Source organism: Ictidomys tridecemlineatus, chromosome X, assembly GCF_052094955.1.
Source record: "Ictidomys tridecemlineatus isolate mIctTri1 chromosome X, mIctTri1.hap1, whole genome shotgun sequence".
In the NCBI taxonomy this organism is placed as follows: Eukaryota; Metazoa; Chordata; class Mammalia; order Rodentia; family Sciuridae; genus Ictidomys; species Ictidomys tridecemlineatus.
Genome location: NC_135493.1, coordinates 60,788,357 through 61,076,714, shown reverse-complemented (window position 1 = coordinate 61,076,714; position 288,358 = coordinate 60,788,357). Strand labels below are relative to the sequence as shown.

The following is a 288,358-nucleotide window of genomic DNA, read 5'->3' as shown; positions in this document are numbered from 1 at the left end:
CAAAATGATAAAATACCTATGCAGTAATTAAACAATAATATGAAGGAACCATATGAGAAAATCTTAAAACTTTTTAACATATGAGAGAACATTTAAACAGATGAAAAGTGGCATGATGGTTTTAGGTAGAAAGACATGATATTATTAAGTCATCAACTTCTCTTAAAGTAATCACCTACTTGAATTAATCTATAACATTAAATATAATCCCAACTACAATAACAACAGGACCTCTTTAGGACATCAACCATATTTTTAAGAACATGAACTTTTATTTGGAAAAATAAGCATAAAAAATAATTAGGAAAAATATGAGAAATAGGACTATTAAGGGAGAACAAATCTTATCAAATATTAATCAGTAATAATAATTTAAAAATCACACTCCTGGAGAAGTAATAGATCAATAGAACAAAATAGACAAGCATAGAAAAACACCAAATATATATGGATGTTTAGTTTATAATAGAGTTGCATTTTCTATTGTGAGGACAGGAGTAAAAAGTGGTTTATAAATTAAATATATATTATATTTCTGGGAAATAATTATATGAAACTGTTAACAATGGTTACTGTTGGTAAGAAAGTTGGGGGTGGTAGACAAAAATAGTCTTAACTTTTCTTTTTATATCCCCTGTATTGTTTAAAATTCCTAATTCTATTCACATGTTCCATTAGAAATTGTTAGTGGAGGGCTGGAGATGTGACTCAAGCAATAACTCGTAATCCTGGCATGTGCAGGGCACTGGGTTCGATCCTCAGCACCACATAAAAATAAAATAAAAAAGATGTTGTTCATAACCCACTTGATTCTAATGTATGAAATATGAGATGTCAAGAGCTTTGTAATGTTGTGAACAACCAATTAAAAAAAAGATGTTGTGTCCACCGAAAACTAAAAAATAAATAATTTTTTAAAAAAACTTCTCTCTCTCTCTCTCTAAAAGAAAAGAAAGGAAATTGTTAGTGGAGTTAGCATGGCACAGATATTATGTCCCATTTTATTTTATTTTGCTTTGATGTTTCAACTCTCTCTATTAAAAAAAAAAATTCCTAATAAGCCGTGTGAATATACTGAATGACCCCGAATACGTCAAGTATTTCCATCAAGTGGATACAGGGAAAACAGTAGATTCTATTCATCCAGGTAAGATGCTAGTAAGAGTGATGATTTCATTTCTGGCCCTACAAATCAGTTTGATACACCCACTGATCTTGCCCTCACTGGTCTCCAAGAGGAAAAAAGGAAAACAAACATTAACTGACACTAGATAATCATCCAGGAAACTCCCCGTTTGACTTGGATCTGCCTGTACTTGCTCTCATCTATCTGTTGCCAGACTCTTGGCTCTGTTTACCTTGGCGTCAAAACCTGTCCTTGGCCACTCCTTGATATGGTGAATATCTTTATTCTCTTCTGGCCAATTCCCTGCATTGGTTTGGCTTAGCTCGCCCATCTGACCACATCATCTCCCATTGTTTAGTTTGTGCTCTTCCATTCCAGGCCACTTTCCACAACCACCACAGCATCTGTCATAACCAATGTCCAAAGGGCTGGCACTAACCTAACTACAAGGAACAGAGAAACATAAAACACGTTTTAAAATTAACATTGTAATGGGTTAACATGCACATATAAGAAAGAACATTTGACCTTTGTTTATTTGGGACTGGTTTATTTCACTTAGCATGATGTTCTCCAGTTCCATCCATTTACCAGCAAATGCCATAATTTCATTCTTCTTTATAGCTGAGTAATATTTCATTCTGTATTTATACCACATTTTATTCATCCATTCATCTGTTGAAGGGCACCTCAGTTGGTTCCATAGCTTGGCTCTTGTGAATTCAGCTGCTATATACATTAATGTGGCTGTGTCACTGTAGTATGTTGATTTTAAGTCCTTTGGGTGTAAGTTGAGGTAACTCTTTAAAAATGTACTAAAATTGATGTTTAAGCCTTTGTAAAGCAATAAATAGTTTTCATTCACAAATTTTAAAAAATAAATTATACAAAGATGGATAATGCTTATTTTTACTGATTCTAACTTAGTATTAAGAGAATCTTTAGCAATAGAAATGATTAAAAGTGTGGAGAAAATATTCTTCAGTAAAGGCTAAAATAATGCTATGGCATTATTTAAAAAATAAATAATAAAATTAACCTGCAATTCAGAGTTTTCAGATCATATTTGCTGAAATGTGATGGCCTGTCTGAAGTACATTTGCATGTGAACTAAAAAGTTTTTTGGGTAACCCTGCCTAGTGGAAGAGAGAACTGGGCATGATTCCTTGACCCAGTATGAATCCTTAATCTTGGAATGGGAGAATAATTCTTAGTATAATATGCTTCTGATTTCTCTCTTACTTTGGCTCCTAAAATACTCACATCTGGGCCAATGGAAGGGCAGAAGGAATATAAATAAAACTATAAAAGGCTATTTCACTAAAAACCCTGAAAGTATTGGGGCAAAAGCAATGCCACCTCTTTCTTCTGAAGAATATACCATAGGAAAAGAGAGGAACATTCCTCTCCACTTCGTTGCAGACTTCTATAAGGCTTCAGCATTAGCTGTACTGCATTTTTTTCCAGTGACTGTGGCTAGGAAAAGTTGGGGTGCCAGGTAGAGTTAGCAATAGCACCCACCAGAGACTACAGCACCAAATAAATACTGCAATGCTCAATATCAACCTAGGAAAATGATTAATTAGTGGTAGTTCTAAAAGGGAGTATATGTGTTCATGGGTACAACATGAGACACTATCTAAAGATTTCTACAGATACTTGGGAGAGAATGTGGTGGTGGCACACTAGAGAAGATTATAGCCAGGATAAGTATATGGGAATAAATGCCAGTAGAGTTCAAACATTATTGTTTTTATAAATAATTTGTACCCATAGGCTGGCAGGGCTTGTGTAAACTCAGGTGCCATCCGAAATTTCACTCTCCAACCTTATTTGCTTGTCTTCCTATTCTTTTATTCACTCATTCCTTCTGAGTTTGTTCTTTTTCCCTGTCTATCATGTCCTCTATTCTGATGACCTCTACTTAGTCTCAAAATAATCATTCCTCTAATTTTCTCCCTATCCAATGTGGAACCCATTACCATCACTGAATAACAAAATTAAAAATCACAAAAGGTAACAAGCATTGGGAAGGCAGTATTATTAACAGTAGTCACCATGCTGTACATTAGATCTCCAGAATTTATTGATCTAATTAGTGAAAGTTTATACCCTTCCCCCATATCTCTTCATTTCCCTCACACCCAAACTCCTAGTATATACCATATACTCTGTTTCTATGAGTTTTCCATTTTAGACACCATATATAAGTGAGATCCCACAATTTTTGTCTTTCTGCATCTGACTAATTTCATTTGGTACATCGCCTTCCAGGTTTATCATGTTGTTGAAAATGACAATTTTGTTTTGTTTTGTTCATTCTTCAAGGCTGAACAATATATAGTGATATATTATTGTATCACTATATATCTTATTATATCACTATATATATTATATCACTATACATATTATTATAGTGCATATATATGACAAATTTTTATCTGTTCATTGTAATGCATTCTACTGTCATATATCAATCATATATCATTTACATTATTTCCCTATCTTGGTTATTTTTAATAATGTTGCAATAAACTTGGAAGTGCAGATATCACTTTGAAGTAGTGAATTTTCTTTCAATATATTTCCAGAAGCAGGATTGCTATATTGTACTACCATACTTATAGACCCATCTTAAATCTTAAACAAGCCTATCTCTGAAAGTAAATACAAATTCCTACTCTTATAAAATATGACCTAGCTAATATGGAGATTTCTTGGAAAATTGGGAATGGAATCACCATTTGACCTAGCTATTCCTCTTCTCAGACTATACCCAAAGGACTTAAAAATAGCATACTACAGGAACACAGCCACATCAATGTTTATAGCAGCATAATTCACAATAGCTAAACTGTGGAGCCAACCTAGCTGCCCTTAAGTAGATGAATGGATTAAAAATGTGGCATATATACACCATGTAATTTTACTCAGCAATAAAAGAGAATAAAATCATGGCATTTGCAGGTAAATGGATAGCGTTGAGGAAGATAATGCTAATCGAAGTTAGCCAATCCCCCCCCAAAAAAAAACCAAATGCCAAATGTTTTCTTTGATATAAGGAGGCTGATTCATAGTGGGATAGGGAGAGGGAGCATGAGAGGAATAGATAAACTCTAGATAGGGCAGAAGGGTTGAACTCTAGAAGGGAGGGAGCATGGGGTTATTAATGATGGTGGAATGTAATGATCATTAGTATCTGAAGTACAGGTATGAAGACACAAATTGGTGTGAATGTACTATGTATACAACCAGAGATATGAAAAGTTGTGCTATATATGTGTAATAAGAATTGTAATGCATTCTACTGTCATGTATCAAAAAATATAAATAAAATAAATAAGTAAAATATGACCCCTGTAGTTAAACTTGTTACCATCAACATGAATCCACTTTGTGGTTGGGGCTTTACATTTATACTTATTTAATCTTCACAATAACCCTGTGAGGTAGTCATTAATCTCTCAGTAAAATGGCATTTCATGCTATAATCTGCAGGTAAATGGATGACATTGGAGAAGATAATGCTAAGTGAAGTTAGCCAATCCCTAAAAACCCAATGCCGAACATTTTCTCTGATATAAGGAGGCTGACTCATAGTGGGGTAGGGATGGGGAGCATGGCAGGAATAGATGAACTCTAAATAGGGCAAAGGGATGGGAAGGAAAGGGAGGGGGCGGGGTTTAGCAATGATAGTGGAATGTGATGGACATTATTATTCAAAGTACATGTATGAAGACACGAATTGGGTGTCAACCTACTTTCTATACAAATAGAGATATGAAAAATTGTGGTATACATGTGTAATAAGATTTGTAATGCAAAAAAGTACATGTATAAAGACATGAATTGGTGTGAGCATACTTTATACAAAGAAATGAAAAATTGTGCTCTATATGTGTAATAAGAATTGTAATTCATTTCGCTGTCATGTAGTTAAAAAATAAAATCAATAAAAAAGTTAAAGAAACTGCAAAACACATAAAATCACAATCTATTACATATATATTATTAGTATATATTTTTCTGTTTTTTTTAGTTTTAAAGATATATTATATATTTTTTTCTTTTTTAATTATTTGGAATGCATGATCATGCCAACATATGCAGAAAAGCAGAAACAGAAACCTTCACTTAACTCCTCCTCATGGCTACTTCACTGAAGTAATCAATGTCCCACTCTGGTATATGCTTTTCCACATCTTTCTCTTACAAATCAAATATAAGATCATACTATATATATTACTGTTTATGTTCCATTTTTTAACTTAATAAAATATTTTAAATCCCTCCAGATAAAGAAATAGAGATAATGAACTCTTTATATTATATCACAAAAAACTGTAGTTGGACTATATTATATAGTATTTAATCACTCCTCTATTGAGGATCAATAAGATAATTTCCTGTTTCTACTACTGAAAGTCAGGCTTCACAAAATATCTTTATATATAGATTCTTATGTAGTAGTACTCTTTATCTCATCCATAATAAATCAGTAATTTTAAATTTTAATTGAGTTCTGATCATAATTTAAAAGTGACTTTCTTTGGGACTGGACTAAATAAGATTTAAAGTTCACATAGAAAAGTAAATATCTGGGGAAAATCCAAGTTCTTTTATCTCTAAAGTGAAAACAATAAGGTAAATGATATTATGACTTCATAGATCTATCAGAAAAAATAATTAATTAATGTAGTTGCATTTACTTATCACTTGTGTTCTGACTATAACAAAGTATTCAAAATACTTGTTACCTCTAAAACTGTACAATGAATTTCTTTTATTTCTTATTTCAGCTTATTTATTTGTCTGCCTTATGTTTGTATGTTGTCCACATTGGTCTAATGTTTAAACATTTTAGAATAGTGATACTAGTAATAATGCAACTTCGTAGGAGATTTTCATCTGAAAAGATAGTAGAGCCCTGAAATCAGAAAAAATAAAATTAATTTACTCGAAATTGAGAGAAAGTGATGTAAAAAAATATTTTGGACACACTCAATAAGTTGATGTTTAGTTATACTAATTTGGAACAAAAAATAGTTAAATTTAGTTCTCTACATAATACATACTACTTATATAAATGTTTTATTTTAACAGTGTTGATCTATAATAACTATATAATCAATATTTTGGCCTAATAATTTCCCAAAAAAGTTCTCCAATTTATTCAAGGTTATAAGAATCTCACTCTCAATAATCAAAAAGTGAAGCATATTTAAATGATTTTGACTCCAAAGTAATCAAATACATAAGCATTCTAATGCATATCATGATTCTATTAAAAATTCTCCCTTGAAATAAAGAAGAATTAATCTACTAGAAATACCTATACCTTTAAATAATTACATGTAGATTATTTTGGCCAAAGTCTTACTCAACAGTTATTCTGTCAAGCATGAGAGAACCATCGATTTCCTTATCTATTCAAACTGATACACATCTGAATGTCAATTATGTTCTTAGGAGACAACCTTTCCAAAGCTAAATGTCAAATAAAAAATGAACCATTTTCTGCATTTTGGTATGAACTTAACAGACATATATAGGATGTAGTTTCATGCATGTGTGAGCTGTGGAATGAACACATGTCCCTGACATTTTCTAACTACTTAAAATAGTATGTTGTCTTTTGTAAAGTCATAGCACTGTGTTTAGATGAAATCAAATGAAAATGAAATCTTAAACCTGCCATTGTTGAGCTGATTTCTTGCTACACCAGGGAGGCTCAAAGACATGGATTCTTAATGCTGAAAATAGAGATGATATATTTTGTGAATTTAAACTCTCACTGGTATATTATTTGTGTGCTACCAAGTGATTCATCATGGAGGGCAAAAAGCTTCACTTTTCAAGATTACTTCTATTTCCAAGGCCATCGATGAAGGGGCCTAATTTTTCTTAGCAAGTACAGAATCTTGTTTGCTTCTGCTACAATAACATAGCAAAGAAAAAGAGATATTACTTCTTATCTCCCTGGGGTGTGTCATCATTGGGCCCATAAGTCTTTACCATCAAACAGCAGGAAGCTAATGGTTACCCTCTAAACCTGCTGGTACTCATGCTAGTGTCCCTTTTGTTTATACTGCTAGAATCCAGAGTGGTTCATGGGTCTCCAAAGCTACACAAGACCACTAGAAACTTGAACCATTTGGAACCTTGGAGGCAAAGGGAAGATATTGGTAAAAACATACAAAATTTCAGTTAGGAGGAATTAATTTGAGAGAGCTATTGTATAACATGGTGGTGACAGTAAAAAGTAATATTTTTTTTTAAAAAATGCTGAGAATAGATAATTGCTTTCATCATAAAATAATAACTATGTGAGGTAAGGCATATAATTAATTAGCTATATTGATTCAATGTACAATGTATATATACCCAAAACATCATATTGCACATAATAAATACATATATTTTATCTGTCAATTAAAAAAATAAGAACCAATCGAAAAAGCCCAAAAATACTATAAATGTGTGCTCATTTTTATTCCCAAATCTCAGCAGCCCAGTACATTCATCTTTCAATTAACCATATGACTTTAGTGATCCCTTTCAGCTCTAATGACATTATAACACATTGACACTACTCTCATAACAAATATACAGCCATATAATAACAAATAATCATATAACCCAATCATCATTTTCAAAAATGGAAACATCAAAACACACGACTTCCTCTGAAGCAATTGCTAAAGAGACTTTTTTCTTTTCCTATTGTATTAGTTCTTTTTAGTTACATATTACAGTAAAATCCATTTTGATATAATTATACAAGCATGGAATATATCTTATTCCAATTCAAATCTCCTCCTCCTTCTCCTCCTCCTCCTCCTCCTCCTCCTCCTCCTCCTCCTCCTCCTCCTTCTTCTTCTTCTCTCCCCACTCTCTACTCCCTTTCCTCTGTTGATCTTTGTGCTATTTACCCATAATTATGTTTTAAATCTATTTCTTGTGGATCTACACAATTGTAAGATTCACTGTGATGTATTCATATATGTACATAGGAAAGTTATGTTGGATTCATTACACTGTCTTTCCTATTCCTATCTCCCCATCCATTCCATTCATTCCCCTTTGTCTATCCATTTAACATACCTTCTCTCCCACCCTTTATTGTGTGTTAGCTTCCAAATGTCAGAGAAAACATTCAACTTTTGGATTTGGGGGATTGGCTTATTTCACTTAGCATGATAGTCTCCAGACTTTTTCCTTGACATCACGTGGACAACTGTTAGAATTCTTCACCAGGCACAATTACAAGCAACCCAAATATATATTTTGTCCTAATAATCAGTACATGTATAGAAACGTTAAAAATTAACTGAAATTTAGAGGCTGGAAATAAATCAAAGCTCTAAGCAATCCCATCACCATCATTTTTTCTAAATTTATAATAAGAACAGATATACCTTAAAAGTTTTAATCCCTCCGCTCTGCTTTAATACATACAGAATTTGTAGACAGTCCCTTTATCTAGCCTTTGAATTACAAATGATTTGAAAGGGGAAGTTTTTATGAAGAAGAGAGATAAGATTTTTTATGTAAGAATAATATGACTCCTTTAATGTTTTCTGACACTGAGGTTCAGAACACTTTTTCATTATCTTCTTTAATAATTAAATGATGAGATTGCACTAAACCTTGATGAAAAAGCATTGATTGTGACAAATTTTTTTGGTAACCATGTAGAAATAATAACTTCTTTCATAGAAAATCCATTAAAATAACATAAACCATTAGAAAATTATTACAAGAGTTAATAGGGTCTTAAATAAATTAGAATCCATTGTGGGCCAATCTCATATATGAATCTGAAATAATTTTATGTCATAATCAATCACTTCTATGGAGGAGAATATCATTATCATTATGAAATAGATAGGTATATGTCTCTATTAATAGTTTTGGTCAACATTGTTCTTATTAGTGTCGTTTGTGCAATATACTATTTGGGAGCTAACCTTAAACTACAAGGCAATACAAATTTCATGTATATAAGAGAGTATGCATATAAATATTCAAAATTTATTCTAAGGTTTTTGTTACTGTGTGTCTTTGTCTGTTTCCAGTACAATAAACAATTTCTGAGACCCAATAATTCATATAGGAAGAAAATTTATTTAGTTCATGGTTTGGGAGGCTGGAAGTCCAAAAATCAGGCATCAACATCTGGCAGGGGACTCATGCTACATCATAACATGTCAGAAAAGCAGAACAACACACAGGTTGATGCAAAAGAATTACAATGTAAGAGATAAACCCATTTTATAATAATGTTCTCTCATGATAACTTGCTGCAAAAGCAACAACTCACTCACTCCCTTAAGAGTTAATCTAGACCTGAGAAAGTGACACAAATTCCTTCATGAGAGTAAAGCCCTCTAAATATATCACCTTTCAACATGTTACATTGGTAATCAGTTTCAACATGAATTTTGGATGAAACATATCATATGAAAACCATACTACCTTATCACTGTAATGGTTTTATATTGATGATGCACAAATTATTACAAACTTTGTGGCTTAAAAACAAAAAAAAAAAAGATGTTATAGTTCTGTAGGTCAGAGGCTGGACCTAAGTCTCAGTGAGATAAAATCCAGGTATTCAGAGAGTTGTATTCATCTGTCTCCAGTTTCTAGGAGAGACTCAGTTTCCTTGCCTTTTTCAGTTTCTTGACTTGTGTCCCCCTTTTCAAAGCCAGCAATAATGGGTTGAGTCATTGTAACATCACATTACTCTGACCTCTCTACTACCTCCTCTTGCACTTTTAAAAGGGCCCTGTGATTACACTGGAACCATCCAGACAGTCCAAAATAACTTGCAACTTTGTCATCTGATTATCAACCCTAAATGCATCTATAATCTTAATTCTTCTTTACCACAAACCATAATAGATTCATGGGTTCAGAAGATTATTAGGAATGCAGATATCTTCTTTTAATTATTCTACCTACAATAGTTACCTTCTTTCTTTTAGAGTTAATTTGTATTATCAACCTAGACTTAATAAAAAAGGACCATGCCCCCTTCTCCAAAAGCCCAATTTCTGATCCTCAAAAGCAGAAAAAGAATTCCTCTATTTTAGCTGTTTTTTCCTGTTTCTAACTTCATATTTCTAAATAATACATTATTTCTTAAAGTCTTCATTTCAACAAGTCTTTCAACTTTCTATTATATTATATTAGATGAAATTTAGATTTGCACATACACACATCTCCTCTGCTCTCATTCTCCCAATATAGTTAAATAACATTTCAAAATAACTAATGGCCAGCTGGGGATATAGCTCAGTTGGTAGTGTGTTTGCTTTGCATGCAAAAGGCCCTGGGTTCAATCCCCAGCACTACCCTCCAAAAAGAAGTGTTTAATTATTATGACCATATAAACATTATCTGTAGAGCTAAATAATATAATATAAATATAAATAATGTAGCATTATTATGTTTCCTATGTTTTATAGTTTTCTCCTAGAGATAATAATTTCCCAATATTTTCTCTTGTTTGGTGATCTGTGTATCCTCTTTATTTATTTTTGGTGCTATAGATTAAACCCAGGGTCTCACAAATGCTAAGTATACACTCTACCTCTGAGGTATGCCCATAACTCCCTATGTCTATTATTAATTACTTTCTCAGTTATATTGTCAGTTACAAATTAATACAATTTCTAAGTCATAAAAAGTATTAGGCAATATACCAATTTCAATTTTACTGAAAAACTTATCTCCTAGAAACCATAGTTTTCCTATTCAATCAGGACTGGTTACTCTCTGGGCCTCTTGCTCAGCATTGTACTACCTGGGACATGTCTTCAGTTGGAAATTTCCTTACTTTTCTTGGTTATGTTTAAGCCCCTATTTCCCAGGTCTTATGCCTTTCTCTTTTTGATTTCCTATCTTTTTTTAAAAAAAAGTGAGATATAATTTATTTACAGTAAATGACGTAGATCTTAACTCTACATTTTGATGGTTTTTGATAATTTGATACATTTACTCACCATCTAAATTAAGATATAGCACATTTCAGTCAGTCCCCAAAAGTTTACACTTATAACTTCCCAAAAAAATACTCTACACACCCAACTGAGACAATCACCATTTTGATTTCTACCACCATAGATTTATTTTGCCTTTTATAGAATGTTATATAAATGGAATCATTGGATGGGTATCCTTTTATGTCTTGTTTCTTATACTCAGCATGTTTTTTTAAGATTTATCAGTCATTATTCATCCTTTTTATTGTTAGGTTTTATTCCACTGCATGAATATACTACAGTTTGTTTATCAGTCCTGCTCTTCATATATAGTTATAGTTGGGTTGTATGTCATTTGAAGCATTATTAGTAAAGCTATTGAGAATAGTTTTGTAACCAGTGTTTGTCGACATGCTTTCACTTGTCTTGGGTAAGTAACTAAGAATTGTATTGGAGAACATAGAATAAGTATATTTTTATACATATTAGGAATTTCCAAACTATTTTCCAAAGAGATCTATTACCTTACACTCACCAGCAATATCTGAGTGTTCTAGTTTTTCATTTGGTATTGTCAGTCTTTTATAAAATCAATTTTATGTTGTTTTGGTATTTTATTAATTTCTTTTTGAATTGACAAATAAAATTATATGTATTCAGTTTATCCAACAGGATACTTTAAAGTACAACTTGATGAACTTCTGTACATGCATATACCTATATAACTGCTACCTCAAAAAAGCTAGATTCATAAAAAATTTCATGTATTTCCTAGTTAACATGTCCCCTCAGAGGTAACCACTGTTCTAATCTCTAGTGCCTATTACCTATCTTTACCTTCATATAATGAAATGGATGTTATGTAATACTTACATTAGTGTTTTTATTTATTTTATTTTTTGCATTTGGCTTCCCTGATACATTATTTTAAAAACTCATATATATTATTGTGTGTAGCAATGGTTCATTCTTTTTATTACTCTACGTTATTACATTTTGTTTTTATGCTATAATTTGTTCATTCATTCTAGTGTTGTTAGATTTTGTATTTTTAAGTTTAGAAACTTTATTAGCAAACCTACTATAAAATAATTATTCAAGTCTCTTGTTGGACATGTAATCTAATTTCTCTTGGATATATACTTATGAATGGATTCTTGTCACAAGGTATGCATGTATTCATTGTTAATATATACTATCAGTTTTCCAAAGTTATCACATAAATTTCCCCTCTCAACATCATGTATGAAAGTTCCAGATTCTCATTATCAATAGTACTTTTTATTATTGGTCATTAATTTTAGCCATTTAGTGTGTGTGTAATTCTTTTTTTGAGAGAGAGAGAGAGAGAGAGAGAGAGAGAGAGAGAAATTTTTTTTAAAAATTATTTATTTATTTATTTTTCAGTGGACACAACATCTTTGTTTGTATGTGGTGTTGAGAATCCAACCCGGGCGGCATGCATGCCAGGCGAGCGCGCTACCGCTTGAGCCACATCCCCAGCCCAATGTGTGTAGTTCTTTTAGATTGTAATTTTTTAAAAAAAAAACTTTTTTGACATGATTGTAGACTCACAGGAAAATTTTTCAAAATAATACAGACAGCTCTGTGTACCTTTTGACCAGATTTTCCTCACTGATAATAACTTTCAAAACTGTAAAATAATAGCAAAACCAGAAAATTAACATTGGCACAGTATAGTTAACTAAAGAACTTGCTCACATTTTACCAGTTTTACATTCATTTATTTGTATGTGTGTAGTTCTATGCAATTTTATCCTATGTATAAATTCGTGTAATCACAATCATAATCGGTAAACAGAACTGTTTTAGTTTTAATTTGTATTTTCCTGGTAATTTACAATATTGGAAACATTTTAATATTCTTTTTTTTAAAGAGAGAGTGAGAGAGAGAGAGAGTGAGTGAGAGAGAAAGTGAGTGAGAGAGAGTGAGAATTTTTTAATATTCATTCTTTAGCTTTCAGCAGACACAACATCTTTGTTGGTATGTGGTGCTGAGGATCGAACCCCGGGCCGCACGCATGCAAGGTGAGTGCGCTACCGCTTGAGCCACATCCCCAGCCCCCATTTTAATATTCTTATTGGTCATTTAGAAATATATGAATTTCTATGGTTTTTTTCTCATTTTCAATTAAATAGTCTTTTTCTTATTGATTTGTAGAAATTGTTAGAACAATCAGAAAAAAATATTAGTTTATCAGATTTTTTAATCAAATGTATTTTATCTACTTTTTGGTTGCCTGCTCACTTTCATAAGTGTCTTTAACAGATATTCTTAATTTTAATGAACTCCAATATATTAATGTTTTCTTTTATGATTATTTATTTTCCATCATGTTTAACAAAACACTGCCTGCTTAAACTTCATGAAAATATTTCCTTTAAATTCTTCTATAAACTGTAAATATCTGAAAAATAATTTAATCATTTAAGTTTTCACAATTGGATCTAAGATACAATTTGAATTTCTGTTATGTGTAAGGAATAGGATCAACAGCTATTCTTTCCCCCTGGATATTCAATTGATCCATCAACATTAATTGAAAAGGTCATTCTTCACTCCATTAAATTGTAGTAGATATTTGTCCTGAAACTTATGTTTATGTGTTGATCAATTTTTGGCTTCACTTTTCTGAAAAATTGCTTTGTTTATATTTGCACAAATATCACATTGTCTTAATTACTATAAGTTCACAACAAGTTTGTTCTTTGAAAATTCTTTACTATTCCATATAAATTTTAGAGTTAGTTTTTAAATTTCCTATTAAAAATATTACTAGTATTCTGATTGATATTACAGCGAACCAATACCATTTAATGTGCGTGTGGGGGGATTGGTTATCATTACATTAACAAGTTTATTAATTGGGTAATTGTTATATATATATATATATATATATCAATTTATTTAGTTCTTTTAAAATTCTTTTACCTGTTTTACTGTTTTGGTGTGGCATTCTGGCACATTTTGTCAGATATTGAATAGGTGATGAATGTGGCTTTATTCTATGGTAAAGGTTGTTTTATTTCATTTTTCAACTATCTGTTGCTAATATAGAAAATATAATTTTTATATTGATCTTGTATCCAGAGGTCTTGATGAATTCTAATAGCTTCTCCATCATTTATTTTTGTCCTTTGCAATAATCTTATTACCAATGAATACAGACAATTTTATCTCTGCCTTTCTAATCTTCATACATGCTATTTATATTCCTTGCTTATCATATAAGATCACATTTTTAAATTTATGTTGCCATATTATCGTGACCAGGATCTCAGAGCATATTCCCTAGCCCTCAATCCTGTACCTCTGCTCCACTGATCTCCCTTCTCTTTTCATGGAATTCCCCCTTTCCCCACATCCCTCACCTCACTTTGTTTCACTTACTTTGCTCTAGCTTCAACATATGAGTGAAAACTTTTGACCCCTGACTTTCTGAGTCTGGTTTATTCAACTTAATATGATGTTCCAATATTACCACTTTTATATGTTATAAACTCCAAAATAACATAATGATTATTAATGTAAATAATTATTGTTTGTTTTAGTCAGCTTTTTCACTGCTGTGACTGGGAAACCCTGACAAGAACAATCTTAGAGGAGAAAAAATTTATTTGGGGGCTCATAGTTTTCAGAGTTCTCAGTCAATAGATGGCCAACTCCATTCCTCAGGGCCTAGAATGAGGTAGAAGAACATCATGGAAGAGTGTGGCAAAGGAAAGCAGCTATACACATTCTTTCCAAAAGAAGATAGAGAGTTCTACTCAACAAGGACAAAATATACAAATCTAAGGCATGAGCTCAGCCACACCCTACCTGCCTACAGTTATCATCCAGGAAACCCTATCAGGAACTTAATGCAATAACTAATTTAAGGCTCTCATAACCCAATTATTTCACCTCTAAACCTTCATGTACTATCTCACACAAGAGCTTTTGGGGGACATCTAATATATAAACCATAACATCCCTCCCCTGACCCCCTAAAGCTCAAGCTCAAACTGCAATATAAAATACATTTAGCCATTTTCAAGAGTTCACATAATCTCAATATTTCCAAGACTGCCCAAAAGTCCAAGTCCAAAATCTCCTCTGAAACTCAAGGCAAACTCTCAGCATGAGCCCCTATAAAATTCAAAAGCAAATTATATATATCCAATCTATAAAGATACAGAGGCCACACCAGAGAAATAAGGGCATAGGAAGAATCTACAAGGGAGGAATAGGGGTATAGAAAGAAGGGATGAAACCAAAGCAAGACCAAATCCAGCTGGGCAAAAACACCCTATAGTTTCATGTCTAGCATCTGGAGTACATGTCATTGTGATGTTCTCTCCCATGGGCTTGTGTAGTTCTGCCCCTATGGCTTTGCAGGTTGCAGTCCACATGGCTGCTGTGTTGACTTGTCTCTGTTTATTTCCTGCAGTTTTCCTTGACAGACATTCCACTGTACTTAATCTTAGGGGTCTCCACTGAAGCTTTCGCTCCCTCCTCACATCTTCACTCATCTGCTCTTCAAGAGATGCCTGCAGGGATGCCAACTCTGTAGCACTTTGCCTGGCCTCCCCGGCTTTCCTTTGAAATCTTGGTAGAAGTCTCCATGACCCCTTAACTCCGATATCCTGCAGCCTTGCAGCACCAGCACCACATTGTTGATGCCAAGGTCTGCTTCCATTTCAGGTAGTAGTTAAGCCTCCAGGAACCACAGCAACCTCTTTTTGCCTAGGTAGCTGAACATGGTGAAACCACTTCCTAGACCCTGCTATTCAAGCGAGATGTCCCCAAGGTCTATTCTCAAATAATTATTTTTTCTTTTCCACCCTTGAGCCTGAGATGGGTATGGTCTTCTCAATTCCTGACAAGCCCTTAAACCATCTCTGATATTATCTCAGAGTAAAGTCTTTAGCATTTATTTAGTGGCTGTAATATCTTTAACAACCACACGTTCCTTAGCCCCAGTTTTGCCTGCAGTTTTCTGTCCGAAGTGGAAGCTTTTCATGTCTTTATGTTTTGCTTTCTGCTCCTAATTATCACAATAAACTTGGCTAAAATCTGCCAGCAGCATCCATGTCACTGCTGCCTGAATATTATGCTGCCTAGAAATTTCTTCCACCAGATTAAGAAGTCTATCACCTTTCAATTCAGCCTCACAGAAAGTCTCAGGACTCTACCAAAATTCAGACAGCTTCTTAGCCAGAATGTAACATGAATGGCTTCTACTTCAATTTGCAATAGTCCTCCTTCTTTTCTGAAACCTCATGAGTTTAACCATTGCTGTGCACTCTACATTCTGGTTTTCTGAGTTTCCAACAGAATTGCCCATTAAGTTCTGCTTAAAATAATCTAAATCTTTCCAGTTAGCATCACCAAACTTTCCAAAATTCCTCCCAGAAATTCCAAAATGCTCCAAATACTTCTGACCACCTTGGTCAGGTTAGTCACAATCACTACCCCAATTCTTGGTTCTAATTTCTGTTTTGGTCAGGTTTTACTGCCACTGTGACCAAAAGACTTGAAAAGAACAATTATAGGAGAAAAAGTGTATTTGGGGTCTCACAGTTGTAGAGGTCTCAGTCCATGGATGGCCAGGTCCATTCCTCAGGGTCTGGATGAGGCAGAACATCATGGTGGAAGTCTGTGGTGGATGAAAACTTCCTCCAGCCACACCCTACCTGCATACAGTTACCACTCAGTTAATTCCTATCCAGGGATTAATTTACTGATGAGTCAAGGCTCTCATATCCCAATCACTTCACTTCTAAAACTTGCATTGCCTCACACATGAGCATTTTGGACACACTTCACTTATAAACCATACATTTTGGCCATCTAGGCTGATGCTAAGGTGGATTACACCTGAATATCATTGCTACAAGAACCTGCACATTCTCAGGGTGCATCAAATCTCAATGCTTTAGTTGGCAGTGATGTAAGCTAGAATATAAGTATTTCCCACTACAGTGCAGGTCTCCATCTGGTGCAAAGGAATTTCTTGTGCTCCATCTAGAAATACTGGCCTGATGATAGATGTGCTGCCCAGGAATGTGGGACAGGTGTTGAAGACAGTCTCTTGGTCAGCAAATCCAATGCTAAGCTAGCTTACTTGTGAGTCACAGCTGCAGGGTCCTGCCTGGACCTGCAAGGTGGATAGGTGTGGCTCAGGTCAATTCAAAGGCTAAAAAATGATGCAGTCTCAATATTTAGTCTTTCTCACGGCCACACAGGTCTCTGATACTGGAGCTAGTCTGAAGGCTCCATGTATGGTGTCTGGCCTGCATATGAAATCTTAAGTTCCTCCCAGATGTGGTGCTGACACTGAAGTGCAAGACAAAAACTTGTATCAGATTCTGTGCCCTACTTTTCAGTGGGTGGAGTCCTACCATATCTGTCTGACAGTCTGATGTTCCACAAATATTGTCTCAGTCATGAAGGGGGGACAAGATAGGTTGAGTACATTTAGGGCAATAAACACTGTATTACTGGTTTTTAGGTGAACACTCCTTGAGTGATTAACATGCTCATATGAGGAACTGAGCAGGAGGACCTGATGCCAAGTTTAAGTAACAAAGGAGACAGACACAAAATGAAGATGGAGATGCCAAGATTTATCCTGCTTTTAGTTGCCTATTGGGTATCTACAGGCCTAACTGAAAAGTTACTGCTTTTAGGAAAAGCAGCCTAAGTCCCTGCTATATATGTATCAACAGCATATTAAAAATTCTCCCTGTACTTGTTGATTGATTGTACATGAAAAAATGCTCACCATCTCTAGCAGTCAGAGAAATGCAAATCAAAACCACCCTAAGATACCATCTCACTCCAGTAAGATTGGCAGCCACTATGAAGTCAAACAACAACAAGTGCTGGCCAGGATGTGGGGAAAAGGGTACTCTTGTATATTGCTGGTGGGACTGCAAACTGGTGAGGCCAATTTGGAAAGCAGTATGGAGATACCTGGGAAAGCTGGGAATGGAACCACCATTTGACCCAGCTATCGCCCTTCTCGGACTCTTCCCTGAAGACCTTAAAAGAGCATACTACAGGGATACTGCCACATCAATGATCATACCAGCACAATTCACAATAGCTAGACTGTGGAACCAACCTAGATGCCCTTCAATAGATGAATGGATTTAAAAAAAATGTGGCATTTATACACAATGGAGTATTAGACCGCACTAAAAAATGACAAAATCATGGCATTTGCAGGGAAATGGATGGCATTAGAGCAGATTATGCTAAGTGAAGCTAGCCAATCCTTAAAAAACAAATGACAAGTGTCTTCTTTGATATAATGAGAGCAACTAAGAACTGAGCAGGGAGGAAGAGCAAGAGGAAAAGATTAACATCAAACAGAGACGAGTGGTGGGAGGGAAAGGGAGAGAGAAGGGAAATTGCATGGAAACGTAAGGAAACCCTCAACCTTATACGAAATCACATATAAGAGGTTGTGAGTGGAAAGTGGGGGGGAAGACAAGGGAGAGAACTGAACAACAACAGAGGAGGTAGAGAGGGAAGATGGGAGGGGAGGGGAGGGGGGATAGTAGGGGATAGGAAAGGCAGCAGAATACAACAGTCACTAATATGCCATTATGTAAAAATGTGAATGTGTAACTGATGTGACTCTGCAATTTGTATTTGGTGTAAAAATGGAAGTTCATAACTCACTTGAATCAAATGTATGAAAGACAATATGTCATGAGCTTTGTAATGTTTTGAACAACCAATAAAAAAAAAACACTTCCTTCAAATAAACTTAAGACAACAAGCTGACAGCCTTTGGAAAATTGGTATGGGCAAAATGTCAAGGAAAAATGTAAATATAGTGAATAAAAACCACAAGCAGAAAAAAAAAGAGTATAGGTATTAGTTCTTCTTTATAGGTCTTGTAGAACTCAGCTGTGTATCTATCTGGTCCTGGGTTTTTCTTGGTTGGTAGGCTTCTGATGGTATCTTCTGTTTCCTTGATTAAAATTGATCTTTTAAAATTCTTTTATATCATCCTGATTCAATTTGGGCAACTCATATGCCTCTAGAAATTCATTGATACCTTCAATATTCTCTATTTATTGGAATATAAGTTTTCAAAATAATTTCTAATTATCTTCTGTAGTTCTGTAGTGTCTGTTGTGATATTTCCTTTTTAATCATGTATGTTAGTGATTTGAGTTTTCTCTCTCCTTTGTTAGCATGGCTAAGGGTTTGTTGATTTTATTTATTTTTCCAAAGAACCAAGTTTTTATTTTTTAAATTGTTTCTTTTGCTTTAATTTCACTGATTTCAGCTCTGATTTTAATTATTTCCTGTCTTCTACTACTTTTGGTTTTGATTTGTTCTTCTTTTTCTGGGGCTTTGAAATGTAGTGTTAGGTCATTTATTTGGTGACTTTTTCTTCTTTTAAGGAATAAACTTGCAATGTACTTTTAAGGAATAAACTATGCAGTGTACTTTTCTCTTAGTACTGCCTTCATAGTGTCCCAGAGATTTCAATATGTTGTATCAGTGTTCTCTTTAACCTCTAATATTTTTTTATCTCCTCCTTGATGTCTTTTGCAACCCATTGTTCATTCAGTGGCATATTATTTAGTCTTGAGGTATTGGAGTAATTTTTATTTTTATTTTATCATTGATTTTTAATTTCATTCAATTATGATCTGATATAATGCAGGGTAGTATCTCTACTTTTTTATATTTGTTAAGAGTTGCTTTGTGGCATAATATATGGTCTATTTTAGAGAAGGATCTATGTGCTTCTGTGAAGAATCTGTATTAACTCATTGATGGATGAAATATTCTATATATGTCAGTTAAGTCTAAGTTATTCATTATATTATTGAGTTCTATAATTTCTCTGTTCAGCTTTTGTTTGGAAGATCTATCCAGTGGTGAAAGAGGTGTTAAAGTCACCCAGAATTATTGTGTTGTGGTCAATTTGACTTTTGAACTGGAGAGGAGTTTTTTGATGAACATAGATGCTCCATTGTTTGGGGCATATATATTTATAATTGTTATGTCTTATTGGTGTATGGTTCCCTTGAGCAGTATGAAATGTCCTTTTATGTCCATTTTGATTAACTTCAGCTTGAAAACTACTTATTTGATACAAGGATGGAAACCCATGTTTGTTTCCCCAGTCCATGTGAGTGTATGATTTTTCCCAACTCTTCACCTTCAGACTGTGAATGACTTTTCCTATGAGATGAATTTCTTGGAGGCAGCATTTTTTTGGATCCAGTCAACTAGCCTATGTCTTTGATTGGTAAGTTTAGATCATTAACATTCAGGGTTATTATTGAGACATAATTTGTAATCTGAGCAATTTTTGTTTATTTTTGTTAATTGACTTGTTTTTTTTTCCTTTTTTAATATTGTTTTTAGTTGGACACAATGTTTTTATTTATTTATTTTTATGTGGTGCTGAAGATTGAACCCAGGGCCTCACACGTGCTAGGTGAGTGCTCTACCACTGAGCCATAATCCCAGCCCCTTGACTTGGTTTTTCTTTTGATTAGTTTTTCCTTTAGTGTAATACATCCCTCTGCTGATTTTCATTTGTGGGAGGCCATCCTCGCTCGTGATTTGAGTTACCTCCATGGTTGGGTGAGAGATGCTTAGACACAGCTGTGTTAGAGCCTTCCCCACCCTTTTCCAGGTCCGAGGGCTTGTCTGTGCAGAGGCGTGCTTGGCCACTGCCCTGAAGATCCAATCATTGCCCCTGACCTTGGGATGCTGCCCCCCTTAACCTTCATTGGATGGGATTTTCCCCAGAAGTTTTTGCTCCCCAATAAAAGACCACTCCCTGGCATATATTCTCATTCATTCTCTCTCTCTCTCTCTCTCTCTCTCTCTCTCTCTCTCTCTCTCTCTCTCTCTCTTTCTCTCTCGTCTCTTCTGTAAACCTTGCTACCGAATTAGGTGGCTGGAGGTGGGAGCTAGGAGAAGCCATCTCAGAGCTGGTATTAAAGGTAATGAGAGTCTTGTCTCTTTAATTTAGAACTCCCTAGCAATTACTTATAAACCGAACCTTCTTTTAAGAGGCCAGCGCTGGTTGTGTGGCAGATACATTATTGTTTTTCATTTCCTCTTCATAGTATATTTTGCCAAGGATGTTCTGTGGTGCAGGTTTTCTAGCATATTTCACACATATATATTAAGAAAAATTTAAAAAATAGTAAAAGTAAAAATGAAAGAGAAGAAAAAATAGAGAAAAAAACAAAGAAGAAGAAGAAAACTAAAGAAAATACAAGACAACTGTAATACACTATTCATTCATCTCAGTTCTATATTCTAATTCATGCAAAGTACTTGGTTTCACATATGTTGGGGATGTGAAGGTGGGAGGATAAAGACAGAAAAGTAAGAAAAAAATCTTGAAGGAAGAAACAAGTATTGTTTTGGTTGCAGATCAACATATTTCCTGCTTCCTGCTTATCCAATCAGTGGGGTTGTCTATTCTTATTTGGTATCTCTGCCCTCAGGATGGTAGGGGTTACCAGCATGTGGGGTTTGGACTTGGGTACAGAGCATGGTGGAAGTGGGGTATTGCACCCATGGATCCTCTTGGGAGACTGCACCTCAAGTTATTTCCTTTGGGATCTGCTCCTATGTTGTGGGTGCCAGGTCTTATCTCCTCATCTCACCTGTAGACTTCCACAGTCCATCTGCAGCAAAATGATGAACAACTTGTGTACATTGATGCAGCAGGAGTGGGAGCTGTTTATTGTAGGACAGGAGGAGTATATATACATTCCACACAGCTTCTCTTAATTAACATAAACTAGACAGTCAACCAATAAGAAATCTCCACACTTAATGGCTCCCTGGCACCACCTCACAAACCACTCCCCCTGACAAAATGCCAGGCGCCATCCTGACTTGTTTACAGATTCTAACAGTAGACCTCACAGTTCCTGCCCTCTAAATCAGTCTCTAAAGTGTATTTCCCTCCCCTCTCTCTTTCTACTTCCTAATCAGGAACCTTTCTCTCTGGGGTCTTGTGTGTTGCACTCTTGGGGCTGGCACCTGTTGTGGAGGCTGTTTTGTATTGAGCAGTCACTCTGCTGAGTCAATGGCTTCTGGGGATTGGGGGGGGGATTAGAAAACTATGAGCACTTGGCTATCTGGTGTTCCAAACTGTTAGTTTCCCCAACTAAAGATGGTGATGAGGATGACCCAAGATGGAGGCTGCTGCTTTCAGCAGTGAAGTGTCAGGTCAGGTGGGGGGAGCAGGGCTATGGCATTGTGTGATGTGTTCAGAGATGAGCTCTGTGGTATACAGTTTGCAGCTGTCATCTTTCTTCAGAGCCTGTGATGTCCCCAGGTTCAGGCAGGCTACCATGAGTAGGGTGCTATGGCAGTAGATGCCAAGTCTCAAGATGAAGGCGACCAGCAAAGCCCCATATTGGTAGATGGGGGTCCACACAGGAGTGGTGGCCAGAATTCCTGCATGAGGGTAGAAGCTGATTGTCCTTCGTGGGAGCAGTGTCTGGGAATTCTGTACCAGTAGTGATGTCAGTGGTCCAGCTAAGGCACCAGGGAGAACTGTGTAGTCTAGTAGTCAGGAGTCAGGAGTTCTTTCCTAATGCTGAGGTCCGAGGTCCTTTGAAGCATGGCAGCCATGATTCCTGTGTGGGATCAGATGTGGAGGGGTCCTCTATCACTCTCAGCAAAGCAGTTTTCCCACTAGCTGTGACCCAGGTCACAGAGTGACACAGAATGCTGTCTCCCTCTTGCCTGCCATCTTGAACCCCCCAAAATATTTAAAGTATAAAAATAAAAAAACGTTATTTGTTTTTGTTATGTACAATATGATGTTTTGAAATATAATTAAATTTTAATTTAATCTTTCTAGTTGTTTCTTTGGTTTGCTCTTGACACTATTCTTAACAACCTTCAGAGAAGTGAAAATATCTTCATTTGTTCCATTGTTTCAGTGAAACAGGTCCTCTAGTAAGTTCCTAGAGAAGGCAAAATGGGAGATAGTTCTGTGAATTCTTGAATGTCTGAAAATATATTCATCACAACCTCACATTTGATTGAGTCCTGGTCTAAAATTTTACATTGAATAACATTTTCACTCAGATGTTGTTGTTAAAAGTGATGACAATGGTGATAGTTATTGCTGATTGTCATCTAGCTTCCAGGATCACTACTGAGAAGTTTAATACTAATTTGATTCCAAATACTGTGTATGTAGCCTATTTGGAGAGTGGTATTGGTGAGTTCAGAGATGAGTTTTAGAATCATCAATGGGACTTGCCTTTCATCAAAGCCCAAGCCTATTTGGGGTTAGACATCTTATTTAATGCAGCCAAGGCCAGAGTAGAGTGGGTGGTAAATAATGTAAGGAACTTTGATTAAATACAGAACATCTATTCTTCAGACCATTTTCACATACTGTCTTAATCTTAATTGAAAGTATCTGCTGCATGTAAAAATTCAATATTAAAAGTAGTTCAAAGTGAGAAATATATGTCCTGACTATGGAAGTCCAGTAGTCTTCTTTTAATCATGTGAAACACACGTATGGAACAGAACTTCTAACTAAAATTGTTTTTGTCTGCTATGGTACCATAGTTTAGGCCACTATTTTTCAAACTCTAGTACGGTATCTACAAGCCTCAGCATGTTGGAAAATCTCAGAATCCTGGGCCCATCCAAATAAAGTTATTCAGAATATTTTACTGCTATGGGAATTTTTTTTAAAAGAGAGAGAGAAAAAAATTTAATATTCATTTTTTAGTTTTCAGTGGACACATCTTTATTTTATTTGTATGTGGTGCTGAGGATCGAACCCAGCGCCCTGCCTATGCCAGATGAGCGCTCTACCGCTGAGCCACATCCCCAGCCCTATAGGAATCTTTATTTAACAAGCAACCCAGTTGGATTATTATGCACATTAAAATCTCAGAACCACTGGCTTAATGTAAAATTTCTCCATCTAATATGTATGTGACTCTGAAAACTACCTTCCCCCTTGAAAATATGTTCTTACCTGAAATTTTGAAATAAAATTCCTTTTTCTGTGTTTACAGAAATAATGAAATCAAATAAATGTATGAATTTTCTGGCATACAGTAGGTTTTCACCAGCATTAAAATTTCCCCCCTTATTCCCCTTAGAAGTTTATTAAATTGAAAATCTCTTCCTAAATCCAATCTTTTTCCATTCAGAATCAATATATGTTGTGAAGACTTTAAGGCAAATAAAAATATTTGTGATCAAGAAGATCATACCTTATTATCATCTGCCCCAAACCAAGCACACTGCAATATCAGGAGAAAAAAAGTTAGGAATAATCTTTTCCACAAATATTTCTATATAGTTTCTGGGTCTTCATATATCTAAATGAATAAAACATTATTTATATCTAAATGAATAAAATAGGATAATTTTAAATGTGGTAAGCTGTACATACAAGATTTCTAACTTTCTGTACTAAAAGTGTGAGTTAATTTATAAGGAATATAAGTGTGTGTTTATGTTCCTAGTCCTTTTCCTCTATTCTATTTATCTCCCTTTGCTTTTCATGAGATTCCCCACACAAATTTCTTTTCCTTTTTCCACTGTAACTTTCACATATGAGAGAAAATATATGACCTTTGACCTTTGAGTTTGGCTCACTTTAACAGAATGGCCTTAAGTTCCATCCATTTTTCTGAAAATAACATCATTTTATTTTTATTTATGGCTGAAAAAAGGAAACTTTATTTTTTTCCACTTTTTCTTTAATCATTTATTGATGGACACCTAGGCTGGTCCCATGGTTTGGCTATTGTGAATTATGCTGATATAGACATGGATATGCATATATCACTATAGTATAATGACTTTAATTCTTAGGATAAATACTGAGGAGTGTTATAGGCAGCCATATGGTGGTTTCATGCCGACTCATTTGAGGAATCTCCATACTAATTTCCATGGTGATTGTACTAATTTACAATCCTACCAACAGTGTCAAGTGTCCCTTTTTCTCTACAATCTCACCAGCATTTCTTATTGTTTGTATTCACAATGACTGCCATTCTGAATGGTGTGAAATGAAATCTATTGTAGTTTTGATTTGCATTTCCTTAATTGCTAATGATGTTGGACTTTTTTTTATATATATTTGCTGGCCATTTGTGTTTCTTCTTTTTAGAACTGACTAATTATTTTGCCCATTTATTACATGGGTCCTTTTTTGTTTTTTTTTTTTAGTTCTTTATATATTCTAGATATAAATCCTCTGTCAAAAGAATAACTACCAAAGATTTTGTCCAATTCTGTAGGTTCTGTCTTCAAGTCTTAATTATTTCATTTGCTGTGGAGAAGTTTTTTATTTTGATGCCATCCACTATACCAGTGTAGATTAATTTGAAATCAGATACTGGGATGCCTCCAGCATTGCTTTTTAAAAATTATTTCTGTGAAAGATGTCATTGGTATTTTGGTGGAGAGTGCATTTAATCTGTATATTGTTTTTGGTAGTATGCCCAGTTTAACAATATTAATTCTGCCTATTCATGAGCATGGGAGGTCTTCCCATCATCTTGCATCTTCCACAATTTCTTTTTTCACTCTTTTAGTTTGGATTGTAGAGGTTTCTCATCTTCTTGGTTAGATTTATTTCTTGGTATTTTATTGTCTTTGATGCTATTATTAATGGGACTGTTTTGCCTATTTCTTTCTCAGCAGATTAGTTGTTGGTATATAGGAAAGCTATTGATGTTTTGGGGGGATACTGGGGATTGAACTCAGGGGCACTCTATCACTGAATCACATACCCAGCATTATAGACATGTACCACCACATCCAGCAAGCTATTGATATTTGCATGCTGAGTTTATAACCTGATATTGTGCTACATTTTTGTATTATTTTTATAAGCCCTTTGGTGGAGTTTCATATTTGAAAAAAAATATTTGTTCTTTTTAGTTATAAATGACAGTAGAATCCATTTTGATATATTTATACAATCGTGGACTTTATCTTATTCTAACTAGGATCCTAGTCTAGTAAATGTACACGATAATGAGATTCACTGTGGTGGTGTATATATATATATATATATGAAAGTTATGTCAGATTCACTCCACTGTCTTTCCTATTCCCATTTCCCATCCTTTCACCTCATTCTCCTTTGTCTAATCCACTGAACTTCTATTTTTTATTCTCCTCCCCCCTTTGTTGTGGGTTAGCATCAACATATCAGAAAACATTCAACCTTTGATTTTGCAGATTGGATTATTTTACTTGACATGATAGTCAACAGATCCATCCATTACTGGCAAGTATCATAGTTATTCTTCTTTATGGCTGAGTAATATTTCATCATATATATGTGGTAATTTTTTATCCATTTATCTGTTGATGAGCATCTAGGTTGATTCCATATCTAAGTTATTGTGAATCGTGCTGCTAAAAACATTGATCTGGCTGTGTTACTGAAGTATGCTGATGTTAACTCCTTTGGATATATACGAAAGAGTGGAATAAATAGATCATATGGATTTTTTAAGTATATGATCATATCATCTGCAAACTATGATAATTTGACTTTTTTATTTCCTATTTTTATCCATTTTGTTTCCTTCTCCTGCCTAGTTGTTCTGGCTAGAATTTCTAGCACTGTATTAAATAAGAGTGGTGAGAGTGGACATCCTTGTCTTGTTCCATATTTCAAAAGAAGCACTTTCAGTTTTTCCCTATTTACCATGAGGTTGGCTTTGGGATTTTCATATATAGCCTTTATGATGTTGAAGGAGGTTCTTTTTTCTCTAGTTTCTTCAGTGTCTTTTTTTTTTTTAGTCAGGAATGGCTACTGAATTTTATCAGAGGTCTTCATCTATTGAGATGACTAAATGAATTTTCTCCTTAATCCTATTTTTGTCATGAATTTTGTTTATTGCTTTGCATATGTTAAATCACCCTTGCATCTCTGGGATAAAACCAACTTGTTCATGATGTATAATCTTCTTAATATGTCATTGAATATGATTTGATAATATTTTATTATGGATTTTGTCATGTAAGTTCACCAGGGATATCAATCTTTAGTTTTCCTTCCTTGATGTCTTTATCTTGTTTTTGTATGAGTATGATGCTGGCTACTGGCTTCACAGAATGAATTTGGAAGTGTTCCATTCAATTATATTTCATGGAATATTTGAAGAGCATTGACATTAATTCTTCTTTAAAGTTAATAGAATTCAGCTGAGAATTCATCTGGTCCTGGACTTTTCTTTGTTGGAAGGCTTTTTATTACTGCATATATCTCATGACTAGTTATTAGTCTTTATGTTTCTACGTTGAGTGCAAATTTGAATGAATCGAAAGGAAACTCAGAAAATAAATATGTTCCTTTTTTCTAGACTCAATGTATTCATGATCTGATCACAAGGCGGGCCATATTCCAGATGTCACAAGTAATAAGGGAAGAAGTTTACTAGTTTCAGATATGAAGAGTACCCATATACTGTCTCTTGAATATGAGAATGAGAATATAACCTGAAACCTGATCGACAGGTATCATTAACAGATTTTAGAATCAATAGTACCAAGGTAAAATCAAATCCTAACAATATCCACCTCTTGCATTGATTATATAATTATATATTATTTATTTTCATTTTTTAGTAGCTATCAATATTGGGTAACTAAATTGTAGCAGCAGTAATAGTACTATGTTTTCATTGTTTATGATATAGAAATTCATAAGCAACATAGACCAATTTTTAAAATTAGTTACTCTTGAGTATAGCTACCTGTTCTGGCTAAGCCTAAATAATAAGGTCTGGAATGTCTGATGCACTGACCATATTTTATATGTGGATGGGGTCTGGGGAAAGGAAGTTTATTTGAAGGACTTACTAGATGGTTAGAAGAAATGAGGAAAATGTTTGTTTTTTGTTCTCCAGACTGGATTCGTTTATTAGGTTTAATCCATAAAGAAAGTGGAGCTGAAGTCTCAAGGAGAAACACACTTTTCAGATGCCTCAGTACGTAGACAGTTTGCTTCATTCCTCAGGGCTCGAGTTGAGGCTGAACATCATGGCAGAAGAGTGTGGTGGAAAGTAAGCAGCTCACATTAAGATCAGAAAGAAGAGAGAGAGCCTCCATTCTCCAGATACAAAATATATACCCCATAGCAACATCTCCAATTAACCAATTCCTCAATTGACACCCCACCTGTCTGCAGTTTCCAATCTGTTAATCCCATCAGGAATTAATTTATTGATTGGGTTAAGATGCTCACAACCCCATCATTTCTCCTCTGAACCTTGTCACATTGTCTCACATATGAGCTTTTAGGGGACACATCAAATCCAAACCATAACATTCCACCTATGGCCCCCAAAAGCTCACACTTATCTGACAATTCAAAACACATTTGGTCCATTCCTAAGAGTCTCATAGTCTCAAAAGTTCTGAAGTTGCTCAAAGTTCAAATCCACAGTTTTCTCTGAGGCTCAAGGCAACGTGAGCATCTGTAAAATTACAAGCAATTTACAAGTATCCACTATAAAATGGTATAGAGTAAACATTTCTAGTCAAAAAATTAGGGGCATAGAAAGAAGGGATGGGATCAAAGCAAGATTAAAATCCAGCTGGGCAAACAAGTCCTATAGTTCTGTCTTCTGGAGCACATGGCAAGATGTCCTCTCCAAAGGGCTTGTGTAGCTCCACACCTGTGGCCTTGTTGGATACAGCCCAAGTAGTCTTTCTGTTGGCTTGTCTCTGCTCAAATCCTGTAGCTTTCCTAGGATGATGTCCCATGTCAATGGCATTTCTTACTCTTGGGGGGCTCCACTATAGCTTCGGCTTCCTCCTCACATCTCCATATTTTGCCCCCTTAGGGGTTGCCTTCAAGGACTCCAGCCCTGATGCACCTTGCCTGGCCTCCCATACCTTCCTTCAGAATCTAAGCCAGCACCCTGATTTCCTGCAGAAAAAAGCACCACGTGGTTGATGTCCACCCTCTTGAGCAGTAGCCAAGCCTCCAAGGATCCTTGCTTCAGCAGCCTCTTGAGTGTCTGGGAGGCTGAGCACATTGAAAATACATCCTATGTTCCCTTGTGCAAGAAGTGTGTCCCACTAGTCTCTTCCCTAGAGAGATTTTACATTTACTTCCTTGAGTTTGAAATAGGTATAGTCTTACCAGCTCCTGAGATGCCCTCAAGCCATCTTTCTTATTGTCTCTTGACCAAGTCTTTAGCATTTCTTTAGTGGTAGTAGTGTTTTTAACAACTGCATCTTACTTAGCCCCAGTTTTACTCCTGACTTTCCAGTTCAAGTTTCACAAATCTTTCTGCTGTTTTTTGCTTGTGACTATCACAATAAAGTTGGCTGAAAGCTGCCAACAATACCTATGCCACTTCCTGAATGCTATGCTGCCTAGACATTTCTTCCACCAGATTAAGAAGTTCATCACTTTTAAAATCAACTTCACAGAAAGTCACAGGACATTGGCAAAATGTAGACAATGTGTTAGCCAGAACATAATAGGAATGGCTGCCAGTCCAAGTTCCAATAGAGTCCTCCTCTGAACACTCTTGACTCTTTCTATGGTACTATTGGCATCTGATTTTCTGAGCTCCCACCAGAATTGGCAATTAAGTCCTGCTTACAACAATTTAAAGCATTTCTAGCTGGCCCTGCTAAGTATCTCAAAATTTCTCCCACCAAATCCAAAAAAAGCTCAAAAAACTTATGAAGCACATGATCAGGTTAGTCACAGCAATGACCCCACTTCTTGGTACCAATTTCTGTTTTAGTCAGTTTTTTGGCCATTGCTGTGACTCAAAAGACCCAACCAGAACAATTTGGGGGGAGGGAGGAAAAGCTTATTAGAGGACTTGTGGTTTCAGAGGTCTTAGTTCATACAGGGTTGGCTCTATTTCTCAGGACTCAAGGTGAGGCAGGACATCATGGTGAAAGAGTGTGGTGGAGGGAAGCAGCTCACATGATGATCAGAAGTAGAAAGAGCAGTTCCACTCTCATATACAAAATATATAGCCCACAGCCATGACCCCATTTAAGCTCTTCCTCAAGCTACCCTTCACCTGTCTCCAGTCCCCAATCAGTTAATCTCATCAGGGATTAATTCAATGATTTGGTTAGGACTCTCACAACCCCATCATATCTCCTCTGAACCTCCTTGCATTGTCTCACATGTGAGCTTTTAGGAAACAACTCACAGCCAAAACATAACATCAAGATAGATTCCCAATCCAACTACTTACCAGCAAATTCCATAAAGCCATTCTTTTTTATGTCTGAGTAATATTCCATTGTGTATATATACCACATTTTCCCTATCCATTCATCTGTTTATTATATAGATTAGCTATTGTGAATTGTGCTGTTATAGACATAGATGTGGATGCCAATCCCCCCAAAACAAAGGTCAAATGTTCTCTCTAATATGTGGATGCTAACACACATTAATGGGGGGGATGGAAGTTTAGTGGATTAGACAAAAGGAATGAAGGAAAGGGAGGAGGAATGAGAATAGAAAAGACAGTGGGATGAATCTGATATAATTTTCCTATGTACATACATGAATAGACCAGTGAATTTCTACATGTTGCACAACTACAAAAGTTGGATCCTAATTAGAAAGATATAATCCATATTTGTATAAATATATCAAAATATAGTATACTATCATGTATAACTAAAAAGAACAAATTTTAATTTTTTAAGAAATGTTTTGAAAACAAGTACTATTATTTATGAAAATAAGCCTACCATTTTTCTGAGATTATTTTTAGTGTGTTTGTTTTTAAAATGCTTCAATTATATTATATCCTCACTTTAGTTAGATAGATGTAGAAATATCACATTGCAATGATGCAATTTAGTGAAATAGCAGTGTTCATTCTGCTTGCTCCATAGTGGAATCTCTTCATGCATTAAACACAGTACTACCTTAATATGTTTTTCTTTTTAAATTTACTTTTAATGATTTTTTATTTGTTTTAATTAGTTATACCTGACAGTAGAATGCATTTATGCACTTTGAGATATCATACATAAACAGAGTATAATTTCTCATTTTTCTGATTGTACATGTTGTAGAATCACATCAGTCATGCAGTCATATATGAACATAAGGTAATAATGTTGGTTTCATTCTACTATCCTTGCTATCCCCACATCTTATCCCCTACCTTTACTCTCCTCTACCTAATCTAAAGTAACTCTATTCTTCCCTAGCAACGCCCCCATCCCCGCCTTATTGTGAATTAACATCTGCATATCAGAGAAAACATTAGATTTTTAGTTTTGGGGGATTGGCTTATCATTTACCAGAAAATGCAATAATTTCTTTAAAGCTGAGTAACTTTTAGCTTATAAATAAAACACCTAAAATGTATATATTAAAAGGATACCATATAATGTTTTAATACATGTCTGCTTCACATAATATTTTAAACGTGTTAAACATCTATTTCCTCACTTATAATTTCTTTATAGTGAAATCTTTCATCATCTTTTCTTCCAGATTTTTGAAATATACATTACTGTTATATATAGCTGTCCTATTGAACAATAATAGCACACTAGAAAAGTGAGTTGAAAAGAAAGTTCCACTTATAGGTATACACCTGTCTAAGATAATGTTTTACTATAATAATCTGGCTTTTGAATAGTTTTCTGGATTATTATACAATCTTGCAGTTGGAGTTTGTTTTAGTCAACTTTTTCAATGCTATAACTAGAATGTCTGAGCAGAAGAATTTTAGGGAAGAAAAGTTTATTTGAGGGCTAATGGTTTCACAGGTCTTAGTCCATAAAAGGCCAGCTCCCTTCCTTAGTGTTTGAGGTAAGGTGGGACATCATGGCAGAAAAGTGTGGCAGAGGGAAACACTTCACATTATGATAAGAAAGCAGAGAGAGAGCCCACTTACCAGATACAAATATATACCCAGAGCTATGCCTCAATTCTCACCTCCTCCAGCCACACCTTACTACTTGTTACCACTCAGTTAATGCCTATCAGGGTATTAAATCACTGGCTGGGTTAATACTCTTACAACCAAATTATTTCTCCTGTGAACTTTTTTTGCACTGTCTCATATGTGAGCTTTTGGGGGATACCACACATACAAACTATAACAGAGTTGGTCTGTCAGAAGTAAAATAAGTGGAAAAAATTTGTGTGTGCAGGTCTGTCTGTTTTAATGGTTCCCATCTATCAGCCTTGGTTTCAGTGATCCTATCTGGTCTGTTTTTTTGTTTTGTTTGTTTTGTTTTCTATCTGTTACTAGTCTTTTAAGACATGAGCCATACTCTGTTGATCTTACTGGGAGTCTATTAGCTAAGAGACCTTGGCTGAATGGGCCACCTATAGGTATAGGCCTGTCTAAGAGAAAGACAGTTTACTGTAACACAGTCTGACCTTTGAATGTTTTTTTTTTCTAAATTATTATGCAACTTTGATATTGATGTGTCATGGGTAAAGTAAATGAAAGAGATTCTGTATTTACAAGTGTTTATGCAGTTGCATATTTGGGGCTCTGAACAATCATGAACTACTTTGAAGGTGCCAGAAGGCACTGACTCTGGTGTGTAAGCTGAGTAATGTTTAGCTTATAAATAAAACACCTAAAATGTACATATTAATGGGATAGCATGTAATGTTTTAACACATGTTAAAACATGGTGTGTAAGGACAGCAGGACACCAGAAGAAAGAAAGTTTTTGTATATTCCAGATTGTCTGATCTCTCTCCTGGGGTGAAATTCTTTGTGTAAATTACATGCACAGATAACATTCATAAGGATTGTTTCAGAATATGACTTTTAAAAGGGTACAAACTAGATAAAACAAAGTTATCATTATGGAAATATATTTTATTACAGAAAATTAGAAGGTAAAAGAAATGTTTTTAGATGAAAGTATTTTTTCTGGTAAAGTAATATTCTTGGGCTAAAGTCCAAGATGAAATAGGACTAAACTAAGCATGTAAACAAGTTATGAATGTCTAAGTTTGTGTTTGTGATTAAATTGGCTATAATTAGCGCAGTCAGTCAAATTATTTGAACTTCCATGTGCTGATATGAACCAAAGTCTGAAACATTGATCAGCTGATATCTATCAAGATAATTGTTTATAAATATTTTTTAGTTGTAGTTGACACAATACCTTTATTTTATTTATTTATTTATATGTGATGCTAAAGATTGAACTCAGGGCATCACACATGGTAGGCAAGTGCTCTACTGCTGAGCCACAACCCCAGCCCCTTAAGATAATTTTGTTGTATTTGTTAGGTTTTATTACTTGGGGAAAATAAGTCTTAAGGGAATTGGGAGTTTTAGCTGTTTTTGAGTCATAAACAATTAGTTTGTAACTGGTTAAACAAATAACTGTTCTTTAAGTTGTAATAATATAGTTGACACCCTAAATATATTTATGTATCTTAGAACTATATCTATCTGAACCTTGTCAAAATGTTATGTAAATTTATAAAATGAAAGTTTATGCAAGTTTACTAGCAAAATAATAGATGAGTGCTCTCTTATACATTGTATCTGACATTGAAGGGCCATACTGTCATTTGAAGATGTGTCTTACATCTGTTTGCTTTGACTAAGTACATTTCTGATCATTACCACTGTTTTCTAAATGTATAAGATATTTAAGGCTATCCTTTGATTTTTGTTAGCCCATGTATACCTGTAATTATTGTTACTTTACACTCTGAATTCTAAGTTGTACTTTAAAATTTAAACTTAGTTAAATGCAAAGCTTAGGAAAACACTTTGCCAAGGTGGTACTCTCCAACCTAAAATTATCTATGACAAACTCTTGCATTTGTATAGAAATAACAAATTTGGTTGGCATTTATTCATGTCATTTGATATTTTATAGCTGGATAAAGTAACCTGTTATCAATAAGTTGCATACAATTTTTTGTTACATATTCACACTGGAATTAGAATTTAAATGCATTTTTAGAAGATAATGAAAGCCTGGTGTGTTTAAAGGTGAAATTGTGAAATATGGAAGCATTTTGCCACTTTTTCTACAAAAAGAAAGTTAAAAGCTGTCTTAGCTTTTCTCTGATTCATGTTTCAGATGTAATGTTGTATTGTGTTATTTGTGAAAAGTCCTACCTTACCTTAGATAAGGCTCAGCCTCCCACATTCTTCAGGTTAGAATGGATCCAAAATAGGCTAGACTTCAGCTCATTTAAAATTGTGTTCAAAAGATTGATTTTTGTTTAAAGATGACTGTGATCTCAAATGGGATACAATATATAAATAAGTAAAGGTTTAAATTATAAAATATATTTTCTTGGTTTATACCTATTACAAAAACTGAATGTGTTTTTGCTCTGTTAATTTCATTTTGTATTTTCCTTGTAAACTTTATAACTGTTGCCTGTTAGTGTTTTGCAGTTCTTCTGCTTCTGGGAAAAAAAAAAAAAACTTAGGTTGGAGCTGAGGCTTTAGCTCAGTGGTAGAGCACCTGCCTTGCATGTGTGAGGCACTGGGTTTGAGCCTCAGAACTACATAAAAATAAAGAAAGAAACAAAGATATTGTGTCCTTCTACAGAGATACATACATACATACACACACACACACACACACACACACACACACACACACACACACACACTGACAGTAATTAGATGAAAGGGGTATCTGTAAAATAATTACAAATATTGAAATTATAACCCATTACTCCCTCTTTAAGACTGGTGAAACTGGATTGCTGGATGTTTAAACCAAAAACTAGGAGACCAAATTCAAGAAAGTAAAAGGTCCAAGGAAAAAGTAGACAACATTTTAGCTCTTGCCCTGTAATGTTATCCAGGACCCAGAGAATAATGGGACCTATCTCTAGGCCCTGCAACTCTGGTGAGTCACCAGATCAGCTAATCAGGGAGATTAAGAGGACCTTACAGAACAGGAAGCCAACCAGTGCACATTCTTCAAAGAGAAGGGACATTAGAGTTGGATATATCCCTGATGCTTCCAAGAGAAGCCACATATTGTCAGCCAGACCCCAATCCATATTCACAGCTTGAACCACTTATAGAGGAAAGCTAAAGAAGGCAATAGGCTTTACACATCCCCAAGAGTGATCTCTGAGGAATCTTAGCCAACTCTTAAGAGTACATAAGAACAAGGTTGGTTTTGACAAATTTGGTCTTAAATACCTGGCATGAGAGTATAGCCCAAGCAGAGTCCTACATGGACATTTACAAGTAAAAATGTTTTTTAAATGAAACTTAAGATGTCCACTTGTTTCATCTCTACCAAAAGTAAGTAAAGGCTGGAGGCTATAAAGGAAAGTTCTTCTGTGGGAGAGTCTAATAATAATTATCACAAAGGACTAGAGAGTCACAAGTTTGTCCTGAGTAAATTTGAGCCTTATCTCATACACCTACAAATCTTTCTAACCACCTACATTGATAAACTTGATCTGTTTTCCACTGATATGATTATGAGTTAATGTCCTCATGGTTTTCAGAGACTAGCTGAAATACTAATTGCTTTTGTGCTAATTGTTTACAAAAAAAGTATTGCTTTGCTGTCAGATGAGATTTTCAAGGTAGCAAAAGAGTGGAGGTCATGTTCTTGGCTGCTCCTTGGAGTGAAACCAAAAAAGCAGACAGGCAGCTTCTCAGCAAGGTGGGTGAACAAAAAAAAAGCAGGGGAACTTTACTGGAATTTGAAATTGGATATTCAAAGCAATTTGGGGACTCAGGAGGATGGATATAATAAAATAAGGAAGAAATCTCCAGTGGCACTGCCTCTGTTGCAGCCAGGCTGGAATCTCAGGCCAGAGTGGTCTTTGGATGAGCAAAGTAGAGAGATAAGGGAATTAAAGGAATCAGCAATTTTGGGAGGCCCAAAATGTGTCTGGGTACACATCATTTAGAGATCAAGGATATTGCCTATTAAACCTGAAAGATGCACTGCACAATATTCATGTGCAGGGAAAGAAGTCCCCACCTCTCCAAGCAGCATATGGAGGACAAAGGAAAGAGACATTTTTCAATTGCTGCATGAGGGCCTGCACCTGAGGAAGTCGATTCCTGGAAAAACCAAGTTTGGCCTGAAATACAGGCCCAAGAAATACACACTGCATAACGTAGAGTGTGCTTAAGTGATAAGGAGACAATCAACTGTGGAGAGAGGCTTACACAGGGGACAACTAGTCATGGAAACCCACCTGCCTCTACCCCTCCCTTTCCAATCTCAATGCTTGCAGGACCTGCTGGGAGAGACACCCCTAACAGGGAATTCAGAAGGGGGTGGGTGGAAGAGAACCCAAGACCCGGGTGTCTAAGAATTGGATCCCCCACCACAGGTGTGGAACCAAGAGGAGATCCTTGTGATACAATCTTACAGCATGGACTAGCAAGTACTGGGTGCCACCAGGGCACTGATTTAAAAGCTTCAGACAAATTGGCATTCAGTGAAGAGCCTAGAGCCCCTCTAAGCCTAAATCTGCCTCCAGGAATTCCACCAACGGGATTACCTCTCTCATTCCAGCAATACAGAGGGTGGAGAAGATGACTCCACCTAAACTAAATAAAGAAGTTATAGAAATAAAAAACACAATTGGAAATTTAGACTTAACAGGCATATATAAAGTATTTTATCCATCAATGACTGAATACAGTTTCTTCTCAGTAACACACAGATTCTTCTCTAATATAGACCATGTTATGTAAATTATCACATATGTTGGCATACAATTGAATATTACCTTAATATGTTTTTACCACCTCTAGGGTTATTTTGATAGCTTCCTTTCCAATGGTATTGATTTTTGTGTTCTTGATTTTATATGATTATGTGTTTGATTTTTATCAAATTATAGCTGTATTATTTCTTCTCTATTATATATATAGAGATAGATAGATTGATTGATTGATAGATTTCTGCTCCTACTCTTATATTTTCCTTACTACCACATAATTTGAAAGTAATCTGATTGTTATTCTAGCTTCTTTCTGATACTTCTTTTTAATTATAAAAAAATTAATGCTTTGCTATCTTGCTTCTTGTTTTATTACCATGATCCCTGCATTATGTATTCCTTCTCCAGTCACCTGCCACTGCCACTGTGGACCGCTGAACTTCTTTGTTGTTGAATACCCTTAACTGTGCATGCCTCACCTGATAGAGAGCAAGGACTTTGGGTTACATCCCACAAATTCATCCTTTTTCAGCAGGAAGCACCTTGGAGATGTCATCACCTATTTTTTCCATAGAAATGAAAGGTAGAAATTGACAGTGGGGAAATGTAATAGTGATCCACTTTATGCTTTCAATGTAGCCCTTGCTGCTCTGCCACTGCAACTGATTTTTAAAATGGACATGTTTCTTTCTCTTCCTCTCTCCCTGATCCTCCCTAAACTCTCCCCGTTCCTAATCTTAGGAGAAGCAGGATTACCTTTCTTCCCCATTTTAGGCAAATTTATCTATTTTTGAGTACACACCCACCACAGAAATGAGGTAATCAAGACTTTGAAGCCAGAAGATCACAGAAATGACCATCTCCCAAATTAACAAGTGAATTACAACTCCAACAGAGAATCTGTGGTATGTAGCCTTTGAATCATATCTTTGAAACCTGCTAATGGGCAGAATCATAGCCTTTGGTACAGGAGTCCCTTGTGTTTCTCCTTTGCTAGCAAAGCCTGAACATTCTTTTTCCTTTTTCTCAAAAACTAAAAAAAAAATATTTAGCCAAGAAGATGAATAATGTTTACATTGTTTTTCATCTATAAAACATAGATGAAGGAATTTGAAGAATATACAAATAAATGGAAAGATATTATGTGTTCCTGGACAAGAATATACATATTGTTAAAATATTCCTACTATCTATATGAATCTACATATCAAATGTAATTCCTATGATTCCAAACTAATTTTTCACAGAAATAAGTCTTAAAACTCACTTAGAACCACAAAAAAGTCCTGAATAGCCAAAGTGATCACAAGGAAAAGAACAAGACTAGAACATCACACTACTTGATTTTGATTATATTACAAAGCCATAACAATGAAAATAGCATGGCAGTGGCATAAAAAAAATAGATACATCAACCAATGGACCAGTACATAAAATACAGAAACAAACCCAGCCTTCAGGATCAATAGATTTTCCAAAAAAGCGTGTCCAAAACACACAGTAGGAAATAGAAAGTCTCTTCCATAAAGGGTATTTGGGAAACTGGATTTCCTCATTTGGAATGAAATTAGACTCTTATTTTACACTGTTTACCAAAAAATCAAATGAAATGGATTGAAGACAACATAAAACATGAAACTGTAAAACAACCATAATTAAACATAGGTAGGGGAAGACCTCAACAATATTTGTCTGAGTAACAATATTTTGGAATTTTCCCCAATATTCAGGCAACAAAAACAAAAATAGACAAATGAGATTCTTGGATTTAAATTATTTCCTTTCTGTTTATAAATATATTATTTAAAACAACAAAATTCACTAATTTTAAATGTATACTTCAATTTATTTTGAAAATTGTATATATATATATATATATACAAAATCAAACATAAAATAATCTTCTTATCTAAAATCCTGCCACTTAACATTTAATTTCTCTTTCATGCAATATTAAATTTGATGTTGCACTTCTTTCATTTAACATAATATTTTGAGATATATCTACATGACAATCTTTTTATTAAAGAGTAATATTTCACAGGAAGAATATATCACAATATGTTTGTCTATTCACCAGTCAGTAGACATTTGGGTCACATAGAGGTTTGCACTATTAAAAATAATACTAAATGTAACAGATGTGATTCTGCAATCTGTATTTGGGGTAGAAATGGAAGTTCAAAACCCAATTGAGTCAAATGTATGAAAGATGATATATCATGAGCTCTGTAATGTTTTGAACAATCAATAAAAAAAATAATACTAAGATGAATGGTACCATATATGGTTTTTTTGTTGACATATGCTTTCATTTTCTTTTAGTATTTGCTGTGGATATATATTGAACTTTGGAAGTTACCATCATACTGTTTTAAGAAATTTTTATTTCCAATAGCAAGGCATGAAAGTTTTATTTATCCTACATCTATCCTACCCAACACTTAGTACTGTCAATCCTTAAATTCAGTCATTCTAGTAGTTATATGGTGGTATCTCATTATGGTTGCTGTTGTATATCATGGAATTATCTCTAAATGTACTCTTTGCCTTTAAATTTTTTTTAAAAATTCCCAGATTTTTAAGGTAAAATTACCATAAAATAACTGTACACAAAGTATAAAATTTTGTAAGTTTTAAGATATCCTTATATTGGTGAAGCCAGAACCACAACCAAGGTAATGAACCATCCCAAATTCATTCTGTTCCTTTGTAATTCTAACTTTATGAACTGACCCTCTCCTCTCACAACACAACAACTGATTTGCTTTTTTGTTAATATGGATTAGTTTCCATTTCCTAGAGTTTTTATTATAAATTGAAATATAAAATATGTACTCTGTTTTTCTGACTTTTAATTTAGTATAATTACTTTAAAATTTATTCTGGCTTTGCTTTTATTATTAATATATTCCTATTTATTACTAAGTAACACCACATATATAGATATGCAACAAATTGTTTGATGGTCCTTTTTTTTAGTTATACATATATGTTTTTTGTTATGGAAATGTGAAGACAATAAATAAGTAAACAAAAACATTGCTATGTTTGTGCATATGTCATAGATGTATGTGTTTAGCAAAATAGTGACAATAATTGTTCAACAGTGGGATTCAGGCTGATCTTGTTTTCTTTATACTTCTCTATATTATTTTAGTTTTCTAGAATGAACTCATATCACTTTTTTATTTGTTCAAATCAATTTTACATGACAGTAGAAAGTTCTTCAATTCATAGTACACAAATGGAGCATTTGAGTCGGTCATTTATAGTTTGAGACTATTGTGAATAAAGTAGCTATGGACATTTCTGTACAAGCTTTTGGACGTAGATTTCATTTCTCTTGAGTAAAAACCTTGAAGTGGGTTGGCTGCATAGATTTCATGGTATGTTTGTGTTTAAGTTTTTAGGTAATTACCCAAATGTTTTTGTAAGGTATAGCACTTCAGATTACATCCAGTGGTGTGTGAGGTTTCCAGTTTATCTACATCTTGGCCAGCATTTGATATGTGTTTGTTTTATTTGCTTTCTTTATTTTTAGACCTTATAATAGGTGTCTGGTGATATCTTATTATTATTTTAGTTTGTATTTTCCTAATGGATAGTGTTGTTGACCAACTTTTCATAGGTTTATTTCCAATCAATTTGTCTTCTTTATTTTTTAGCTCTTGTGTAATGAAGTAATTTCTTATTGTTGAGTTTTTAAAGTTTATTATATAGTCTGTGCACAAGTTCTTTGTCAAGAAGATGATTTGCAGATATTTCCACCAATATGCAGTTGTCTAATATTTTTCTTATATCTTCTATTGATGCATTATTACTATACATAATACTGGGATTCATTATGCCATTTTCATATATGCATATAATATTTTGATTAATCTCATTTGCCACTACCTCCTCTTTCCTTTCCCTCCTCCTATCCCTAATCTTATTGCCCTATTCTACTGATCTTCCTTTTATTATTATTATTTAGTTAATGCATTATAATTATATATAATTCATATACATATGTTCATATATGGACAAAGCATAATATGGTATATTGTGTTTTCCCATATCTCCCCATACCCTCCTCTGCCTCCCTCCCTCTTGATCCCTCTCCTCTACTGTATTGGTATCCCTTCTGTTGTCATAAGAATCCTTTCTTTAATTCTTTTCTCTTCCTCCTTCCTCTTTTCCAAATATGGGAGAAAACATTTGACCTTTAATTTTCTGCATGAAACTTATTACCATGATGTTCTCCAGTTTCATCCATTTACCATTTACCAGCAAAAGACATAATTTTATTCCTTATGGCTGAGAAAAACCTATGCATGTGTGTGTGTGTGTGTGTGTGTGTATTATATATAATATATATAATATATATTATATATATATTATATATATAAAATATATCACTTTATTTATACATTAATCTGTTGACTGGCACTTGGACTGTTTATATAACTTAAACATTAATATGGATGTTTCACTTTAATATGCTGATTTAAGTTCTTTTGGAAAATACTGAGGAGTGTGACACCTGGTTTATATGGTGGCTCCATTCCTAGTTATATGAGGAATCTATACTGCTTTCCAAAGTGGTTGCACCAATTTGCAATCCCACTAGCAATACAAGTGTACCATTTTGCCCACATTTCCACCAGCAATTATTGTTATTTGTATTCTTGATGAGTGCCATTCTAACTGGGGAGAAATAAAATCTCAATGTAGTTTTTATTTGCATTGCCTTGATTGCTAAAGAGGTTGAACATTTTTTCATATATTTTTTGGCAATTTATATTTCTTTGAGAAACATCTGCTTAAATCTTTTGCCATTTCTTGAGTGGGTTATTTGTTTGTTGTAGATTTTTGAGATTTTTAATACTCTGAATACCAATCCTTTTTCAGAATAGTAGTTGGAAAATATTTTCGCCCATTCTGTAGGCTATCTCTTCACATGCTTAGTCATTTCATTTACTGCGTAGAAGCTATTTGATTTTATGCCATTCCACTTGCCAATTCTTGGTTTTATTTCTTGAAATTTAGGAGTCTTATTAAGAATGTATGTTTATGCACCAATATGTTCAAATATTGACTCTGTTTGCTACTAAATATTGCAGTATTTTATATCTAATCCCTAGGTCTATAATCCACTTTGCGTTTTGTGCAGGGTGAGAGAAGGTGTTACATTTTATTCATATGAATTTCCACTTGCCCAGCAGCATTTGTCAAAATGTTTATCTTTTCTCCAAAATATGTTTTTTGTAAAAAATCAGATGATAATTTATGTGAATTTGTCTCTATTTTCTATTCTATTCATCTTCATATCTGTTTTTATGCTAATACCATGATTTTTTTTACCATAGTTCTGTAGTATAATTTGAAATCAAGTATTTTGATGCCTTCTGCATTTCTATTATTGCTCTGGATTTCTTTGCCTATTCTGGGTCTCTTATTCTTCCAAAAGAATTTTAAAACATTTTTTATAGTTCTGTGGAGAATGCCATTGATATTTTGATGGCGATATTATTGAATCTGCAGATTGCTTTTAGTAATATGGCAATTTTGACAGTATTAATTAAGCTTATTTAAAAACATCGGAGGTCATTCCAACTTCTAATGTCTTCTTCAATTTATTTTTTCAGTGCTATATAATTTTAATTGTAGAAGTCATTCACTTCCTTGTGTAGATTTATATTCAGGTATTTTCTTTTGAGATTATTGTGACTGGGATAGTTTTTCTGATTCCTTCTCAGCAGATTTACTATTGAATATAGAAAAGCTGTTCATTTTCATATGCTGATCATGATACTTTGCTAAATTTATTTATCAGTTCTAGAAGTTTGATGGAATTTTTCATTCTTCTATGTATAAGATAATGTTGTCTACAGAGATAATTTTGCTTTTTTCATATATTCTAAAATTTTTTTATTTGTCAATGGACTTTTATTTATTTTTATGTGGTGCTGAGACTCAAACCCAGTTCCTCACACATGCTAGGCAAGTGCTCTACCACTGAGTCACAACCCCAGCCCCTTGTATTCATATTTTTATCCCCTTAATTTCCTTGTCTTGCTTGATTGCTTTGGTTAGAATTTCAAAACTATTTTGAATAGGAGTGATGAAAGTGGCTATCTTTGTGTTTTTCCTGATTTTAGAAGAAATGGGAAAAACTAATTTTTTCCTTATATTTTGCTTTTTAATTTTTATAGTTGTAGTTGGACATAATGCCTTTTATTTTATTTATTTTTATATGATGCTGAGGATCTAACCCAGTGCCTTGCACATGCTAGATGACTGTTCTACCATTGAGCCACAATCCCAGCCCCTATATTTTGTTTTTTAATGTGAGAAATACTCAGGTTTGCTCTGGAATGAAACAAGAGAAAAATCTTGATTTATTTGTAATATAGTTTAGATTTAGTGATGAAATTCAATTCAAGAATAAGGTGTAGTTGGTGGGGGCTTGGAGTATTTATCATTGATAGGAAGTGGGGCTATGGTTGGATGGACAAGGACTTGCCTAGTTGGAAACTTTTGGTAGCAATGAAAGACAAAAAGAGTACTCAGACTTTTTAAATGTTTCCCCCATGTAGGGCAAAGAAGTGTGGGGAAGATTTGGCTCTTAAACTGTCAAACGTCAAAAAATAGAATCTTTCTCTTTAGATATAGTTTGTATCCTCCTTGGAAAGACTTTTTGCTATTTCTTATTTGATTAAATATCTATTATTTCCGATTAGTCACTGCTGCTATTTTTGTAGCAATGTTTTTGTGTTAGCTGGCTTTCTATTATTAAACAAAATACCAAAGATAATCAAATTATAAAGAAAAAAGTTTTATTTTGGTTAACATTTTAAGAGGTTTCAGTCCATGACCAAGTGACCCCATTGTTTTGGGACTGTGTTGGCTCAAGAGGCACTTGGCAGACAAAACTGTTCTCTTCATTTCCAAGAGTAAAAAAGAGAAAGAGGGAGGGACTAGGAGTCCACTATTCCTTTCAAGGGCATACTCCAAATGACTGGAAGACCTCCCACTAGGCACTATCTTTAAAATTTCTACCACTCCCAATAGTACCAAGTTGAGGACTAAGCCTTTAAAACAGGACTTTGGGGATATTTAAAATACAAACTATAGCAATTTGGAAGCACTTTGGCTGTGTTCTTACAGGTTCTTGTGCTGGAGGCTTAGTCTCAATATGATAGTATTGGGATGGTAGAACCTGTAAGAGTTCAGGGCTATGGAAGATAATTAAGTCATTAGGGACTACACCCCTGGAAGGGATTAATGTAGTTATTAAAAGACACCATTTAATTCCTGAAAATCAGGCTGCTATAAAAAGACGAAGCCTGGCCCCGAATTTCTCTAGCTTCTTGTCTTGCCATATGATTGATATATTTCACACATTTTCCCATCAATTATATTTTCCTACATGAAGCCCGAACAGATAAAACAAACTAATCTTGGAATTTCAGCCTTCAAAACTGTGAGTTACTGCATTGCTCTATTTCTGGGCATCCAGCATACACTTAAATTAATGTGCACCAGATAATGTGATGCAGTGAAAATGTGGATGTCAGTAAGGACCAGACTAAGTTTAGTAGAAATAACTGAAGTGCTAAGACAAAGCTTGAAAAACATGGATGTTATGGTTGGGTACATGTTTCACACACTGCTCATCTTGGGAACTGCAAGCTTAATTACAATATGTTCTAGGCAGAGTTTAGAAGGTGTTCATCCAATATTTTCATAATAAGGTATATTGCATATAGATTCATGACACTGAATCTATAGCTCTTTAAAATGAAATTAGAAGTGGATGCAACAATAAAATGTCCATTCAAACAAAGGAAAAAAAAAACCTCTTAACTATATAAAGCACCCAGTCTCAGATACTTTGTTATACAACAGAAAAAAAAACTAGTACAGTTATTTATATCCACATACACATAAATTTCTGAGTTTGGTGGGTCAGGCTTCCTACTGTATAGCAGAGGAACATTGGCACTCAAATAAAACAATTTCCATTATACTCTGGGCAAATAGTATGGCCATGGGGACAATGAATCAAGGCTTCTCTTGATCAAGGCTCATGAATTGGGTTAATTCCAGAGACCAGACTCAATCAATTGCTTGTGTGATTGTGCTCTAGGTTATGATATTTTATGTTGGATCTGCTGGATTCTAATAAACATTTGCCTCAAATTTAGCAGATTTAACTAGCCTAACATTATATTTGGAGAAACAAGCCTGAGGATTCTAACTCTAGAAAGGAAAAGGAAAGTATAAAAGGAAATAGAGTCTAAAGAACCTGACTCTGATTACACTCCAGGATGTTCCAGGCCACGTGTTGAAGAGAGCAGGGCCACATTCTGGTGCCTTGGCTAGGCACTGACCTTTACATTTCCAGAGCACTGATTCTCAGAGAGTGAAGATATCTACCAAGTAGTTGATCTAGTGAGAAACAGTTACTATTTGGCTTTCAGAGCTCCATGCCTCCAATCACAAATGGTTAATTAGTGCCTTGCAAGATCACCTTGCAAGGCTTCTGTAACTGTCCTTGGTTCTATTGTAATATTTTGATTTGCACTGGAATTCCTCAGAGAAGTAAATCTATAATAAAAATCCCCCTAAAATATTTGAAGTGACAGAAGATACAGAAAGCATTGCTTGTGTAACAAAGTAAATAATATTTGTTATGGTATATATGGTTTATATATTAGTTATCCGCCAAAAGCTCATGTGTGGGATAATGCCAAGAAATTTTAGAGGTGAAATGTATGGGTTATGAGAGTTTTGAACTAATTAGTGCATTGATCCTCTTATAGGGTTTAACTGGGTGGTAACTATAGGCAGTGGCTGGATGAGGTGGGTCATTGGTGTATGCCTTTGGAGTATATATTTTTTCCTTGATGAGAGAAGTCTGTCTGTCTGTCTGTCTCTCTCTCTCTCTCTCTCTCTCTCTCTCTCTCTCTCTCTCTCTCTCCCCCCGCCCCCATCTCTCCCCCTCCTTCCCCAGCCCCTGTCTCCCTCTCCCTCGCCTTCTCTCTGTCCCTGCTTCTTGGTGCCATATTCTGAGTTGCTTTCCTTTTCCACACCTTTCCACTATGATATTCTGCTTCACCTAGAGCCCAGAGCAATGGAGTTAGCTGTATGGACTGAGACCTCTGAAATTGTGAGCCCCAAATAAAATTTTCTTCTTCTAAAATGGTTATTTTCAGTTCTTTTGGTCACAGAAGCAAAAAAAAAAAAAAAAAAAGCTGACTAAAATAGTGGTCAGAATAATACAATTTTTTGGCAAATAAAAGTTTTTAGATTAAAATTGAGAGTTTATTATAAGATTACACAATAAAGAAAAAGGCAAACAATTGCCTTTATGTCAAAGATTACAAGCATACAATCACTTACCTACAAGTAAATCTTTAGCATTAATGGTGAATCTTGCTAAATGAGACCCTATGTATTTCCCATAATTTCAACTAATGAGGGTTACAAAATTAGAAACCAGTCTATAAAACCTCTTGAAGGAAATAATGATTAATACAGTGTTTTCCCTCTTTACTTCTCTGATTTGACCTATGTAAAGGCCAAATAAAAATAAATGACACCTAACTGTGAATCATAATGCCACCTATCATATATCTACCTATAAAAGTCCAAATCCAAACATTATTAAATAACAAATTCTATTCAGTACACTTTTGACAAAAAATGCTATTATATATTTGGCTGATATCTCCTATTTAGAATTTCTTTCAATGCCCTCCCAACCTTAATTCATATTCCTCTTCAATGGACACAATGTATATATACTTGGCTCTTCATTACACATGAAATAGCTAGTTATTTATGTGTGATAAACATAGACAATGCAGACCAGACCTCAGTTACATTCAGTTACCCTCCAGAATCCAGATATGACATTCATTCATTATATTCTTTCTGTGTGGACATGCAAATACTCATTACTACACTTTCTAATAACATTCTTGGATCTATTTGGATTTTTAAGATGACATTCCAATTTACAAATTTTATTACTTATATGTCTGTTTAGTATAAATAAAGCTTTCCTCACCAACAAGTTCTCAAGGTTGACCATTAACTCTCCAACAAGCACTTCTGTTAATGCTATCAGGCACACTCCTTTCTAAATGAAGCCTTATCGCACTTATGCTTCCTGGAACCTCTGACCTCCTCAGGATGACCATGGCTTGGCAATAAGTTTTTGGTGCAAAAATCACCAACTTTCTGTTTTAAAACAAAATTTCTGGCAATATAGTGAGCTTTATTGAACACTGAAGGTAACTGGTTCTAATCCAGTGGCCCTTTGCACCTATTTTTTTTCAATATACCCTGAATCCATAAGACAGTGTCCTGCAAGCTTGTCTCAGCCACACACACACACACACACACACACACACACACACACACACACATACACACACACACACATACACACACACACACACACACACACACACAAAATCTGCTTTCTAAAATAAAAACAATGTATTTTAGGATAAAGCCAAACCTGGACCATCTAACATTCTCCTTTGCAAAAGAAAGTGGCTTCCCATCAATGTTTATAGCAACACAATTCACAATAGCTAAATTATGGAATCAACCTAGGTGTCCTTCAGTAGATGAATGGATAAAAAATGTGGTATATATAATATATACACAATGGAATATTACTCAGCAATAAAAGAGAATAGAATCATGGCTTTTTCAAGTAAATGGATGGAGTTAGTGTAGATAATGCTAAGTGAAGTTAGCCAGTCCAAAAAACCAAATGCTGAATGTTTTCTCTGATATAAGGAGGCTGATTCATAATGGGGTAGGGAGGAGGAGCATGGGAGGAATAGATGAACTCTGGATAGGGCAGACGGATGGGAGGGGAAGGGAGGGGGCATGGGGTAATCAATGATGGTGGAATGTGATGAACATCATTATCCAAAGTACATTCATGAAGACATGAATGGTGTTTATATACTTTGTATACAACCAGAAATATGACAAATTGTCCTCTATATGTGCAATATGAATTGTAATGCATTCCATTGTCATATATAACAAATTAGAACAAAATATTTTTTAAAAAGAAGAAAAAATACTATAAAAGAAAGGTGGAGACTAGACTACAGGAGAAAAGGATGAATGATTCCATATTGTCTCTAATAATTTTTATCTACATTTTCATAATTTCCAATAAGTAAGTATTAACCAAATTGCTTGCATTTATAAATAAGGACCTGGAACTACCTCATAAAAATAAAAACCTCATTCTTAACTGAAAGAAAAAAACGAAAAAGAAAAACAAGTGGCTTCCTCTATAGAACTAAATAATACAATTAATAACTTAGACTTAACAGACATATATATACTATTTTATCCATCAGTGCTTGAAAGCACTTTTTTCTAAGTATTACATGAAATCTTCTCAAATATAGACCATGGTAAATAAGCTATTACACATGCTGGCATACAATTGTAATATTACCTTAATATATTTTTCCATTTGCAGGGTTATTTTGATACTCCCTCTCCATTTATATTAATGTTTGTGTTCTTGTTTATTTTTATTAGACTTTTCATTTTTATCAACTTTCAGCTACTTTTTTATTCTCTATTTCATATGTTTCTGCTCCTACTCTTATTTTTCTTTCCTACTCCTTAATTTGAAAATAATTTTATTGTTAATCTAGCTTCTTTCTGATACAAGTCATTTTAGTGATAAATGTTCATCAGAGTACTGTTTCATCCTAAACATTCTGATATTTTAAGCTTTTATTATCACTTAGTTTAAAGCACTTTTAATTTACTTTTCTTGTGCTTTCTTCCTTGACTTGTGAGATATTTATAAGTGTACCATTTAATTTTGAAGTAGTTGACATGTGGGCGTGGGGTCCCTATATATCTTAAGGTGGTTCATTTCCAATGTAATAAATCTGCAGGAAACATAGTCTGTATGATTTCAAAATTTTAAAAAGTATGAATGATTTCTATATTGATTGTATTGGCTACACACATGTCAAAATATGTCAAAACTGATCAGATTTCATGCCTCAAATATTTGCATTCTCTTTTATTTAAATTTCAACTCAATCAAGCCATAGAAAAAGGAGGTGCCTTCCTCTTGTCCTCACTCCTTTGACCAAGACTATAATGCTAGAGAAGGCAACCCCTCTCCAGGAGCCATAAAATGGTTACCTGAGAATGACAGGAGTTTGTACATTTTGCAAATGATAAGCAATGTCGCAAGGGATGCAACTGCTGGGGAGCAGCTCTTTACCACTGCTTCATGGAGAAATTATGTTCAAATATGGACCCAAAATCAGTCAAATTAAGTTAGTTATAGAGCCTATTGTTGTAGCCCCAGAAGATCCCTGGTTGTCCATAGGTATTGTTCACACATTTGAGTCCTGAGTTGCTCTAATAGGTTGGGTATCTATAAAAAGAACATTACACTCTTCTTGCTAAGGATTGTTTTGGATATTCTGGGTCTCTTATTTTTCCAAATGAATTTCATAATTGCTTTTTATATTTCTATGAGGAATTTTGTTGGGATTTTAATTGGAATTGCACTAAATCTGTATAACACTTTTGGTGGCATGGCAATTTTGTCAATATTTGACAATATTATTTCTTCCTATCCAAGAACATGGGAGGTCTTTCCATATTATAAGGTTTTCTTCAATGTCTTTCTTTCGTGTTCTGTAGATTTCATTGTATAAATCTTTTACCTCTTTTGTTAGATTGATTCTCAAGTATTTTATTTTATTTTTTGAGACTATTGTGAATTGGATAGTTTTCCTAATTTCTCTTTCTTAGGGTTCATCAATGACGCATTGAAATGCATTTGATTTATGGGTGTTGATTTTATATCCTGCTACATTGCTGAATTCATTTATTAAATCTAGAAGTTTTCTGGTGGAGTTTTTTTTGGATACTCTAAGTATAAAATCATGTCATTAGCAAATAGTGATAATTTGAGTTCTTCTTTTCCTACTCATACCTCTTTAATTTCTTTTGTCTGTCTAATTGCTCTGGCTAGAGTTTCAAGAACTATGTTGAATAGGAATGGCAAGAGAGGACATCCCTGTCTTGTTCCAGTTTTTAGAGGGAATGATTCCAATTTACTTCATTTCAAATAATGTTGGCCTTAGCATTAGCATTATCTCAAACTAGACAAAAGTGCCCAGAACATACATTGGTGAAAAGATGGTCTCTTCAACAAATGTTGCTGGGGAAACTGGAAATCCATATGCAGCAAAATGAAATTAAACCCCTATCTTTCACCATACAAAAAACTCAAATGAAAGTGGATCATGGACCTAGAAATTAGTACAGAGACCCTGCACCTAATAGAATAAAAAGTAAACCCAAAGCTTCATCATGTCAGATTAGGTCCTGACTTTCATAACCATACTCCTAAAGTGCAAGAAATAAAATAAAAAATTACTAAATGGGATGGATTCAAATTAAAAAAGCTTCTTCTCAGCAAAGGAAACAATAACATGTAGAGAGAGCCCACAGAGTAGGAGAATATCTTTACTAAACTCATATCAGATAGAGCACTAATTTCCAGAATTTATAAAGAACCTAAAAAATCTTAACTCCAAAAAAAATAAATAACCCAATCAAAATATGGGCTAAGAAACTAAACAGACACTTCTCAGAAGAAGATATAGTCAACAAATATGTGAAAAAATATTCAACTTCTCTAGTAATTAGTGAAATCCAAATCAAAACTCAGATTTCATCTCATTACAGTTATAATGGCAATTATCAAGAACGCAAACAACAATAAGTATTGGAGAAGGCGAAAATGTGGGGGAAAATGCACACTCATACATCATAGATGGGACTGCAAATTGGTACAATCTGGAAAGAAGTATGGAGATACCTTGGAAAACTGGGAATGAAACCACCATTTGACTCAGCTATCCCTCTCCTCAGACTATACCCAAAGGACTTAAAAACAGCATACTACAGGGACACAGCCACATCAATGTTTATAGCAGCACAATTCACAATAGCTAAATTGTGGAACCAATCTAGATGCCCTTCAGTAGATGAATGGATTAAGAAAATGTGGTATATATACACAATGGAATATTATTCAACAATAAAAGAGAATAAAATCATGGTATTTGCAGGTAAATGGATGGCGTTGGAGAATATAATGCTAGGCAAAGTAAGCAAATCCCCAAACTCCAAAGTCTAAATGTTCTGAGACATGGATGCTGATCCATAATGGGGGGGGGGGAGAATGAAGAAACTTTGATTGGGCAAAGGTGGAGGAAGGAGAGGGGAGGGGCATGGGGGCAGGAAGGATGTGTAATGAGATGAACATCATTACCCTAAATACATGTATGACTGCACATACAGTGCAACTCTAACATCATGTATAACCAGAGAAATGAAAAGTCGTGCTCCATTTGTGTACAATGAATTGGAATGCATTCTGATGTCATATATACCTAATTAGATCAAATAAAATGCTGATTAAAAGAATATTATGAAATATATCATCTCATAATATCCTAATAAGCAAGAAAAAATGGTTCATACTTCAACACATGTCAAATTTCCCCAATTCAACAACATAAGACCTTATCTTCTCAAAAATTAAAAATGTTCCACTCTTTTTTTGAGGGGGTTCCAGGGATTGAACTCAGGGGCACTCGACCACTGAGCAACATCCCCAGCCCTATTTCGTCTCACTCTGTTGTTTAGTACCTCAGTTTTGTTGAGGCTGGCTTTGAACTTGTGATTCTCCTCCCTTAGCCTCCCAAGTTGCTGGGATTACAGGCATGTGGCACCATGCCCTGCCAAAATGCTCAACTCTCAAACAAAGAAATCAATAAAATATACACATTTCTAATCTTGTTCCATCCCAATAGCAATGGAGACCACATCAAGAGCAAAGGTGAATACCATTGAAAATAATCCTCCATTACAAAGGTGTTGGTTTTTATTTTGATACTCCAATAATATAGATCTGCTTTCTTAAAGATTTACCTTCATTAAAAAAATGCACAGTTAAAAACATTAGCCAAAAATTTTAAGAGGAAAGTTAAGAATTAAAATTGGTACATCATAATGTGCCCTCCAATAGAAGAAGATCCAATCCTCCTGAGTATGCAGATATTAAATAGGGTCTCCAAAGAGTACTTGTTCCATGTGTGGCCTCCCAAACTCTCAAGTTCTTCAAACACATGCCATTGCAGCAAAAAATACCACTATGTTTTTCTACTTGTTTGTTGATTGACTTTGCTTACTTTGAGTTATGGATTGAACCTGAAACACTGTCATTTATTGAGAAGAGTCTCAAATAATTCTTCAATTTCACTGGGCAATCTTTTAGTCCTATTGCTATCCAGCAGTATTTGATTTATTCAATATTTGAAGGAGGGCTATAGGTACATAGAATTTTAAATAATTACTAAATTATAATGATTTAAATTCTGTTCAAATTCTTCAGTTAACAACTTAAATTTTAAATGGAAATGCACCTTTCAACAAAACCCCCAAACTTTACAGTCTTTCCCTATATGTGGCTTCTTTTTTCCATTATCCATTAATATTATTGGCAGTTGCTTTAAAAATACTAAAAATGATGAATAAAAATATAACATGGGGTTGCCTACAAAAGGCAGCATAGTTTTTCATGTATCTATAATTGCCACTGTCAAAAAGATTGTACATTGTATACCCCATTATCCTGTAGCATAAATATATCTTTGTGACACTCTAACCAATATGTTTCTATCTCTAAAGGTGATATATTTGGTTCAAAATTATTATATTCTAAATTCCAACAAGATTACTCTCACATCCCCCAATGACCTCCACCCAGCTTCCAGATTCATCCCTGATGATGACTGCAATTCAACTGTCAGATCCACCTCAATCATTGAATTTATTTCCAAGGGTGATTCCCATGTCACCTTCACCTCTATTTGCTCTCCTACAGATATCAACCTTAGATCCTTATCTGCCTGCCTATAAAAATATTATCCCTGCCAAATATTTCCCCAAAACGATTTTAAAATTCTCCCTTTTTTAATCTCCCCTTTTCTCTTTCACTGAAAACTTTAAGCTCACAACCATTGATCAATTTATTGGAAAGAACATGATATTCCATTGGCCCTTCCTTGTCCAATTACTGCATGCCTGGCCAATGCAGAAACTTTTGTCAAAGATATCTCCATTGGCACACAAGTATTAAAAAATGTTCAATTATCATTAACTTCTAGAGTATGTCACCCTTTTAAACTATTAGACCTCTACCTTGATAAAGGATGACTTCAATATATGCCCAAATAAACAAGTATTTCGGAAAACCACTAATTCTAATATATCCATGAGTAATAAAGCTAAAGTTAAAGATCCACCAGAATTATAGTTTACCACCCTTCTATATCAAAGTATACTCTCCCCCAATATCACTAGTGTAATCTGCCAGTTATGTCTGGGCTCCTGAGTAATGAAAATCTTTCTTTTACCTCCAGAATAAATTCACACAATACAGTATAGTCCCTTTTTAAATTTTTTTACCTTTTTGTAAGAAAGGGTCTATGCTTCAGGCATCTGGAATTCCTGGGCTCAACATGATCCTCCTATCTCAAACTCCTGAGTAGCTGGGACTAAAGTTGTACACAACTGCACTCAGCTCTATTATAGTAAAAACACACAAGATAAAATATAACAACGTAAACATTTTAATAATATAATTAATTAGTGTAATGAATATTTACATTGCTGTATAATCTCCAGATCATCTTCATCTTAAAACTATATCTTATAACAACAATGCTCCATTTCTTTCTTTTCATTCCTCCTGGCAACAACCATAGTAGCCTCTCTTTCAATGAATTTGACTATTTTAGGTACTCATATAAGTGGAATCATATAGTATTTGTATTTTTGTGTCTGGTTAATTTTATTCAGCATAATGTCCTCATGGTTCATCCATGTCATAGCATGTGACAGAATTTCCTTCTTTGTTAAATTTTAATAATATTCCATTGCATGGATATATCACATTTTCTTTATCTGTTGACCATCAGTGGACATTTGGTTTGCTCCATATCTTGGCTAATGTGAATTGTGATACACTAAACATGAGTTTGCAAATATATCTTTGAAACTCTCAATTCTTCTGAGTACATACTAAGAAGTGGGATGCTGGATCTTAATATTGTTCTATTTTCAATTTTTAGAAACCTCCATACTGTTTCCAATAGCAGCTGAACCATTTTACCTTCCTATCAACAGTGCACAAGGGTTCCAATTTCTCGTCACCCTCTTCAACAGTTGCTATTTTCTATTTTAAAAAATATATACAAATAGTTCCAAGAAAATGATTTAACTTACAATTTTTTCAACTTTTGATGGTGTAAAAATGATACACGTTCTATAGAAAGTGTACTTTGGATTTAATATTTTGACCTTTTTTCTCATTTGGCGATATGCAGCACAAAACTCTCTCATGATGGTAAGTAGTAGCACTGTGGCTGTTCCCAGTCAACCACATGATCATGAGGACAAACTGACAAAACTCTATAGTGTATTGTGTTGACAAGCTATAATGTTTGGCATATTATGTGTATTAAATAAATTCCTTACTTACAATATTTTCAACTTACAGTGGGTTCTGACACACCAAGAAGAGCATGGTATGAGACAGTCTGCTGGACTTTTCTTTCCGGTGGCAACATTCCAACATTGCTGCATAATATAGGAAGAAATGTCAAGGATTTGGTGGGGGAAGACTTCAATAATATTTTATATTTCTTTGAGTTTGGTAGGGGATGGAAAGAGTAGATACAAATTCAAGAGCTTTCCCCCTAGGGCACATGAAAGAATGGGTTTAAAATCTATGTTTGGAAGTGGTGTTATTCTTTGATGATGTGATAAGCTCCTGATCCAAAATGATAGCAATGAAGACTGAAAATATGACTTGAGTGTTAGAGACAATATCAAGAAAGACTCCCTAGAATATGTATTCTGATTGAGTTTGGGTTTAACGAAAAGTCAAAGATAACATAGAAATGTTGAATCTTGCATTCCCAAAAGTAAGTCAGAAAGAGAATCAGACTTCAGGAGGAATATGAGTTCACTTTTGCATTTTTAAGTTTAGATATCTGAGAAAAATCCAAATAGAGATACCTAGCAGTCCGAAATCCCATAGAACCTGAATGCACAATCTGTAGTTAAGAAACATCAACTCAGGGTGATAGTTGTCTCATATCCTGCCATGAAGAACTTGCTTCCTATTACACTGAATACTAAAGCTAATTCTGCCTAGGACACAGTGGCTTAATGAATTCTCTAAGGAAGAAGAGAGTGAGAGTGGATATTTGCTGTTCTGGCAACAACAATAATAAAAATTATTCAGGGAATGAATATAGACTATATTTCTCATGCAGAACTGCAAAGAATTAGCTACTATGCTTCCATGATTATTCAGGGCTTCTGAAATAAATGTAATGTCACAATCTGATATCCTAGATAATACCAAAGTTATTTCTTAGTTTTGGTTCATACAACCTAACTTCCTAGTTTGAACTGTTTTGAGAGATATTGTTTTTTTGCATAAGTCAAAGGCAGATACTGGTACCAGGAGAAACAACACCATCAACTGGTGCAGTTTTGTTTTGTTTTGTTTTTTTCCTATGAATTTCATTTTGCATTGTTTCCCACAAGAAGTTCTGAACCAAAAAAAAAAAAAAAAGGCAGGGGAGAATTAATAATGAAGATATTTTCAGCCAGATGGCAATAGTCTGTTTTGATTGAAGCACATTCTCTACTACATAGCTAAATTCATCCTTTGAAATTTTAATTTCCTGTGAATGACATTGCACTCCTCCTCAAGATTAGAGGGCTGGCTGCAGCCAGTACACACGTCAGTGTGTATGCAGTTTTCAAACCTCCCCTTTTTCATTGCTTTCTGAATAGCCAGGCTATTCTCTTCCAGGACAGAGAAAAATGATTCCCTAGAAATGGAACTTCCTCATCTCTATGCGGCAATGAGTTCATATTCATTTTCTCAGCTTCTCATAGCTTCAGAAAAGATAGTTATTGTTAGCATGGACTATTCTTGGAGCCAGAAATGCTATGGTTAGGACACTTTATCAACCAAATCACAGTTGTTCTGCCTTCCCATAAGTGATGCGCTGCCGTCCTCAACTCCTATTAGATTGCTCCAGGAAAAAGGGTTCACTATAACTGAATAGGTTCATACAGAATCTTTACTTGTCTAGGACTTTGGCTTGTAACAAGTCTTTCTTCCAATATAGTGATGCACAATATACCTCAAGACCCAGGCAGTACCACAAAGAATCTATGTCATTCATTTATTTCTTAATGTAAGAGTTCCACTGAAAATATTTTTAAACATTGAAAATTACATTCTTTCATTTGCTTTTGTCCTGTTTTTCTTTCCAAGGATTTTAAACTCATTTTGTATGACTGGGAAGAAAGAGTAAATACATTTTTGTCTGCTGTATTTTGCATTTTGTACATTGCAATACACACATATATATGCACATTAGTGTGCATATATACTTCTATTCAATATGAACACACACAATATTATACAAGTGCTCAAGTTGAAATTAAAATATTCTTTCTCTATTTTGAAACACACAATATTACACATACAAATTAGATACAGTGCTAATTGAGATTTATATTATGTAGTGAGAAGAAATATATGATAAGGAAATCCAAAGTTAGTCTCTTTCCACTCAGAGGGAGAGACTCATTCTTTTCTGAATGTCATAAAAATATCAAACAATGGAAGAAAAGAGAATGAAAATACAATGACTAAATCCTAAGACCTTAATTCTGCTCATAGCATGTAATGCAACAAATACATTAATAATGATAATAACAAAAACTGTTTCTCATGGATATTTTGAGAAATGGTTAATTCCTGGGATAGGTTAGGACAGAAACAAGAGGTGTCTCTACTTATGCCAAAACCTCCATTTATGCCCAGACTATGATATTTTTATTTTATTGTGGCCATTTCACAAGGGTGCAGGTAGCCGATTGAAAAGGCTTCCATTGACCAAATCTGAGACAATTAGTGCCTAAACATTTAGATAAATTATTGAAAAAAAAAAGAATTCATGAGACATACTGATAATAATAGATGAACATATAAGTAAACATGAGGGAAAGGCTGTTGCTTAAAATATAATGTTCATAAACTGAAAAATCAGTTTATAGTCATGATAGTAAAGATAGAACCACTAGGAATCTTCAGTGGAGGCTACATCTAGAGGGAAATTATTATGAGGACTATAAAATTTGCATGGTCTCAAAGTGACTCCCCAGGGACAGCTTATTAGTTACAAAGGAGGAAAAAAACAGTGACTATAACTCACATAATTTGAACATTACCTTAACTGGGTGACAAAAATGCACAGAAATTAGGTGGAACTGACTCAGATTTAAGGAGCTTAGTGAGATATGACAACTACATGTGATACCAGGTCCTAGACTAGGTCTTCAATTGGAAGAGGATAATTCTATAAAGGACACTACTGGGTCAACTAACAGAATATGAAATATTAGGTAAATATATTGTATAATAGTTCTAGGATTATGACACATATAGCTTACCTTTGAATTCTCTAGAAAAATATTATGAAATTTTGTGTTTAGAGAAGAAGACAGAAAGGAAAAGAACAAATATAAAATAGAAGGGTAAAATATTAACAATGGATACATAAAAGTAAAAGGTATACATGTGTTCTCTGTTCTATTTTATTTTCACTTATCTTTTAATTTGAATCTATTTTGAAATATGAATTTTAAATCCCAGCAGTTCAGGAGGTTGAGGCAGGAGGATCATGAGTTCAAAGCCAGCCTCAGCAACTTAGTGAGGCCCTATCCAAATTAGCAAGACCCTGATCCTAAGTAAAATATTAAAAAGGGCTGGGAATGTGGCTCAATGGATAAGTGCCCCTGGGTTCAATCACTGGGAACAAAAAAGAAAAGAAAGAAATATGAATTTCTTAAAAGTTGGTTCTTAACAGGAAAATCCAGTAATCAAGTATATTTTATCCTTCCACTTTTGTGGTTGGTTTGCCAATTAGGTGTAAATAGATGGAGGCAAGTCAATTTTGTAATGGCTTGGAACTATGGCCCCAAGTTAAGCCAGTGGTGACTTCACACCCCAAACTGCAAAGGTCTAGCTAACTTTAGAAAAAGACTGGACAAAGGAATGTTAATGGATTTTATGATACTGTTGAAAATTCAACTCTTAATAGTTATAAGGTTTTACTTAGAAATCATTATAGTATGTAACTGTTGTTTATTAATCTATATAAATTGCATGTGTCTGTATATGTGTATATAGGTATATATATATAGAAACACACACATGCATATACAAGTATATGTGTGTATATATATAATATATATAAAATGTATATAAAATATATATGTGTGTGTGTGTGTGTGTGTGAATAATGAGGACTTGACTAATCTGTAGGAGGCACTGTTTTCAATCCCAAGCATCACCAAAAAGAAAACTTTTATGAAGAGTGATTCATAAATGTATACATAACATTGTATTCATATGATAGTGCCAAACAACCAAAAAATCAAAGTACTATACATATTTCTATAAAAACAAAATTGCTGGGTTGGGGATCTGGCTCAAGTGGTGGCGTGCTTGCCTGGCATGCGTGAGGCACTGGGTTAGATCCTCAGCACCACATAAAAAATAAAATAAAGATATATATATATAAAATTTCTGATCACATCTCAGATGAGAAGCAAAACTGAAAGAAAAATGTTACAATTTCATTTTCACATTGTATTATTTTATTGACAAAGTCATTTGCCACTGTATATTCATGTAGCATCTATTGAGTTACAAGTAAAGACCAGCTTTTCTTACCTCTAGGTACAATTCCAGAAAAACAATTCTCTCCTCTCTTAATTCTATTTCCCCTCCCAATCAGCTTTGACTCATCTTAAGTGAAAAAAAGCTAGCTATAATCTCATCATATATATATATATATATATATATATATATATATATATATATATATATATCAGTATATCTCATATTTCAGTAGAACAATCTGAGAAGGCTGATTAAAATACAGATTGCTAAGCCACATGCCAGAGTTTCTGGTTCAGTAAGTCTTGGATAGGACTTAAAGTTTTATATTTCTAACAAGATCCCAGGTGATGCTGCTGCTCGTGGTCCAGGGACCACATTCTGTGAATCACTGCTTTACATACTATAGTATATTATTATAAACTTTAACAGTATTGGGCTGCAAATATCTTTAGGCTCTTGATTCAAAATCAATTCTTTGAATCATATAAACAAACATAAATCTTTCTTCTTATAAAGTTTTACTTTTGCAATTAAAAAGTGCCTTAACTTCTTTTTAAATCCTCTCTTCTAAGAATTTATTAAATGCATTTAGAAATTCAAATGATTTCTTTCTCATGCAGCACCTTTGTGTCCTTGTTCCTTTGGGTGAAAAATATCTCCAGATGCCTTGAATGCCAGTGATTCAGTAGGTGAAGTGTCTCTCAGAAGCTGAAAAATACAGGAAAGAAAAACCTTAGCTATCTCAGATTTTGATTCTGCCTTTAAAATAACTCCCATTTCTTTATTGTTTATGCCAGGCACTGTATTGTGGTAGCTATTTCTATTTTCTCATTTAATTCTCATCAAAAACATCTTCAATGTGTGTAACATTTTTGTTCTTGTTGTAGTTGTTCCTAGTTACACATGAGTAAAATGAGGCTTAGGAAAGATAAGATATTTACTAAAGATTTAATGCTGATAACTGGCAGAGCTGAAATTCTAACCCAGCCTTGCCTGACTACATTCTGAGTTCTTAACCATTGCTAGACAACTTTCTACTGGTAGATTTTTTTAAAGCAAATACTTATATCTATTCAATTTGAAAATACTTATATTTATTCAATTTGTTAGGCTTTTTCCTTTTGTAAGACACATGTAGACTGGATATTAGGAAGAATGTTACAGTCAGTAGATCTATGACACTGTGAAATTACCTTTTATTAGAAAAAAAAGACTATGTGCCAATAAGTGGTCAATACACAGCATTGGACTATGAGCAGGAGAATAGACCTCATCGATTTTTTCAGTTTCTAATTTTTAATATTGTACCTTGATATTTGATCCCTTTTGAATCAAGTTGTTCATTTTAGTCACTGCCAAGTATTTCTTCAAAGGGAAACAAATATTTGCTTTAGTCTGACACAGTATTCATGGGAGATTCACACTACAAAATGTGGTTATGGGAGCCCCACCCAGATGCCAATACTTTGTGGCTGTGTATCTTTCTCATTCTTCTTGATGAACACTATGCATACAACACAGCCATCTGGCAGTGGGGAAAGAGTGTAAAAATGAGATATGAGTGTGTAAATAAAATATTGATGAATGAAGCTCTGAGAGCTGAGATGAAAGTGAAGCAGAACAGACAGGTAAATCATTCTGATACTTGTGTTAGTGCTGAAATTATGTTCCTCTACTTTCTATTTTTTTTTCTGCTGACAGCAGTGCAGGTGACAAAAATACTTTCAATTTTGGTGCTGACACAAATACTGAAGCACAAGAAACAGTTTGTGTTTTGCTACTGAGAAACCAAGCAGCCCTCCAGGAAAAAAAGGAAAGGATATACATTTTTACCTATTTTGATACAATCTGTAACTTTTTCTCAAACTAAGGTAAGATAGTATAAAAACTGAATGGAAGTGCAATGTAAGTTAATGTGAAGTTTATTCCTTTTGTTTTTTGAGTTTTCTGTCCTTTACATTGATTTTGATCTCTAAGTAGAGTGTAAGGGTTGGAAAACAAAATGCTTGAATATTGCTTACTAATCTTTATTATTATGTACATTGACTAAATCTATTGAGTGTTTAGCACATACCAAATATTGTGCTAAGCATTTTTCTGATTTATTTTCATAATCACCCTATGACATATATGCAATTATTGTCTCCACTTTTACAGATGACAGGGAATTAGAGAAGTTTAATTATTTGTCTAGTGTCACACATCCAGTATTCAATCAGGCAATCTGACTTCAGAATCTGTGATTTGACCATGATATACAACTGTTCTTCCCCAGTGTTTTCAAAAACAAAAACACCAGTAGCTTATCCACTATTACATAGTAATGACTGGCAAAGTTAATTTAAAAATTATTACTGGTGTGAATCTAGCCATTTGTAGTTTATTAAGGGGTTTTATAATATCTTCTCATTTACTATTATAACAATCATGAGAGTTGGCAAAGAAACTTCATTTCCATTTATCAATTAAATAAACTGAATTTCAGATTGATCAAGTAAATTTCTTAAGACCACATGGCTAATAAATGATACAATCAAGATTTGAACTCCAGGAAATTCAAGATGGCAGATTAGAGGAAGGCTGAATTTCCAGTTGCTCTGTGGCTTGGGATTCAAACAGCATAAATATTGTTTCTTAGGGAATTGTGTAAAAGAGTGAATTAACTGCAATCCAGTATCAGAAACTCTTATAGATGCAGAAATTTGGGTGCATTAAAAAAAGAACAAGAAAACAAGAAAGAGTACATTGGAGTCAAACAGGTGGTGGCAGTGGCAGCAGTACTGTTCCACTGTAGAGGGGAGATATAATACAAGAGAGAAAAACAGTAGATAGATCTGTCATGGAAAAGCCTGTAAAATAGAAAAGCAGTCTGAGCTTAGTTGAATCAGAGGCTGCACAGTGAGCTCATGTTTGAAAAGGGTTCTGTTTCTCAACTGACAAGTGGAGAACGGATGTGGGAACCATCTTCAGGAAGCCCCAGTGCAGCTTGCTGCTATGGGAGCCCTGGAGATCACTGCAAATATTATCATACTTTCCTGGAATGCATTTACTGGATAGCCTAGGATGTATCTAACAGAAAATGATTGAAACAGTCACAGAGAAGATTGTATCCAGGAGAAATAAAGCTAGAGATACACAGGAGAGCACAACTCACTTCCCCTTTTTGTCTGGCAGCTCACAGGACCAGCTGAAGAAGGTTAGAAAACGAAACAGTCATGATTACACTTAATGATTGAGACTGGAAAGGCTGAACTCATGGGTGATGGAGTGTACAAGACTTGTGGAGATTTGGCTCCCTGCTCTATGAGCAGAATTCTTTGGAGACCTTTGAGATTCCAATGACCACTGCAAATGGACATCTTCCCAGCTGTAGGGGTGTGCTGATATAATCTCTCCAGAGTAAATATCACTTGTCAAACTCCCAAAGACCTGATTAGAACTAAGCCCCAGCCACTGGAAAATCTCATTTAAAATGCTGCTGCAGCAGCCCCCGAACTGGAATGCATATATCTGGTCTATCTGGACAAAACTCCAATTAACTATTTCACATTTCATCCTACCTTATTCTGGTGAGAAGGGAAGCTGAGAGCTATTTCAACCAGGTTCAACTTCAGACCAGTCCAGCTGGCAGCTAATTGACCAATATAAAACGAGAAAGGGCTTAATAACCCCAGCCCTTATTACCTCAAAAAGATACATAGCCCAAGAAGAAATGAAAAGAGAACTGTAGCATAGATAGCATCCATCATTGTCCACAGTTTTGACCACTTCAGCAAATAAAGTGCTTTAATTTTTCATTAAGAACTTTTTCTTTTTAATTAACTAACTTATTCATTTATTATATTTGTTGTGTTGATGAGTTTGTGGATACATATAGATATACACATTTATTTCCTTTTTGATTTTTATCATTTTTGTTTGTTACTTTTCTTGGTATTGCATTTTGAGGGTTAAGGATTGTGTTTATTTGGGGGTTTCTTTTTTGTCTCTGTTATTTTCCTTTCTCTCCTTTTTTTCTCCCTCTAACAGCCAATTTCTCTTTTTATTTCTTGCTCTCTTTATTTTTTTTCGACTCCTTCTTTATTGCCATCACACACTACATCCCTTTTGCTCTCTTTCTGTTCACATTGTGAACATTCTAAACTTTCTTTTATCTTCCTATCACATTGTATTTTATCTTAATGAGCTGCATTTTCTTTTAGAACTACTTGGTTTATTTAATTCCTGCCACCACTATTCATATTCTTGCAGTTATTAGTACTCTGGCTGATATATTTCTAACCTGTTGTTTAATGCTAGACTTAGTTCACAGCTATTTATTGTTGTTGCTGTTGGCATTTGCTAAATCCCACCATTCTTGTTTTTGTGGTAATTAGTGTTATAGATGTCACAATAAGCACGGGGTATTTATTTTAAAGCTGTATATTGTTCACTGCTGTTGTTGCTGTTGTTTCCCCCTTTTCTGTGAGGTGCTGAGTATCTACTGAAACATCACATGCATATAGGGTAAATTCTCTGCTGCAGAGCTTTACCCTAAACAAGCCAAGAGATAGCTCACCTTGTCCTACACACAAATTAACATGTCCAAATATCAATGATACTTTAATACAAAGAATAGGGGAAAATATTAAGACTAAATCAATGAACAAGCCTCAAGGAGGAATGACTAGGTGGGACTCTGAAGCCAAAAACATTGATATCCACTCCTATACCAAAAACAAAGAGAGAGAATTAGCACAAAGACTATGGACACCACACCTATGAGGAGTCACAATGTCAATAACCCCCAAAACCATTTAAATATACAGAGCTGTTAAGTGAATAAGAGCAATCACAGAGGGTGTACCCTACATACCTTACTATATACAGCACAGTTGCAAGAATGACACCACTCTTGAGACCTACAGAGAGAGTTGGACCCCAAGCTCTACTGCAAAACATATTGTATCAAAATACACTAATCATCCCCAAATAATTATTATAAAAACTACACTATAAAACCATTTGGAAATATATTGAAAAATTCACGAAAACTTGATATTCCTGAACACTTTGCCAAGAGAAGGCTGTGCTCTAAAAAGGCCCAGACATAAGAGTGGAAGAGAAATCCATCCCAACAGATGCACAAAACCCAACACAGAAATACAAGAAATATGAAAAGATCAAGGTATCATGACTCCTCCTCAAGTTCATAATCCATTAACAACTTACTACAAAGATATTGAAGTGAATTAAATACCAGAAAGATTTCAAAAGAATCAGTGAATTACAAAAGAACACAGAAAAGTGAGTGAATTAAGGAAATTTGGGCTTCCAGTACTGTGTTGAACAAAAGTCGTGAGTGGACACCTTGTTTTGTTCCTGAATTAGAGGAATTTTTTTCAACTTTTCAACATTAAGAATATTACTTTGGGCTTGTCATATCTGGCTTTTATTGAGATGAGGTACATTTTCCCATACTAAATTTCTTGAGAATTTTCATCATGACTTTCGCTAAATGCTTTATCTGCAGCTTTTGAAATAATCACGACTGTTGTTATTCTGTTAGTGTAGGGTATCACATTTATTGACATTAAACTATCCCTCCATCTAAGGGATAAATTCAAGGTAGTCATAGTGTATGATAATTTTAATATGCTGTGGAATTTAATTTGCTGTTATTTAGGGTGAAATTTTTAGATCTATGTTAATCAGGGATATTTGCCTGTAATTTTACAGAGGCCTTGTCTGTCTTTGATATCAAAGTAATACTAGTCTTGTAAAATGAGTTTGAAAGTGTTACTTCCTCTTTAATTTTTAGGGAATGTTTGAGGAAATAATGGTGTTAATTCTCTTCAAATGTTTGATAGAATTCACCAATTAATTTGGGATTTTTCTTAGTTATGAACTTTTAAAAATTACTGATTCAGTATTCTTACTTGTTATTGGCCTGTTTGGATTTTCTATCTCTTCTGATTCACTCTGGGTAGGTTATGTGTGTCTAAGAATCTACCTGTTCAACTAAATTACCTGATTTGTTAATATATAATTGATTTTAGTAGTTTCTTACTAGCCTTTCTATTTCTGTAGCATCAATCTTAATGCCTTCTCTACATTGTCAGTGACCAAAGTAGAAATAAAGAAGATTGTAAGGGTCTCTCTCTGGCAATTAAATGTTCCATCTCATGAATGACATATCTCACATTTGTTTAAAATTCATTGACAATAACTGTTCCTGGATCTACCAAAGTACAAGGGTACCAGAAAGTGTAATCTTATCATGGACACATAGAGTAAAGCTAGAAATATTTTAGTACTAGCAGTATAGCCAGCTATATTTGGCCAACAGCATCTACCACATGGAGGGAATTTCATTGATAGTCTTGGTTTTCATATCACTTTACATAATATTAAAGGAAGTTCAAATGCCCATATGAAGTAAAAAGAAGTTCAAAAATATTTTGAAACTGATGAAATTTCCACCTTTACCCTAGCATTGCCATTGGTAACCATGGACAAATATTTCATGAATAGTATACTAAGTATTTTGACTGTTCATCCAAAGAACAAGGTAGTATATTATAAAATTCTCCATCAACTGGCAATCACTTCTGCCATTTATATGACAAGTACTCATAGGTTTAAAAATTCACACCTTCCAACCACCAGCCAATATTTTCTACTTCCTCCTCCACTAATATTTGCAACTCTGAATTTTTCCACTAAAATTCCTCCAATATTTAAGTCCTACCTGGGGATGTTTTAAAGTTTACACAATTCAAATTTGCTGTGGGTACAATCTAAAGAATAGAAACATAATGTTTTCCAGAGTGGTTGTACCAATTTGCAGTCCCACCTGCAATGTATGAGTGTACATTTTCCCCCACATCCTCGATAACATTTATTGTTGCTTGTATTCTTGATAATTGCCATTCTGAATGGAGCAAGATGGAATCTCAGTGTAGTTTTGATTTGCATTTCTCTAATTGATAGAGATGTTGAACTTTTTTTTTCATATATTTCTTGATTGATTGTATTTCTTCTGTGAAGTGTCTGTTCAGATCCTTAGCCCATTTACTGATTGGGTTATTTTGGGGTTTTTTTGTTTGTTTGTTTGTTTGTGGTTTTTTTTTTTTTGGTTTGTTTGTTTTGGTTTTGGTTTTGGTTTTTTGGAGCTCTTTGTATATCCTGGAGAGTAATACTATATCTAAGGTGCATGTCATAAAGATTTTCTCCCATTCTATAGTTTCTCTCTTTACATTATTGATTGTTTCTGTTACTTTGAAGAAAATTTTTAGTTTGATAAAATCCCATTTATTGGTTCTTGATTTTTACTTCTTGTGTTTTAAAATTCTCGTTAAGGAAGTCAGTCCTAAGCTGACATAGTGGAGATTTGGACCTACTGTTTCTTCTATTAAGTGCAGAGTCTCTATTCTTGATCCACTCCTTGGTTTATACCCAAAGAATTTTAAATCAACATACTACAGTGACACAGCGATACCAATGTTTATAGCAGCTCAATTCACAATAGCTAAACTATAGAACCAACCTAGGTGCCCTCAACAGATGCATGGATAAAGAAATTGTTATATATATAAAACAATTTCTATATATATATATATATATATATATATATAACAATTTCTTTATATACACACACACACACACACACACACACCACACACACACAATGGAATATTACTCAACCTTAAAGAAGAGTGAAATTATGGCATTTGCTGGTAAATGGATGGATCTGGAAAATATCATGCTAAGCAAAATAAGCCAATCCCAAAGAATCAAAGGCAGAGTGTTTCCTCTGATATGTGGGTGCTAATTCACAATAAGGTGGGGGAGATAAGGAAGAATCGAGGTATTTGGACTAAACCGAGGAGAGGGGATAATGGAGGTAGGAATGAGAGTAGAATGAATCAGACTTCATTACCCTATGTGAATATATGATTACATGACCAGTGTGATTCTACACCATGTACAACCAGAAGAATTAGAAGTTATATTCCATTAATGTATGATATGTCAAAATGCATTCTACTGTCATGTATAACTAATTAGAACAAATTTAAAGATCAAATATATATTACCATATAAAAAATAATAGAACCATTTTTTGAATAATCATCATTCCATCAGAATGGAATACTGAGTATATGGGACAATATGATAGCATTGTTTTGTATTCCATATACACAGTGCTAACACGTATTCACTCATGATAGACACTTGAGTGCTTAAATCTAGTTTTTGGATAGGTTTGATAAACTCTAATAAGCAAATCCCAAAATAAGCAAAATGCAGATATAGAAGCAGAAAAGGGAATGCCCAGCTTATTCTCCCTAAAATTTGATACCATTCACCTCTAAAACTTCCAAATGGGGGTCAAAATGAAACATAAATACTTAGTAGAATTCATTAAGTGCCAATATTGATTCTAAACAGCTAGCACTACCTCTCTCTCAGTGTCTATGAATACCTTAGGCAATTAGTTCGCTAATCAAAATCCTAGCTTTGATCTAATAACATTGAGCCAAATCAGTCAGAGGCTCAGAATTCTGATCCCCATCTTTTATTACCTTCCTATTATATTTTTGAACACATGAAATATCGAATTCCCTGAAGATGGCACTACGAGATCAATGGATTTCACAGACCCAGAGTTCTGGGTCTGGGCCAACCATTTATTGAGATAAGATTTATCCTTTTTAAAGACTTGAAGGAAAACTGACATTTATCAAGGGATATTTTCAAATATGCCTCCTTACAATGATATTCACTCCTTAAATATTCAATTATAATCATAGTTCGAATATCTTTCAAATTCATTTGAAAGGGAACCTCTAAATAATTTTAATTCTCAATTATTCTATCAGACCCTCAGGTGACTGAGGCCTTGATGAGATTGTGAGGTATACTCTTAACTGGTAAAGTCCTAATTCTGCTCCTTTTTTTAAAAAAAAATATTTTATTTAGTTGTTGATGGACCTTTATTTATTTATTCATGTGTAGTGCTAAGAATCAAACCCAGTGCCTCACACATGTGAGGCAAGCACTCTGCCACCGAGCCACAACTTCAGGCCCTGCTCCTTATTTTTCTCAAGTATATATACCTAATAATAAAAGTCTTAATTACAATGGTAAAAACCACTAGTTCCAATCTAAATAGCTCAGCTATATTGGAAGCTGAAGCATTGTATATTTCTTCAACTTACCTTTGCTTCAGATCCAGATACATCCTAAATTTTGAAGAGTCCTTCATCACAACAACATTTAGGGATGCATATGGGTTACTGAGTTTCATATCTGTTGTCCTTGCATATGGAGTTTCAAATGTAGTCCCTAAACTCAATATCTAACATAGCAACCATTATAGTCTTTCCTAAAGAATGCGTCTAAAATGTTGGTGGATCATGAAACTCTACTGCATGGTAGTTCCCTTTGCACAGCTTCCATTCCACTCATGGAGGGAAAATTCTTTATTTCATACTTCGATTTCACCCAAATTTAATGCATTCATAGTGATCATACAACTTGAGGTGGATTAATGACTTGATGAATGCATGGTTGAATTCTATCTAATTTGGATGAACACAACTGCTTTCTGTGTTCCCAAGGAAACTTAAACCTCCTTGAAGAACTTGGAATTATTCTTCATTCTGGGAGGAGATCTCTATGGTGAATCCTTTTAGTTAGACATACGTAAGATAATCGTTTTTCTATTTTTCTCAAGAGAGTCCTGGGCTATAAAAGAAAAACAAATGCAGATACTTGAGACAGTCATTCTGTCTAATAATGTAAATTGGCTTTATTTTTAGTGGGACCATTTACTTGTAGTGTTTTTTAGTTTACTTTCCAAAAATGCATTTAGCCAGACTGCATATGTTAATTATTTTTTCCTTAGAAGGCTGGAGATACACACATACACACAAACACACACACATACACACACAAGTGTATGTATGTGTGTATGTGTATATATATTATATATATACATATATTATATATATATATATATATATATATACTTAATTGATAAAAAATAAGAAAACCAAACCTCCTGACCCAAGGGTGACAGTTGTACAGGATTGATATTTTCTTTATCTAATATTGGAGAAAATGCTAGAAAGAAATTGGATTATTTAGTGTTACATATACAGATCTAGCCTGTCAGTATCTTGCATATAATAATATTTAAGATGACTATTTTTTATTGCTTTGCTTGTATTAAGGGGGTAGGGCAATTGAAGACAGTGTATATTACCACTGTCAATCATCCTGGGGAAGGAACTGAGATTGAACTTAGTCTGGGCATACATATCCTCCCTTTGAAGTCAGAAATTTTTAAGCTTGGAGATGTAGGAGAAAAGATTGGTCAAAAGGAACTCTTGTTTGTAAGAGGGTAAATGTCACCTAACAAGGAGGAAAAGGGAAGATGTTCAATGCAAGAATTCTATGAAAAAATTATTGATCTTGGACATCCAGTTTTATATTTTTATATTTTTCTATGATGGTATTTCCCCTGTTACCACTAATTTTCTATAATAGTTGAAGCTGCAGGCCTGTGTTATTTAAAAATTAAAAGAGTTTCCACATTTGGGTAAGAAACATCTCAGTGAAGAAGTAATTATCAATAAAGAAAACTGAAGCATCCATCTGAAACAATAAGTGATAAGGAACTATTAAGACAGATTCAGGATAGAGCACAGAATAGTGTTTACTAGAAGTTGGGGAGTGTTGGTGAGATAGGGGAATGAGGAGAGATTTTTAATAGAAAAAAATTTGCAACCATAGAGAAGGAATATGTTCTGGTGTTCTATTATACAGATTGTAATTATAGTTAACAATAATGTATTATATAATTCAAAATTACAATAGAAGATTTTCAATGTCTTCATCACAATAAATGTCAAATGTTAGAGATGATATGTAATCTACATATTCTAAGATAATCAATACAGGATTGTAAATATACCAAAATATCACACTGTATCCCCCTAAAACATACAATTATTATCTGTCCATAAAAATTTAAACTATAAAAATGATATTGGGGCTGGAGTTGTGGCTCAGCGGTAGAGTGCTCGCCTGGCATGTGTGAGGCCCTGGGTTTGATCCTCAGCACCACATAAAAATAAATAAATAAATAAATAAAGGTACTGTGTACAACTGAAAGAAATAACTTTTTAAAAAATGATATCAATCCTAGAGACACAAAGACACATTTCTGGAATCTGTAGGAAGAAACTGATAAAGATCAGGAATTCCATTACTTTAGTAACCTCCTAAAGTTTGAGTAGTTTTAGAGAATGCAGGTAACATGTTATTAAATAAATTTCTACTGTTGTTCAAAACTTAAAGTGAGAATATAATTCAGAGAAATGTGTCTACTTCCTTTAACTCAGATTACATTCACCTTCATGTATCCAAAAATAATGCAATATACCACTAACACCTTTTGAAATGACCTATATTAGCCAGTGTCTTTAATTATTTTCTTTTTATTTTATTTATTTCATTTGTTCTTTTTAGATGACAATAGAGTGTATTTTGACATATATATGCAGTACAATTTATTCTAATTAGGATTACATTCTTTCAATTGTAAATGATGTGCAATTTCACTTGTCATGTTTTTACATGTGAACATAGGAAAGTTATATCAGATTCATTCTACTGTCTTTCCTATTTCGATCCCCTTCCATTCCCCTTTGTCTAATCTAATGAATTTCTATTCTCCCCACCCCTTATTGTGTGTTAGTATATATATTTTTCTTATATATTATTGAAAATATATTCACCCACTTCATAGCTAGCATTTTCACTGTATAGATTATTACTTATCTAAGATGTTTGGGACCAGAATATTATTGGAATTAAATTTTAGGGGTAAATTGGAATATTTACTTATATATAATCAAATATCTTGGCTATGGGATTCAAATCTAAGCACAAAATTTATGTATGTTTCATATACACTTTGCACACATACATGAAGATAATTTTATACAGCATTTTTAGTGTATCTGAATTGTGACCATGATCTATAACATAAAGTTATGTGAGGACTTTTCCACTAATGTAATCATGTCAGTGCTCAAACATTTAGAATTTTGGAGCATTTCAGATTGAGGATTTATAAGATGAGAGATGTTCAAATGGTTATAAATAGGTTCTTTGAACAAAAGCACTTCTTATGTTTAATTTCATTTATCATTTTATCCCTCTATATTTGCTGGTTTTGAAGTCTATTTCAGAAGTCTGCTTCAACCAAAGTCATGAAAATATTATGCTATGTTTCATTTGCATTATCTTTTCTCATTAAACCTATAATTTATCTGAAATTAATTGTTAAGGAACAAGATTCATGCATTTTTAGACCTGGGGCTGTGGCTCAGTGGGAGAGTGCTTACCTAGTATGTGTGAGGCACTGGGTTCAATTCTCAGCACCACATATAAGTAAATTAAAAAATAAAAAAATAAAGGCCTATCAACAAATAAAAAATGTTTCAGAAAAGAAAACATGGTGTATATATGCATAATGCAGTTTTACTCAGCCATAAAGAAAAATGAAATTATAGCATATGCTAGTTAATGGATGGAACTGAAGACTATCATGCTAAGTCAGAAAATATGGAATCAGAAAGATAAAGATTGAATGTTTTCTCTGATGTGCAGAAGTTAATAAAAAAAATAAGGGGAAAAAAGGAAAGGGAGGTAATTCCATTAATATAGAAGAAGGAATAGTGGAGTAGAGGAAGGGAATGAGGAGGTGGGTGGAGGGACAGTAGAAGGGAGGAACAGTGGAATGAATCTGACCTAACATTCCAATGTACATATATGAATGTACCACAGCAAATCTCACTATTATATATATATCCACAAAACCCTAATATTTTTAAAAGCTGTAAATAAATACCAGAAAGATCATGAGAGATTAGGAAAGGAAACAGTGTTAGGCAGGAAGGGAAGGAAAGGGGAATTACTGGGAACTGAATCAGAGCAAAGAATTTTTCATGTGTTTATATTTATGTCAAAATGAATTCTAATGTTAGAGCCAACAAATTACAATAAGTTGATGAGATAATGGACTTGTAAGTTAGCTCAAATGAATCATTTTTCAATGTATATATAAATAAAATATCATACTATATCCAATAAATGCATCATTTTAATTAAAAAATTTAAAGGAATGTTGGCATGAGAGGCTGAGGGCAAAATTCATTCTGAAGAGTCATCTCTTAGGCAAGCCAAAATTAACAAAGAGAATCATTCATAATCTCTGTATATTGAGGAAAAGGATTGTAATGAGGAGCATTTATTCAACAAAACCTGTAGAAAACTGGCAAGGAGAATGGTAAACCATGGCATTTGAACTAAGGAATTCACTCATTCCTTCCCAGCTAAATCTTAGGGTAAACTATTTAAGGGGGCTTGATGGCAAGTTGGAAATTCCTTTCTCAACTTCATGTTATTTACAATTTATTATGGGGAGTTTTCACTGCTGAAGGATATCAGAAGATCTCATTTCCCAAGATTTTGGTATAAAAATCAATATTCAAAAGATGTGGCAGCCAGACATTACCCATTCTCTCATTCCTGACTCTCATTATGTAGGAGGGAACTCAGTGTGGCATCTGGACAAATGAAGATTCTGCTCTATATTATAGGAAAGCTTTTATAGTGGGCTTTTAAGCTGTGTAGGAGCAATGATGTACCCCATACTGCAGAATTGGTGAGTTAATCACTAAGCAAATTGACATATAACCAAGACAACAACAACTCCTGAGGAGAGGTGAGGAGACACAATCTATTATCTAAATGAACATATTTATTTCTTTGCATGAGATTTAAAAAAAAATAGAAATGTGTGACTCTATTGCACACACAATAGCAACTGTTACTGTTTGTGAGAGGGTCCAGATGCTAAATTAAGCAGAAAAAGTCTTCAAATAGTTGTTATAAGTAACTTCAAAGAACTAAAGGAAACGGATTCAATAGTTAAAGAAAAGCATTTTAATAATGCTTCTTCAAATATAGAAGATCAATAAATAAAAATTAAAAATAATAAATTGGGGGGGGGCTGGGGTTGTGGCTCAGCATTAGAGCGCTTGCCCAGCACACATGAGGCATTGGGTTCGATCCTCAGCACCACATAAAAATAAAGTAAAGGTTATTGTGTCTACCTAAAACTAAAACAAATATTTTTTAAAAAGGATAAATTGGAAATTTTGGAACTAAAAAGTAAAATAACCATAATGATTAAGCCACTAAAAGACCTCAACAGTAGATGTGAACAGAAAAATGAATCAGTTTATTTATAGATGACTAGAAAGAAAAAATGAAGGGAGACAGAGGAAATATAACACACATGAAATGGACATAAACATTATATTAGACAAGTCTAAAGAGAAAAAGAAGCAAAAAAATTAAGGAAATAATGACTGAAAATTTCCTAAATTCTATAAACAAATGAAAAACAAAAAAACACATTAATCTACACATTAAAAATTGTATGAACTCAACTAAGATAAATCCAAAGAGTTATTTGCCCAGACATGTTATAATTAAAACTGAAACACAAAATTAAAATCTTGAAATAAACAAGGGACTAATGATATACAACATAGAAGAGAACCATAATAAGATCAACAGCTGACTTCTCAACAAATACAATAAAAAATTGAAACATACAAAAACAAACACAAAATGGAAGAAATGAATAAAACCATAGCAATAATAATGTTCAATGTGATTGAATTAAACATTTTAATGAAAAGATATTTATTGTAGCATTGAATTAAAAAGCCAGGCATGGTGTCATACACCTATGATCCAAGCTGAGGCAGATGAATCACAAGTTCAAGGCTGGCCTGGGCAACTTAGTGAGAACCTGTCTGAAAATAAAATGAAAAGGGCTTACTATGTACCTCAGAGGTAGGATATTTGCCTAGCATGCATGAAGACCTGAGTTCAATATATAGCATAACACACACACACACACACACAAATCCAACTATATATAGGGTCAGCAGGAGACTTCATATTTGAAGACAAAAATAGTTTATTAGTCCAAAGATGAAAAAGTATAAACCATAAAGAAACTATAAGAAAGTTGATAGGGCTATAGTATAATAACTTTAGATAAAATAAACTTTAATGAAAATATTACTAGAGACAAACAGAAGACTTTAATAATGACTTAATAAATATGATCATATATACATGTGTAACAGAACTCCAATGCAAACAGAAAAATCTGACAAATTGAGGGAAAAATAGACAATTAAAAATAATAGTTGAAGATTTCATTATAAATATTGAATTAGTTTTCTATGGCTGCTGTAACAAAATACCACAAACTGAATGGCTTAAAATAATAGTTTATTCTCTCACAGTTCTAAAAGCTAGAAGTCTGAAATCCAGGTGCTGTCAGAGTCCATTCCTTAGGGAGTCTCGTTTTGTTATTTATTGGTTCTTTTTAGTTATACATAGCAGTAGAATCCATTTTGATATAATTATAAAAGCAGGGAATATATCTTGCTCTAATTTAGTCCCCAGCACTTCTTCTTGGCCTCCCCTAACCTGTTCCCTTCCCTCTACTGAATTTTCTGCCATTTACCCATGGTTATTTTCTAAACTATGTTAATACTGTTGATAGTTCTCATCTCTGAGAAAATCATCCTATGACTAAATGCAGCTTGGGGACGAACAAAAGCAGAAAAAGATGAGTTTGCTGAATTGATCTTGCTTTGCAGGGGCAGAAACTTGGTCTTGGCTTTGCCTGCAAGATAGCCCGGAATTGGGGAAATATATCTTGCTCACTTTATTCACAAAAACACAGATACAAAGCAAAATATCAGTTTACTTATTCACTCTTATGTGCACGTGGGCTAGAATACATAGATTCATTTAGTCAGTCCATTCTATTCTCTTTAAGAAAGTTTACCTGGGAAACCATATTATAGCCAGAAAGTGATCAAATAAATATGAGAATAGAATAAGGGAGTGTACTGGGTTTGTCATTCATCTAGGATAGTATTGCACCTATCTCTACTATAAAGATAGACATATTAAGCAAATATTCTTGCCAGTTCACTGGCACTTTTATCTTCAATCATACTTCTATAAGAATCTCCTTATATTTAGTTTCAAAATTGACCAATCCCTTTCTGTTATCAGAATCCTTAGACTTGTAAATACCATTGATTTAGATGAAGTCTAGTATTCTCTTCCACATTTTGGCCTGGAAGACACTCTTTTTTAAATTATATTTGCATATGTCTAAGCTCATTCATTCATCGAATGCTGCCTTTGTGAACATAACTCATAATAATAAAGGGACCTCACTGAAACTTCTAAAACCACTTGCATTGTAGTATGTATGGTGGGTTATATCTAAGAATACACACAGTTTAAATATATTAATATGATTTAACAAGTACTTCCTTTAACCTGGCACTGTGCTGAGCAGTTTGTATTTCACATATGAACCTGTGAAGCAGGAAGTTATTTATTTCAATTATTATAGGTGAGAAAATTAAAGCACAGCAAGTCAAGAAAAATTCAGGTGCTGGAATTCTAAATTGTGCCTTCTTTTACTTCAAGAAGCACAATGACACTCCTCTTTTCATTCCCACATATGTATGCACACCCTAACACATTGCATAATGATGATTTAGTAATCTTTTACTAATCATTTATCTAAACTGTTAAAGATATATAAAAATATTTACTTACTGCAGTCTGGCTGGGCACAAAATCACGAGCCACTCACAGCCTTGTAGATTCAAACAGCAATTCTTTATTCCTGTACTCACACTGGCACTCTACACACGTTCTGGGGAAATCCACGTTCTGGGCCAAATCCACATCTTGAATCTTTTTATATCTCTTTTTTCTTTTTTCCACCATGAAGGTATCTCAACCACCTTCAATTTAACCTTTTAAAGCCTTCCAATTATCATCTATACTGTACTTTTAAATGTACTTTTTCACCATCTATAGCTTCACTCTTTTAAACGAGGCTTAGATTCTGTTTAAATCGCTTAATGTTAGTTTACATGGCTGCCCTTCAACTAAAGGCCTTTTTTGTTTTTACTCCATTAAGCTTTGTCTCAACCTGCCATGTACAAATACCTTTTTCTTCTTTCTTCCTTTCTCAAGCTTTTAAAGTAAGTCTAGTTTCCTCAAAATCTTTTTAAATGGCATTTTACAACTTTTTACTTTGCCACACAGAGATTATCTCATCTAGAAACATTTCTTTTTTTAACCTTTATATTAAAATATATTTCCACATCTTAAATCTTTTTATATCTCTTTTTTAACCGTTAACCCTTTTTATAAATTCACATTCTGGAACATCCCTTATAAAATTTACTTATAAAGATGGTTACCACAATGTCATTTTAATCACAAAACTTGAAAATAAACTAAAATTATAAAAATGAGATTTTAAAAAATCATACTATTTTAATTCAACTGAGTACAATAGCCCTTACAAGTAATAGTGTAGTCCTATAGTTATTAATATGGGAATAATTTCAAAATATTGTGTTGAGAGAAAATTCAAATTTAAATCAGCATATGAAGTTGGACTTTATTTTCATTAAAAGGCTTGAAAGAAGCCAGAAGATGCATCACAAGATATGCAGCTGTTAAGTCTGTGTTTTAGGAGAAAGTCTTCTTTCTTTTTTTTTAGTTCTAGGGATAAACCCAAGGTTTCATGCATGATAGACAATGCTCTACCATTAAGCTACAATCCCAATCCATGTGTCATTTTTATTTTTTACTTTCTATTTTCAGAGAAAATTCAGTTCTTATGAAATCAGAGAAATATATTTTATAATGAATACTCAAATGCATTGCAACTAATTTTAATAATTAAAATATATTTTAGTGTTGGGGCTGGAGTTGTGACTTAGTGGTAGAGAGCTTGCCTAGCACATGCAAGGCTCTGGGTTTGATCCTCAGCAACACATAAAATAAATAAATAAAATAAAGTTATTGTGTCTAACTACAACTAAAAAAAGACATTTTAGTTTTATTAGTGTAATAGAACATTCACTTTTACAGAGCCACCAGCCTTTATCTTTCATATTTCTTGCCTTAATATTTTCTAAATCTTCTCCAGGACATTCTTGCTGTATCAATTACATGAATAGAGACAACCCAAATCAACAAGGAGAAGTGAGTTTAGTTTAGCTTCAGGCTTCTCATGGTATTAAAGTTATACTATGAAAGAAAAGGATAATGAAGATGATGAATGGCAGAATATCTATACCAACAATCAAAGCAAAGTTAACAATTTTATCAAGTAATGATAATGTATTAAGTACTTAACTAGGTAATTGCTTCAGACCCACATATTTCCTTCAGGTAGGTCTTATCATTGAGATTTTAAAGTTGAGAAACTAAGTTTCATAGACTTACCCAAGGTGCAACACAGGTGGTAAATAACATAAACATGTGACTCAAACCTAGTTTTGTTAGGAGATAAAATTCCATAAGGGGAATGATTTTGTATATTGTCTTTATTACATATTTGCTATCTATTAGAAAAATAAAAGCAGATATCTCAAGCTTTGTAGTACTTCCTCCACAAAATCACACCTCCTAAATCAACTAAAAAGTTTGAGTTGTCTACATGTTCATTTACCTCAGGTACCTAAGTAAATGTAGGTTCCCAGGCCATCTTGCAACCAATTAACCACTGTCCTTCATAATACTCCTAATCTGTGCCAGTCTCATATACCTTCCCTATCTCAAATTCATTCATTACATCCTTGGGTAACTTGCAACCTATAATTAGTATAAACTTTTAATTGCTTTCTTTCTGTCATGAAGGTTCTTTGGTACTAATTATATAGAATGGTAAGGTTCATTGTAGTATATTGGTACATGCATATAACATAATTTGATCAATTTGACTTCCCAATACCTCCCCTACCCCTTCCCTCTTTTCTCCCCATGATCCCTTTCTTCTAACTTATTTATCTCCTTTCTACTTTTATGAAGTCTTTTTTCACCCAACGAGTTTCTACATATGAGAGAAAACATATGACCCTTGACTTTCTGAGTCTGGATTATTCTGATGAGCATGATACTTGCCACTTCCATCTATATTACTACAAATGACATAATTTCATTTTTTATACCTAAATAAAACTCCATTGTGGGCTTTTCACTATCAAGACAGCCTGCATTGTCCCTTGAATGTGTATCTAACTTCCTAAATAAACCTACATCTATGTCTTTGTCTGGCTCATGCTGAAATTCCTGTCTCTCATGTATGCCAAGTACCCCGTGTGCCTTGAGTTGAGTTCTCCCTCTCTTCTGGGACTCCTTGGACCTTCTCTGGATGTTGCTGAAAGCTTGGTCCTTGTTTCTAATTGCAATCCAATAACAAGGACACAGTTTTGAGAAATAGGGCAAAGAATGTTTATTGCTTTGTAGCAAAAGAGAAACACAGGGGACTTCTGTCCCAGAGGCTGTGATTCTGCCCATCAGCAGGAACAGGTGGCTTTTAAAGAGATGATTCAAAGGCTACATTCCATGTGTTCTCTGTTGGAATTGTAATAAGCTTGTTGAGAGATAGTAATTTCTGATATCTTCTGGTACCATCCCCAAAGTCTGTATTACTTCATTGCTATGGTGGGTGTGTACTTAAGGACAGATAAATCTGCCTAAAATGGGGATAGAAAGATAATCCCATTTCCCCTGAGGTTAGGGAGCAGGAGAGATTAGTGAGGAGAGGGGAGAAAGGAAATGAAACATGTCCATTTTTAAAATAAATTGCAATGGCAGAGCAGCAGGGGTTAATATTCAAAGCATAAAGTGGACCACTGTTATAATCTGATTATCTGGGTCTCCCATTTCCCACAAACCATCTTTAAAAAGGAGGATATCATATTATTCAAAGGTTGTTATCTTAAACAACTATTCAAATGCTAACTCTCAAACTAACTTGGGATTAAAGAAAAGAGAAAGAGATCTTTCCCTTTAAAAGGTTCTAAGATAACAGAGAATAAACAGTGGTGATAGCTGACATGGATCTACCTCATAGAGGGACAAGTGACCATCTGAACCATTGATTCAGAGTCCAGATATGATTGATATACCTTGTCCCAGACACTTCCAATGTTATGCCAGATTCATAGGACCCAAATAGACCTCCAGGAGCAGAATCCGATGCAATTACACAAGAGGCTTTGAGGTAGAAGCTGCTGTTATTTATTTATTTTTAAAAATGGAGTCACATTAGTTTCTCACCAACTGTCCAGATCTCTTTCTTCACCCAGGTGTTGGGGATGTTGGTCCTGACATGCTTCAGTTTTCTTTCTGTGGCAAAAAGTTGGTGTGTGGGAGAGAGGAAAGCTTAAGACAATTACAGGAAGTTGACCAGGCCACTGCTCAGTGCTGCATGAAGGTCTCATGTCCTGAGTCTGACACTGACATCCCTCAGGGGTGCCAATTATTAACCACTGTCTGTCTTTTTTTTTTTTTCTAATAGTCTTGGCCTAATGGTGGAGGGTGCCCATACCCAGTGTATCTTGGATCCTGAGATGAAGTCTTAATCTGATTTGAGGTTTTTAGGAAAGAGGTGACTCATTCATCCCCAGAGGGTGAGCTGAGCAGTCTCTTCCTCTTCAGAAATGCTTCTATCCCAAAGCTGTCCCTGGTGTCTACGTCTTAAACAGGGACTGATTATAAGAGATTCACAAGATAGAGCTCCCCTGGCTTTAAATTAGGTTGCCTTTTAGACTCTCACAAGACATCTTTTCTACTGTACTCCCCTCATCTGGAAGAAACAAGACCAAAAGTTCTGTCTCACTTACATTAAACTACTCTTATCTCTCCTATTTCAGGAAGCCAATTTGCTTTCTCTATTGGGGATTATCACCCAGAGCACTAAAATGCTTGTCTTCTACTTCAAATTGAGGAACATAATATAAAATCATAGTCCTGTGAGTATGAGGATCCAAAAGGACAAAAAGAATATGTAAGGCAAATTTTGAAGGTACAGCTAGCTGCCAAATGTCCTTCCTTAAATTAAAATAGTTATCAAGAATTTAGAATATTCTATTCTGAGTTAGAACATTCTATTCTATATCCAATTCTCCCCTGAACATCACCACCAAAGTTTGTGGTAGGCTTAGCACAGACAGACCAGGATTCATTACAAGAAAGTCATTTACGGGTTTCATGGTCTCCCAAGGTAACAAGTCACACAGTTAGGGTGGACAGACCAGAGGCTTGCACATTTTTCATGGCCACCCATGAAAGAGAAGAAGTTCTGATCATACTGGTAAGGCAGCTTTTCAGTTCAGAGGTCATCGAAGGAGGGGCAGGAATTGCTGACAGAGGATTCAGGATGAAGGAGATGTCCCCTAGCCAAAGAGACAGTTTCCTTGATGCTGGCATCCACATTCTGTTTTCTTTCATTTATTTTTTGTTCAGAGGGGAGCCTTTTTCTCTTAAAGTAATAACAAGGGAAAACTTACCATAGTTGAGAAAAAGGGAATACCTGATAATTTCTATGTCCAAACCTGGCTTGATTACCAGATGGGGAAAATTATTTTTAAAAAAAATGGTCTCTCAAAGGACTGGTCTTACAAAAGGGGAAAAAAAATAACCAAAAGGCACTCTCTTTTTTTTTGGTCTGATAGAGAGGTTCTATGTGCTCCTTTACTAGAGTAATTATGGCCATGTCATTTTCACCACAGAACTTTTGTAATTTTTTGGAGTTCATGGTTTTTATGGTGAATTCACGTTTGATCCTGGCACCTACATTTCTTCTGATCTGTCTTGTTTTATCTAACTAGAATTTTTTAGCCCTCTGCTTATCTTACTGTCTTTATTCAGAGGTCAATTACTTAACGGAAAGCTCAAAAATTTTTTCTGTCAGTTTTTATATATATTTTAGTGTGCATCTCTGTATTGTATGCTGTGTCTACAAGTTTTTGTCTTTTTAAAAATATTTTTAGTTGTAGATGGACATAATAACTTTGTTTATTTTATTTAGTTTTTTTATGTGGTGCTGGGGATCAAACCCAGTGCCTCACACGTGCTATCCAAGTGCTCTACTACTGAGTCACAACCCCAGCCCTGTTTTTGTCTTTATATTGTTTATATTGTACAAAAATTGGCATATAAATAAATAAAAACTCATAAATAAAAAAAGAAATGGATACAAATACCTTTCAGTTCACATGACTTAAATCTTTAAAAAGAGGTTCAATGTAAATTGGTTAAACAGATAAGACTAAAAATGTCTTTAAAATTATTAACCCACACATTTTTCGAGGTAGTCCAGCAATCAATAGAGTGTTGATTTCTATAAAGTGTTTAAAGAATAATTTCCATGCTTCAAATTTTTTTTCAGCAGGGAAAGGATGGCTTATACTGTTAATTACACTTGCCTGATATTTTTGTTTTCATTGGTAACCTAAAGTTAAGAGTTAAAACAAATGAGTAAATTAGATTTAACATAAATGAAATTAATCTTCATAAAATGTATTTAGATGAGACATTTGATTAATTTCCAAAGTTAAAATGCTAAATTTAAGTACTGTTGACTTCTTGAATTCCACAAGGTAATATATTTTTGAGTCTATAAAATGTGTTTTTCTAAGTTGATAGATGGAAGGAGAGTTTAAGCTTACTTTATGTCTAGTTCTATACTGGAAGCAAGGTTACTAAGAGTTAATTCTAACTGGTGTAATAATATATACAAAGAATAGAAAAATTTTCAGCTGTGTTCTAACTAAAGTACTATAAATAGCACAAAATATTTCATCTTATTAAGAGGAGTAATTGGGGGAAACTCAGAAATTTCATAAAGATTGTTTCAGAAAGTAAATTTTAGAAAGGATCAGCAACGTGCTGGGGATGTGGCTCAAGCGGGTAGCGCACTCGCCTGGCATGCATTCGGTCCAGGTTTGATCCTCAGCACCACATACAGACAAAGATGTTGTGTCCGCCGAAAACTAAAAAATAAATATTAAAATTCTCTCTCTCTCTCTCTCTCTCTCTCTCTCTCTCTCTCTCTCTCTCTCTCTCTCTCTCTCTCTTTCTAAAAAAAAAAGGATCAGCAACTAGAAAAAGATGAGAGTTCTAGGTATGGAACTAAATATTTTTTTCATACTCTAAGTGCTATGTAAAAGCTTGTATTATAAAAATGAGAGGCATTTCTACATCAGATAAGCCCTTCTGATCATCAACACTTTGTTAAACATACAAGAGATTTAAATTTGTAATCTGATTTTTGTCAGTGTTGCTAACCTATACAGATCTGTGATTATAGTTTCTCTATACTATGAATTCTAAATTTTTCTTTAAAATTTAAACTTGCTTAAGGGGCTGGAGTTGTGGCTCACAGGTAGAGCACTCACCTAGCATGTGTGAGGCACTGGATTCAATCCTCAGCACCACATAAATAAAATAAAGGTATTGAGTTCACCTACAACTAGAAAAGAAATGTTTTTTTAAAAATTAAACTTGCTTAATATAAGGACATCAGTGTAATTGTGATGCTGTTATTGGCTTTTTTGTATGTTAGATGTATTTTTGCCCTCCATATATACAAGTCTTTAAAATTTAAAGTTTAGGAGAGCACTTTACCAAGTTGATGATCTCCAAATTAAAGTTGTGGCATATCTCTTTCAGAATTACATAGAAATAACAAATTTAGAATTCATCTATTCCTCTCATGCTACCCCTCCCTACCCCACTAAGAGTCAGCCTCCTTATATCAGAGAAAACATTTGGCATTTGTTTTTTTGGGATTGGCTAATTTCACTTAGCATTATCTTCTCCAACACCATCCATTCACCTGCAAATGCCATGATTTTATTCTCTCTTATTGCTGAGTAAAATTCCATTGTGTATGTAGATATGCCACATTTTTTATCCATTCATCCACTGAAGGGCATCTAGGTTGGCTCCACAGTTCAGCTATTGTGAATTGTGCTGCTATAAACATTGATGTGGCTGTATCCCTGTAGTATGCTCTGTGTAAGTCCTTTGGGTTTAGACCAAGGAGAGGGATAGCTGGGTCAAATGGTGGTTCCATTCCCAGATTTCCAAGGAATCTCCATACTGCTTTCCATATTGGCTGCACCAATTTGCAGTCCTACCAGCAATGTATGAGTGTATCTTTCCCCCCACATCCTCGCCAAACTGAGCAATAGAAGCAACTACAACTAAAAACTACAACTAAAAAATAAATATTTTAAAAAATGCAAAATTTACAAAGCTCTATGAGAAAAATACAAAATGAAATCAATAAAACCAAAAATATATTCAGTTTGTTATCAGAACCAAATGAGGTTATCTGACCTCTGATAACTATACTTCTGCTTCTATTGCTCAGTCTGGGTCTTTAATAAAGCTTGTATCTTCCAGATTACAGCAATTCTATGTTAAGATAATGGCAACACAAGAATATCAACCCATCTTTGCAATGGAGGCCAGTGTCTATCTCCTTTAGAATAGTTATGATGAGACTTTTGATCTCTACCTAGGTAGAGTCATGGCCCCTTGCCAGGCTGAAGAAGCCATAAAAGATGGGTCTTCACCCATCACCAACCCTTAAGATTAAGGGATCAAAGTCTGCAGGAGAATGAGATAGGAATTTAGGATAAGAAGAAAGAAATATATCCAATCTTAAGTAAAACTCCCTCAAGTCATTGAAATACAGAATCAAGCCATTGAGACGCAGAAAACACAAACTTTGCAAACTTTGGCCCACACCCTTGGCCCTTGTAAAATGAAATATACAAGCCAGGAAAATTGGCATGAAATTATTCAGCTCCACCCTGGACCCACCTTCAGTCCACCCTCTGATACAGCCCTTCTATAAATATTGGAACCTCACCCCCAGACCCAGTCAATACTGCTTCTCAATCTCTAGACAGCCTGCATTCTCCCTTGAATGTGTATCTACCTTCTTAAGTAAACCTCTGTCTGTGCTTTAAAAAAAATCTCCCATTGTATATATTTGCCACATTTTCTTTATACATTCATCTACTAACAGACACTCAGAGAATTTATAGCTGAATTTTACCAGATATTTAAAAAAAATATAATGCCAATACTTCCCAAATTATTCCATGAAGTAGAAAACAAGGGAATGCTTCCTTCTATAATGCTATATCACTGTGATAGCAAAACTGCAAAAGGACACTGCAAGGAAAGAAAACTACAGACCAATACCCTTTGTGAATATAGATGCAAGTATCCATAGCTGCAAGCTAACATATAAAAGTACTGCCAGCCATAGACTTCCATCAACAAAAACAGTGCACTTCTTTTGAGAAATTTACTGAGAAATTGATCAGCCTGCTTTGGAGCTTCTGTCCCAGCTTAATCAAGTCTTTCTCTTCTACCATTCTGAAGCAATCTTGTCACTTTTGCCTGCTTTTCTTCCTTCATTCCTTCATTTCCTTTCCTTCCCTTCCCTTCCTCTCTCCTCTCCTCTCCTTTCTTTTCTTTCACTATCACCCCTCCTCAGAGTCCTGCCCAGACACTATGGTTGCAGGCCCAGGGCTGATGCATTCTTTTTCACTTTCTGTTTCAGAAAGCAGAATTTCTGAGTCTCTTTAAGTCTCAGGAAGTCTACTATTGTGCCTCCGAGCATTTCCTCTGTCATCCACCTTGCTATGTAGCTGTTCTCTGATTGTTTTCATTCCAAGATGTGGAGAAACTGTGTTCTGACCTGGAGACTGCTTCTACCCTTGCCATCTCGATCTTCTTCCTAATTTTTTTTTTAAATTTTGCCTTCAATTTTTATTTATTTTTATTTTTTGGTAAAATACACATAACCTAAAATATACCATTTTAACCTTTCTCTTCTTTTCTTTTTTTCCCCAAGCCCAGGTGTGCTTTCAACCGAGCTACATCCTCAGCCCTTTTTTGTCTTTGTTGTTGTTGTAGTTTTGAGAGAGAGGATCTAGTTCAGTAGCCTAGGATGGACTGAAATTTTTATCCTCCTGCCTCTGCCTCCCAAGTTGCTAGAATTGTACTCAGGCACCACCATGCCTGCCCCTTTTCAACCATTTATTAGATAGTTTAGTGGCTTTGTATATGTTTCTAATGTTTGGTAATCATCACTGCTCTCCATTCCCAGGACTTTTCACCATCCTTAACTGGATTTCTGTTATCCATCACACAATAATTCCCTTTACTCCCCTATGCTCATTCCCTTTTCGTTTGATTTGTATTTCCCTACTGATTAGTGATGCTCAATATTTTATATATGCTATTAGCCCTTTATAGTATCTTTTTTTAAGTCTATTCAAATTATTTATCTATTTGTAATTGAATTGTTTTATATTGTTGAGTTTTAGGTGATATTTATATATTCTGTATATTAATTTCTTATTATATAAATGATTTTTTTAAGTCTCTGGAAATCTGCTATTGTGCCTCGTTTTGGGGTTGTCTTTTTACTCTCTTGATATTTCCCTTAGCTGCTCAAAGATTTTTAACTTTGATAAAGTCTAATTTAATTATTTTTAAATTTTGTTGTCTGTGCCTTTGGTGTCATATACAATAAATCATTACCAAATGTAATTCTCCCTTTTGTTTTCTTCTAAGAGTTTTATAATTTAACTATTGTATAATTTTTTGAAGGGTTCTCAAAGGAAAAACCAATAGGCAAAAGGATATGTGCCTGTGTGTGTGTGTGTGTGTGTGTGTGTGTGTGTGTGTGTAGGAGGAGAGAAAAAGAGAGCACAAGACAGAGGAAGAAATTATAGAATTATAAAGAACTGAATTGGGAGTTATGGAGACTAATGAGTTCAAAAATGTACACTAGAGACCCAGGAGTTCTCAAGGTGCAGTTCCAATTTGAAGGTCAATAAATGGGGACTCAAGAGACCTTATGGTGCACAAGAATTCTGAAAGCAGTCTGCTAGAGAATTCCATCCTGTTGGAAAGGCTGGTATTTTTATTTATTACCTTTAACTGACTAAGCCCACCAATATTATGGAAGGCAATTACTGACTCAAAATTTACCAATTTAAATGTTAACCTCCCAAAAAACAAACTTTAGGTTGTTACATAAAATTAGCCATCACACTCCTCCTTGGTAAAGTTTATTCCAAAATTTTTTACTCTTTTTATACTAATGTAAATAGAATTATTTTCTAATTTCAGATTTTTCATGGTTAGCATATTGTCATATAACTAATTCTTTTTCTTTTTTGATGAAATAATTTTATTTTCTTAAGCCAGGAATGGTGGCATATGCCTGTAATCCAGCAACTTGGGAAGTTGAAGCAGGAGAATTGCAAGTTTAAGCCAGCATCAGAAATTTAGTGAAGGCATAGCAACTTGGCAAGACTCTTGTGTCAAAAAATAAAAAATAAAAAAGTGCTGGGGATGTTGCTCAGTGGTTAAGCACCTATGAGTTTAACCCCCAGTACCAAATACCAAATATTTAGTATATTTATATATATAATATATAACATACATAATATATAATATATACACTGAGACTGCAATACATATATAATATATACACATGTAATAAATTTATATATACATGTATAGAGAGAGAGACTACAATACATTGTTATTATCTACAATCATCATGGAAAATGTCTCTTGAACTTACTTCTCATATATAATTGAAATTTGGTATCCTTTGATCAACATCTCTGATTTGGGTGTGTTGATTTTGTATTTGTATTTTCTGATTTTGTATTTGCACATTACTAATTATGTGTGTGTGTGTGTGTGTGTGTGTGTGATATCTTTAGAGCTTGCTCTATTTAAGATCATGGCTTCTAGAGATCAATATACCTTCCCAATGTGGATGCTTTTTATTTCTTTATCTTGCCTAAAGCTCTGGCTAAAACTTCTAATAGTAAGTCAAATGTAAGTGGAGAAAACATGCAACCTTGTCTTGTTCATGATCTTAGAGAAGTTCTCAGTTTTTGATCATGGTGGTTGTACATGATGTTAGCTGTTTTTCATATGTGCTCTTGTTGGTTTTTTAATACTTTTATTTTATTTATTTATTTTTAATGTGGTGCTGAGGATCAAACCCAGGGCCTCACATGTGCTAGGCAAGCACTCTACCACGGAGCCAAAACCCCAGCTCTGAGTCTTTCTTTTTTCTTACTCTATCCAAAGCTTTGTCAAATTTTAATTTTTTTATTTTGTGATAATTTGTATTTATATTTTGACATATTATGCATACATAGACTATGACTTATTCTAGTTAGGATCCCATTCTTGTGGTTGTACATGATGTGGAGTTTCACTGGTGGTATATTTATATAAGGGTATAGGGAAGTTTAATGATGTTTTTGAATAAACAGTTTTTTATTTTCCTGATTTTAGGTATTGATTTTTCTTCTCAATTGTACTTATTTATTCTTTAATCTTTGTTATTTACTTCCTTCTGTTAGCTTTAGTTTAATTTTCTATTGTATTTATTTTGTAAAATTAGATTTTTAATTTGAGATCCTTCTTTTTTAATGTTTTTACAGATATAAAATTTCCCTCCTAGTACTGTTTTCCTGTCTTCCATAATTTTGGTACATTGTGCTGTCACTTTCATTTATCTCAAGGTGATTTCTAATTTCCTTTCTGATTTTTTTTTTTTGCCTATGGGTTGTCTAATAGTGTTATCTAATTTCCATATATTTGTGATTTTCCTATATTTCTTTCTAATATAACTATCTCATTTCATTTCATACTGATCAGAAAATTCACTTTGTATGAGTTCAATGCTTTCAGATTTATTGCTACTTTTTTTTGGCCTAATACAAGTTCTATCATGTAGAGAGTACTGTGTGCACTTAAGAAAAAATATGTATTCTGCTGGTTTTAAATGAAATCCCCCTTAATTGGTTCAAATCCTCCAATTATTGATCATTTTTTGGTTCTTCTATCCATTATTGAAAGTGGGGTACTATTACTATAGAATTGTCTGTTTCTTCTTTCAATTATGTCAATTTTTGCCCCATATATTCAGAAGTTCTCATGATCAGTACATATGTTTGTAATTTTTATATCTTCTTTATGAATTGACCTTTTCATCAACATATAATGGCATTCTTTCCCATATATAACAGGTTTTGGCTTAAAGTCTAATTTGCCTGATCTTGATGTAGCCACCCTAGCTTTCTTTTTGTTATTGTTTGGTTGGAATGTCTTTCACTCTCATTTATCATTCAATCTATTTGTTTCTTTGAATCTACAGTGTGTCTCCTGTAGACAGTTTCTTTGAAACATGTTTCCTTAATCAATTCAGACAATCTATTATTTGATTGGATTGTTAATATACTAATACTTAAAGTAATTAATAAGAAGAACTTTCTTCTGCCATTCTATTTTATTTCTATATGCCTCTTTTTTATCCTTTTTTCTCCATTATTACTTTTATTTATATTTAGTTCATTTTCTATAGTAATATGCTTTTATTTCTTTCTAATTCATTATTATGTATGTTCTATAGTTATTTTTAATTACCATGGAAGTTATACATAATATTCAAAATTATAACATTTTATTTTGAAGTAATATCAACTCCATCTCATTCATATGAAAATTGACATACCAGTAAAGGTCTTCTCCCACACATTTTGTTATTGATGTCACAAATTATAACCTAATATATTGTGTACCCTTTATAAAAAGTTTATATCTATTTTTATGCATTTATCTTTAAATGCTATAGAAAATACATTTCCTCTTCAGTGAAGGGATGAAATTTAGAATTGGACTGCCTTTTCCTCTAAACCAAAATTATGCCATGCCAGGGATAAGGTGGTCAAATGTGTGAATATGGCACAAAATATCTTACCATGTGGGTTTTTCTTTATTGTCCACTCACTTGTTTGCTGTAGCTCTTTATTTTCCAAAGCTCCTAAAAGTTTATTTTAGCCAGTTTCTTTTTTTATGTTTCTGGTGGGAAACAATGGCCTATAGTTTCCTGATCTGCCATTTTTCTGACATTGCTCTTCCCATTGTTTTAAAATTTTTACTATTTCTTTCAACTTCTTACTTTAGCTGAAAACTAGATATCCAATGAGGCTAGTATTTTGTCTTTGGTCCTCTCAATTGGGTGATTATTTTCACTTTCAGATCCATGTAAACAAGACGCTGAGAACAAAACGGATATCTTTATTGCTCCACATTGTAGCTTCAAAAGATTACTTTGACAATCTTATATAGTTCATGCTAAAGCCATGCCATGTGCCACACTTCCCTGTTCTTGATAGTTACAAAATACTTTTTGATTCTCCTCATTCATTTTAGTCTTTAGCACATGGTTCATTGTCTTCTATCATGAATAGTATAAACATGAATCCAACATCCATTTAGATAATATATACAAGACCCTTGCTCTTCAGTATTAGTGTGTTCTTCCCTTGAAGATTTTCTTTTCTCTTCCACTTCTGTCACTCACTCTCATGGTTATATTTACACATCAATGCTCATTATATTGCCTCACAAATCTTGGATTCAAACATCCTATTCTACATCCTAATTCCTCTATTTCTGTGTAATTACATAAGTATTCCTATACCATTAATTCTTCAAAAATAATTAAGGTTTCTAGCTATGTGCCTTATCATTTATTCACTCTCCATCACTCCCCATGTCTACTCATTCTTACTAACCTGACTTAGATTCATTGACATCTCTATATTCTCTCCCTTGCAAGTATTCTCAACTTATATGTGGCCCTGGGATAAAATAGGAAAAGTTTTATGTAACCTAGTATTGCATAAAGCATATTCTGAGTTTTCTTATACTGTTAGTATCAAAGCAACCTGTTTTATATAAGACTAACATTGTCAGTCTTATAAATTAAGACCATTTATGTTTTCTTTTGTTGTCTTAAGTTTTGGTTTATAAAGATCACATACGGGGCTAGGGCTGTAGCTCAGTGGCAGAGTGCTTGCCTAGCACATGTGAGGCAATAGGTTCAATCTTTATCACTGCATAAAATACACACACACACACACACAGGCATTTTGTTAAAAAAAGAAATAAGCAAATGATGAAAAAAGGAAAAAAAGAATTTAAAAAATCACATATGAACTCATCTAAGATATAAAATAGAAATAATAAATGAAAAAATAAGAGAGGAAATCTTAAATTCTCTTTCTTGGGGAAGAGGGAAATGGGGTAAAGAGTCAATGCAACAGCAAAAAATTTAAAAGAATTTGTCCCCAAACAAAATCTACTGGTGTAACGTGAGAGCACAGAAACTTTATTAAAAACCTTGCTCAGTTTTGTCAACACATTTCAGTAGTCTGCAAAAAGTGAGGAAAATTGGCCTTTGTTTCCTTTCCCTTGATTTCTTCAGTTATTTTTGCCTCATTATACAGTCATTTGTACAATGTTTTGGCAGACATTTACTGTTGCATAAATTAAAGTCATGGAATCTTGTTTTTGCCTACAGGTCTTTATGAAAATACCAGCAACATTTTTATTTGAATGTCAAAGTTTGTCAACCATTAAACTGATTGATTTTTCATTATACAATTCAATAGAAGAGGCAATCTTCAGTTTGTATGCAACATTACTCTGAGAAAAAGACTCATCATTGAAAAATCCTTCCTGCTTATACTTTACAACTGAACTTTCTTTCACAAGAAAGTCTCATGTTTTAAAGCTATCTTTATACATGAATTGTTCCATTCATATGCCTGGTACAGGTAAAGCATGGTAATTTCACCTTGCTACAAAGAAAGATTTTTCCATTTTTTTAGTAGCAATACCAGCCTTGTTTTATTTTATTTTATATTTTGCATTCTCTTAGGAAAAAATAAACCTATTGTTCATTCAATGAACATTATGACTCAAGAATGATCAAATTGTCTGTTTTGGAAAGAGAAGAGCCTTGCACAGGACTAACGGGTCTCAGCAGCTGTGTGTGTTTCCTACACAAATCCTTTAAAATGATCCTGAACTTCTTTTGTAGGCACACCTGTCATGAAAATAGTCTAGGCTAAATTGTAGTTCGTTTACCCTTTGGCTATGCCTCTAAAAATGTCAGCAAGGATGCCAATCGGTGCCAACTACTGCTGGAGCAGCTGTTGGATGGTTAGGAATGAGAGAGCAACCTTTATATTGGCTTATTTATTTGGAACAAACAAAGAAAGATGTAAATTTCCATATTCACATCCTTGGTTCATTAATGCAGATGTGTATCTGTTGTTTGTATGTCATATAATCCCAAAGCAGTACTAGGAATGAAAATTGTCCTTTGTTTAAAAACCTCATCTCAAATGTCAAAAGGCAAAGAGAGTTGTCCAGCAGTAGGAAACTTCATGAGACAGAAAAATTCCTTTTTCCTAAATATTCAAGATATATAACTTCTAAGAAGATAAAGAAGTGGTCAATGAAGAAAAATGGCTTTATTGAAAAGGGAATTCTAAAAGAAAAGTTAAAAGAGTTCAGCTTGTAGAATCAATATTACAAAGTGAAAAATCACAAAGGAAAGAGAGTTAGAAATTGATGCTCATTCCCCTGCTAGGTGAGTAGCCTTGAAAGTCTAAAACTGGTTGTGAAGAGAGCTCAAAGAAACGTTGAAATACTTGTGCATCTTGAAAAATCTATCAACCTAATAGACATGGTGTACTTTCAGATATTAAGGGTTGAAGTTCAATGACAAATTCTAGAGTTAAGATCATGACACATGCACTGAAATGAACTGTCTGAAATGCCCATCCTTAAAAGTGGAGTCTGGGCTGAAAATACTCCTGTGTGCTTTCAAAAGATACTTGACTTGCTTACAAATGACAAAGACACAAACTTTGGCTCATTAATACAGGACCAATGGTCACATAACTAAGAACATGTAAACAGGGATTGTAATAAAAATATTATCATTTCAATGATCTCTCATGCAGCATAAACCATATATCATGTGAAAAAAATCTTTGAGTGATGACCACCTCCCTGCTTCTCCAACATTGCTGAATGACAGACTGATGCTAAGATCTGTGATTAGAAACTAATAAACATAATTATTTAGTTTAATTTTCCTTTTGAGTTGGGATGCCCCCATTGCCTTGGCTGTCCTTGATTTTACAATCCTTCTGGCACAGCCTTTCATGTGCCACCATGCCTGACTTAATATTATTATTTAGAAAAAAGAAAATACCAATTTAAAATGCATTTTAAGATAAGAATGAATATATGTTTGCAATGTAGTGATTTTCAACTCTACCAAAAATCCAAGTAATTTTTCTGTGATAAAACTGGAGGACAAACAAGTCTGTACTCTATTTTAGAAAACAATATGGGGAAATCAACATAATAATTATAAAAAAGAAGGTATGACACTTAGATAGTGATGTATCAAACATGGACATGGACATTGTTAAAATATGTTGATAATTAAATTTATAAATTTCTTGGCATGAAAAATATTCTGAATTATGACATTTGGGGTAATTTTCTGGTTAGAAAAGAGAAAACTTCTATTTTTCAGGAAAACCAAATTATTCAATGCTTATCTAGACAATATAAAATGTTTAAAGCAGTATTTCTAAAAATTATATGTAAAATATATACTAAAATTATGATTTATATTGTCTTCAAAATTCAAATTTATTTGAAAAATTAATAGAAAATAGACATTCATATTTTAATGCAAAAGCTATTTAAGACAAAAAGATAAGTGAATAGTTTCTTTCACAACCATACTTCTCACCCTTCCCTTCCACACTCATAAATAAGCAGACTGATACACTGGAATTTACAATACATTTTAGAATTAAATATTATTACATTATAAGATCATTATTGTATTTGCCAGAGGGCGAACCAGAAATTAACATAGAATGTCTTCTTTAAAATATTTCTGATAAAAATTCAACAAAATTGTTTCTAAAAATATAGCTGCATAAAAATATATAATAGTCAGAAAAGAAGCAAGTTCAATCTAAGATGGAAAACAAAAGTTATCATATTTTTAGCTGAAGTGGGATACTGATTTTTTTTACTGTTTAGTCAGTTGATTTAAGATTCGTGCTTTTGTAAATTTTGTAAATTGAAGCTAATTGTATTCTGTGATATATGAATTTTTCTTTTATTGAGGTGGCAAAGTGGAAGCCCATAAACTGCATTCTGAACATAGGTGTGTTTTGTTTGGTCCAGATGGTGCTTTGTGTATTTTAAAATGTAGATATCTAGTAGTTTTTGCAAAGCCAGAGGATCTAGTAACTGTGAATCTGAATTTTTGTATGGTAAAAACTATATTGCCTCAAGTAGCAATAGTGTAATAGCTGCTTAGTTTAGACAAGGCCTGTATTCTCCAGTCTAAGTTTATACCAGACTCTTTTTTCATTATGCCATCTGCCTAGCCTCTGTAGGTTTTATGACATCTGTTTAAGAGAGCCAGTTCTTGTTTGTCAGTAACTATATCTCACTGCCATAAAGGATACAATTGGCTTTGAGTTAAATATATTTTGGTGTTTGAGTAGTTTTCTTTTGTCAATATAATAAGTGGAAGAACATTATCACTCTGTTGAGATTACAGCAACATAGTGGATAGAAATTACACATCCTAATTATTTCAGTGTGTTATTATACAGTGATAATAAATTGATTGTTTTTATGTGTTAGGAATTGGGTTAAACTAATTCTTTTAAGCACCATGACAACATTATGATATAGATTCTCTAAGCCTCCTTTTCCAGTTGAGGAAACTGAGGTACAGATCAGTCATATAACTTGCTAGCCAGTGTTTGATCCAGGATTTTAAAATAGATCTGACTCTCTGGTTCCCAGTACTTAATATATACACTAATGTACTATGGATGATATGATACTATATAAATAGTGAAATCAATTTCACTTACATCCCATTCTTTAACAACATGGCTTTTAAAATGGAAAGGCATTATTACTTGGAATTTAGAAATGTGAATCTTGTTTTTAGCAAAATTCAAATACATTAAGAAAGTTTTTGAAATCTAGTTAAAAAAAAAATTAGCCGGGCATGATGGCAAGCTCTTGTAATCCCAGTGACTTGGGAGGGTGAGGCAGGAGGATCAAGAGTTCAAAGCCAGCTAGCCTCAGCAAACATGAGTGTTCCTGAGGTCAATCCTGGTATCAAAAACTAAACAAACTAACAAAACAACATTAAAAAACATCAGCAGAACTAAGCTAGGCTAAAAACAAACAGAAAGCTATCAACAAGTAAACTTTTCTAGGAGAGTGTTCAATACATTTCTTTATATTTTTCCCACAACAAAAGTATTTAAACTATGATCTCAACATTCCCAACAGGTAATAAATATTTATAAGATTTTGTCAAAACAGAAAAAGGATAATTCCCATTTTCTTTTTCTCATACATTCAAGACTAAAGACTCCATAACTTTTTTTAAATCTTTAACTAAACAAAGGCTTTCAAGATTTTTATCTCTTGAAAAATTAATAATAACTGGTTGTCGTGGTGCACACCTGTAATTCTAGCTGCTCAGGATTTTGGGGCAGGAAAATCATGAGATCAAGGCTATCCTGGGAAATGTAACAAGACCCCCATCTCATCAAATTAATTTAAATTAACAATAGTAATATAATTGTATTGGAGAATTAGATGTTGGAATGGTACAGGGGAGCTGTAACTTCATTTAGAGTAAAAGAAATTCAATAAACAAAACATGAAATAGAAGTATAAACATAGTATAAAGGTAGCTGCTAAAGAACTAATACCAAAAATGGATGAAAACATTTGAACCTAGGAAGCAAGTGTTACGGTTGGAAGGAGCTTACATAGAAGCTTTTGATTTTCATTACAGCATTTCCTATACTGTTTTTTTTATTAACTATGTGATTGTGTTATTTATTTATTTATTTAAAAATTAAATGTTTTCAAGGTCAATGGTAGATAGGATACTTCATACATGGCTAATTTGAGATGAAGAATCTTCAAACAATAGCTTAAAAATTTCAGCTTTGAGGTACTATTTACTAATAATGTACTAATTATGTACTTTTATATAATTCTACTTTTTTCTGGTAAACTTGTATAAATGTAATAGCAAAAGTGTGAGGTATGTCTGACATATTGGAATCATTCCCAGGAATTATAAGAGGTGGAAATGGTATGTGCCAGGAAAGGCAATATTCCGCTAAAATAATTATCTGGGGACAGGTTTGGTGGAGTATGCCTATAATTTCAGTGGCTTGAGAAGCTGAGGCAGGAGGATCACATGTTCAAGGCCAGTTTCAGCAAATTAGTGAGGCCCTCAGCAACTTAATGAGGCCCTAAGCAACTTAGTGAAAGGGCTGGGGTTGTAGATCAGTGGTAAACTGCCCCACGTTAAATCTTCAGTATGGCCCCCCAAAATCTCTGGTATCTAATGGAATTGAGTACATACAGCACAAATATAACATTGTTTGATAATTGCTAAAGAAAAAAAATGTAGTAATAAAGTCACTCTTGGAAATAGGCAATATATTTCTCAAATAATGAAAATATTTAGTAAATAAATAAGCATATAATAAGTAAACCAATATATAAATAAAGGGTAATGCAATTGAACAATTCCTAAAAATTATTTTTTAAAATATAGGTTATTTACATCTTTACCTATTTTCCTTTATTTTAATATAAAATGGAAATGACCTAAATATAAGGCCTAAAACCAAAGTTCTTAAAAGAAAACTTAGGGAAAAATCTCTTTGATGTTGGATTTGACAATGATTTCTTGGACATGAAACCAAAGGCATGGGGACCAAAGGAATACATAGATAATTGTACTTTATCAAAAGTGTTTTAAATTGTTCATTATCATGCTAATTGAAATAAGAGACCCAGAAAGTCAAGGGTGGAATATTTTCTTTCATATATGGAAGGTATATCAAAATAAGGGCAAAAATTAAAATGGCAGGAGATGGGAAATTTTATGAAAATGGAAGAGAGATTAGTAGAATAGAGGAAGGGAATTGAGGAGGATGAAGGAAGGACGGGAAAAGGGAAGAACAGTGGAATGAATCTGAACAAATTTTCGTATGTTATATATGAATATAACACTGAATTTCAACACCCTGTATATCCACAAGACATCAATTTAAATATATATATATATATATATATATATATATATATATGAAAAATCAACCAAACTAGAGAAAATGGAACAGAATGATGGAGGAGGGGAAGAAAAAGGGAAGTACTGGGGACTAATTTGGTGAAATTTACATTCCATTATTTTATAATTATGTCAAAATGAACCTGAATATTATTTATAACTGTAATGAACTAATAAAAATTGTTCATCAACATATACTACGAAGAGTGTGAAAAGATAACCACAGAATGGAAAAAAATGTTTGCAAATTATATATCTGATAAAGAGTTAATATCCAGCATATATAAGAAACAGTTACAACACAACAATAACAACAAAATCAATTCAATTCTGAAATAGACAAAAGATTTAAATTGACATATTTCCATAAAAGATATGTATATGGCCAATAAGCGCATAGAAATGTGTTCAACATGAGTAAACTTAGGGAAATATAAATTTAAAAAAATCATAAGGAATAATACTTAAAATCTATTAGGATAGTTAGTTGCTGTGGTTCTGGTCAACTAGTTGTTCGGCTACCTTGTGGGGGGCGGTAGAGATGTGGAGTCAACACATAGACTCTGGGAACTGGTGAGAGAACTGGCTGGAGACCCACATCAGGACATCTTCCAGTAGCTCAGTTTATTTTTGTAATGCACACAACTGTTATAGGGTTCGAGTGGGGCGTGCCCATCAATCATACATGAGCAAGATACTATCCATAAACCAATCATCTTATGCCTAATGTAACCACACTATGAGGATGTTCTAAATATTGCTATCATCAGGAAGGGTCTCTGTCCCTAGGGGAGGGGATTTCTAAGTTAGAAGTTCCATTCCTGAAGCTCCTGACTATCAGTTTCCTGGCCTAGCAGCTTGGCAATGCTAACCACAAGTGCTAAGGATATGGTATCACTAACGGCTTGCTAGAGCAGAGCATCCCATCCTGTTCCTATCAGGAACAAGTGTAGATTCTTCAAGCACTCCAAGCTGCTTGTAGCTGCTAGCTGTTATGTAAACTGAAAGTTATTCCAGCAGTTAGTATGCAAAGAACATAACAAATTTTCATGAGAATGTGGGGAAATTGGACCCCTTGTGCATTGCTATTGAGAATGTAAAATTGAGTGGTCACTGTAAAAAACAGTTTGGTGATTCCTGAAAATTACATATGCCCACCAATTACTCACCTAGGTGTATACCCCAAAAATTGACAGTAAGGATTTATACAGATACTTGTACATGCATGTTTATCATTCATAATACATAAAAGGCAGTAACAACCAAATGTCAATCAACAAAGGAATGGATAACTAAATGTTTTATATCCATTTATTTGAATACTTTTTGACCTCTAAATGGAATGCAATTCTGGTACATTCCTCAACATGGATAAACCTTGAAGACAGTGTGCTAAGGGAAATAAGCCAAATATAGAAGGGCAAGTATTTTATGATCCTGCTTATACAAGGTACTTAGCATAGGCAAATGCATAGAGATAGAAAGTAAAATAGAGGTTACCAGGAGACAGAGGGGCTGGAAAAAATGGAGACTAATTGTTCAATAGGCATAGAGTTTCAGTTAGGGATTATGAAAATACTGGGAATGGAGAAAGTGATTATTGCACAGTATCATGAGTATACTTAATGCCACTATATTTTATAGATACCTAAAATAGTTTAAAAGGTAAATAATTTACCACAGCTTTAAAAAATGCAAGAATCAAGTTTATGGAAAAGGAAAATGAATTAATTAATAGAATTACTTATCTTCTTTTTCTATTAAAATCACTGATCTTTGATCTTAAATATATGTCATATAAAATTTAAGACTTTAAAAATAATTATTTATAAGTGAATATAATTCATTGTACCTTGGAATTTGTGGCTTTAGTCCCATTGATAAGGAGAAAATGAAAAACAGAAATAGTAAAATGTAAAACATAACAATTCTGAAACTGCAGTACTTGCATAATGTAATTGAGCATGTAACTAAATGGATGATGAATGGTGGGAGTCAAACAAGGATGTGTGGAAGACTAGAATGATCCATGTATTAGAGTATAAGATCTCACTATGAACTGAGATTTAGCTTAATATCTGTTATTTGTAGACACATATGTATATTAGTATATACACATAGATTTCCATACTGTGAAAGTTGAGAGGACCTAGAAGTAATGACACTTCAGCAGCAAGGAGCACATTTAATGCACAGAAGTGTGTTTTTAATACCTTTCTTCATAACAAGAATAAGATCTGCCTGAAGAAATAGCTGATACTTTGGTTGGGGTGGAGTAGGAAATATGTTAGCTAAGCCCAGAGCATTATTCATTTTGTTATGCAGAAAGTAAGAAAGTGCTTCTCTCTCTCTCTCCTCTCTCTCTCCTCTCTTTTCTTCTTCTCTTCTCTCATCTGCTCCTCCAGCTCCCTCTCTTTCTAACACACACACACACACACACGCACACACACACACACACACACACACACACACACAATGATGGGGGGGCATGTCAAAGGAATGCAGAAGCCATCTGAAAGAACTACCAATGGCTAAAGCAGGAAAAATATGACCAATAATATATAGCAGTATTGGATTATAACTCAAAGTATAAAACAAATATCTATGACTCCATAGTGATATGAATAAATTATTGAGTAAATAATAAATGATTAATAGACAAATCTTCCTTGCATAAGAATTCCAGATTTACATAGACACTTTGCCTTTAAGGAAATGAAGCACAATTCTTCACTCCTAAGTGCTTCCTAATATTGTAGGATGGAAAGGGGAAAGAGTAAAAGTAACTTTACAGTGGAGAAATGAGAATACTACCTTGGGCAGGTGATGGGGGTTGACATCATCATGATAAGTCCATTAATAACATGTGCTTTTTATGTGATATGATGTGATGTGAGGTGATGAAAATATGTACCTATGTGGTCATCTTCTCCCAAATCATAAGATCAATCTAACCATGAGAAAAACAGACACCATGTTGAAATGATTCCCACAGCACAAAAAAAGGGACCACATGTGAGTATTTAAGCTGAAAGTCCCAGTTGAAGTGCCGAAAGCATTATCCACCCGACAGGAGAGTAAATCTGAGATTATTCCAGCCTCCAAACTTCTAGTATTTTAGCTGATGGTCTAGACATTATGAAGTAGAAGCAAACTATCACCTCTTTGTACTATATATCCAAACATACAGAATGAGAATAACAAGCTGCACAACCTATGTTTTGTGGTAATTTGTTATGCAATTATTGTAACTGAAACAGTCATAAAATGGAATATCTTTTAACAACCTTACTGAAATACAATTTTTATAACATAAAATTTGTCCCAGTATTTTCTTCAAATGTTTTATAATTTTAGCTATTACATTTAGGTCTATAACATATTTTATGTTAACTTTACATATGATATATGAATTTAGGTTATTCTCAAGTACCCTTCAGCTTTTGATTTCCACCAGGCCTTTTGAGGCTTCCCTGTGCATGCGTGAAGCTTCCTGATCACTCAAAAATACCTCTTCTGTGATTGTCTGATATCCAGAATTGTCTGATATCCAGGAAAATACTGTTAAATTTCAGCTTATTTGTTGGTTTGCTATTGATTTAAACCAAAGCTAGCACTGGGGCTAGCATCCCTCAGGTTAGCATTGCTGCTGGTTTCCCCTGCTGTTTTCCTATCTGGTTTGCTGCTTTTTATTGACAATGCCACTGGAATAGGGCTTCAATTCTCTACTTCAATCAAGTTAACTCCTGCCAGTGAAGCTGCTGATTTTCACCACCAGCTTCAATGTGGTAAAACTGCCTCAACTACTAATACAGGGATAAGGTCAAAAGAGTCCCAGTCAAGAATATAACAAGTTTTGTTGTCACATCCTGTAACTCAATTTTTCATAATACTTTCGTATTTTTTTTATTTGCCTCTGTTCATTGCCAGAGCCCTAAAATGGTGATGATGGGGCTTTTTAAAAAAAAAAATATTGTGCCATTTTATGGTTATTTGGGGCAGAGGATTTTTGCTATCCTCTTCACCATACCATAGCTAGAAGTCCACACATTTCTTTTTTTATTATTATTTTTTTGGCAGTACTGGGGATTGAACTCAAGTCATCCTGCATGCTAGGCAACTGCTGTTCTACTAAGCTACACTCCTGCCCCAATTTTTAAATTTTTATTCTCACTAAGATGCCTTGGCTAGCCTCGAACTTGTGATCCTATTGTCTCAGCCTCCTGAGTAGCTGGGATTACAGGAATGAACTACTGTGCCTGGCCCCACATTTGATTTTAAAAATAACTTGTAACTTTGAATTTTCAAATTTTCCTGGGACTCTTGCCTCGTTATTCTTAAAAGCATTTTTAAAAGTTTCAAGGTAACTTGTAAAGCATTATTATTCAATACATCAAATATTTTTGAACACCAACTATAGGCTTCACTGGGCCTACACCCCTAATTACAAACAAAAATACAATCACTTCTCCCAGCATCAAATTCAATGTGTTTAAGTAACAAATGACCAGGGTTCTGGAACTTTAATGTGACTGAGAATCACCCAAGGCATCTAATAAAATATGGATTCCTAGCCAATACTTCAGATTCTAAATTCAAACGTTTAAGTGCAGAATCCTGGAAACTACATTTTTAAACAAACATCCTTAAATAATTTAGATGCAATTGGTTCAAAAACTGTACTGTAGATACTAATGAAGGCTACTATCTGAAAAAAAGCCTAATTATATTTTTATATTAAACATCCAGATCATTGGGATTGAAGTTGTTTACTTTTTTTTTATACTCATAAGTACCTTTCTGACATCATCCATTTGGAAATATTTGCTAATTTTCTATTGTGCTAGTCATAGTTTTGTCTGTTCAACAGGCTTCCCTCCTCTGCTAATTGAAACTTTATTGTGAACTTGACTCCTTTGTTTGCCACAATTTATTCCTGTATTCTAGTACATCCTAATCTATAGTCACACAATATATTATTCCATATTACCCTGCTCAGAATGCCCTGACTATGGAAGAGAAGGAACCAAATTATAATTTTTCCTCTGTATTACGTACAATTTTAAAACATAAGATTCCACCTGAGTGTCCCTATTCTAAGTAATCTAGAAAGTATTTTTTCTTCCATCCATAGAACCCCCTCTTGGTTGTAACTTGCTTCTTTGCAGTTCAACTTTTACATAATAAATCTTTCCCTTCATTTTCCTAATTCTTCTACTCCCCTTATAGATACAATGGTCTATAGAAGGATATTTATGTCTGTGAACTTAGATCTTTTGCAAGTTTCCATTTAACAGAAAAATATATGAGATTCAATAGTATTTATTCCTATAATAATTTTGCTTAATTTTAAAGGTGCATAAAAGAATATTTTGGAAAGACATAAAATGTATACTTTGTACAACAATTTTAATATGAAAATAATATTTATCATCAGCTGTTCATAAACAGGAAATCTTACAACCCTGTCAAGCAAGAATGCAATGACATTAGATTTTGAACCAAATTAAGCAATGAAGCAGTTTTTACTCTGCTAGCAAATCTTGTGCAGAAGTAAAACATTTAAATAAAATGTCATTTTGTGCTATACTTTAATTACCTTCATTTTTTATTAAACCCCAAACAAAGCAATCTTTCTGTGGGTCAATGAAAGTGACTTAAAAATAAGGAAAACATTAGTGATGGAAGTGGTACTTGGTCTGGGAAACATCTGCTGTTCTATCACATACCATTACAGCTATATTTGATTTTCCACACCGAAAATTGTTCACACCTGTCCTTAGCATTTTTTTCCAGCACATATTTACAGCATATCATTAACACTCACTGTTTCCTCAGCTAAACAACATTTCACACTATTGAATCAGTGCTGTTATCCGTGTCAGAAGAAGGTGATTTAGCCATTTATCACTGTTCTGACAGCATTTAGATACCTGGACTCAGGTATTGTCCTCAGAAGACATTAGAATGAACCGTTTGCATTGAGTGTTATATACCAGTCTGAATGATTAAATTATGCAGAATAAATAATTTGAGTTATGTGCTGAGATTATACACTTTCAAGCATACATCATTTGCATTGTATTGCCACATTATATCCAATTAAATTTAGAGCCATTTGGAAAATATACTCTTCATAAACTTGTTTTGATACCATCATTTAAGCTTTAATAGGGCCACTTAGCTGAAATTTTATTATTTTGCTCACTTCTTTGTATCTCTCAAGAATTTATGTGTCATATCTCTTGCATTAGGTGAAGAGGAAAGTCATCTGGCTCTCACTTCCTGGATATAATCCAATCTCCTTAGGAAACAACTCGGGCCTGATTGATTAGTTCCCTGGTTAAGGCCCAGTTTTGATGGGCAATATGGCCCACATAAGATGGGACTCATTTAATTTTCTTGAAATATTACACTAGGCATTTTTTTTTATCTGATAGTGTAGTATACTCCTCAGTTCTCTGTGCTCATGAAAACTATGCCTATAAACCTTTATTTTCAGCAGCCTGCATTATTAGACTGGAAGCTTCTAAATATGAAATATATTACTTTCTCTTAATGGAAGTCAAATAAGAAAACTCTGCCACAGTATCATTATAGACAGTTTAAACTGGCATTTCTACTCTTTACTTATTGGGTAAAAAATTATACAGAAATTGAGCTTTAAAATTCTCTAGTATGTTGCACATTAAATAACATAGAAATTCACATCAAAATCAAGCATTTGACTGCTGTTCTCTTTTTAATTTAAGCTCCTACACTACCACCAAATAAAGGAGGCAACTCAAGGCTGGTTGAAAAAAAGGGTACAGAGTTGTTGTTTACTATGCATTTAGAATTTTAAATTTCTTTTACAAATTCTAAATAACTAAAACCCATTTTTAGGCTTTGCCACTTAATTTCTGATATTGGAAAAGCTGTTTAACCTCTCTGTGCCTCAGATTCTTCATCTCTAAGTTTGGAGACAATAATAGTGCCTGCATTTTTTGTTTAATTAAGTATATAAAGCACCTAAAACAATGCCTGTTAAAGTATATATGCTGTGTTAGCTATTAAGTAATTATTATTAAATTATGAAGTCTAATTAATGTGTTTTTAAACAAAACACACACACACACACACACACTTTCCATTCTAAAGTTGTTACTTTGCCTGCTGTGCTTTTCCTATTGACTTTACTTATTTAATTGTTAGACATTTACTCTGACCCCTACCTGCTCTCAGATTGAGATTGTGCAGAAATCAAAACTCTCATTTCAGCAGGCATAATTTATCTACTGTTAAACATGCTAAAGCAGAATGAGAGTAGCATTTGTAACATACTCCCCTTGACCCATTAACCCAATTTAACTTAGGTTTATGCTGAAAGCTTCAGTTGGAATTTGGAAGCACTTTTGCTGATGATCAATTTTAAGAGGTTATCTTTTCCTAAAAGCCTATCAGTCTAAACTATATGTCAGATACAGGAAGCAGAAAAAGGAGTTATTTCCTAGCTGGAAAATATACAGAATCCTGTATTTTTATAAATCATAATTTTGTATAACAATAATAATTGTACCAATGCTGAAATAGTTCCTGAGCTGAAAAGGTGATTTTTTAATTAGCCATGTAATTCTGTGATGATCTGTTCAAATAATGCTATACTATGCTAGAAGCTGTTTCAAACCCAGTCCTAGATGGCCTAAATAAACATTCTATTTACATTGTTATCATTTTATTTAACAGAACATCTTTATCTTATTATATAATTACTCAATTTTGAACTGAATTCAGAATGTGAAATATATTTAACTTACTATCAAATGTGTTTTGTAATTGAGAGAAAATAATGAAGACTTTTGACAGGCTTTGGGCAAAGAAAAAAGACAAACTTGGACTCTCTCAAGAACTTTTTTAGCAATAATAATTTATTGTCCTTAAGTAGCATCTTTACTTTGTCACAGGGCCATTTATAGAGATGTTAATTGGGGTTTGTTTTCAAAGATTCTCAAGAATTAAAAGGCTTCGGTAACAGGAAATGGTAAGGAATAGTGAAGGAGACAAAGAAAGATAGAATGATTTCTAGGTTCCTGGTTTTGGTCAACAATTGTCATTCCTCAAGAGTAACAGGAAGAAAAGAAAATCTAGCACTAGAAATATGTGAGATAATGTTTTCCATTTTGGAGGAGTTGAGTGTGAGAGGTACTGGTGCTGGTATTTAAATGGAGATGTTAAATAGATAGTGGTATGGACACACATACACACACACACATATACATATGAGTGATATGAGGATGTGAGTTTACAGCAAAGAGAAGACAATTGATGTCACAGGAGGTGATGAAATTACCTGGGAAAGTATGCAGATTGAAAGGAGTGCCTGGGAAAGAATGTGTCATTGTCATCTCCCCAGGACCTTTTTTTTGTAGAGGGCTGATGTATTTATTTTATAGTTTCAAAGTCTCTCTTAATATTCTTTTTTAAAGTGTGACTTTTCAAACACTTGTTTTGGGGTAGGACTTTAACTTACACAATGACTGCTCATGTGGGGATTTCAGAAGACATTCACAACATAGTTTCCTACTTTATATTAATAGACAATGGTTTTTGAAGTCATAAAGATGTAATTCTCCACATTTAAGTCCAAATAAAATATAAATTTAACACACGTATTGACCCAATATAATGAAAAATTATATATATATATAGTTATGATGATAAATAAGGCTCATATATGTTAAATATCTAAAATGTTAACAAAATACGCCCATCAACTGGCAAATGCCTTAATAACAAAGGAAACCACATCATTTGCAACCACATGTATGTACCTGGAGAACATTATGCTAAATAAAATAAGGCAGGTACAGAAAGACAAATAATTATGATTTTACTAATGTGTGGTTCTAAAAATGTTGAAGCCATAGGAGAATAGAATAGAATGGTGGTGACCAGGGGCTAGGAAGTAGCAGGGGAAATGAGCAGATGTTGGTGACAGAGTACAAAGTTATAGTTAGAAGGAATAAGTTTTTGAGATCTATTGCACAGCATGGCAATTATAGTTATTAATAATGTAAATAATATTTCAAATTGCTAAGACAGTAGATTTTAAATGTTTCCACCACAAAATAATAAGTATGTGAGGTGATAATATAGTTGTTAGCTTGATTTAATCATTGCATAATGTACACATGTTCTAAAAGATTAATTTGTATCATATATATATACATATATAATTATTGTTCATCAATAAAATCTCTAAAGTATTAACAAAATAATTTGGGGGCTATAGCTCAGTTGTAATGTGCTTACCATGTAAAAAACCCTAAATTTAATCTCCAGTACCCAAAAGTATTAACAAAAAAAAATCACTCCGAATCACCACCAAGGGATCACTAATTAAACATATGTCCTATAAGCCTCATTTTCTTCAAGTCTTTTTTTCTTTGTCTATGTGTTTCAGTATGAAATTGGAGGTATATTTTGATTATGATTCTTTTCCATTTAACATTAAAATATATCCGTTGATATATTTCAATTGGCTTCTTTGGCCTGTTTCCAATTATGAAATATTATGGAAAATAACACTTATGGACCGTAAACCATTTCCAGGGAAAAACAAGACAAGTTTTTTGCTAATATATTATACTGCATCTAAAACACTTGTCAGCAAAGGAAGCTGTCGTTGGTTGCAAAGAGTACTAGTGCTGACTACTTACATGTCACATGGCCACTCTTATCTGTACGTGAGATAGCTTCCGTAGTAGGTGAAGGGAAGGAAGCAGGCAGGGTGTTGTGAATGTCTCCTGAGTAGCAAAATTTTAGTATTTGTCAAATTAGGCTTTCACTGAAAAAAATGTTTGAGAAAGGTTTTAAAATCCTAGACAATCACATTATCATCTTTACTTATACACTAGAAACCTAACATGTTTTTTCTGTGCAATAGTCTCGTGAGCTCTTTGAGAACAGAGATTGTTTCTTAATTATGTCAGTGTTTCTAAATTATGCTTTTTAAAGTCTTGGGTTTTTTTCACTTGGAAGAATTTTCAGTTAAAATTTCTCTTATTTACAGAATCAGTTACCTTTCAGTGACCATTTAAATTTCGTTTATTTTGAAAATTATTTAGAGATAGAGACCCATGAAATTTGCCTGTGGTGAGTATGATATGTGGAATTACAAGATTTAATACAGTCTATTTCAGTCAATTAAAGTCAACATAGATTCAGTCCCTACCAGTTGACAGAAACTGTGCTAGGAATTTTACTAATTCTATTGATTGAGGAGTGTCAAAATTTTCCAAGTGATATAGACATAATGGATCTCCTAACCTAGTGAAAATAGTCTGGGTACTAATATATTTTAGTATCAGACCATTAAAATTTATTAAATTTCTTTAAACTTCAATGATAGATTTGAAAGGAGACAGGAAACTGAGAGGGACACACATTGGACTTGGGTGACTTAATTAAAATCTTGCTCTCCTCCTTTTTTCTTTTTCTATCCCTCCTCCTCAGCCTCCTCTTTATCTTTTATGTTTATGAAGACCTTGTTTCTAGTGCCTTCTTCTCACAAAAAAAAGCTTGGGAGACTCAAACTGATGATTTTAGAACTTTATAATTACAAAAAAAATGAAATTATCGATTTTTCTCCCACAAAATAATGCTATTACTTAAAAATAAGCAAGAGAGAGAGTGTGTGTGTGTGTGTGTGTGTGTGTGTGTGTGTGTGTGTGTGTATGAGAGAGAGAGAGAGAGAGAGAGAGAGAGAGAGAGAGAGGAGAGAGAGAGAGAGAGAGAAACACCTGAACAGGTGTCTTTGGGGGAAAAATGCAGAGTAATCAAATCCTAAACAATATATATCAAAATTTTATTATATAAATGTTTTAAAATAGAACCAAGGCACATATGTGAAATTAACAATAGCTCTGAAGGTGTGAATACATAGATTAATAATATAAATTACTGCTTTGGGTGGCAATAATATATTTCTATTTGGGAACAATCTATCAACAACTGATAGTAGTCACCGGCAAAGAAACCTAGTTTCTTCACAGCTGAATAAAGCTGGGAGCATTTTATCCATAGACTTTATATTTTTAGAATTCTTGATACATTAAATTTTTCTTAGAATGATAAGCATGTTCATTTATTCATACTCATTCTTTGAACTATCACTTATTTAGTGTTTACAATGTGCCAGATATTGTATATTCTTCTTTCAATACTTATGAAATCATAGCAACATTATAAAGAAAGTTTTTTGGGTTGTTTTTTTTTTTTTTGCTTTTTATACCACTACCACAAATCATGCAGTTGAGATTTCCTAAATTTGGGGATATTATAGGGGTCAGCCCACCCAAAATGCAAAGGAAAACCACCTTTGGGATCATAGGTTCTAAAAATGTTGAAGCCATAGGAGAATAGAATAGAATGGTACTTCCCTTACCAGTTTAATAGTAAAGCAAGTATTATTATCTCTGTTTCACAGATAAGGAAACTGAAATTCAGGGAGGTGAATTTGCTCAAAAACACATAGCTTAGGAATTCAGAGGCAGAATTCAAGCCTACTAAGACTGTCTCACTTTAAAAATCTCTACTATTCCCATTATATTGTGCTCTCTGTGAACAATATACTAATACTATATATAGTCCCATTTAAAATAATATTAGGAGGTAAGAAACTCACATTTGATAGTGATGTATATCTCTATCAAAAAAAGAGCTAAGAAAAATTATGTAGTGATTATAAAAAATATGATTTGGGAGATTGGTTGAGCATATTTGCATTATTCTTAAATTTATTTCAGATGCATACTTTATATGATTCTTCTCTAAGAAATTTTACAAATATGGGAATAAATATATCACTCACTGCAAAAAATAAGGAATATAAGTCAAGCATTGATTATTATTATACATTCAATCAGCCAATTCTTATTGTAAACATATTGTGCTAGTATGTATACTAGGCGCCAAAAAATGAGGAATATAAGTCAAGCATTAATTATTATTATACATTCAATCATCCAATTCTTATTGTAAACATATTGTGCTAGTATGTATACTAGGTGCTGGCAACACATTTGGCTTTCAATGAACCCAGAGGTGGGAGCATCTATATCAGCAGGAGAGATGTAAGGATATTTTAACATTTAAAAATGTTAACATGGTTCACCATATCAATAGATGGATGGAATGAGAAATGATCAGTGCCTAGTCTATAATAGGTGATCAATAAATAAATGCAGAAAAGGCATTAGTCAAGATTCATACATATTCATGATGAGCCCTTTTAGACAACTAGAACTAGAAATCAACATTCCTACCCTAATAAAGGATGTCTATAAAAGCAATAAAAATCAAACATATTGGTGAAATGTTTTCCTCTTTTCTTTTTTTACCACCAGGAAAAATACTTGTATTCAGCCCTATTGGAAGTTGGTAGTTAGTAAGACACAAGAAAAAATAAAAGGTATAGAATCGAAAAGGAAGAAATGCAGATTTCATCACTCATGGATCATATAATTATCTACATAGAAAACAAGAATTCATGGATACATTTTTTTAAAGTTTATTAAGATTGTTAACTGCACAATCAATATATAAATATATAAAACTGATTTTGTTTCTATACAACAGCAGCAAGTTAATATGAAATAAATATTTAAGATACCCTGGAATAAATAACGTATGGACAAGGCCTTTAAATTACTCATTATTATTCTAGGTTTTGCTATGGTAACACATTAACCCTGACATCTCCATGTCATAACATAGAATTATTTTTTGCTCCAGTTAATGTGTATAAGGTGGCTGTCTGGCACAGCTTTCCTTCCAGATATAACTCAGAATTCCTGGAAATTTCTGGCGTTTGGCATGGCCTTCTGGAATATGTGTTCTATTTATTAATTGGTTATGGAAGGGAGTGAGAAGAATAAAGGAGGCAAACTGGTTCGTAACTTTGCATCCACCTTACCTTATCTTCAAGGGACATAGTTAACATAGAACTGAACATAGATATTGGGTGGACAATATGAGTCTCTGAGAAAAAAATATATTGTTGAAAAACCCAATAAAATATAAATAAAAGGAATTCATGGATAGGAAAGTGGGAAATTTGTGCATATGTGAGTATGGAATTGGGTAAATTGATTCTAAATGTAATATGAAAGATCATAGGGCCGAGAATAGCTAAGACAAAGGGCAAAAATGAGATGAAGAAGCTGACTCTAGCAGGTATCAAAACATGCTGCAAAAGTTCTAAAACTTGAAATAATATGATATTTATATTGGAATAGGTAAAAGTATCAATGACATTGAAGAAGGAACCCAGAAATAGAGTTTTGCATTTAAATACTTAACAATAGTATTAAATTAAATACTTAATAATAGTATTACTTCAGATTAGTGTGGAAAGGATGAACCAGTCAATAAATAACATCAAGAAAATTGGGCTGGGTGCAGTGGCACATGCCTGTAATCACAGAGACTCAAGAGGATGAGGCAGGAGGATCGAGACTTCAAAGGCAGCCTCAGCAAAAGTGAGGTGCTAAGCAACTCAGTGAGACCCAGTCTCTAAATAAAATATAAAAAAGGGCTGGGGATGTGGCCCAGTGCTCAAAAGCCTCTGGATTCAATGCTTGGTACCAAAAAAAAAAAAAAAGAGAGAGAGAGAGAGAGAGAGAGAGAAAATTTAATGTTCATATGCATAAAGTTATAATAGATTTCCCTCTCACATAATTCCCACAAATAAATTTCAGGTAAATTAAAGAGATAAGGTTAAATATATATATATACCAAATGCATATATTGGAACAATACATAGGACATTATTTTCATACTATTGAATTGGGGAAGAGTTTTCTAAACAAGATGCAAATTCCAGAAGCTATAGAGAAAATATTGAGTGAATTACTATATTAAAATTTTTAATTTCTGAATAACAAATCACGCTAAAAGTGAGGTTAATAGCCAGTGAGGGAACAAATATTTATAACATATTTAACAAATTTTTAATATTCAGAATATAAAAAAAGAACACTTATAAATCATAATAGTTACAAGGGGTATGAAATAAGAAACTACTGAAGAGGTAATTCAAAATTTTAATAAACATATGTTCCTCTGCACAGATATCAAGAAAATGCAAAGTATGACATGAAAACATTTTTTTGCCCAATCATATAGGTGAACAATAAAAAAATAATAATACCTAGTATTAATAAGAGTGAAAAAAGACTTTTTAAAGTGCTATTTGGCAGTCAATCCAAATTTAAAGTATACATACTGTTTAACCTAGAAATTAATCCTCTAAGAATCTATTATATATATACAGAGATATACTTATGAAAAGTTTATTGAATCATTGTCTGCAATTACAAACTGGAAATAACCTAAATATTCCTTAATAATGATCAGTTAAATGGATATCCTACCATCGAATATTATACAGCAACTAAAATGAGGGAAACAAATTTTATGAATGATATTTTATGATATCTAATTTACACAAAATAAGTCATCTATAGAACTGTGATATGAGCCAATTTATGGTTTTTTATTTCATTTTTATTTGTTTTTGATACATTACATGACAGTGGAGCGCATTTTGATATATTTACATACATGGAATATAACTTATTCTAATTAGGATCTCATTCTTGCAGTTGTACCTGATGTGGTGTTTCACTGGTCATGTGTTCATATGTGAGCATAAGAAAGTCATGTCCAATTCATTCTACTGTCTTTCCTAGTCCCATCCTTCTCCCTTTCCTGGTCTAATCCAGTGAACTTCTATAATTACCCCCTCCATTTTGTGTTAGCATCCACACATCATAGGAAACATTCAGTCTTTTGTTTTATGGGATTGGCCTTTTCACTTAGCATTATAGTCTCCAGATCCATCCTTTCATGGCACATGCCATAATTTCATTTTCTTCTTACCAAGTAATATTTCATTTTGTATATATACCACATTTTCTTTATCCATTCATCTGTTGAAAGGTACCTAGGTTCCACAGCTTAGCTATTGTGAATTGAGTTGCTTTAAACATTGATCCAAATTATGTTTAAAATACAAATTTTAAAAGTTTCTTTATGCTTATACTAAGCATGTGAGTGGATGTGTATATATACACACATGTATGTGTGCATGTAGAAAAATATCTGAAAGGACACACCAAGCAACAGTTTCACATCCTGGGAGGACTGATGTTATAAGTGATTGATGGTAAAAGAAAAGAATATCAAAATAGTATAAAAGGAAATATTATTTATAAAATCCCATAATTTCTGACTAGTTATATTTACACTTCTGTATCCACATTCATGTACATATGCAGAGATGTCTATATCTCCCTTTTTTATATAAAATGGGATCGGCCTTTTTACCTCTGAGACCAAAATACCCCAAAAGAAAAACTTAAAGGAGGGAAAGTAGACTTCAGCTCATAGTTTAAGATTTCTCTGTCCATAGATTGCTGATTCCATTAAGTCTGCACCCAATGAGGCAGCACATCATGGTGGAAGGGTGTGGCTCTATGTCACCTTGGCCCATGCTGAACAGTTATAATTGGATTCTCAAACATAAATTCTTACAGATTTTATGGTTATGAAGATTTATCCTTGTCTCCCTGAATTCTGGAATCTGGTCTATGAGAAGGAACACAAAAGTCTCCCACTTCAGGGTAACTTTGGTTCTTTTCATCAACATTAATTCATGCCTACATTTCTCCTACAGCTAACAGATAGTTTGTTAGGGAATATAACAGATCCTGTCCTTGTAAGCCAGGAAGGGCTGCAGGTAAATTGCTTCTTGGAAAAGAAAGCATGTGGGGATCCGCACAGTGGACCAATTTTATAGAATTATTCCTTTAACATTGTGTTCCCACTATTTTCATCTGTCTGTGCCCCATCAGCACTTTCCATTCAAGTTCAGAAAGACCTCCCATGCAGGCAGCCACTACCATCTGCTTGAATCTTCTTTGTCAAGTCTTAAGTTCCAGTTTTCACGGAAATTTATAATATTTCCATGAACTTTCCATTTATGTCTGAATAGCACCAATCACTATTAAAATAAACACAAAAGTCTTCAAATAAACACAGTGATGGGATGCATAACAGCCACTTTTTATAATAAGAACTTGAATTTGATATGTCTCCTGAATTTTCTGTGTTTCATGACCAAATTTTACATATATTGAAACAGTCTCTTTGATAAAGTGTAACTTGGTGATTATGCAGTTCTACTTCTTTGGGATTGAACCTGAATATTTAAGTTTAATTGCCTCTTTTAGTGGAACTTTATAGATGCCATTTTTCAACCTGTAGGTTAAAATAACCAAATCACTAGATAATGAGAATGGTTGAGGTCTGAATAAACTGAAAATTATAGGTTCTAGTTTATTAAAGATTCTCTAGCACATCTGCTGTAGCAGCCTTTGTTGAGAGAACAGTGGTCTGAAAATTAAGAAATTTGGGTCCTAATTCTGGCTCTGTCATTCATGGAACATGAATAATAACTTGTCTGGGGGTGCTGGGGATTGAACTCAGGTGCACTTGGTCACTGAGCCACATGCCATCTTCATTTTGTATTTTATTTAGAGACAGGGTCTCACTGAGTTGCTTAGCAATTCACCATTGCTGAGGCTGGCTTTGAACTTGAGATCCTCCTGTCTCAACCTCCTGAGCTGCTAGGAATATGAGTGTGCACCACCACACCGGGCTTAATGCTAACTTTTATAGAGTGCTTTCCTGTGTCCAGAACTTTGCTGAGTGCTCCATTGGGGATTTTCTCATATTCACTTGCACAAAAATCCAATGGAGCAGATGCCCTCTTTATTCCCATCAAATAAACAAAGAATCTGAGAAGTAGGGTGGCTGAAGCAACTTGCCAAAAGTATAGCTAAGAAGTGAAGAGATGTGTATCTGATTCTAGTTCTCTGTAACTCCATGTTTTTAAAGGCCACATTGTAGTATATTTGAGAAAAATTTCACCACTTTTAGCTTCAATTTCAGTTTCCCCATATGCAAAATCAAGATATTGGACTCAAAGTAAATGGAGTATGGTAGGGATACTAAGAGATCTGTTTTTTGAATATGTTTGCAACTGTTCCATGTGACATGTTTTTTCTATATAAATATATAATAGAAAAAGTGTAAATTCCCTTAGTGTGACAAACGCATGGAGCTAAAATAGGATTATGTGTAGGCTGTACCGTTGTCCACCTTGACTCTACTATAGTCTGCCAAGGTGCTCCTGATGCTATATTTCCATACTACTGACTATCCAGAAAGTGAAAGAGGTGAAGGTAGGGATGCTGTAGGGGCCATAAAATTCACTCCAATATCCCATCGGGAGAGGTTATCCAGGATCCTATACCAAGAACCATAGCTTTTCAATCCCATGCCTGGCTCTACTTAGCCTCCTCAAGTACGTATTGAATACTCAGGATTATTTCACATTTCCAGAAGATATTATTCCCTTTTTCATTTCTGACTTTGTCCTTAGTTGGGCAACTTTCCCAGGTATTATTAAAGATCTACATTTCTTTTTAATTTATAAGGTTTATATCACATCTTAAATCCCTAGTTTTAAAACTTACTTTTATACACCCAAGAAAAAAGGAGAAACAAAAACAACTGTTCGCTATATAATCTTTTGGTCAAGAAGATTTGACCATATAGTATTAATGGAACATATGAATCAAATGTTACAGAGATATATTTGAATGGAAATTTCACATAGCATTGTTGGAGAAATCTGATAAATACATGAGATCTACTACAAGGAAGGATCTGCAGTCCCCAGATATTCTTCACTTTAAGTAAAACACATTTTATTTCAAAAATGTATTGCTGCAAAGTTGTGTTCAAATCAGACTTGGCAATCCACAGATTCCCCTTTACTTCATTAATTATATCAGAATGGCTTTCATTTCAATTTGATCTTCATTTGACAGTGTTTGGATTGTACCACACCTACCTCCCTCTGTCTAGAAGTTAATAGTGTGAAGTGCTAACATGTACCACCTGGGAACTCCTAGGAATTCCTCTTTGAAAAACTCTGACATCCTTGGTAAAGAAGAGAACCACTTTTTAATGGGCACAGTCATCTTCCCCACTACTGTACTTTATAAATCTAGATCCACTTAGAGAGTGTGTTCTCTTAAGATTAGTTCATACCAGAAATGTGTTAGCATCTGAAGTATAATAGGCAAAATTATATTCAAAAGATCTTGAAAGATATATGTTATTCAAAGGTCAGCTGACTGTCCCTACAATTTTCAAGTTCAGATTTAGAAAATGAATGACACTTCCTGTAGGCAATTTCTCTAGTTGTAATGAAGATTAATAGAGAGCTGTTTTAACTTCTGCAGAAATATGGTTTTTCTGTTGCATACACTTAACCAAAGGAAACCACTTTCTGGTACATTGCCCATTGCTGAATTAAGAATTCTAAGTTCCTTAAGGTATAGAACTTAGATATATTTTCTGCTTAATACACTTACCTATCTGTAAAACTAGTTTAAATATTATCATGTTATGCTAATGGTTTCCACACATTAGGTATATTTCTTCAAAACCTTAAATCACATTTGAATCTAAGTGCAAACACTTTGAGAGTCTTATTCCAGTATACCCATTATGGAAAATAGTATGGATTTTCCTCAAAATATTATATATAGAACAACCATATGATCCAGCAATCCCATTATTGGGTATAATCTGGTAATTAAATCCGTGCATTGAAGACACATCTTCATTTTCACATTTATTCAACAAGATACATATAAGCCAAGAAATGGAAAAAAAACTTAAATGTTCATTTTCTAATGAATGGATAAAAAAGTGAGATATATATATGTAATATATATGTCTATTCAGCCCTGAAAGTAGTTAGATCCTGTCATTTGCCACAGCATGGATGCAACTGAAGATCATTGTTACTTGAAATATGCCAGGCACAGAAAGACAACTATTACATAATTTCACTCATATTTGGTATCTAAAAAGTTAACCTCATAGAAGTTGAGAGTAGAACAGTGGGAAAGGTATGGGGAATGGGTACTTATATGCTCCGCTGTGCTATTTTACAGTAAGGTAATTATAGATAGCAATTGTGTACAGTATAACCCAAAAAGGTAGATGAAGGAATTTTGAATGTATTTTTTCAGCATAAAGAAATGATAAGTGTTTGAGGAGATAACTATGTTTAACCTGATTACACAATGTACACATTTATCAAAACTTCATGTTACCCCAATAGTGAGAAATTTTGTGTTTTTATATTAGTTAAAATAAGTTTCATTTTAAAATGCTGGTAACAAACTTTAAACATTTATTGGACAAAACTGGGAAATATTAATTTTATTAAACCGGTATATTTGACAATTACAAAATGTATATATCCATGGTTACTGATATAATTTTTTAATTTGTTCTAATTAATTATACATGCCACTAGAATGCATTTTGACACATCATATATAAATGGAGTATAACTTCTCATTCTTCTGATGTGATGTTTTGATGTAGGTCTACATTGTGAAATGATCTAATAAACAGCCTGGTGACTATAGTTGACAATACTATATTATATACATGAAACTTGCTAAAAGAAAATTGTTCTTACTAAACACACATCCACACAAAAACTTAATTATATGAACACATGGATATATTCATCAATATTCAGTTCCTTCTGAGTATCTCAAAAGGGTATGTTCTTTGCTTTTATAAAAAAATTTTCTTTGTTGAATAACAAGGGTCCAATGAAGTCAGCATATTGCAATTGTTTGACCTCTTAGAGAGGTCCCCTTTCATATGGAAATGCGCTCCCTTCATTTTTTTTTTTCTGTGCCAGTTCATTGTTGATAAAACGGGGGCATTTGTTCTGTATAATTTTATACATTTTACCTTCATTCTCGCTTAGCACCGTAAAGCCTATAAGTGCAGAGTTAGATTGTAGGCTTGATTAGTTTCTGGCTCAGTTTACGTTTTTATTTATTTTTTATTCTAATTTGTAATATATGACAGCAGAATGCATTACAATTCATATTACACATATAGAGCACAATTTTCCTATCTCTGGCTGTACACAAAGTAGAGTCACACCATTTGTGTCTTCATATATGTACTTAGGGTAATGATGTCTATCTCATTCCACCATCTTTTCTACTCCCATGCCCCTCCCTGCCCCTCCCTCCCCTTTGGCCTATCTAGAGTTTATATAATCCTCACATACTCCCCTGCCCCAACCCCAAGAATTCTTCCCAGGTAGTTTTATGTTTCTCCTATTTCAACACATGAAGAGGTCTATAACATCGGATTTTCTGCTTGCAGTAATTTCAAGATGGATCAGTAGGTTCACGTGATGCCTATCAATTTTCAACTAAAAGTTTAAGTAGCCCATGATAACCAGGTCCGCCACTAGACTCTACTGGGTTAACAAAATTGTGATATTTCTAATTTTATCCTTTCTTGTGCACTTTTTAATTGTGGCTATTCTTTTGGAACTTTCCTTCAAAAACTATTTGGATATTCTGAAATAGTCTAACAGGAAAGAGAGAATAATTGCTTCCATTTCTGTTGCTGCATTAGCAATCTTTATGGCAGTTTGGTGAGGTTCATTTGCAAGTATGAGCTATCATGATGTATTTTGATACTTAAATGGTCTTATCTATCACCAATGGGAATCCCTTCTGGTTGATTCCTTTGCCCTTTTGACATGACACCATGTAGCCTTTGCCACTTTCCTAGCTAGAAATATAAATTTATTGAAATGAGAAAAAAGCACATTGAATTTATATTGACTGATAGGGTTGCACCTTTTATAAAACAGCTTTAGTGAGGTATAACTGATATACAATCACTGTACACCTCTATTGTGCACAATTTGATGAGCTTGAATATATGCATACATTGATACTTCTAATTCAAATTAAAGATCATAGTTTTTTAAAAAATATATTTTTTTTTAGTTGTCAATGGACCAGTTGTCAAAGCCAGTGCCTCACACATGCTAGGCAAGTGCTCTACCACTGAGCCACCACCTCAGCCCCTAAGATCACAGTTCCTTTACTTATTCTTTTCTTATAAATATTGCTCAATAAACATAGCAACATAAACTATTATTGTATCTATCACATTATATTATTATCACCAAGCACACTGATATTTGTGTTCTGTACTCCATCCCTATGCCCTAGGCTACATATTTTATGTGCCCTTTAAAATCCTTAATTCTTATCCATGTAGTTATGCCAATAATCCCACATAATGGCTATGCTCAGTAATTTCAGTTTAGCATTTTAGGAATTACTTTTGGTTTCAAAGTCAAAACAAAGCAGATCTAACTTCCATTGTTGTGACCTGCTTCTTTCCTTTTCTAAGGGGTAACCATTTAAAAAAATTTGAGTACACTTCACCTTCTTACCTAAAGCATATAATATATATATATATATATTGTATACAGAATTCTTGTGTCAAATAATGTCCTGGAGATCACACTATAGCAGTTTACTAATTCCATTTTGCAGATGTATAGTATTCCATTAAAAACTGCTAATTATTTTGTCATAAGTGTATTGTACTTTATAAAATACTCATATAATCCAAAGTAAATTCACTATTTCTTGAGGTCCCACATACTACCTAGGGATTTGGCATTGGATTATGAAACAAATTAAATTTTTAAAAGTACAAGAATATTTGCTATGCAAATTTCTAAAACAAAAAACGTTGTAAAATTTTAAGTACTCTTTTATTCTTATCCTATTAATCCTCATCTTTCCCCAACATAACTAGTTATCAGTATGATATGTGTATTTCACAAACATTTCCTGTGATGTGCGTATGTATGTGCAGTGTAGGAAGTACTTGAATTTTTATATAAATTAATATATTCTGTTACTTGCTTTTTAAATATATGTTGGAGACACACCCACATATATGTGTGTGTGTGTGTATATATATATATATATGCATATCATACTAGCAGCTGCATAGTGTTCTTTACTATTAAATACATTTATTAACAATTGAACTCAGTCTCCTTTTAATGAACTTTTCAAAATTTACAACAAACTATGCAATAGTGTGGAATCTTACATTTTGTGTACATGTACAAAAATGTTATTTCAATGAATTCTAGACAAAATTACTCTAAAAATAAGAGGGAAATGTTGATAACATTTAAATGTTCAGTAATTTCTAATATATATTAGAAATGGGGATAGATCATTAAGATCTAGTTTTTTTATTATTTCAAACTCTACAAATTCTCAGAATTGGTACACTCTATTTTTTTACCCACCTGAAAGTCCCAAATAGGACAATTCACTGATGCTTCTATATCAGCTACAACATCCATCTCTAATTAATATTTCTTTTAGGGGTCAACTATCTCATTGATAGCAGGAGGTTTTACACATGCAAGTCCTATTAACATTAATAGGAGTTACCAGCATAAATCCTCCTGCAGTGATAGGCAAAAAGGCCCTACAGTGTACTAGGATCCAAGTTCTAATGATTACCTGTCAAATGGTCCTAAGAGTCATCATCACCAGAAAGGGCAGACGTAGTGACTTATATGGCAAGGGCATCACAATTGCAGCCCCTTAGCTAAAATTGTACATTAATGGGCAGAAAAGTGGCCTTCAAAATGTGATTTGGGATGCTAAGAGTTAAACTACTTAATTGTGTTTTTTAAAAAAGCTATCATTAAAGGAGAATTCAAACATATCAAAGTACTTGTTTTAAAAAAGTGTGAATACTGTATGAGCTCCAAGGTGCTTGAAGGATAATACAGCTACTTGTTTAAAAATTCAATTAACCTTATCTTTCACAAACTTGATTTATTAATATCTCAGATAAATTGCCAGTTTTGAAAGAGTCCTGTTATCTTTAAAAACCATTCTAGCTAAAGAGCATTATACACTTTGTGGAATTGACAGAGAATGTCTGCTTAATTATTTGATTCAAAAACAAATCATCAATGAATGATTTCTGCTTTAAAAGATCATCAGCAATCTTTTGAATATTGCAAGTAAGCTGTTGGAGCCTCAACCACTTCAGAGAAAAACATTTCAGGTTCTTATCATCAAATAAATATGAAAAAAACATTTCAGAATCTCTTCCTCAGAGATATGAAGTTTATAAACAATCTACGTACTCTAAAGTCATAGGAAACATCTCAAAACCTTTACAGCACTGATTTCAAACAGATTCAAGTTTCATCCACCTTTGCCTTATAAAGAATTAATGTTAACAGCTAGAACAGTTGATTAAGTGAATCAAATCCATGTATCATCTGATAGCCTTTATCACAAACTTGTTATGGCTTAGATATGAGGTATCCCCCAAAGCTTGTGTGTGAGACAATGCAAGGAAGTTTAGAGGTGAAAAGATTGGATTATGAGACTCCTAACCTAATCAGTGTACTACTCCCCTAATAGGGATTAACTGGGTGGTGACTGTAGACAGGTAGGATGTGGCTGGAAGAGATGGGTCATTTGGGGAATGCCTGTGGGATATATATTTTGTCCTTGGCAAGTGGAGACTCTTGTTTCCTAGTGCCATATCCTGAGCTACTTTCCTCTGCCATGCACTTCTGCCATGATGTTCTGCCTCACCTCAGGCCATGAGAAATGGAGCTCACTATCTATTTTCTAAGACCTCTGAAACTGTCAGCCCCCAAAGAAACTTTTCCTTCTCTAAAGGTTCTGGTCAGGTCTTTTGGTTATGACAGCAAAAAAGCTGATTAAAACAACAATGTTGGCAGATGCCTGGAAACAAAACCAAAAATACATCTGACAGTTAATTTAATATTTAAATAATTGGCTAATTATAAAAAGACAATCTTTATTGGTATATATAAAAAATCATATGAAAAAAATTGGACATCACACCTGAAAGGCATTGAAGTCTTTATTTCCTCTGAAAATTGTTACAGTATACAAATTATAAATGACCAAATATATAGATTCATGCTTTTTGGAATTTGACAAAATTTACTGAGAATAAGACAAATTATTCAATACTGGTAGCAGTAAACAACTGATTTGCAGAATTACAATTTAAATTTTAATGATCACTTCTATTTATCAATTCTAAACAATTGTTTTGGAATTTTTCAGGAGTTTAGACCAAGGGCAGACAATCCAGGAAAGTTTGGCCTTGACAGAATAAATCATTATCATCAATAATAAAATTAAATAATCAAGGCTATTATTTTGGACAAATGACTGCCAATCTGAGAAACTACCACTATTCTAGAAGTTACCCATTAACTGGCCATTTCACTATAGAAAAATATATAAATTGACCTTCATTATAATTATATGTTTTCTTGGGCAGGCACACCAACTAGAAATAAAATACAGAAGCATTAGTTATTAATGCTCTTATGAATCATTAAACTGAATATATCATTTTTGGTTAATAAGCATGCACAAGTAAATATTTAAATATTCAAGTCTTTAATAAAATTTTTCAAATTTTTAATTAGCTACTGAATTTTTTTCTAATTATGTACATAAATTTTATTCTTATGCCTTCATGTTTAAAGTTTTGCAACAAAATCAAAATTTTTTACTTCGATTTAATATCTACAGAAATAAGTACTTTAAGTATTAAGATAACTGAAGAGAAAGCTCTTAAATAATATCTATTACATTCTGAGGCAACCAGAAATAGCTAGAATTCTGTAATAAGGTTCTTAGCAGTTGTGTAGTATTGTATTCATCACAAATCACACTCAGGAGCTTTTAAACATTTCTATGTTATTTAGTAAATGGCATGGAAGAGACTGATATTGTTGAACAGATGAAATATGGTACAATGTGGGCTGGGCCATGAGAGTACAAATTAGCTTCTTGTTCTATATATAGACAGCTGCATTAAGGCTATCTAATATTTTTTTTTAGTTATATTAGGCCTACCCTGATTGTCTGTTTACATAAATGTGCATCTGCATTCAGGAGAGCCTTAACTCTAAGATTAAAAAAAAAAGTGTAATATCTTGATTGGTACAACTTACTGCAATTATATTCATATTTAATACTCTCATATATGTATTGCTGGTATTGAAGGGCAGGACCAATTCCTGGTATACTTATGGGTATGTACTAAGCATTCAGTGCATTGTCCTAATTAGGCTTCAAAAACATGATTTGAGTTCAAAAAAGATCTGAATCCTTATATATATTGTTATAATGTGATTCTACTGTCCCTGATTTGTGTGTGACATTATAAAAGGGGAAAAGAGAGAAAGAGAGGGCAAGTAAGACAGGGGAGGTACTGTACAATGGGAGGAGGGGACAGGAACAGCCTGAGAGGCTAGAAAGTTTTCCTTTCCTCTGGATTCAGCTCTATATGTGGGGGTTGGAAAGGTGAAGCAAGAGCTACATTCCTTGGTTCTTTCCATTTCCCATGAATCTATTACTGTCACAACTAGCTTCAAGACCTTTTCCAGAACAAGAGGAGGTCAGGGACCATTTGCAGCTGAAGTGTGTAAGAACTATGTGCTTTCCACTGGAGCCATAGCTCCCTGAGAGGCAATAAAAGCCAAACTATGTGACAAGAGGCTTCAAGTCTGTTTATTTATTTACAAGCAGTTCTAAGTCAAAACTATTGCTCAAAAGAAGTAAACCATCAGAGCTTGGCATTCGGAAAATTTAAATGCAGGCACTGTTGCTGTATGTAGATTTGCTGCCTATGTATACACTCTCATATTTATTTGGAGTGTGTATTAGGGTTTATCAAATGTTACACTCTATTCAGAGACCTTTATGGTTTCAGGCCTACCTATCAGAAAAGGAATAAGAATTTACAGAGTGTTTGCCTTATTATATTTCAAAATTGGAAATCCATGTGTTACTATGTTTACTGGTCTATAAAGAGTACTAAATACTAATTTCAGACACAAATATTCATTTAAAAAGCTTAATACAAAAACATGATCTATTTTTATGACAAGCAATTATTTTCTGCACAAGTTTTTTGATATTCAGTCCCAAGTCAATGAGAAAATTCTGAAACAAAATTTTCCAGAATAAAACAGTCTAAGGATGGCATTGCTTTCATCTTCATAATCACTGTCACACAATAGGCAGATTATTGTTTCTTCTTTACATATTGAGAAACAGTTTCAGAAGATAAAACAATTTGCCTACTATCAGTAGCACAGCTCTGACTAAGGTCTGTAGACAATTAGGATAGTGTTCCAGTTACTTCATGCCATAGAATTTCCAAATATCAGGGATCCTATCTAAACCTTTTCTTTTATTCTTTCAATACTTCATGATTGAGCTTTTTCCAGTGTGTAGAAGATTCACATATAAATATTAGTACTAATATTTAAAAACATTACTGAGTAATGGACTTAAGGTTTATAAAAGTGCCTAAATATCTTAATATTGGCATTTTATACTGTTGTCAACACAGAAAACAAACTTTTATTCCAAACACATACTTTGGCCTGGATCTTGATGCTTCAGTTTTTCTCCACTTAATTTACATATGCTTTTATGTTTTGTCATATGCTCATATCTGTAATTTTAATAAATAATCAAAGGAAATATGTGAGCTGATTCTCAAGGTGTAGCTTTTAAAAAAGATCCAAAGTGGCAAAAAGAAGTTGTCCTAACACCACAAAATTATTAACAATGCATAGGATTACTTTTAAATCCATAGTTATATTCCCAGGAATCAGTTCATTTATAATTTTTATCTGGTTAATTTCATAGGTTTTTGTATTTAAAATAGGCATGTAAGTCAATGTGCTTTATAAGTGCTTTGTGTTACTGGAATGTCCTCTTTTAAGGAAAATTCCCTTATGGATTTCTTTGACCTGTTGCTTCTTATAATTCTGCATGTCAACTGGCTGCTGACTTCTAAAAGTGTTTTTTTTTTTTACATCAGGAAGATTGTGAAGCCCATGGGAATTTCCAAAGTGGAGTATTGAGTTTGATATATAGCCTTTATTCAGAGGTCTCCTCTGGGTTTCCCAGGGTTGTACTTTCTGCGGGAGTCTCTGAGTTGGCTTCTAGAATGGCACTGGATTCTGAAGATTCTGGTTGTGAACTGTCTCCATCAAGGACAATATCTTCAGGATTTGGTGGGGGTGGACAGAAGTCTTCATTGGGGCATATACTCTGGAAAATTATTTCAGCCTGGCCAAGAATGAAGGAACAAAATAATTTAGATTAGACATCAGTTTAAAATACATGTGCATTTCAGGAACTATCTAAAAAAATTAAGTGGTACTCTTAAAATTTTCTTTCATGTAGTTATAATACTTGACCAGTATATATATGCATGATCTTCTAAAAAGTGGCTTTTTCATAATTCTATGGCTTTTCTCTTTCTTTTTTTGCATTGCTGGGGAATGACCCCAGAGCTTCACGCATGGTAGGCATACACTCTATCACCAAGGTATACCCCCAGCCCTTCTCCCTCTATTTCTATATATCAATTCAGGTCTACCCTTCAAAGATGAAATCATTTGACCAAGTTCATTATTAGGCATTCAGATTATTGAGAATATAAAAACATTCATTAGTATATACCAATGGAAATACAATCCACTGCCTCACTATCAGATCAGGATCCCTGTCATGCTCAGGAGCTTGCACTCTATTGTATTGGTAAAAGAGAGTCATTAAAGGTCTTAAGACATATGCTGATTTAAAAAAAAAATAAGGTTTTTCTGGATTTCATTTTTCTTCTTGATGTACACACAAGGTGAATGGTTAGACCAAGAGCTGACAAACTATTGCCCACAAATCAAATCCAGACTGCTGCTTGGTTTCATATGTAAAGTTTTATTGGAACTCAGTCACATTCATTCATTTACCTATTGTCTATGGCTGCTTTGCACTAATAATGGCAGAGTTGAGAAAATACAATAGAGACTTATGGGCTGCAAAACCTAACTTAATTAACATCTGGACTCCTGCATCGGATGACTTTTTAAGGGATGCGTAGAAGGATAATAAACAAAAGCTTTTGAGTTTTGAAGTGGACCTGAAAGAAGGGACAAAGATAGGAAAATTATCTTTCCCTCTTGGATATACTTCAAGGCTATGTTTCTGGATAGGCTATTTACTAGATATTTTAAATATTTACTTGACATAATTGTATGTATTCAAGGTATTCAATGTAATGATATACACTGCATGAATTTCATAATCAAATTAATGAATGTAGCTACCATAGTATATGGATCACTAAACATCTGCTCTCTTATCAAATTTCAAATAAACTATCGTGTCACTTGAGACAACATGGATAAATCTATAGAAATATTATGCTAAGTGATATAAGTTAGGCCCCTGAAATACTGCATGGTCTCACAAATGAAATTGAAGAAAATCACATTCATAGAAACAGTGAAAAAGGGCTATTTCAGGGATTGAGGGTAGGAATAATGGGGAAATTTTGGTCACAGGATACAAATTTTCAGTTACAAAATGAGTGAGATCGAGTATCTAATGTCTAGTATGGTAATTTTTAATTAATAATACTGTATTGTTTACTGTGGACATACTGAAATTAAATTTTAGAGATGTCTGCTTTGTTCTCCACCCTAGGAACTCACCCTATGCCTCTGCTGGAGACATTTAGCCCCTTCTGCAGAAGGAAGACTCAGATCAGATTCCTCCTTCACATTTCAGTTCTCCTAAAATGGTCTTTTTATCTCATATCCCTCTCTTGTCTGTCTGTAGATATTTTCTATTCCCTTTACTCCCTACATGCAAACAACTGCCAAATCTGGGCAATTTCATTTTCCATTTCTTGATTCTATTTGCTCTATCCCCAATGACATAGTTTAGGCATGCACCATCTTGCACAGCAAGTACAATTCCAACAGTTTCTGAACCGAGCTGGTCTCCTTGCCTCTAGAGTTTTCCCATGTATTCCACCTCTATGACACTCTCAGAAGGGTCTATGGGAGATAAAATTCTGTTTTTCTGTGTTTTCTCTTCAATGACTCCCCATTACTAATGATGAGTTATAAGATCGCTAGTATGGCATATAAACTCTTCAGGCCTACTTTCTGGTCTTAATCTCCCATTTCTTCCAACCTCTACCTCTCAGATGTTTGGCTTTACTTATACCTTTACCAGTACTTCCTCAAACATACCACGATGTTTATATCCTGGGCTGGTGCAGATGCTACTCTTTTCACCCTGACTATTTCAATTCTGTTGTCTTTGATAGTGATGGAGAATTGCTACACATCTATTAAATCCCTCTCTGTAAGGTTATCATTACTCCTATACCCACCCCCTTTTGGTAGTACTACTGATTGAACCCAGGGCCTCACAAGTTAGTACTCTACCCCTGAATTGCAATGCACAGCCATCCTATACACACTTTTAACTTGTGGATTTTAAATACAGTTCATTTTATAATATCAGTGTATTTTTAAGCCATAAGCTGGTAAATAGGAAGACAAGGGAGTCAGGTCTACATATTGAAACTTTACAAACTTTTCAACTGCTAAAATGAAACATTTTGTTAGAAAGAAAAAGGGAAAAAAAAACGAAAAAAAATCTGTAGGGGTTTATTTTTTTAATTTTTAAGAATATTTTTTTTTTAGTCGTAGGTGGACACAATACCTTTAATTTTATTTATGTGGTGCTGAGGATCAAACCCAGGGCCTCACATGAGAGACAAGCACTCTACTGCTAAGCCCCAGCCACAGCATAGGGAATTATGTTTTTAAATGGGCAAAACTTAGGTGATGTTCTGAGAACTTTTAGAAATAACATTCTTCATTTAGAAAATAGAAATCACAATTAGTGACTGAGATAGGCTCATGGGAGATGTACTGGAATCAGAATGTAGTTTATCTGAATAAACTGTTTATAAATATTATCAATGCTCTTTAAAGTAGGCATTATTATTTTTTCTCCAAACAGATATTTGAGTGCAAATGCTATGTAAAAATGTAAAACTACTTATATTTAATAGCATATAATGATTAGTACCCAAACTGGCATTATAGTGTTCTCTAATTTGATATTTACCCCCTGAATATTATCTTCTTGGAAAGCAAATTATCTCACAATAAAACTATCCCTTAACTATAATCTTATAGCATGTAGTAATTTAGATCACATTAGCACTTGTATTATAAGCTCTTAAAATTTCTGATATTTTGGCTTAAAAAATTAAAGCTTATAGCTGGGTACAATAACATATGCCTGGGATCCCAGCAACTTGGGAGGCTGAGGCAGGAGGATCACAGATTTGAGTCTAGCCGGGGCAACTTAGGGAGACCCTGTATTAAAAGATGAAAAAGACTACAGAGATATAATTGGTGGTAGAATATCCTGAGTTCTATCATTAGTATCACTACCCTCCAAAATTAAAGTTTATTCAAGGGTAAAAACAACCTAAGTAACCTGGTTAAAAACTTATTGGCAATTTCTGCTTGCAATAAATTGGACCACCAAAGTAAAAACTACTTGATCAGTTATACCACAAATGTAGATATTGAGCCATCTTAAATTCCTATTATAGTATTAAAATACAAAGAAGAGAGTTGTGACTTCCTGATTTTTGTTTGACATTACTGGCTAAATATGATTTTCCAACATCACCATTAGTCTCTAAAGGTGAGGCACAAATATTTTTTTGCAAAAAACTATAAATGTCTGAATTGTGGTCATTTTTCATAGCCTTGCTGCTATGACTAAAAATTAGACTACATGCTCAATGAGGCCACTGGCTACTAAATATTCCTGCTACTGGTGGGAATGAAATTAGATCCCTGCCATATCTGGTCTCAAAACAATGTTAAATTATCCATTTATTATTAGAACGATGTGCCAAATCTTTCTGAGAAAAGTTTAGACTTGTGCCTGAAAAAATATTTGTTTATTTTTTCTTTCCTGTCAAAGGCAGACAAGTGTATTGGTTTAGGCAAATAAATTTTCTACAGTTCACTTTTGGCAGCTTGTCTCAGCCTGTACCTCTTCATAGCCTTGCCCAGGAGCACTATGATTAACTTCCACTGGTACTTACCATACTCCTCAGCAGCTATAATAGTAGGTCTCGAGACAATGGCTTGTGTCAATGTAATAATACTGTAAGAAGCCATGTTATCATTCTTTTCCAAGATTAAAAAAACTGCATTAAGACCATTGTAAAATTACATGTTGTTTGCTTTTACTAGCTATATCTTTCTTGAAAAGACAGGAAAAAATGCTTACGTATTTCAAAATAACAGATGGTGGACAAACTATTTAAATTAGAAACAATTTTTTTAAATACTGAGATTATAAATTCATTTAAAAAATATTTTTAGTTGTAAATGGACCACAATATCTTTATTTATTTATTTATTTTTATGGGGTGTTGAGGATCAAACCCAGTGCCTCACACATGTGAGGCAAGCACTCTACCACTGAGCTACAGCCCCAGCCCCTATTACATTCATTTTTATGAACATGTATTTTAAACATCTTCTATCCATATTGCCATAGTGGAACTCATAAATCACCTCTCATAATTCATCAGTATACTCAATGTAGTGAAAATACTTGATAAATTATATTTAAAGTTGCTTTGCAGTTCATAGAAAAATGTTTAGCTGGCCATGGGATGCACCCCTATAATTTCAGCAACATGGTAGGCTGAGTAAGGAAGGAGGATCACAAGTTTGAGGCCAGCCTGTGTAATTTAGCACGACTCTCAAGACTCTTAGCAAGAAAATATCTCAAAAAAAAAAATTCAGGCTCAAATGCAGAGATGGTATTAAATGATGGTACCAAATTTGATGGTATTAAATTTGAAGTCTCTTTTCATGGGGGCAGGGAGCTCACTTAATACAAAACTGAGAAATACCAACATCCTTACCTGTTTGACTGCATTATCATTTCCTAAACCACCATCTGGTCCAGAGCAGACATAAACATTGGATGGTAAATCATTATAACAGTTCCTGTTGATGTCGGAAGAATCTCTCATATTGAAATAGAGAGCCCACAGAATTCTTGGCTTTTCAACTTCTTCATTTTCTAAATGTAAAAATGAATTTTATTTATATTATAAAACACATTGCACCTGTTGATTACTACACTATGCAGCCAATTACCAAGAAGGCCATGACTAGACATGGTATTAAATCAGACTTTTGTATATAAACAATTAGTAAATGTATAAACTCTTATATAAATGCATATTTCAAGCAATGATGGCTTTTCAACCTAAGACAAATTACATTTTTAAAAATTATTTTGATTAGTAAGTTAATTTGATATAGTGCCATGCTCCTTATATCTTCTGGACTTATATCTTCTCATTAGCATTAGTGTTTATGCTCATATTCATCCTTAAAGTGTCCCTATGAAGTGAAAAGATAATAAAAAATGAACTTGTGTTTTCAATAGACAATCTAACTTATATAAAGTATATAATCTAACTATAAATTAAATTATATAGTAACTTAATAGTATCTCCAGAATAAATAAATCCACAGAAATAGGAATCAGAGGTTATTTAGGGCTGAAGGATGCGAAGGTAAATGGAGAGCAAATGCTGATAGGTACGGAGTTTCTTGGGGGAGGTGGGTAACAGATATTCTAAAATTTAATGTTGATGTTTGGACAATTCTGTAAATTTTTTAAAAATATTTATTTTTTAATTGTAGTTGGACACAATACCTTTATTTATTTTTATGTGGTGCTGATGATCAAACCCAGGGCCCTGCAAGAGCTAGGCAAGTGCTCTACTGCTATCAAGCTTGAGGCAAGTGTTCTACTACAGCTCCTATAAATATATTTTTAAAACTTGAATTTTACTCTTTAAATAGGTAAATAATATGGCACATATCACAATAAATCTATTATTAACAATGGTATGCACAGGATTAAAATTTTGATAGAACTCACTTTGCCATATTGGAACATAAAATTAACAACAATAAAAAAGTAACAAAAATGAGGCCATGAAATGGAATAGTATTTTAAGCACACAGCCTCTCATTGTTAATACAGAGTGTCTATTTTGCATATTAGGCATTGACATAGGAGCTGGGTATACACAGATGAGCTAGAATTAGTCCTTACCCTCCTCCTTTTTAATTTTCCCTAACACAGAGCCTAGTACACAACAGACAATAAATGAGTTGGATTGATTTTGACCCCGTTTTCAGATATAATTAAAGTACAATGTGCTTATTAAAAGCCCAACCTGGTTAACCTCAATTTCTAAAGCTCATTTGTTACTATCTTGATGATCATTTCTCTGCCTTTATTCTTTAAAAATGTTATAATTAAATTTTCCAGGGTTGGAGAAAATGTATTGTTGTTAATATATCTATTGACTATAGAGTTTTCTCTAGCCCGAGTCTGAATAAAAATTCAAATTCTGTACAATGATAATAATGGATGTTTATAAAGATTACTCAAGTCTATGAGGCACTTTAAGAATCATAAAGAAAGTGCTAAAGTATAATTACTGTCAATGTTAAATTGTTAATCAATGTAGAGAAATTCTGAGCTAACTGTAGTATTCAATTAACAAGAATGCCCTATTCCTGAATTCAAGATAAGTAGGATTTGATTATATTTAATTTAATATATCTGCACTGTAAGAACATTAAATATGTTATTTTTATTTTTCTAGTTCATCCTAAATAATCCACAATTATGAGTGTGACAAGATAAATAAACCGAGTAGAAGAAGTGATCTTTTTAGGTATCACTGAAATGCAAACATCTATTAGTCTAACTTTATGTAGGCACACATTAGATGTCAAAACCTATTTTTTGACAAAACCAAAAAAAAAAAAAACATATAGGACTGGTATTTCAGAGCTAAATATAGAGCTTTTTATAAATTGGTGAGTTTAGTTTCATTAAATCGTATGAGAAGAAACTTACAAATATTGCTTAGGATTCATGCAACCAGACTTGGGGAGCATTGCAGAGAAATGGGCTAAGGAATGGAAACTCTTATATTGCCGAGCCCATTTCTAAGCATATGCTAGGAGAGAATATCTTGTATTTCATGAAAATTCCAGCTCAGGTCAGGATATTTATTGAATATTATTTGGGGGAAATGAGTAATCCAATAGATTATGGAAAAGAAATCTCACATGTTAAGGCTTTGAAAATAAACCATGTAGAGAGAGAAAAGTTGACACAGGCTGAAGAAAAATGCTCTAGAAACAAGGGAGCTATCAAGCTTTGACCTTAAAACCTTCGAAGATACATATAATTTCTTCATCTTTCTTTGAAGTCAGCTGAAAGGCAGAGAGATAGCTGGAAAAAATAACATGCAGTTGTGAAGTATACAATTGTCAGAGAATATTAAAGCAGCTGAGCTTTGGCTGGGAAATGCTTCATAGGTTGCCAGTAGCAGAAATGTTTTTCTCCAATAGCGCACTTCATTCATTTAGATAGTGTAAAGACTAAAGAAGTAATCGGAAAGTTAGAATAGATCTTAAACAAATTAAAATCAAGTGAATCTTGAATAAAAGCAAGAACAAAAATAACTTTGGTAAATTGAATAAAAACAAGAAACGATGTACAGTTGCACACCATGTGTAAGGAGTAAGTCAACCATTTTAGGTAAGTTGTTTTCATCCACTGGGAGAATAGCCCTTGATTGAGTCTGAATGGAACACATATAAAAATGCAATTAAGACATTTGTTTTCACAACCCAACAAGTACTTAAATCCCCTTATCAGTCACCAACTTCAAATTATACCTATAAGGGGAATTCACAGAACGTGCTGCTCTTTGAGATAAAAATCAATGAAATGGAATGTGGTAACTCCACAAGCCATGTACAGTGGAGGGAAAAGAGAAAGAAGATGGTGCAGTGATGACACTACATTTTAGACATTTAAAAATACACTACTGAATGAAAGTCTTGCTTTAATGTGTATTGAAAATATCAATTTTCCTGGAAAAAAGAAGAAAACTCTCAGAATAGTTTTACCAGTGAGACTAGTTTTACCAGTGAGACTGGTAAGTATATACTGTTCACTTTGTAATTCTCTTTCAGTGCTTTGAATGATATTCTATAGTCTGGAAGAATTAATGTACAATTAATGGTGAACAATCATCCCATTTTCTCACCTGCAGAATCAGGTTAATTAAGCAAAAAGCATTTGGTATACTTTTTGGGACTAAGAATTAGAGAAGGGTGAGTGCATGCAGAACTATGCAACAGCATACCCCATTATTTCGTACAAATATAATTAACCAATAAAAATATGGAAAAAGAAAATAAAAAGCAGAGAAGGGTTTCAAGATTCCTGATGTTGTTACAGAAGGTTAGCAAATAGGGCTCTTGAAAGTATTGAGCCAGAGTTTATCTCAAGGGCCTTGGCTGACAGGTATAAAGTGAAAAGGCAAGAAAGAGAGGGAATACCTACAGAACTCTACAGGAATTTTTCAGAAACATTGCCAAAGAAGTACTGTATTTGAAAAGAGAATATTATCTTTTCCAAGAAATGATCTTCCCTGCAAGGTGTCCAAACTGACTTTCACAACGGATTACAATGCACAGCACCATACAGAATGTAGAACTCAGAGAAAAATAAAATGAAATAAGGCCAAATAATGTTATTCCTTTTGTCTATATTTTAACATAAAATATTTACAATACTCTAAAGCATAAGGTTTCACATGATTATCAAATAATCAAAACATAATAAAAGCTATCAATCTGTGAAAATATGGGATTTTGCTACAGGGAAGAATGTGCTTTAATGCATTAAAAGTTCATATTGCTCATAAAGTTCATTCTTCCTCATTTAGGCAGGAAAATGAATTGAGTTCTCTTCTGCAGGTGACTTTGCCTCTTTGACCTGCCATGGCCCAGTGCTCACTTTATCTGGTGATTCATTTTCAATAACTCCAACAGTATTTGTTCTGACATTTTAATTAAAATATGACCACTACCTCATCCTGATGATAAAAAGGCCTATGTGTCAGTGAAAACTAGCTTTTCAGTGCCTCGGTGCACCTGAGGACCTCTCTGAGCACATAGTTCTTACTAAAGAATTTCACTCAGCTTCTAAACAATACATCATTTCAAAATGGGATCACTTTAACCATTAAGATTAATGTTCAAAAATCTAAAATGGCCAGAGGATGCTATGTAAAGAACAAATAATGTTCCCCAGCTTGATCTTTTAAACAAAAAATTCAATGTATTTAAGAAGAGAAATGATACAAGATTCAAATTTACTGTTCTATTTGACACTATCATTGAATGAAAGTACAACAGAAACATGAAAAATTTTAGAAATGACAAAGAAAGGGTTTTTGTAAGTAAGGGGCAGATGTAGTTAGAATCAAAAGATACATTTTAACTCCATATTATGTTTAGGAATATTACCATGTATCATAACTCTAAAATCAAACTTTTAACAATGAACCAAATATTTATGATATTTTCAGACAAAGAAATAAGAAATAAATTAAATTCTAAAGTTTTTAGATCGGAGGACATTATTCAAGAAGCACACAAAGAATTTAATTATATTAATACAAGTTCCTGAAAATGGAACAGTTTGTTTTCTTATGTAAATATAAACATTCCTTGTTGAATAAACAGGGAGCTGAATAAAAGTTAAGATTCCATGTCTGCATTAAGAAAAGCAACATACACAGGAAATAAGCTAAAACAAAAAAGAACATATAGGAGTAAAAAATGGTTGTGTGTACAAATGTAACATTCAAAGAAAATGATATATGAATTAATTGAAGAAAGTGAGCAAGACTCAGGTGGGAATACAAACACTATAATGAAAATAGCCTTTCTTTCATATAAATGAAGAACATCCATCAGGCTACTTTTTGATCACTTACACACAAAATATGCAGCATTTCCTCCATTCACACTACAACAGTTACTCTATTATGGGGAGAAAAAAGTTTTAAAATCATGGTGAAAAAACATTTTTTTCACAATAAATAAGAAGTATGTGGGCTGGGATTGTGGCTCAGCAGTAAAGCGCTCGCCTAGCACGTGAGAGTCCCTGGGTTCGATCCCCAGCACCACATAAAAATAAAGATATTGTGTCCAACTATAACTCAAAAAATTTTTAAAAATTTAGAAAAAAGAAGTATGTACACATTTGAGGACTAAATATTCATCACATCAGTAGCATGCTATGCAGTAAAAGAACATTATTAATTAGGATGGAGGTCTATGTTTGCCAATTAATATATGAATCTTCTGTCAGTTGAATCAACATCAAAGAAGGTAACTTTTCCTGATAAAGGAATATGTGCTCTTTAAAAAAAAATAAAAAGAAAATTATAAAAAAATTGCCCATAATTCTACCAAAATTACTTGAGAAATTTCCTGATAGTCTTTTTCATGCATGTGAGAATGTATGCTTGTAAAGTATACATTGGCATTTAATTATATATATTTTTGTGTATGTTTGTAATGTACATTTTTTCATTAACATTTTTCCATTAACTATTTCCCCATGTTTAAGAAGACAATGTATTCAAATCTCTTAGTAAAACATGTGAGAGTTGTTGCTGAATACATCATATTTCAGTTCAGGTTGTAAAAGCCTTCATGAGATGAGCTGGGGTTGTGGCTCAGCAGTAGAGTATGAGGCCCCCGGGTTCAACCCTCAGCATCACATAAAATAAATAAATAAAGGTATTGTGTCAACTACAACTAAAAGATATTTATTAAAAAAAGGCTTCATGAGATATCTAAGAGGAGTATTATAGTTACTTTAACTTTCTATCATAAATCATGGTTTATTTTTCTTACCTATGCCTGTTTCTGTATATGGAGTAAACAATTTCTCCACAACTGCTTCTAAATCTTCTCTTGCTGTTTTAGAAGATGTACAAGTCAAATGAACCAAATCTGTAAAGAAAAATAATATTTTGACTTACTGTTTATCATACTCCATTGCATTCATATTCAAGGCTACATGCTGGTATCATGGACAACAGGGAGCTGAATAAAAGTTAAGGTTCCTACCTGCAATAAGTTGATAATCTAGTGATAAGGAGACATAAAATGCATGATATTATGCTACATATATTAATAAAATATGTATTAAGTAATAGATTGAAAAATCACAATAAGATTTAAGGAGAAGTAGAAGTTGAGGTTAATTTTGTAAACAGTAAAAAAAGTTTAGGAAATAACATTCACAGAAAAGTGCCTAAATTATCCTTATAAAATTCATAAAAACGATGGATAAAGAAACAAAATAATTGGAACAAAAAGACCAAAAATAAAATATTGATTTATCTAAGAAAACGCACTTTCTATCCTTAAGACAAAAGAATCCATTTATACAGAGTTTACTGATAATTAAAAACAAATCATATAGTGTTTTCAAAAAATTTTAGGGAGAACATTTTTGGCTTACTTTGCATCATACACACACATACACACATATACTTGTCATACACACATATACTTTCATACACATATGAAAAGGCAAGATGAAAACAGCACATCTATTTTTTAGGAATCACAAATCACTTTTCTTTTGCATTTATAAATTCATGGAACCTGGACCTTGAAGAATGATCAGGTTAGAGAATATCATACAAAAAAGACTCTTCATAGAAACAAAAAACTGTAGCTAAATTCAGTTAGAACATCTAAAGGTATATGCACAAAATTGGATAAGATTTCTATATACTGTAAGAAAGGACTGATTAAAGAGATCTCTAAATGAGATCTCTTTTGGAAAGGGCTTACTTGGGGTAGGATAAAATAATGGCAGAAAGAATATATTCTAGAAGTCAGAATGCTAAGAAATTCCTATTCCACCAATAGAAAGGTATACCCACCTTTTCTCCAAGAGTATAAGAAATTTTTATTCCTGGTAAAGATGGTTCAAATTTTATCATGGAAGCCAATATCAAAATAGGAGTCTTATTATCAAAATTCATTTCATATTTAACTTATCTATAATATCTAATAATAAACAGAGGGATTTTTAATAACTATATGAGCTAAAATTGAATTTTGTAGTCCCCCTTCCACCCAGCTCAGCAAGCAATGTGATATTCATGGATAGTTGCTGAATTATTTATGGTTTAATAAAACATGTACCTTAATTAAGGATTATTTTTACATGAATTTAACAATGATTCACATAGATTCTGGGATGTTTTAAAATAATTTTTAGTTGTCAATGGACCTTTATTTTATTTATTGATACATGGTGCTGAAAATCAAACCCATTGCCTCACACATGCTAGGCAAGTGCTCTGCCACTGAACCACAACCCCCACCCAAGTTCTGGACTATTTTAAGATGTATATTATTTCAAAAGTAAAATAAACTTCACAACAATATTCTTATTAATTAAATTTTTTGAATCCTGTTTCATGTTGGTGGGTAGAGGGTTTAAATTTCATAGATAATCATGAAATTAACAGGGTATGCAATTACAAAGGTCAGAAATTCCTGATAATATATGTGAGAATGACTTTTCTGTCCCTCTCATCACACAGTCTCACAATGCTCATGTCAAAGTTTTCAATTTTCCAGTTCTTCTGTATTTAATCAATATTAACTAGGGAAAAAGCAGATGCAGATGAATGCAAACAAGATAGTATATTTTGAAAAGTAACTTAGTGGCTAAATTATTAGCTCCATTAAACAAGATACGAATTTTAAAGAAGTAAAATAATGTTAAGTATATTCTTGTTTCCCAACAATGTAACAGTTCGGTTCAAGTAATGCTTACAAAAATTTCTAGTATTCAAGTCAGATTAACAACTTGTACTTAATTAATTTCATAGCAATTCTTAAAAAGACAAAGACATTCATAACCTGAATTTTAATGTCTGTACTTTGACTCCATTTAGATGCTTCATTATCAGTTGATCTATAACATTTAAGGCATAAACAACTATATTTTCCTCAATACACTTTCTCATTTTCCCATTACCTGTCACATCCTTTTACAGGTTGCTCATTTTCGTTATTTTCAAATCACAGATTGTGGACTGTGTTATCTTTAAGATTATTTTGAAAATTGGACTACTAATCTTTGTAAATCCTTTTCAGCAGGAAGCTGTAAGGACCAATTTTCTTGTTCTGCCAAATAGAACTTTTATTTATAGTGGGTGTTCAGTAAGTGTTTGGTGCTAATGATAATTTGGATCCTTGTTATGGAAAAGCATTACATATTCACATGCTTGAACAGACGTGCATGCAACATAAATCATTTTATACATACACATGCGTGAGGAAGATCTGACTACTTTCTTACAAGAAATGTAGAATATTATCTACCAGGATAGACACAAGGAAATTACCAAGAGATCAATCTCAAATCAAATATGCCTGAGAAATGTTCATAGATAAATAAGATATACCTGTAAAATGCTCAAAAGAATTTGAAGAATTGACCATATCGCTAACAGACATGTGTAACTATTCTACACTATTTAAGCATGTTATAAGTGGGATTTCATTTCACTTGTGCAACAGCATTTATCATAGTTCTATAGGTGAGAAAACAGATGCACAACGGAGTGCAGGAGATTTCCCAAAGTCATGAAATTAATAAAAGAATGAGCTGGGACTAAGAGCTGGAATTCAAGCCCAGGTGGTCAGTCTGCAGAGTGCCTGACCTTGGACACTAAAAGACATTTGTGATTGTCATAATGGCCTACAGAAGGCAGAGCCAGTCATTTAAGTCAGCAGTCTTCAAACTGGCGTGTGCACAGGAATACACAAGGACTTTTGGCAAGGTATAATAACTACAAGGGAATCATTTTCCAGATGTTGAACTTCACCTCTTTCCACTTCATTAAGAAATAATACATCAACAAATTTTACTTTTGGTGTTGAATATTTATAAAAATGTAATACATTATGACATTGATTATTTTTGCAAATAATAATTATATGATCCAAAATTTTTAATATTTAAAAACTTACTACACCAAATAGTTTCTAAAACTCCTTTTATTTTTTTTAATTGATTATTGTGGGTATCAAATAACCTTGCTACTCAGATTCCATGAATACATTTAAAAGAACATTATAGTTTTACTACTACAAATAAATATTTATAATGTTAGAATTTATTTATAAATTTATACTCTGCAATTATACTCTGCCGTTATTTGAGCCTTCTGAAGAAAAATTGTATATGTGAACTTAAAAGAATTCAAGGGGTACATGAGCAAAAAGTCTGAACACCTTGGGCCCATGGTAAATTCAAAACTAAACCTGGAGAATATATTGTCATTTTTTAATAACATTAACTCTATGTGAAATACTTCTTTGCATCCTGTGTCATCTCCACAGACTTAATTTGCTCAAAGGCAAACAACAAGCACAAATTAGATCAGATGGGCAAACACATTCCTAAAAGTGTTACATTTCATTAACACCAACTGACAATTATTACTAAGACTGTGGCATATGCAGCAGAAGAGGAAACATTTCCCACAGGTGTCATGCGATCTTATAACTGACACAAAAATTAAATCTTAACCCTACCTTTTATAAACCATGCTCCTTTTACTTCGTTTAGAAATCACTTAAAGGCTTACTGGGCTAAAGAAATATAACACAATATATTCTCTATCAAAATTCCTATACTGGTAATACACTTAGATTTTGTACAGGCATTTAAGAAACATTAGTTCAAAATAAGCTTTCCTAAATGTAAGAGTAATCCTTGAAAAACTTTGATGAATGGAATGTCAGTTACAATCAGCATCATAAGAAAAAAAAAAGGATCTGAAAGGGAGAAGTCAGAAATCACTTGACACAAAGCTAGAAATAATAACACATTTTCAAATCTCCAAAACCTGGTTTGGAATACTGATCTATACCACAGGTTATTGTTTTGAAACATATGATAAATGAGATGTCTACTCAGAATTAGAAAAATGTGCATATTTTTTAAAAATTTGTTCTTTTAGGTATACATGACAGTAGAGTATATTTTGACATATTATACATACATGGAGCATAACTTATTCTAAAAAGGATCCTGTTCTTGCAGTTGGACATGATATGGAGTTTCACTGGTCATGTATTCAAATATGAACATAGGAAAGTTATATCCTCTTCATTCTACTATCTTTTCTATTCACATCCCCTCCCTTTCCTACATTCCCTTTTGTTTAATCCAATTATATGAGCATATTTAAAAGTAACAAGCCTAATGTATAGAAGCAAAGCTACATAGTATAGGATGAATATGTGGGTCTGGTTTTACTTCTGCTCTCCAGAAACACTTGGTTAAGTGAGTTTCTCTCTCTGACCTCAGTGTCTTCATGACTAAACAGAAGGTACAAAATTAGTTATCAAAAGGCCTCTACAAGTCTAAAATTTTATGAAGCCAACTTCTTATTATAACCATGATTTTTTCAGTGATGACAGATTTTTAAACCAAAAACTAATGGTGTTAACAAATGGCTACAAAACCTAAGTAAATGATCACTGAGAAAGAAAAGAATTCCATTCTTCAAGCTTCTGAGGTAATCACAAACAGCAGTCATTCACTCTATACAATAGGCAAAATTGTTCCAAATGCTTTGAAAGAATCTTGATGTAAAGGTAGTTAACAATTGTGTTTTGTTGTACAATCTAACTAGAAAACATAATTTATGTATATTTGTATGGCTCATAAGTTATCTTTTACATATGCATAAAGGTGAAATATAAGTCATGTCATAAATTACAAGTAAGAAATAATAGAGTCAATAAGATAAAAAAGGTTAGAAAGCCCATTTTCCTTAAGGTACCAACTGAGGAACTAAATGGTATATGACACACAATTTGTTTTTCTAACCCAACCATGGAAAAAATTATGGAGTTAAACTGTACTTTAACAGCAGAATTTAAGGAAAAAAATCTCTAGAATACCAACTTAAGATCATGAGGAAAAATAAGACAATTTATAGAAAAAAAGGCACAGTAAATTGCTTTAAATTATCTAAACTCAATTTTATAGTAGTAAAAGCAGAAAAGAGTATTATATCAGTTCCAAAAAGGATTCTATAATATTCATTATTTTATATACATAATATTCATATTATATATTAAAATATATAATCATATCATAAATAACTTCCTCTCATATCAGATTGAAATTGATTAAAACAGCTGTTACTTACTGATTAGTATGTACTTAAATATTCCAAAGTGTCTAGAATATGAAGTATAAAGTACATGAACTTGAATGTCAAGTACAAGGGCTACAGAGATGTTTTGTTTATGCGCAAATGATTTTAAAGGAAAACAACCCTTAGGCAAACTATCCAAAAGAAAGAAGGGAAAAGAACTCAAATTAACAAACTTTGAGATGAAAAAGGATATATCACCAGAGACACTACTGCAATCCAGAGAATCATCAGAAACTATTTTGAAAATTTATAATACAATAAGCTATAAAATCTTCAAGATATGGAAGTATTTACCAGGCATGGTGGCACATGCCTGTAATCCCATCAGCTTGGGAGGCTGAGGCAGGAGAACTGCAAGTTCAGAGCCAGCCTCAGCAACTTAGTGAGGCCCTAAGTAATTCAATGAGACCCCGTCTCTAAGAAAAAAAAAAAAATATATATATATATATATATAAAAAGGTCTAGGGATATGGCTCAGTGGTAATGTGCCCCTGGGTTAAATCCCTGACATCCCCCCCCCCAAAAAAGGGAGAAATTCTTAGAGACATATGACCTCCCCAAATTGAACTAAGATACAGAAAACTTAAACAAATCACTATCACATAATGACATAATGATATTGTAGCAACTATCAACAGTCTTCCAACAAAGAAAAGCTCAGGACTGCATGTATTCTCATTTGAGTTCTACCAGACCTTTAAAGAAGAATACCAATCCTCCTCAAATTAATCCATGAAACAGAAAAGAAAGGAACTCTGCCAAACTCATTCTATAAAGCCAGTAGTGCACTGGCAGCAAAATAAGACAAAAATGCATCAAGAAAAGTTCAGACCAATACCTCTGATGAACACAGATGCAAAAATTCTTAATAAAATATCTGCAAATTACATACCTAAATACATTAAAAAGATAGTATGCCGTGGTAGAGTGGGTTTCATCCAAAGGATGAAAGGTTGGTTCAACATATGGAAATCAATAAATGTGCTTGGTACAGTGGTACAAGCCTGTAATCTCAGTGGCTCCAGAGGCTAAGGCAGTAGGATCACATTTAAAGCCGCCCTCAGCAACTTAGTGAGGCCCTAATCAACTCAGCAAGACCCTGTCTTTAAATAAAATATTAAAAAAAATGGCTGGGGATGTGGCTCAGTGATTAAGGACCACTGGTTCCACTGGTTCAATCCCTGCTTCAAAAAAAAAAAAATAGACTTAAGTATAAGAATAACATGCTTATCTCAACAGATGCAGAAAAAGCATTTGACAAAGTCCAGCACCCATTCATGATTAAAACAATAAAAAAAAGAGATAGAAGAAATTTACCTCAACATTGTAAAGGCTATATATGACAAACCCAAGGCCAATATTATCCTGAATGGGGGGAAAAAACTAAAAGCATTTTCTCTAAAAACAGGAACAAGACAAAGATGCCCATTTTCACCACTCCTATTCACCACAGTACTTGGAACTCTAGACAGAGCATCAGGCAAGAGAAGGAAATTAAAGGGGTACAAATAAGAAAAGAAGAGCTAAAATTATCTGTTTGCTGATAACACGATCCTCCATTTAGAAGACCCAAAAATTTCCACCAGAAGACTTTTAGAGCTCATAAATAAATTCAGCAAAGTAGCAGGATACAAAATCAACATCCATAAATCAATTGTGTTCCTATACTACAAAGGTGAATCTGCTGAAAACAAAATTAGGAAAACTAGCTCATTTTTCACAATAGCCTCAAAAATACTTGGGAACCAATCTAACAAAAGAGGTAAACCACCCATAGAACACTAAACAATAAAATTGAGGAAGACCTTAGAAGACAGAACCCCCCCCCCCACGTTCTTGGATAGGCATTATTAATATTGTCAAAATGGATATTCTACCAAAAAGCATGGTGTAGATTCAATGCAATTCCCATCAAAATGCCAATAACATTCTTCTCAGAACTAGATAAAGCATATATAAATTTCATTTAGAAAAAAAAAATAGGAGACCCCAAATAGCCAAAGCAATCCTTAGCCAGAAAAGTGAAACAGGAGCCATAATAATATTGGACTCCAACTTATACTACAGAGCTATAGTAAAAAAAAAAAAAAAAACATAGTATTATCACAGTAACAGGCATGAAGACCAATGGAATAGAAGACAAAGAGACAAAAATCAGATAAATACAGTTATCTTATTCTAGTCAAAATGCCAAAAACATTTTGGAGAAATGATAGATAGCCTTTTTAGCAAATGGTGCCGGGAAGACTGGAAAGCCAAATATAGCAGAATGGAATTTAACCACTCTATCTTACCCTGCATAGAAGTCAACTCAAAGTGGATCAAAGGCCTACGAATTAGACTAGAAACCCTGCAACTGTTAGAAGAAAATGTAGGCCCACCACTCCATCATGTCAGCACAGGAAACAATTTCCTTAACAAGACTTCTAAAGTACAAAAAATAAACGAAAATAAAATGAATAAGTGGGATTACAGCACATTAGAGTGTGCTAAATATCTGATGTGCTATTGAACAGTGTTTATACCAAATAAGACATGTTTAAAATTATTTATTTTCATGTGGTGCTGAGGAGCCCAGGGCCTCACACATGATAGGTGAGCACTCTACCACTGAGCCACAACCCCAGCCCCCAAATAAGAAATTCTAAATAGTCTTCTAACCATTCCTTACTTCATTTCCAGTGTAATGAAAATTGATTTAACAAGTTAACCAAGGCATTTTTATTTTCAATAAAAGGTAACACTAGTTTCCTTTGGAGGTATCTCTGCTGGAGAATTATTTTTTAAAAATAATTCAAATTGTAAATATTTATGGGTTAAATGTGATAATGATACATGCATACAATGCGTAATAATCAAATTGGGATATTTAGCATTTACATATTATTAAATATTTGATTAACATATTATGGAGTGTAGTGTGATATTTTAATACATGTAACATATGTAATGTCCAGATTAGGGTTTCAATTTCTTTATGCTTACTTTATGTTAGAGTTCTTTTTTTCCCTTTCTTTCCTTTTTTTAGTATTTGGAATTAAACCCAGGTGCATTCTATCACTTAGGTAAATCCCTGAATCTTTCTATTTTATTTTGACACCAGGTCTCATTAAATTGTCCAGGCTGTCCTCAAACTTGTGATCCTTCTTTTTTTTTTTTTTTTAAGAGTGAGTGAGAGAGGAGAGAGAGAGAGAGAGAGAGAGAGAGAGAGAGAGAGAGAGAGAGAGAGAGAATTTTTAATATTTATTTTTTAGTTCTCGGCGGACACAACATCTTTGTTGGTATGTGGTGCTGAGGATCGAACCCGGGCCGCACGCATGCCAGGCGAGCGCGCTACCGCTTGAGCCACATCCCCAGCCCACTTGTGATCCTTCTATCTCAGCCTCCCAAGTGCCTGAGCTTATAGGTGTACACGATTATGCCGGGCTTGTGTTTGGAGTTTTTGAGCTCCTGTCTTCTGGTCATTTATAAAATATATAATAGGCTTTTGTGGACTACAGTCATCCCACAGTGTAATAGAACACTAGAACAAAATACTTTTAATACCTGTATTTTGATACCCACTATCCAAACTCCCCCTATTTCTCCTCTCCTTCAACCCTTCCCAACCTCTAGCAATCACTATTATAGATTCAGATCAACTTTTTTTTAGCTTCCACTTATGACACTTATGCAGTGTCTTTCTGTGTCTGACTTATCACACTTAACATAATGTCTTCAAGTTCCATTTTCTGCAAATTACAGGAAATTATTATTTTATGGCTGAAAATATTTCCTTATGTATGTGTAGTATATTGTCTTTACCCATTCATCCACTAATGGATGTCTAGGTTGATTTCATGTTTTAGAGACTGTGAACAGTACAGCAATAAATGAAGTTGTATAAGTTATATCTTTGATTTACTAATTTCATTTCCTTATATATCTAGAAATAGGATAGTTGAATCATATAGATCTACTGTTTGTTTTTTGAAGAACCTCCATATTGTTCTCCATAATGACTGTACAATATACAGTTCCAATGCTGAATAAGAGTTCCCTTTTTTCCACATGCACAAGAACATTTGGTACTTCTTTCTTTTTGATAAAAGCCATTCAAACTGGGATGAGATGGTATGTTACTGTGGCTTTGATTTGCATTTCCTTGATGGCTAATTATGTTGAAAATTTTTCATAAATTTTTTGGGAACTAAGAGGGTAGCTCAGTGGTAAAGTGTTAGCATAGCATTCCTGATGCTCTGGGTTTAATCTCTTGCATTACAAACAAAAACAAAAGCAACCCAATATCCGAATTTCTTCTTTTGAGAAGTACCTACTCATATCAATTGCCCATTGTGAAATTGAATTGTTTTTTGTTAGTGGGTTTTTAATTCCTTATATATTCTGGATATTAATTTCTGCTGCAGACATCTGTTACACGAGCTGAATGTCTGCTTTTAGAATGATTTTTTAAAAAAATAATGAAGGGCAATCTTTGGCTCAGCCCACTAATATGTCTCTAGGGGCTTCCATTCATTTGCTACAACATACTCCTATGACTCTTCCAGTTCCTACTCTGCATTTAGTTTTAAAGTAAAAACTAACATTTAGTAAGTACTTGTAAGTGCCATGACCTGTTCATATTAATTTGATCCTGATAACAATCCTGAGGTAAATACTATCATAATCCTTATTATATACACAGGGATGCTGAAGGATTAAGTAACCTGCATACGATCAGTCAAGTAGTAAGTAAAAGCTGGAATTTTAAACAGGCCTGTTTACCACTATAAAATAGCATATTAATACATATCTCCTCTGTTAACTGAACTATTTATTTGCCTTGCAAGTTCTTTTCATATACACAATTCCCTATGATATGAGGGTAGGATTTCCTAAGAGTTTTACAAATTCCAAATCAAGCTAAATTTAAAGCAATGCAACATCAGTGAAAAGTTGTTAGAGACTAAACAGTCAAAGTGACTATAAACAATCAAGGTACTTTAATGTCTTAAGTATATTATTGGTCACACACTTAAGACTATGTGGCAGCATTTGCACAGCATGGGATAAAGAATAAAAAGTCTACAAAGTCCCAGTGACTCAAAGGCTGAGGCAGGAGGATTGCAAATTCAAAGCTAGCTTCAGCAACTTATTGAGGGCCTAAGCAAATTATCGAGACCCTATCTCAAAATAAAACACAAAAGGTGCTGAGGATGTGACTCAGTGGTTAAGCACCCCTGGGTTCAATCCTTGGTACCCCGCTAAAAGTATATAAAGTGTGATTTTAAAAAGAAAAAATTACAATTGTTGAAAGGTAGGAAACTCCAAGAGAATTACACATTGCATCTTATTGCATGATGCCTAACATATAAGATCCTCTTTCACAAAGACTATGAAATAAATTTTGTGTATTATACTCTATTAAATGTGACACAGTGAATAACAAGTACCACAGTACAGGTGAACCCTGAATTATACAGTAAACTGTCTTAAATTTCTACCCTGTTTTCAATGAGAAGACAAAAAAGATGCTGATTTAAGAATGTGCTAATTTGAGAAACAGGTAATGAACAGAGACAAAGACAAACTGAGTGTCAGAATTAGTCAATATCTGAGTTCTTAGTATGTGCTCAGAAAAAATAACATGTAAAACTCTCACTAGCTAAGAGCAGAAGAACTATAACAAAGTTAAATGCTCTCATTTCCTCATATTTATTTAAGTGGGAAAATAACTTTAAAATCAGTAACATTTTAAAAGGAAAATACATCTTTAACTATAGATTGGTATGGTTAAAAAAATGAACTATGCTAAATCAGACATGAATGAAATCCAGTATGATCCAGCAATCCAACTTCTGGACATGAATCCAAAAGAATTGAAATAACTCCATAGGAAGGGACATCTATAACCCTGTTAATGTGGCACTATTCACAATAGCCAAAACATGAAAGCAATGTGTCTATCAATGGATGAATGGATAAAGAAAATATGGTTGAGTTTGGGGCATAGCTCATTGAGAGAGTACAATTACTTAGGATGCTTGAGGTCTTGGGATCATTTCCCAACACTACAAAAACAACAACAAAGATAGGTGGTTTAGGTGAAAATATGGTGTACACACACACACACACACACACACACACACACACACACACACACATAAAAATAGCCTTAAAAAGAAGGACATCTTGTCATTAAAAACAGAATGGATGGAATTTGAACATAATAGGCTAAATGAAATGGTCCAGGTACAAAAAAACAAATACTGAATAATCTGATTATATGTGGAATATAAAACATTTAACCTGGGCTACGGTTGTAGCTCAATGGTAGAGCATTGGCCTAGCATGTGTGAGGCACTGAGTTTGATCCTCAGCACCACATATAAATAAGTAAATAAAATAAAGGTATACAATATTTTAAAAATTAAAAATAATAATCTTATAGGAACAGTAGAAAATCCATTACTAGAGGCAGAAGGTAAGGCTAGGAAGGTAGAAGGTAAAGCTGGGAAGGTAGACAGATCAAGAAAAATGATTTATTGATCAAAAAGTAAAACATCTAAGACAGAGGAGATACTTTTTTAAATAATATTTTGTGGTTGTAGATGGACAGTATGCCTGTATTTTATTTGTTTATTTTTAGGCAGTGCTAAGGATCGAACTCAGCACCCAACACCTGCTGGGCAAGTGCTCTACCACTGAGCTACAGCCCCAGTCCAAGGAATACATTTTAATATCCCTACAGGGTGGCCACAGTTAATGATAACATATATTCCTAAAAGAATAGATTTTTAATGTTTTTACTACAAAAAAATGATAAGGTGATGGAAATGCTAATTAAATTCACTTGATTGAATCTTTCTACAATGTTATACGTAGGTCAGAACATCACATTGTACCCCATAAGTAAAAATGGGAATTATTTGCCAATTTAAAAAATTATAACATTAAGATTACCAAAAAATGTACAAAAAAGACATAATTTTTTACACAAGGATTCCAATCTGTTCTTTAAATACCTTTGTAAAAAGTACATCTTACACAAACAAGCTAATATGGCCATGAATAATCTTTAAAATACATTTCTTTTTTAAATAATTGAACTTTAAATGACTAAAGCTCACATTATTTACTTTCTGTAAATTTCATTTTATTACTTGTATGGAATGGGACAAGTCACACAGTCTCACTGGTATATATACTGATTATGTTTGATTTATTCAGGTTTACTTGCATTATTTACAGTGGTTGCCAACATTTGTCAAGTGATTCTTCCAACAGGAAGAATGATGAGCTTAGCTCATGATTTCATCATTACAGCCTCAATTTTTAGGACAAGTGAACATGCTTGGTTCCACTTAGCTAAACAAACTGATTATATCCCTATCAATTGTACAAATGGGACCAAAGTCTAAATATATTTGTCTACTAATCTTAAGTAATTATTCACAGAAAATAAACCACAACAAAACCCATTTAGTTAATAATCTAAAAACATAAAACTTGTACAACATTTAGAATATATTCTTTCCCAAATATTATTTTATTTTTTGATTTTTAATAACCATGAGGAAATAGATGATCATTCACAGTTCAACATCATAATTAATATAAATATGAGAAATTCATAAGGTGGGATCCAAAAGGTGGGATCTTATGCCACAAATATTCATATTCAGAATTTTCAACTTTTGGTGATCTTGAAGGTAATGAAAATGTGTTTCTAAATTACTGTAAAGTAACAATTATGTAAATTTTAAAACATGCTCTATTAAGTTCAGAATGTGCTTTATTCATAAAGGCTTGGGAGAAAAGACAAAACTCTTAAAAGTAATTTACATGTATTATGAAAAAAGAATATAACATTCTAAAGTAACTAATTTGTCTGTAATCAGGAAGTTTCAAAAGAGGAAAATAAATGATCTAGGAAAAGGTTTAGATATATAAAATAATCACATAGTAGGTATACTCACTCACTTCTTTTTCTTATTTCTGACTCAAAACAAAAAAAAAATCAAGAGAAAGGTAAAGGATAGTTTAAAGCCTTCTGTGATATTATCAGCCTGATTTTGTTTTAAAAGACAGACCAAGAACAGAACAACTTGCAACTAGTTGTGACATCAATGAGGCTCAATTAGGGCATGTGCAGGAAAATAAACCATTAAAGACCTTTGATGTCCAAGTTACAAATTGCTTCTGAATGTCTGTGAACAGGCCCAGAGAATAAGAAAAGGAGAATGAAAACAAGCCAAACATTAATTAAGTAATAAAAGCAAATGAATGATAAAAATGTCAGTTTCTATCTCAGTATCTTTCTTAAATCTTGCTATATATCACATCAAACACTCTTATAATAATAACTACTAACTAGTTTAAAATAACACATTATTATAGAATGAATGTATAAAAGATTTAAAAATGATCATGAACTTCTCTTTTCTCTGGAACAAGGAAAATATAACTAATAAATTCAAATTTATCTCCTTCAGTCAATCTTCTTGGTATAAGCTCAGTGAGATTAAGAAAAAATACGAAAAAAGAAAAAAAAAAACAAAGCCAGTCTATTTGTCTATACTCTGGTTGTGTATTAATATATTGATTAAGCTACAGTAAAAATCACATAAACAATTTAATCATAGAAGAGGCAGTGAGAAAGTTGTAGCTGAAGAGAGCTTTAGAAAAAAAGTATCTTGGCTAATTTTGCTTACAATACTGTCATACATTACCAAACATGTACACAAGACTGGTGGCTTTCTCCACACATGCAAAATATGGACCACTGGGGGTTTTCAGTTATTATGGGATCTTTCAAAACAATTTTGAATAATTTCTAATGAAGAATTAATAATTTCTAATAAAGAAATCAAGACACAATAAATGAAAAACTTTTCAAAAGTTAAATTCTAAATGAGGCAATTTTGTAGACTCTTTTGCCAATATTCTATCTAGAATAGCCATAGTCTCATTTGTTAAAATTATTTATTTATTTATTTATTTATTTATTTATTTATTTATTTACAATGCTAAAGATCAAACCCAGTGCTAGACAAGTGCTCTGACACTGAGCTATACAGCCCCAGCATCCTGTAGTCTCATTTAATTTACTATAAAATCAAGCTAGAAATTGATTCCCACAAAATTCGGTATATGAATTTTAAAAAATTATCTTTTCAATTTCATGACATATAAAGATAGTGTGTTTTAAATTTCTTTGTTTTGCATTTGCTAGTGGATAGGTTTCCCAGAAACTTTAGTCTCTATCATTAAAGTTAGAAAATGTCACTTTAAAAACAAGATGTAAGTTTATAGTGAAAATGATTAAATCAAGCTAATTAACAAATCCACAGACACTTATTACTGTTTCTTTGGTAAAACTTTTGAAATCTACTCTTGTAACATTTTTGAGTAAACATAAGTGAAAATATCACTATATCCTGTAAATAAAACTATTATTTGCCAATTAAAAATAAGCATAGCTGGGCACAGTGGTGCACTACTGTAATCCTAGTGGCTCAGGAGGCTGAGGCAGGAGGATTGAGGGTTCAAAACCAGTCTCAGCAAGAGCAAGGCTCTAAGTAACTCAGTGAGACCCTGTCTCTAAATAAAATACAAAACAGGGCTGGGGATGTAGCTCAGTGGTCGAGTGCCCCTGAGTTCAATCCCTGGTACAAAAAACAAACAAACAAACAAAAAAAAACATTAAGTAGTGCTAGGGCTATAGGTCAGTGGCAGAGAGCTTGCCTTGCACGTGTGAGGCACTGGGTTTGATCCTTAGCACCACATTAAAAAAATAAAATAAAGGCATTCTGTCCATCTACAACCACAAAATTAAAAAAAAGTAAAACTTCATCCTCATGAACAAACAAAAAAGCAGCAGTGGTAATATTTGAATCAGGATCTTTAATATTTGAATCAAGACTTTGCATGTGGTTTATTTTCAATGGTGCTAAGCAAAAAGTACTTGTTCTAGGAATAGAAATTATAAGCCATGTTCCAAATACTAATTTCTGGACTAGAAATGCAAAGATAATGATGCTGTGATTGCTCTGAGAAGCAGTAGAGTAGCAAAAAGTGTGGGCTTTAGAACCTGACTGCCTGCATTCAAATTCTGCTTCTCTCATCCATTGGAGAAATTATTTACCTTCTCTGTGCCTCAGTTTCCTAATTTGAATAATAGAAAAGAAAATGGGCCTATCTCATACCTGTGAAGAATAAATTGAATTGACCATGTGAATGCACAGTGTAAGTACTTAATGCTTGATACATATCATTATTATTAAGATGGAATAAATGTTAACCTAGAAGAAAGTACAGGCAGGGTTCCATTTGAAAAAGGAACAAGAATCTAACTACATGAATGAGTCAGGAAATGCTTGGAAAGGTGGTAATATTTGAATCAGGATCTGAAAAGATAAAGAAGAATTTAACTGGTTTGCAAGGTCACACTTAGGTAAAGGAACAATATGTGCAAAGGCCCAAAGGCAAGGGAAAGCATGTTAATATTAAAATGAATAATATTTTGCTAAAAGTAATATCTGTAATCCAGTATATTAGTAATGCATTCATATTATCCTTCATGTTATAAACAGAAGCAGTCATTTATTATATCCTTACTCTTTGCAACACATTGTAAATTGCTTTATAAACACTGAATTTTTGCAATAGTCCTAATTCATTTATAACCACTGGCACAACATTTAGTGGGAGCTCAAAAAATGTTTACTGCATGACAATAATCACAGAATGTTAGAATATTTTCTTTATTGTTAGACAAAAAGAATCCTATAATTCTAGGGTTGGCACAAAGTTTATGACTTTTTCTTAAATATTTATTTTTTAGTTGTAGTTGGACACAATACCTTTATTTCACTTATTTATTTTTATGTGGTGCTGAGGATAGAACTCAGGGTCTCGCCCATGCGAGGTAAGTGCTCTCCAGATGAGCCACTACCCCAGTTCCACAAAGTTTATGATTTATAACTAAAAACAAAAAAGAAAGACAAAGAAAAAAAGAAAATTTAAAGGTGGGGAATATCATTATTTTTAAAAATTTCAGCACTACCATAGTGGTGATCTGTGTGGGCCCTGAATCAAGTGATTATTTGAATCTCAGATAACCACTTACTAAGGTGCATGAACTTAGACAATCTAATTAAACTCTCTAAGCTTTAGCTTGATAATCTGTAATATGGAACTAATAATACCTATTTCATAGAATTAAGAACAATATAAAATAATGAATGGCCACCAGAAAATTCTATATAATAGCTATTATTATATAATATTTCAATGATACATATCACCCTATGACCTTCAGTAAAGAATTTTGCTCTCTCTCTGGTTCAGTTTTATTTATAGCAGGCCTAAAGATGAACTATATAGTAGTTACCCAGATGAATTGACTTTTTTGTCTCATCACAAATTGCTTTAACAGATGCAGCCAACGAATACATTTCAAACTGGTGATCTCCTATATTTGGATAGGGCAGAGATATTCTTCCACCATTTCTTGCCACAAATTGCACTCTGAAGAATTTAATTATTATGGAAGTTGTTTGATCTCTTTATACTGATTCCATGAATAAATATAACTCACATTAAAAAGCCACTAAGATAACTACATAAATGTCAAATTAGAGACCATATTGAAAATTAAACAATTTCCAAGGGATGTTTAAAATATTATAATAATGCCTAGAAAATGCGAAGGTAACAGTAACACTTCATGCTCCATATGACTTTAGAATACAACCAGTAGCAAGATTTTTCTAAATATTTTCTAATTTCACTAACTGGAAAAAAATGTTTGGGGATGGGAGAATATATAGATACACATAAGTAAATAAATTAAGCAGGAACAGAATACGAGTGACAAATGAGTAAGGGGTCAAGGAAGGGCTGACTAATGTTAAAAGTTTTTTAAATTTTAGGAATATTTAATAAGGTAGGAAAATTTAATAGAAATGAAGAAAAAACAGACGATGTTTAAATTTAATGACCACTTGAGATACTTATATATTGTAGCAGCCAAGAAATAAGCAAACAAAATGGTGGATTCCATCATACATAATCAACATGAAAATACTAAGGAATTTAGGGTACATCAAATTTTGATCACACAATGACAAATGTTGCTGATGATTCCTTATATTCCTAGCATAAATGTCTGTTTTAAATTTCTATTATACGAGTTTTATTCAGCCATAAAGAAAAACAAAATTATGTTTTTGCAGGAAAATGGATGGAACTTGAGACCGTTATGTTAAGTGAAATAAGCAAAACTTAGAAGGTCAAGGGTCATATATTTTCTCTTATATGTGGAAACTAGAGAGAAAAAAGGAAACTAAATAAAGGTAGGGGTGATCACATGAAAAACAAAGGGAGATGAAGAGAATAGAGGAAAGGAACCAAGGGGTGGGAAGATGGAAAGAAGCAGGAAAGTCATAGGGAAGGATATTGGTCAAATTATATTGTTTTATTTTGTGCATGAACCAATATGTAACATCAAATCCCATATTATGTGCAATTATAATGCTCCAGTTAAATAAGGTGTGGAAAATTCTTATTGTAGAGAAATCAGAAAATCAAGGGAAACAAAAAGAAAAACCTACAATTTGGTTGCTTGCAACTATTTGGATATGACTACTGCTACTATTACTCTGATATAATCTCTTTGGAATTCATTTCCTATAAAATGATGTCCAGTAAAAGCACATATTTGTGTGTGTGTGTGCGTGCACACGCGCACACACACACACACGTTTACACACATATATAAAAGCAAACATATTAGTCCCTCATGATACTAAATTAGTTAAAAATTTTTGCCCATAAAGGCATTCTTCCAAATGCATTAATTTAGGGCAACAATACCATGATAACAAAACCAGCTAAGGTCCACAAAAAAAAAAAAGAAAGAAAGAAAGAAAACTGCAGGCCAATATGTTTGATGAACATAGAAGAAAAATTCTAGCAAACTGAATCCAGTAGTACATTAAAATGATTATCATACACCATGATCAAGCGGGATTGATTCCAGGGACACAAAGATGTTTTACATACACATTAACAATGAAGGGCAAAAACCACCTCAATAAATGTATAAAAGACATCTGATAAATTTTAACATCCCTTCCTGATAAATACACAGCACGAATGAAGTATAAAAGGAACACACCTCAACATAACAAAGGATATTCGTACCAAGCCAATGGATGTCATTATATTAAAAGGGGAAAAGCTGAAAGCTTCCTCCCTAAGATATGAAACAAGTCAAGGATATAAACTTTTGCTACTTTCCTTCAACACATTTCTGGAAGGTCTAGCCAGAGAAATCAGGCAGAGAAAGAAGTAAAAGATAGATACCCGAATTAGAAAAGAAGTCACTGAGTTATCACTTTTTACAGATGACACAATCATATGTGTGTGTGTGTATGTATCCCCCCCCAAACTCCATCAACAAATTATTATAAGTAATAACTGAATTCATCAGAGTTGCAGAATACAAAATCAACATGTAAAAATCAGTAGTGATGCTACATATCTATAGCCGATTATCTGGCACAGAAATCAAGAAAGCAATGAAATTTGCAACAGCTATAAAGAATAAAATATCTAGGGATGAATTTAACAAAGAGTTGAAATATCTGTATAATAAAAATTATGAAACATTGATGAAAGAAAGAATATTGTTAAAATGCCCATACTACACAAAGCAATCTACAGATTCAAGGCAGTCTCTATCGAATTACCAATGCCATTCTTCAAAGACTTAAAAAAAATTTAAATATTATTTAGTTGTCAATAGACCTTTATTTCATTTATTTATTTGTGGTGTTGAGAATCCAACCCAGTGCCTCACACATGCTACATAAGCACTCTACCACTGAGCCAAACCCCAGCCCCAAGACCTAAAAATTAATATGGAACAATGAAAAATCCCAAATAGACAAAGCCATCTTGAGCCAAAAAACAAACAAATCAGGAGCACAATTTTAACTTACCTGACTTCAAAAGAGACTACAAAGTTGTAGTCAACACAGTGTGGTATTGGCATAAAAACAAGCACATAGACTAATGGAACATAATAAATATCCCAGAAATAAACTGAAATATCTATGGTCAACTGATTTTAGACAACAGTGCTAAGAACACAATGGAGAAGGCAGTCTTTTCAATAACTGGTGCTGGGAAAATAGAACATAAAGATGCAGAACAGGGAGTTACAGTGGCACATGCTTGTAATCCCAAGAGCTTGGGAGGCTGAGACAGGAAGACCACAAAATCAAGGCCAGCCTAAGCAATTTAGGAGACCCTGTCTCAAAATAAAAAAATAACAAAAAGTGGAGTGCAGGGCTAGGGATGTGTAGTTAAACACCCTCAAGTTCAATCTGAAGTACAAAAAAAAAAATCTAGAGGAATGTAACTGAAACTCTTAGTAGTAAAACATGTAAAAATCAATAGTGATGCTACATGTCAATAGCCGATATGTAGCTGACAACTCAAAATGGATTAAAAATTTTAATGTAAATACCCAAAACTACATTATTACTGGAATAAAACATATGAGATACACTTCCAAGCACTAGAATTCACCATGATTTTTTGGATAAGACACAAATGCACAGGCAACAAAAAATAAAATGAGACAAATGAGATTATGCCAAACTAAAAAGTTTTACACAGCAAAAGAAACAATCAACAAAATGAAGACACAATCTGGAGAAAATGAGAAAAATCTTTGCAAATTATACTTCTAACAAGGAGTTGAGATCCAGAATACGTCAAGAATTCCAAAATTTCAATTTCAAAACAAACAAAAAACACAGATTAAATAATGGGCAAATAACCTGAATAAAATTTTTTCAAGAGAATACAAAGGGATAACAAGTACATGAAAGAAAATCACTAACCATAATGGAAATGCCAGTCAAAACACAATGAGATATCAACTTACTCCACTCAAAATGACTATTATGGAATAAGAATTTAAAAAAAAAAAAAACCCTAGGAAACACTGGCAATAATGTAGAGAATGGGTAACTCTTAGAAACTGTTGGTGCAAAGGTCAATTAGTACAACCACTGTGGAAAACAGTATGAAGATTACTGAAAAAAAATTATAAAGAAAATTGCCATACGATCGAGCAATCTCACTACTAGGTACATATCCGAAGGAAATGAAATTAGGTGAAAGATGCTGGCACTCCCATATTGATTGCAGCACTATTCACAATAGCTAAGAAATGGAAAAAACCTAAGTGTACATGAATTGACAAATACATTAAAAAAAAAAAGCGGTTCAATTATACACTGGAATACTTTTCAGTCATAAAAAGAATGAAATCTTGCTATCTGTAACAACATAGAAAGAACCAGAGATCACTGTTAAGTGAAATAAGCCATGCACAGAAAGTCATATACTATATCATCTCATGTAGATGAGTGAGATGATCAACTCTAAAAAAGTTGATCTCATAGAAGTTGAGAATAGAATGGTGGTTACTATATACTGGAAGAATAGCAGGGAGGAAGGCCTAGAGAAAGGTTGATTAATGACTACCATGTTGTAATTAGACAGAAGCAAGAACTCTTGTGTGCAAATACACAGTAGGATGACAGATAACAATACCATATTATACGTTTTAAAATCCTAGAAGAAATTATTTTGAAAGTTTTCACCACAAAGAAATGGTGTTTCACAAAGTAGAAATTAACTTGACTTAAACATCACACAGTGTATATTTCATGGGTATATAAAATATTTGTTTTTATGTATCATTTAAAATAAATTTGACAAATTAACTTCTTAAAAGGCATTCAAAGGATCCTATTGGCCCCTTCTAACATTTGAGGACACAAAGAAGGTGCCATCTATGAGAAACAGGCCCTTACCAAACACACTGTTGCTGGCACCAAGATCTTAAACTTCCCAGTCTCCAGAACTGTGAAAAATAAAATTTTTGTTGCTTATAAATTATCCTATGTAGGGTACTTTGTTACAGAAGCCTGAACAGCTAAAGCAGGAAGTAAAGAAGAAACCAAGCAGCCTAGAAAGAAAAATTATAGAAAGAATGGGAAAGTCACAGAAACCACTTCACGGGAGAACTAGATAATCATGGCTGTGAAGATTTAGCCAAACAAATGTTTTCAGTCAAGGGTAAGGTATGAAATGAGTTACTGTATGACTTTACATTATATGCATAAATACTACGAATAATAAAGGGAAAAAAATCTCCAGAAATACAATCTGGCAACTGCAACAGTGCCCCCTTCCCTTACTCCTTGAGCAAACAAAAAACACAAATAACCCAACTATATGCTTACAGGTGCCTTTCATGCATGTCATCGTTGAAGAACATAACTCAATGACTCGAACAGAAAAACTTCCTGGCTCCTCTGCTGGTACTATTAAAATGGAAATCTAAAAAGCAGAAACAAAATATCAGACACAGCTCTTAGATCTCATTTGTATTCTTCTATCATTAGAGTGCTAACTTCCGAACTTCTAAATATCCCTTGATATTTTTAAAAAATTGCTTATAGGATTTAATTTTAAAATAGAATTTGAAACATGTATTATTTGTCTTGATATTTAATTTCTGCATTATTTGTACTTTATCATATGTTGTGTTCATATAATTTAATAATTGTTCAAGTGTTTAATATTTATTAAATTTATCAACTACTATTTTCAAGGATGCAATTGTAACTTTTACTTTTGAAATATATGCACTTTGTTGTTTGAAATCAGACCATGTCAATTGACTTTTGATTACTCATAATGGCTTCAAATAGGAGTTACAGAGCATTAAGAATTAAATACATTACCAATTCCAAGGACAATGAAATATGGAAAGTAAATTTATAAGAAATGCTTCAAAATGAATGGTTTCACATTAATTATAGGACTTCATTAATAAAACCAGAAATTCAGAATTAGAAGTAAAGCATGAAATTATTATTAAGAATTGGTTTCTGATATACAGTATGCTGCCTAGGCACTAGGGATATGTTATATAGAGTTACATTTAAAAGATTCCAAATGACTATTGGATCACTGTTTCTCTGTAAAGCTGAAATGTCAATGTTAATCCTTAGTCTCAGGAAATCATATCCTCCCATGTAGGAAATGCTTACCAAAGGGGAAAGCCCCATTTGTACTTTTCCCTATAAGTTTTATGCTCATGGTATAAGTAGGAATGTCATATTGATAACCCACTGAGAAAACAACTACAACAAATTCTAAATCTATAAATTATTTCAATAATCATAACCATGTTACTTGATGTACATTTTGGAGCTCAAGATATATCTATGTTCCTCTTCACTCTCTTTGCTACTATCCATGATAGAAAGAACAGACTGGAGTCAACATAAATTTTCTGGAAGTGATATTAGAAGGTTGAAGGAGTTCTCTTTAAATGGCTTTTATTATCTGTATGACATTTGAGAGAGTTAAGTTCTCAGAGTTCAAGTAAGGTTATTGATTGTATCTCAGAAAAAAATATGATAATTACAGGAACCAAAAGTCGTTATTACATCTTGGTGGGGTCCTTAAGACATTTTTCCAATTATGGTCATGTATTTAGTCATAATCATTTAGTTATTCCACAGTGTTTGATGTCTCATTGCTTAATGGGAGATACAGTCAAGCCAACCAGCAGTGAAAGGCCACTGTGATAAGTGATATAATAGCTACTGATACCATTCTTTATATATACTCTTGCTCACACTTGTCACACCAAACTGTACTTGCTACTTACTTGTCTGTATCTGTATCCGCCAAACTGTATGCTATTTGAGGGGAGAGATGCTATCAGGTGACCACTATCTCCTCAGAACCCAGCACACTGGCTGACAGGTAAAAGGCACTTGTTGTTTGCTGAATAATTAAATAAAAGTAGTATTTATGCTTATATGTATAACAGATATACTTGATGTTTGTTCATATAATGTTCATTTTGTTAGCAATAACAACTGGGACCATTAATTAACTTCTCCACTCAAATACTGTTTTATATAATAGGAACCTTCTAACTTAAGGAATTTTAGGAGGCTATTTTTAGCAGTAGCATTAGATCTGAGAGTCACACCTACAGAGTAAACTGATTTTATGTCATTGTAAAATATGGTTAGAAGAAAAAGGGAATATACCCCTTGAATTTAAGTATGCAGACTGACAAAAAATGATAGGCAGAGAGACATTTCTACAGAGTCAAGGATAAGGAAAAGTAAAAAGATATTGAAATGAATAATGGAGGTAAGGAAATATCATAAATGAGACTGCATGCTGAAATTAAATCATATGAGGCCTAATGATGGGCTTTCCATTATTACCATTGTGTTGTCTACCATAAGATTTTTTTCTCTAAGGTTTTTAAATGTATTCTCCAATGATTTTCTTTTTTTTTTTCTGTTAACAATATATTTTCAATTTCATAGAAAGTTGTAAAAATGAAGAACATGTTGAATTTTCCCAGAATATCTCTGTTATACAGATGCAATTATTTATTCTAATAGAATAAATTAAGATATCAAGGCTATTACATAATTTCCTTTATCTATTTTTAAAATGTATTAAAATATTAGTACATTTGGGTTGATATACTTTTACCAATATTTATTTGTACATACTTTCATGTAGATTTAGTTAACAATGCTATAAAAAGTACTAGACTGTGTGATAATACCTCAAATTTGTTAGAAAGGTTATGTGGAAGAGATAAGAGATAATCAAGTGTTGGTGAGGGAATGCTTTTACACTATTAGTCAAAATGTAAATTAATATAGCCTTTATGGACAACAGTGTAGAGGTTCTGCAAAAAATTATAGAACAGAACTATTGTATGAACCAGCAATTCTGCTTCTGGGTATATATGTAAAGAAATAAATCAGCATCTTAAGGAGATTTCTGCACTCCCATGTTCATTCCAGTATTATTCCTTGCAGCCAATATATGGAAACAACCTAAGTATATATCAATGAATAAATAAAATACAGTGTGTGTATGTGTGTGTGTGTATATATATATAATATAGATATATGTACATAATACTCATATAATATTCAATATTCCATATACATGTATGTCAATGAATAAATAGAGTATGTGTAAGTATAGATATTATGTATATAATATTCATATCTCACATACATGTATGTGGGATATATGAATATTATTCTCTCTTAAAAAAGGAAATCCTATCGTATACTACAACATGGATGAATCTTCAGAACATTAAGATAAGTTAAATAAACCAGGCACAGATTGTATATCATCTCATATGTGCAATGTAAAAAAGTCAAATTCATAAAAGCCCAAGTAGAATGGTAGGTGCTAAAGGTTGGGGGTGAACAAAATGGGAGAATTGGTTGAAGGAGAGAAGACTTTCTATCAAGCAGGAAGAAGTTTGAGAGATCTAATGCACAGGATGGAGGATACAGTTAATACTACTACACTGTATACATAAAATTTGCTAAGAGTAGATCTTAAGTGTTCTCACTACAAAAAAAAAGGAAACTGTGAATAGATACATGTTCATTAGCTTGACTACAGCAAAAGTTCACCATGTATATCAAAACAGTATGTTTTCCATCTTAACATACACAACTTTTATTTTTAGAACAGAATTTTATTTTTCTAGAACTGAATTTACCTGTTGATCCGAATCTGATTTTAGTACAGATCTGTCTGTAATCAGAACTGCCCTGGAGATCTGCCTGTAATACACAGAGTAAAGCAATGATTCAAATTTCATGAAAAAGTAACATTTATAGTTATATAACCACCAGAAGGTTTGTTTCAAAGATTCAAGTCAGGATAAAAGTGTTGCCTCCCCCAAATCAAGTCAAGTTCTGCTTTAATCTTTTCTTGGCTCATGAAACAAGAGTATATGACCTACAGACAAACCCCAGCTGAAACAAAGAGTTGAAATTAGGCTAAGATCCCCCCAAAAAGACTCTATATGAGAAGAAAGGTAAGATACTGAATATAACTTAACTTTGCTATACTTTACATGTTACTTGAAGGAGAGAATCCTAGAGAAGTGTCAATACAATCACAGAGCATTAAGTTTCACCTTCCCTTGTCTTGTGGGTAGAGGGGCGCCTTACCTGTATTGCACACGTGAGCATGTGTTCTCAGAAAAGTAACTGTCCTCCACAAGGAAATGCTTAGAGATTATTCTCTGACCAAACTGATCTATAATTGCTTTACATCTATAAAGAAGATAAGCATAGCATATTAAGAAAATGAAAATAATCAGCTACTGGGTTTGAATATAAAACCTTGTGAATATTACAAAATTTTCTACAATTCTATATTTTCAAATACAAAACTGACAATTAATTACAGAATATGTATTCTTGTTGCTATTTTGACATCTTTTAATCTATAAAATGAACATGGAATACAACTCAAATACTTATTTAATTACAATTAGTAAACAAGTTATAAAAAGTATTAGCATGTAATTGTAAGCTTTCCATGTGTTAGGAAGTTTTTTCTTTGTTTAGAAAATGGGCCTTCCCCCCCCCCTTAACAGTTCTAAGAAAAAAAGGAAAGAAAAGTTGATTAAATATCTTGTTATATTATTCACCATCTGTACAAGCCACTGAAGGCTTTTTATTTTTCTGTTAAGTATTGCTTTCTCTTTTGTTCAAGAATAGCTATCTCTCATGCGTTTGATAATGTTTTAAAACAGAAAAAAAGGGGGGATAGAGCTTCTTTTAATATCTGTTTCCACTTTACTTCAAAGGATGATCATAGAAAGATTTCTTTCAAGTGCTGTTTCCAAATAAGGAAAACACTTATGCATGGACATTATCAGGTCTCTGTCATCTGATATGTGTTGGGACAATGAATCATATAGAACCCTCCATTGACCTTCTTTCAATGTGTCTAGATAAAAGGATGAAAATTAGAATCCATCTCCTTGCAGTGCCACAAGTTATAAATGTACTTTATAGGGCTCATTATCCAAACTAATGGACTAAGGGCGACATCCTTGAAATGGACTTACCAGTACTGACAAAGCCAGTATGCAATATTTCAGGAACTATATGCAAACGACTATGTGTTTGCTATATCTTTTTGTTATGGAAATATCAATTTACTTTTGGGACTAGAATTATTTTATTTGAAATACATGATGATCCTTGTAAAATCCAAGAAAAAAATCTCAAAATCATACCACGTTTAAAATATACTGGTGAATATTAAAATATGTTCACCTGCTCTAAAATTGGCAAAATAAGTGCTGTCTACCTGGTATCAAGGCTTTAAATGATGAACATTTAAGACTTAATAGTGAGAGAAATTTTGTGTTTCCTAAAGGCAGATTATGTTTCACTGATATTTTTAAATAAATGGCAAAACACTTTTGTCAGGATAGGCTATGATGTCTAGAGATGCTTTATGTGCTTAATATATATGTTTTAAACAAGCACATATTAACATTTATTCTAAACTATTCCATTAATTAGTATTATAAAATATTTAACTAAATAGATGAAAGATATTACACTTAGATATTTTCCAAAATAAATTGTTTAAAAACTGAAAAGTTAAGTTTCTCATTTGGTCTCCTGTTTTGAAACATTCATAAGCAATTTGAAAAACAAAGTACTTCAGGCAATGGAGAAGAAAAATGTGATGATAAGTCATTACACATAGTGATCTCTATTTGTCCTATAAGCACTGACAAAACTTTTCTTACCTTTCACTGAGAGACCATAGAAATCAAAAGGACAAAATGTGAGAAGAAACAAGGGGGGTCTAAAATGTACATTTTTAATAGGGATTTGGGTTATACAGATTTAACATTTGTTTAAACTCAGGTAATGAATACTGGGACACTTCACTGTAAATTTTATAATCAAAAGAAAAATACTGAAAAATACTAGTGTATGATAAATATAATGAAGTGTTAAGGGAAATTTTTAGTGATACCTACAACTTACTGTGAAATGCATAAAAATGAATTAATAGATGGGTAAAGGGAAGAGTACATGAGGAGTTATATGAATGAGCAAGTATTTCAAAATGTTAATTACAGAACCTGGGTGTTAGCTATCCCAGCCTTCATTTTAAATTCATCATCAAAAGTTGAAATAAAACTGAGAGGAGAGTGATGTTAATATAAATCTAGGTTTGAGTGTAAGACTTTTGCAAAGGGTTTCTATGTAAATAAACTAAACTTCAGCCTCAAACTTGTGTAAACCTCCTTATTTTACAGGTTTCCAAACACTAATAGGGCTGCTCTGGTAATAGTTACACTTCTGGTGACAGGCAGACATTGGTTTCAGAAGCTATGATATTCAAAAGAATTAAGGGGACCACTCAAAGGGGAAATATGGGAATTAATAAGCCTAACTTTGCAAGAAGACAGTAATAAATATGCCAATTAATGCTGAAACTTCTAATGAAACAGTGACTCTCAGAGGAGGAGGAGGAGAAGGAGAAGGAAGCAAATCAGAATCACACCTGGGGGACTTTTTCGAATTATAAGTACCCCTGGAGATTCTGATAAGCTCCCAAATCCCAGGAAAGAATCACAGCCAAGCATGCCACTGTTATTGTTGCATCTTTATAATGTACTAGGTGGGAAAAAAAGTAAACAGCTACTGGTACAGAGAAAACGTCTATTTCTGTAGAAATTGAAGTGATGGTCATATAAGCCAGTCTCAGTCTGGTAGATGATAATAACATGACTCACCTGTTAGTCTCATTCTTACTCTGAAGGACTAAGGCTCTAGGCCTAAGCAAAGCTGTTCAAACCAAGACATGTTAAGTGGTAAGATTTGTTTTCCCCTCAGATACTTCACTTACTCTCATATATTCTGCCTAATCAGGAGAACAATGAAGAAAGGAATATTGATTTGGGGCCTATTTTTAATCTTTATGTTATAAAGATTAATACAAAATTAGATGACATTCAAGTAATGGGAAACAGCAAACTTAACAGTGCTGCCAGACACATTAAAATACCCTCCTGCCCAATCCTCCCATACAAACCCGAGGAAGCCATTAAAGATTAACAACATTTAGGATTTAGATGAAGGCTTGTTGAGCCTCATAAATAGTAGATTAAGGAGGAACATGATAGGAGTTCCCAGTTACAGGGACACAATGACCAAGCTGATCATAAGAATCACTGAGCCAGACAGAACATTTCTAGGGATAATCTTTCTAAATCAACAAATCACAGTACTTATTCAGTTCTTGGTTCATCAATGATACCAGGACATAAATAGCAAAATGATGATAAGGAAGAAAACACTAAGATAAAAATTCAATATCTGAAATCTGGTCCAGAAGAAAAAAATATTAAAATAGGTATCCAAACCCTATGATCTTCAGATTTAATATCCCAACTAATTATATAAAGAAAGCAGAAATCACCTGTGAAATAATTAAAATACTAGCGAAATTCAGAGCTTCCCAAGCACTGAAGGGAAAATATAATTCTCCCTACTCAACAGTCCCTTAAGAGCTTTCTGAAATGCTATAGTTAAAAGGCCATCTCATTCATGAAACCATCTTCTAGGCTTCATACTCGTTTTTCTTGAGGGAATATTTACTGCAATAGTTTCAAACCATTAACAGGTAGATAACTCCCAAACTATGGTTTTCTGTTTTGACTTCTCACAAGCTCTGTATTCATATTTTATCTTTTCTTCCTTCCTTTCTTTCCTTTCTTCTTTCCCTTCTTTTCCTTCATTACTTCCTTCCTAGACTTTAATCCTCCTTTAAAAACATCTAATTGTCAAACAAAAATTTTATATTTTTTCCAGGAATACAATGTGATGGCATGTTATATGTATAGACTGTGTAATAATTAACACAGTCAAATTAACTAATACATCCAATCACCACCCACAGTTAACTTCTGTTTGTGAGGTTTCACATAAAAATGTAGTATTATTAACAATATCTGTTTTTGTGTATGGTGCTGGGATTGAACCCAGGGCTTTGTGCAAGCAGGGCAAGCACTGGACCAACTGAGATATTCCCAGCCCTAACCATGTCTTTTTTAAAACTAGCACACCCTAAACTGAGTTTATCATGGTACCTCACCTACTTCCCTCCCTTGGAGTCCCTCTATTAGATAATGGCACAACCAGAAATTACAAGTTTCCTTACCTTAAATTTTTCTTACATCTAATCTGCTACTAAATTTTGATTATACTTTATAAATTTTTTTTTGCAATTAGTCTCTTTTCTCCATCCCTACTGATACTTATTATGTATAATAAGGCAATGGACTACTAGCAAGTTGGTACCTCATTAGTTCAACATAAATGTATAATATAACAGCCATGTACCAAGCACCATTCCAAAAAGTAAGAAAAAAAAAAAAGTCTTGCCTTGAAGGAGCTCCCGATATAATGAAGATTTAGACACAGGGTATTTTAACATAACAGCAAGATCCAGTGATAAGATGAGGACAGGGCATCAGAGAGTGCGAAGGGGAGTTATCTAACTCAGCTTAGAATGCAGGGATAGAGTATTAGAGAATACTCTGTATAGTTAAGCAAACAAATAAGGAGAAGAATACCTCAGCAGGGGTATAGAGTCAAGTAATACAAGAACAAGTACAAAGACATACCACTGGTTCATTATTATTTGACAATAAAATGGGAAGCAAGAGAGAGAGATGAGCCTAGAGAAGCAGGCAGGGGCCAGATCTGTTTTATATGTTGTGTAAAAAGGAAAAGGGCACACTTGTTCACTGCTGGTGGGACTGCAAAATGGTGAGGCCAATTTGGAAAGCAGTATGGAGATTCCTGGGAAAGCTGGGAATGGATCCACCATTTGACCCAGCTATTTGCCCTTCTTGGACTATTCCCTGAGGACCTTAAAAGAGCACACTATACGGATACGGCCACATCAATGATTATAGCAGCACAATTCACAATAGCTAGACTGTGGAACCAACCTAGATGCCCTTCAATAGATGAGTGGATAAAAAAATTGTGGCAGCTATACACAATGGAGTATTATGCAGCACTAAGAAACGACAAAATCATAGAATTTGCAGGGAAATGGATGGCATTAGAGCAGATTATGCTAAGTGAAGCTAGCCAAGCCCTAAAAAACAAATGTCAAATGTCTTCTTTGATATAAAGAGAGCCACTAAGAATAGAACAGGAAGGAAGAGCATGAGGAAAAGACTAACAGTAAACTAAGACGAATGGGGGGAGAGAAAGGAAGAGAGAAGGGAAAACATATGGAAATGGTAGGAGACCTTCAGTGATACACAAAATTATAAGAAGTTATGAGGGGCAAGGGGGTGGGGGGAAAAAAAGGGGAGAGAATTGAACAACAGCAGAGGAGGTAGAGAGGGAAGATGGGAGGGGAGGGGAGGGGAGGGGAGGGGGGATAGTAGGGGATAGGAAAGGTAGCAGAATACAACAGTCACTAATATGCCATTATGTAAAAATGTGAGTATGTAACAGAAGTGAGTCTGTATTATGTATTTGGGGAGTTCAAAACCCAATTGAGTCGAATGTATGAAAGATGATATGTCTTGAGCTCTGTAATGTTTTGAACAATCAATAAAAAAAAGGTGTTAGACTTTACTTTGAAGTAATATAAAACTACCAAGCCTCTTTAAATGAGGAAGGAAAATCAGATCTTCAGACTGAACAGATCCTAGTGTGCAAATACCTTCTTAATTTATTCATTTTGCAATGTCCCCCAGTAAGCTCCATGAGGACAAAAGGCCCTAATTGCCTTATTGTTTACTAACTCCACAGTGCCTGAAACAGAAAACAACCAATACTTGTTTCATAGATGGTGAATGGATGGATGATGGAAGTATTCTATGCATGTGAACAGTATGGACAGAAAGGGCTGATACAGAATCTCTTTCCATCACAGTACTTCTTCTAAATCACTGCCATCATTACTAACTTAACAGCAGCAAACTGAGTCTTGCTTAAAAATACAAAAGATTATACTCCAAATTCCTTAGCAAAGGATCCTCACAATAGATCTTCCTGTGTAAGATGCCAAGGTGTCCATTAATATTAACAATTGCTACTAATATACACTGAACTCTTTCTATGTGTAACTGGTTTTTACAAGCTTTATTCATTTAATATTCATAATAATCCTATGGGGCAGGGTATTGCCAATTACTCCTCTTTCCAAGTAATGAAACTGGGGTAAAAAGAAGTTAAACAACTTGTTGAAGTTCACACATATAGAAAGTAGCAAAGTCAGGATCAAATTCTAGACTATCTGACTTTAAAGCCTACACTCTTAACTACAGTCTCTGTATAAAAGGGCAGGGTCTATCTTTTGCTTACTTGTTTATCCCTGTAGCAACTACCATGGGGTTCATTAGAGGTTAACTATCTAGAATACAATCATTACCCCTTTGCCAATGGGATACACTGAAATCACAGCTTCAGAGATGATAAATGGTATTGAGTCATCCATGTTATGCTAACATACTATTATTACTAACTCCCAAGCATCCAGGTTAGGTAAAGTTGTTCCTGACATCAGAAAAATGTTATCTTAAAAAAAAAGTCATGGCAGAAAATCCAGTTAAATGAGAAAGTTAAAGTACGCATGGAACACTAGATGGAAGTCCTAAGGTGAGGACCACTGATAATAGATATATGTGGTCCAAGGACTTACCTAGCCTACCCAAATATCAAATATTGTACTCCTAAATGGCAAAGTTTAATTTACATGAGTTTTACCCAGTAAGGTTAGCTGCAAAGGAAAAAAAAAATAAAGCTATTCCAACAAGAACATTCATTGATTCCAAAAACAGCCAGCAGAGGGTACAGTATTAAAATTTAAAAAAGAACTAATACATACCTATAGTCTTTCAAATTAAGAAAGTAGCATTAATGGATAATATAGTGAGGATAACACGGGCAATGTGCATCTCAGAAAAATCAAATTAAACAAAAAATCAAAACTCAGATCTATTTAAAAATAAATATGCATTTGTTTATATATTCCATATACTATTATTTCCTGTGTGTCCTTAATGTTCTATTTTATCTCTCAAAGTTTGTATAGTACTTTGATATATAATTACCTCATTAAACTCAATACTATGATCATTTATGTTTCTATTAGGTTTCATAAATGGAAGGTGAAAAGTACCAAAAAGGCTATAATCAGTCTTTAATCTTCATTCACTCATTTAATTCAAAGTTACTGAGAATAATGGGTACTAAGAACCTGCCTAAATTTGGGGGATACAATAGTAAGATCCTGCCTTTTCCTACAGATAACTTATCAAATAATCATATAAAAGTACCTGACTGGTAGGTAACATAAGGTTCTGACCTAGTCTGTGAGATCAGGAAATGAATGAACTTAGAAATTTGACCTGACGCATCTTACACATTAAATATGTAATGTGAAGCTCTTACACATTAAAGTGTAAAGGAAATATCAAGCATTCCACATAGAAAAATAGGGAAAGATCCAGGTGTGGTGGTGCATACCTATAATCCCAGCATCTAGGGGTGGGGGATGAGATAAGAGAATCACAAGTTCAACAGCAGTATCAGCAGTATAGCAGGACCCTCAGCAACTTGTCTCAAAATAAAAAAAGAGGGGCTGGGAATGTAGCTCAATGGTAAAGTACTCCTGTTCAATCACCCCATCCCCACCCCTACCAAATTAAAAAAAAAAACAAAAAACAAAGAGCAGCAAACTAAATTTATAAGGAGACAAATGTAAATCTTAGTAAATCCCTTACTTAATATTCTGATTATAGATTATACCAAGATTTCTTAAAAACAAACATGTGCTGGATACACCTAACTACAAGATTAGGGTTTTTCCTTAACTACTGATCCTTCACATTATATTTAAGTTCTCACAAAATATCTCTTATTATGGGTATTTCTCTCAAATATTTGATTTTGTATGAGGAAGTAGTGTTTGAGAAAGATATATTAGCCTGAACCAACCTGAATCAATGTATTTAGGTATTTATAGAGACTATTTTTGACTTGATAGATTTTTTTAAAGAATCAAAAATTAATATAAATTGGTAATTTTCAAGTATTGTTTCATTTTTAAATTTTTTTTTAGTTGTTGACTGACTTTTATTTCATTTATTTATATTTGGTGCTGAGAATCAAACCCAGTGCCTCACATATATATGGCAGGCAACTGTGCTACTGCTGAGCAGCCCTAGCCTCTCAAGTATTGTTTCTTAGCAAAACTTAGATTACTTAAGCAATTCATATCTTGAGAATATGGTAGATATCAAGAATTTTATAAGTGCAAGCCAAATTTAAAACCTCTCTCATTAGCTATAGAAATAAATAGTTATGGCATGAAGTAAACATTCTAGTAAAAGAGTCACATGTAGTATCCAAAATCTTTGTATCATAAAAAGCAAGACAGAGAAGAAAATTATGTTCACTGTAAACTGTGATTATAGCAATCAATGATATGATAAACAACACAAACTAGAAGTTGCAGTATTTCATTTATATGCATAAAAGTTAACACATAAGTTTTTCATTTTTTTTTCTTTTTGTGTTCTCACTGGGGCATGTGTAAAAATGGCTTACATTTGGGCATATAAAATATTTTAAGGTCATTATTTCTAAATGTTAAGGAAAAATAAGTTCTATGAATTTTAAATGACAACTAAAGCATGTCAGATCTGGAAGGAGACATGAAAATAACCTCAGTTTCTAAGTTATAATAAAACAAACTGGCCCAGAGAAAAGTATTGCCCACAGTCATTCACAACAGCAGTAGAATTCCAAGTCTTCTGTCATGCCAGGGCTAAGAGTTCTTTACACATGTCTCAGGAATTATTAAACAACAAAAGTTATATTTCAGATTTTTCTATAACGATACAAAACGTTAGATTAGAAACATTGTACTTACTATCTAAAGTTCACATTTGATTGCCAGTATATCTGGCAGGTTCCTCTTGAAAATGTCTTAGAACAAATTAAGACCTAGAGCCCCCAGTTCATCATAGATCACAGTATGCTTGGCTAAATCTTCAACTTTACCTTATACAAATAAATGTTTCTCAGTGTCATCTAAGGATTAGTACATTGTATTCAACTGGGATGTTCCATAAAACTGGAAATTCCCTGGTTCTACCATAAGCATATCACCAAATTTCATTCCCTGAGGATGAAACACAAGAAATCCTTCCTTTTTTTAGAAGCATGCCTGACAATTCTTAAAGACACATTATACTTTGAAAACTACCAATCTGGCAGTTTTTTGGGTCTCTAGACCTTTAGATCTAAGCTACCTGTTTCAATTGTCATCTCTGCAGAACATAAAAAGAGTTCTTTTGTTCACTGTACATCATAGAAACTAAGTCAAAGGTAAGGTAAATGTATCCCTTAGTTCAACAAGTGTTATTACTGTACCGTTGCCCTGGCAAAATGAGCCATGCAGATACTTCATGTCACTGAGAATAACATGTGGGACTGGTATGGGGCTAAGCAAATAAGCACCAAACAAGCAATTCATTATCTGATTTTCTGTCATGGGAATACGCTCTTGCTTCAAAATGAACTCAGGAGGAGAAATGTCTATGGAAGTCATACAGAAAACCATTCATTTATGAACTTCTACAGAGCTCTTCAGGAGCCAAAATATGAATACCCTGGGCTTTGGTGGATTTTTTTTAACTTTAGATTATCATTTTCAATTTATGTAATACCTTTCTCTTAAAATGCTAAAGGTGATTTAGAAGCCTTTTAAATCATGTGTCAATTTTATCTTACATTACAAATTGCAAATTCACTAAGCATTGGACTTGGAGTTTTGTTTTTTCTTTGCTATACGTTAAAGTAATAGTTATTGTACTATATCTAGTCTATGAAACATTCGTAGCCATTTAATGCCACCTAGACTACACAAAATTATTGAAAAATGAAAGAAATAGCTTAAAATTGTAAGATTCCAGATCACAATATGACATTTATGACTCTAACAATATTATTTCTATAAATAAATACAATAAATGCCACCAAAACTATAGAGTACTAAAAACAGTCATCCAAAAAGTATAGGTTACTAGATGCTTAAGAACATATCACAAATAAGAAAAGTACACATCGGGGCTGGGGATGTGGCTCAAGCGGTAGCGCACTCGCCTGGCATGCGTGTGGCCCAGGTTCGATCCTCAGCACCACATACAAAGATGTTGTGTCCACTAAAAAATAAATATTAAAAAATTCTCTCTCTCTCTCAAAAAAAAACACACAGCCTTTAAAAAAAAAAAAAAAGAAAGAAAAGTACACATCAATCTCAACAGCTTCAAAAACTTGACCCAGTTGACCTATTTTAGGTTCAATGTGAAACACAGAAAATATAGAGTTACATTTTATTTAATATAATTTAGACAACTGCATATCTTAGTAACTAATAATAAATCCTAGGAAACAATTCAAATATACATAGGTGAATAGGTAGTGCTCAGCTTAAAAAAAAAAAAAAAGCAGATAAATTCTTATTTCAATCCTAAGCCAGCCTGTAGGGCTGCTATTGTTGTAAAAGAATTTATCCTCAGATAACAGGGCAGCATAGTTTATGACAACAATCTACCTAAAACCTCATTAAAGTCTTTTCTCTTGGAGTGACATGCATTATCAGCAGAGATTAATCTGATGAGTCTTTAGGTGAGCTCCATTTTTAAAAATGCAATAACAGAGGGCTTTGTTGTCATCTGATGAAAATCAATTAGAGGAGGTAAGGCCACAAGGAAAACTAACATCACTCATCACCCACCCCCGGCAGCTGAAATGATTTGTCTTCCAAGCTTGGATGATCAGGGGCTATAGTCATATTGCAGGGAAATTAATTTAGTTTCTATATTCTGAACTCACTTTCCTTGTTCTGGAGGACCTAAACACAAATTACTTTTAATCAAGGTTGATATGTTATTAATATCAAGGAGAATCTTTCAAGAATCTTTTTTTTTAAATTGACTTCAGCATTTTTCACCTGTGTTTGGGGTACAAATATATGAAGGTTACTTATATCATCCTTACTTTCTGGATTCTTTGTCCACTACAAGGCACTGTACAGAATGGCGAAGACAATAGATTCCACCAAACACAGCACACATCCTAGAAAGAAAATAGAAAAATAAGAACTAGGATAATTGAGTTGAAAATTAAGGTAAGAATATTTTAAATATCTTACATTTAATAACTGATATTACAGAAAAATATATGATCATTTATAATTTTCTGCATCATGGTATTAAGAGTCTATCAGAAGTAAGATTAGCAATATCTGGATGCAGCAGAGCTGTTACTGCTAATAATACAATGTTAACACATGCAATTGTGACCAAGCCAGAAGGGTTCCCAAGCAGGTGACGATTATCCCCTAAAATCAGCTCCTGCATACCTAAGATGCATAAACCACAAACATCTTCACAAGGTGATATGTAAGACACCCAATCAAAATCACCATAGAAAAAGTGTTAAGGAGGGACCAGGAAGGGAAAACTTTGGGAGACCCTTGGAAACTTTACTTACCACAAAAGTAAGCGAAATGACCAAGAGCCAAAATTTAACTGATAATTGAAAACTAGAACAGCAAGTGTATGAGTTAATGCAGCAGAAGCTCTAAGAAGCTTTCCTAACTCAGCAATCTAAGTTTTTGGGTTTTAATGTCCACATAGGAGATGCCTTAAGATCTAAACAAGCCAGGGAGCAGAAAAATAACTAATCTCTCATAACATCTGGATGTTTATGGGGCTGCATCTCAATTAAATGGTGATCTCAGAAAGAAATCCACTTACTAACAGAGGGAGAAAATGAATCATTGTTTTGTCTTAAGTCTGGGTAGAGGAAGATTGTAACTCTGTGTTTACAGCAAGTGGCCTACTCTCACATAAGCTAGGGAGGCAATCATTGTAACCAAATGAAATACCATGAGAAGTTAGTGATAACTTGGAAACCTGGAGGAAGCAATTGCTAAAGCTTTCTACCAAGATATGACTTCAACCAAGGCCATGTGCAACTGTCAAAAATAAGATACCCCTAATGATGAATTTATAGTCCAAAATCACATACTAAGAAATGTGTCAAACCCTAAGGGAGAATCAGCACACAAAGCAAAGAGCAGAACTAAACTTCTCAAAATTTTATTCAGATATAACTATCAGATTATTAGTGTGACTCAAACATATGAATCAAAAATATGAGAAAAGATTAATGAAATGTCCACAAGGAAGGCTGCAGTAGGCTGAAAATGCCACCCCCCCCCCACATCTTCCCCAATATATCCACATCTCAGTCCCTTGGAATGTGAATAAGTAATCTTACATGGAAAGAAGGACTTTCTAGGTGTGATTATATTAAAGATCTTAGGATGGGAATATTATCATGGTGGGTACAATATACTTACAAGGTTCCTCAGAAGAAAGTATAAGAAAGTCAAAGAAGATGTGAAGATGGGAGCAGAGATCAGAGTGTCTCCACTGCTAGAAGGGGGACTGAAGCCAAGAAATGCAGAGGAGGCCTCTTTAAACTGATAAAAAGGCAAGGAACAGAGTCTTCCCTAGTGCCCCAAGAAGGAATGCAGTCCTGCTAACCAGTTTTTAGACTTCTGACCTGCAGGATGTAAGATAATAAATTTGTGTTGTTTTAAGTTATTAAGTTTTTTTATGGTAGCAATAGGAAATTAATAGATACGAACTATGCATATTCAGAAATGATTATATGACAGAAGTAGCACTGTAAACAACTAAAGAATGGACTATTAAAAATGGCTTGGAGACAATAGTTTGTCTATATAAGGAAAATAATTACATCTTTGCTTTATGCCATATTCAAAATCAATTCCAGGTAGTTGAAAGACATACATGTAAAAAGTAATAATTTTACAAGAAAATATAGAAGGACATGTTTTTTAACTGAGGAAAAGATTAGTTCAATATGATGCAAAAATCATAAAGGAAAAAGACTGGAAATGGAACACTTTATTTTTTTTTTTTTTTTTTGAGAGAGAGAGAGAGAGAGAGAGAGAGAGAGAGAGAGAGAGAGAGAGAGAGAGAGAGAGAGAGAATTTTTTTTAATATTTATTTTTTTAGTTTTCAGCAGACCAACATCTTTGTATGTGGTGCTGAGGATCAAACCCGGGCCGCACGCATGCCAGGCAAGCGTGCTACCGCTTGAGCCACCTCCCCAGCCCCTGGAAATGGAACACTTTAAACATTTAAATATCTGAACCAAAAAAGTAAAGACAAACGACAGACTGGCAAAGATATATATTTTATATTACTAATTGTTTAAACTAATTGCTTAAAAAGTTTGTATAACATTTTGGCAAATCTAGTCAAGTTCAAGATTCATGTATCCACAGAGCATCAATTCTATTGTTAGATATAGGGCTTTTACCAAGCCTCATACATATACAGATAAATGTGCACAGCATAAGGTTAAGAGGAAGAATTTTGACTACCTAAGTTCATTTACCAACTATTCCATCTACTAGCTCTGTGACCTTGAATGAGATATTTAGCCTACCTGTATCCTATTTTTCTCAGGTATAGAATAATATCACTGACTTATATAATAAGTGTCCTTTTGGGCAAGAAAGGAATTAATATTTGTAAAAAAGTTAGTACATGCCATACAGAAATATATGTGTTCATTAAGAGGTAGTATTTTATATATATCACAGACAACCCAAATATCAAGAGAAGAATAAATAAAAGAAAATATATATTCATATGTTGTAGTAAAGAATTTCACCTCAATACTTGTAAGTAGTCAAAGCACAACTGGAAACTCCACATTGGGAACCCTTCTGGGCTCTGTCTTACACACCTCTTTACTTGACTAACTTCAATCTATATGTATTCCCTCGAATAAACTAAAACAATAACAGCTTTTAAGGAACTCTGTCAAGTCCATGTAGTAAATAATCAAACCTGAGGGTAATTCTGTAGAACCCACAATCTAGCAGCTGGTATTATAATTGTGAGTGGTCTTTTGGAGACTACATCCTCTAACTGTACAGTCTAATACCTTAAAATTAAAATGAATTAACTCCAGCCCCATCTACAAATATGGACACATTTCAGAACATTAATACTGATTGATACTAGCAAGTTAGGGAAGAATACTTTCAGGGATATCATTTACAAAAATTTTAACTTTATATGCAAAATAATGTTATATCTCAATTAAGAGTATACAGATAGGTAGGAAGGTGGGTGGGTAGGAGGGTGGGTGGGTGGATAGATAGAGAGAGATATGAAGTATGTAAAAATTCAACAGAATTATAAATACCAAATTCAGCATAGTACTTCTTTGAAGGGAGGAAATAAAAGTTATACTGAAGATTTCAATTGCTCAAATTCTTCAAATATGGTTAAATTTTAAGATCTGAAAAAACCAGGAGTACATGGTTTTTCTTTGTTATTCTGTGTACTATCTGAGGCATTCTGAAAATATTTTATAATCTACAAAGATTTTAAGTATAAATGGTAGAAATAAATGACATTCTCTAAGTATGGGGGAATGTTTCTACTGTCTTTCTAAATTCATTCACGTTAGTGTACATGACAAAGCTGGCTATGGTAGGTTCAAGGTTAGGTAATAATTTATTCTGATATAAATCCTCAATGATATAAATAAATTATTTTCCAAAAAAGAAGTTTAGAAAGTACAACAAAGGCATATTAGAGTCAGCAGGTAAAAATCCCTATGCTTGAGAAGACTTGTGAACACTATATATTTTACCTAGGACACCAGCTGTAAGATGCTCTCCTTTTTTATTAAGTCCTGTTCAGCAATCACATATAAAATTATATATCAATATTTATCAATCATACTGGTACATCTGGTGTTGAGACATTAGACACTATCAGAGTCTGAAGAGGGTTAGAAAAAATAAATCTTTTGGTGAACTATTTTACAAGGTGATATACTGCCTTCTGTTGTTGATGGGGGGGATACTGGTGCAGAGAAAGTTGATGTGATCAAGACAATTGGCCCTGTTTTCAATGTCAATTTCCTGTTTATACTGAAAGAGCCCATATGAAAATGAACTATTACTGGCCAATTCCACATAAATAGGCTGAATTAGGTTAAGGCCCTAAAATGAACAAGTTATAACTATGGACCAGACCAATGTTTTCATTTGCCCAGGGATATCTTTATGTCATATGAGGGAGCACCATGTTTGCAAGCACCGCTACAGATGAGCTGTTACAAATGCATCCACTGAGTTTTTCATTTTAGTCAATTTGGTTCAGGTTTATATATACATGCATATATACACAGAACATTAGAGAAGACTTAACCTTGTTGTGTCAATCCCCCACTGAAGAAAAGCTATTTTTAAATGTCATCCTAGATTCCAAGAGGAAACAAAGGAATCAAGTTCAGAACCAACTGGAATTTGGTTCTGAATATAAGGTTAAAATTATAAAATATCATGACATAGACTATAATTATATTATCAAAAGAATGAGTGATACATTTAACTGAAATTAATGTAATGTCTATAAAGACTGCCTTTCATTATGTATTACATTGTTTACAGAACATATTGTTAGTATAGTTATTTCATGAAGTATCCTGAAACTTTGTTTTTTGAGCTAAATGAGGCCTCTAAAAATATATTTAAATATAAAATATAAGCAATATCTGTAACTTTTATTTTTAGAATCTATCAAAAATTACCTGCTTTTCAACAATATGATCTATTAACAGTTGGCATGCACCGCATGGAAGAAACACAAGAAAGTAATAAGGCTCCACTAGATAAATGCTTGCTTTTCAGTGCCTTAAATGGCAGCCCAGCAACCCAAGGATTAACAGGCTTTACCAATGGAAAATGAAGCAATCCAAAAGAGCAAACACCTTAGAGATGGTCAGGCGTCCATTTTGGTTCAGTTTATAGCAGCCATCCTGGGACCTGACAGAATGCCTAGCAAGGTTGGTCTGTACACCTACCTTCTCTAGGGTAATATGAGACCTAGAGGCAATAAGTAAGTATTATGGGACTTATCGTACAAAAAGAAATCTACAAGTGTTCTAAAAGAGTAAGTAGTACTTTTCCTCCAAAGATCACTACAAAAATACATTTGAACACTTTGTCAAATGCTATTAAAAACAAACCAAACAAAAAAGGGTCTATTGCAGAAGGGAAAAAAAAAACTGACCACTGGTCATCATCACTATGCTTTAGTGACATCCCAGTGTATACTGTAAACCAATACATCAGCATTCCATTCAACTGTAAGATATATCTCTATTGAGATACAATAAAGCCTCAGTTGTTCCAACTATCTATACAAAGTTCAACTGTGTTGCTACATTCATGCATATATATTTATCATAGAACTATATTAAAACAACACATTGAGTTTTCTATCATGTTTACTCAGTGCCTGCTGGTCTGAAAAACATGTGTAGAGAGACCTACATATTTGTGAATGTTTATTTTATATACTTAAATGCACACACATGTAGGGGGGCAAAAGTATTAATGCTGTTAACACATACATACATCATGAATGCAGTCTTACCATATGTCACATGGCATGCTTATGGATTATATACATATACAATATGTTTATATAAATATATTATGTACTGCTTACATGTTTATATTACTTAGCAGAAGGTTCAATTATACTTCCATCCTTAATTCTACTTCTTGGTATTTGGTATCTTTCTTTGAGAAGTAAGTAGAGGGAAGAAGAGTATTTATTTATATGTTTGGTGTCAGAAGTGAATGCTAAATTTTTGCTGTAATGGATCTGCCTCCTGGGAAGGCAAAATTGGGCAGCACCTAAGTCACAACAGCATTTCTCCCCAAGATCTATACTAAAACATAAGCTATTATTAAACTCAGCTTAGATTTCCTATTGGCTCAATACTAAACACATTCGCAAGAGGTAAGTAATAGGCCATAACTCTCGCAGCTGCAGTAAACTGCGTTGTTATCACAACAACCCCATGTTAGCCCTCACACCCTGCTATAAGCTCCTGGAATTCATCATCCAGTAAAGTAGAGATGAAGCTTGACTCTGTTCAGCAGGATGATAGATAGATAGGTAGGTAGGTAGGTAGGTAGATAGATAGATAGATAGATAGATAGATAGATAGATAGATAGATAGATAGATTCCTCCACTGAGTGCTCCACTACCACAATCACTCATTCTCAGTGAATAAGAACAGTCAAAACAGCTGACCACATCTTGTACCAGTCTTGGTGACACAAACTGAGGGGCGCTTGTCTGGTAAGCAGTGATCAACCAAATCAAAATTCCCAGGCCATCAGAAGCCAAACACACACTCTCAGTTATGATATGTGCATTGCAGAAATCAGTTCTCGGAAGATGGTTGTGAATCAACATGGACTTCCCAAATCTAGAATCAGATTCCTTTCTTGATTATCCCACTTACTAGCTGTATGACTTTTGTTTCAGTTCTCAAGACCATAAAATGGAAATAATAATAACTACATAGGGTTGCCCATGGATTGGGTTAATGAATATGAAATCCTTACTGTGTATCCAGCACATCATTAATAATCAAGGCATTGCAGCTTATGTTAGCTATCACCTCCAACAGCAAACAAGACAAGGTTTACAGAATATACAACAATCCATGTAGGGTCTATAGTCTACATTGCTCTGTGCAAGAATCTGCCTCCAGATGTTCAAGATCTCTGCAGCTTCTTCCAATAGACTTTAAGCAACTTAAGCACAGGGTCAATTCAAAGACCTTCCACAGAGAGATCTGTGACAGTTCTAAGAGCACTGTTCGTACTGATAGCAACAAACAATGAGGTTTACTCCTTCCTTCCTAAACATATATGAAATCAAGGCTACTATGAACCAGACATAGTTCTGGACCCTGGAGACACAAAAGTAAATAACACAAATGTGTCTTTATTGCCATATAACTTATCTAGTGTGAGAGAAACAATAAAGAAATAAGATAACTGTAGATAGTGGTAAGTTTTCTGAAAACCAAACAAAAGAAAACAAGATAATATGATCGTAACATAGAGGGTGGAATGTTATGCAAGTTAATTAGAGATACTCATTTTCAGAAACTAAGGTTTGAGCTGACACCAGAGAAACCAAAGAAAGTAACCTCATGAAGATTTGAAGGAGCAACATTTCAAACAGATTAACCAGTAAATTTCCAAACTTGAAGTACAAACTTGCTTAGTATGTTTGAGGAAGAGAGTTGAACACAGGATCAGGAAGAAATACTGTATAAAATGACATCACAAAAATAAGTCAGGGGCCTGACCAGATAAGGCTTTGAAGGCCATGATGAGGAACTGGAATTTTATTCAAAATATAATAAGAAACCACCAGAAGGTTTTGAGAACAGCAGTGATATGATAAGATTCATATTTTTTAAAAGATGGGTCTGGCTGTTCTGTGTAGAATTGTTAAGTGGGTAAGAGTAGAAGATTCTGCCATAGACCAAATCAAAGATGATGGCAACCTGAAGCAAGGTAGTGACAATACAGACAACAAAGTAAAGAGATTGGGTACACATTTAAGACATAAAGCTGATAAATATCACTGAGAGACAGAATGTAGGAGGGAGATATCCTCCTGAAAAAAAAGTTAAGGTAATTTCCATAATCAGAGGCAGATTCTCCCCCTTGTAATGTGCAATCAAATGCAACTTCTCAAGACTGATAATCTTCCTGTACAGGTATTGCTTTGAAGGGGTACCCTAGAAGCATTCATGTTCCTCCTGGGAGGTAATTATAGACAACTAATTGATACCAACCTCAATATCCACTATCTCTTGAACTTTAATCAAGATTAGTACTTAATATTCTGGGTACTAATTTGTACACAGGAGGACACAGTGAGCAGATTAGTTTCTGTGCCTTCAAGGAGCTACCATGAATGTGGAAGAACGGCACTGTTGATAATTCAACAGATTATTTGGTGCAAGTAGGATGCAGATTTCACACTCAAGGAAAAGGTTGTGGGCAGATGGATTGTCCTTTAGACACTGCTGTCACTCTTAGAAGGCATAATCATCATGCTTAACTTAGAAAAAGCTGTCAAAAAGCAATACATAGCCTTCAGAAAACTTACTCCCAGAAACTGCCTCTATTTTACAGATCTTAGTCATATATCTAGCTTCCTCTGTTCTTGGTGACATTCTGTAGATGATATATTCATTTTTTCCCCAGCTTTTCCAGCTGTCCTTAAATTTAACCTTCTATAGGAAAGTCACACTAAAACTTATGTATTGGATGACAGAAACAGATCTATATTAATAACTACACCAGGGGCCCAGAATAAATTAACATAAATTATCAAATACAAGTCATCATTCAGTCTTTTAAAAATAAGGCCTTTCAAAATATTGGGGGGTCAATTTATATGCCTGGGTCACAACCTAGGCTCCATATCTATATTCACATGTACAATGGATGCCTGGTTTGTACATGGGTGACAAACACCACACAAACTCAATAAATATCTCAATATAGCTTATCACAATGACATTGAGAGGACTTTTGATGAAAAACATTAACTGGTATTTCCTGTTATTCTTTAAACATTTTAATTCCAGCTAAGCTCTTAATGCTGAACCTTTGAGTCTGAACATTCAAGCTAACAGACCCATCTTTAGTATTTATGACTTAACTACCTAAGTAAATTCATTTAAAAGTAGCTCATTCACATTCAAAAGGGAGCCCTTTGTTCAAACTTTTGGAATATAGAAAACAAGTCTATAGTAAACCTATTTAATCTCTTGAGATTTCCTTAAATCAATCTCCTTACTCAGCCTCTTTCTCAGGTCTGAGTCTTTCCATGATATAATTACTCCTGGTTTGAATAATCCTTACTTTTGTGGTCCAGGTTTCTATAATCACAGAGAGGATATGGTACTTTAAAAATTTTTCCCTTTGTTGGCTTACATAAATCAAATAAAAACAGGATATTCAGTTGTGTTAGCAAATTCCAGTTCCCTGTTCTATGCTGATATGTACTATTGAAAACCCAAATTGCATAAATAATATTCCAGAGGTACCAAGTTTGAATCTAGATAATATGCTCCTCTTTTTCATTTCTAATGCCCTTCATGGCTATGTCTAGTATTATGCGGGTATTTTTCAATTTAGAAACAAAATAACCAAAAATAACATTATTTAAAAGCCCGATGTAATGACTCCTATAACTCTTTACTGGTTGAAAAATATATACAAAGACCATGATCTTAGACACACAGCCACACATGTCATTTTCCTACTTTTTTCACATGGCCCTTGTGAAACAGTCCATCTGCTAATACTCTTCAGCTTAAAATTTTTCGATCTATATAAGCTCTCAGTGTCAACCATAAACTGGAAAAAAGGTTACTGATAGGATGGGAAGTTACTATGCTGTCTCAGTAATCACTTATAAATATGTAAACAAACAAATACACCCACTAAAACCTACACATTGATCCTTGGGAGTCTACTGTAAAAATCTCCTCATGCAAGTAAGAGCTCATTTAAACCACCCCCTTCCTTCCTTCCTGTGTTTAAACTAGATCTCTATGCATGACTAAACATTATTCCCAACCCCATGGTGAGAGACCATTTATTTTTTTTTAAAGCAGTCTTCAGTACAAAAATTTATCAAAGGCTTTTTGAAAATCCAAATGTTCACTGGCTCCCCCCTTTTCACACTTATTTATCCCTCTCAAAGAACTCTGTTAGATGGCTAAGGTATAATTACCTCACAAAAACCATGCTGTTTCTTCCTGTGGGTTCTACATTCAAGAATTTCACCCGTTAGCTGTTTATTACAAAATTGAGTGTCATATTAAAGTAATAGTTAGCCATATTGTTCTGTGGTCTCCAGGTTGTATGGTGAAACTGTATAGCATGGATACCTTTTCAACTCCCCAGATCAACTCATTTCCTTTAACTGACCCTTACATAACTGAACCCTTTTTTAAGACTGTTATATTTTAAACTGAGATGGTTTATATGCAAAAGTGGTCCAGGTTTCTATAATCACAGAGAGGATATGGTACTTTAAAATTTTTCCCTTTGTTGGCTTACATAAATCAAATAAAAACAGGATATTCAGTTGTGTTAGCAAATTCCAGGAAAGGCCTGCAAGTCTTCTTAGTTCAAAGGTTAATGGTACTAGTTCAGGACTGAAGGTACAGCTGTCTGCTTTTATTCAGCTAGGGTTGTATGTAAGACTAAAATCAAATCAACCAAATATTCATTTATTAAGAGTCGTCCACTGCATTAGTTTTACAGTAGGTAGAAACATGTAAGTTATGGACTTAGCCTTCTGTTAAACATGAGACAAATGACATAAGTGTAACAAAGAGAAAAATTAAAGACTAAACTAAGGAGTATAAGTACAATAGTAGAATTCAGAGACTAAAGATTCAATGTGCATTGGAGAATTTCAGAACTGAAGGAAACCTTTAAAATAATCTTACAATATATCAGAAATGTTAAACTATTGGCCTAAAAACACACCACTTCTACTGGAAAGAGGAAGTACATCTCATAACTGTACTAAATCAAGACTTAAAGAGGAGTAGCAGATTGTTATAGAGTGGGGATAGGTTTTATAAAGCAAAGAAGTATGAGAAAGAGCAGAAAGTTGTGAATTTGCATGGATATCTAAATGAATGAATGGATATACAAAGTGGTGAAGAACAGGAAGTAGTTAAATGATGAAATAATTATAGAAGGATAGGTTAAAAAGTAGAGAGAAGAATTTGTTCCCTTGTTAGGGAAGAGGAAGGAAGCAGGATAGCAGCTGAGGTTTCAAGAAGGAATTCAGGAAGTAATAAGTCCTAAACAATGAAGAGTGGAAACTGAGGAGAAAGTCTAACATGAAGACACTAAGAAGAGATGATACAATAATTAGGAAAGAGTTAAGGTTAAACCTGTAGATTGCATGCTACCAACCAGGAAGAAGAAAAATACTACTAGAATGCCTGTGGCTTCCTTAAGGAATACTCATTTTACACAGCAAGTCAAAATCCAAAAGGAGACTGCTTATAGTGTAAATTTACTACCTAGTTGCTAACTATGAGTTTGACGTAATAAATGTGTATTTTAGAATAGTCACAATAAATTTCTTTTTAAAACTCAGTTTGGCCAGGTGTGGTGGTGCATGCCAGTAATCCCAGTGACTAGGAAGACTGAGGCAGGAGGACTGCAAGTCTGAGACCAGACTCTGCAACTTAACAAGGCCCTAAGCAACTTATTGGGACCCTGTCTCAAAATAAAAAATAAACAGGACTAGGGTTGTGGCTCAGTGGTAAAGCACCTCTGTGTCCAATACCCAGGACCAAAGAAAAAAACCTCAGTCTGGTGAAAGATACCATCCTCCCAACTATGCAAATAAAAAATGTTATTTACCTATAACAAGGAATTGCCAACTGACATTCAGGAGGACAAATCTAGCCCATACCTAAGTATTATTTCACCTCACAGATTATTAAAAAAAACCCTACATTTGCATAAAAAAGCTGAATCTATGGCTTTTTTAAGAATAGGAAAATCTAGATCTGAGAACCCTAGAAGTGGAACTATAGTTAAGACCTGTGATTGCAGAGTGGCTGATCCCTTTGATAGGCCAAGTGCTCTAAATTCACTGTGGTCTTCTGTACTACCTATGATCCTCTTCCAGCTTAAGCCAACTTCCTTTATATGACCCATCTTGCTTCTGTACCTATTTGTGATTATGAACTGTATGCCTCCTATGTTCATTAAGTTTTGTTATTTTTATTTACCTTGTCATGAAAGTTCCATATAGGATAATATTTAGAATGTTGTGGTTTAAAATTTAAAATATGGCTCTTCTAAAACAAGATATTAGTCAAAGACAGCAAAATGAAAACATTAGCAGAGTTGATAGAATTCTGAGAATGTCCATTCACATATACTGGTTTTAGAAGATAGGGAAAGAGAAAAATGTGTTTGATGCTCTGAGATGGCCAAAGATTATTTTTTCTGAAAACCAGTAGGGTGTTTCCATTTCTAATCTACTATAATAAGTAATAAAGGTATGTTGGGAAAGTCTGTGAATTTAAACATCTCAGCTTCTTTTTCGATTAAAAAATCTGCTTAAGAGATAAAACTCAAAGATAAATGAAAGTTTAAATCACATTCTGAATTTGTGTGTGTGTGTGTGTGTTTGGTCAGCTTTATTGAGATTTGCTATTAACTTCCAAGTCTTTGCAGTTTAGTTATACATGACAGTGGATGACTATACAGATTTTAAAGAGAATACTCTTTATTTATACTGTTCATTTATCCATCCAACATTTAATTGACCATCTACTAAGTGAAGAATACTATGCTTTACCATTACAATTTTAGTCATTGACTTGAGAGTCTATTATTCTATTACCAATAACTTTCTAGAGCTTCTATTATCAACTTAAAACACTACTTTCTCCTCCCTTGCCAAACTTGACAATCATTTCTTATCAGTAAGGTTATAGAGGGAGAGAAAAAAAACACATTTCATATATAGAGAGGGGGAGGGTGGGCAGGGAGGGGAGACTAGACTTTCTGCTAATATAGAAGTAATTCCATTGTCAGAGAATATTTCTGCTTCATCTTAATTAGAAATGGCCACACATTTTACAGTTCAACTATATAACATTTAATACAAAGATAATACTTATATTTTTGAAGTTTTGGAGAATTCTGGAATTAAGATGAAGGAAATACAAATTTGATTAAGAAAAAAAATGGTTATTTGACATTAGTATCTAGATCTGAGAATTTAGATAATTTTCTTCATTCGCAAGCATGTCTTTCTTTTGTCAAAATTAGAATTGAAAAATAAAAATATAGCTTTCAAGCATACACAATAAAATAATTATACTGCACATTAATTTTGAAAATGAAAACTTCTTTTCTAACATTACAAAATCTTGGACTTTTTTCAAGACTAAATTCACTTTAATATACTCTGACAGAATGTAATGCTTGATTGCACAAAGCTGTGGCTAGAACTCCTTTTTAAGTACCCTCAACTGTATAATAGGAATGGCCAATACTTAACAGTTGTTAAGAAAAAAATACAAGGCTCAGCAACAAGGAATTTCCCATTTGTCCCATTTTAATTAAAGTTTTAAAAAAAAAAACATGGGAATCCATGTAAATAGTTTCTGAGAAATATTTAGTACTGGGTTTAATGAGGCATATTTTTCTGTTTGTTTCACTTATTAAACTGCTGCTTCAAATATTTGTTTATAATAAGCTCAAGGAAAATTCACAAAAGCAACATAACATCTGCACAATATATTAGTCAAATAGTTGAGTATATATTCAGTATAAGCTAACTTTTTGATGTTATTAACTCCAAACAACAGACATTTAAACCCATATTACTCTAATTGAGTACTGCTTCCAACAATGAGATAGATTTTACTGAAAGAGTGCATACCAACACTGTACTGAATTTCAACTTTGCCCTAGTGACATCAAATTCTAATACAGATAAATTAAGAATTGTGAAAAATTTTGGCTGGTATCCCTCATCCTACACAGACTTTAAAATAACCAATTTTAGTTCCTATCAAGGTAGGAATCAGTAGTTGTATTTTTAATATAGCTACAAAACAATAGGACCCATTAAGAGCTGAACTTTTGACAGCAGTATTCAAGATGATTTATGAGTTTGTATATAATTTGATTATTCTATTAATTCTGCTGATTACTGTTTCAGCTAATAAAGTGAAGGTCACTTCCAAAATAAATCTTCATTACATTTCACAGAAAGTAACTGCCTCCAAGTAGTTGTTTTCTTTAATTAAAAACTAATGTAACAAGAAAGAAGATAGGCTTCAGGGTTACAGCATCTGTTGATACAAGAGAAGTATTCTGTGTGGATTCAACTCAACAAAAAGTATCTCTTCATCAAATACTTTCAATTTCAAATAACTATTTTATACATATTCATTTGTACCAATTTTAACTTTACAAGAATAAGAGTTGGATGATATTAATGGTTTAGAAATTAAAGTTAAAAACATAAAGGAAAGCATAACTGAAAATATTCTCCAAATGCATGAACATAAAATGTAAAAGCAATTTTTTCATTTAAAAAATTATATATGTGGAATTGTTTATATGAAAAAAGAAACCCTAGGTCTTTACCTTAGCCAGAGTTTTTCCCTAAAGGTGGCAAGAGACCATCTCTGCCCCATAAGATAAATACTGGGCACAAGGCCCTAACAGATTGGAGGGAGATCAGAGGAAAAATGACAAGTGGTCACATTAATATATTATTCTCATTTAATTTATTTTTACACACAGAACATTTTGTGTCCTGGACTAATGCTTTGTTTTATTATTATTTTAAAGTTCCCAAGCCCTTCAGCTTGAGGTCCTATCATCAAAGCTGATGAATCATAAAACCAATAAAGTAAATTAAATATGATGCATATTTTCACATAAATAAAAAGAAATCCTCAAACTCAGGAAATCGTATTTCAAAAGATAAAAATGTTTGAATATAAGAAATTGCAGATGCATGAAAATGCTACAAATCAGCAGGTGGTAATAATTTCTACACTACCAATAACCTTAGTTGGAGCATTGTCACAAATTACACTCCTGATTATCTCCTTCAGGCTGCTCTGGGTCACCTTAACCATTCTATACACAAAAAGATCCTACCTTAAGAGTTTTGACACTTTAGTTCCTGCTGCCTAGAAAGTCCTTCCCTTAAATCTTTGAAAGTTCCTGCCTGGCCATCATATTCTGGCCCTGTACACTCAAATGCCACCCTCCTGAGTGCTTATTTGCCCATTACTCCCTTTAAAAAAGAATCCCCCTATCCCTGCCAAAATAACTCCCTGCACTATCATCCTATTTTCTTCATAGAACATTAACTCTCTTAAATTGTTTTTGTCATATTTCTCTCTGTCCAAGAGCCTTTAACATTTTCCCTAACAAGAGACTTTCCCTCTGTTTAACAGTGTATCCCTAACATCTACCAAAAAAAAAAAAAAAAAAAAAAGGCTAGGAAGGATTAAATATGTACTTATTATTGAATTCTAATTTTCTTCTGAATTTGTATATGACAAAATGAAAAGCCTGAGTTTATAGTCAGATGCTCTCCTTTTTGTGTAATAAAACACCAATTGTAGGGGCTGGGATTGTAGCTCAATGGCAGAGCACTCGCCTAGCAAGTGTGAGGCACTGGGTAGGAATCTCAGCACCACATAAAAATAAACAAACAAACAAACCAACAAAGGAATTGTATCCAACTACAACTAAAAAAAATCTTTAAAACATACCAATTGTAGGTCTTTGGTGGGGGGGGGGCAGAGCAAGGCTCTATAACTGTTATCCCTACCTAGCATACCTCAAGAGAGAGTGTGCTTGCATAAACAAAACTCATATAAATACTAAAGATGTCAGCAAGTTGCAAATAATATTATTGGTTATAACCCAAAATTAACTATCCTCACTCTTACTAGGTCCTCTTCCTGACAATATTACATATTTGCAATAGTACAAGTTTAGGGGCTTAATCTATGACCATGGAAGAGACATAATTCAAAAGGGACATAATCAATGTGTAGAAGAAAGTAAGATCTGAACCAATACTAGTCACAAACTGTAAGTTCCTTTTTTGTATTTCTTTTACAGATTTAAAAAAAATCTAATGTAGAAAAGATCGATTTTGTTGAAATGTCTAGTTTCTCATTGAATAGTCACAATCACTAATATTCTTTACCTTGTAAAAAGCAGCATTTAAACATATACATCAGTTTTCTATTACTACATTATAGGGAAATGCTTCAATTTTGATGGTGTGATCTTTGAAATCTACTTTGCTATTCCTCAATCCTCAATGGAACCTAGGTGGGAGAAGGTAAAAAAGGGACAGTGTATAACCATACTTTTCCATAATTAAAATTCCCCCATAAATGGCCTCTAGTTAATTACCTCTTGAAGTCTTCCTCTTACACAAAATTCAACATTTTATGAAGTTTTCTGTAGAAGGATCAGTTTCTATAAATTTGTAAATACTGAAAAGGCAAAATGTACTTACAACACTAGAAGCCACTGTAGAGGGAAAAAAGCTTTAGAATTTTCAATCTTATATACCAACAAAGTTGATTACAAAATAGTACTACCATATTGGCATTCTTATAGAATTGATGTCATTTTCAAGTATTAGATTGGCGTTGACACCATGTATAAATAAGGCTGGAATAGTAAAAATGATATAAAGATGAGAGGTCACAGTAAAGATGATGAACCTTATGCAAGCCACTTTAAAAACAAAATGAATCAAGGCAATTCTGAAAAAAAAATTATAAATCTTATGGTTTTTCATATCTTTCATTCTTATCAAAAGCCTATATTATTTTTATAAATAAAATGTTAGGAAAGTAAAAGTTAACTTGCTTCAAGGCACAAATGAGAAAAATTGCAGCAGCAAAGTTAGGAAAGAAAATAGCAAAAAGAGGCTCGGGTTATTTTTTTGCTCAGCAGTAGAGCACTTGCCTCACACATGTGAGGCACTGGGTTTGATCCTCAGCACCACATAAAAATAAATAAAGATACTGTGTCCATCTTAAAAAAAAGAAATAGCAAAAGAGTAACCCGAATATTATTCTCATCTAAAGTACTCATTGCCAAAAACCATATCTTTTTTATTTCCTTTTGGGAATTAAAAATAAGTAAAAATCCAAAACCACAGGGCTATAGTTTATATATTGTAGTATATTTTTCTTCCACAAAATATCTGAAACTATGTTTTCTCTTTCCTTAGAATAGAAGAAAACATATATACTGGCTATTAATAAACCAATTTCTATCTAGTAAGATCAATAAAAGCCGTCATCCCAGATGACTTACAGATCAATTATAAAATTCATGCTTAACTTAATAATATAGTAGTTCTCAACCTTGATGGTCTGAGAGACATTGTACCTCAAGCTTACTGAAGAGAAAAACAGTGGCATTTCAGTAGAACATATGTAGAGCCAACAGCCTCTCTATCTATGCAAAAGCCTGTAAAAACCCTTGGTATTTCTGTAGGAATGAGTCAATTATGCAAATACATCCAACACATGTATTGGAATAAAAAAGAGAACTACTTGTTCAAATATTCAATTTATATCAAAAATGACATTCTGCCACACAGAGAACCTCATTAGGCTATAAAGCTTTTCTGTCTATATGTCCTCCTTTTTGCTAGCTTGATTTCTGAAATGTAAAATGCTTTTTAAAAACAATATTTATTTTTTAGTTATAGATGGACACAATGTCTTTTCTTTACGTGGTGCTGAGGATCGAACCCAGTGCCTCAAACATGCTAGATGAGAGCTCTACTTCTGAGCCACAACCCCAGCCCTGCAAGATGCTTTTCAAAAAAAATTTTTAGTTGTCAATGGACCTTTGTTTTATTTATTTATATGTGGTGCTGAGAATGAAACCCAGTGACTCACACATGCTAGGCAAGCACTCTGCCACTGAGCCACAACCTCCGCCCCATAAGATGATTTTTACATGCCAAATGAACACAAATTATCTTTTCCAAACTGACATTACATAATTAAACTCATGTAAATTTGCAACTTAGTTTTGTACCACTAGAGAATATATTCCTACTTAGAGTACCCATGGTTTCTTTGGTAACTTCCAGGGGGAACAAACTGCATAAAAGCTCAAATTTAATATATAAATTGACAGATTAATATCTGTTAATCTCACTGGTTATGGGTATTTTGAAATATTTTCTGAATGCAATGGTCAGGCCAATTTTATTAGCACATTTTATTAGTACAAATATTTAAGACCATCTCCATAAAGAAAGGCTAAGTTGAATATCAGAAACACTGGGTTTGTTCAATTGGCTGTAAATATCAATAAGCATTAGTGCGTTTACTGAAGCCTCAAAAATACAGTTCCAAAGTATACATGTCTGAGAAAAATTATTTTCTATCCCAGTAATTATTCAGACATAAATATTTCTGTTCTATGTTTTGATATCTTAAGATCTTTATTTTAAAGAAGATACGCATTAGAGATAAGTAATGCATTCATTCGCATTTTGGCCAAAATATTTAAAATAAGGAAGTCATGATCAAATGTTTCTGATTTTTACACTTCATTTATCTGTAACTAAAGGACTGCCTTAGTTTGCTGGTTTTATTTCAAGAATTAAAGCATTAATGTTCAAATAGACATTAAGTAGTGGTTTTATTGCTACTTCCAGAGTACAAAAAAAAACTAATGCTTGCTTTCATTTGTATCTGTTTGGGAACAAAGTATATCCTCACACTACTACAATGAAGGAAAAATAGTGAAGACTAACCTCACAAAAAAGAATAGGCAAGAAAGTTAATTCCAGCCATGTAGTAGGTGTTACTGTATATTTGAGAGCGGTGGGTTCTGATATTTGTATATCCACCTCTGTCATAGGACCACTATAGCCTGACAGGTTAAATGTTGATTTTGAAAACATCACAGAAGGTAGCAACACTATAATAAGAAGTCTGGCCCTCAATTCATTTAGTTCATTCTATCATACCTAAGAATCTGAATTCACACATTTCCAATTTCACACAGTTACCAAATTATTTTAATTAACAATGATTCATACAGTGTGTACTCAGTGCCAGGTAATGCTCTAAGAACTTTGCAAATATCAATTCCCTTAATCTTTATAACAACCCTATGAACGAAGTAGTTAAAACATAAAGTTAGGATCAACATTAATAATTCACCAAATAAATGTAATAACTCTACTATTCAAAAGAGGTTATTTGAGAGTTAATTTCCTCTTAAACACACCAAAAAATTGTGGGCTTATTTGTAAGGGACCACAATTTAAAACTAAGAATTTAGTAGTGCCAAAAGATAAAAAAAAGAAAGAAAGAAAGAAAGAAACAGCTGCATTAAGAGTTAAATTTTGTTTTCAAAAAATCCAGCTGGGAATGCAACAAGTTTGAAAGATAGAGCTATTTACAAAGGTATGTGCACATGTGTGGTAAAATCTAATTTATATGAAATAACCAAAAGGTATCAGTCTAAGTACATACCATAAAATACATGTTTATAATTTTCAAGTATTGCCAAACATACATTCATTAACTAAAGATTACACAGGTCACTTTAAAAAAATAGTTGAAATTAGTTTGGTTTCTTGAGTTGGTATAAAAAGATAATGTACTTTCCTGATCATGTTGTTCATTTGTTTAGTAAGCTGATTAGATAGAGTACAAAGCCAAAGCATTGAAACAGTGAGGAATTCCAAATTAGTGAGATTAAAATTGAATTTTTATCATAGAAGGATGCTACTTGGTAAAACTTTTATCCTATTTCATTATATTAGACAAATGTAAGTCTACTGCCTAATTTATAGAGAAGGGAGATGACATGGCATGAAAGAGTACAACTAAGGAAAAGGAATGGCTAAAAGCTACATGAATTAGTTTAGTCCTGACAGAATTCCCTTTAATAATTTATTCCGTATTATATAAAATAATACTACAATTTCTCTCTTATGGTATTTACTCTTATCCCATGACTATTTCTAATTCAATTTAAATAATTTCATTAAGCATATAGTATTTGATGGTCAATGTTCTAAGTTATTAGCTGTATATGAGTAAACTATATGGAATTTAATAGTAAGAAAAACTTATGAGGTGCCCATTTTGTAGATAGTTATGTACTAGGAGTTACCAGGAGAGACAAGGTGACTACATTTAATATAGCAAGCGTATGCATCGATGGACAAATTACCATGCAATTTAATTACATAATTAGATTTTAATGCAAGATCAAGTTAATACAAACTGAATAAATAGCCTATAATATATATGTTAATCTTTCATAAATCACCAAAACACTCTATTCTAAATACCATGACTGTGAAATCATGTAACTTTTTTATATAACAATACTCGACCCTGGTGTTGGCACTTTCCTTACTTCACTACATTTGAGTCCTAAAGTGGGAGTAAGATTAAATGATTACCCTTTCCATAATAAAGATAAGACCACTGAGACTGTAATAATTTAAATAACATATTCACGTACATGCAAATAATAACATAAAAGCCAGAATTAGAGTGCAATTCTGACACTGCTACTTTTTGAACACAAAAACACCTTCTAATTTTATGAAGACTTAGTTGTCTTTCCTTTCTAAAACAGAAAGCAAACTGAGGAGGAATTACAAATAAATAGCTTTGTTAAAATTATATGAATTGAGAATAAAAACAAATTTAAATGGGGGAACAGTAAAGAACACATGGAAATCCAGCTCTCTAACACACACTTAAACTGCTGGCAAGTAAAGCATGGAATCTTTGTATCTGCCTGTCTTTATTTATTTATTTAAATAAAAATTTGTTTTTTCTTTGTGATTTTTAATGACAAAATTCAATTTAGCTTAAAAATAAACACATTCCAAATATTATTTCTATCACAACTGCACAATAATATATTGGTTCCAAAGATACTTGGCAAAAAATGTTTTGAATGATCTATAAAATGTTAATCTGTGCAATAATATAATATAACCTTTCAGGTCAATCAAACTAAAATTTCAGCCCCCAAACACTGGCATTATTTCAATTATCAGCCTTGCTCCACAAGGAGCCAGTACCTTCCATTCCAACAAAAATTCTTATAACTATTTTAAGATCTGGAGTATTACATACATAACATGGTAGGAAAACTGGAGTAGGGGAGTTTACCTACCTATTAAAATATCCTAATATCTGAATTAACAATGAAGAGGGCTGCTGCTAAATTTGAAACTGCATCTCTATAATTTGTGCAGCCAGTGTAATTCTCATATACTTCTAAGAGTCACAATAAATCCTCAACACCATACACTTAAATGTAAGTTTTAATAAGAGGTTATTCCCAAATTAAAAGTCTTTTCCTGTCAAAACCTGAATAATAATGCAGGCAAGGACACAAAAGCATTCCACTGCTTTATTAACGACAATGCTCACTGATCTGTGAATAACCTGGAAAAAATTGAAGATTATTGAGTTACTTTACCAATCTATCCATCCATCACCACAGAACAGGTTTCAAAATGATGGATTGTCTCACCACCCTGCTGTTTATCCCACGAAACACTCTCTCCTCAAGGGAAAACAAACAAATGATCATATAAACATAATCATGCTTACCCTCTATATTTTATGTATCATCTCTATGCCAATATAAACTATTAACTAGAGAGAAGACTGCCTTTAAAATCATATACAAATGATTCAAAAAATGAGGTATGTTGCTGTCCTTACTTTACATTCCAGAATTCTACAGTTCATACAAATTGTATTAAAATAACAGTCCTCAGCTTTAGGGACACAAGTTTTTCATTAATCAAATTCACATTGCTCTTCTAATTTAATAAGTACAGTTTTCAATTGAGATAGTATATCTTAATGCTTCCCATTTTTTTTCTTTTCTGGGAGTTTGGGTAGTGGGGGGTCATAGAGCTCTAGAGCTACTGAAGTTATGAACCCCATAAAAATGTAACACAAATTTTGGCATGCAATTTCAAGGCATTTACCTCCAAATTCCTGAAATCCTAGTGACTGATTACAGACATTGGATATCAGGTTAAGAACTGTGAATTTGAAGAACTCCTTTTACTATACCGAGCTTTCTACTGCTGTTTTATTTTAAGCTAAGATGTATTTGTTAAATGACGGCTATAAGGTGGACCTGCTGTCAGACAATTTGGGAGGCTGAGTCAGGAAGACCCTAAGTTCAAGAAAATCCTGGACAACATAGTGAGACCCTGTCTCAAAATAAGGAAACAAAAGGGCTAGGGATTGAGCTCAGTGACAGCGTGTCCCTGGGTTCAATACCCAGTACCTCAAAAATTTATTTATAACTGGAAATCCATATGCAACAAAATGAAGCTGAACCCCTTTCTCTCGCCATGCACAAAAGTTAACTCAAAATGGATCAAAGAGCTTGATATCAAATCAGAGACTCTGCGCCTGATAGAAGAGAAAGTTGGCTCCGATCTACATATTGTGAGGTCAGGCTCCAAATTCCTTAATAGGACGCCCATAGCCCAAGAGTTAATAACAAGAATAAACAAATGGGACTTTCTTAAACTAAAAAGTTTTTTTCTCAGCAAGAGAAACAATAAGAGAGGTAAATAGGGAACCTACATCCTGGGAACAAATTTTTACTCCTCACACTTCAGATAGAGCCCTAATATCCAGAATATACAAAAAACTCAAAAAATTAAACAATAAGATAACAAATAACCCAATCAACAAATGGGCCAAGGACCTGAACAGACACTTCACAGAGGAGGACATACAATCAATCAACAAGTACATGAAAAAATGCTCACCATCTCTAGCAGTCAGAGAAATGCAAATCAAAACCACCCTAAGATACCATCTCACTCCAGTAAGATTGGCAGCCATTATGAAGTCAAACAACAACAAGTGCTGGCGAGGATGTGGGGAAAAGGGTACTCTTGTACATTGCTGGTGGGACTGCCAATTGGTGCAGCCAATTTGGAAAGCAGTATGGAGATTCCTGGGAAAGCTGGGAATGGAACCACCATTTGACCCAGCTATTCCCCTTCTTGGACTATTCCCAGAAGACCTTAAAAGAGTGTATTGTAGGGATACTGCCACATCAATGATCATAGCAGCACAATTCACAATAGCTAGACTGTGGAACCAACCTAGATGCCCTTCAATAGATGAATGGATTAAAAAAAGTGGCATTTATACACAATGGAGTATTACATAGCACTAAAAAATGACAAAATCGTGGCATTTGCAGGGAAATGGATGGCATCAGAGCAGATTATACTAAGTGAAGCTAGCCAATCCTTAAAAAACAAATGCCAAATGTCTTCTTTGATATAAGGAGAGCAACTAAGAACAGAGCAGGGAGGAAGAGCATGAGGAAAAGATTAACATTAAACAGAGACGAGTGGTGGGAGGGAAAGGGAGAGAGAAGGGAAATTGTATGGAAATGGAAGGAGACCCTCAATGTTACACAAAATTACATATAAGAGGTTGTGAGGGGAAAAGGGGGGGGGGAACAAGGGAGAGAATTGAACAACAGCAGATGAGGTAGAGAGGGAAGATGGGAGGGGAAGGAAGGGGGATGGTAGGGGATAGGAAAGATAGCAGAATACAACAGACACTAATATGGCATTATGTAAAAATGTGCATGCATAACTGATGTGATCCTGCAATTTGTATTTGGGGTAAAAATGGGATTTCATAACCCAACTTGAATCAAATGTATGAAAGATGATATGTCATAAGCTTTGTAATGTTTTGAACAACCAATAAAAAAAGAAAAAAATTTGTTTATAGATCTCCTTATGTTATATTTGATGGTGGTCAAATATTTTTGAAAAAGAGGATTATAATTATGTGCATATACATGTGTACACATAAGATTTGTGTTGAAAAAGGTAGAAGAAAATATACTAAAATGTTCAACCTGGTATTGTTAATAAGTAATGAAATTTAAGTTAATTCTTATAAAAAATTATTTTCTAAAAGTGCTGCATAAGTAAAAGTGCTGCATGTAAAATTATGTCTTTCATAATAAAGGCAATTTTAATTTTAAATGTTGAACAAATAGAAGAAAACGGTTAAATTATGGTATGTACAAGTATATATGTCTATATGCTAGACTGTTTGGCCATTTATAGTTTTAAAGTATGTTTAAGTATATATATGAAAAGGTGGGAAGATACGACAAAGCAACTTACCAACAGTTAACACCAGAAGTAAAATTCAAGTTTGGGGAATAAGGCTTGTATTTCAATATAAAACTGGGTGGGGAGTATTTTTTTCTTGGTATTTTATTTTTATCCTGAAGTCCTAACATAATGTTACTCAGACATTTGCTTTTTAGTGGCTACTTAGCATCTGCTACATACCAGGGACTTTGCTAAATGACCTCCATGAATTATTCCACTGACTCAAATGCTAAGGTATTTTAGACTGCTCAGACCCTTAAATAATTTTTAGATTGCTCCAGATTACAGAATCAAAAATTGAGTAAAATATCATAAAAAAGGACTGTAAGAAACTTTTATTCTCTCTGACTTTCAACATTTAACTTGTTCAGGAGCTTTTGTTAAGGAGAAAAATGACCCATGTTTGTTATACTATTATGGAAACTACAAGGATCCAATATACCAAGTTGGACTAAACCAATATTTCTTAAGCAGGAATGGTTTTGCCTCAACAGGACATCTAGCAGTGTCTGGAGATATCTTTGTCACAAGTAGGTGGGTGAAGGTAGTGGCATGTGGTGAGTAGAGGCCAATAATACTAAATATTCTTAAAGCACAAGATAGCCCTTCTCCAAACACAAAAAAGAATCCTGCCAAAATTGTCAATAACAAGATTGAGAATCTCTAGCATAATCCAAGGTGGTGGTGCAGGCCTGTAATCCTTGTGACTAGGAAGGCTAAGGCAGAAAGACCACAAGTTCAAGGAAAGCCTGGAAAACTTAGTGAGAACCTGTCTCAAAACAATTATGATGATGAAGATGATGATGATAATGATAATGATGATAATAATAGGACTGGGGATGTAGTTCAGTGTGCTTAACCCTTGATCCAATCCCCAGTATCACCAAAAACAAAAACCAGACACACAAACACACACACACAAAAAACAACCTCTAAAACAACTGTGTGTACCTCACATAAATACACTATGCTAAATGACAGGTAGGTAGACAAATCACTGGTGGCTATTGGCTCAGAGTAGAGCCGGAACTGTTGGTTCTTTTCTGAAAAATGGATGGGTTAACAGCAAAATGGGATTCCTATAGCTTCACCAAGGTGTAGCTATCCACTTAGATTGAATTAACTTCACATTATCTCCTTGGGCCCTTACAAATCATTACTGAGTACTGGTGTCATTCATTGTTACATGGTTTTGAACCCGATAAAGTATTCTTATTCTCTCCATGTTTCTTTCCTCAACTAAATTTAACACTTCATGACAATGACGTCAAACTGACATAATCATTACACACACACACACACACACACACACACACACACACACACACACACACACACAAACTTAGAAACAATTTAGGCATAAAATAGATGCCTTTAAAATTATCTGTTGAATTAAATGCAAAGAAATGAAAAAACTCAAATTGGCAAGAAATGACACAGATACTTCTGTGTAAGTTTTTGGTTATTTTAATTTAATCAAATCTGGTTTGTTTGTTTTTTTCTTGTTAATTAGGATTGGACTTAAAACAATTCCCCTGGTTGCTTTCTCCATAGCAGTGTTCCTTAGATCAGAAACACCTGGGCACTTGTTAGAAATGCAAATTTTTAAGCCCTACTCCAGATTTACAAGTGCAGAATTCTGGGGAGAGAGCTCAGTAATACATGTGTTAATTTCTGACACCCATGAATGTTTGAGACATACTGCTCTAACATTTCTTTACCATGCAACTTTTAGTTACACATAATCAACATGCTACTCATGGATTTACCCATCAAATACTTAGTATATAATTAATTTATACTACATATTGCACTGAGACATTCCTATATAATATCCTATTATTATTTTTTGGTTATATTTTCATGCAAAAAAGAAAAAAAAAACATTCAACTGATGGAACCAGGGCCATAAAACTTGCCATTTAGGTTTTTAAACAGAGTATTTTGGAATAAAGTCACCTATTATCTTTGGATACAAAGAGTTCCAAGGGTGAATACACAGCCTATAAAGCCTAAACTACTTACTATCTGACACTTTATGGAAAAAAAAAAAAACTTGACCCCTAAATTAGATAATCTAGCTATCTTTAACTCAGTCTCATATTGCTCTGGTGACATTCTATAAAAGCAGTAACAGTGACAATTGAAATAAATACAGTAACACAAATAATACTAATAACAGCTAACACAAAGACAAGCACTATTGCAGACTCTTTCGAAATATAAATTCATTTTAATCCTCACAACCAATGAGACAGGTATTATACTTATCCTCGTGAAAAATGGGAAGCACAGAGAGGTTAAATAACTTGCCCAAGGATACATAGCCAATAAACAAGAGATCCATAATTTGACCCTATTGGTCTGGCTCTAAAGTATATTCTTATTCATTAGAGTATATTTATTACTTTTCCTCCCCATGACTAGGGCATATAGATATCTACTTGCATACTATTTGAAGAGGTGCCTACAAATTATAGTTTCAATAGCAACAGTTCCCAAGTTTGGCCTATATTCTCCACCCATCCTAGGACTTTGATCCCAAAACCACTCTTGTATTCATTACTTCGGAGCTCTCCTTTTTATAACCTCTTAAGAAGTAGATTTTTCTTAAATAATGAAAATTCAAATAATAACTCTCAATTGATGTTTTTAAGTCATGGATGCCTGTGAAAATATGGGCTCCTTTTATAAAGTCATATATAACATTTTACATAGAAATTCCAGGGACCATTGTACCCTATATTAAAAGCCTTTGGCATATTTCAATGCAACTCTCAGCTGCAGTGACGCAAAACAACAGTGCTGAGATTCAATAATCAAGCTTTACAACACTCATATTTGGACTATCTGAATCTACCAATTAGATAAGGTTCAGTTTCTACATCTACTTTCAGTTATATCATGTGGTTCTATGACACTGTGAGAGGAAACCAATGGAATAAAAGTCAAGAAACAGATCAATATACATTAATCTTCATAGTCTATAAAATCTAACTGCTCATGGGCTTATTTATGCTTATTAAATTCAAAAATTCAAGGTATAGTGGTAGGAAGACTGATATGTTCATGGTCTGTTTTTCCTTTCACCCTTATTAACTATATAAAATGTGGAAAGTTAAAAGAATTTCATTATTCATCTAAACTGGTATTTCTTATCAGGTACAGAATTTGAACATGTTGTTCAAACATGGTAGGAATAGGCCTTATCCTTTCCAATTTTTCTAGAGAGTAAATATGTATCACTGTTAAGAAATAGCAAATTAAATTTTTAAAACCTGGCATATCATAAAGAAAACAAAATACAGATTAATAATATTTTGTCAATTATCTCCATTATTTTTTTTCAAAAAAAGTTTTAAAAACATTGTTTAATAGGTGAGTTATACAATATGTGTATCAGGAAATTTGATTTCTATCCCCAGTCTCTCTTATTTTTTTTGGACTTCTTCATTTGTAAAGTTAGACCACTAGTGAAAAAAACACAAAAGGGTTCTTCCAACTTATTTTATTTGTATTACTACCAGAATAGTAGGTTGATTTTTTGCAAGAAAAGAGATTAAGGAGAATACTTCTGGGGGGAAAAAAGAAATCTAACTCCATCTTATTGATGTAGATGGACAAAGACATTGGGATAGATACCAAAACTCCATCAATTTTTTTTCCAACTCCACATACAATTAAACACATAAACTTTAACTTTTTTCAACAAGGTAACAAACCTCCCTTGATTTTCTAATAGGGTGATTCAGGTTAATGAAAGTCTCTTAGGTTTCTGAAAATTCCCTGAAGGACAAAAAATACTGGTTATCATAAAATAATCAGATTACTTTGGTCCAAAGATTTTTTCTACACTGTTTTCTCCAAAAGATACTGTCAAACATTCAGTAAAATATATTGGTATTCTGATACTGCACTTTGGACCGAAGAAGGTGGTTTTAAAAAGCAGAGGAAAAGGACACGATATAAAATATCTTAATCTATATTAAAAAAACACAAATCCTATCATTATAACTAAATCATAGTAGCATCTATGTATCCCCGTTTGGGCATAGCTCCTTCTGTCATCACTGATGAAATACATCAAATGGAAGATTCCTTGCTTATTCCTTCCATGCTGTTCTTATAATCTTGAGTAAGCTATATTAAAGACACATAAATCCATTTATGTATTTTGGACTTTTGATCTTTCTTTTTTCTCTTTTGAGAAGCTTGAATTAGAGATTAGCTTGTGTTTCACAACTTCCTGAGGTGTTGGGAAATTTTCTTTAGGTACTATTTGGAAACTATTTACTTTTCCATATATATTAAACAGTGAAACATAGTTTAAGCCCAACCACTTGGTAAAAGGTATTTGGTGGTGATTACTTGTGTGTGCATGTGTATATAAAATTTATGCTACATGCTAAAATTCTCATGTTTCATTTTTTAATAATCTTACCACATTAAGAAAAATAACAGATCAAATCTAGGCCATGAAAGATTGAATTTCACAGTTAATAGTGGAGTGACCTTTTTTTAAAAAAAAAAAAAGTAACAACCTCTGAGCAGTCTACGTCTACTTACTAAAAACAAAACAAAAAAAAACAAGTAAAGTTTATTTGCTTCCACTACTACTGCTCCATTTTTCACATTATAAAAACACAACACAATATATAAGATGTATTCTGAACTAAGTCAGCTCTCAAGGGCACTATGTTGTCAACCACAGAGATAACAGAAATAAATTAATCAGGTCAGGGCTCAAAAAGAACTTCTATTTGGAAGAGAATTTAAAATCCTATATATTACATACATATCCTGTCCAATAGGCCAGAAAAAAATATTAACTAGCTAATGTATATACTAAGGGAAGTTCTAAGGATTGTTAGACTAGAAAAAATATACAGATTTTGATGACTTTTCTTCCAGTACGGTCCTGTTTATATATGCTGACATATTAATGGGTACTAGGTAATGCAATAAATAAGCTTCATTTTCTTTGCTTAAAAACAGTACCTATTTAAAATGATAAAAGCCTCAAAAGGTGTTTATTCATAAAAGTTATCTCTAGTAGTTAAAATGTTATACTGCTTAGGCAGAATTCATTTAGAATGCAGGATATGACTTACAAATGTCTTTGAATCCTTCACATAAATATGCATGTATCCCATTTATAACAGTAGCCTTGATGAGAACACACTGTAACTGGTTGTGAGAAATGCTTAAGGAGCTTATATTAAAACAGAATACAGAATGATGGTTAGAAATCATAAAACAGGTGACACCTTATTCTGATAACCTGGTGATAAAAAGTGTAGCCTATGATGTATAGATAATGGTAGTGTTACCACTTCAGGATATAAACAGCAATATTTATATGGAATTATAAAGCATTATGTAGAGAACCCAATATAAAATTAAAAGTTAATATCCTTAGGCCAAATAAATGCATATAATTCACATATAGTCTTTTATATGTATAATATGTAGAAAGAAATCAGTGTTTCCTTAATTAACAAAGAAATACTTAAAAGTTTAACATAATACTTCAAACTTAACAGAAAAGTCTTTTTTTCCCATTATATACACATTTAATTACATTGCTCCTTAAAAGTATACTTAAAATGGATAAGATGAGGTCTAGTTTTTATAACAACCTTTAATTCTGAACCACATGTACAATACTGACCCAGGTGCTACAAAGCATTAAAAGATGAGAGTTCTGATAAAATAGCAGCCTTAGGAATGCTAAAACCATCTTTGGGGAAAAATGGTCTTTGTCTAGCATCTCATTCTGAAATTTTATAACAGTATACGATAAATGAAACATTTAAATGTCTTTTCTCTTAGATAAACAAACCCCAAATACATATTTATAAACTGTTTGAATAGGAAAGAAATACAGGGATTTAATGAAAAAAGAGGAATGAGATTAAATACAGTTTAAGTATACCTTTTCTGAAATGCTTGGGAATAGAAGGTTTTCAGATTTTAGATTCTTTCCTATTATTAAATAATTGCAAAATATAATATCTTAGGGATGAGAAATTTAAACACAAATTTAAACACAAAAATCCATGAGCCTATATACACAGCCCGAATATAATTTTATACAATATTTTTAGTGCATTTGTATTTTGCAATTTGTTAAATGAATTCAGGTGTGGAACTTTCCACTTGTGGCATCATGAAGATGCTCAAAAAGTTTCAGATTCTGGCACATTTATGATTTCAAACTTTTAGATTAAGGATGCTTAACCTGTATCTATTTTCATAAAGTACTACTAAGAAAGCTACTGAGCTTCAGGTCAATTCCCAGTGATCTTTTAATTCTGTCCCTGTTCCTTACCATTAAGTTCTGTAAGAGTAGCACATGGCAACATGAGAGAAAATGGTATAGTTTCTTTGAATCAGGCAATGACATAGAAAGAGGGACAGAGTGATTAAGAAAACCACAGAACTTTCTTCTTAGTTTCAATTGATAGAGGGACCTCTGGTCCTGGGGGACATGACACACTCTCCTCATCCCTACTTTGACCTGAAATAGGAGGAGGACAAGTTTGTTTGGAAATATGCAGAACATATTCTGAAATTAGTTACTGTGCAATTTATACAACACTCTCACTTCCATTCATAAGATGACATATTTAGGAAACATAAATTTGAGAACAGCTACTTCCAGTAGTATGATAGAATGGGTACTGTGATGGGACCTCCTGTTTATACCAAAAAACTAGGTAATGCATGAACATAATTTCCATTGCACCGATGAGAAAGAAGGAAAAGAGACACCATGGTAAACACCCCATCACCAAATATACCCATACATGTGTTATACAAACAATGAACTGAAATCAAAGTTTTGAGCAATAAAAGACTACAATAAAAATTAAATTAAAACAACAACAACAACAAAAAAAAACCTTGGGCCAGGATAACTAGATGCCATCTGTATTATTAAAGGAGAACCTCCTGAAATGCTCCCATGTTTATAGGGCTTTGGGAATGAGCAGATACAAACAATTCCAGAAGAAAAGCATTCTTAATTTGAGATTCAAACTAAAGTGAGTCAGATATAAATTCTCAAGCATTGCAGAAGGAAACAAAACACTAAGGTGAATCAGCAGTAATAAAAAATGGCAGTATCAGACCATTATGAATATTTGTTAGAATGAACAGAAAGAATGTAAAATATTTATAATATGAATGATTTAAAGAAGCAGAAAGATTCAAAAAATGAACATATAAAAGGAACTATCAAAAATTATACATAAGAGCTGGGAGTATAGCTCAGTAGTAGAGCATTTGGCTAGCATGCATAGGGCCCTGGGTTAAATCCCAAGCACTGCAAAAAAAAAAAGAAAGAAAAGGAAAAAAAAAAGGAAAGGAAAATTGAGGAGCAGAATTCCTAAAATGAAAGACAAAAATAGAAAATCAAAGCATGAATGGATCAAAGTGCAGATTAATCACAGGTGAAAATAATTAATAAACTGGAACTCAGATCTTAATAAAGAACCAAGAATGCAACCAGAAGACAAGGAGATAGGAAATATGAAAGACAGAGTAGAAGATATGGAAAAGAGAATGCTAAACTTTAAACATTTATTTGGATTCCAAAAGGTGAGAGGGAAGACAATGCAAAAAATACTTGTAAATATATTTGTTGACAATTTTCCACAATGGAATTTTCCGTAAATTCACAGATAGATAGAAGAAATACAATTGATTTAGTTCACCCATATGGAGCTTATGTCAAAAATGGTTGAATATTGTTCACTTAAAATGGTTACACCTGTATTAAGCTAGATAAATAAGAAGAGACCAACATCTAAGATTCAGTGTAGTAAAAATGCAGAAGACCAAAGATAAAACTATCTTAAAAACAGCCCAAAAGGAAAAGAGATATCACTTATAAAGAAATGACAAATCAGGTTGACTTCCAATTTTTTCAACAGAAAAAAAAATCAATGGAATAAAATCTTAAAAGCTGAACGTCTTTAAAATATTGAAAAGTTCTACCACCTTAGACCTGTTTACCTAGTAAAATTTCACTCAAGACAAAATGAAGAGTTTTTCTATTTATTGTTCTTTTTCTCCACTTTTTATTGGTGCATTAGTTATACATAATGATGGGATTTGTTACATATTTGTACATGCACACAATATAATTTGGCCAATAACTCTAGCCAGTTATTGGTTAATTGGTGCTTTACACATACACATGAAAGTGAAATTTACTGTGATTAAAGTCATATCTGTAAATAGCATAGATGGAAGAGTAGCGAGCAGAGGAAGAGGAATCCGGGAAGGAGGAGGGGAGGGAAAGTAAAAGTACTGGGGATTGAAATGAAACAAATTACATTATAAGACATGTATAACTACATCAAAATGAACCCCACTATTATTTTTAATTAATGTACTAATAAAAACATTTTGAAGTTATTTTCATATATATAAAACTAAAAAGTTTACTACAAACAGATGTAAACTAAAGGAGCTTTTAAAATTCTACATTTCAGAAAGAAGAAACAGACTCTTTTTAGCAGCATTCATCCTGCTCAGTAAAAGAGACTGTCAGATAGGCAGCATAGGAATAAAAATCAAGACTATGCCAACAAGAGACCTAAATATAGATTCCAAAAATTTGGAAATTAAAAGGATGGAGAAAGTTATAAGCGTCAAATATGAAAAGTTGGAATAATCATATGAATATCCAGCAAAGTGGATTTAAAGGGGAAAAAAGCATTATAGGAATTGGGGGGAGAAAGACATTGATTAAGTAAATATTAAATTCATCTGAATTTTAGAAAATATAAATTTCTACTAATATTAATAAATAACCCCAAAATAAAGACAAACTACATATTGACAGAATTATAGGGAGAAATAGACAAATCTAGCAACATAATGAGAAATGTGAAATATTTAAAACATATTTCTCTACAAATGATAAAGCAAAGAAAATATTCAATTAAAATAAAGTTCGAAAATTACAACTTAAAGCTTGATTTATTGGACCCTGATACCAATAATTAGAGAATCAAGTACCTACCAACAACTAAATAAAAATATTCTTAAGAACATATGAAAAAATTGTAAAAATTAATGATATTGTAAGCCATAAAATAAATGCCAACAAAGCTCCAGGATTAAGTAGCATAAATGCCAAAATGTAATTAAATTCAATTCTAAGGGCAGAAGAATTAACCAAATTATTCTTAATAACTCATGGATCAATGAAGAAATTATAACAGAAATAAAAACTCTTGGAATAGCCAGGCACAGGAACTCGGGAGGCTGAGGCAGGAGGGTCACAAGTGGGAGACCAGCCTCAGCAACTAAGCAAGACCCTGTCTCAAAATAAAAAATAAAAAGGAATGGGGATGTGGCTCAGTGGTAAAATGCCCCTAGGTTCAATCCTGAGAACAACAACAACAACAAAAATCACTTAGAATAAAATTTAATGAAAATACTACAAACATGTAGAGTTATAGAAGTTCTTATATACTACTAGTAGAATGTAACAGACATAACTCTCTAGAAAAACAACTGGGGTCAATGTTGTAAAATGCTAAACATTCACATATCCCATAACTCAGGAATTCTTCTCCTACATATGTATTCTAGAGAAACTCTTGAACACACATATCCTGAATCAACATATAAGGATGCTAACAACAAAAAATGAAAACATCCTGTGTCCACTGACAGAAAAATGCAAACAGATGAAGGTACATTCACAATGAAATACAAGAGGACAATTTAAAAAACATGATTATAGAAAAGAAAACATGATTATAGAAAAGTATGAAGCTTTGAAATCTAACACTAGGTACAAAAATATTCAGAATTTTTAAAGCTCAAAAAAAAAAAAACATAGTCCAAGGCTGGGGTTGTAGCTCAGTGGTTCAGCACTTGCCTGGCATGCATGAGGCACTGGGTTCGATCCTCAGCACCACATAAAAAAATATAATAAAGATATTGTGTCCATCTACAAGTAAAATATTTTTAAAAATAGTCCAAATGGCCTGTTATTATTGAGATGGATAGGTAAGCAAGTAAATAGATTACAAAAAAGCAGAACAATGTATGTGTTTGCATCTTATAAATCTTGAATAAATCTCATTTTGTTGTAATTTTTATATCATTCATGCATCACCTTTAGAAGAGACCAGAAAATCAATGGCAAATTTACCTGCAGAAACACTGAGGAAGTTCTCCTTGGCCATATAAAGGAAACAAAAATGGAGTGTTACCATACCGCCCAAGGCAGTGAAGAAAGTTTTTGGTAGCTTTGAGACCATCAATGGTACTGCTGGTTGTCTCTGATGTCATTGCAATTGAATGCAGGACAAAATATTGGAGGTTTGGGGTTAATTTTTGAGTTTTTAAAAACTCAGAAAATGTAATGTCTTCATAGGCTATAAAAAGAAAGATAAAAATTTATCAATTGAAATCAGAACTAAATTTCTATTTAAAATCATCCCACACAAATGTGATCAAGTGTGTTCAAAATGTTGTATTGTTTCTGAAGTCTTTAAAACACACTAGAATTCAGAAACAAAACAACATTTTTTTGTGACAGTGACTGTTGATCTTAAGAAAAAAAAGGAACACTCTTACTGTCCTAATTGGACTGAAAGTAAAATCTCTGTTTAGTGTTTTATGGATTTAAAAATTCAGAAAATCAGTAAGTAACACAATGGGTTGCCATTATTGGCAATATTCTTGCCTTATTAACACTTCAACTGCATAACAATGCCAATAATTACAGTTGAAAATATTGAATATGACAAAATGGAAATCTATTGATCAAAATAACAGAGTAATATGAAACTTTTGTTAAATAATGAACTATGACAAAAAAGCAACAGAACTAATTTCTGTGTGGCTAATTATAATCAGTTATACTTTCATACAATCATGTATACAAACATAAGGAATGCCTAAAAAAATACTTGGTAAATCAAGAGCAGAAAACATTGTAATTGGACAATTAATGGTAGCAAACGCAATCCCATGACCAAACACAAACTCTTTATAGAAATAATTTAAGTAAATAAAAAATATAAAAATTTACTGAAAGGATGTAATTTTACATAACCACCGAGGAAAAAAATCTGGCTGTACTGAGTGGACTTAGAATTTCCAAAATGTTCAAAATATCTGTACATATGTTTACTAGCAATTTGAAATGTCTAGTGATACTATGGAACTGAATTTTAAATTTTATCTAATTTTAAATAGATAATGTAAATAATGGCCCACTTATTCGATACTGCATAAATGAAATGCATTTTAAAACAATAAGTACAGTAATAAGTAGCAGTAATAAGTAACAATAATAAGATGTTCACCAAGTATATTAAAAAACTTGAAGTGGAAAACATGATTGAATGAAAAATAATACCTTTATATTCATCAGGATGTTCCTCATATTCCATACAAAAGGTAAGAAATTTCATCAGCATTCGCTTTTCTACCATAGTAAGTTGTTTGCTATTAAAGACATCAGCTCTGGAACAAGGGACCTGAAAAATTTATGATTTTTAAGTTAATGATAAAAATATTCCAAATTACAGTTCTTCCTCTTTAAGTATAACATGATGATTATTTCCATTTAACTATAGCTGTTTCATGTTACCTTACATCAATTCTAACAGCATCTCTGTTAATTTCAGAGCTATTTAACTTGTGACCTTTCTTACTTAATTTTGCAAACCCAGTCTTTATGCCACTGAAAGTCCAATGGCAAATCACCCTTAATGGGGAACAAATGACAGTTCAAATCTAGCAGTACTGCCTAAACCGAATACTTTCTCAACACCAAAATCAAGCTGCAGAATAACTCATGAAAAACTAACACTAGAAAAAAAAACTATTAAACAAATTTTGCCATTTACATTTGTAAACCCTGATGCAAGAAGAATTTACTCCCTTACCAGGAAAGACGGCAATCTTATTTGCTTATCCTTCCAAAATGAACCATAAAAACTTAAGCACATATTCAGATACAATACTTGATCAGCATAGTACCTGTTCCATTCTTCCTTCTCGAAAAGCAAGAATCCTGGTGATATTTTTAAACTCTGCATATCGACTAACATTAGATTTGATTAGAAGATCAATTAGCATTCCCCGAGAATACAGGAGCTGTACAAAGAAAATATTTTATAGTATAAAAGGCAAAATAATGAAAACAGAATAAACACTAAATTATAATTGTATTAGTTTTTAGATTTACAACAAGTCTATAAATATAAATTATAACATATAACACAATGTACTACTGTTTCAAAATTAATTATCTTAAATTCCCCCCCCCAAAAAAAATCCTGTACAATCCAAAAGTATTTTCATAATTCATCTGGCAGTAAAACCTGACCCAAATTGATATAAGGCTCTTCTGTCTCTGTCACAATATATTTGAATATGTATACATATCAGTATACAAATGTTAATGTGTTTAGTTAGAGCACTTTATATCTAAGAATGTTACATAATATATAGCATATCAGCATATGCATCGTATTGCTTTCTAAAATATATATTGTTTTAATATTTTTTTCGTTGTTAATGGACCTTTATTTTATATGCAGTGCTGAGAATCAAATCCAGTGCCTCGCACATGCCAGGCAAGAGCTCTACTACTGAGCCACAGCCCCAGCCCTAATATATATGCTTATATATATTTTACATATAATGTATAATTATATATTCCCTGTGAATATGTGTGTCTGTATAAATCTGAATTACAGAAAATACCAGAAAACAAGGTTTTGGATAAAGGACTAGACTAGACTACCTATATAATGCCATGTTGTTACAAGAAGATATGAGCTAGGTGTTACTCCTCTCTGCATGAAAGAAAGAAAGAAAGAAAGAAAGGGAAGGAAGGGAAGGAAGGGAGGGAAGGGAAGGAAGGGAGGGAAGGGAAGGGAGGGAGGGGAGGGAAGGGAAGGGAGGGAAGGGAAGGGAGGGAGGGAGGGAGGGAGGGAGGGAGGGAGGGAGAGAGAGAGAGAGAGAGAGAGAGAGAGAGAGAGAGAGAAGAGAGAAAGAGAGAAAGAGAGAAAGAGAGAGAGAGAGAGAGAGAGAGAGAGAAAGAGAGAAAGAGAGAAAGAGAGAAAGAAAGAAAGAAAGAAAGAAAGAAAGAAAGAAAGAAAGAAAGAAAGAAAGAAAGAAAGAAAGAAAGAAAGAGATTTGTGATGCATTCCGAAAGTGTCAAATTATAAAGTCCCTTTGTAAGTCCAGCAGTCTAGATGAAATACATATTCCTCAAGAAGTGAGGATTGTTATTGCCATCATGTATGTGATGGGCTGACTTAATATTTCAATCTTTCAACATGTTTCATAACTAATATCAAAGAGACAAAAACATTATTATCCAGCTTGTTTTAGATTTAACCATATGGTTAAATGCAAGAAATCTGCCTACTTCCTCTAATCATGCTACCTTTAAATAATGTCTACAACTCAATAAATATGACAAATGTAAATGTTGCATCTATAAGTAGTAAGAAAAGTAAAATAAAATTTGCTTTACCAAAGAAGGGAATCTCAAAAATCAACCTAAAGTCTGAGCATCTAATTTTATAAACTATTATAATACTTCAGCATTACATAGTACAAAATTGTCATTGCATTTAAAACACTAACCTTATTATGCTAAGTATGACATGTTATTTCATTACCTTCTTCCTAACATACCTCACAACTAAGATAAAGCCTGTGTTTATAAAACTATTTTTAAAAAATTTTACCGGTTCATTATAATTATACATACTAGTAGACACATTCTTTAGATACTTCTACTTTTGTAGAATGAGCACAATAAGTTATTATTGGTTATTTTTAGATGTAATAATTGTATAATAATAAAAGATACTTGGAAAACCTTATTTGTTAAAAAAAAATGGAGATTCAAAGATCCCTTAACAGCTATAATATATTCATTCACAAATGTTAATATATAAAATACAGACATGTACTTATAAGATCTAATAAAGATTTTTTTTTTTCTTGTTGTACTAGGGATTGAACCTGGGACACTTAATCACTGAGTCACATCTCCAGCCCTTTATATATATATATATATATATATATATATATTTTTTTTTTTTATTTTGAGACAAGGTCTAACTTCCTTAGGGCTTCTCTACCTTGCTGAGGCTAGCTGTGAACTTGTGACCCTCCTGCCTTAACCTCCTGAGTTGCTGGGATTACAAGTATGCACCACCGAACATGGCTAAAGCTTAATATTTAACACCACCTTTAAAAGTAAGTCATTTAAGATACCACTGAAGAGTGTAAATCAATTTTAAATAAAATTATAATATTGATTCTGAAACTCAGCATCAATAAATGTGTACATTATTTTAACTTAATCTCTTTTTCACCACTTAGTAAGTAGTCTACCACATCAACTTCAGAAAACTGAATTTGATGAAAATAATGGGAAATAGCTTTAATAATATTCTTTGCTATACTTCGCATGTTGGCTCTATAATTAAAATTATGGACTTATTCAGAAATAAATTTTAAGAATTTTATCTTTGATTTCTTTAATAATTTGAACACTATACAACTGAATGTATTTAAATTAATTAACCTTCCCTGAGATGACTTTTAAATGATTATATGATAGGCATGTTTTATAAACTATAAAGCCCACTGTTATTTCTTGATACGATGACTTTGAGATGGAATATGCATAGAAACATCAAGTAGTTTGCACACATTAAATGACTTTAGGAAAGAGATGGGACTAAAGGTAGCTATAAGGCAGGTATCCTAAACTTAGAGGTAACAACTGTAATTATTAGAACAGATAAAATTTCCATGGAGTGACTCTTTTGTCCCAAAAACATGGACTATATGATTTTCAATTCAGTTAGCACTAAATAAATGCTTGTAGAATGATTATCATTTTAAAAATATCTATAAACTTCCTTTATGTTATGATTACATGTTCTGTAGATACTTTTGTAGAATAAGTACAAGAAATGATTACTGATTATGTTTAGATGTAAAACCCATGAAAACTATGCAAGAAAAAGTACAACTGCTTAGTCTAATGCCTCTGGACATATTTGTCTTTTATTTATGCAGAGAACTAGTATTACTAACCACTCAAGCCAGTGAAAGCACCCAAAAATCTCCTTCAGGATCTCCTCAATTTTCTCAGCTTCTAGGTAAACTTCATTCCTATAATTAACATTCATTTTTCGTTCAATTTTTTTTCTAAAACAATTCCTACCTTTACAACAACACAATCTTCTCCCATTTTCTTTAGTAAGATAAATACTGTATTTTAGCTAACTTAGAAGAATATAGAGTCATTTTTCTTTTTGAGACAGGATCTTGCTATGTGGCCCAGGCTGATTTTCAACTACCGGGCTCGAGAGATCCTCCTGTCTTCAGTTTCCTGAGTAGCTGGAACTACAGGCATATATCACAACACCTGACTTTAGTCTTGATTCTTAACCACATTCATATCATTGTTTCTTTAGTAAGAGAATCAAAATTTCAAGTAAGTAATTCAAAGTGTAATTTTCAGAATAAGGCCAATTTTTTCTTAGACTGCCTTGTTTTTTGTTTACTTTTTTAAACTGATTTCAAGAATACTCTTCATAAGAACAGGAAGGTTATTAGTGAACTAGAATTAAGCTTCCATCCAGAGATGAACAGCCAAAGTAAAAGGAAAAAAAAAATGCTAGTTTTCTGTGCATGGCAGGGTCAAAGGTGATGGAGAAAGTGGAATAGACGATACAGAAATATGAAGCAGGAAGTAGCCAACACAGACCATGACTCAAGACACAGTGCTTTATGATAGAATGAAAAATAATAAAATTATGTACACATTTCCAAGCATCAATTTTAAAGGTAACAAGAGTATGAAAATATGTGATTGTATCAGCAAAATGAGGGGCATGTGTTGGTCCCTCACCCTCCCCTATCATTTGGAACCCAAATAAAGTACATTAAATTGAAAAAAAAGTCTAGTTTTGAGGTAATTTGATGTAATTTACTAGTCTCTCTACTTCTTTCCAATGTTTCACTCTGTACCCTCAACTTACAGGATTTAATTGCCATTTTTTCTCTACTTTCACCAAATGTTTTAAGGACATGATCCTTTATCCTACTAGTTTTCTATTATTTTACACTAAAATAGCCTTGTTTCCTACGAACCCAATAGAACTGAACCCTACCTTTTCTGAAATCACACTGAACTAAGAGTTAAAACTGTAAAGAGGAAGAACTGGAGATTGAAATGGAAAAAAAAACTATTGTTATATGCATTTATGAATATGTCAAAATGTACCCCACTATTATGTATAAGTATAATGCACTAAAAAAAAACAAAGTCAATAAATTATATTGAATGAAAAATAAACTGAAAATAAAAAGTTAAGGATGGAAACATAACCAAAGACAAAAGCATTCTTCCCAGCCTCCCTGTTCCCATTACTATGAAATTATCCTCTAAATTCCTTGATCATGAACATACGACTTTCAAAAATGCATTGATTTACTAAGAATATTCACTATTACACAGATATTAGAATAGCTAGACTATATATAAAAGCTAAAAAAAGTTGATACAAACCTATGTTCTTACAGTTTGCAAACAGTTTCATTAGAATTCTTCATAGATTCATAGGAGAATATCAGGATGAACTATGTGTTCTAGCATAAAACCATTCTTCAACTATGAAAGTACTATTTAAGAGCAAATTAAAAACACATAAAGTAACTTTATATAAGCATTTAGTATATTTGTAACCTGTAGTTAAAGAATAACTTAACTGAGTTATAAATTTTGACTAGTCTTTTTATAAAACAAATGCTGTACACGTCAAAGACTAAAATTAAGCAAACTGGATTTATGGGTACAGATGCTATTTTTAATCAATGTGTTGTTCTATAAGAAAGTGGATAAAATTAGTACTTACCTTTGACACTAAATCAATATTAAATCTCCTGCCTTCTTTAACAATCTGTGAGTAAGTAATCCGATTTTTCTTTGGTTGCTCTGCAGTGTCCTCTGCTGTAGGCACATTTTCACTTGTTTTTTCTTCTGAAATTTTATCATCACTATGGTTTTCTTTCTCCCCTGTTGCTTCAGCATCATTTACTTCTAGGGTACTCTCTGGATCACTGCTTGGAGTTTGTTCTGCAGGTACTTCACAGCTCTCAGTGCTTAATGACGCATCTTCTGTAGGCAGACAGGCAGAATCTGCAGCTTTTGAGGAGTTCACAGGTGTCACACAAGCATGATTTTTCTTCAGTGCACCAGCTTCTTCAACATATTCATGCAAATCCTGACTAATAAGAAATTATTAAAATAATTAGTATCATATTTTTGATAATTCTAATCAGCCTCATTATTATGACACTTGAACTTTTCATGGTATCTTTTATTCTTTTATCATTTTCCTATAAAGTTTGGTGTGTATTTTGCCAAGTGACCCAGACATTATACATTCAGTAGTTAAATTTTCAATACAATATGAAGGGTTCAATACCCAGTACCTCAAAAATTTGTTTATAACTGGAAATCCATATGCAACAAAATGAAGCTGAACCCCTTTCTCTCGCCATGCACAAAAGTTAACTCAAAATGGATCAAAGAGCTTGATATCAAATCAGAGACTCTGCGCCTGATAGAAGAAAAAGTTGGCTCTGATCTACATATTGTGGGGTTGGGCTCCAAATTCCTTAATAGGACACCCATAGCCCAAGAGTTAAATACAAGAATAAACAAATGGGACTTTCTTAAACTAAAAAGTTTTTTCTCAGCAAGAGAAACAATAAGAGAGGTAAATAGGGAGCCTACATCCTGGGAACAAAGTTTTACTCCTCACACTTCAGATAGAGCCCTAATATCCAGAATATACAAAGAACTCAAAAAATTAAACAATAAGATAACAAACAACCCTATCAACAAATGGGTCAAGGACCTGAACAGACACTTCTCAGAGGAGGACATACAATCAATCAATAAGTATATGAAAAAATGCTCACCATCTCTAGCAGTCAGTGAAATGCAAATCAAAACCACCCTAAGATACCATCTCACTCCAGTAAGATTGGTAGCCATTATGAAGTCAAACAACAACAAGTGCTGGCGAGGATGTGGGGAAAAGGGTACACTTGTACATTGCTGGTGGGACTGCAAATTGGTGCGGCCAATTTGGAAAGCAGTTTGGAGATTCCTGGGAAAGCTGGGAATGGAACCACCATTTGACCCAGCTATCGCCCTTCTCGGTCTATTCCCTGAAGACCTTAAAAGAGCATACTATAGGGATACTGCCACATCAATGATCATAGCAGCACAATTCACAATAGCTAGACTTTGGAATCAACCTAGATGCCCTTCAATAGATGAATGGATTAAAAAAAACATGGCATTTATACACAATGGATTATTACGCAGCACTAAAAAAACGACAAAATCATGGATTTTGCAGGGAAATGGATGGCATTAGAGCAGATAATGCTAAGTGAAGCTAGCCAATCCTTAAAAAACAAATGCCAAATGTCTTCTTTGATATAAAGAGAACAACTAAGATCCGAACAGGGAAGAAGAGCATGAGGAAAAGATTAACATTAAACAGAGATGAGTGGGGTGGGAGAAAGGGAGAGAGAAGGGAAACTGTATGGAAATGGAAGGAGACCCTCATTGTTACACAAAATTACATATAAGAGTTTGTGAGGGGAAAGGGGGAAAAAATAAAAACAAGGGAGAGAGTTAAACAACAGCAGATGGGGTAGAGAGGGAAGATGAGAGGGAAGGGGAGGGGGGATAGTAGGGGATAGGAAAGGTAGCAGAATTCAACAGTCATTAATATGGTATTATGTAAAAATGTGGATGTGTAACCGATGTGATTCTGCAACTTGTATTTGGAGTAAATAATGGGAGTTCATGACCCACTTGAATTAAATGTATGGAAGATGATATGTCATGAGCTTTGTAATGTTTTGAACAACCAATAAAAAAAATAATTTAAAAATACAGATAAAAATTTCAGGTTGAAGGAGGAAATGACACATGTAAAATTTTTGAAAATTTAAGGCAGATAAAGGAATTGTATTTTAAGAGTTAATCAACACAGCAAGTCCTTCAGAATTAACTTGACGTTGAACCCTGGTGCAACAAAAAGTTATGACTGTATACTTAGAAAAAATATTTATTATCTTTAAACTATTCATTGATACCACAAGGATGATACCAAATATCTTCAAGGTTGTTCTGAAGATAAATAATTTTATATGCAAAGAACCTATAACAGTGCCTGGGATATAGTAAATGATCAACAGTGATAATTATCAAATATGATCATTACTGAGAAATTCTTGATCTGCTGAAATGATGGAGGGTAAATTGGGAAAAAATCTGTCACAAAAATTTAAAAATTTTTGCCTATCTCAATGCAAAACCTAAAAGACACTTTCTATATTATTTTCTGACATATACTCTTTCAGTAGTAATGTCTATTAAACTATTCAAATTCCCATTTCCAAAATTAACAAAGTTAACATTCTCAGTCCTTCAGTGTCTTGATGGCTACAACAGGCTCCCAATCAAGTCCAGTTGCACCATAAACTCCTCCACAGACACCACTATTTTCATTGAGCTGCCTTATTACTCAATTATCTAACTCAATGCCTTATATTTGATGGGTCCTGGCAAGTAAACACCTGCTAATTCACTGTTCAAGAACTAACTGTAGCCATTCCTTCTACCAAATCTAAACCCCACCTCCCAAACCACTTCTTTCTGTCTCCCAACCAAATTCCCTTCTTTACTATTCTTCGGTTTTCATCTCTACCTATTTTCTAACTTGGCATCTCTAATACCCAATTTGTTAATTCCAATCTTCTGGTCTATTATTCGTACTCCCCATAATATCACAATTCCCCCATTGCCAAACATACTTTTAACAATTTATCTTTTCTAAGAGTTTAAATCTCACATTTAAGAAGCCTTCCTTAATATAACCACATTCAATCAATCTATTACTCTATGTACCTATAATACATACATGCAGTTTTTGCATTTATTTCTCAATTCTTGTTCACTAGTCCTTTGGTGTCCAGCACAGGTTGAACACCTCTAATTTGAAAATCCAAAATCTGAAATGTTCCAAAATACAAAACGTTCTGAGTTATCATGTCAATGCTCAAAAGGCTCTGAATTTTGGAGCATATTGGATTTCAGATGTGCAGATTAAGAATATTCCATAAAGTCTACACAAATACTTAAAAATTTGAAAGAAAAATCCTTTATCTGAGATACTTGGTCACTTCAGGACCAAGTATCTCAGATAAAGGATACCAAATTAGTACATGCTTTCTCTTCTGAACTAGATTTTAATTCCCTTCAGTGAGAACACTAATGACAACTTTTCCTGGGTGCTCCTCAAAACACCTACTGCACTACAGACATCATATCTAATAAAGGCTTGATGAAAAACTAGGTTTTGCATGCAGACTACATATCTATAAATGTGAAGCAAACTTATTTCTAGAAAGCACAAAAATTAGACCAATATAAAACGATTATAAATTCAAAAGTCTGGGTACATTTAAAATTGAGGTGTCCTATTTAAACTAACACAATAAACAGTATCCAAAAAGGGAACAATGAAACAATAAAATAACACTGAAATGTCAAGAAATAAAATGTACTTATTGTCATTAATAAAATCTAATGAAAAATTAATTAACAGCACTAGTATTACAGCAATACTTTCCAAATCTACACAAATCTATATTGGGAAAGAACCCAAGTTCTAGTCCTAGATGCATTACTTAGAAGATAATAGACAAGTCAACTCTCAGAGTCACCCACCTATAAAATGGGTCCATTTTCCTTAGCTTTCATGAGAGCTGGAAGATAAATTAGCCAACTCACATGTGAAGTATTTTATATACTCTGAAAGGTTAGTCTAGTATAAGATATTAATAAAATTTAGGATATTGTTAAACTGCCCTCAGGTGAATGGGTAACACAAAATACATGTACTTTGCATTTCTGTGGTCACATGATGGAATCATTTTGGCCAAATAAACTTTCATTAACAACTTTAAAAATTAAGAGTGATTATATGAAATGTGATTTGTATATTTTCTACAAAATTGTTCATGCTTTGTATTCACTTTCATTATTTTGAAAACCAATAAAACTTAAGTGGTTCCATGAGGAATCTAAGGTGACAACTTTCAGCAAAAGTTCCAAGTTTAAAGATTATAATAAGGAATGACAGGATAATTAATTACACTTGAAAGATAAGGCAGACTGCGGCAAGTTCCCTTATTATAGACCATGATAATGAAACCATGGAAACTGATCTAGTCAGTGGCTCTGTTACATTACATGAAAGGGTATTTTACAGAGTAAATAAAATTCATTAACCAGTGCTAGACAATCTGAAAGATGGAAGTCAAAATACTTAATTAAGGGTATAAGTGTAAAGAAAAAAAATTCTTTTAGAATTTGTTTTATATTCACCAACTTTTACTCATCTCAACATTATAATTTGGTAAAATTCCTAGCACTATGAAAAATAAAATCATTAGAAACACAATATTGTACTCACTTTCCATTAAAAACAAAGTATTTTTGGAATTCTGACAAGTTTGAGGTTAATGTCTAACAAGAAGTTATAAAGACACCAAAAACTCTTTAAAAAATCACAGGTAATTCTTCAGTAAGCAAAATTCTGTTCATCAAAAGGAATGTCTTCTAAATTTAAAGCCTAAATATTATAGTATAAAACATTTTCTCAAAAAGGAAATTTTACATTCAAAGATATCTTCAAAATAAAACAGCTAAATTTTATTAATTTAAATATATTTTAAAACCATAAAAACACATTTGCCAATTATGAAATGACATTAGTAAACTGAAAGCCTTCAAAAGAACCCTTTAGCTCCAGAATATTATAATATCTCAAAAGATAAATAAAACAATCTGTTATCATTAGGTCTTATAAAATTTTTCACTAGCAAAATAGATTTCACAAATCTAACGTCATTTTAATGCTAATGTGAATTCCAGCGGCCATTCACAATGCAGTACAATAATATTGAGATAATTTTTCCTAACTACAATTGCTGAATATCACTTGTGTCAATGCATTGCTTTTAACAAATACCCAAATCTATACATAACCCTGTGAATTTGGGGACATAAAAAAATCATATATTATCTAATACTGATAATTTAGGGTGCTAACAAAGGAATATCTCCAAGTGAATGTCTTATTAATGCTTTGAAACAGTCACCCTTTTAGATGAGTCAAATGAAGAACTGACAACAAGCTGATTAATTTATTCAGCACAGGTGTTTACTATTTATTTTTCCAGCAATTTGCAACATTTCCCCTCAATGTAGCTTGTTATAAAAATCATATTCTTCTCTTTGATGTATGTACTTTATTCTAAGGCCATTCATTTTTTATTAGCACAGTATATGTTGTACTGTGACCTAGCTGTTGATTGCTAAAATTAAAGGGTTAATGGTTACTCATAAGAATTACAAAATCAGGCCCATGTCTGTAATCCCAGTGGCTCAGAAGGCTGAGGAGGATCACAAGTTCAAAGAAAGCCTCAGCAAAAGCAAGGTGCTAAGCAACAGTGAGACCCTGTCTCTAAATAAAATACAAAATAGGGCTGGGATGTAGCTCAGAGGTCGAGTGACCTTGAGTTCAACCCCTGGTACCCAAAACAACAAAAAAGAAGTACAAAATCAGACTATCCAAAAAATGTTGTTCTAGAAAACCATAATACAAAGAAACATTAATCCATCTTAAATTACTGCAATATCATATATTGATATACATAATTCCCTATGTGTTCCCAAATTTAAAATATTAAGAATATAATTGAGGGGCTGGAGTTGTAGCTCAATAGTAAAGTGCTTGCCCAGCATATGTGAGGCACTGGGTTTGATCTTCAGTACCACATAAAAATAAATAAACAAAATACATGTATTATGTCCATCTACAATTAAAAATACTTTTAAAAAAGAATATAGTTGAAATCTCAATCTCTTGATACATTTCTCCAAGAACAAAATGTCATTGGGTGGCATACAGCAGGTACAACTGTTGCCTACTCAATAACTTTTACCCCCTTGCTATGAGAGTCCCAATATTGTTCCAATAGAAGTCAGAAGGTACACAATAATAGGAGATGAATCATGTGGAATGAAAACCAGTTATTAGAACTTTACAAGCTAGGGATGATTTAGGAGTAAACCTAATCCAGTTTTAGCCCATGAGTTACGAGTCTGCTGGGAGCTCTTGGTAAAGATTTTTTTGAATAATAAAATGAAGCATACATGTGTTTGTATAAATAAATAAACAAATAATAAAAAATTCTTCTATGGTTAGATTTTTGTTGTATGAGAAACTGGAATTGTGGCAAGCATTTTGTAATCCTGGATGGAAAGCTAACAAATGTACATGTAAAGCACTGGGATTGTTCAACACCATATAAAAATAAAGATATTGTGTCTACCAACAACTAAATTAAAAAAATTTAAAATGAATACCAGAAATGGAGATACATATACTGTTCAAAGAATAGAAGACTCAGAGTAATAAAGATATCAATTCTCCCTGATCTGATCTGCATAGTTAATGCAATTTGTATCAAATTTCTAGCAATGCTTTTTAATACATGGGCAAACTTATTAAAGCATTAATATGGAAATGCATAAACTCTAGTTAAAACAATCTTGTCAAAGAAAAATAAATTGGGAGGAATCATTCTACCTGGTATTAAGACCTATTATATAGCTTCAGTAATTATGACAGTGTAGTATTGGTGGGGGAAGACATACAGATCAACGGAAGAGTACATGCATCCAAGTACAATCTAATTTTTGACAGGTAAAATAAGTAATTCAATGGTGAAAGAACAGCCATTCAACAAATGTTGATGAAGCAATTGAGTGTCCTTAGGTTGGGAGGGGAAAAAACACATCAACCTAAAATTTACACCTTATACAAAATTAACATGAAGTGAATCATAGAATTAAGTGTACAATATAAATATATAACATTTTTAAATAGGAAAAATCTTCTAGATTTACAGTTCAAAATTCTCAGACTATACACAAAAACCATAATCCACAAAAGCAAAAAAATGTTAAGTTGGACCTCTTCAAAATTAAAAATATTCTCTGCAACCTATACTATTTGAAGAGCATAAAAAGATAAGATACAGACTGGGGGGTAAATTATCAAACCAATATCTGACAAAGGATACATATCTAGAATAGAGAACTTTGAAAACAAAAGCAAAAAACAAGAGTTTAATTTTTAAAAAGCAAGATACCTGAATAGACATTTCACAAAAAAAGATAAACGATGGCAAACAGGCATATGAAAAGCTATTTAAAATTAATCATATTAGAGAAATGTATATTAAAACCACAAACCGGTATCACTGAACACCTATCAAAATGACTAAAATAAGAAAATAAAAACAATAAATTCAGGTAAAAATGTGGAGAAACTGGATTATTCATATTTTCATGGGAATGTAAAATGGTATAATTCTTCTGGAAAACAGTTTGGTAGCATTTTTTAAAACTAAATATGCAATTATCCTATGACCCAGCAATTGTACACTTGGATGTTTATAAGAGAGAAAGGAAAACTTTTAACTCAAGGAAAACATTTATCTCAGATGTTCACAAAATTCTTTTATGTGAAATTGCATTGCAGCTCTTTTTTTAATCAGTCAAAACCTGGAAACACCCCAGATTTTTAAAGGGTAAATCATTAAACAACTTACATTCATAACTCCAAACCATGGAATACTATTCCACAAGAAAAACTGAGCAAATGATCAATGTACACAATAATATGGATGAATTACTAGAGAATTATGCTGAATAAAAAAAAAGCCAAGGACAAAAGACTATATATCATGCTGTTACATTTATATAGCATTCTCAAAATGGCAAGGCTAGGAAACAGATCAGTGGATGCCATGGGTTAGGGATTTGCTGGAGGGAAAAATAAGGTATGATGACAAAAAAGCAATAGGAAGAATCCTTGTGGTAATGGAACCATTCTGTTCTGTAGTGGCTGTGGTGGTGGATACATGAATGCATGTGATAAAATAGTATAGAACTAAATACACACAAACTCTATGTGCACAGAATGTAACATCAATAACAGATATGTAAAAGACCAACAAAAACAGTCAGGAACTTGTGTAATACTTTTCACAGTTTACAACAGTATTCATGAAGATTTTTATGATGTGTCCCTCAAAAATGCCAAAAATCTACTATTTAGTGATACCCTTACTTACTCACGGGAAAATAAGAAAATTTTCTAGATAAATAAAGCTTGTCCCTTAAAATGATAACTTTTTCTAACCATTTTAGTACTCTTTCTAAAACATACTTCAAATTTCCATAATTTTTCAAGTGTAGGAATGACAATATTATTTTAACTTGCCTGAAGACACTGGGATAGAATTATGATCACCAATTGTTATACTGTGTTATAATATGGTGATGGGCTTAAAGGGATCTTCTGGTATGAAAATCCATTTATTCCTACACAAAATGGCCCACAGTTTGCTCTCAGATTGATGATGCTGTCTTCACTTATGTTAGTCTATTACTTAGCACCTGAAACCGTAGCACTTAGATTTGAAAAATATTTTTGAGATTACTTAGTCCAAACCCTTCATATTTTAGACCCAAAGTGAAAGCATCTCTTGCTGAGTATCACATAGTAAGTTGAATGGGAAAGGCAGGACTATGCCCCTGGTCTCAGTATGTTTGTCTCTAGCAAATAGCCTTTTTCCTATTTGTAGATTTAAACTACTACAGTAGGGGAAAAAGGGGAAACAAGGTTGTTAGAAATATATATTAAATAAAGATTTAGATTTAAGTCAATGGTTTCTGAGTTATAACTTCTCATATAAAGTAAATCTGACAGTTGATTTGGCCCCTAGCCCCTTTTCACCTGGCAATATGGGACTGAGTGAGGCACTTTAATTCCTATTTGCTCATGTCATTAAGCACTAACTATATATAACTGGATTTTCTGTATAGTCCTCCACTTCCAGCTGTTCTCAAGGCTCTTCCTGCTCTAGTGAATGCAGACATGGAACATTATTTGTGTTTACCTCTTGTTCCATATTTTAATTGGCAATCAGAAGAGCACAAAACAGAGTCCTATTTGGCTATTTTAAGGCAAAGTTTATAATCTAATTTTCTATTTCTCACTGTGAGAAGTTCTAAAAATGAAATTGAACATATGAGCAACAGAAAATGAGATGATTTCCTTTGAACTCAAAATGTTATCTAGTCAGTAATCAGAAACTATTAACCTTAACTGTCAGGTAGAGAAATCAAAAGCCTTGAAGAATCAAAAAGTACCTTTAAGAGGGCTACAGTATGATTCTATGAAATAGTCAAGTAATACTCATGGGCACAAAATATCACACAATAAAATTACCAAATATTTACTCCTACTTATTATAAGAATATAACTTTTCAGTTGAAATCACCTTCCTCATAAATCTTCCTATACTGGATTTGGACAATGTCAGTAAGCTGTACCTTTTAATACTAAATGACATTTAGGATTATGTAATTATAATCTTTATCTCATGTTTCAAAGGCAGATCTTTTACAGAAAATCATAGAACATTAACTGTGTATTTATGAGGAAATTTCCAATTACCTGAAAGACATGAAAATAGGTTAAAAAAATCAAGCACCAGTTACCAAACATTTCACAGGCTCACTCTGGCATAACAAGAATGAGTAACATGACAAAGCATATCCTGAAAAATCTCTGATGAAACGCATTGTAAGACCTAATTACTATTAAAGTGCCTAAGAGCTGATGCACTAAACCTTTCAACTTATTAACCACATATCACTTAAAAAAAAAAATAAGTCAGGTGGTGCATACCTGTAAGCCCAGGGATTCAGGAGACTGAGGCAGGAGGATCACAAGTTTGAGACCAGCCTCAGCAACTCAGCAAGGCCCTAAGCAACTTACTGAGATCCTGTCTCAAAATTAAAAAATAAATAAAAAGGACTGGGAATATAAATCAGTGGTAAACCCTCCCTGGGTTCAAGCCCCAATACCAAAAAAGAAAAAGAATCTATTCCAATTATTGTAAAACAATGAATCTTTCACTTGGAGGGAATACTTTGAACATTTATAATTCCCACTATTTTACCATAATTTGTAAAAATATGTATCCAAATGCTATAACCACTAAACTTAACTAAATCAAAATTATAATCTTGCAATTTTGCTACATAGAATGTTATACTAGAAGAATGATCTAGTTGGACAAACACTGGAGCAGGAGTAAAGAACCCTGAAGTTTAATTTCAGGCTCTATCACTCTCTAGTTTAGGTTTGTGGCCTTGCCATTTGCCACACCATATGACTTTTGGTAAATTACTTAATCTCTGAGTTCCTTTGCAGATTTTCTTAAAAAATGAAACTATTCTATTGCAAGACTTCTGTAAAGATCATAGGAGATAATATATTTAAAAGAGTTTGGTAAATTGTAATCCAATAAAGAAAGATGGCATTACCAGTTCCTAAATAGAAAAAAAAAAAAACTAACAGACTTAAGAACAAGCAAAACCAACATATCAACTTGACTTGGAGCAACCAATGTCATTTAAAACTTTATTATTGGCTTCATATGAAGAAGTTTGAAAAAGAAGTCGTTACTGTTAGTTATCTAAATAATTATTTTCCATACCTGGCATAACAAAATACTTCCACGTGTTGAATAGTTTTGTCCTTCCTGCTAAGAGCAATGGCTTCTTCATTTTCAAGGATTTGTTCTTGCCACAGTGAATTATCAATCACAATGTCATTGTTTTCCTAAGCAAAACACATGAGAAGTTTTAATTAAATTGAGCAATTGGAACCTGTAATTTTCTGAGAAAATGTGTACCTTTTCTAAATTCATACTTTTCCTTTCATCACATTGAAATTCCAAGGACATCATCACTTCAGCATCATTGAAATGACTCCAAAAGAGGGTGCCAAATTCAAAGGAAGGAGAAGAAAACACAGTGTAAAAGTTATGCTACCAAAACCTAGCTTTGGTACATAAAATTTCTATCAGGGCATATGACATTTGATACAGTCTTCTGGAAATGGCTATTTTGATGCAGATTAAGAATTAGCAAAAGTAACCTACCTGCTGAGAATCAAACATCTACTATATAAATTACTTAACGGCTTTTTGTCTGTTGTTTTATATTTAGCTATCAAAACACCAGGGTCAAAAATGACTTCCTTACTCTATTTACTTTCAGATCTCTGAAGACTGCTCACCACTACTTTCTATTTTGAATGCATATAAAGTGTTTTTGAAAGACACTCAGCACAGTACAACTAAAAATTTTACAATACCCATTCCCTGAATATTTTATATTCAGAATATATTTAAAGAATGTAAACTACAAGGGTTGAAAGTAGTCCTTCAAAATTTTCAGCAATTACTAATTATATTGAGTGAAGAAAATTTCGTGAAATTTATTTTTTCCCAATATTTACATACAGGGTATTTGCAAAGATATCAGCATACACTTTTTCCAAATATAAAGGTTCAATTATTAATCAGTTTAAATTTTTTATACATTTATTTTATTTTATGTGGTGTTGGAAATTGAACCCAGGGCCTTGCGCCTGCTAGGTAAGAGCTCTACTGCTGAGACATAATTCCAGCCCCAAGTTTAAATTTTTAAACTACTTGATATATACCTTTCACTGAGAAAACTTTGTAAATGCATTATGTATACTCAAAATACAATATTATCATTTCTGTTAAGTAAATTCTCCTCAGAAAATTTCTAACCTTAAAATTCTATAAAGTAGGGCAATAATTCTTTTTCAAAGGTTTTACTGTCTTGAATTTCATATATTAAAGAAAAATAATAGCATTTAGGCTTTATTATCAAGAATAATATTCAATAGTATTAAACATCCTGACAGAAGTATAAGAGGAGGTGAAACAGAAGAATATTAGCTGGTTGACATGAGATTCCAACCTAAAAAGAAGAATAGTGAACTAAGAAGAAAGAGTGAAGGGGTAAAGGACATGGTGACATAGTAAAGATCCTGAAGTAAAACAAGCCTGAAAGTAAAAAGGTATTTCTACAAAACTATTTCTATTTGACTAAATCTAACTGATTTTAAAATTTGCTTTCAAAAATCACTTTTCCCAATGTTATGGTTTGGATATGAGGTATTCCCCCCAAAGCTCCTATTAAAGCAGTAATATTCATAATGAAATAATTAGACAATGAGAATTATAACCTAATCTGTCCATTCTACCCTGAAATAGCTGGGCAGTAACTGTAAGCAGATGGGGCATAACAGGAAGAAGTAGTTCGCTAGGGATGTGCCCTTGGGGATTATATCTTATTTTACTGGCTTCTCCTTTTCACCCTCTCTCTTTTAGCTTTCCTGCTCCATGCCCTTACCCCATGATGTTCTGCTTCACCTCAGGCCCAAGGCAATGGATCAGCTGACCATAGACTGAACCTCCGAAACCGTGAATCCACATAAACTTTTCCTCCTAGAAGTTGTTCTTGTAGGTATTTTGGTCACAGTGTCAAAACCTAACTAACACACTCAAGAAAAAATTTCCAGACAACTGGGGTTATTTTGTTGTTTTTCTGAGAACAAAAACTAACTCTTCTCAAGGAAATGCTAAATACACCTAATATAAGGTGCTTCATATACATGTTCCAAAGGAAAGGTTCAAAACTGGGTTTCCAATCAATTTAAACATATGAATATTTTAGGCACATAGATAAAATACATAAATATATACTTCTAACATTTACTATCTTGACTTATAGATAGGTTGAATTATTATATGAAATACTGTTTTACAATCATTTGTTCTCTACTTATTTCATGAAATGATATTTATACTGTATCTTGCATCTTTAACACTAAAGTCTCTGTTATCATGAGATATTCTTTGAGTCATGTACACCATTAAATCAATCAACACAACTACAGTGCTTAGTACGGTGATCAATAAGTTTTAATAGTTATTCTTAGCTAACTGAATGCCATTTTCTGGAATATTTCATTCTCCTTTCCCAAAAACCTAAACTCTTTCGATATGTAGCAGTTAATGATTCCATGTAAGATGTTCTCAGCAGGAATTTAAAAGCCTATCATATAAATTGGTAAATTCTCCAACATTAAAAATTCCATATTTTACATTAAGAGATCTTTAAAAATTTCTTTATAATGGCACTCATTCAACAGGTATAGTAATAAAATCTTACCCTTAAAAATTAATTTATTTATATTAAATCATTTTCCTCCTTTTTTTCCGCTGTCAGATGACTTATATGAAAATACAAAACCACCACTGACAGAGAGCATTTCAAGTCAATGTATGTTCCCTAACTAGCTGTATTATTTTTTAACATTTATTTCTTAGTTTCAGGTAGACACAATACCTTTATTTTATTTTTATGTAGTGCTGAGGATCAAATCCAGTGCCTCACATATACTAGGCAAGTGCTCTACCTGTGAATCACAACCCCAGCCCACTATTTGTTTTCTGTTTTAAATATATTAACTAAAAAAAGCAACTAATAATATGTGAAATGTTATATAAGAACTGGGATATTTTTGTGAAAGATAATTTTGGAGGTAAATATCTTGCTTTATATTTGGGCATAGAGAGTAAATAGGAAATAGTATCAATAGTATATGATTTCAAGTAACATGTTTTTTGACAAATAACTGAATAAAAATAAAGAATCAATTATATATTACCTAGATGACATCTAGAGTTTTCTTCAATGGTGGATTGTTATGTGGCACAAAACACAGTCTTGCAAATAAAAAAAGATCAAATAAGAACTTTACCTGATATTCCTTTAGCCAGGACAACAGTCCTGAAAAGCTAAAACTGGCCCAGTTTCCTCCATAGTAGTTTCTTCTGTAACAATAAGAAAAGTAAAGGATGGGGTAAAAAATCAAGTCTGTGATCTTCACTAACCAAAATTCATGATCCATAAACTAACTTCATTTTTTAATACTGCTGCCTCAAGAAATCAAAAGCAGGGGTTGAGGATTTAGCTTAGTGGCAGAGCGCTTGTCTAGCAAGCGCAAGGCCCTGAGTTTAGTCCTCAGCCCTGGGAAAAAAAGAAAGAAATCAAAAGTATACTTATCAGGATTTTGACATAAGACGACATAATAGGCTGAAATAAATTCAGAGGTCTCAGATGCCAAAGGAAATTTTTCTTATAAGAAATTAAAAAAAATATATCTGGCCTCCATAGAGTTTTCTTCCCTGATCACTAGGCAGGTAAGATATATGTATGAGACGAGAGAGAGAGAAAGAGAAAGAGAGAGAGAGAGAGAGAGAGAGAGAGAGAGAGAGAGAGAGAGAGAGAGAAATTGGCTACTCTAGATAAAACAGATGAAGTGGTTACTTTATTATTTTCTTCTTTGTGGTGGGGGGGCAGGTACTGAAGATTGAACACAGGGGCATTTTACCACTAAGCTACATCCCTAGCCCTTTTTTTATTTTGAGACAGCATCTCATTAAGTTGTTGAGACTGGCCTCAAACTTTTGATCTTTCTGCCTCAGCCTCCAGAATTGCTGGGATTACAGGCAAGCACCATCACTCCAGGCTGAAGTGGTTACTTTAGATAAAATAAAAATAGATCCTGAGACACAGTTATTCATACAAAAATGTGTGATAAATTAAACAGAAACAAAACTTAGAGACATGGGTGAGTTATTCTTTTTTAATAATATTCCTTTTTAGTTATAGATAGGCACAATGTCTTTATTTTGTTTATTTATTTATTCATTTATTCATTCATTCATTCATTCATTCATTCATTCATTTATTTATTTATTTGTGGTGCTGAGGATTAAACCCAGTGTGTCATGCATGCAAGGCAAGCACTCTACCACTAAGCTACAACTCCAGCTCCAAGAGTTATTCTTCTCATGCCACACTCCTATGAAGATCACTGTTTTAGAGAAGACATAAGTCTCCTAAGATCAGTTAAATTTTGTACACAATGAATACAAGTAGAGATTTTTGGCAAACACACCTCTCTAATCTGTACTGAATAATGTTCTTCCTAGTCCTTGCAAAGCCATTCACATTTAGTCACTCTGTAATGATAAACTACAGAGTACACTAAATCCAACCTACAATAGCCATTTCAGTTCTGGGTGGGAGGGATTCTTGCCTTTGATTCCAGTAACACATTTGTTCCTCTATATCTTTCTCTAATAAAATAAGAATATATAAAAGCTCTATTGAAAATTAAACAATTAATATTACATACAAAATTACTCTTCCATTATCCTACTGAATGTTATCTCAAATTTTTGATATATTTTCTACTTGATCAACTGTTAACATGGGCCTGAAGAATATTTTAACAAATAATCACACCTTTTGCCTTAACAAAGGGTTAAATCAAACATTTGTGAAAGAAGGTCTATTAATATAGATCATCGTTTTTGTCATAGCTTATGGTTCTCTCAGGGATAATGTAAATTCATACATTATTCAGAATCTCTAACAGGTTTTAAAATTTAGATAGAATTTCAGGTATACAACCAATTCTTGATGACCAAACCTTGCTAAAATGTTGGGGTCAGGAAACCTATAAGCTAACCCTAAATCAGAGAGCATGTGGAAGAAGAAGCTGAGATATGGAAGCATGGATAAGGGAAAGAAAAAAAAGTAATGTTAGCAATGTTGGTTTTCCCATACCAATGTATACCATTTACTCCCTTACCTGAGAAGAATACACTTCTGCTACCTCTTTCTACCATCCAAATGCAACATTCAACAAAATAACAAGAGATCCTAGGTACACTTTCATTTTAACTTGTTGAAATATTTTTAGACTTCCTTTGAACAACTTATAAGGTCATATGTGTGTTTCACTTTTTATCTAATGGGCACAAGTTTCAAGATTTATGTAAATTTATTTGAATGGATATACCAACTTAAAAATGGGCAAAGAGATTGAAAAAACATTTCACAAAGTGATTAGTAAGTATCTTTAAGTAAGTATTAAAATGAGCACTAAAAATGAGCATAATAGTTTAAAAAGGTTCATAATATTGGGCATTGGTAGGATGCTCAGGATGGTTTCTTGGGACTTTTTTTTGGTGGAAATATAAAACGGTATAAACACTTTCAGAAAACATTTGGCAGTTTCTTACAAAACTAAACATACATCTATCCTATGATCCCATAATTGTAATCCTAGGATTATACAAAAGAAAAATATATGCCCACAAAAATATTTACACAAGTCTTTTCACAACAGTCTATTCTTTAATAGCCCATGGTAATAATAATTCAAGTATCCATCAATAGAATGGATAAATAAGTTGCAGCATATATTCATAGGGTGGCTACTATTCACCAATGTAAATAAACTACTTATATAGACAATATATAGATACATACCAAAACTGTTAAGAAAAAGCTTTAACCAAAAAAAAATACTGTATGTTTTCATTTATGTTAAGTTCTAGAACAAGCTAAATTAATTAATCTATGATGAAAATATCATGAGAATGGTAATTTTTAAGTGTGGAAATGAGGACAGGACTAGACTATGAAGAGGAACAAAGAAAGTTTGTGGATTGACAGTAATATTCTTTACCTTGTTACAATTTTAATTTAATTTACTTAATTAATAAGGTGTTTTAAATATTTATTTTTTAATTATAGGTGAACACAATATCTTATTTTATGTGGTGCTGAGGATTGAACCCAGTGCCTCATGCATGCTAGGCGAGCACTCTACCTCTTGAGCCAAAACCCCAGCCCAATTAATAAGGTTTTTAAGTATATGCATTGTCAAACTGATTAGTGGTACACTGTATCTAAATATTATCTCAAAAAAGAACCACAAACAAATGTTGAACTATTGTTGATATGTATGCTGAAGTATTCAGAACTGAAATTATCGGTGTATGCAACTTACTTTGAAATGCTTAAAATAATAAGATGGAGTATGGATGGATAATAGAATGAATACATAGTTATGTAGTAAAGCAAATACACCAAAATGTTAATTGTAGAATCTAGGTTGTGCATACACATGTGTTCACAATATAATTTTTCAACTTTTCTGTGTTTCAAAATTAGCATTATAAAATATTAGAAAAATAAAAGTAAGCTGACATTGAGTTTTGAAGCACTGAATATGATGTATCAATTTCCAAGGTATTTTCGTCTATTATCAAATGCCTAAGAAAACTCTAAGAAGGGCCATCTTGCTGTTTCTTCCCATGATTAAGTTACCTGAGGTCAGCTCATGGTCAAAACCTATTTTTCTCTCCTATGCTTGGTCATATGGTTTTTGACAAAGCTAATTGGTTTTGGTATTTTTCCATGCAGCTCCCATTTTCAACTTTTCCTGTTGATGTGCTCTTAACATCAGCATCTGGTGATCTCATCCAATTATATATATAAAAGGTGAAACATGGTTTTCATTACTGTCGTCTTTCTGACAAAAATGGTAACACAATTATTAGTAAACTTGCTATAAAGCCAGCACTGTCTTTGATGAAATTCATTTTGATATTTGTGTAGTTCTAAATATAGTTTAAAACATCCCTTTAAGACAAAGACTTGACATATCAAAATCAATATGATGAAAAGAAAAAGGAAAAATCAATATGACATTTTAATATGCTCTCTGGAGCAATATTTTAATAGAAATAATAAAAATTAAAGCCCACAAAATGTTTTTCTCAATTTTATCTATAAACACATGGATTTTGAACTGTGACATTTAAATTCAATTCATAAAATATTATTTCTACTGTTTTTAAAACTGCATCTGTAGAGAGAAGTAAAGCTAGGTTGGTGGTTTTGTTTTTCAAACCTCAAAGATGAGATTTATTTTAAGAACAAAGTGAGAACTTCCTGAATGAGAAAAAAAATAAGAAAAAAAGACTTGGCATGTTTTCTGCCAATTTTATGTCACAACTGCATCTGTATATCAAGTAATGGAATAAGTACTTTTTGATGAAGGATGAAAAAGACTTCCTTAAAATTATTGTCTCTTTGTAGAACCGGAAAATAAGAATTCACAGTATTTAAATAGCACACATGAAACTAATATATAAAGCCCTTTAATGTTTTAGGATGGGAAAGTGACCTACAATTTTCAGCTAAAATAGTAAAAATCACAAATATGGCATTTATATTTTAAATATAAGAAAGGTTTCATAATTATAACAACAGGATACAGTTCTCCATTATGTGAAATGTTGACCTTATAACTGTAGAAAACATAGTTTTAATCTTTCTAAGTTTTCCCATAGCTTACTCATAGTGCCACTAAGTTTTTCTGGGCACAATAAGGAAATGTGTTACACAACTGTCTCCATTAACATCAATCAATAAAACAACTGAAAATATAGTATCCAAACAGTATTTCAAGATATTTCTCACCCTTTTCACAGTGTCTGATCTTAAGAAAACATCACTGTGCTTAATATTTCCTACTAAATAAGAAATATACCACAGTTAGACCCAAAATTTTGAACTATATGAGAAGGCTGAGCATTAAATCCATTAACTATAGCCCATTAATTAAATCCTAATACCATTATACATTATTTCATTACTAAATATTCAGCAGCAGACATAGTTAAATGATTCTAAACTACCTATTGTGTTATAAAAAGTAAACAAGTCCATGAACATTAACAAAAGATGGAGTTATTGACATTCAGGCACATTCATCTGGGAATCATTTTAATTATTAAGAAACTCAAGAGTTGAAAATGTTTTCAGGCAGATAGTCAATGGGGACTAAGCTCGGTCATTGAGAAAGGGAAGCAGCCCAGCCCAACCTCTAGATGGTCCTATTTTACATTCACTGCTCCTACAATTCCTTTTCATAGAATAGAAGAAAAGACCACCTTACAATAATGATATTTTTAAACTTTGAAGTTGTTTATACAAATATTTTATCATGGGCTTTTCCAGAAATTAGGTGAGGTAGATAGGAAAGATGCAATTTTATAAGTGAGGACACTGAGACTTGCACACATAGACACAGGATAATAGTAGCTGTGGTTCAATGAAGCCAAACCCTTAAATGTTGAATAGCACCTGGCCCTGATAAACTAAATTCACCATTTCCAAAATGTATTCCCTATAATAACATGGACTGTTAATGTGTCCAAAAATAAAAAATAAAGCACAATGCCAAAATAGATTTGGAAAACCCTGAGTTTTAAAAAGTTAAATAACAAAAACAACAACAAATGGTTTATTTGTGGCATGGCTTCTTCTCAGCACCCCTAAATATGGTCACGTTTTTTGTAGTTCTTCAAGAGGGAATACAGCAGTATGTACTATTTCACAAATTCAGTTGACCAATGAATACCATTTTTTGAAAAAGCATTTTGAAGTATTAGGTTTTAACAGAACATATTTTGTGAAATGTTGGCTTAATTCACTTAAAGGGGAAGAAAAAAACAGAAAAATCTATATATACAAGTTTGGCATTTTACATTCACTATTTCGCTTAGACTTTATGTGAATCAAAAACTGGCGCTATATTTATCTCCATTACACAATAGGGAAAAAACAACTGTGAAGTTGATATCATTTCTAATTCACTCAGATAGGAAATAACAAAAAGCTCAGGGAATATCAGTCTCCAAAGTCTATACTCTTCCCACAATATAACATTATATACTATAACCCATTTGGTTAGAATCTTAAATTATAAACACATACAAACCCTTCAATCTAAATCACATAAGAAAAAAATCAATGTTTACAAACATTACATGGAATAAAGTCTAAAGTTTTTTTTTTTTTTTGCTGACCCAATTTATTTGTATAATGAAAACGGGATTATAATTTTATGACTATGTCTACTCCAATGTCAGAGCTGCCCTAGAATGCAATCAATATTATTGCATGTCTCATATTCAATATGTTAAAATATCTTTATGTATATGGTAGAATGAGAAAATAGAAGTCAAGCATGCCTACTAGTATTGGTTTGCTGGCTGTTATTCAGTACTATGAATGGTGCACATTTATAAAGACTTTATTCCATTTTAATTTTGTTGGAATACCATGAGTCATGACAGGACTTGCTGGTGAAAAATAATAGAACAGGTTACAAAATTTTTCAGACTTAGCCTCTACATAAATTTTCATTTAGTCAAAGTTCCATATATCTGATACAAAGAAAACTAAACTCCTTTACCACCTCCCACTCCAAAATAAGGGAAGGGGAATCCCCATGATAGAGAATGCAGATGTTATTCTTATGTCAAAGACAATGACCAGGACCTTAGTGGACATTTTTATTAGCAAATAAAAATTGTACATATTTATCATGTATAACATGTGGTTTTAAAATGTTACCTGGCTTTAAAAGAGTTCCATGAAGCTCTAGGCATTTGCTTTGGCAATCAGACCAGTCTATTGGCAAGAAATACCAAGCTATATTTCCAGTCATTAGACCTAGAGAGAGATGTTCCTATGTTTAGAGTTGTCAGTTATCCCACACAAATCCACCCATTCAAATCCATTTAAGACAACCAAGGCAGGCAGGTAAGTAGTAATATAAAAAAGTTGTCCCAGAGACTAATCCACAAAGTTACAACTATCTTATATTTGATAAAGGGGCTAAAAGCATGCAATGGAGGAAGGATAGCATCTTCAACAAATGGTGTTGGGAAAACTGGAAATCCATATGCAAAAAAATGAAACTGAATCCCTTCCTCTCGCCATGCACAAAAGTTAACTCTAAATGGATCAAGGAGCTTGATATCAAATCAGAGACTCTGCGTCTGATAGAAGAAAAAGTTGGCTCCGATCTACATATTGTGGGGTTGGGCTCCAAATTCCTTAATAGAACACCCATAGCACAAGAGTTAATAACAAGAATCAACAAATGGGACTTACTTAAACTAAAAAGTTTTTTCTCAGCAAGAGAAACAATAAGAGAGGTAAATAGGGAGCCTACATCCTGGGAACAAATTTTTACTCCTCACACTTCAGATAGAGCCCTAATATCCAGAGTATACAAAGAACTCAAAAAATTAGACAATAAGATAACAAATAACCCAATCAACAAATGGGCCAAGGATCTGAACAGACACTTCTCAGAGGAGGACATACAATCAATCAACAAGTACATGAAAAAATGCTCACCATCTCTAGCAGTCAGAGAAATGCAAATCAAAACCACCCTAAGATACCATCTCACTCCAGTAAGATTGGCAGCCACTATGAAGTCAAACAACAACAAATGCTGGCGAGGATGTGGAGAAAAGGGTACTCTTGTACATTGCTGGTGGGACTGCAAATTGGTGCGGCCAATTTGGAAAGCAGTTTGGAGATTCCTGGGAAAGCTGGGAATGGAACCACCATTTGACCCTGCTATTGCCCTTCTCGGACTATTCCCTGAAGACCTTAAAAGAGCATGCTACAGGGATGCTGCCATATCGATGTTCATAGCAGCACAATTCACAATAGCTAGACTGTGGAACCAACCCAGATGCCCTTCAATAGATGAATGGATAAAAAAAAATGTGGCATCTTTACACAATGGAGTACTATGCAGCAATAAAAAATGACAAAATCATAGAATTTGCAGGGAAATGGATGGCACTAGAGCAGATTATGCTTAGTGAAGCTAGTCAATCCCTAAAAAACAAATACCAAATGTCTTCTTTGATATAATGAGCGCAACCATGAACAGAGCAAGGAGGAAGAGCAGGAAGAAAAGACTAACATTTAACAGAGTCATGAGATGGGAGGGAAAGGGAGAGAAAAGGGAAACTGCATGAAAATGAAGGGAGACCCTCATTGCTATACAAAATTACATATAAGAGGTTGTGAGGGGAATGGGAAAATAAACAAGGAGAGTAATGAATTACAGTAGATGGGGTAGAGAGAGAAGAAGGGAGGGGAGGGGAGGGGGGATAGTACAGGATAGGAAAGGTAGCAGAATACAACAATTACTAATTGGGCATTATGTAAAACTGTGGATGTATAACCGATGTGATTCTGCATTTGGGGTAAAATTGGGAGTTCATAACCCACTTCAATCTAATGTATAAAAATATGATATGTCAAGAGCTTTGTAATGTTGTGAACAACCAATAAACAAAAAAAAAAAAAGTTGTCCTTTATTCTTGTTTCTTTTTATGGTCTCATCTATTTCCGCTGGTTTAATTATCACTTCTCTGCGGATGACGCACTAACTGATATCTCTGATCTGGGCTCATCTAGTTAGCTACAGATTCAGATCAATATCTGGTCAACAATCCTAGGAAGAAAGAGAAATAGACAGGAACGGGGACATAGCTCAAAGCACAGAGCTCACAGATCCAAGGATTGAGTACTAGGAATTTCTTCTTCCTGATTATCTACTTCAGAGTCTCACAGCTCCTCCAATTTAACCCTTCCTTGTCATGGAAAGGCAAATTAAAGTCATTTTTTTATTTTTTGGGGAAAAAGAAAAATTAGATCAACAACAAAAAGTTTAAAGCTTTACTGCTGTAGATCACTCTCCTTTTAGCTATGAAGCTTATTAATATTCCTCAAACTCCCAAGAAGCTGGTAGAGATATTCACCATCACAAAGCAAAAGAAAATCAACAAAACAAAAATAAGGATCCTTTTAAAAAGTTCAAGAGGAAGAAGATGGAGAAGATAGAAGGAAAAATGCATATGTACATTCAATTATCTTTACTTGCAGTTTCCTATTTATGTGAAAGCTACCCTGATTCAAAACCACTGAATAAAAGAATTCAAAATTAATAACATCTAGCCAGGCCAAGTGACTGAGGCCTGAAATGTCAGCCATTGAGGAGGCTTCAACAGTAAAATCACATATTCAAAACAAACATGAGCAACTTAGCAAGACCCTGCTTCAAAATAAAAAATTTAAAAAAGGGCTGGGAAAAGGAAGGAACTGCAGAAATGAAATTGACCAAATTATGCTATACACAAAATACCACAGTGAATTTCACCCTTATGTGTATCTATAAAGCACCAATTTTAAAGAGCATAAATAGAAGGATGACCAGTAGAGTACAAGAGGGGTAATGGGAGGGTCAAAGGGGAGGGAAAGAGAAAGTAGTGGGCACTGAACTGGAGCAAATTATATTCTGAACATGTATGATTATGTTAAAATGAATCACAAAATTATTTGTAACTCTAAGGTACTAATACATTTTTTAAAAGAGCTAGGAATGCAGTTCAGTGGTAGAGAACCCCTGGGATCAATGCCCACTACCAAAAAAAAAAAAATTAAAGTTAGTAATATCTAGAGAAAAGGTGTTTCACAATTTCTGCAAAGAGTTATCTCAATCAAGCGCCTGTGTGACCTCTATAGGGGAAAAATCCTGCTTGTGCAAGAAATGTCATTGGCAAATGAAGACCCTATCCTACAAATTTTCATGTCCAAAAGATAAAATGGCATTTCTCTTTGGAGACCATACAAATTCATAAATTGCTTTCAAGTATTTTTCCTTGCTCTGTTCTCCAAATCAGAAGCTGAACATGTTCCTCATTATTTCATTAAAAAAAGTTTTTGATGAACCTTCCACATTTTGTTGTAAGACCTTACTGGCCCCTCACAGGTGACAGGTACTTAGTAGGTTGTGTGCTAGGTTCATTTTACAGTCAAGGAAAACAACATTAGTCACTTTAAGTAATTAGTAACAGAGTCCTAACTTGTACCAAGTTTCTTGATCATCAAACCGAGTACTTGTCTTTTTTCCCAACATGACAGATTACCTTAGTGATAAGAGCAGAGGCTTTGTAGGAAAAAAAAAAAGAATCTAGGTTTAAACCCTATTTCTTTCCCTTAATAGTCATGACATTGGACAAGTTACTTTAATTATCTAAGTTTGTTTCCTTATCTGCAGAATGTAGGAAAATATACTTTTTTAGAAAAGTGTAGAATTTAAATAGCTTACCATTCATAAAGAATCAAGAAAATAGCTAACGGTAGCTATTATTACATCGCATTGTCTCTAATTACATATAACATCTTGAACACTAGATTAGCATACTCTAATGAAAATCACACTCACTCAGAAAATAGTGACATCATGAAATCCAGCTTCAAATTGGAAAATAAGGAGAAAACAGTGTAACAACTGATTCTCTGATACTTACACATCTTTCTCACCCTTAGAGAAGAGCACTGTTTCTTTTCCATACAAGATAAATTTTCTTTTACATGAGATTTTATTTTCCAATCCATATATGGTAGTCTTAAAATTTAAAATGCTTAAAACTTATCCTTGAGCTATCTTATTTACATACAGATGTGAACATTTTGATAGAAAAAGATTGTTCCTTCATTTTTGCCTTATAAAAGACAAACAAGAAAACCTCAATTCCCACAAACTAAAGCCACTAAAAACAAACTTCATAGTGGGAATAACTGTTGAGTCAATACTGCTTTCTTTGTGTAAGAGCTAATAATCATTGAATAGAGTATTTCTGTCCTTTGGTTACAGAATCAAAACATCAGAAGTAAACTTTTCACTTAATTCTATATATGTACAGTTAACTTACAGGGCAGAAAATACTTTAACATTGATTTGACAGACAAGTGCATATGTAATTTCTAAGGCGGCTCAATGAGTTAAAGGTTTATTAAGTTACAAAAATCTGCCTGTACCAAGAAATTAATTAACTTTCTATAAAAGGATTAAGGCCGGAAATGATGCAGGCTCTCAAAGAGTGTTAGACTCTTATATCCAAAGTGAGAAGTAAATAGGAATTATCATGACCACTCCAGCTCACCCCACACTTCTACCACCAACTCTAAATAATGTTTCTTTTATTCTTTTATTATACTCCCTTTTTCTTCATAATACAATTTATAATATAAAACTTAAGCATATTTAATGCCTATAACCAGGATTAGGGTCCAAGTTCCACCATGAAGACAGAGGTCAGAGTCAGTCTGGTTGTAATCTATTGATATCCAGAAACAAGCAAAGCACATCATGTAATGTTACAACTGGTTTGTAATCACAATGAATGAATTTCTTGAAAAGTGAAAATTCCAGACAAATTTTAGGGTCTCTTGTCTTAGTGCCAGAATATAATAAATAATGAGATAGAAGAAATGGGAATTAATATAATGTCAAGTCCATCATGAAGAAAAATATAATGTCAAGTCCATGGGAGCACAAAAGCTCTCCCTCCTACAACTACCACCCATTTTATTGTACCTTAAAGAAAGTCCTGTAGGAAGACATTCTCACTTTCTCTTAAATGTGGAAAAGTTACCAGAAATCTTGACAATCTTTACTGGCACAATGGGGATTCAAGCTACACATTGAAATGACTGTTAGCCATAGCTCTACAACTCAAGAAATCATTTTCCTTATATATTCCCATATGATTTTATTTAGTCATCTAGTTTTGGTCACATATTTATTTATAAAAAATAGGTTTATAAAATTGTTCTTTCACTATTAATGTTGTAACATATTACTAAATGATATTATTAGATGTAAAAAGAAAAGGCAAATACATAGTGTTGATGGTGGGATACTATAATGTGTTATTTTCATCTATTCAATTTATTTTATCTGTTCATTCACACATTCATTCTTCTATCTTGAAACTTTATCCCATAAGTTCTCTGGACAGAATACACGAAACTAGTAGCAGACTCTTAAGAATGGTATATGAGAAGACTGACATGTATATTTTCAATATATGTATGTGCATGTACATGTGATACATTGACAGATATGTTCCTTAAATTCTTATGATAAGCGTATCATTTTTCTGATTAAATGAAAAAGATTTCTTTCAAAGAAGAATTAGATGTGACAAAGATAATTGATCCTTTAACAGATTACAACTGTGAAAGCAGATTATTTCACATTATAATAATAAATGTTACCCATTATAAAAATTTAATTGTGACTTGACAATCTCAAAAAAAACAGTTTTATGAATCTAAAAAAAAAAAGAAGATAACCTTAAACAAATTCCAACATAATTCCTAACTGGACACAACTGCTAACTAGAAAAAAAAGTTTTTCATAGGCTAGAACAAAGAGACACCTAGCCTTAAAACTTATAGACATGTAATAGTGACATCATCTTTTTTTTTTTTTGGTACCAGGGATTACAGCCAGGAACACATAACTGCTGAGCCACATCCCCATCCCTTTTTATGTTTTATTTTGAGACAGGGTCTCTCTCACTAAGTTGCTTAGGGCTCTCTTTAAGTTGCTAAGGCTGGCACTGAACTCATGAACCTCCTGTCTCAGCCTCTTAAGTGGCTGTTGCTGGGATTACAGCCTGTGATACCACACCCAGTGACGTCATATTTCTTAACCACGTCAGATAATACTAGTTAACTAAATATAATCCTTTGGTCCAATTATTAAACATAATGTTTTAAACTTTTAACAAAAAATATGTTTAGCAGTATAAGGGTAAGATTCAACAACTATATATTTTTTTAGTTGAATCCAGTGCTCCTTTACCACTGAGAAACATGCTAGAACTATTTATTTATTTGTTTGTTTTGAGATAGGGTCTTCTTAATTTACTTAGATCCTTGCTAAGTTACCAAGGCCTGACTCAAACTTCAATCCTCCTGCCTCAGCCTCTCAAGTTGGTGGGATTACAGGTATGCACGAATGTACATGGCAACAGCCAATTATTTGGAACCAGTTATAAAACCACCAAATAAGCAATATAATGAAATTTAAACATGCCAAACATTGTCAGGTGGGGTGACACATGCCTGTAATCCCAGGAAGATTGAGGGAGGAAGATCTCAAGTCGGAGACTAGCCTCAGCAACTGAACAAGACCCTGTCTCAAGAGTTTTCTTTAAAAAATTAAATTAAATTAAAAGGGCTGGGAATGTTGTTTAGCAGAAAAGCAACCATGGGTTCAATCCCCAGTACAAACAAAATAAAAAATGACTCCAAATATTGAGTATACTCTTAAACTCTACGAAAAACCGAATTTAAATGAATTCAGTGAGACAGTATCATAGTTTACAACTGATTTGCTTTCTTTTTTCTCTAACATGGTACACAGTAAAAAGTGAAGAAGGACAGAAAACAAAATAAAACTAACCAATAATATATATAATCAGGAAAAAAATGGCCAGGCAATGTAGATATACAATTATCTGTAGAGGTATATTTTAGTCAAGTATAAACTTCTCATCTTCTTGCATCTCCCTTTAGCAACTTCAAATTTAAAGTAAATGCCAATATCTATATTTTGAATTGCAAATTGCTCTTCTAAATCTCAACATCTATTCTTGAACTTTCACATGTCAACAGCTCATTAATACTTACAGTAAATGTAGCTCCCCCAAAAGAACCATATTTTACATTTTTTAGAGTTCACACATAAAATTAGAGCTCTTTCAACTTCAATTTCACAGAAGTCTAGTTTAAAATCACAGAAATTTATGGCAATATAACACTTAAGTAACTATTTTGAATAAGATTAGCTATTATTGATAATGACACTTCGACAGAGTTTATAAATCAATAGAAGCTGTAACTAGTATGTTATAATAGGCCACTTCAGAACCATCACTTTAATGAAATAAAATGCCAGCCACAGAAGATTAAAAATACTAAGTTGATTTTCAGAAAATCATAAATGTAATACATGCACACACATAAAAGTCACACTGTATTTTTGCTTTGAGTTATAGCTTTTGTTTTACTTAATATTCAATCTTTTCAAAATAAAAAAGATTATCAAACTGGGCACAGTGGCCCAGCAACTCAGGAGACAGAGGCAGGAGAATGGCAAATTCAAGGCTATTTCTGCAATTTAATGAGACCCTGTCTCAAAATTAAAAATAAATAATTAATAAAGAGCTGGGGGTGTTGCTCAGTGTAGAGTGGCTTGGGTTTAAATTCCCAGTACCAAAAAAAAAAAAAAAAAAAAACCAATTAAAAGAGATAATAATTAAATAAATAAATAGAAAGACTTTAATCAAATTAAGAAAAACAACACTACTCAGCAGTTCACCAGAATGAAATTACATTTTATCAATTGAGGCTACTATTCTACTGGCTTCCTAAATAAATCTTCCTGTAAAAAAGGTGAATTTCACTTAATTCATAACCAGCATATTCAATTTTACTGAGGTACTAGAGTTTTTTGTACAAGCCCAATGTCAAACTGACTTTATGACACTTGTTTAGAGAAAAAGAAAAAAAAAAGATCATATAACTATTTTACAAATGATTAAAATTTGAACAATGCCTTCTTTCAAAGTATTACAAATTTATAAGTAGAAATCATATGTACACAGATGTTCACATTTTGTTTATAATAGAAAAATTGAAAATATCCTAATACACAATTAAGAGCATGTTAAATGAATCATAGTATTTGTAACATAAAAATACTATAAAGGCCATTATAATTAGTAGAAAAATCCTATTTTGACATGGTAAAATGTTGTTTAAAAACACACATCTTTTGCAAAACATGGTATGGACTTAAGAGAATGCAGAGACTACTACCGTCTAACAAAATCTCCCCCCTCACCTCCTCCCATATGAAGACCACAAGCTAGTCATTTGTTTTATCCCTCCATACAACTATTATGTGGATAAATAAATTTTCGTCTATGGTATACAAGCAGAGATGATACATTTCATTCTGGGACCAGGCCTTAAAAGAACAAAGGAATATCCACACTCTTTTCTCCTCCTTGTAAGCTGGAACCTAGGCTAACCTGTGACCCAGTTTATACCGTGCAAAGAAACCCCTAGGGAATGGTATAGAACCAAAATGGAAGGAATTTGAGCACTTAAGGAACAGAGCTATTCCTTGTTTAGCCCTAAAGCCTCTGAGCTTGTTTAAGTCACAAAATATATTTAGTAACTGTTCTTCAAGACACTGTGTTTTGGATCCTTTTATTACAGCCCCTCATTCTTTTACCCTAATATTTTATGGCATAGAAAATGCCAGAATTAATGTTCATGACTTCTGGATATTTATAAAAATTGATAGCAGTATGCTTTTTTATTTTTATTTTCATGATTTGGTATACATTACTTAGCAATAAAAAATTAAAAATCATGATTTTAATGCATTTTAAATATAAATCATTATTTAATTCTCTGATCTTCCTTTGATATCTTCTCATACAAGACAGCTATTGTACAGATAAAGATGTACATATACGCAGACACACACACACACACACACACACACACACATATATATATATATATATAAATATATATATATATATATATATATATATATATAAATTATTCTCCAGAGCAGGGATTAGCAAACATTTCTAATAAGCATCAGCTAGTAATATTTTAGGTTTTGTAGGTAGCAGAGTCTCTCATGCAACAACACAATGATGTCATTATATATATACCCAAAACAGACACAGATGATAAAAAAACGAACAGGCATATATGTGTTCCAATGTACTCACAAAATAAGCATCTGGCCCATGGACCATATTTTGCCAACCTAGAATATCATCTTAACTGTCACATGTTAAAAAGTTTGTTTAGACTTTTAAGACATTAAAGATAACAGTAGTGTTCATTCTCCATGACTGGAAATTTCTAAAAAATATTAAAACTCTGAAAACTGAGAAACAAACCAAATGTTTTCTAGAGAATTTATCATCCTAAACTTTCAAGAAACTAAAGTAAGCTTTAAACCCTACACAGTCACCAAATGGCATTTATGAGTACCTATGCACAGCTGGTGCTCTAACAACTAATAAAGACAAAGAAGGCCCTTCAAATGTCAAGGTGCTGCTAGGATATGTTTTGTTGTTCTTTTTGCTTTCGTGATGAATTAAAACCATGAATTTACTTTATCTAATGTCCTACATGGTCAGTGATATACATCTGGCAAGATAGCTGAAATTACAAATTCTGACCATGATCATAAATCAATCAGTATAAATTCTGGGCCCCTCCACATTTCTATACTTTCATACTGAGTCATATATTCAAAAAGTATTTACTGAGGACCTACTATATGCCAAGCACCTCAGAGCAAATAAAGTATATACTGATATAAGATTTCTCAACATTTCCTTTGAAGCTGCTCTCAAGGCTTAAGAGACTAGGAAAACCAGGAAATAGTTTACAGTAGTCCTACATAAACACAAAATATTGTTGACTTTTCAAGGGTCATCTTAAAAATTGGTAAATTTTGGAACATATTTGATCATATATTCATTTTTAAATAATATTCTGAATATATGCTATTTAAAGTAACACCATGGATCTATGGTTTTTAAAACACACACACAAAAAAAACAAATACAGAAATACGGATGTATATATGTCAACAGATCTAAATACATTCTATACTAATCAGCCCTGTCCACTGAGAGCATAGAAGCAATAATAACACCCCAGTTGAAATGAGCATGTATAGAACTCAGATCTTGTTTTCTAAATGTATAGAGGTAGAACTCTTTGATAAGTTGTTAACTCTAGGGTTAGAGGAGGAAAAATATAGATGAGCCTGCGGTGCTTGCTGGGCCAGAAATAAAGTACTCAAACAAAAATGAAACATTTCAAAAGCACATTGGACCCAATTGGCAGGAACTCATAGTGGCCAAAGATGGACAATATGAACAACCAAATAATAGATGCTAATACGGGATTATAACCCAGTGAACAATATAAATATCCAGGAGCCATACTGATGTAAATGGTTAAATAAATAAATAAATAGGAGGGAAGAGACAGCTCTTCTTTACAGAAGAATTACAACAAATACATGAAGATAGGTAAAGAAAAAGAAATTCAACAGTAGACAAACAACACAATGTATCTTAAGGGATATAATTTGAGGCTGTTAACACCTAAAGGGAATATGGAATCCTGGACCAGACCCTGGAACAAAATATAACACTTTTGGAGAAACTGGTAGAATTAGTATAAGTTCTGCAGTTTAGTTAATAGTATTCCACTCATATACATTTCTGAATTTTAATAATTATTCTATGGATAAGTTATTCGGCTTTCCCTCACTTTCACAAAATATCTGAGATGAGTAACTTTAAAGGAGAAAACATTTATCATGGCTCAAAGATTCAGATGTTTCAGTCCACAGTCACTCGGTTTTCTTGCATTTGGGCTTATGGTGAAGCAAAACATTATAGTGGGGAGCCTATGGTGAAGCAAAACATTATAATGGGGAGCACATGGTACAGCAAAGCTACTCACCTTGTGTTAGCCAGAAAGCAAAGAGAGGAAAGAAGGGAATGAATTCCCAATCTGCCCTTCAAGGGCATGCCCCACTAGACCTCACCCCATAATGTTGCACCACCTCCCAATAGCACTACAGGCTGGTGAACAAGCCTTAGCAAATGAGATGTTGGGGAACTCTTCCAATTTGAACTATAATAAATACTGAAGATACTAACATTCAGGGATGCTCAATGAAGTATATATAGAAACTCTATTGATTTTGCAACTTTTCTGGGAGTCTAAAATTAGTTCAAAGAGTCTTAAGGTTTTTAACTTAATAAAATTTATACACTACTGTTAATATATCCCAGTGTTTATCCTATAGCTTCAAAATCAACCACTACCACCCACCAAGTGTCAGAACACCGATACAATTTGAGAACCATGGATGTAACCCATTTAACTGCAGAAATGTATTGAGGAATAGCCAAAAATAGAAGGTAATAATTTTATACTATGTCTGAAATTAGAATTAGTTAGAGCAAGCCAAATCATTGTCAACAGAAAAGTTAGTGCATTTTATTTCAAAGAATGCTGGCATAGAAATAAAACCTTGGTGTTGGCCCCAATCCTATCATTATTTGCTTGCTTGACCCTGCACACATCAACTTTCTCATCAAGAATGTAGTGGCTTGACACATATAAATATTATTAAACTTTATTTAATAAATAATCAAATTTTTATTGAGGAACTGTTATATTCCAGGTACTGTTTGGCAATGGTGATATATAGATGAATGAATATGGCAATGGTGATATATAGATGAATGAATCATGGCCTGTGCAGATCTACAAACAATAATACAATGTGAAAAATGTTATATTGCAAACTGTACATAATACCTGAAATTATAAATAGAAAAACTGATATTACTTGGATTATCAATGAAGGCTTCACTAGGAAGCAGTGGATCCAGAAATACTAAAAATTGTTCACACAAAATGGAGATAAGGATGGGAAAAAGGCATAAGGGAACTATTGTATGTCCAAAGAGAATGCATAATGGAGATAATGCTTAAGCTGACTGTACATGAAAAGAGAATTTTTTTCTGAGAATTTAAAATGGCAACTTTATACTACAGTGCTCTAATTTATACTACCCTCATAAACCAGGAAACCCCAAGCCTAGAAATTAACATAAAAACTGCTTTGGCCCATGTGGTTCACAGAATAATAGGTCCCCAAAGATGTCCATGTTCTAATCCCAGAAGCTGTAAGGTGTTATTTTATGTGGCAAAGGGATTTTGCTAATGTGATTAAGAATCTTGAGGTGCAAAGATTATCTTACATTATCCACACCCACCCCAGTGTAATCACAAAATTCCTTCTAAAAGAAGGCAAGACAAAAGCAGAAGATGGAGATGGGATGACTTAAGCAGAGTTGCCATGATTTATTTTTTAATATTTTTATTTATTCTAATTTGTTATACATGATAGAATGCAATTCATTTCATACTACACATATAGAGCACAATTTTTCAAGTCACTGATTGTACACAAAGTATTTTCACACCATTCATGCCTTCATACATATACTCAGGGTAATGATGCCTACATTCCACCATCATCCCTACCCCCTTACCTCCTCCTTTCCCCTCTCTAAAGTACTTCCATTCCTCCCATGTTCCCCCCACATCCCCATTAGGAGTCAGCATCCTCATATCAAAGAAAACATTCAGCCTTTGTTTTTTGGGGATTGGCTTGTTTCACTTAGCATTATATTCTCCAACTTCATCCATTTACGGAGTGCAAATACCATGATTTTATTCTCTTTTAATGCTGAGTAATGTTCCACTGTGCATATATATCAAAGTTTCCCTATCTCATCTACTGAAGGGCATCCAGGTTGGTTCCATAATTAAGCTATTGTGAATTGTGCTGCTATAAACATTGATATGGCTGTGTCCCTGTAGTTTGATTTTAAGTCCTTTGGGTATAAACCAAGGAGTGGGATAGGTGGGCAAATGGTGGTTCCATTCCAAGTTTTTGAAGGACTCTCCATACTGCTTTCCAGATTGTTTTGAAGATGGAGAGAGTGGATGCCAATGACCTCTAGAAGCTGGCAGTGGAGGGACAAGGAAACAGATTTTCTTCAGGAACCTCCAAAAGGAATGCAGCATTACCTTCATTTTAATTTCAGCCCCATAGGACTCATTTCAGATTTATAATCTATAAGAACTGTGGAATAATAAGTCTGTTTTAAGAGTCTACATTTGCGATACTTGGTTATGTCAGCAAAAGGAAACAAATACCACCAGTAATAGCACTGGGTGACATGGCAAAATGCAAAAACATTCAGCAGAAATAAAAGATCCCTACAGATAACGTCCCACTTTATAAAATTCAAAATTAAACATTTCTGGTGGAAAAAAAAGAAAAAATACTGACCCTGAAACAAGAAAGATAATACCAAACAGTATTAAACCCTTCAATGACTTCATATAACTAAAGTTAGCTTTTTAAAAATTAATGAAACAAAGGGAATGAACATGACAGCTTTTAAAAACAGAACAAACAACTTCTTGAAGTGAAAGTCACTGAAGTAAAAACAAACACTAGAATAAATAGAAAATCAAATACCTCTGAAGAGAGAATTAATGAACTAGAAAAGAGGTCTGCAAACTTTTTTCTCAAAGGCTAGTTAATATTTTAGCCTTTGCATGCTACACAGTCACTGTTGCAGCTACTTAACTTGGCTTTAGTAGTATAAAAGCAGCCATGGTGAGTATGTAAATATGTGTTTTGTGTATATGTCACACAAGCATGGCTGTGGTCCAATAAGACTTAATTTACAAAAACAAGTGGCTCATCTGTAGATTAAAGTTTTCAAGTATAAAACTAGAAGATAGGGCTGGAATTGTGGCTCAGGGGCAGAGCACTTGCTTTGCACATGGGAGGCACTGGATTAGATTCTCAGCACTACATAAAAACAAGTACACAAAATAAAGATACTGTGTTCATCTATAACTAAAAATTTAAAAAATATATTTAAAAACTAGAAAATAAAGCCGAAGAAATTACATATAATGAAGCACCAAAAGGAAAAAAGATGAGGAATGACAAAGAGATATTAAGAGGAATAAAGACAGAATGAGTCTGCACATATATCTAGGTCAGAGTGGTCCAAACTTGTGGTCTCCTCTGCAAACTGGCTTGTTACACCCTATCCCCAGTTGTCACAAAGGTTTCCACAAGCCTGCAGGCAAGATCATGGCACCTACCCCTCCAGGAGCTCAACCATGGACACACAAGTACTATAAGTCCACCTGAGTTTACTTCCAGCAACTCCTATAGAAATGACAAGTCCTAAGGTTAAGCCATCCTCCACCAGCTTGGGTCTCCAAAAGGCCCACCAGGAATACTGGTAGAAAATTTCTGTCTCGGGAAATCCACCTTTCCTTCATATCCCCAGTGTTCAAATCCCCAAAGCACATGAAAACCTGGACCCCAGGCCTCCAGAAACAAGATCACACCAATGGGTGACCAGACTGCCAGCCCACTACAGAGAAAGCCAGGCCCCCATCTTGACTAGGTCCTCTGCATCCAACCCTATAAACTAGGCAGACTCCAGCAAACACAGAGAATTATTTTTCATATCAAAACAGCAAATACCAAACAAAGAAGTCAAGAGAGCTCACTATATACTACCTATGCATCAAATAAAGTTCCTGACACACATAATTATTTGCCAGCAAAAATATACTCCAAGTAGCCAGCAAAAGGAAAAGAGAAGGAAGAAGAAGATCTCATACATCTGTAAAAGAAGTTCCAAAAAGAAGAATAAGAGAGGTAATTTTTGAAGAAATATCTGGAAATTTTCCTGACAACTATAGGTATAAGTATCTTGTTTCAAGAAGCCAAACAATTTCAGAGCAAGAAAAATGGAAACAAAGTCAACATTTAGACAAGAATAGACTGAATAACTACAAATGCAAACAGAAAAATGATAAAACAATCAGAAAGAAAAGACAATCTCCCTATAATAGAATAGCATTGAATTAATAGAAACTTCTCAAAAGCCACAAAAGAAGCCAAAGAACAATATACTGTGAGGGAAAAAAAACACTATTAATGTGTAATAACAGAACCTACTAAATTATAAGTCAAGACTGAGATTAAAATAAAAGCATTAACAGAGTTTATCACCACTGAGCTCAGGTAGAAAGAATTTCAAGAAAGAAATGATGGCTACAAAATGAAGAGCAAGCAAAGAAACTGTTTAACATGAAGGCAGATATAAATAAGCATTAACTGATTAAAAAAAAACACAACAATAATGACCAAAGAGGTATAAAATCAAAGTGTCAACAAAATATCAGACAACAATAAGCATGATAGAGGGGTAATCTTTGTATTGCTTGTGAAGAGAGAATAGTTTAATTAGCTTAAAGTTTGAAAATATAAGTGAAAATGTTAAGGTTTTTCTAATCTAGAATATAAATTTCATATATGAATTTCAAATCTATGTGCAGGAAGAAAGCATACTTCTGTATATTTTTTAAAAAAGAGACCAAAAGGAGAGGGAATAAAAGCAAAGCAAAGAGGCTAAAGAAAAAGTAGAAAATAAGAGGGGTGAAATATATCCAAATGGGGCTGGGGATGTGGCTCAAGGGGTAGCGTGCTCGCCTGGCATGCGTGTGGCCCGGGTTCGATCCTCAGCACCACATACCAACGAAGATGTTGTGTCCGCCGAGAACTAAAAAATAAATATTAAAAATTCTCTCTCTCTCTCTCTCTCTCTCTCTCTCTCTCTCTCTCTCTCTCTCTCTCCCACTCTCTCACTCTCTCACTCTCTCTTTAAAAAAAAAAAGAAATATATCCAAATATTAGTTAAGAGAAAGAAATACAAACAACTAAATTCAGTTAAAAACAATTGCCAGACAGATTTAAAATTTTCTAAAAATTCCGGTTTTAATATATAGCTCAGTGGCAGAGTACTTATTTAGCATTCACAAGGTCTTGGGTTTGATCCCTAGCACCATAGGGGAAAAAGGGAAGAAAATTATGTTCTAAAAGGCTAGAAAAGTTATCTGGAAGAAAACAAGGAAACCTTGTCATTGTGCTAATGTCATAAAAAATAATCTTTAAAGCATAAAAAGCATTATTTGGGGAAAATAATAAGTGTAACCATACAAGAATATTACAATTCCAAACTTACATGCCCTTATTAATAAACACTTAGAATATATGAAACAAATAATAACAGAATTGCAAGGAAATTAAGAATTCAATAATCAGGATAGGAATAATAATAGTTTTATATAATAAAATTACAAGATTGATCAACTAAACATACAGAATGCCATATCCAAGAATTAGAGGGGAAAAAAAACATTCTTATTAAGCCACAGGGGAACATATGGCTCCAAACCATTAAGCAATTCCAAAATATACCAAACAATTAATAACCTGCAGTGCTCATTCTGTGACAATAATGTAACTAAACTGGAAACTATTTACCACAAAGATAAAGTTAAATATATTTGTTTAGAACATATAAAGAACTCTAAAAATTCAACAGTAAAATAAACAATCCAATTGAAAGTGGGCAAAGGATATGAATATGTTTTATGGAAGAGAATATACAGATGGCAAATAAGCACATGCAAAATGATCAACATCATTAGTTACTAACAAAATGTGAATTAAAACTAAACTGTGAGATGAGTGCACATCTGTAAAGAATTATCAGAAAAAATATCGGCAACACTAAATTCTATCAAAGAAGTAGAGGAACTAGATCACTCATATGTTGCTAGTACGATTATAAAATGTTACAGGCACAGTGGGAAATAATTTGGCAATTTCCTAAAAAGCTAAACACATTAATTACTGTTTGACTCAGTGATTGCTCTCCTGAGAATTTATCTCAAATAAAAACTTATACACATACACACACACACAATTTTATTTGTAATAGTCAAAAATGGAAATCAGCTTAGATACTCTTCAACAGTGAATGTTTAAACAAAGTTTGCTATGTAAGTAATATGAAGTATCATTCAGCAGTAAAACAAACAAACACACACACACACACACACACACACACAATACATGCAAGAACCTGGATGAATCTCCAGGAATCACAGTGTAAAAAAAAAAAGTGCCAAAGTTTATATAATGTACAGTTCCATACTTGAAATGACAAAATTAAAGCAATGATAAACAGATTCCTGGCTACCAGAATCAGAAATAACAGTGTGGGCACTACAAAGGAGGCAGATATGGTTATAAAAAGGCAAAATAGGGATCCTTAAGTTAAACTGTTCCATATCTTATAAATTGTCCTACAATGAATCTAATATATACATTATAAATACTTACACATTTTTCTGCAAATTACTTAGATATCTGAACAGCATATTATGGGATATATAAAAAGTATAATTAATGTTTCTCTAAGGTGGGGCTAGAGGTAAAGAGGGTAGGGTACAGGGTGGAAGAAAGGAGGCATATTAAAACTATTTACTTTCTATATTTTGTATTATTTGTACATTTTGTCATGTTTAATGGAATTAAAATTTCGATCAAGACTTGAACAAAATTTTGGGAACTTAAAAACACACTTCTAAATAACCTATAGCAAAAATTAAAAGTCTAGTGGCTATTGGAAAATACTGAACATTCATGGAAGATGGTTATTGTGGTCCTGAGAGAGATTCAAATGGCTGTAAATGATTACAAAAAGTTTAAAAAAACAAAATGCTTAAAAATCAAGTATTAAGAATTTAATTCAAGAAATTAGAAAAAGAACAAGAGTGATTCTAAGCCAAAGAAAGTATAAGGAAGGAAATGATAAGGATAAATTAGATAGAAAACAAAGACAATACTGAAGGAGTCAACAAAGCAAAAGCTAGTTCTCTGATAAGACTAATAAAATGATAAGTCCCTGGCAATAAAGATAAAGGACAAAAAAAAGACAAAAGGCACAAACATTATTATAAATCATGAAAAAAAAAACAGTGCATAATGATAGCTATAGTACAGTACGGTGAAGAAGGAAGACAGTTATATATGATAAACTTAGGCAGAAGGGAAAGGCTAATTACTGGGGCCATAGTGGAAAAAGGACAATAAGGAGGTTATCTGAGTAGTCCAATAGTAAATGAATGTGGAATGAACTAGAAAGAAGAGTAAAGAAGGAGAAAACTAGTTAGATTTGAGTTGTCTTAGAAGTAGAGCTGACAGTGTTATATGAAAGGAGAAAAGGTTAGCACTCCCCTTGACAAGGATGGAAGAGGCCCTCACACCTGACAACATGCATACAATTAAGGCATTGCCACCTATTTTTTTCCTACCTATCATTTTTAAGATATACAATCAATCAACAAATATATTTAAAAGTGTTCAACATCTCTAGGAATTAGAGAAATGCAAATCAAAACTAAGATTTCATCTCCAGTCAGAATGGCAATTATCAAGAATATATGCAGTAATAAGTATTGATGAGGATGTGGAGAAAAAGGTCCATCATACATTACTGGTGGCACTGCAAATTGGTGCAACCACTCTGGAAAGCAGTGTGGAGATTTCTTAGAAAACTTGAAATAGAACCACTATTTCACCCAGCTATCCCACTCCTCGGTTTATACCCAAAAGACTTAAAATAAGCATATTATAATAATATGACCATGTTAATGTTTATAGCAGCTCAACTCACAATAGCTAAACTGTGGAAGCAACCTAGATGCTCTTCAATAGATGAATGGATAAAGAAACTGGTTTATATACACAATGGAATATTATTAGCATCAAAAGAGAATAAAATTATGGCATTTGCAGGTAAACAGATAGAGTTGGGAATATCATGCTAAGCGAAGTAATCCAGTCCCCAAAAACCAAAGGCCAAATATTCTCTCATCTGATAAGTAGATGCTGATCCATAATGGAAAGGCATCGGAAAAATGAAGGAATTCTGATTGGGCAAAGGGGAGGGAAGAGTGGGGAGGAGGAATGGGGGCAAGAAAGATAGTGGAATGATGGACAGATACACGTATGACTGCATATATGGAGTGATACTACATCAGATACAACCAGAGAAATGAGAAGTTGTGCTCCATTTGTGTACAATGAATAGAAATGCATTCTGCTATCATGTATAACTAATTAGAACAAATTTTTTAAAAGTTCACATTTTATTTTAAAAAAAGAAACTGGTAGGTCTATATTGCCCACAAAACTATATTTAAAGAATAAGACTAAAGAAAAGACATTATTACATAGATACATAAACAAATTAAATAAATTTTAAATAGATCTTCATAAAAGATATTTCTAAAGGATTTAATTACAGAAAAAATAGAGAAAATCCCAGAAGTAATGTCTATGATGCAAAGAAATGATAAACATTTTGGTATATGCAAACAAACACTGTCTGAAGAATAATTAATTGCATCTAATTTGAGATTAAGAACAAAAACAATCCAAGATGAATTTAAATGCCAGACAATAATAGCGTATGTATTGGAGAGGAGCAAGAAGTACAACCATTTTGAAGTCCATCTGTTGTTCAGCTTGGGAATAGATTTTGATTAACATAAAAAAAAAATGTAGAGCTGACAGGATATGCTGAAGGACTAAACATGGGTTTGAGGGAAAGACAAAGACATTAAAGATAATTCTTAAGAAAGTACTTGGCACAGAATGCATGAGATCCTGGGTTCAATCCCCAACACTGCAAAAACTAATAATAAATATCCATATTCCTACCTCAGTAAATAAAGTCTGCACCATACAGCTCCAGTCTAATTCTATTTTTGATGTAGAAGAAATAAAACATAGGTAGAACAGAGATGAAAAGAAGGGCAAGGAAACATAATTTTAATCTGGAATACCTTTCCAGGCCTGTCACACCCCCGGTTAGTTCTTCTACCAAGCCTGTCATTCCAAAATTTATGAGAAATCTGTAAATCTTAGAATTACCAAAAACTCACTCTCTTATGAAAAATATCTTGTGCACTATTAATTAGTCAAGTCAATTAATAGATTAAGCAAAGAAAGATATGACGTTTCTATAATTTAGGGAACTTTCCAGCAATATCTATTGACAGATAATAGACACCATATCAACCTAAAGATCCTGAGAACAACCAGACCACAATAAAACATCTTGTGATCACCAGATTGATGTCATCATCACATATCTTCCCACCCCTCACCAAGTCTCCTTTAAAAGAGCCTGAGAACCCCCAAAACATCTTTCCCTCTCTCAAGATGGCCTACATTCTCCCTTAAATATGTACTCCTTGCTTTCCTCAATAAATCTGAAACTTTAATTGGAATGTTCTTAAATTCATTTCTATGATGTTTCTCAAGAATCTCACTTAAGTCTTTGAGCTGAGGTTCCCCCCTCTAGGAACTCCTTGGTCCTCTTCCAGTGACACCTCAAACTCTCATTAATCTAATCCATTTAGTCTATCAGGATTTCTAGCCACACTAAATTGAACCCCTTGTCATCATTCAATACACAGCTCAAATGTCACCTCTGTGAGACTTTCCACAACTCCCACTGGTAAAATCATTTCTTTCTCTGACTTCTTAGTGCTCATATTTACTAGCAGAAATAGCAGTAGCAGCAGCAATAGCAGCAACAGCAGCAATAGCAGCAACAGCACCACCACCACCATCACTGAGTAACAGATCCTAATGTCTACAATGGTCCACAAATAGGAAATGTCAAAACTCCACTATATACATTATTTGATTCAAACTTATCAACAATCTTATACTTTAAGTGGTAATATTTTCCCTTTTGGTAAAAAAAAATGACTGAAGTATAAAAAGATCAAATAACTTGCTAAAAATACACATCTAATGAGCTAAGACATGAACACAGGCATTCTCACTTAAAAGCCCACACTCTACTACCCTTTGAAGTCAAAGCATTGGAAGATGGCAGAAATGTGAATTCAACATGGAAAACAGCAAAGCAGTTCCTCAAAATATTTAAAATGGCAGTAGATATAATTTAGCTATCCCATACTTCTGAGTGTTTAGCCAAAAGAACTGAAATAGCGATTTGAAGATACATTTGTTCTCACACATTCATAGCAGAATTATTCACGACAGTCAAAAAGTGCAAGCAGTCCAAGTACCTATCAACAGAAAAATGGATAAACAAAATGTGATATACAGAGTGGAATACTGTTCAGTCTTAAAAAGGAAGGAAATCCTCCAATATATGACAACACAGATGAACCATGAAGACATTGAGCTAAGTGAAACAAGCTCATCACAAAAAAATTAATAATCTGATACACTTACATGAGGTATCTAGAGTAGTGAAATTCATGGTGCAAGAATGTACAAAGGAGCCTTGGGACTGAATAAAGGGGAGTTATAGTTTAATAGGTACAGAATTTCAGTTTTATAAGACCAAATAGTATTAGAGTTCTGCTGCATAACAATGTGAATACATATAAAACTACTAAACTTTACATTTACAGTGGTTAATATAGCAAATTTTATGTTTCATGTTACCATAATTTTTAAAATATTTCCAAAAAAGCATGGGAAGATAGATCTACCAAACAGAGACACGTGATACTCTTTTATGTGTAATACAGAAATGAAAGATAAAGCAAAGGAAGTAGATTGAACCAGACTATGAAATATCTTATATGCTATAATAAATATTAAATGAGAAAAGAGCTAATCCTGATCCACAACAGAAAAACATCCCATAATTTTTCTCTTCCTTCAGACTTCCTCTTCCACATTATGTATAGATTTTAAGGCTTTCCAGGAGTAAATTTACCAGATTTATGAAATTAACCAACCTTCTGCTTTCCTCCTGAATGTCTGTTTCTTCTCAATCTTCTTAAATCTCTTCATTTGCCCACGACTTAAAAGTTGCCCTTGCCAGGTTTCTATCCCTATCCCATTATACACATATTCAGGGCAATTATATTTACTTCTTTGGTTCTAACTACTATCTGTTTACAGATAGTGCCCAAATCTCTTATCTCCAGGTCTACATCTCTGACTCAGGTTCCTAACATACCTGATTCTCTTCACTTAGAAATGGTATTGGCACTTCAAACTCAATACTTCCAATTTTGGACACATTTACCTTACCTGCCCCAAACGTCAATCCTTAAGCCTAAATTCCTAACACTGGTAAATGAATTGGCAATTTGATGACATCACCATCCATCAAAATGCTCAAAACAGAATCATAATTATTCTTATTCCCTCACCTACTATATATGATTGACCTCCAAAAGTCTTGAGATAACCTCAAATATTTTTACCTTTTTTATCCATCTTGGTTCAGGTAATTCTCTCTCAACTATATCCCTGCAAACAGCCACCTAGCTGCTCTCTACCTCAACTTATTCAAACCACTCTCCACTGTACAGTCCTAAAACATACATCTGATCATTTATTTGCTTAAGGCCATTCAATAGTTTCCTAATGTCTATAACATTAAGTAATTCCTTGAACTAAACACTACTTGCAGTCTCATCTTTGTATTTCACTCCCAGCCCACCAAACACCAGCCATACTCAACTATAGTCTTCCAAACATATGTTCTCTTTTATCCAAATTTTTGCATATGTTGGTCCATTTGTGTGCAATATCCTTCCCAACTCCAATCCAAACTATTTCATTTTATGTGACTTGTCTGTCTAGAGTTAGCTAAGGTGCCGACTTCTATGGGAAACACTCTCCATGAGCCAGGTGTCCCCCATAGCTATATTATATACCTATACACATACACACATACATACATATGCACACATACACACCCATATATAATTTACACAGCATATATAATTATCTGTATAATTGTTCATTCCTTTTACTAGATTGTGAGTCAGTATCCTCGAATTCATTTCTGTATCCTTAACACTTAGCACAATTCCTTGCAAAAATACTCAATGAAAACAAATGATTAGTGACAATATAAAAGCAAGATGAGAATAAAAGCCAAGATTATTATAACTTCATCATCTAAATTTTATCCATGAATTATATCTCTAATAACAGCCATTTGTCCAAAATTTGTATATCATTGATAAAAGTTATTCATGGCCAAAATAATCATTACCAGAAAAAAAACACATATAATTACATATAATAATTAATATTTACCCATCCATTCATCAAGTATCGAATTGTATATAAGCAACAAAACTAAATACTAGCAATACAAAAATAAATAAATCCTGTGATTTAGAAGCATTTAGGCTCCAAAGAAAGGGAAGTAAATGATTAAGAATGTGATAAATGCTGTCAAACTCATATAGTATTATGAAAATCCAGTCATATCTGTGACACATACCAAGGACTGTTTAAGGAAGGAGGACTTCCCTGAGGAGGTGGCATGTTAGCTGAAAGTTTAAAAAAATAGATGTTAGTCAGCCTAAATAGTAGAGAAGCAATCCAGGCAGAGGGATGCTTACTCGAACCTCAGAAAGCAGGAAGATGTAAAAGACTAAGACATGCTTAGTTATTGCAAATCTCAGAATCACTGGTGTGTACAGTTGATGGTAGAAATGGCAAGAGGCTGAAAGTATGAGTAAGCCCAGATCATAGAGGGCACTGTATGACATAAAGAAAATTTAGACTTTCTTCTATAAGACAGTTTTGTCTAAACTGATGCAGACAAACTCACCTCAACCACATCAGCTCTGTTTCATCTATTCAAGTTACTTATATTTCCATAGAAGACTTTTAAGTTAGAAAAATCAATAAAAAATAGGCAGCAGAGAGACACTGATAGATTTCATACAGCAGAATGATGTGACTGGCTACAACATGCTAAATGGCATTGAAGGGTTGGATATCATTAATCAAGAGGTTTTAAGCTTAGCTAGCAGAGAAATGACAAGGGACTAAACTAAGGAAGTGATAGTGAGATGAAAAGAAGTGGATATGGCAGAAATATTAAATTTAAGGGAGATCAGTGAAATTTTGTTTTCAAACTACACAGCACAGTGCCTGTGATAACTCAATAAATGTTAACTATCATCATTATCATCTATAGAACCTGGTGGTTGAACAAATGTGGAAAGTAGAGACTCAGCAATAAAGGAGAATAAAATCATGGCATTTGCAGGTAAATGGATGGAGTTAGAGAAGATAATGCTATATGAAGGTAGTCAACCCCAAATAACCAAATGATGAATGTTTTCTTTGATATAAGGAGGCTGACTCATAGTGGGATAGGGAGAGGGAGCCTGGGAGGAATAGACGAACTCTAGATAGGACAGAGGGGTTGGAGGGGAAAGGTGGGGACATGGGGTTAAAAATGATGGTGGAACGTGATGATCATTACTATCCAAAGTATAGGTAGGAAGAAATGAGTTGGTGTGAATATACTTTGTATACAATCAGAGATATGAAAATTTGTGCTCTAAATGTGAAATAAGAATTGTAATGCATTCCACTGTCATATATAAATAAAAGAAGAAGAGAAAAATCAACAGAAGTTTCCAAGTGTCTAATAGATAATGTTGCCATTCAAAAAGAATAGGAATATAATGCTCTTTGGGGGGATATTGTGCATTTTGAGACAAGGACAAGGAAGATGAATACAGCATTAACCATGCTAAGTTTAAGGTACTACTGTGGAATAGCTAGACGAAGATGTTAAACCGCAGGATATATGGACCTGGAGCTGAGGACAAACTCAGATTAGGAGACATGAATAACAGAGAGAGCAAACATTACCCTCAAATAGTGGTGCCTATTTGGGTCACTCAATCTAAACTTTGTTCTAGGAGAATCATAGACCCTTATTTCCTACTAGTTACGAAAAGCAACTCAAATGGCTTAATGAGTTACATGTAATATTTAAAACTATAAAACTACCAGAAGAAAACATAGGGGAAATCCTTTAAGACATTGGAACATACAATAATTTTCTGGGTAAGACCCAAAAAGTACAGGGAAATAAAAGCATGCATAGACAAAATGGATTACATCAAATGAAGTTTCTGTACCGCAAAGAGAACAATCAATACAGAACAAAGCAACTCTATAGAATGGGAGAAAATAATTTCAAAAAATACACATGAAAAGGGTTAATATCCAGAATGTATATGGAACTCCAAAAGCTTACCAGCAAAAAATTAATAAAAATAAACTGATTAAAAATGGGCAATTGACCTAAATAGACATTTCTCAAAGGATGACACAAATGGCTACAAGGTATATGAAAAAAAATGTTTAATATCACTAATGCTCAGGAAAAATAAAAATTGATACCATATGAGGTATTACTTCACTCCAGTAAGAATGGCTATTTTCAAAAAGATTAAAGATAAATGAATGGTAACAAGGGGATGTAAAAAAAAAAAAAAGGGAATCCATGCACACTGGTAGTGGGAATGTAAACTGGTAAAGCAATAATGGAAAACAGTATGGAGAATCCTCTAAATTTTGAAAATAGAACTACCATGCAATCTAGCAATCAAGATGTCATAGGGATATCTACACTTCCATGTTCAGTGCAGCCAAGAAATGAAAACAACCTAAATGTGGTCAACTGATGAATGGATGAAGAAATCATGATATACAGCAACAATTAAGAATATTTTGGCAAAAAAGGAAAATGAAATCCTCTCATTTGCAACAATATGGATGGAACTGAAGATCAATTATGTTAAGTGAAATAAACCAGGCAAAGAAAGAAAACTATTGCATGATATCCTTCACGTGAGATTTAAAAAATTGAAGTTGAGAATAAAATGTTATCTCTAAGGCCACAGACAGTAGGAGGAGGGAAGAGAAGTTGATCACGGGATACTTTGTCAAATAGCAGCTAAGAAATTCTGATGTGGTAAAAGAGTAACAAAGTATGATATAATTCAAAAAGCTAGAAGAAAAGATTTTGTGTTCTCAACATAACAAAATAAAAGAGATATGTTTAACCTGATTAAAATATTAATCAATGTACACATGTATCAAAACATCAGATGGAAGACTAGATGTAAAGTTCAGTGAAAGATCACTTTCCTTGCATGGATGAGGCCCTGGGTTCCATCCCCTGCACCCCAACTCTCGGGATCACATGGTATCTCACAAATGTGTATAATTTTTATGTTTTCCATATCAGTTAAAAAATAAATTTAAATAAATTTTTAAATGTCAAATAAAAGATCTGGGAGAATCTAGTATTTATATGTATCTAAATTCTTAAAAATCAACAAGCTTGAAGATTTACAAGATAAGAAAAAAAAAAAGGTTCTGACACTTTGAAATTTTATCTTTATTAAGTTCTAAGATCTGAAGCCAACCACAGTATGGAGCTTTTTAAACTGAGTCACTGTTTCTTACAGTAAGATCTAGCTTCTTATACTATTAATAAAACTCTATTTTTTATAGTATCAGTAAACCCTATGTGTTTTCTAAAATATTCTTCATCCAGAGAAGACTCCAGGATTGTGAAAAAAGAAAAGAAATTTAAATCTAAAGTTAAACATATACTAGCTTGGCAAAATTCAACAAAATTACTTAACTTATCCTTGCCTCACATTCCCCACTTGTTTAATTTGGTTGATACCATCTACCTTCCCTTGGCTTTGATGAGAATTAAATTACATATGTAAAGAAACTAATATGGTAATGAGCATATAATATGAGCTCATCAATTAATAACTTTTACTAACTCTCCTATCTTCAAGAAATTAACAGGAACCATTTTAATTTCAAATTAACTAAGGCTATCATAAATAAATCTGTCTGTATGCATATGTGTACATTAAACAATTCATACTGGCCCTATACCTGAGCTTTTAAGGTGGAAGATATTTTGGCATGTCAATCCATAATAATTTTAAAAAGACTCAATTGAGATACTAACACAAGCAGTTGTGCATATAATAATGAGAAGAGAATTCTAAAGGCAGACTTCATATGAGAACTGAATAAAAAGTAGTAGTAGTAATAATAGTAGTAGTAGTAGTAGTAGTAGTAGTAGTAGTAGTAGTAATTGATGAAAAGTAAACCCAATTTAGAAATCCTGGATTAACCATTGGATAATAACCAAGATGTTAATATGCTTTCAAAATAAATTTAGAAAGGGTTAAATGTAAATTAACTAATGCTAATTTTAGATTTCTACATAGTTAACAATGAGATAATATATGGGAAGTCAGTATACAAATCTATTGATATTTTGTTTTGGGGAATTCTGGAACATATTGCAATTAATATCTAACAGAAAATGTAAAATTAAATTTCTTGCTATTCTATTCCTATTCGATGAATAATTGAAGTGTCAAGATATAATAGTCAAAACATTATATGGACAAATGGAAGATTAGGGGTTTGCTTTAGGGGAATGTTTGAATACAGAAATTTTAAAAATGCTTTCTCTTAAACCTGAGTTTTTCATTAACATCCTTTTTATCATCACATTTAAAGTAAAACATAATTCCAGACTTTTTTTTTAATTTTTCACTTTTTTTATTAACTGAGGACTGAAGCCAGGGGCATTGAACCACTGAATTATATCACCAGCCTCTTTAAATTTTGAGACAGGGTCTTGCTAAGTTGCTTACGGCCTTGCTACATTGCTGAGACTGGCCTCAAACTTGCAATCATCCTGCCTTAGCTTTCTGAAATACTGGGACTTCAGAATTATGTGCCATGGCCTAGTTAAAATTTCTCTAAGTTTAAATTTTGATGAACAAAACCACATACTCAAATCTCTTGGCCAAATTTTACAAGCAAATATGAAGCTTCAAACACAATACACAGCCAAGTGTGGTGTTGCATGCCCGTCCGTAATCCCAGCAGATTAGGAAGCTGAGGCAGGAGGATTGTATGTTCAAAGCCAGCCTCAGCAATTTAGTGAGGCCCTAAGCAACTTAGCAAGACCCTGTTGCAAAATTAAAGACCCTGTCTCAAAATTAAAAAGAGAAAAAGGGCTAGGAATGTATTTCAGTGGTTAAACACTCTGGGTTCAATCCCTGGTACCAGGAAAAAACAAAACAAAACAAAAAAGAATACATATATGGGCTGTGTACACCCATGCACTCATATATATATATATAGAAAAAAGACAGATGTGAGATTTATAAGCCTCTTGGAGAATTATTTATTATTTACAAAAACAAAATCACTGTAAAGAAAATAAAATGATGCATTTGGCTTCCTCTCAAAAAAAATGGATACCTATTTTAAAGCTTATAATTATACTAAAATTCACATTAGATTTATATTAAAAGTTACAGACAATATATTCTTAATATATATTAATATATTATAATTACTATATAATAAGTGCTATATATTTCACATGTTATTGGTAAAAATTTACTAACTCTAACTCATTTTCTATCTTAAGTTTTGATAATATATAAATATACACACATCTAGAGGCATATAGGTGTGTGTTACTGAATTTCAATTTTGTATAGAGAATTTTAGGAAGTATTAAATGCTACCATTGATAAAACTTACGAATCAACATGCAGAACCCTCTGGCCACTCCTTGAACATGCAGCCGCAATGATGGATTCAGGCAAACCTATAAAAACACACACCTATATCATTTAGAATGTAGAAATATATATTTATTTTACATAAAATGTTCAATTCATGCTATCACAGTATAGAATAGCTTACCAAGAGACTCAACCTTGTATTTGACATTGTAAAATCTGTATTAATTTCACTTTTAGATATTTCCCTTTTTTAATTTTTTAGTTGTTGGTTGACCTTAATTTATTTACTTATATGTGGTGCTAAGTATTGAACCCAGTACCTTACACATGCTAGGCTAGCATGCTACCAACTAAGCCATGACCTCAGCCCTAGACATTTCTTAAACATACTAACACTGAAATTTTTATTACGTGGTAGAAATAGTCTATAAAAACAAGAACTTAAATTATTTTTACCTGAAAATTATCATAATGAGCAACTAAAGGCATAATGTTCATATAGAGTTTTATTATTAGGAACCATGTTAACACACTAGTTAATCTGATACAACTGCACTGAGAGATAAGAATCTGATACAGTCTAGAAAGGAAAAAGAACCTGAGTTCAAATATGTTAACTTTGTTGCTCACTGCTTAAAAATAAGATTATAGAGTTGAAATCTGAACTCAAAATCTAAATCCAAAGCCACAATGCTTCTAATACAGAATAGCTCACATTTTTTAGTTACAGAAATACGTTAGTTTTTTGGCCAGGTGCAGTGGCGGACGCCTGTAATCCCAGCAGCTCAGGAGGAGGAAGCAGGAGGATGGCGAATTCAAAGCCAGCTTCAGCAATTTAGTGAGGTGCTAAGCAACTCTGTAAGACCCTATCTCTAATAACATACAAAATAGGGCTAGGGATGTGGCTCAGTGGACAAAATTAAAAAGAGAAAAAGTGCTTTGTTTTCTGAAATTCTGGGTCATACTGCAATTAATATCTAACAGAAAATGTAAAATTAAATTTAAAGTTCAATCCCTGGTACCACCCCCCAAAAAAATTAAAGAAATATGAGGCCACTTAAAATATGTATTATTTTCCTTTTCGTTCAGTACAGCAGTATGAAAAGAAAACATTACTGTTCTGGAGTCAAATGTAGTCATGCCATAAAGCTGATTATCATATAATGAAATATATATTATGACTATCAGTATGAACAAAAATTAAACTACCAAAGATAATGCTTTGCTAATAAAAATAAATTCAGGTTTTGTGCTACATTAGATAGTTAAATATTCTATGCTGCAAGACGCTTCCATAACCTTTTATCACAAGATCTTCCATTTAAATGGAGGCTATTAAAATCTTTTATATCAATCATAGAAATAAATCATGTTTTTAAAGTTTAGTGCAACTCTATAGAGCTACCATTACCGTGAGACATCTTGACTCTCCTGTATTTTTACTTTATGGTAGAAAAGATACCACCATTTTTTGGCAAGAGTATGAACTACATACTGAGTGTCAAGGAAAAGTAATAGGTACATGGAAGGAATTGTCACAATCTGTACTTAAAACCACATTAAACACAAGGTCAATCTACCTTTAGGAACTAGTTTTTCAGGGTTGAATATTTTGAGGGCATATAATATTTGGCTCAAAAAAAGAAGTTCTGACCAAATGTACTGAACATAACCATTAAACATCAGTTATCAGAAAGAAGCCATCATAAAGTTCCAACATTAACTTTGGATATAATTTTTTTTACAAAACAAGAATTTTGAGTAGAAAGAAATTTTTCATGTTAAGACTATCTGAAATTTTTGTTCTACTTAAAGAAATAATTTTCTTTTAATTAAATGTAATCACTATGAACCTTTAAAAGCCAATACACAGCATAGTTCAAAGGGTAACAGCAAAAAATTACTTAGGAAAAAGAATTAGCAAGTTAAAGATCAATGCTTTTACAAGTAATAATAGTATTATCAAACCCACTTATATTATAGGGTTTTACACTTCACACAATATTTTAGTGTACATCATCTCATGTATTTCTCATTATAATCATGAGGGGCAGAAAGTAGTAGCCATGTGAGGAAATGAGTTTGAGCATGTTGCCAAATACCAACTTATACAATATTGCCAATTAAAAAACCATGGGAATTCACTATCTCAGACTTGGACAGAAGTTTGAGACTAAGTACTTAAGGGCAGTCTGGCAACACAATAAAATGGGCATGGTCTCAATCTGACAGACCTTGCTTTGAATCTTAAGATTACTATGCAACCTCAGACAAGTCATTGACTTGTCTTTGTTTCTTCATCAATGTAAATATTGCCATCTACCTTATAGTACTGTTCAGTTGTTAGCAAAGGTAGTTACCAAATGAATGCCATCTACATTGTTTTTGGTACCTGGGATTGAACTCAGGGGCACTGAACCACTGAGCCAAATCCCCAGCTCTTTTGTGTATTTTACTTAGAGACAGGGGCTCATTGAGTTGCTGGGCACCTCTCTTGCTGAGGCAAGCTTTGAACTCAAAATCTTCCTGCCTCTGCCTCCTGAACAGCTGGAATTACAAGCATGCGCCACTGCACCTGGCCTATCTACTCTTATCCTTCAGAAAATATTTTAGATTCTAGCTCTAGTGGCAGACAATAATATTACTCTTCTCCATTTGGCTCAAAATACCTATGACTTTGGGTAGGCGGACATGTGTGTGGTTATATTCATGCCTATAATCAACACTGTTAGAAGTCAAGTCTCTACTGATGAAGCAATGCCAAATGGATTTCAATTCTGAATGATTTGAGTTCAGATTATATAAAACCAAATGACTATCATTTGTGTTTTTCCTTAATTCTTTCATCTAGACATCCCCAAAAGTTTGTCAAATCAATAGGCTGTTCCAATGTTAAATGGCATATTATCTCCATTCTTAAAATAATTAAAATTACAGTGAAGAATACAGATAGCAATGTCTTTCTAGGCAAATTCTTATATTTCTTCCAACCTATTTTAAAAAAAAAGAAGAAGTTACTTGAACAAGGAAGAAGGCATGCAGGAGATTATCTTCAACTACTTGCTTAAGAAAAGGAGAAAAAAGAAAATGAGGGGAAAGGAGAAGGCAGGAAGTCTAGAGCAGATTCTCAGGTGGTGGGGGAAAAATCATTAAGATAATTCCTAACCTGAAAAAGCTCTGAGTCTAAAGAAATAATTTAAAGAGATTAAAATAATGAGTCTATTTCAGACTGTTACAGGAACACAATGGAAAGAAACATTCCCACTATAAAAGGGAGAGATGGAAAGTACCAAAGAAGAGACACTAGCTGGATCTTTCAGGGTCTAACCACCTAAATTGAAGGGTATAAAAGTAAAAAGGAAAGTGCAAAGGAGAATTCTTGGCAAAGAGTAAAGGAAGAAAGAACCAAAAGGTAATGCTTTAAAAAAAAATATGGTTGGGCAGGCTTATTTCACTTAGCATAATGTTTTCAAGGGTCTCTATGTCGCAGCTTCAGTATTTTTAATTAATGAGTATTATTTCAGTATATGGCTATATCACATTCACTTTATCAATTCTTCCACTGTTGAAAATTTATATCATTCTCACTTCTTAGTTATTGTGAACATTACTGCAGAAAACAGACTGATTGAAAGAAGACAAATAATGCATGGTTCTACCTACCTGGAATATCCAAAATGGCAAATTTATACAATCAAAGAATAGAATGGTGGTTGCCAGAGGTTTGGGGAGAGGGAAATGGGGAGTTGTTAATGAATGGGTATAAAAAGTAACAATTACCCAAGAGGTATAGGTTCAAAAGATCTGTTGTACAACATTGTACTTATAGTTAACAGTGTACTATACACTTAAAAATTTCAGAGGGTAGATCTCATGTTAAATGTTCTTACTACACTAAAACAGTTTTTTTAAGGTGGCTGAAGCCAAATAGTAGAGTTATGTACTTGATCCTCTAAGCCATGGCAATCTTGAAAAGGATTTTAACCAGAATAGAATGGTCAAATCAATGTATCAGGGAAAAAGAAACTCTACTCACAGTATGGAGAATAAACCTGCATATAACTGGAGCTTTAAGTTTAAAAATAAATTCTTATTTAGGAAGACAGAACACAATTAAACCTTTTGTCTTGTTAGTAATTTGGTGAAATAAGCAAAATGACTGCATGATCTGTTTAAATTAATATCTGTAAACTTCAATTTAGTAGCATTTAAACCCAATTAATTTAAAAATAAAATCATTTTTAATGCTTAAAAAGTAAACAATGTCTGAATAACTACTCAAATTCACACAAAGTCCTACTGAGGCATTTATATAGAACATACATAGGCTTATAATGAATTATACAATCTCTCCCATAAAGAAAAGTCAAACATGAGTTATAAACAACTCAGATCAGAGTGAAATCACAGCATTTCACTGGAAACACTCCACAAAGATCCAATATGATATGAAACACCTTATACAGTGCCTCTTGGCATGTTGCTAAAATTTGGTAAATGTTGAGTCTCTTCCCTCTTCCTCCTACTCTTTCAGAAAGATTAGTTATTTGAGGAAGAAAAAAAAAAGGTTATCACTTGCTTATCATTTATTTATCTTCAAAACTTTAACTTAAAATTATTCTTTTAAAAGCTCCTTTTATATATGTACACAGTTGAAAATCAAATATTTGTTATCATTTAAACATTTAATATTATTAAATTCATTAGAAAAACTGTGCTAAAGAACTTGGTCTTGCAATAGGATCACAGAAAACTTGCATAATTCTGATATAATATCAATAACGTGGATAAATCATTTTATTAAACATAGGTAAACATAAGATATGAAATTAGCACTTCATAAAAATTATAATGAAGGAAATTGAGATTAGCTTCATCACATCCTTCTCAGTAAAGGTTCTGTTTTAAAGTTGGCAGCTAGCAAAAATTACATATTTGATGTATGGAATGTTGCATGACCGTATACCATCATGTCTGGTCTTAATTTTCTGCCATTTTCTAAAACCTATCTAGATAAAATAAAGATATTTCACTATCAAATAAAGAACTAGGCTAAAATCAAGGTCAAAAAAATGGAATTAACACTGTTAAGAATCTTACCTAAAATATTTTCTAGGAATGAGAACACTGTTCATTCATTTTTTAAAATTCCCCTTTAATCCACATTCTTAATGTTGAACCTCATCATTTACAACTATAATATTCAGATTAATTTTCCATGATATAGTCTTAAAATTGTATTAGTATTTGGAATTGATTTTTCCTAACACTATATTACATAAGATAAAAATAAAATAAAGTACTTACACCACTCCCATCATATAGAACAATAAATAATAGATTCCCCTGACAGGACTCTGATGACCTGGCAAAGCCCGAGTGCTTTCAGCCCAAATCATATAAAACCATAAATCACTCTTTATTTTATAGAACATTTCAAAATAGATTCTTGCTTTCTACCTTGAAAATCATTTCATGTGTTATTTATAACTAGTGAAGACCAGAATGGAAAGAAAATTACATAGAACTAGAAAATTTACTGTGACTGCTTTTATAAAGAATAACTTCTTTTTTTAGGGAAAAAAATAAGAATTACCAGTAAGGAAAAACTTGTGAATACAAAAAACTTTTAGTGAACCACATCCTTTATTTTACTACTGAACCCTAGGTAGAGATCTTCTGCACTATTGTAAACAAAGCATAAACAACATTAGATACAGAAATGACTAAAGAGCAATTGCAAATGTAAAACTGCACACTTAACTCATGCTGAAGGCCACTGAAAAAAGATGACATCAGAAAATGAAGCAAAAAAAATGAGTTTCAAGTCAGATTCAAGTAGTGTTGCTGATTCCCAACTTGAATTTTTTTTTAATATTTATTTTTAGGTTTTAGGTGGACACAATACTTTTATAATTATGTGGTGCTAAGGATTGAACCCAGTGCCTCATGCATGCTAGGCGAGCTCTCCACCACTGAGCCACAATCCTAGTCCCCCAAACTTGAATTTTAAATTCAATGTTTATATTAAGTCTACACTTTAGTAGCTACATTATTAAAAAGGAAAAAAAAACTGCCAGGGAAGTAGCCTTGGGAACCACTAAAAATAGATAAAAAGCATCATTTTTAAAATAACAATCAATTCAACTCACTTTGATGCCTCACAAAATATCAAGCACATTAATAAATGTAGTAATGTTTAAATCTGTGGATTTTTTATAGTTTTAGAAAAATACTAACATTAAAATATTACTATTATGTAGAATTTGTTACTTTTAAAAAATTCAATAAAACATAAGCTCTTAGGAATAAGAACAACATTGTTTTAGTATTCCAAGTACTGAACTAAGAGGATGACTGGCTTCTCATTTTCAGGTTTACACTAAATAGCTGTGATATCAGAAAAGTCACTGTGTTAGTCAGCTTTGTGCTGCTCTGATCAAAATACATGACAGGAACAACTAAGAGGGGGGAAAATTTATTGTGGCTCATGGTTCTAGAGGTTCAGTCAACAGTCAGCTGGCCAGGTCCATTTACTTGGTCCCAAAGTAAGGTAGAACAACATGGTGGAAGTGTGTGGTGGAAGAGTGCTGCTCCATACATGACAGCCAGGAAACAGAAGGGGATAGGTGGAAGGGATCACAGGCAAGATGAACTCTTCCAGGGCATGCCCCCAGTGACCCATCTTCTCCAGCCACATCCCACCTGACTGCAGTTACCACTGAGTCCATTCAATTAGGATAGTCTGATTAAGTTCCAACTCCCACAACCTAATCGTTTTAACTCCAGATATTCCTGAATTAACATAAGAGCTTTGGGGGAATGCCTCATATCCAAATCATAATACTTATCCTCTCTGGAATTCAGCATGCACACATACACATACACACACACACACACACACACACACACACACACACACACACACACACTTATTAGATACAATGAAGGGGTTGGAATAAGTGGCCCAAAAATTTGTTATAGGTTCTGAAAGGTGAATATTAATATTAGATCAACAACATCTTGAACTCTATTTTTGGGCAAATGATATGAACTGAAAAACACAATAAAGATTCCAGGAACAGAGTGGCTGAATCTCCCCCAAGATCCCTCATTCTCTCCTATGTGGAAGGTAGAGAGAAAAAAAAAAGGAATTAATAAAGAAAAACTTGGAAAACAAAAGGGAGATCAGTAGAGGAGGAGGCAGGAGGAGGAGGAGGAGGAGGGAGGAGGAGGAGGAGGAGGAGGAGGAGGAGGAGGAGGGAGGAGGAGGAGGGAGGAGGAGGAGGAGGAGGAGGAGGAGGAGGAGGGAGGAGGAGGAGGGGGGGAGAAGGGAAAGAATTTTGGAATGAAGTTAACCAAATTATGCTATATACACATATGAATATAACACAATGCATTCTACTATTACATATAACTGTAAGAATCAATTAAAAATAAATAGATGGGGGTGGGGTAGAGTACTTTCCTAGTATGTGTGAGGCACTGGGTTCTAGTCTCAGCACCACATATAAATAAAGATCCATAAACAACTAAAATATAAAGAAAAAATTAAAATAAATAGAGTAGAAGAAGGGGATCAGAGTGAAAAAGGAGGAGGGAAAGGAAAAGTGCTGGGGATTAAAATGGAGAAAACTACATTATATGTATTTATGAATATGTCAATATGGACTCCACTATTATTACCCGGACTCCACAGGTAACATGTTTCATTACTTTGTGAAGAAAGAAGAGAAAGATCAACAGTAGTGAAGTTAGAAAAGCTATAACTATAAGGCAGTAATAAAAACATTTTTACACTTTTTTATTCATTATTATATATGATGTTATAGGTTTATTCTGACACAATTATAAAAGCATTATAAAAGTTTGTTCTAATTCAGTCCCCAGTACTTCCCCCTTCCTTTTCTCCCTCCCCGAGTTACCATCCCTTTACTCTACTGATCTTTCTGCTATGTACTTTTATTATTTTTTCATTAGTGTCTTGTGGAAACACATGAAAAACACTTTTAAAAGCAGAGAGTACAACCAGAATACCAAATCCACACACCTAAGGACAACATCTACAACAAAACTAGGTGATAAAATATCATCATAAACCCCAAAATACAAAACGGTTATTATAAACCACCACCAACTTTGCCCACATTGTATCAGAAAGCGTGCAAAGGGAAATGAAGGGAAGACAAAGAAATTTGTGATAGCCCTCAGAGCCAGAAAATCCCCAAAACTGTTATCTGGTACTCACTGGAACATTAAGAGACTATATGAACCAGGTGCAGTGGCACACACCTGTTATCCCAGCGGCTCAGGAGGCTGAGACAGGAGTATTGCTAGTTCAAAGCCAGCCTCAGCAATTTGGGGCACTAAGCAATTCAGTGAAACCCTGTCCCCAAATACAAAGAAAAAAAAAAAGGATGGGGATGTGGCTAAGTGGACCAGTGCCCCCGTGTCCAATCCCCAGTACAAAAAAAAAAAAAATGTATGAAAAAGTGGGAAACTTTGCAGGCTTCAACTGTAGATGAATGAACAGGGAATCTCTACCAGTGCTAGATTGGAGAGGGAAGAAGGGATGGGGCAAGATGACTCAGAAAACTGACAAACCAGAGACTCCCAGTCAAAGTCATACATAGAGGAGTAACTGGGAACCTCACACAACAGGGGAAATGGGGGCAAAGGAAAGAGAAAGCTCAGACAAAATTTGCAGAGCTTAATGGCCAATAGATCTCCGAAACCAGGTAACATGTTTTCATTACTTTGTGAAGACAGAAGAGAAAGATCAACAACAGTGAAGTTAGAAAAGCTACCCTGGCCCATACTCATTATTAAATACATAGAGAAAACTCATTTCACTTAAAAATCAGGAACACAAAAAAGATCTTGCTGAAACTCCATTCAAGGTACTTTCAGAAAAAAAGGAATACACAGCAAGATAACATTCCACAGACAATGAAAGCATGTCAGAAAGACATCCTCATGAATTGGATGAAAACATTTTAACATAATTGTGGTAATATGAGCCAAAGGAAATTAAGAAAATGGCAGCAGCACTGAGAGAACATCATAAATCACAATTAGAAAAGCTCAAAAGTGAGATGATTAGAGAACAGACATTTGAAAAAGAGTTGAAATAAGAAATTACTTTTTTAAATAAATTCAGTAATGAAAACTAAGCTACAAACTGTACAAGAGCAAAGAAAACACTGGGCATGAACGAAGCACAGGTGATGGAGGTACTGTGATTATGTTTAAAACAGAGAACACTCTGTCTTCTAGATACATTATGAAATATTTACACATAGAATGATAACTGGGATATCCTTCAAACTAATCCAGGGTTGGATGGTGAAATGAGGGAGAAGGTAAAGAATATACAGAAGAGTAGTTATAAACTGATACTTGTTGAAAATAAAAGATTGGTACATGAGAGATTATCTTACTCCATTTTTTAAAGGCTGATATTTTCCATAATAAGAACTCCAGAAAGTAGTCTGGAGAGTCCTCAAAAACTAGAAATGGGGGCTAGGGTTGTAGCTCAGTGGTAGAGCACTTGCCTAGCATGTATGGAGCAATGGGTTTGATCCTCAGCATCACATGAAAATAAATAAAGGTATTGTGTCCATCTACAACTAAAAAATATATATTAAAAAAAAAACTAGAAATGGAACAACCATTTGCCACAGTCATCCAACTCCTCAGTATACATATCCAAAGGATTTAAAATCAGCATACTATAGTGACACACCATATCAATGTTCATAGCAGCATAATTCATAATAGCTTAGCTATGGAACCAACCTAGGTGCCTTTCAACACATGAATGGATAAATAAAATATGGTATATATACACAATGGAGTATTACTCATTCTTAAAGAAGAATGACTTTATGGCATTTGCCAGTAAATGGATGGAACAGGAGATTATCCTGCTAACTGAAATTAGCCAATCGCAAAACAAAAGGTTGAATGTTTTATCTGACATGTGGAAGCTAACCCACAAGAAGGGGGTGAGGTACAAGTTCAGTGGAGTAGACAAGGAGATTGAAGGGAAGGGAATAGTAATGAGAGAGTAATAAGAGAGTATAATGAATCTGACACAACTTTTTTTTTTTTTTTACTTTTCATTTTTTTTATTTTATTTTTTTTCAGCTTCCTTTTTTAATTTCTCCAAGATTTCTTCTGCAGTTGTAGAGGCCAAAAGCTTCACCACCTTTTCACGAGATTTACCACCCTTATCCAAAACGACATCACTCCTCCTGAGTTCTAAAACCTTGGAAAGATACCGACAGAGCTCAGCATTAGCCTCTCCATCTGACGGAGGTGCTGCAATAGCTACATTTATGGCTTCAGTTGTCAAATCTGTTACAGCATTTTGTTTGGAGCCAGGCTTGGCATGGATGGATATGGTAACACAACCTTTAGGATCGACTGCCACAGGACCTAAGGGAGGAAGTGGTCTCTCTGCTTCCTTGCTTTGGCTTTTACTCTTGTTCCTCGCACTAGCTTTCTTAGGCATCTCGGCGCCAGAAGAGCTGACACAACTTTCTTATGTGCAAGTATAAATACATCAACATCATGAATATCCACAAGAAATTAATTTTAAACATAACTACAGGTAAATGGCAGAAAGATCAGCAGAGGGAAGGAAACAGGGGTGCGAGTAGGAAGGAGAGGTACTAGGGACTGGATTAGAATAAGATATATTCCATGCTTGTATAATTATGTCAAAATGGATTCTACCATCATGTATACTAAAAAGAACCAACAAAATAAACAAGGCTTAGAAAATAAATAATAAAATGTATTTTATTTTTTAAATTTTAGAGAGCCAATGAAAGATTGGGCCTACAAAATAGAAATTCTCTGAAAAAACAGATTTAGTGTTCAAGTTTTTATCTAAATTGAGCAAACTCTATCAACTCAAATTCTCTGAAAAGTTGTATTAAGCAATGTAAATAGTTCCTAAGACCTCATCCATGCCAGTAAATGAAATAAGTAGTTTCTATTATAATTAATTTTACTTAGTTTTCATTATGCTAATATTTCTGTTGTATCAATTTATGTGATCAAAATTATCTTCTCAAAGCAAAAGGTACTCCAGGTCAGCTCTCTTAAAACTGAACACATTATTTAAGTTGTGATGAGGAAAATAAAGTTTTTTTGTACAGAACACACTTTCTTATGTTCCACAGAAGAAACATGATATTTAATTATTTATAAAACTATGAGTCTAAAATAAATGAAATAGACCTCAAGTGTTCATTCCAATAATGTTATAAAATCACACAAAACATATTCTTCACCCTAATATAAAATCTTTTCAAGAAACACATTTTCTAAAATGTAGAGACAAAAACTTACAAACTTAGTATCCCTTATTCAAAATGCTTGGAACCCTCTAGAAGACTTTCAGACTTCTGATGTTTTCAGATGTGCAGTATCTACATATACATGAGATATGTTGAGGATGAGAGCCAAGTGTAAACAATAATTCACATGTTCTATACACACTTCAAACAAATAGACTAAAGGTAATTCTATACAATATTTTTACTGAGCCTACACTTTGACTGACACATCACATTAACCCAGATGTGGAATTTTTCACTTATGATATTGTGTTGGCTCTCAAAATATTTAGGAATTTGAATCATTTAGGATTTAAAATTTTTGAATTAAGGATACTCAACTTCTACCTATGAATTTGTTCTTTTTTATTCTTTAAGGTACAAACATTTCAAATTGAATATTAAGTGAAATTCCATTATGTGTTTAAAAGAAATCAGCTATACATCACTGAGAAAACACTGAAGATAATTATTCTATCCTGCACATTAAAAGGATAAAGAGTGATTACACTGAGTTTTTTTAAATAGGAAAATGATAAAATTTTGTCTAATTAAAGTTAGTTTATTGCATTAAGAATTTCTTATGTACTATTTCAAGAAGGATAAATCAAAATCAATGTATAATACTCATAAATCACTTTTGGTGAGTTTGCACTTTAAATTGTACATTAGAAATATTTAAACAGAAGCACAACAGTTAATTTTTTTTCATTTCCTCTCTTACATTGTAAATATGGTGTATTGCTAAAGAAAACATGTGAATCACCTATAACCTGGTCCCTATATTTTCATTTTCCCATGATTTTCCAGTTTTTTCCACATGTATATACATAGCAGCAGAGGATGAGGAAACTGAAACAGAGACGGTAAATAATTTGCCCAAAGTCACATACTCAGTAAATGGCAATTATGAGATCAGAACTTAAAGAATTTGTAGCATTATATCGCTTCAGTATTATATCTCTGTTTGTCCCCTCAAGTAATTTTATGACTATTTCAGTTTCCTAAATGACCTGATTCTAGGAAGTACGTATTCTATCTGGAGGATAACAATAATACTACAAAGACACATTTTCCTTTGGAAATGTAAGAAACCATTCAAAGGCATGTAGAAGGAATTAAATAATTAGAAAAAATCATTTTGTAGGCCCAAATTAAAATACTTATTCATATAAGGGTTGGTAATTAATGCTAAAACAATTATATGAATGGCTGGCATCAAATTTAACATTTGTACAGTAACAAATTTACAGTGTACAGATTATTTTCAATACAAAGGGAGAGAGATATCCATATCATAGAGGTATCAGACTGTCACCATCCATTCCAGGGTCAATCTTAACAACATTCATAGTTGATCAACAAGATATTACATTTCTTCTCATATGCTCCAACATGACATTCACATGACCTAAGATATATTCTAAACAAAAATGTTAAACCTCGAGTCCATCAAGCCTTTAACTTCCAGCTTACAGGGAAAACACAGGACCCAGAAATAAGTTAAATGATATTATAAGTAAGACAGTATCCAAATCCCAAACACAGGACATTCTGTAGGACCACTGACCTGCTATCTTCAACATTTATAATTTTTAAAAGAAAAGATGGACAACACTAGAATAAAACATTTTACAGGACAACAATTTAGAAGCAATGCACAGCCAGTCATGGTGGTGCACGCCTGTAATCCCAGAGGCTTGGGAGGCTGAGACAGGAGGATCATGAATTCAAAGCCAGCCTCAGCAAAAGTGAGGTGCTAAGCATCTCAGTGAGACCCTGTCTCTAAATAAAATACAAAACAGGGCTGGGGATGTGGCTCAGTGGTTGATTACCCCTGGGTTCAATCCCCAGTACCCCCTCCCAGAAAAAAAAGAACCAATGCACAATGCTGAACTTAACTCCATTATACATACCAGCTAAAAAGAGTATGGGGATGGTATTGGAGAAAATTAAATATGATCTGTATGCTAGATGAGAAAAAAATGTAGGAATGGATCACAAGATGAGGATTATTAACTGAAAACACTGCACAGGGTATGCACGGTATTTTCTTATTTTAGCATAAGTGTGTATGTTTCTGACAATATATATTTCCTGAGAGGTTTAAAAAAACTGAGAACCCAGGCTGAGGTTGTGGCTCAGCAGTAAAGCACTTGCCTAGCATGTGTGAGGCACTGGAATCGATTCTCAGTGCCACATATAAATTAATAAATAAAGGTCCACCAACAACTAGAAAATTAAAAAAAAAAAAACTGAGAACCAACAGGAAAACACATAAACTTTGGTAAGCCAGTATAACCTAGTGAGGTTGAAGATTTGCAAGCCTAGAATATGTATGATAGCAGTGTGAATGTGTGTATGAGGGAATTACAGAAATGTGCATTATATGGATGAATCTCACAAACATAATACCAAATCACCAAAAGCAAGTCATGCAAAGAATACATACAGTAGAATTCTGAAAGGCAAGAGTTACAAACAAGTAAAACTATGAATATATTGTTTAGAGATATTTGAACACATAATAAACCCACTTTACAAACTACGATATTAGAAATTGACAAAATTTACCATAATGGTTACAATTTCAGGAATGGAAGACGGTACAAAATGATGATAGAGCAAGCAAGGGGCTTTTGAAGTGTTAGTAAAATTCTTATAGTGTTTTTCTTTGACTGTATCCTACACATATAAGCATTAAGCATTAACTGAAAGGGACAATACTCAGAATCAAACAGAAAGCTGTGGACCAGATCCTGGGCCTCACTCTAAGTCTGAATATTCCACTAGGTATACAGCCACTCATCCTCCTTAGAAATATATGGGAGGGAGGGAGGGAAGGAAGGAAGGGAAGGAAGGAAGGAAGGAAGGAAGGGATTCTTTAATATATAAAACATTTTATTATTTTCAAATTTTACTCTAAGTAAAATAAGTAGCTTTAAATGGATGTCATCATCCTAACATCATTTCTACTGAACAATTTCTTTAAAATAAACTCTCAGATCTGGAGTTAGTGACTCTAAGGCAATGAACATATTGACTGTTACATTACTTTGCAATGTCCTAATATATGATAATATCAGTATACCAACTGAATACAACTTCATCAAACAATTAGTTATTATTTTCCATATAATTTTTAATGATTAGGTTACTTTGCAATTGACTCTAAGGTATTTTACCAGCATTTTATTCAATATTTTGATCTTCTTCTCATCTTAGTTTATTTAAATTTACACATTTATCTACAGATCTAAATATTTTCAAAGAAATTTGAAAGAACTCTTTATGTGTTATTAGGCTTTATGCATTTATAAGTGTCAAATAATTCCATGCTGGCTTTATTTTATTTTAGTTTGCTATTTTTCATAGCAGATGCTATGTTTCACACATTCAGATGTTTTCCTTTTTGAGTGAGTTCTATGGCTTCAAAGAGGGCAAGTTACTATTTCCCAACAGATCTGATGACCCACTTTACTCTTCCACTTTAACACACACTACACTGAAAGAGACATCTAAATTAGTGGCAGAAGATAAAGTCGAAAAATGGATCATACAAAATAAGGTAGCTATTTCAATTTGGTGGTATAATAGATTATCAGCTTAATGATGGTGGAATAGCTGGCTAATGATTTAAGGGGGAAAAAACTCATACTCTAAAACAAAATAAAAAAAAATCAGATAAATCAATATTTAAATCAAATGTTGAAATACTGAGCATGTGTAAGGCCCTGGATATGATTCCCAATACAGCAGGGGGAGAAAACAAGAAAAGAAATATTGAAAAAAGAAAATAAGTTATAATATATATTTAACCTCAATCTATGAGGGAAAGGCTTTCCATGAATATCTCCAAATGCAGAAACCATTTTAAAATCTTTGATGTATTTAATAACATAAAAATTATAAATTTTCATACTAGAAAGTATTATAGGAATAGAAGGCAAATTTTACTAATATATATAACAATAAGGACACAACAAAAAAGGAAAACTACAAGTAAATATCCTTGATGTACATATATTCAAAATCCTCAAAAAAAAAAAACACTAGGAAACCAAATTCAACAGCACATTTAAAAGATTATTCACCACAATCAAGTAGGATTTATTTCAGTGATAACAAAAATGATTCAATATACAAAAATCAATAAATGCAATATGCCACACTAACAAAATAAAGCACAAAAATCATATGATCATTTCAATAGATGCATAAAAAGCACTTGATAAAATAACATATCTTCATGATAAAAACTCTCAACAAATTAGGTAGAGAAGGAATGTACCTCAAAACAATAAAAGTGATATGTGACAAAACCACAGGTAGTATCATATTGAATAGGGAAAAATGGAAAGCTGTTCCACTAACATTTGGAAAAGGATAAATATGTCCACTTTCAACACTATTATTCAGGATATTATGGGAAGTGCCAGCCAGAGCAACTGAGCAAGAGAAAAAATAAATAGAAGTCATCCAAATTGGAAAGGAAGAAGCCAAACTGCCCTTGTTTGAAGACCACATGATTTTATATATAAACACTTTTGGAAATAGTAAAAGAATTCAGCAAAATTACAGGCTACAAAACCAAGACACAAAAACAGAGTATTCCTATATGCAAATAGTAAATTATCTGTAAAACAAATTAGGAAAACAATCCCATTTATAACAACAACAAATTCTCACAATAAATTTAACCAAGGAGTTAAAAGATCTTTGAAAAAACTGCAAAACATCAACAAAAGAAACTACATACAAGAAGGAATTGCTGTCTTTAGTATGTAACAAAGTATTACATATTGATAGGAAAAAATAATGATCCAACGGAAATGGGTCAAAATAATGTATAAAGGAATTATAGGTGACCAAGATGCATATTAAACATTCAACCTCATTTATTACATTAAAATTGAAATTAAAACAAGAAAATAATATTATTTTATTAACAAGATCATTGTGTAAGAATTTCCAATTTATGATACAATTATGTAAGATCTTACCATTGGGGAAAACCATTATATAGGGTCTTCCTATATTATTACAAGTGTACGTATGTTTACCACTATTTCCAAATGAAAAAGTTTTTATTTGTTGTTATTGTTTTGGGAGGTGGGTATCAAGGATTGAACCAAAGGCACTCAACCACAGAGCCACATGCCCGGACCTTCTTATATATTTATTTAGAGACAGGGTCTCACTAAATTGCTGAGGCTGGCTTTGAACTTGTGATCCTCCTGCCTTAGCCTCCCAAGTCACTGGGTTTACAAGCCAGGCACCACCATGCCTGGCTCCAAATGAAAAGTTTTTAAAATCAGCACTGAGAGAGATCATGTGGTTGACTTGGAATGATGCTTGTGAAATATTGTGAATAAAAAAAAAAAGTTTCAAAATACAGTCTAAAATAAGGTATATTTTTTATAAATAGAAGAACACAAACCCACTTCAATCTAATGTATGAAATATGATATGTCAAGAGCTTTGTAATGTTGTGAACAACCAATAAAAAAAAGAAAAAAAAATAGAAGAACACAAACACAAAACAAAGGTCTGGAAATTGATGCATAAAAGTGTCAGTCATTACACTTTTACTTTTTTAATGAGAGGGCCCTTGGAAGAAAAAATATATTATCATATACAGGCTGTCAATTAAGACATATGTTCCTATTGTAAATGCTAATAGCTATTGAAAATGGTAAGAACCAAAGAACAATTTTTTAAAAAGTCAGAGCTGGGGTCTAGCTCTGTGGTAGAGTGCTTGCATAGCATGTGCCAGGGCTGGATTTGATCCCAAGCAGATCAAATTTAACAAAGAAAAGAGAAAAAAGTTTCAGCAGGGTGTGCAGGCACATGTCTGTAATCCCAGCAACTCAACTAGCTAAAGCAGGAGGATTGCAGGTTGGAGGTAGCCTCAGCAACTTTAAAAGACTCTAACCAACTTAGTGAAACCCTGTCTCAAAACAAAACAAAAAGGGCGAAGGAGGAAGTTCAGGGGTAAAATGGCCCAGGCAACAATTCCCAGGACAAAGAAAAACAAAAACAAAAGATAATATTTTAGAAACTGAAAAATGAATCCTTGACCTTGAAAACTGAATTTGCCAGTGCAGAACACCAAAACAAAAATGGCAAGTCCTAGCATGTGCAGGGGGAGTATTTTAGTGGGAAATTACATACCCTGGAATCAATAAAGAATTCTTACTGAAACAAATTATATCTTAAAATGTGACTGTAGTCTCTGATTCCATGTTTTGTCTTGATTTAATAGCTGCAATTCTTTTTTTTTTTTTCAGTTTTAAGGGTTAAATACAGCCTGGGTATTCTGTTCATTTTTATCAAAAGGTTTGTAAACTGACAAAGATGTTACAAAGCTGTCAAAAAAGGGGTGACATGAGACTAATGTGTCACAAATTTTAATGACAACAATGATAACACTCGAAAATAAAACTATCAACCACAAGCCTAGAGGAAACGATTCTAATCTTGATTGTTATTTTTTTTTTTCAGTTGGAAGAATCCAACAAGCTCGGTGTAATATTTCAGCTTTAGTTGAAGCAACTTAGTCTTAACTTTCTGATACAGGCCAAACCTACATTTAACTAACTAAGGCTCAGACTCCATATTTGTAAAAAGGAAATGACATAATATTAACCACGAATAGGATTACTGTAAGATTCAAAAAAACAATGTTTGCAACAACAAACATTAAGAAAAAAGTTCATTAGTACCTTTCTAAATGTGATAAAAACCAAATTGGTCAAGTAGTACAATATTTCCAACTTAAAGCTCTTGGTAACATAAAATACAGGACAATACACGTTAAGCATTACACACTGGTCAAGATACCTTGGTCACTTATATTTACAAACTTTTTTTTGACAGCTTCTGTATGGTAATAGGCTAGCCCACATAATCATGCTCTGATTAATCAATATGTGATGAGTTATTGTCTTTTTTTACACTGCCCTTTAATAAAATTATTAGAAAAGCAAAAAGACAATAAATCAATCCTTAAATAAGTATCTCTATCTTGTTGGCCACAAATAAATGTTCCCAAGTTATCTCCAATCTCTCTACATTGTATATCATAAACTGGGCACTGTATAATTTTTAGTCTATTTTACAATTAAATCCATTTACATATATAACAGGCACAGGCTAACTTTTCAGTTAAAAGTCTTTACACTAAAATGCAATAACAGATGATTTAGCATGAGTAACAGGTCAATTTATATGGAATTATAATTGTTTCTGTGCATTGGGATTTTATGTTAAACATGAGAATCTGAGGGTGAGCAGCCACATTTGATTTTAATTGCTGCAGCCTGAGTTATCCAAAACACCATGAGAACACTGGAGAAAATGAGAAAATGACAAGAGGCATGGGAGATGAAAATGATGCTGCTGAGGGAACTGGTAACAGATGTGGCTCTCTCTAAAGACCTGCCTCAAATTTATGATTCACAGAGAAGTATAAGCAGTATTCAGAGAGTCTTCTCCAGAGTTAGATAACTCCCTTTACATTTCTAGGTATTGAAAGCAGAAAAGGTGTACTTTTCCATCAATAAATGCCTGCAGAAATGCTAAGCATTTTTCAGAATAGCAAAATCTGTAAGCTTTCTTTAGCTCCTTCAATATTTCTTACACCAAAAAGGAAATATATCATACAACACCCCAAGTAAAATGAACACTAAATATGTTCAAAACAAGTGATAAGTAAAAAAGAAATTAAATAAAAAAATAATAAGTAATGCAATGTGGTGAACAAAAAAGAAGAAAATCTACAAAACACCAGGTAAGGGGCTGGGGTTGTGGCTAGAGTGGTAGAGTGCTTGCCTAGCATGCATGAGGTGCTGGGTTCAATCCTAGCGCTACATAAAAATAAATTAAAGATAACATGTCCACCTAAAACTAAAAAAATAAATAAATAGTTTTAAAAACAGGTAAGAAATCTTATTGAAATAGTGGCAATAGATACACAAAGTTCTTTCCCACCAAGCAGCCAATGGGAAGACAAGAAGATGAATCAGACACTTGAATATTTTCATTACTGTCCATGGAAATTATGAATCATTCCTGAAAAGCATTCAGGCAATAGTAATGAAACTAAAAGCCACCGTATGGCTTTAGGGGCCATAAAGATCAACTACATTTTCTGAGCACTAAGCATTTTACATGAATTATTTCATTCAATCCTTAACACCACTCTGTAAAATTTATTGTATTGAGAAATAAAAAAGATAAAGCTTAAAGAGATTAAGGTATATACGTAAAATGGTCTAAGAGGCAAAGCTAGAATTCAAACTTAGTTTGTCTGATTCCAAAGCCACACTGTCAGTTGCTACATTATACAGCTCATGAGATTATATGCATACCAAAGTAAGTAAAATATATGGTATAACATTTGTAGAACTAAATGACTTCTAATATACTATTTCCCTCACACCATCTGTTATTCCAATATTCCATAGATTTTCAAGTTTTTGTCCTTTGCCCTACAAAAAAAAACTATGTATATAAATTAAAAATCATCCTTACTACTTACATTCTGATATAGCATGCCTTTTTAAAAGCTGTAATCCATTTCATAACCAACAAATAGGTGGCATCTGCAATTTAAAAAATAAAACCCGGGCTGGGATTGTGGCTCAGTGGTAGAGTGCTCCCCTCGCATGGGCAAGACGGGGTTCAATTCTCAGAACCACATAAAAATAAAGGCATTGTGTTGTGTCCATCTACACCTAAAAAATAAATTTCAAAAAAAAAGTAGGCCGGGGTTGTGGCTCAGTGGTTGAGTGCTTGCCTGGCATGCGCGAGGCCCTGGGTTCGATCATCAGCACCACATAAAAATAAAGGCATTGTGTTATGTCCATCTACACCTAAAAATAAATAAATAAACATTAAAAAATAATTTTAAAAAATAAATAATATAAAGGTATTGTGTCTAACCAAAAAATAAATAAATAATAAATCTTTTAAAAAAACGTACTCTAGACAATAAGGATATAGATATTTAGAAACATATGAGAAGGAGCACATACATCATGGGCTGTTAGAACCACACGCAGGCATCCTGCGATAGGATTAAATGAGATACAAATATGGGAAATCACTTATATTAAGACTGGCACAAATGGATATTTGGCAAATATCATTTTTCAAAACACTTAGTGCAATATTACCATTCCCCAAGATTTAGAGAAATGAAGCTACTCAAATACCATCATAACCATTATGTTTGTTTTAGTCAGTTTTTTCACTGCTCTGACAAAAAATAGTTTAGAGAAGAAAAAGTTTATCTGGAAGCTCACAGTTTCAGAGGTCTCAGGCCATAGACAGCAGGCTCCATTCCTCAGGGCTTGAGTAAAACAGAACATCATCATGGAAGAGTGTAGCAGAGTGAATTGGCTCGAGACGTCATATCAAGAAACGGAGAGAGAGAGACTCATCTTGCCAGACACAAAATATATATTCCAAATGCACTCCCCCAATGTCTACCTCCTTCAGCAACACCCTACCTGCTTTCAGAAACCAACCAGTGAATCCCAGTCAGTGGATTAATTCATTTATTAGGCTAAGGTTCTCATAATCCAAGCACTTCACCTCTAAGCTCTCACACATGAGCTTTGGGGGGAAACCTAATATCTAAACCATAAGAATGGTCAATGAATGAGCTGCCAGTCAAGGTTAACTATTTTAACATTTCAGTTCAAAAACATCAAGGAGGGGCCGGGGTTGTGGCTCAGTTTGTGGCTCAGTGGCAGATCGCTCACCTAGCACGGTGCTAGGTGAGCTCTAGCACGGGCGGTATGCTGGGTTTGATCCTCAGCACTATATAAAAATTAAAAAAAAAAAAAGGTATTGTGTCCAACTAAAACTAAAAATATTTTTTTTAAAAAAATCAAGGAATAGAACTGTACTCTATACATGAACTGCCATGAGAAAATAGCTTCTCATATCAAGAAAATGGCTTTTGGTGGAAAATTAGAATCTAAAGTACATTAACCACTGACTTGATTTCTTAAATGGACTATACAGAACAAAACTTTTCTTTTCTCGAGGACACAGGGTTATGATTAAGCACATATGATAGTAACTGTAGAGCTGGTAGACCCCTATCTTAAATATAACGCAACTCAAATCTCTCACTTTACAGATGAGCAAACAGATACACAAAGATGTTATGCAATTCCCCCAAAGTCATAGAGTAGGAAATCATACAATAGGAAGGTCATGTGATTACCACATGCCAGGCTGCCACATCTATTATTGTACTATGTTGAACACTATCTTGCAAGAAAATAAGGATTCAGGGGCACAGAACCCCTTATATTTGTTATTTTTCTTATCCCTTCTTTTTTCCATAACCTTTAGCAATAAAGTTCTTTAAATGTACCTATATTTTTATCTTCTGTAAGAAAATGATAAGCCAGCTTACTCCATGGCCCATCTTAGAGAAAGAACTCTGTAAGATAATGTGGTATACTTTTAAAAAAGAAAGTGATGCAGATTTAACCTCTGTACGGTCTTCGAAAGCAAGGATAAAATGAAAAACCCATGCTGTCTTAAGAATAGCTTTGGGGATGTGACTGTCAAGAAGTTGAAAAAGTTCCTTAAGAAAAATCAATACATAAACTTCAAGAGGACAAGGTATCAATAAATATGGGTGCTTGTTGCTACAATAAATGGGGTCAAACCATTGTACTACTTCATGTAGGGTTGCATCTTCCCTTTTCTATAGAGATATAAACTGTCACTTATATATCTAATAATATCCCCAACACAGTTTTTGCAGAAAGTGGTAACTTTCTCTATATCTTCAAAGGGGATAATTCTAATATGCTGAGCATGCTAGAAGTATTTCTAAAATAAGAATAAGTTCTGAGACCTGAAGTATTTCCCTATATATGAAGCATGTCAATATTATCACAAAGCTCTTAGATCTTGACTACTCCTCTGTTCAGTTCTGCTTTCTGCTAGAGTGTACAGATAAGTCACCTCCAATGAGAGGTTACATTATATTGGGGGGGGGGTGTGTACCAGGGGCACTAGACTACTGAGCCACATCCCCAGCCCTATTTTTTTTAAGAGAGAGAGAGAGAGAGAGAGAGAGAGAGAGAGAGAGAGAGAGAGAGAGAGAGAGAATTTAATATTTATTTTTTTTTAATTTTCAGCGGACAAAACATCTTTCTTTGTATGTGGTGCTGAGGATCAAACCCAGCGCCACACGCATGCCAGGTGAGCGCGCTACCGCTTGAGCCACATCCCCAGCCCCCTATTTTTTTTTAAATATATATTTTTTTTACTTGTAGGTGGACACAATACCTTTTATTTTATTTTTATGTGGTGCTGAGGATCAAACCCAGTGCCGCACAAGTGCTAGCTAGGTCAGTGCTCTACCGATAAGCAACAGCTCCAGCCCCCCAGCCCTATTTTGTATTTCATTTAGAAGCAGGATCTGAGATGCTTAGTGCCTCGTTTTTGCTGAGGCTGGCTTTGAACCAGAGATCCTCCTGTCTCAGCCTCCCAAGCAGTCAAATGGGATTACAAGCATGGGCAACCGCACCCGGCTTATAAGGATTATTTTTAATGTCCTTTATTCTGTTTCTTTCTATTTTTCCACAATTCAGGTACTTTATATTATTCTTCTGCCTTTGGTTACTCAAGAGATACTTTCTGTATTTTCTTAGTAGAAGGAAATGGGCTTAACTAAGAAAGTACATAGAATATTTTTCCCATGATCTCTTGAAAATGTGATCTTAAGGAAAACTTATACCTTGTCTTAAAGAAAACAAGAATACAAATTAGTCAAGATTAAAGGGATTTTTAAAATATTCTCAGATGATTCTACTTGAAGCAATTTTCCCTTGGCAGAACTTTAACTGTAAAAAGGAAAAATTATATCTCATAGCCTATTTCTTCATGTTTTTGATATGTGTATGGTAAATTTTCCTTTGTTAATAAAACTAAAATAACAATACACTATTTTTCCTATGATTTATACTAATAGTTCATTTAATAAATTAAACAAAAAGCAACAAGGCTACTTTTCTATTTTAGAAAAGAAACAATCAAATGCATTACAAATAATTCCCATTAAAGGCAATGATAGGGATATTGAAATTGTTTTACTTGGGAAATGACTTTCATCTAGTATTTCAAGTTCCATGTACCTAAAAACAATTCATACCATAGGGTTTGTTTGTTTGTTTGTTTGTTTTGATAGTGGGGGTAGTCAGGGACTGAACCCAGGGGCACTTTATCACTGAGCCACATCTACAGCCCCCCCTTTTTTTTAATTTTGAGGCAGGGTCTCCCTAAGTTGCTTGGCCTCACTAAGTTGCTGGGGCTGACTTTTAACTTTTGATCCTCTTGCCTCAGCCTCGGGAGCTCCTGGGATTTCAGGTGTACACTACCATGCTGGCCTCCTATCATAAATTTAAGCAATGTTCTTGGGGAAAAATAGTTATGAGGCACTACTGAGCAATATGAAAAGCTTAACTTTTAAGATTAGTTTCCCATAAGTTGTTCTCATACACTGAGAATTAATATTATAGTCCATAGAATGGTCTAAAATAAATCTTTTTTCCAAATACAAAAGAAACCTCCTAATGCAGTTTCCTGGGTCACTAATAGTATACTTCCTCTGTAGACTCAGAACAGACTACAAAAAGATAGGCATATTCCATATTTTTAACTGTACCAGAAAGTAAAACATTCATTAGAAGAATAAAGAGCACTTAACAATATAAATTAACATTCATCAATTAAAATTTGAAGCCAGTAAGAAAAATTATCTTGATTTGAAATTAAAAAAAAGAAAAAAACCCATGTTCCTAGGTAACAAAAAAGAAAAGCAAGAATATAGACTTCCAGTACAATATAAAATAACTATTGTAAGATAGATGTTTTCAGTTTTAAGGCAGACTAGACAGAAAATAAAATGAATACCTATTGGCTTTTTCCAGCCCTCACCCAGCATTTCTTTATAGCAGCCATAGCCAGGCTATCTGCAGCTATAGCCAGGCTATCTGCAGCCATGTAGTTATTTTCAGGCTGGGAATAAACATATCCTTGCTGTTCTGAGAACAGTTACTCAGGAAGTACGAGAATTTTTGGTTAACAACACCTTAAATGCTACCTAATGTGTCTTCCCTACATTCAAAAGGAGGAAACCAAGGCTCTGAGAAATTGTGTGGCTCATCCAATTCACATAACTAATGGACGAGCAAGATCTGAACCAAGTGTTCCCAATTATTTCTACTAATACAGGTCAACTCTGAGAGTCAGAACAACCGTTTAACTTTCTGGAATTTAAAGGGTCTTTGAGGGCTGGGGCTATATAGCTCAGTGGTAGAGCACCCACCTTGCACATGAGGCACTGGGTTTGATCCTCAGCACCAACTAACTAAAAAATAAAATAAAATAAAAAAGGGCCTTTGAAAATTTATCAGCTGTGTGATCTTGGTCAAGTTGGATTTCCAAGCCCCTTTTTTCCATTCTGTAAAATGTAGAGAATACTTATTCTAATCAGATTGTTGTGAGAATCACACCTGTCTTGCTAAGTGCTTAGCCCACTAATTAGGAAATATTAAGCATTTGAAGACAGGTGGCTATTGTTTTTACTCTGATCCTGGAAACATGGCTACTCTTACTGTTTTGGAGGACAAAAAACTGAATTCACTAACACAATGGAGAGGTTTCCTTCAGAGATACTCCATATTTAGGCCTACCACATTATACTGACAGGAGAAAATCTCCCCCATCCCATCCAACAACGGATTTCATCCCATCCAAAATTTATACCTTACCCCTTACGCTGTCAAGAAAAAAATACTAATCGTGACAAACGTTTTCTGCTACATGTTGTACGTTTAATTTGTCAACTAGAAATTGTAGGGGTGGGGGTGGGTAATGGCTCCACCCAAAACATGGAGAACAAACGATGGGAAAAGAAGGTCACAGAACTCTGGAGCTTGTTCTCAGCACATTTTAGTTGTGGGTGGATAGGTGGGCGGGAGAAAGCAAGATGATTTCTTCCAGCATCATAAAGCACGAATAATGGCTACTTCAACAAAATACAATTCTCTAGGTTTCGTAACAAACTAGAAAAGAATCTGTTTCCTTTCCCTTAGCAAATATGCACACGGGTCACAACTGATTATCATTCTTGTAAAACTGCAGATTAAGCTCTATTTCAGGTGCACTATACCATAGGATCACACAAATATATGAAAACATCCTATGAAATGGCGAGACAAAATGATGGGGACTATCACCATGAAATCTACAAGGAGGAACCCGTGTCATGCCAAAGGCGTCTCCATTGATAAAATCCCGACCCATCTGTTCTCATGACACTGCAAACCCACCTCTCTCTAAGGAAATGAACAGGAATCACCACAGCAACCAACCTCAGCAAACGGCATCGACCAGATCGACCCCTACTCAAATGGCGTTAAACACCGCGGGTCCAAGCCCCTCCCTGAAGCTGCCAAGTCCCGCGCTGACTCCAGACTACCTCACTTCCTTTTCGTCCTCCCTCTCATGCGCGACCCCCGGCACTCCTCGCCAACCCTTGCCACTGACAGAGAAGGTAGAAACAAGACAGACTTCGTACACTTTGTCTGGGAAGTACCAGGGCCACACATACCCGTCCCTATTACGATCACATCAAACTCCGAAGGGAGATTATCCGCCATCTTGAGAGGCAACGTGTCATGTGACTATTGCTTGTGGAAATGAGATCAAGTTAGGTATTCCCTGGGTAGGAGGCGGAAGGGAAAATAGTGCTTTCTGGGTATTGTAGTTCTTGCATGGAGGCTCCAGGTAGACAACTCCAGCGTTCGATTTGAAGTGTTTACGCAAATGTTAAAAGCTCCACTCACTTTCCAAGCTGAGTGCAGTAGCTCGTTTAACTCGGAGGTTTGAATTAGAAATGTAGAATTTTTACTAATTCACTAAGATGAGTGTGGGAAAATTTGGGTACCTCTCGACAAAGATACAGCAAGAATTGTTAGGAGGCCTGGATGGCAGGGTGAACATGAAAGGATCTTGCTCTGTTAACAAAGGAGGTTTACATTCCAGCCCGAAAATCTTTAACCAGCCGGTCAGTACTTTTCATTCCGGCCCCTGAGGCATGGTTTTTCTCATCAATAACTTTCATACTATAGTCAGTGTCTTTGTAGTCTCTATATCTCCCCAGTGAAAACCCACAAAAACCCTTGCCCTAGTTTAGCCACAAAATCTAATGGTGCCCGAATGTTCTAGTTAATACAAGCAGGTGTTCTAGCAATATATATTTGCAAAATTAGCCTTGCTATACAAGAATGGAGGAAAGGGATGTGAAAGCATAGTAGACGTTAAATGTTTAAGTCAGAATCTGATTTTCCGCTCAAATAAGACAAGTCCATGCAAGATTCTCCCATTAAGTTACTGCAAAAAATTATTTAAGTAAAATGACTGTTAAAAGACTCATTTGATGGGGGCCTTTAGGTTTTCTATACCAAACAGCTAAAATAGTTTTCTTGAGTATTCTCAAGTTTTTTTTAACTACCTACTCACCACTATTTAAAGTGTTTTTCTACCTGACAAACCCCAAAAGCAAAAAAAAAAAAAAAAAGTGGAAAAGTACATTGAAGTGAGGGGGATACTGTTGTGATCTCAGAAATTACTTCTGAGATTCTTTTATACTACTTTCAAAATAAACCCAGGAGACTTTTCAGTGGTGGTGATACTGCCATTTATCAGTGTCCAGTTCTGCTTCCTCACATGTTGAATGAAGTTTGAACATTAGAGAAGCACACAGAGTCAGGCATATAAAGCAGGGTTTATTTAAAAAGTAGTAAGGTAGACTTCTCCCAGGAGAGTGAAGAGGGCCATAGCTGGTATATTGATATCCCAAGAGTGAGGTGTTCAGTCCTTTTTATATGTCCTAGGCTTCCTTTGTTTTCCTCCTTTTTCCCCCTTATCTTTCTCCTTCCTGCCACTGTGACTACTAGGCTCAGGAATGCTTGGTGGGAGGGCCCAAAGGTGGGAAACTGGTGGGCTGAAGGGGGAAGGGCAAGAAACAGTAGCCAAGGACACATTAACAACCTTATAACTCCCTGTAGGGAGCAGCAGTTTCTGGGACAGGTTACCTTGGCAACAGGTTGGAGAAGGGGCAGGTTCTTGGTAAGGGTGGAGGAAGGGCTCTGAAGGAATTAACATTTCAATCCCTCAGGGCAGTTTCCAACTTTCCAGACTCCATCAAAATGGGCCTCTTTGATTGGACCTGACTTGATTTACCTATCTCTACTGACTACCTGTCTAATTCTGGCTTCAGTGGGACCTTCCCCTACACCACCTGTTCTCTGAGCTGCCTGTGGTCCCCCAGGCCCATTCTTTCCTTGCAGGTCTTTGTGATCATGCTGAAACTCATGTTTCTGTAGCATAGAATTATCTATTCTTAACATTAAGGAGGAGATATATTTAACCTGATTTGAACATTACACAATTTATACATGTCTCAAAAGAGCATATCATACCACATAAATATGTTCAATTTTAATGTGTCGGTGAAAAAATAAAATAAATAAAAGCAAAGAAGATTTTTTAGAGAACAACGAAATTTGGGGGGATTTTTTTAAAAATAAGTTTTGGTTCAGCTTCTGGCTCCTCCTCCTTTCATCTCCACCCTATATTGGGCCAAGTTTCCCTACATGGTGCTATTACTTGTCATAACCTACCATATTAAGCTGAAATTATTTACATTTTCATTCCTATAAGTTACACATATCCCCAAAAGTACAAAAACACAAACACAGACACTATAAAACCCTGTTTTCATACTAGGAATTCATTCAATGTTTGCTGAACTGAACTTACTGTCATAACAAATTATAAACCCGATGAGGACATGGACTTAGTCATTGTCTCCTTTATATCTGCTCAACACAATCATGTGTCTTGTATTTTTATGATGCTCCAAACATTTGTTAATTTTGAAATGTTCTATGAAACCCTTAAAAATGTATTTTTTGTGGATTTCTTTGGCTTTATTTCTGCCACATTTTCCCAGAATCATTAGCAATATTATAGAAGTTTATTAATTTTCTTTATAGATTATACTGTTGTACTAATTCTCTTGCAATATGGTCATCTGATGAATATTTCATGTAAAATAGGTTCCCCAGAGAAATATAATGTATTGTTCAATAAATCACTGTGTCATTTGCCTTAGAATGAAAAGAAAGTTTTGACTATTATCAGATATGAGCTAGATCTTATCTGTGAGATTCTTGATATACTAGTGGCAATGAAAATTAATAGATTTCCCAGAGTAAACAAGAAACTTCCAAAAATAATCTCTAAAACTGAGACTCCATGACTGGGGCTGTAATTCAATGGCAGAGCACTTGCCTAGCATATGTGAGGCCCTGAGTTAGATCCCCTCTGCCAGGGGAAAAATGTGAGATGCCACAAATAGATGGTTAAAAACATAATAAATCAAAGTATTACTTTGGAGATTTATTTATATACATGCATGTATATGTGTTACATATCATATATAACCTTTTCAATATGGGTATCTAAGTTTCTAATTTACATAAATTTCTCTAACGATTATACCATGAAGATAGAACTCATTAATTAATTTGTCCCTCAAATATTCCTTAAGCACCTACTATGTGCAAAGCACTAGTTTATAAGTTGGGACTATAGCAATGGAAATTTGCATCTAGTGGAGTAAAATAAAATAAATAAATAGTTAATTCTGTCGAACTAACTTTCCAACCTGGCTTAAAATTTGAAAACACCTTTTTTTTTT

General features: G+C 33.5%; 2 protein-coding genes and 1 non-coding gene across 5 annotated transcripts; 1 reads left to right on the top strand and 2 right to left on the bottom strand.

Annotated features, from left to right (window-relative positions):
- Window positions 1-119,605: 119,605 nt before the first annotated feature.
- On the bottom strand, window positions 119,606-285,284 carry Chm (CHM Rab escort protein). Of its 3 annotated transcripts, none has more exons than XM_005328844.5 (15): window positions 285,203-285,284; window positions 259,221-259,287; window positions 224,421-224,493; window positions 221,272-221,396; window positions 210,453-210,825; window positions 205,537-205,653; window positions 204,911-205,031; window positions 203,696-203,921; window positions 169,822-169,899; window positions 158,917-159,021; window positions 158,460-158,523; window positions 155,128-155,224; window positions 133,464-133,562; window positions 127,565-127,725; window positions 119,606-122,868 (listed from the first exon to the last, which is right to left on the bottom strand). In XM_005328844.5, exons 1-15 carry the CDS (start codon window positions 285,249-285,251, stop codon window positions 122,677-122,679), a joined length of 1,947 nt encoding a protein of 648 aa, XP_005328901.2. In that variant the 5' UTR covers window positions 285,252-285,284; the 3' UTR covers window positions 119,606-122,676. The 3 variants fall into 3 exon arrangements, with proteins under 3 accessions (XP_005328901.2, XP_021584448.2, XP_021584450.2); XM_021728773.3 differs by having other exon boundaries at window positions 285,170-285,266; XM_021728775.3 differs by lacking the exons at window positions 224,421-224,493; window positions 259,221-259,287; window positions 285,203-285,284 and adding an exon at window positions 221,487-221,907.
- On the top strand, window positions 248,993-249,115 carry LOC120891211 (U6atac minor spliceosomal RNA). Its single transcript, XR_005735587.2, has one exon. It is a non-coding gene; the product is annotated as a U6atac minor spliceosomal RNA (small nuclear RNA).
- LOC101970655 (UPF0235 protein C15orf40) lies at window positions 269,306-269,765 on the bottom strand. The gene has a single exon (XM_005328843.5). The coding sequence runs from the start codon at window positions 269,718-269,720 to the stop codon at window positions 269,340-269,342; it is 381 nt and encodes a 126-aa protein (XP_005328900.2). The 5' UTR covers window positions 269,721-269,765; the 3' UTR covers window positions 269,306-269,339.
- Window positions 285,285-288,358: the final 3,074 nt, after the last annotated feature.

What these genes read in the sequence shown, in the direction of transcription:
- Chm (XM_021728773.3), bottom strand. Translation starts at nt 285,251, where the DNA reads ATGGCGGATAATCTCCCTTCGGAGTTTGATGTGATCGTAATAGGGACG. An exon ending in GAGAAGGAAGAATGGAACAG is followed by an intron (nt 205,032 to 205,536) that starts GTACTATGCTGA and finishes TAAATTTTTCAG; the next exon opens with GTCCCTTGTTCCAGAGCTGA. An exon ending in GTGGACAAAGAATCCAGAAA is followed by an intron (nt 159,022 to 169,821) that starts GTAAGGATGATA and finishes TCTTCTTTATAG; the next exon opens with ATGTAAAGCAATTATAGATC.
- LOC101970655 (XM_005328843.5), bottom strand. Translation starts at nt 269,720, where the DNA reads ATGCCTAAGAAAGCTAGTGCGAGGAACAAGAGTAAAAGCCAAAGCAAG.